This window comes from Venturia canescens, chromosome 6 (assembly GCF_019457755.1).
Source record: "Venturia canescens isolate UGA chromosome 6, ASM1945775v1, whole genome shotgun sequence".
In the NCBI taxonomy this organism is placed as follows: domain Eukaryota; kingdom Metazoa; phylum Arthropoda; class Insecta; order Hymenoptera; family Ichneumonidae; genus Venturia; species Venturia canescens.
The window spans coordinates 15253423-15497215 of NC_057426.1; the positions used below are offsets into that span (position 1 = coordinate 15253423).

Sequence of the window (243793 nt, forward strand, 5' to 3'; positions counted from 1 at the left end):
TTTCTAGATCCGTTGAATGTGAAAAATTCGTTCACAATGATTATTTAAAAGGTTTTTTTTATTATAAATTCCATCGGCTTCGTTGATGCATCTTTTTTGGGTCAGTTACGACGAATGGGCTCAAAAATAATTTTCAATTGAAACCCATTTTAAAATGAACCCCGATCGATTTTTTTAAATAGAAAAACTACTCTCGACCACCTGCAAGAAATTTTTTTCTTGTCATTAACCCAAAGTCTCACGAGTTTCGGAGAATGTCATTGAATTTCGGTGAAAAAATCGTGACATCATATCGTTACGTCGTCTCCGACTTTCTCTAAGTCTTCATCTATTTTTTCTACAACTTTGCATTGAAAATATCGTCGCCGTTCAAAATACGACAATCGATTCCACATCACGTTTTCAAATTTGTCAGTTATTTATGACCTTGTGAATTTTCGATTACTCAACATTGTGTGTTTAATTACGACAAAAATATATCGAGACCAAATTTATTTTGGTGTAAAGAATAGAAAAAAAAAAAATTCTGGCTAGTGAAATTCTAAATATATAGCGATGCTTTTTCGTCACTGCGCTGGACATTGATGTGAACTTGTTGCGCAAAATCATATAAAAATTTTACGATGCAAAATAAAAAAAAATACGCATTGGTGCTCACATTCATATACGTACGTTCGAAAGAGTTTCTTTCACGATCACTTTACACAATTTAACGCGTCACAATGCACCTGCTGCTTACTCTCAAGGGCATTACATACTCATCTTCCAGGCGACGAGTATGAGATAAACTTTCTACAACGATTATCAAGATCAAATCGATATACGTGTATAATTTCATACGAAATTGATGCCCTTTTGAAGAGCAGACTCGTTACCGCAAATTAATCATTGTGGAAATAAAGATCATTCGGAGGCAACAGTGAATTTTTTAATGAAATAAATAAAAGTTTAAATCTTTTTTTTTTTACATTGAAGTTTTTCATCATTTTTTGTTTCACTACAATATGAAATAACGACCGATTCCTAATACATTTTGAGATCTGTTATTGCATAAAATCTTCCAAGTGTCATCAGGTCGAGTTTTTTATCGTCTTATTGCTCAAGATCATTAATTACCAATGGATTGGACTGCAGAATACACCGATTTCATTAGAAGGAGGTAGAAAAATTGCTGCGAAGACGTCAGTATTTGCCATCCTTGCACAAACATGAGGGGTTCTTGAATCTTTAATCAAACGATGCAAGCCAAATGTCATAATTCAACAGTTAGATGACGGATAATTTTTTCCAAGAGAATCGTCACATTTGAAAATAATTATTGAAATAAACATGCACGTTTTTACGTTAAACATCGATAAAATTATGTTCAATCGTTATTTTACATGCTAGCAATTCGTCGGTAATGGAAAGTACGAAAAAACGATAAATTATATGTTAATCTAGAAGAGCGGTGACCTTGACGAATTCAGCGAAGTCGACCATCTCCCAACGACCTCCGTACCATTGAGATAACGCCCAATGAGCACATTTCACGGGCACCACTTTCGTTCTTTGACATTGGTCCAGTTTTTAATTCGGACTTGAAAATATTTGGTTCGGTGGAAAATACAATCCTTTTTAGACCATGCGCGCGATTAGCTCCTGATCAGCGGAATAGTTAGCAACTGAAGTCTGAAGTATATAATTCGATCAGGTGAATTGATGGGCTTTGAACTAATCGGATGATCCAGTAGCCAAAACAAAAGATTCGATCGACGTCATTGATTCGAGAGCAATCATCAGAGCGTTGAGAGCAATCGGATCGCTTAATGCTGGTATAACACTAGAATTGCACAAAGCCACGTGATGGGTTTCAGAAGCAATCGAATTGCGTTGCGGTAGCAATAGTACCATTCAACCAGTGAAAATATCCAATTTCTCTACACTAGATTTCACATCGCTCGAATGCTTCTCGATCTATACATTTTTATTTTTATTCTAAATATCAACGAATCAACGGGCTTCTTTATTAATTTTAAATTGGGGTTGAAGGAATTATATACAACACAAGATGAACTTCCGATTGGTGTTATTGGGGAGCTGCAAAAGCTACAGCGACGAGGGTGGGGACATACGATCTGTGAAAGACGTAGTTGACTCAGTTTTCAATAATCGTATATGTATGGCGTAATGTACAGTCTCGAGTCGCTGACGCGACTCCAGTGATGCACGCTCCATCCGGACGGCTCCCTAGCGGATTGTACGACCCGGATTTCGGTCGAAACGACTACAAAAACGACTGAAATCGATCGTTTTCGGTCGTTTTTGTAGTCGTTCCGACCGAAATCTTGGTCGTACAATCCGTTAGGGTTCCGTACTCAAATCGTTCTTTGACCGAATGTATCGGTATTACTATACCTTGCCCTGAATTCTAAGCGTTAAGAGCGCCAAAGTCGAACACGCTCAAGACTTTCCAAACAGTTAAAGGCCTGCGAATTAGTGATTGGGATTGGTTTCAATAAATAAATAGATAACGTGGACAATAATTTCGTAAAACGAGTCTTGAACTAGGTTTTATTCATTCAATTTTTCAATCGTAAGACCTATTAAATAGCAGTTTGTATGGCAGTTGTCGGATCATCCGAAATTCTTTTGAAGAATTTAGGCAGGGATGTGGTCACCGACTGGGTGGAAACCGTTCTCATCAGCGGTGTAAGTGACGGTGTATCTCTGGTTGGTTGCGGGGTCCACGTACGAGAAGCTACCCGATACAACGACGGCCTCATTCTCCGATCCAGCGTTTATCAACTGACCCGATTCTTGCTTGGCTTCACCGTTCGACAATTCGTAACTGTAGCTGTAACCACCGACTCCGATGTTGTCGTGGGGTTGTTCCTTGACGACATGGACCTCCGATGGGTGTTGTTGGGGAGCTGCGAGAGCTACGGCCACGAGGGCGGCGAATGCAATGATCTGCAAAGAAAATAAACAAATTCAAATTAGATTCGGTAAAGGAAAAAATTACATTTCTTAATGGTGATTGAGTATTTTTATTGAAATACGACTTTGTGGACCCCAAAGTAATGGCTACGGAGTAATTTTATTTATGATTTCGATCGAATGTCGAATGATTAGTACCGAAACAAGCCGTTCGCGATGTCGTTGCATCGACGAAATGAGTTGAAAACCTAGAGAATGAACATAAAATGAAATCTTCGAGTCCTCCAACGTTCGCGACGATTAAAAAAAGGCTGCAAGCGATTCTGAGCTGAGTCATATTTTTTTTTTTTTTTTTTTTTTTTTTTTTTCATGCGACCACTCAAGCCGCGTTCACGCTGCAAATGCAACGGCAATTAGACACAACTCTGTTTATGTTACACGCAAAACTCAATGGACGATCGCGCTAATCGTTCGTCAAGATGTGATCCGGTCTGCGTAAATCTTTGAGACAAAGAATCAAGCAATAAAATTGAAGGTTATGGAGAAGAGCGATAGTGACCTATGCTCAACGGATTATTGTGGAAAATTAATTATAATCGTGATCCCACAAGTTGTTGAGATTTTCGATCGATTATTAATTTTGAATGGACCAATAGATGCACACGTTTGCGCACCGGAACAGTATTATTTTTCTTAAAATTTTATAATCCCGATGTGGTTGAGAGAATTCCAGAAGATTAGTCGAATGAGAGCACCTCACGATTGATTTTTTCGAATTACTAAATTATTATTCCTCGTTCTGAATCTCAAACGGTTTTCTCAGTTTCAAGAATTGTTGCTTTCGTATTTAACACGCACCATTTTCATGTTGATTTTTTGGGTTTGAAGTTGACTGAGATGGGTCAGCTGAAGAAACTGTGATGCTTTTGGGAAGTTTCGGCGAGTTTATATACCTGCCAAAAATTTGATTATTCATACCCCCCCCCCCCACTCCTAAGCTGGCTCGTAACATTATTACCTTCGATAAAATGTCGCTGTCCAATATTCTTCCTCTCGCCTCTTAATCCCAATGTGGGCCGTTGAAAAAAATACTATGTCTGACTGGGTTTATCTTCGTTGTAAAATAAATTACGAAAGAGAAGATGATCCACCGGTCATCCACGATTATTATGTATGGCAAACTGCCATTCCGGAGTCTTTCTAGTATTACGATTGCGAGAAATCTTGTAGGAGCCTAAAATAAGAAATCTCATTAGAATACTTTTCCATTTAATTAAATAAAAATGTTTCTTTCATTTGAAACGAAAAATAATCTTTGATTACTTTCCTCCGTCTATTTTAGGTCTCCTGCATTCATTTTTGATTCTCTGGGCTCCGTAATACCGAACTTTAAGGAAGATGAAAAGAGGACTTGGGCAATCGACATTTCGGAGTATGATTTCGGAGTATAATATAAACTTTATAATAATAAAGTCTGATTAATCTCAATTAATACTCGTTTAGTTGTGCGCTATCAAAAAACCCAGTGGAAAACATGATTGGTTGATATTGAGCACAAGAATAGGGTGGGGCTCAAAAGTTAGAAGGCCTAAAATAGCGAACAAGCATTCTGTATATCTATATGATACGCATATATGAGCCCCACCCGAATGGTGCAGTTTTCAATTTCTTTTTTCAAAAATAATGATTTATTGATTGTTTTCAAACTTGGTGCTAAGCCGTATCCAAGTTTGCTCTATAAAACGGATTTTTTTCGCAGTTGTTACTTTGGATTTTGTTTGATGTTGAATAATTAACTTATTAAACTTTATGAGAAAACGTGCGAAACAGACAAATGGAAAAAGTGAGTTCAACGATTTTTTCTAAATCGTACTTCTTCTGTTTCGAGATCGACGATCAATTTTGTTGATATTATTGAGTTATTATAACAACATTGCTATTACAGTGATGATTATATCGAAGTGTGATCGATTATTATGTAATACTGCTGCCACTATGCGGCAGTCAAAAATTAAATTTCATCAAAATAACTTATGTTAATGATGCGTAAGAGCAATAACGATTTAAAAGGGTTAAACCACTGTTACGATCTCCAAAACATGTCTCGATTGACAATTCTTTTCGGATGAATTAATAGAATTGTCATATCCAGGGGATTTATTAAGTTTGTATTTAAACGAACAATAAAAAATTATCATTGAAAAATATTTAGTAATGGCGAGCAGGAATGGCACCAGTGCCATTTCTGCAGTATAATCGGTGCAATTGCTGATCCGGGATAGAAAAAAAAAACACTCAATTTAATCGCTCACCGAGTTAGTAAAGTACGTAGAGAATTTTGAAAATGTTATTTTCGTATTATTATTAGCGAGTCTTTGATGAGTTGAATATTCAGAAAAAGTGGTAACTATTTGTTGATAATATAATGTCAAAATATAATGCCAATTAATATATCGTCTAAATTCAAATTCGAAGAAATGAAAGCTGTTGGAGTTTTGAAAAATCTCATATTCCAGAGGCTCCAAAGCCTATGTTAAACCGATGGAAAAATGGAATTCTGCGGTGCTTTTAGCCCTTAAATAACTATAAAATTATAAAACATAGCACCAGAGCCGACACGTCACTAATAAGTTCATAGAAATAGTAGATATGTCGAACCAATCGGCCGAGAGTGGATGTGACACACTCACATATTTCAGAAGTTCTTGTCAAAATACAAAATAAATTTCATTAAAACTTGAGCTATGCAGTAATTGATAAATTAATCATTTTCTTACAAATAAATATTTCTTTAATCTATCAAATACTTGAAACAGTGTTGTGGTTCGTTTTAATATAACAACTATTTTTTGACGCAATAATTTTTTGGGGTTCAACTGCCAAGTAAGCCGTTCGAGAGAACGATTGGTATTCACAGACTGTTGATGTTTCTTGAGGCTGTCGCCGCGCTACTTACGATACTAAAAGGTTCATTCGGTCGCGAGGCACAATTTGAAGAAATAACTACAAAAGTCGAGAGTTGGATTAATAAGGTATCGAAGTTATTTGAGCTCTTTTAGAACATCAATAAATAACCGCGAAAGTTACATTGCCTTGCTTAAGACTCTCCTATAAGAGTGCATTCCGCGTGTCAATTGAGTCGTCAAGCGAAGATGATGCGCGCAGATGGATGATCCGAAAAAGAAAGTGTGCGGATTGCACAATTTTCACGGTGTCGCGAGCAGGTTGTTACAAGCTAATGATCAACGGCGTTGGTGTGCTCAAGGCAGGGAGATGCGAGTGAAAGAGAGCGAGAAGAGAGAGGGAGCAAGAGCCGGAGAGCAGGTGAAGTAGAAGAAAATTCGAAAGACAAAGTTCTCTGGAATGTCCGTAGAGAGTGAAAGAAAAAATATGTTTGAAACATTCTTTTATTTTGATGGCTTGTCCGAGCATGATTTGTCAGAAATTTTGATTCATATAACACTTTGTGCTTAAAATAGTGGATCACGTGATAAAAATAGATGACGCTCGGAAGGACGTTCGGCATATAATTGATAGTATATTAATTGACATTAAATAAACCTGATTTGTGAAATGTAAATAATGAGGCGGATAAAGTTGGAGTCGCGCGGTGTCAACGATGGTCTTGGCGACTGCTAGTTCTTTCTTCTACTTGGTCGTCCTCCGCAGGAATCTCAACGACCTTCTGAAATCCAGGATGGGAAGATGATCCGAGGACGATTACCGAAGCGATAATGCAAGCGAGTGGACGCCATCTGTAAATGAAATGTTTCGATAATCGAACAAACGTGGCACACGCACGTAAGAAACTCGATACATGAACCATCGTGTAAACCATGCCACTTTGGTGCAGTTAAACTTAAATTACTATATACTTTTTAATAACTTACGATAATACCACCGGCCCACAAAAAAAAGTGGTGAGTAACTTGGACCGGATCGATCTACCTCTACGTATTTTTACCCGTTGAATCCGAATCCGGGGGTCCCATTGGGCAATAAATCCATGAAATTTTAAGTAATTCCAAAAAACTGCACAAATGGCGGAAAATCGTTGTTAAAAGCGTTAAAAATGGGCATAAATCGCTACTATGGTATGGGAAAAGTTTTATCGATCTAGATCGAGTACGCCCTTTTTGTATTTAGGTTCGAAGATCCAGTAGATGAATCCGGTCCAAGTTACTCACCACTTTTTTTTGTGTGCCGGTGTACTCATTAATAGAAACTTCGGAATTCGTTTATTCGTGAAAGGAGGCGTGCATCGTCTCAGAAAAACTTCAAGTTATGAGACTTTACGAAAATCACAAAATGTATAACCCAAATTTGTTCATCTCGTTCTCTCAATGGTTCTTCGTGTATTAAAATTGTATGTTGATCTCGACGAAAAATAAAAAACGTTTTCACGGAACGAAGATATTTAGAAATATGATAAGCGCTCAGTAAACGAAACAGCAGCTCAATCCGGCTGGCTGATACGAAAGAAAACATTTCTGAATATATCTTCGTATGGAATTTCTCCTATAAATGTATATACGTTTATTTGAATGTATACCTGAGTAGGGAGAAGGATAAGCAAGGATTGAGTAATGGTGATTGAGTGACTGTGATTTTTTCTGGGTACTTCAGCGATCGAAGGATCCTCGCTATACCATTAAAAAATATATGTATACAAAAACACGCGATACGTAACGATAGTGATCTGAATGGAGTCAACGAACCCTCACAGGGGTTCCGATGCATGCCCTTTGTGACTTTTTCCCTGGCTCCGAAGAAGTAAAATGATAATCCTGATAATAAATACAACCACGTGGTAATCGTTGATGGGCTCGTATAGTGATTTACGGCGTGACATTTTACGTATTTAATTAATTGTTTCATGTAAAATCACATTAATATGATCATGAGCATTATAAAACTCGAATACTGAATTATTGAGATGTTTTTATATGCAAAATACGTTAGGTAACGTGCCAAGGAGGAGTTCGCTTACTTGTGGAGTTATGAAGAATATTCTTCCTTGATTACCAGACTGATTGTTAATTCAGTTCCTTATTACACCCACGACTTCTGCTCACGTGAAAATGTTGAGGTTGTCTGCTCTATCATCTGATCCGCTGAAAAGAGGTTTAACTGTGTTGATACCCCCCATCCCTTTTCTTTTTCAAAAAGGGACTGGGGGGCCATATCTTTTGCAAAGATTTTATAATATCATGGTTTCTGCATCGACTTATTCGTTTTGAATAAATGTTTTATTGAGGAAAATGATGCGTTACTTGTGATTCAAACATGCAACTAAACTTTTTTACTATTTTCATGACCAAAAAAATGATGAAAATTTATTCTCGCAATTTTTAAAATTATGTCTAACTTATTTGTTGAGATTGATCAATTTTTAATATAATGATAGCGGTTGAAATAGCTTCGTAGTAAAATCGTCGAGCAAAATTTGACAACAGCCATTTTCTATTTATATGCGTATGCATATCTATATTTTAAACCAGTTGGCTCATAGCGTTGTCAAACCTTCCACTGTTTATGTCGTTATTACTCGCTATAACTTCAAATAAGTGATTTTCTTTTTCTATTCCCAAGTCATTTTCACCGGTAACAAAGCTTTCTCATGACATCATTGATACCCAAAAACATTATATTTTCTTATTCTCGTTTTTGACTCTTTAAAGTTGGGAGGAATCTATTTCATTAACAATGTATGGTACAAAAGTCTAAATAATTAGAAATTGATCAAATTTGGTGATAATGTTCTTCAACATCACGTACGAAAACACAATTTTTTTCAAAATTTTCTTCTGCTTAGTTATCGAATAATTACGCATTAAAGCAGCTTTCTTATGCCCGGAATGTATATCTATATATTAGGGTGGCCCTTAATATGGGTGAAAAAAAAAATTGATCGCGCCGCCCCCCAAAACGGTTCCAAATGATAAAAAAAAAATCTACGCAAAGCCGTAGCTATGTCCGGTAAGAGGAAGACGTGCCTGTAAGCATGAACTTGGTTTTAAATATCAATTTTTCTGCATGATTTAGTAATTTTTAAAAATGTTGTATTTCAGTGAAAAATGGTCACATCGAGGTCTAAAAAAACGCATTTTGAAGCTTCAAGTTTCCAATTTCAAGATCTTATGACGAAAAAAATGCAGAGCTACATGTTGTGCGCAATTTTGAGAAAAAGTGCGAGAAAAAAACAGCAAATTTTTATGCTTTTTTATCAATTCCATAAGCGTAGATTTATTTTTTTCAACTAAGCCATGGTATGGACCGGATAGCTGGTTTATTAGGCTTCAATTTTCTTTTTTTAAAACTTGGGTAGGACCATTTTTTGCTGAGATGTTGAACTTTGAATGAAAAACTCTTTTGTCTTTGATCGACGATATCTCAGCAACCAATGGTCGCACAGGAAATTCAAGGGCAGTTCTGAAAATTGGAATGATGTCCTACAAGGTTCCGTTGCAATCTTGAAGATCCATTTTTTATTCCATCCTTGTCGTGAATTTAAAAAAATAGGAAAAAATGTATTTTATGGTTTTTCAGAAAGTCAATAGCCAAAATTCAAATAATCATGAAATGACTGATGTTGAGTATGCCATTTACAGCTGAATATACCCCCAAAAACCCTGCCGAAGTTACATTTCGATCTAACCAATCGTTTCTTCGTTGCAACCGATCAAACATTAATCAAATTTGAGGGTCACGTTTTTTACGTTAAACGAGTCATGATCATGACAAAAATGAAAAATGAAAAATTTCCAAGTTTTTTCTACATTTTTCCCATAAATAAGGTTGAAATATACAAAAAAAAAATTCCGAAAGTTTTTGATGAAAATTGATTGTTAAGGCTTCCAACATTGAGAGCTTCTGAAAAACCATAAATTACCTTTTTTTCCCTATTTTTTTAAATTCACGACAAGGATGGAATAAAAAATGGATCTTCAAGATTGCAACGGAACCTTGTAGGACATCATTCCAATTTTCAGAACTGCCCTTGAATTTCCTGTGCGACCATTGGTTGCTGAGATATCGTCGATCAAAGACAAAAGAGTTTTTCATTCAAAGTTCAACATCTCAGCAAAAAATGGTCCTACCCAAGTTTTAAAAAAAGAAAATTGAAGCCTAATAAACCAGCTATCCGGTCCATACCATGGCTTAGTTGAAAAAAATAAATCTACGCTTATGGAATTGATAAAAAAGCATAAAAATTTGCTGTTTTTTTCTCGCACTTTTTCTCAAAATTGCGCACAACATGTAGCTCTGCATTTTTTTCGTCATAAGATCTTGAAATTGAAAACTTGAAGCTTCAAAATGCGTTTTTTTAGACCTCGATGTGACCATTTTTCACTGAAATACAACATTTTTAAAAATTACTAAATCATGCAGAAAAATTGATATTTAAAACCAAGTTCATGCTTACAGGCACGTCTTCCTCTTACCGGACATAGCTACGGCTTTGCGTAGATTTTTTTTTTATCATTTGGAACCGTTTTGGGGGGCGGCGCGATCAATTTTTTTTTTTACCCATATTAAGGGCCACCCTACTATATATATATATATGGAAACGCTATGCTTATACACGTGAACTTTAGTGATCAATTACTCGATAACTGTACAGAAGAAAAATCTTTAAAAAATTGTATTGTCAAATTTGGCACTAAAGAATATGTTCACCAAATTTTATAAAATTCTGATGATTTTGAAATTTTTTATGTTTTTAGCATGGTTTAGCATGGCAACATTGTAAGCCTGTACCAAATATCCTTAAGGAGGGTGGCTACCGACGATACAATGTTGCCATGCTAAACCATGTTGAATACATTAAAAATTTCAAAATGATAAGAATTTAATAAAATTTGGTGAACATATTCTTTAGGGCCAAATTTGACAATACAAATTTTTTAAGATTTTTCTTCTGTACAGTTATCGAGTAATTGATCACTAAAGTTCAAGTGTATAGGCATAGCGTTTCCATACATATAGGTATACATTCCGGGCATAAGAAATCTGCTTTAATGCGTAATTACTCGATAACTAAGCAGAAGAAAATTTTGAAAAAAATTGTGTCTTCGGACTTGATGTTGAAGAACATTATAACCAAATTTGATCAATTTCTTATAATTTTGACGAGTGTAGCCACCCTCCTTAAATCCAAATCGTTGCACGCAGGAAGTGTGCCTGCCATAAGAGCCTTCAAAAAATGTGATTTTCGTGAATTGTTTTTTCGACAACTAGACGGCAGGTCCTATAATAATTCCGGGAATAGATGCACGCTGTATATTTCTAGCATATTTTTAAATTTCACCTCTTAAAATTGGAATTTTCGTTTTCCATTAGATTCGCGTAATCTTCCTTAAAGCTCTTGAAACCGTGATTCATCTATTGTAGACATGAACACGATGAGCATCAACTTGACAAAGTTGTTAGTTTCTCATTAGGAGGGTCCTTATATCGTGGGTTCTCAATGATACCGTCTCAACTTTTATCGCCTGAGAACGTTCGAGTTTGTCGGCGTCATATCTATTCTGAAATGTTTCGTTGTTTATTTAGTTAATTTTTCTTTATTCGATCATGAATATCTTAATCTTGAAAATATTCCTTCCATTTTTCTTGACTTCCGTTCTTTCGTTTGATTTTTACTTTTCTCCGGTCAGTTCTTCCGATTTTTGTATTTCTTCAATTGGAATCTCTTCACCGCTGTTTCTCGTGCGGCTATCAACGAGCCTTAAAATAAGCTATATGCCTCTTTACGTAACGCCACAATCCGTCTACTGAAGTTTTACCGCAGCGCACGTTGCTGCTGTGTGTTTGAAGATGAAGCGCACGTTCGGGATGACACGGTTCGGGCTAAATGCCAGTGCACTCTCGGTGTCTCGACGACAACCACGATGGCTCGGAGGGGCGGAGGGACGAGAAGATGTTTAACGCCGGTGCAAACGCCGCTGATCCTTTCTGATAAACGTTACTTGACGAAACTACTAAAAATTCTGAAACCAAGCGATCTGCCAGCCTAATACTGAGGATTGAAAAAAAAGAAGAAGAAGAAATAACGAATTTCTTATTCCGGAACACGATTCCCTTGTTCTTTCTCACCAAGAAATGAGAAAAATTGTTTTAACATTGGTTTCTATGCAAAATAGTCGAAAATTTTATGTGGACCGAAATTTCTTAACATTTTATTCAACTCGGGAATTCGCTTCTTCTGAAATAATTTACAGCAGTGACGTATATGGCCAGGAACTGAATAGCTGAAACTGTAGTTAACGAAATTCAAAAATCTGCCGACAAACATATATTTATATGTAAATGTGTGTGGGGGACAAACGTCGAGAAGAATTACTGGTTTTCGATTTTGCCCTTTCGATACACGAGCGACCCAAGATTGACCGGCAACGACGACAGGCAATGAAAAGAAGGAGAAGAAAAAGGACGAGACGCGATAACGCGCAGCGAGTTACTCGAGGCTCGATCTCCCTCTGTTCGATGAGGGAGACCCCAGATCGATTGATTTATTTCCCGGTTGCACGAGATTAACCGGCAAACGGGTTCGGGTTACTCACGAGTGCGCTATTCTGCACATTCTTCATGTTTACACATATATACTACACACACGTATATAATCGTATATAGGTTAGTAAGGATCGTAAGTATTGTAAAAGATACGAAAGCATTCATATAATACCATAAGACGCACCACTGCGGTTGTTCTCGCTTTGATATTTACTGGTGATCATTATGCTAAACTTGGCGTAAAATTATAATGAAGCAACGGTAAAGCATTCTTAAGTGTACTTTCCTATAATGTGAAAATAAGATAGATTAATGTTCGTTGTGGGAAGAAAGACAAAGAAAAGTCCTCGGTTCCAATGAAACAATGTGCAAGTTTCGTACGTCGTTATTTAATACATTTCGTCACCGCGAGTGGCGCTCTGATTGACGTGGCTGGCGCCTTTTTCGGTCACTTTTAGGAGCCTCCGATAGGAGACAAAAAAGTAGTTGCAAAAGTTAAGATTCATGCGGTTATTGAGCTTTTTTGATACAGCTTTTGTTTGAGTTACTTCAATCGATGACAAAATCAAGTAAAAAGTAATCATTATTGTCAGGCTCCGATCAACAGATCGTAGTCATTCGTTCCTACTCATTTGCAGATGCTGTTATTGTGCAGAAATCCCGATGAGTATAATACGTTTGGTGGTAATCGACATAAAGGAAAATAATCCTCTGTTGGTGGAGATGATTTACGCGGTAATGACTGCTACACGCGCGACTCAGTCTCCGCAACCATGTACACGAGTCTTTCTGTGCTTTATCGGTAATTACTGGAATGAAGATACTCGCACACCGCAAAGAATTACTATTAGTAAATAACGCGTTTTGCTGAGGGTTCGCGACAGGTTGACACCAACCTCGAAACTTTTGTAATTTTACGAGTCGTTTCTTGGTGTGCGATGACGGATAGTAAATGTTACAGTCCAACATTCCGAAATTCTGTTTTCACTTACGGACAAAGATACCCGTTTTCTGTACATTTTCGTGGTTGAAGGGACCAGTTCAGTCTCAACTATGGAAATTGCAAACGAGGTTTTGCGCATGCGCAAAAGATCATTTTTCTCTTCTTTTATGCGCGCACACGATTCTCAACGTATTCGGACATGCGCAGTAGATGAATTTCGAACATTCCGATATGGAAAAAGTTGTTTCTGTATTCTTGCGAAACGAAATTATTTCTACAGTTGGAACCGTACGGAGGAATAAGCTTTGAAGCAAGCTAAGTTCTGAGAGCTTTGGCTATACCCGATGGAAGAAATGTTCTGGCAAAGACGTTTGCGCGGTTCGAGGATCTCGGCGAATTCCAGTCCATTCATCGTCCAACTTGGATGTTCGAGGAGGATAGAGCCAGCAATATTTTCCCCAAGAATACACCTTCTTCTTGACGTCCTTAGGACGATCATATTAGATCCGGGTGAACACGTGTGAAGGGTGACGAAAAAGGCGATACGAAATTGTCCTTCGAGTCAGGGCCACAAGAAAAATATTTTTCCTTATAAGTTTTCCTATCGAGTTTTCTCGTTCCATTGTTGTACATCAGTGAATGAATTCTTCTTCGATGAATATTGTGCAATATCTCAATGACGATTGATGAAAAATTGATGGACAGTCAAAGTTTTGGCGTTTATAAAAATTCTGGATTTGCGATATGTCCGCAACGCATAAGACATTCATCCGAAGATAAATCATTAAAGATCTCTGTATTGCTGGTCAATAAATATGCAAATTCTTCCGCATCTTATGTCATATGAATTTCTCATCGCATTCTCGTCATACGTGCAACCAATTGCGTCCCAAGTCATAGGCACATGTTCGTAGGCATTCGCTTGAATGAATCGATCGACACGCGTTGCTTTTAAGACTCTTTCGTGTCTTCTATGTACAGACACGTTGAATGCTCAAAATTATATGTATCTCGGGTGGACCAAGGAAAAATGTTAGAAGATACAAAAAAAGTCACTTGCCTAAAATTTGGGAATAAAAAAATGCCGCTAAAGCGTCTTTTAATATTTTTTTCCACTCCAAGAGCAAAAATAGATAATCGTTAAATTTTTTTCTGCATTTAGTTCAATAAACTGAATTACTCTTTACGAGACAGAAAAATAGCTGGATCTGTGAAACTTTTGTCTACGCAACAAAACGAATTCGCTGCAGTGGAGACATTTCGTTTTTTGAGGAATTTGATTTTGGAATAATTGGGTTTTCGATGAAAATAATGAAAAACGCAACGACTAGACGGTTTTTGATCGTGCAAGCATCACCTTCTATTCGCTAAACCTCTCGGGCAATCTTGACCGGTCGTGACTTCTCTACCGAGTGCAGTTCGCAGTACCATCAGCAGTTCGAGCTGTTTGCGTAGGGGTGAGGAGGAATCCTCTTTTCTCTCTTGTTCTCTCGATCGTCGAATGCGCTCGTGGATGTTGCAACAACGCAGCGAAGCTCGGTGTGTTGTGCCTCTTGAGACTTGTGTCTCGCATACGAATGCACGCCGAGTATACGGGTCTAAGGATGCCACGACCTTTGCCGGGATGCGCAAAGTTGCGAGATCCAAGGAAGAATGCGCCATCTTTAACGTGGCAGCAAACCGCGATAATAAAACCGCGAGGAGAGCGAAACGTAGAAGCAATGAGAGGACGCGAAGAAGAAGAAGAAAAAAAGTTGAAAAATCGATGAGATCCTGCGAGGCAAGAGTGTGACAAAATTGCGCTCTTTAAGGGGGGTGGATCACGAAATCAAAATAATCAGAATTTGACCAAATTTGGTGATAACATTCTTTGGCATCAAGTATACAAATACAATTTTTTTCAATTTTTTTACCACATGGTTATCGAACAATTGAGCGTTAAATCGAAGTTCTTATGCACGAGATGTATAACTGTATATATGTAAACTGTAAGCTTATACACGTTAACTTTAGTGTTCAATTACTCGAGAGCTATGTGGTAGAAAAATCTAAAAAAATTATATTGTCTTATATATTTTTAAAGAATACATTTATCAAATGTTATGAAATTCTTATCATTTTGAAATTCTTAATATTTTTAACATGGTTTAGCATGGCAACATTGTATCGTCGCGATCCACCCTCCTTAACGATGTATGGTACAAAAGTCTAAATAATTAGAAATTGATCAAATTTGGTGATAATGTTCTTCAACATCAAGTGCGAAAACACAATATTTTTCAAAATTTTCTTCTGCTTAGTTATCGAATAATTACGCATTAAAGCAGATTTCTTATGCCCGGAATGTATATCTATATATATGGAAACGCTATGCTTGTACACGTGAACGACTTTAGTGATCAATTACTCGATAACCGCACAGAAGAAAAATATCTTAAAAAATTTTTATAGTCAAATTTGGCACTAAAAAATATGTTCACCAAATTTTATAAAATTCTGATGATTTTGAAATTTTTTATGTTTTTAGCACGGTTTAGCATGGCAACATTGTAAGCCTGTACCAAATATCCTAAATAACTGAGTAAAAAGTGAACTTTTAGATCAAACTCGGACACACTGCAGGTAATGAAAGACTTTTGAGGATCGCTGAAAATTCAATGAGTTACATGAGCGCGTGGTAATGGATTAGAAAATTGTAGTCATCGTTCGAAAGAGCCATCAATAAAAGACGAAGAAAAACATTCGGTTTACCGCGGCCAGCCGAGGCTACGTGTGTAGCATTTTGTTTACATATTTATGAAGATATAAAAAGGTTAGGTTCTTAGGAAGAGTGAAAAATAAACATAAAATAGAAAACGAAGAAGAAAAAGCAAGTTTTTAACTCCCCATGCCCGGAGGCCACGTCGCTGTGAACTTCTGCGTTCATTTAGGACTCCGGAACGTTGGATTCATTTAGGATCTCTGGAACGTTGAAACACGCACTTCGTGGAAAGATCGAATTCAATTGAAATATTTAAAAATTGAGAGAAAAAAAATTAACTTGCAGAAATTTTACTTGCTTCAACTAAATGACTGCATTCGCATCGAATAATTTTTTTTGCAACGTGTAACTTGACGAATCTCGGTATAACGATTCTGGGTTCATGTAACTCGTTGAATTTTTTCAACAGTAAGAAGCCTTGCTGAGATTCGTTGTGTTGAGTGATTTCCAATTTCTCCTCCGGCGTTTTGGAATGAGTGAGAATTGCCGGGCTCGCATAACAAATCGTTGATTTTGAATAAGCGAACGAAAGACCCCCATCCTAATCAGGAAACTAATGAGCCTTCGCCAAATCCCGAAAAATATGTGTGTGCCTGAGTGAAGTTGCCTTGAGGTCGTCTATAGCAGTGTACCTATCGATGACATTTGCCGGGGCTCTGACGACCGCGTCTAAACACGTGTGTACTCTCGCAAAATCGTTCCAAGCGATCGCGAAACTTTAGCTCGTTAGCGCGACTCCTCTCGGCACCAACGATTACGATTTTACTATTCATTACGTTTGACTTTACCTCATGTCTGTAACTTTAATATCTTTGAATAATGATATATATGCGAAAGAAAATGTAAGTTGGAGTGAGAAAATGGAAAAGCGATTATGGGACGAGGTAGTTGAAGTGGCTCGAAGTAGCCGCACCAGAGGATGGTTTATAGAAGTGCTATGCATTGGGTCGTATTTTTGCGAGGAAAACATCGAGATCTCGTGTACCAAAATCACTGAATTTGTGTCCCTGATCAATCTCGAAGATTCTGTCGACGAATCCCGAGATCCCGAGCTTCGATAGTGAAAGCCAGTCGCTAAGAAACACTGCGAGGACGTTAGTCGAATAAAGGAGTTGAGAAAATTTCATAAGCGCCAGATGTATGACTGATTTCAATTTTTCTTCCCTCTTGTCCCCACAAAGACGCAGAAGTCGCAGGTGTTCAGCTCCTTCTTCGAGATCAATTACAAGCCGAAGATTAATTAAACGTTGGCCCATTGCTGAGTAGCTGATGAAACGCGCTAATTTGATAAAAATTATGATAAATTCGCGTCAGAAGTTTGACTAAAGAAAGCAAAGGCTGGGGAAGAAAGGCGTGCATTGAAAGGCTCGTTCGGACACTGATCAAACTCTTGAGAAATGCTAATGTTCATTAATGAGACAAAAAATATGCTCACGGAGAGATGACCCTGTCATGACAGTAAAAGATTTTTTGCTATATTAGTATCCTAGTTACAGCAGCAATACTATTTATTTATTTATTTATTTATTCATTAAAGCCATTCTTGATTTTTAGGCTTCAGAACATTTCATGTAAATCCTCCTTTCTTCTCCCACATATTTTATACATCGGTCCAAAGTTAGAAAACAAGAAACAAAATTAGAAATAAACATAAAAAATAATCATATTCCTTCTTTCTACCTTCCTTATTCCTACTTTACTATTTGCTCTCCTTTCCCAACTTGCACCTTTCCTTTCTTTCTCCATTTTATTGTCACCCTTCCTTATATCCTTATCCTTATTCTCCCATAATATCCTTCCCCAATTCCGCGAATTCTCTCTCCTTCGCCTTTCTTTCAAACTCCCTACAGTACTCGCAAAGTCAGCAGCAATACTATAATAAACTCCTGTAGCAAAATTTTACTTATAAAAGAGCATAAGGATATTTGCTATGGCAACGAAAAATGTAAACCCACGAAAGATTTGTTGAAGTAGCAAATGCTGTGCCGATGTAGCTATTGAAGAATTTTTACAGACAGCTGGTTAACAAATTGAACCTAACAAAGAATAATCCATTAGAGCCTTCGTCAGGAGGGCCTGAGCGAAACCGTTATTCATTTGAAAAATGCATTACAATTTTTTGTTTAATGAATGACGATTGGCATTTGATGTACTTTGAAAAAAATCATATACTTTACCATATGTCATTTTGTCAATATAAAAAGATTTTTATTGTTTGAATATATTTTTGCCGATCAAGGCTTTAAAATTAAATCATTTCTATGAGATCACGCAATTATTTGTTCCCTTTTTTTCGTATGCTCCGAACCCAAGAAGGCGGAATAAATATTAATCCACAAGCGGTCGCGCGGTAGTCTAATGTACGTTGTGAAGTAGCAGGAATAGGCAATTCGAATCCCGGAATAGGTAGTTAATTTCGATTATCGAAATGATCTACCGTGTGCCGCAGCAATTGTAAAAAATAATGAGTAATTGTAACATATACATAATTTTTTTTTTTCATTTTGTTTCTACAACCAAAAAGTTATTCTACCCACGAATAATACCTGGAGAACATTACGTAAAAAGTCCCAGAGAAAACGATTTAGCAAAAAGATTTGCCCGGCACGCATCGCTTTTGGCACAGAACTTTTGTCATCGCAGCAAATAAATTTGTCGTCGCTATATTAAAAAATAAAATTTGTGGCAGTAGCGTGGCTTACGTTGTCTTATTGACACTAAAATTTCTTCGTACCGTGCATAGGCCCGTAGGAATCTTGTTGGATTCATTTTTATCCAATTTGTTTCTAGCGTGTCATAATCTGAGAAGCTTCTGCTATTAAATCACCATCCTCAAAGTTCAGGCTTAGTCGGCACAACCTTTCGGCGGCACGTTCTGAAGATAATTTAGCATGTTTTTGCTCTCCAGGTCGAATAAGGGCGGATCATAATTGCCCTCGAAGCTCTCTAATGTCGGTAGTAATTACTCGATCCTAAAGAAATTGCAGGAATCATAGAAAAACCCGAAGCGGAAGCTCAGCGTTAAATTTGGCATAATACTTCAGGAAGAAATAGGAGGAATTACCACAAAGGTCATCGTGTCCTTCAGCTCATACAAATCGCCTAAATTGTTAATTAAACACGTATAATTAGAAAATAACGAGTTATTGTCGGCCTCGTGTCGATCGATTTACCGTTAAGGGGCGCGAGGGAGGTTTTTTTTTAAATCAGAGAGTACCCTGGTCGAAGCAACAGCTCGTAAAAAAAGCCCCAACGAGAATAGTTGCGCAATTAACTACAAAATCCGTTTATGGCATCGACAGCCGATCTCCGGAGAGTCGTTGGCTCTTGTGCTCGCGGTTCAGCCATGAATAATGTTAAAATCGCAAGAGAGAGGGAAAGACAGAAAGAGCGAAAAGCGAGGGTAACGAGGGGAGAACGCGAAAGGGAAAGAAGTAGCCGCGAGGCAAAAGAATCCTCTTCATTCGTTTCATCTCCGTCGCACCAGCGGCGGCGCCATCTTTTATAGCTCGACCACAACGACCAGCGCATCTTCAAATGGCAAGGTCATCAACGTCCGTTGAGTTACGTCACGAGAACTTTCGTCTCGTGTTCTTCTCCCTCTTTGTTTACGTCAACGTGTGAGATAACCAAATGTCATAATCACCCAAGGACGAACCCGTGGCCTTTTTTCGTCAATTTTTATTCAAATTCGCTTCTCAATAACGGCATTTCCACTCAAATGAATCGGCTATAATAGTTCAGTGTCCGAAAAAGTCTCGAATCTCACTAAATTATGACCGTGAAACGATATCGAGGGTTCAGTTTTTCTGCTAAAATCGTCTACAAAAATGATGACCATCCTTCTTAAACTCTTTTTTCATCACCATTTTCGAGTGCGATAGTCGATTTGCTCCTTTTTGGCAAAAGGCATTCAAAAGTTAATTCTAAGAACCATTATTTTCTAAATATAAAAATCGTATATAACAAAGTAAGTTTATGAGCTTAAAAAAAAAAACGAATTCTGCACTTAGATTTTTTCTCAAATATTTGGCAGATGCCGAAACACCAAAATGAGCAGCGTCAATGTCGACGGGTTCCGAACTAATGAAAATTCCGTATACTATATAAAAAAAAGTTTCGCCACATCAAACTATGCAATAAAATTAACACGCCAAAAATTCTATGTAAGACTCTCGTACTTATAGAGGATGGGGGAATGAGTAACAAATTCTACGTTTTCGTTCTCTTCTGAACGCGTGAAATTCCGGTTCAGATCCGAAGCGTTTCGTTATAGTAGTCGAAAACGGACCACCTTTTCATATCCTCAGTATTTTGTTCTCACGCGTTTCAACTTTCACACAATTCAAAAACATGATCGTACCAACTTGCGAAGTTGATTTCGTAGACCTGTAAAGAGATAACGGCCTTGTCCTAGGTCCTTTGAACGAGTTCGAGGATTCTCGCACGGAGAAAGAACATTCGTTATAATTTATCTCCATCTTCTGATCATCCAATGAGAAATGCGAATCACGCATCCGCTGAGTCACTGTTAATATACGAAAATGTATTAACAGTGACCCAAGGAATTCGCAGTGTCAGTTGGGTATATGGTTGAACTATTTAACCGTAACCCATATAACTATTACCCATCACCGCATGAACCATTCCGCTTTTTATGGCTTAGGTTTTTTTCTCAAAAACTAAGACGAAGTTAGCTTTTCGTCGGTCATTGCAGACGCAGACAATCGGGGTCGCGGTATACCATGTACCGGTTAACCTCGAGATCGCCGAAGATCCAACGATTGATTGTCGAAATTTAATATCAGCAATCCAATAATTAACCAAAGAACCATAGTGGACGTTGTCATTGCAAGATCTTCCAACCATTAGCCTTTTGAGATTGAGGTGTCTCAAAAAATGCCTTTTTTCGGCCATTTTTTACAGGTGAAAGTGAAATCCTAATTCCACATTTTACAGATGGAAGTGGAAATAAGTATTTCTACAAAAAAAATATATATATTCAAAAATGGCGATACGAAGGGCTAAAATTCGTTCATGAAATATTTTAAAATAAACTTACCGAAAACTCCAGACACGTTTTTACTCCGTTGAGGTGTTATTTTCAAGAAACTATATCAAAAATTCAAATCAAGCGAATTAAAGTTGTTGAACTTGAGAAAAACGTGTTTAAAGCTTCGAAACGTGGTCGGAGCAGACTGACGCGCTCGGACAGGACTCTGAAGTTTCAATGGTTTTATTTTCTTTCGGGTGAAAACCATTTTGCCTCAAATTATATAGAGGGTTCACAGTATATTTCGAGCAAACACTTTACGAGAAAAAATGGATTTTTCGATAATTTCAATGATTTAGCTCACCTACCGACCACTCCAAATATTGACCGTTCACGCAGCATTCACCATTAATTCGTTAGATATTAAAAAATCATCAAACCATAAAGCATTCAATTTCAACTGTGCATCCGTTGACCATTTTCACTCAACTGTTTAACCATCAAATTATATTATCGTGGAAACAAATGAATTATCCAGTTTTCAATTCTCAATGATTCGAACATCGACCATGAAACGTTCAGACAATAACTTTCATCGCGAAAAATGTAACTTTTAACCCTGCAACCATTGCTTATGCGATTATGAACCGTATAACCATTCAACGTTATTGAATCACATACCGATGAACACATGATATTGAAGTAATTTTCTAGTTTCAAGCAATCACCGTACTCTCATCCGACCACGCGATGGAAAATCATTGAACCGCAGTCTGACTAAAAGTTATTAAATAATGGGCTACACTTTGCTTGGAATCATTTAGTTAACTGGATAGATAGCTCGACCAAAAATTATATTTGATTGGAATTTCCGTACTTCGTGATGCAATAAAAATCTGAAAAAATTCAACAACATTTGGAAAGCTATGAACAACAATTATTAATAATAATATTTGCCCAAAAGTTAATAACAAATTGTTTAAACAATTAATTATTCAATAATTTTGCGGTGACCTATTGTTTTTTTTTTATGAATCAAATGTGTGTATTTTTCCGAATGCTCATGAATGTTTTCAGAATTTTCGTCGTGGATTTTTGAAATTTTTTGAAAAAATTTTGAAAAAAATTTTAAAAAATTTGAATTTTGGATATGTTTTAGAAGACATATTTACCATCAGTTTTAAGGGAACCGCCTACATTAGAGGATCAAAAAAATCGATTTTTTTTTTGCTTAAATCGAAAGTCCTTCATGTATAGAATATGCTCCTAAAGTCCCAAATCTGAATCTAAACTAGAAAAGGTTCAAATAGCCTATGTATTGTTCGTGCTCCGGGCGCTCCGAAACAAGCGCCAGGTCAGAATTTGCAACGGTCGGGGAGGGCAGGTACACAGCCATCTGCCATTTCTAAAGGCATTGTCAGTGTGAAAGTAAACGAACTATATGAAGATGAAGATGGACCGGGGATAGCAGATTGATCGAAAACTGCAGGTAAATAAACGATAATAAGTTTTAATCAACTATTTTTCGGGTCCGAAAACTTTGAACGCGTTTTTCTCGAAACGACGTTTTTCAAAATGGCGTACACGATTAAAGAAAAACTACTCAACGGATCGAGTTGTTTTTTTTTTTTTTAAATTGAAGCTTATTAAATTGTCTTCTATGTGAACTAAAGAGTTCGATTTAAATTCTCGCTGAAAAATAGTTATTAACAAAATAAAGTGGAAATTTTCCGAAAAAAATCAACTTTTTTGTTTGAACAGGGACTTTTTTTATTTTTCAACAAAATAATGTTTTTTTCTTAGTTCACACAGAAGGTATACTCATAAACTACAAAAAGATTTCTATACATTTTTGTTTCAGATGGTTCTATGAGGCGGTATCGTGTACGCCGTGGAGGAGAAAATATTTCGGATACTCCAGCTGAATCCGATATAATCCGTCGCCGAATTAATAAAATTGAATAAAAAAATTTGTATATATACCTATAGATATACACAATAAACAGTTAAAAATTCAAAACGATCCGTGCTGTACCTTGTTTGAAAAAAAATCATGAAAAAGTGCTTGATTTTGGCCTCCTAATGTAGGCGGTCCCCTTAAAAAGTCTCAAGGTTACTGGATCAAAAATGTATAAATGGAGCCACTTACAAAGTTTAAAAAAGGGAATTTCAAAAATCCACGAAAATTCTGAAAAAAATCATGAGCATTCAGAAAAATGCGCACATTCGATTCGTAAAAAAAAACAAGGGTTTACTGTAAAATTGTTAAAAAATTATTCATTTAAACAATTTATTAATAACTTTTGGGCAATATTATTATCGATAATTGTAGTTCATAACTGTTCAAATGTTGCTGAATTTTTTCAGATTTTTATTGCATCACGAAGTACGGGAATTCCGATCAGGTACAATTTATCGGCTGGGCTATCCATCCAGTAATACCTTAAGGAGTTTCGGTACAAAAGTCTAAATATTAAGAAATTGATCAAACTTGGTGATAATGTTGTTCAACATCAAGTGCAAAAACACAATTTTTTTCAAAATTTTCTTCTACTTAGTTATCGAGTAATTACGCATTAAAGCAGATTTCTTATGCCCGGAATGTATACCTATATATATGAAAACGCTATGCTTATACACGTGAACTTTAGTGATCAATTACTCGATAACTGTGTAGAAGAAAAATCTTAAAAAATTTGTATTACCAAATTTGGCACTAAAGAATATGTTCACCAAATTTTATAAAATTCTAAACTTTTTGAAATTTTTTATGTTTTTAGCATGGTTTAGCATGGCAACATTGTATTGCCTGTACCGAAACTCCTTAACCGAAACAAAAATATTTTCTGTTCCGCTTGAGCCAGACAACGCTCACTCATCACATGTGTATACGCGAAGGAGCTGAATTTTCTCCTTTGGCTGTAGAAAAAACCTGTACTCTGTCATTTCTATTTATATGAGGCTATACTTTGAACCCTGCTCGGACACTTTAATTGCACATTCCCTCTATATTAGGCGGCAACCTACAATTATCCCATCTATGACCTTCGATCGAACGTATTCACGCGTTTCATGAATATTTTTCATTTTCGTCTTACAAAAACGACCCAAGTCATCAGGAAAATGAGACTGGATTGCTCAATTCCAATTTTTTGAATATACAATGTCCGTAGGCTCGTATAAGTTCGTATTGGAATATGAGCAAAAATAATTCGTCAGCATCGTAATGAAATTTGATATTGAACAATACACATGAGAACGTGTTCGCAGTTTTGTAAGTTTGTTTATAAAACGATCTACAGAACAAGAAAGAGGTCGATATACGAGGCCCTTTGTTGTTAGAGTTGAGCCACTTTTTCGGTCACCGCAACGCTTAGTTATTCGATAATCTCTTAGAGCAAATTCATTTAATAAAATATATATATAATTGCTTTTTGTGCCATTTATTTCAAAACCTGTTTCCATAATCAAATAGTTCGTCGTTTCCAATATTAATTTCCGCGGAAACTTGGATTTATTTAATGAATTGATTCGAGTTATCATGAAAATTTGGATTTTTTTTTCCAATCTTGAAAAATATTCTCGATTTCACAACAATATCGTACATTCACCCTTAATTTTATGTGTGTTGGATTCAACAGATTGCAGGAGCAAAAGAGTATATAAACGAATCTATAGAAGAAAAATTAATATATTCGGATTTTTATGTATGTTATAAATTACAAGCGTGATCGGATAGCACGTATGAGGTTACCTCATATCCACGAAATATACTCGAGCGAGTGGCATAACCGTGTATAAAAGGACCGTCGTGTAGTTGTCGAGCGCGATGAGGCGATTTAACTTTCTAGCTATGTTGCCCGAGTCTCATCCTCCGTCCCCTTTGCCCGCTTCTCTCCTCTTCCCTTCGATACTTTTCCCGGGTCAGAAGTCGTTTCTCCAGACTCAACGACACCCATCCGCTTCGACATTCAATGGGATGTGTTCTAAGAATAGTACGGCTGATTTTGCCTTCGAAATTTCACTGACGATCTTAGATTTCACTGCGTAACTGCGAACCGCGAATGGCCATTGACAACGGAGGAAAAAAATTTAGCGAGTCTTTCTCGTGTGTCGAGAAATATACAAAATCAATAAAACTTTATCTCAAAAACGGTAACAGGAGCTGCAATATAAGTTCCGGAGCGAAAGAAAAGCACTACGTTGGTTCTTGATGATGCTTTTCAGGTTCTATTCATTTTTTTGAGTTATCGTCTCCTTCCAGGTTCATTCATCAATTTATTCGGTTAACGAGTATTGCGCAATTTCAATTCCATATTTTTATATATTCCATTTATTTGGAATGCTCCCTCTCGAATTAAGAACTATTCTCGGAGTTGTGTGCTAATATCTGCTTCAGCCTGTACCGACGATTTTTGCTCACGGGGAAAAGCCTGTACCGTACGAAATTCCGAAAAAAACAATGAAAAATGTACCTCTGCGCGATTAATGAATGGGAGAAATGTTTGGTCGACTCTTCAACGGAATACAGCCTCCGCGTGCGGTATGGACCATCTTCGCTTAATGTCGCGATGGTGGGGGGCATGTGTAAGTACGATTATGCGACTATATAAAGGCAGGACATGCCGCTCATCCTTCAGGTGCATCTCGGTATAAGAATACGTTGCTTCGAGGCAGAACCAAAGGATTAAAGTCTCAACAGTACGAATCTCAGTATTGGAAAAAAGAAACAATAACGAAAGAAACAGAACAATTTTTCGACGCTAACATGAAGACGGTGGGTTCTATGATCGAAATAAATTGAACTTCATTTTCTACTCGTGTTGTATTTTTCGTTCGTGGCGGAGATTGCTGAAACAATAAAAAAAAGTATTAAAAATACACGTACGAGTATCGATATTGGTATGGTTGTTTATTTCGCGATACAGTGAAAGTGGTTAGGGTTGTGAGATTTTCATTCGTCAACGTTTTACACCAAGTTTTATCGGCCACGATAAAAAAAACGGTTGAAAACGAATTTTGAATTTGCCGCGTGCTATCGACGAAATTCGCGGATCGTAGATAAACGCGGGAATAATCCCTGCATTAGTATGCGACAGAATACTTCAAAATAATAAAATCCAAGTTTGATCACCTGCTTCGTAACATTTGATTACTTCATTTTTTGTATCAGGATGTTTATCGTTCATTAATGATATTTTCAATCGCGTCGATTGCTGGACTCATTTAATTATTATCCTCGATAATTGTGACGAGTGATTGCTAATAATTGAACGGATCGAATTTGTGACGAATCATTCGAGTTAAAAAAAATTATCGCAACGATCAATTCTTAATGGAAAAGTTAAAAAATGATTTTTTTTAGAATTGCACTGCACCATTTTGATAAATTTGTCGCTGACACTATATTTGTCAAATTTGAAAAAATGAAATGCGCGTAAGCACGCAAAATTCTCCTAAATTTGGGTGCAACACGTATAGAAAAAGGATTTCCATGGATCAACGAGTTAAATTTTGATTGTTTCAGGTAATAATCTTGGTTTGTTTGTTGGTGGGAGTTGCTGTGGCAGCACCCCAAGGAGAAGTGACGATAACGCGGCAAGAAGAATCGAATAACATCGGTCTTGGTGGTTATCACTTCAGTTACGAACAGAGCGACGGTCAAAAGCGTGAAGAAACAGCGGAGCTCAAGGACGAGGGTACCGAAAATGAGGCTTTGAGTATCGTTGGTTCTTTCAGCTACGTCGGTCCGGATGGCAAAACATACAGGGTCGATTATACCGCTGACAAAGATGGATTCCATCCCACCATTTCTCTAGCCTAAATATCATTTCTCACTAGCGTGTGAAAACTCGACAAAAAGGAGCAATAAATTACACAAATACTGTGCTACAGACGAAATGCTCGAATCGAGAGTCATCAAAAAATTGTAAACACGTTTTCACGACCTCGTTCAATGTCCCGTACCATGAATAAATATTTTTCGAACATTTTTGTGCTGATCAATTGGTGCTGACCTGTTTTCAATAATTTCTCTACAATTCCTGACTGCCTGCACGAAAAAAGTCTCTTATAGTTCTGTCGTGATCTCAAGATTTTTCGGATCATATGAAAAATTATTATGAAAAAGCACAAAAACTATAGGCGAAGAAAACTCAAATTAACACCGTAAGTTGAGTTCTGAGAGTTTCTCAAACTTTTTTTAACTGTTATTTTTGTGTATTTTGTTTTGAGTAACGACGTCGAACTCAAGATTGAAATCCTGAATAATCGTAAATATATAGGGGATTACAGATTTTTTTTCCATATTGCATTCAGTTTTTCTGGTTACAATCTGTCTGCCACTATACGAAAGTCTGGAAGTTTATTATTCTTCGCAAATTTTCTGGCCAGTAGATTTTCGGTGAAGTAACAGAGTTAAATTCAATTGTTCTCGAAACGTATGTTTTTGATTATTTGCGTAAAACTTCCGTTCAATTTCTCACTACGATGGACGTAAAAGCCTGAAAATATAAAATGCGATACTTCAGTTTCCCAAAAATTCTGATCGTAATAAGATTTGAAAGATGATTGGATTATGCTGACGGTAGGATTACACTAAGGAAATGAATATTCAAATGGGATGATAATTAATGTCGAATCTTTTTAAGATAGCAAAACTAGTGAAAGTTTTACACAGACGTGTGACCGAGGAACGGAGAGTGATTGTCCAGGTCTTCACCGAAAATATCCTCGGGGCAATAGTGGTCTCATCGTGCGCTTCATTCTCATAGGCAGCTGATTGAAATTTTTCGCCTCTCATTGTCAGTGAAGAGATCAAGGAAAAACAAAAATTTCAAATTCATTTCTGCTAGATTCAGAACAAGACTATATTTGGCAGGATGAGAATGTGTGCTTATTATTATGGTTATAGAGCTTCGTCAAAAATGAACCTTTAATTTTAACTTCGATATTGTAAAAAAATATAATCCTAATATAAATATTGTAACAAAACGCTCTTGCCGATCCGGCCTGAACGCCGCCACGCGTCGGTTCGAGCTACCTTAATAGAAAAGGAGCAGGTATGAAAGAAACGTGAGAATGCGGAATTTCGATTTTGAAGAATTTAACAATTCCGATTTATTCAATTTTGATTGATTTTACAGGATCATTGGTTTTTTCGATTTATTATTGTGATTGCGTTCGCCAATTCGGGGAAATTTTATTGCGCTCGTCGTTTTCGAATTGATCAATTTTTTAAATACGCGATTTTCGCTCGTTTTCAAAAAAAAAAATAAAAATAATTTCGATAATTCAAAAGCGTTTCGATTTTATACAATGAAATAAAAAATGTTTGTTAATTAGATGCGACATAACCTCAAATTCGTACCGCTGCCTTTTGAATTTTCGAAGATTAACAACATTTACAAAAGTAAAAAGTTTAGGCCTGACTCGGGCTCAGTTGTGACAAGTTTGAATTAAAAAAATTATAATCAAGAAAAATTTCCAAAATTTACAAATTCACAAATTAATTTACAAACAAACAAAAAAAACCATTCCTGACTCTAGCAAGCAAAAGAATAAATAAAAATAGGATAAGTTGGGTGGGGATCAAATATTGGAATGACTAAAATTTCTAACAGCTAAAATTTCGAGTTTATAAACTTCGAATGATAATATGGAGACAGATAAATTCGACTAGAGCTTTGAATGCCGAAAATAAATAAAGCAGAAACTGCAAGGTTCGAAGCACATTTACATCGAAAATAGAATGTAATAATCGCCCATAAGACGATGACTAAAATATCGATTTTTCGGAAATTCGACTATCACTCTGTCGATTCATAAATTACTACAGTCAGCGATACTGTGAAAATTCACAATTTTGAAAATATAATAACGAAACACCAAATATTACTGAAATTGAAATACTGAAACACCAAAAAGTCGAACAGTCAAAATAGTGAAACGTTAGAAAGTCGATCGATCAAAATAAAGAAAAGCAGAGGAGCCCCAAATATACGCGTCTCACTCACTCACTTACTCAGACCGGTGATCTCCAATTTTAAACATCGCCATTTTGACTTTCGCCTTTTCGAGCTGTCGCTATTCTGCATATCTAAGTTTTATAAGCTCGGAAAATTAACTTTCGTTTTTTTGCTACTCTATATTCTGGTCTGCCTGTAAAAATTTCTCTCCATTTTGAATTCGAAAATATGAATTTTTGACAATCAGATGGTCTGTTAAAATTGCATTCGAAATAAAAACTATTGAAATATATATTTTGGGCTAAATACGAATTCAAAGAAGGAATTTTTGATTAAACACGCAATGTGCTGAATATTCCATCGGGAATAAGAATTTTGAATTACTTATTTTTCTCCAAACTGATATTACAACTTTAAAAATTTCGAAATATCGACCGTTCTACAATTCAGTTATTCGACATCTAGGAAATCATCTGTAAAATCATGGAAATCAATGGTCGTAAGACTTTAAATCCAAAAAACAAAACGTTGTTAAATAAATGCAGAAGTTGCCGAGCACATCGCACTACGAACAAAAGAATTACAAAAGAAGAAAAATAGGACACAACAAGTTACAACCACAAAGAATACAAAGACAAAACATTACAAAAACAAATTGCGACTAAAATAAATTAAGATCATAAAAATTTTAAAAAAATTACCCACGGAAAAAAATTATATACCAAAAAATTGAAACAAAAAAAATTTGGCCGTTGTACTTGGCGTTTTTTTTCTAGCTAATATTATCTAATTTACCTGTATCTTATACTCACAAATTCGAAAGTCGAGTAAAACGCCAAGTACAACGGCCAAATTTTTTTGTTTCAATTTTTTGGTATATAATTTTTTTCCGTGGGTAATTTTTAAAAAATTTTTATGATCTTAATTTTTTTTAGACGCAATTTGTTTTTGTAATGTTTTGTCTTTGTATTCTTTGTGGTTGTAATTTGTTGTGTCCTATTTTTCTTCTTTTGTAATTCTTTTGTTCGTAGTGCGATGTGCTCGGCAACTTCTGCATTTATTTAACAACGTTTTGTTTCTTGGATTTAAAGTCTTACGACCATTGATTTCCATGATCTTACAGATGACTTTCCAGAGGGCATAAATGTACTTGTCTCTAGTTTTTTTACAGCATTCGTGCTGTGTTTCAGGTTTATTTGACGACTTTTTGTGTACTCGAAATCTGAAATTTTATGGGATATATTGAAAAATTGAAATAATGATCATAAAATTGAAACATTTGATCACCCAATAAAGCAGTTTATATATTCACCTACACCCATCTCTGTGTATATATTTATTTTGACATGCTGAAGCCGAATTTCAAAATACCGTGAAATTAGGTGAAAATTGCGAAAAATGGTCGTTGAGCAAAATTTTGTTAACTTAAATCTAGAATGTTTCTCGTGTTTTTCGAAAGTTCTGATAAACAAGGTTTCAGACAATATTTCGGATTTTTCGATTCTCACAAGTGACCCATGAATCTCATTGTCAGTATCCACTTATATATTTGAAGCCCCTGGCTCAAGGAATGTCTTGGTATGAATCAGTTGAGATTTCACACAATCTGGACAAGCGATGAGAATTTTTATTATGAGGTCCAAAAGCTTGGAATATTTCCATGAGGCGCCCGAGACTTTGTAAAACCATGTTGACCAATTGATTTTGTTCTTCCGAACAGATGTACCAATATTGCGATCGTAGAAAATCACTCCGTATCGGTTTGAAGTTAAAATTATTATTAGGAAATTGTGCACCCTTTCCACTGCAAAATCTATCGACGTCAAAAAATGGAATTGAAACTTGAATATTACTTCAGAAATCAATTGACTGTAGAATTTTAATTAAAATTGAACATGACGCGAAACGAGTTTATCAGTTGTGCAGTTTATATTCTGTTTTAGGATGTTTTATCAAAAGGTAATGATTAAAAATGATGAATACAATGTTTTTATCACTCCTTCTTTCGGATCAACAAAATCTTTGCCGGTTCGTTTGCCTGTTTTGCTTTTGAACCAGGCAAATTTCCGGGTCCCTTCCTATTATTGTACCGCGAAACAAGACTCTGCAAGACCGGAAACGAAAAAAAAACACGCATTAGTTTTGCTATGGCTGAATTTTCAAAAACCCAAGATTTCGCGGTGTCGAGGACGAAATGAACGGTGGTGTGAAAATAATATGTCAACTCGAGGAAAATACAAGAAATAATTCCCTGTCCGTCGAGTAAAGCTTGAATGACCGAGGAATGACCTTCCACAAGAAAAGCGAGTATAAAGTGTACGTAACAAGTTCTAATACTTTGAGAATCCATGAGCTTGGTTCGTTACGACAAAGTCTCCAAAACTTCTGTGTGAAATGAAAAATACCACCAAGCGGAACCATCTGACATTGCTCTGACTCGATAGCATACCATGAATAAATGACGAATGAGAAATAGTGAAGCTGCGACAAGCCTCTTCCACATTTATCAGCACTGGGGATCAAGGGACGCGGTAGCGGCTCGTATTGTTACAAGATTCTGCAATCGAAAACATACAATTACTGTTTTACTTTGGAAAAACGTTTATCAGAAAATCTTTTAATCATAAATGACATTTCAAATGATTTGATTCCATCCAATAGTCGTAAGACTTTTAAAAGTTCTCTTTAAATTCAAGTCAATAATGAACATTTTTCTGCTCACTTGACAACTATAAACTACATGGCAGAACACACAGCACAGGCATTATTAACATTTTTTTATAGAAGTATCCAAAAGTCTGAGAATTTCAAAACCATTGTCACCAGCCTGTACGTATGCAATTACAATCGCAAGATCTCTATCATCATTTTCTTTTCAGACCACCAGAAATTTTCTCAATGCGTCGAGCCCTTGACTAGAATTAAAATTTCTTAGTGTTTTTCTATACAATGGGTTTGCTTCTTCGGTAGATATTTTTGTAGTCCTTGATCTTATTCGTCACTCCTATCTTGGGTTATTTTATTAATATTTTTCAATGGAATCTATCCAATTTTTGATAAAATAGCATAATGACAATGATAATGATCATCTACAAATCTGATAATATTCAATTTTGGAGAGCTGATGAAAATTGTCGCCATGACAAAGATGCAGAGGCATGGATTTATTTATTTATTTAAATCTCCTTTAAAATGTAAAAGGATATTTAAAAACCAATTTCTCGTGAATTATTGAATAAAATGTTTTCCATATGATATAACAAATGAAACGAAAATGGAATGTGTCGGGAATTGAAATTTGAGAATATAATCAAACAAATATCGTAGACGAATATAAATTCTTCATTTGTGATTAAATAAAATGTTTTCCATGAGAATTGAATAAAGAATCAAAAATGTAATGTGTTAAATTGAATTATTGTAAAAATAGATATATTCAACAAATATACCCATCTATAATATTCAATTCAATTCTACACATTTCCGTTTGGATTCAATATTTATATCATACACAATACATTTTATTTGAAAATTTATTCCGAACTAGGGTGCATTCCGTGCGATTAAGCGTGTGAATAGTTTTCTTGTAGCGCTGCAGCGCTACTTTTATTGCAACAGCGTCTTCAAGCCCACCAATCTTGAAGCAGTTCAATAAGAATAAACAGGAGTACAGGGGGATGGCTCCATAGTTTTCGATGTCCAGGTATATTTCTCAAGAGTTTTTGATGTCTAGGTATATTTCTCTACAGCTTTCGATGGCGAGGTCAACGGCTTCATAGTTTTCGATATTTAGGTCGCTATAGTTTATGGGGTCGAGAACAATCTCTCAATGATTACCATGTTAACACTGTTATTGTCATTGTTTTTCGATGTTTGAGAGGACGTTTCCATATTTCATTATCTTTTTCATCTCGTATCATGTTTCATTAGGTTCCAGTATCTAGATTGACAGTTTCATGTTTATCAGTGTCCGGTGATATTTATTCACGATATTCTGGGTTCTTGAAATCTCCCCTGTTATTGAAGACCATGGATTCTTCGATCAGGATATCGATAACCATGATGAAATATATCCAGACATCGCAAACCATTGAGTCATCGACCTCGACATCGAAAGCTACGGGGAAAATACCTGGACATCAAAAACTGTGGAGCCGTCGACCTGGACATCGAAAACTATAGAGCTATCGACCCAAACTTTGAAAACCATGGATCCGTCAACCTAGACATCGTAAACCGTAGAGAAACATAGCTAGACATGGAAAATTATGGAACCGTCGACCGGCATAGCGAAAACTATGGAGAACTATACCTGGACATGAAAAACCATGGAGAAATATGCCTAGACATCGAAAACCATGAAGAAATATATCTGGACATCGAAAACTATGGAGGCGCCGACTTAAATGTCGAAAACCTTGCAGTCGTCGACCTAGACATCGAAAACTATGGAGCCGTCGATCTGGATATCAAAAACCATGGAACCGTCGGCCTAGACATAAAAAACCATGGAGCCTTCGACCTAGACATCGAAAATCATAGTGCTGTCGACCTAGACATCAAAAGCCGTTAAGAAATATACCTAGGCTCGAAATCTATGAAGCCATCGATGTGAATGGCAACAACTATCATGAATCATACCTAGACATCGAAAACCATGAAGAAATATACCTAGACATCGAAAACTATGGAGAAATATACGTAGACATCGAAGACTATGGACAAATATACCTGGACATCGAAAACCATGAGGAAATATACCTAGACATCGGAAACTACGGACCCATCGACCTAGACATCGAAATTCTTGGAGCCGTCGACCTAGAGATTGAGAATCGTGGAGAAATATACTTAGACATCGAAAACCATGGAGAAATATACCTAGACTTCGAAAATCTGGGAGAAATCTATTTAGACATCGAAAACCATGGAGCTGTCGACCTAGACTTCGAAAACCTGGGAGAAATCTATCTAGACATCGAAAACCATGGAGCCGTCGACCTAGAAATCGAAAACTATCAAGCCACCTACGAGAGATGGATTTTGCTTGTGCCCTTGGTGAAAAGGGGTCGAGATCGTTTCTCTACTGCGTATGCACCGACACATCATTCTAACCTCGTACGATGACGCGGGTAATTATTTTTTTCCTGCAAGCTTTGCTCATACAAAAAATAAAGAATGTACGAATGTACATTTGGCGCATTCTTCACTTAAATTCACTCCAATGCTTATCATCAACGATAAGCACGAGTAAAAAAAGGCCCAATCCAACGATTTACTCGATAGCATCATACCTACTAAAAGAACATTAAACGATAGCATCACACCGACTAAAAGAACATTAAAAAAAATATTCGGCCACAATTCGTGACTCAGATTTCTTGGTAAAACGAACATGTGGTATCCTTTAATCCCTGAATGATTCGATAACATTTCGTGAAATTGACAGCTTAAATTTTGAATACAACGGGGAATTGTCACTTTCCAAATTTTTGAAGCATGAACAGATTCATGGAAATATATAGGTATACAATTTGTATTATGACACCAGAAAAAAATATATAGATATATAAAATGTATTATGGCACCAGATTTGTCACTAAAGAAAAAACAAATAAACATCAAAAATGTGTGCGAAAAAATGCACCATTTTTTGATGAAATTAAAAAATAAATAATTAATATCTTTTCAATGCGTTAAGCTACAGAGTTCGTAGAGGTCGCGATCGAAAGATAAAAAAAAATAAAAAATACGTCATCTTGCAGGATTCTTTGGAATACTGTAATTATTCAGTTATTAAAGAAATAAATTTTGAGTGTTATCGAAAACAACTGAAAAACACTCTCGCTCCGGTAAAGACTCTCTGGAAGCGACTCGTCATACATAAATGTACTTGTCTCAGAGTCGCTACCGCGACTCTAGATATTGAACCCCACCCGGATAAGTTAAGGAACAAACCCCAGGCTATGGGATCAAAACGTCACCGAATCTCTCCGATACCCTGAGCATCTGCAAGGTTAGGTAATTAACCGTTCACGGGCTATATAGGATTGAAACGTCGCCGAATCGCTCCAATATCCCGTGCAACGGAAATCTGGAAAATTTATAAATTGGGAGTGGATCCTGAACTCTGGGATTGAAACGTCACCGAATCGCTCCGAGATTCCAGGCATCCAGGAAAATTTGGAAAATTTAGAGATTAGGTGCGGACCTCGGACTCTGGGATTGAAACGTCGCCGAATCGCTCCGAGATTCCAGGCATCCAGGAAAAATTAGGATAGGTTAGGTTGCTTGCCAAAATTAGGAAGAATGTTTGAGGTCAGCCTTTTTGTTGCGAGTCAGAATTTTGAGGAAGGACTGCTTGCCGAATGAGTCGCGTAGCGCTTCTTATACCCGTTTCCCCACCATAAAATTATCAAACGCCGAATTTTCGGTTTTCGGATCGGTTCTGCGCATCTTTTCGTAACGTGACTCGCGATTGGCTCGTTACCATGATTCGTGCCTCGCCATTGGCCGAGAGAATTATCATGTGATGCGCGAAATACATGTGCGTATTTCAGATCATAGAAAAAAAGAGAAAACAATTGCAACACATTCGATCGCAATCGTGTCAAATAAATTTATTTAGCGACATAAGAGTGAAGTGATGGAGTAATTTAGTAAGAGTGATCTTACGCAATTACTATTCGACCGTAGGTATCGTGATTTTTGCAATGAACTATTCAAAACAATAGTCCTGAGTAATATTTTTATTTAAAAAGTGTTAAAACAATTAAAGACAAGCGCGCGCTTGTGCGCGCGGTGACCCTAGTTTTTTAATAAAAAAATAAAAAATTTACTCAGTTAATTATTTAACAATTTTTATAAATGTTTTATCTCATAACAAAGTTCAATTTAAAAAGATTTAATGTAAATTGGTGTTCGGGTCGCGGCTGATTCCGGAACATTCGATTTACGCATGCGCAGTAAAGCACATTTTTATTTTATTATTTTCAGAATTTTATTACAAAATTTCATGTCGCAATTATTTTTCTTCGATCCGTTATAATTTTCCGCGTCTGTTAAGCCAAGTTACATAATTTTACGAGATCGCGTTGAGTTTTTATTAACAAAACAAAAAAATGTTGTAGTTCCGGTTTTTAATACACGGCGCCGCTAGTATCGCGCTCCACCGTTTGTTTCGGACCTTTGTATTGCCTACCAGTGCGGCCGCCGCCGACCAGCAGTGATGACGTGGCTCAGGTCGTTGTTCGTTCTCGACAAGGAGACTATTGGGATCCGACAAAATTCGTGAGACATCTGGTGTCAAATTTTAAACTACAACCGGGGTGCAACATGGACAACTAACACACGCACAAGTCACTTGAAGATGTGACACATACATGTACGTTGCACCCCGGTATGCGCCATTTTTAGCTTGGCCACGTCTTCATGTCAGATCCCAATAGGTAAGGAGTGCAATCTCCGTATTGAGCGCCTGTTAGAAAAACGTCCGTAAAAATGTTGGGCAACCCGGGTTCGAGGAACGGCCACTACGCGTCACATTGTCGTTTGGTACTGTGGCGTTCCATGCAACTCACGCAACCACCGCTACGAGGCTACAACTTTCTCGTATACGCTTCGACAGGCTCTCATTCAATATATAACACATCCTATCCCAGTACCTGCATCCACAGCGTCTGGGATAGGGTACAGTTGGCATCAGCCCCACTGATGAGTCTGCCACTGTACCCGAGACGAAACACATCCCTTAACCATTCTTTTCATACCACAGCTGTGGCGGATCCTTCTTGACCAACATCCGTACTATTTCCAATAAACCATCCACAGCCACCAGGGACCACAGAGCCGAAGCGGAGAGAAGCCCGAGCGGAAACAGCTGCACAAAATAGCAACCAAATGCTATAGTACGGCTATATATCGACGCTGCTTACGAAAAGTAGCATGTTTCAGATTTCTAACGAAAACAAGCATGTTCCATATTACTACGAAAACTAGCATGTTTCGATTTTCACCACGAAAACTACCATATTTCGGTATTCACTGCGAAAACTAACACATTTCGGTATTCACTGAGAAAACTAACACATTTCGGTATTCACTGAGAAAACTAACACGTTTCGGTTTTCACTACAAAAACTAACAGATTTCGATATTCACGGTGAAAACTATAGCATATTTCGGCTTTCACCTCGAAAACTTGCACGTTTTGATAACACTGGTATTGTTTCCAATTTTTTCTGCATACTTTTTTTGATCATATTGCAATTTTTTTGAAGAATTTTTTTTTACTCTAAATTAATGGAATATTTTTTGCTTGCAATTTTATAGTTTCGTACATTTATTTATTTATTGAATGTAGTAGTAGTATTATACAGGGTGTCCCATTTTAATCTTACACCTGACTTTTCTCGGAAAATATTGCTCGGATCAAATATTGTGTGGAACAAAACTTTTAGGGGTTGAAGGGGGACGTATGATAAAAATTGGTTTGTGGATCCAAAATTCAAAATGGCGGCGTTAGAATGGCCGACATGTTTTTTCGAATGGAAACATAACTTTTTTTCATCACCAAAAAATTTTTCAGCGCAAAACCAACAACTTTTGTTGAAAAATTTTTTTGATTAAGTTCATATTTTTCAAGTAAGAACATAATTTTCAACTATTTTAGAGGTATCCAGGATGTACCGCGGAGAGATCTTTAACGTACCAAGTGCAAGTGCGTTTGCGTGTAAAGAGCATATCAACGATTTCGTTGGCACTGAAATCAGCCATTGTTGCTAATTTTCAGAATTTTCCTCTAATTTAAGAACTTTTAAAAATTTCGAGAATCAAGAATTTTTCTCTGATTTCAGAACCTTTATAAATTTTCGATTTCGTCTCTTGCTAATGGCTGCGGAGTCAGAAGATAAATGTTTCAATCAATTTTTCATCCGTGGGCGATCACAATGACTTCTAAAATAAAAAATTCTTCTCTGATTTAAAACTCTAAAGTAAGAGAACTACGCAAAGTCAGACTACGTCAGTACTACCAATGATGTTTTCTTTAATCTCTTACAAAGTGAACTTACTTTTAATCGTAAGCGAGGCTTACGCTTAAAGATAAGTACACGCAAGCGAGGCTTACGCTTAAAGATAAGTTCACGTAAGCGAGACTTACGCCTACTTTTGAGTTGTAAATCAGAGAAGAATTTTTTATTTTAGAAGTCATTGTGATCGCCCACGGATGAAAAATTAATTGAAACGTTTATCTTCTGACTCCGCAGCCTTTAGCAAGAGGCCAAATCGAAAATTTGTAAAGGTTCTGAAATCAGAGAAAAATTCTTGATTCTCGAAATTTTTAAAAGTTCTTAAATTAGAGGAAAATTCTGAAAATTAGCAACAATGGCTGATTTCAGTCCCAACGAAATCGTTGATATGCTCCTTATTTTAGGGAGGTGTCGGGGCAATTACTTCCGAGCTGAAAATTTGTATCGACGTGAATATCCTGATCGTCGTCACCCATCACGGCAGACAATCCGAACCCTTGAGCAGCGAGCGAGGGCAGGTCGGATGATCCGCCACCGTCGACATTTTCCAAACGTCAATAATTTTGGTGGATTGCATGAAGCCCGAAACACGGCTATTTTAGCCATGACAGCAATTGATCCTCATTTGAGTGCCAAAGTGATCTCGGAACGACTGGGGTTTCCCAAATCGACAGTGCACCGTGTATTGAGAGGTGCGGAACTTCACCCGTACCGACTACAATTCCACCAAGACACTCCTAATCCAGATCCGTTGCGAAGGGTGGCGTTTTGTCGGTGGGCGTTGAGACAAATCGAGCAATCCAGGGACTTTTTTCGATACGTTATGTTCAGTGATGAATCCACTTTCAATAACCGTGGTCAAGTGAACCGATGGAACTTTCGGTATTGGTCTGATCAGAATCCACATTGGTTGAGACAGATCGATCACCAGCATCGATGGAGTTTGAACGTATGGTGTGGTATTGTGAACGGGCAATTAATAGGTCCACATTTTTTCGAGGGAAATGTGAACTCTGTCCGTTACCTTGATTTTCTACAAAATGAACTGCCTCTTTTGCTAGAAGATCTGGATTTGGAAACACGTCAACAGATGTGGTTTCAGCAAGACGGTGCACCCGCTCACTGGGCTCATGTTGTTCGAAATCATCTGGATACAACATTTGGTCAACGGTGGATTGGTCGAGACGGTCCTGTAAATTGGCCTCCAAGGTCACCAGATCTTACGTCTCCTGATTTTTTTTTGTGGGGGTACTTAAAAGACGCTGTCTACCGTCAAGCTCCAACAACACGAGAGAACATGAAGGAGCGGATAAGAGCTGCCTGCCGTGCGATCCCGAGAGATGTTCTCCTACGCACAGTTGATGGTTTTGAGAGAAGAGTTCAGGCATGTTTAAACATGAATGGAGGGATCTTTGAACATCTCTAGGGAGGGATCAGAGTACACTCACAAGGAGGGCTTGGAGTCCGAAAATACTGCGGTAGTGACGAACCGCAGAGACCTAATCCTTGTGAGCTCGTACCTATGAGCATAAAGGCATTGCATGCCCCTCTTTTTAAAAAAAGTTGAAATATAAAATTAAAATAAAAAACACACACACATGCGCACCTCCACGTATGCACGCATATGCAGACGCATACGCAAACGCACTTGCACTTGGTACGTTAAAGATCTCTTCGCGGTGCATCCGGGATACCTCTAAAATAGTTGAAAATGATGTTCTCACTTAAAAAATATCAACTTAATCAAAAAATTTTTCCAACAAAAGTTGTTGGTTTTGCGCTGAAAAATTTTTTGGTGATGAAAAAAAGTTATGTTTCAATTCGAAAAAAACATGTCGGCCATTCTAACGCCGCCATTTTGAATTTTGGATCCACAAACCAATTTTTATCAAACGTCCCCCTTCAACCCCTAAAAGTTTTGTTCCACACAATATTTGATCCGAGCAATATTTTCCGAAAAAAGTCAGGTGTAAGATTAAAATGGGACACCCTGTATATTGAATGTAGTAGTAATAGTAGTATTATGTAGTTTTATATATTTTGGTGGTTGAATTCTCGCTGACCGGGTTTATGAGAAAGCAGAAACAGTTTCAGTATATAAACAACAATGACAACTCTTTTCTTTTTTGCTACTTTCCCAAAATCTCATATATTTTGAGGTACGCCAACCAATTATTTTAACGATTATTTCCACTGTACATATACTTTTAGTAAGGAGTGTACAACTTTGCCAAAACTTTACGATAGTACTATTTTTCGACGAAACTCAAAAGGCTTATTTGCAGTCCAAGAAGATTTTTATCTAGCACAAACATTAGAATCATATGTCTACGTCTCCATTTTTCCACCAAAGTTAAAAAAAGTGTTTTATAGAAACATTTTTATCTGTACATGGGTATGGTACCTATGAATTTAGGTGCATTTTACAAGCTTTCTATGATCACCGAAAAAGTGGTTGTGGCAACTTGCCCCCCCCCCCCCCCCTGCCAAACCCCCACGATCCAGATCAATACGAATTGTATACGTTCCTAAAATTATTAAATTCGTAATGTCGATGCAGGGCAATCAAATTGAACGAAATGCAGAGAGAAATTTTGAAATAGCGAATAAAGAGGAAAATCGAGTGGAGCAGATTTACCCTTTCGCAGTCTTGTAATGACTTTAATATGCCAGAAAATCTTGACTCCAAACTATTATAATATTTTGAATCAGATAAACATGTAAAACAGAAAGAAGCTACCCACAGTACGAGAATTTAAACAAAAGGTATTTCACCCCGTTAAGATTACCATTTTGCAAAAATGTGAAAACACGTGAACTTTATTTTCATGTTTTTATCGAAATAGAACCCGTTTCATTGCATAATATCATTCCTTTTCATTGTGACTTGAGAAATATAAGAATGTAGAGGTAGTTTACCCCCTGTTTTTTTTTTCGTAAACATGGTGAACTTTTTATCACTTTAGATAAGAAACATTTTGGTTTTGGTTTTATCGAAATCGGTTGAGTGCTTGTTATTGAAACTGCAAAATCACCCCTTGACATGCGTTCCTTTTAGGGTGGTTTTACCCCTTATAACCGTTTTTCCGCCGATAAAAAAAAATACGTGTCTCTTATTTTCGAGTTCTCTTTCACATATATCAGTTTCAAGAAAATCGGAGAGGAACACTAAAGTGATGTTTAAGTATTTTTACGTATTATAAAAGGAAACGATCATTTTTTTATTTATCACCAACGATTAACATCATTGAAAATTTCAATTCAGAATCGAATTCTCCAACGGTAGAAAAACCGCTGGGTTCTCGCTTCAACGAGTGGTTGAATAAAGTAGTAATTTTTATTTGTTATAGAAAAAAACCATCATTTTTCCACCACTGAGCTGTTGAAATAAACCAACAATGATTATTACTTATAAAATGAGCGAAAGTTTTTACATTTATCTCTAACGATTTCCGTCGTTGAAAATTTCGATTTATAATCGAATTCTCCAGCGGTATAAAAAACGCTGGGCTCTCGCTTCGGTAAGCGGTCGAAATGAACAAACATGCAATTTTCTCTATTTGTAAGAAAAACAATCGTTTTTTTTAACTCCCGACTGCCCGCAGGGCCAAAAGACGGGAGTTATGCGTTTCACTGCGATCAGTGGGTGGGGGGATATTCCTTTGTCGCCAGTTTTCTCGAAAACGGTGATAGTTGTCTTAACCAATTTTGTGCTTGTCCTTCTGTGAGTGGCAGAGAGTGTTCTAAAGCCAATTTAATCAAAATCTATTGAATATTTTCCTTTTTAATTGATATTTACGCTATACTCAGTTTAAATATATCGCATCATATTTGACTATCGACTACTTCACGCTGTTCTGAATCGCCTTTCATTCAGCTCTCAGCTATTAGCGATCCGCACTACCGATGGCGGCGCTCGTGTCCCACGGAAATATGGCGCTATTGAAGTGCAATTTTGAACAACAATTATGCATGATTTTTATTAGTTTTTTTTCCCTAAATTGTTTCTGGAATTAACGACACGAATGCAAAAAAAATGCACCACTGATTTGTTACTCTTCCAATTTTTTTTTGTGGATTACTCTTCCAATTCTTTGTGGACACTGCATGTGAAACGGAGAATGCAAGCTGATGCGAAGCTAATAAACAAATTGGGAAACTTGACAAAATAAGAAAGGCTTATTGTGGGCAGGGCACTGAATTGTCGGATATTCAGTTCACAGTGATGTTACAACATTGTGTCACATTTTTGGACATTTTTTCTCGAAGCACATGTTCAAAATATACAGTACTTATTAGGACAGTTAATCATTCATTTTTTTCTTAGTACAAAGTGTACAATTAATACGACGATCGAAAAAAAAAATCAACAATTTCATTAATTTTTTTTCATTCAATAAGACTGATTTGATGGTATTCTACAAAAAAAACCAAAAAATAACGATTGATAGGCAAAAATAAAGGAAGAAAACTCCCGACTCAAAAAATTATATAGTGTATTGAAAAATATAGTGAAAACGAGAAAATATCATGTAAAATAATAATAAAAATTATTGGGACTGAGAAATCGTAGTGAACTTTAAAAACGATGAAATAATAATCGAATTGGTCGATCTTTTTCAGATTTTTACCTCACTACGAAAGATTTCAAATGGGTACCAAAAATTTTCTTGGCTGACAATGAGATTGTACGGGCGATACATCCTTAAAACTTTCCATTTGTTCTTTATAAAACTCCCAAAAAGATTATTATAACATCTCTAAATATCAGATCGATAATTTGAGGAATACTCCAGTTTTCTCGATGATATCCGAAACATGCTTGTTTTCGCAGTGAAAGCCGAAACATGTTAGTTTTCGTGGCGAAAACTTGAACATCCTAGTTTTCGTAAGAAATTTGAATCATGCTAGTTTTCCTAAGCAGCATCGATATATAGTAATAAAATCAATGTCGTTGGTGACCGTCATGGCGGTGGAATCGTGGATTTAAAGAGCTTGCGCCTATAAAAAATTGTTGAATCAACAATTATGAGCGCTCGTGATCGAAAGTACTAATATGTATTGTAATAATATTCTCCAGCGACGTGAAACCCTGTGCTTCGCACATTCAAAGTATCAGCTGATCCCCCCTCGTATGTCGCGCTGTTAAGAAAACTATAGCATCCGGAAGATTGTCGGTTCATATACTCATGTCGAAAAAAATTTTTTCTGTTACAAATTTTTTTTTGAATGATATTTATGAATGTTTGAAAATTAGATTGATAACTATAGCTCTTGTGACCACAGTTATTGTTTCATAAAACCTTAACATATCAAGCGGCCCGGATAACCCAGTAGCATTTTCTACCGCAAGAATATCAAGAGTTTACGTGGTGTGATGGTTCAATGTTTTTTTTTTTTTTTTTTTGAAAAGTATTTATTTAGATCGGGGAACAGAGATAGTTACATGCGGTAGTAATAAATACATAAAGAATACGGAACAATGAGTACAATAATGCTTTTGTCCAGAATGGCTGTTTAGGAGAAGCACTCGTCTGGAATAGATTGAGGAGACATATGAGGCTTATGCCACGATAGCGTGTGTAGAATCGGTGTAGTGCCGAATATGGAGTGGATGCTATACTTGATAGCTGTTTGGAAAAGGGAAAAACAAAGATGCTTCTTTGATAGAAAAAACCCTTAGATCGCTGAGGTATAAAGGACTTAAAGATAAGATATAAGTAGAGGTACGCTAAAATAATATTTACAATTATATACATATATACATTTGATTCTTAGTCGAAGTGTGTTAAGGAAGAGAATGCCCATTGACAGTTTGTGGCGAGGTATAATGGATCATTGCTGCTGAATGAAGCGTCTCCGCGCTTGGGCCAGTAATAGATTTCTACGGTTGTTTAGGTGAGTTAGATGAGGGCAGTTGAAGCTGAGCCAGGTGTATTTCTTGAAATTCAATCTATGGAAGTCATTGAAATCTCTCTGTGGGATTTCCGTTGATTTTGCAAAAAGTGCTCTGTTATCTGTGAAGTCGTTGGAGTTCAGCGAGATGCGTTTATTTGCCTTGTTTCTTTTCCAGTGATAGATTATAGGGATATTATTTGAAGTTTGTAAGAGGCCTCGTTGATCGCAGTAGATGAAGGTTTGTGGAGCGAGGTATCCTGATTCCAAGTTTTGAGCTGCTGCTGCAATGTTTGGGGTGGCAATTACATGAAGAATTGGGTTGTTTATTGACGGGATGTTTGCGAAATAGTTTCTAGTGAGTTTTAAGATGTAATTATCGATTCGGGGAACGTTTGCCAGGTTGTAAATAGTTCTGTTTGATATGTGATGCTGGAAATCAGTGTGTTCGGAACGATAAGCGTGTAGGCATTTCCTTAAACATTGTCTTTCGAAAATGCGTAGTTTTTCCATCATTGTATGGTTTAAATTCCACCAGGATGGAGCAGCGTATGTTAAGATTGGACGAATAAGTAGGAGATATAGAATGACTTTTGTTCTGGAGGTGAGGTGTTTGTTGCAGAATAATCTGATGTTAGCCAGGTACGCTTTTCTGGCTTTCTCGAGCTGGGCTTCGACATGCGTGTTACCACGCAGGAGTTTATCAATGTGCACTCCGAGGTACTTGACAGAGTTTTTATGTGGGACGGCGGCTTTAGTGTTTGTTCCTGGCATTGTTGTTTCTAATTGGAAGGTATTATATCCAGTTCTGTTAGGGGACCAAATTTGGTGTAGCGGTTTTCTGAACAGTATGGATTCACATTTTGTTGGGTTGAGGCGGAGGTTCCAGGTGGCGTACCAAGTATTTACTTTTTCTACTGTTGATTCCAATGACGAGCGGATCGTTTCTATTTTTCTGCCAGCAGTGTAAATGATGATGTCGTCTGCGAAGGCTAAGGCTGATGTACTGGGGTTGATAATGTTGTCGTTGTTGATGTTGTCGTTGATGTCGAAGGATGACAAAATGTCCGAGGTGAAAATATTGAAAAGGATAGGCGAGTTGACCGTGCCCTGTTGCAGCCCTTCTTTTATGACGAACGTTGGTGATGAGGTGTTTATGCCATCCCAAGTTACAAATGATTTATTGGTAATCATATCCCAAATAATGTAAATGAGGGGCTTTGGAAATTTTTTGGTGTGAAGTTTATAGATGAGCCCAGCGAGCCAAACCGAGTCGAATGCTTTCTCTAGGTCGAGGAGCGCAGCACCCACGAAGAGTGATTTTTCTACGTTTAAGTTTAGATCTGCAAGTAGTTTGTGGATAGCGTGCGTAGTCGAGTGCTTCTGTTTAAATCCGAATTGGGTGTGTGGGATGATGTTGTTCGAGGTGCAGAATGAGGTGATGCTTTTGTTAATAATAATTTCGAAGACTTTACTAAGGTTGGAGGTGAGGCTGATTGGTCTGTAGCTAGATGGATCGTTGGGATTTTTGTTTTTCTTTAGGAGCGGTAAAACTTTAGCTTTTTTCCAGCACGTTGGAAAGTAGTGGTTGTTCAGTGCGTTGTTAAAAATGATGGTGAGTGCGGTTTTGATGTTGAGTGGGAGGTGTTTCAAGACTATTGAGGGAATGTTATCCAGAGCTGCGGACGTTTTGTTTGGAAGTCGATTGAGGATTTTGTTGACTGCCGCTGTATTGCAGAAAACGTTGACGTTATCATTGTTGGTTTGCGGATTTGTTGCTAAATTGCGGTCTGAAAAGGTGGTTATTGTGGTGTTACTTCGTTTGAGAGCGTTGAGATCGGCGAGTATACCGTTGGTTGTGTTGTTAACTAATTGCTGTAGGCGAGTGTTTTGATTTAGATGTCTGGGCGCGTTTATTGACTCGTAAAAGGCTCCGATTACGTTGAGCTTGTCGGTGTGATCTGTGAAGATGAAATTGTTATTTGTTGTTGCCGTATTTGCCAGATTGATGTTTGCTCGGGTTAGTAGTGCTCGATTTTGCATGGGGATTTCGATATTATCTATTTTTATCGGTTCGTTGGGTCTTAGAAGTCTGTTGATTTTCGGGAAAAATGTTTCGGGCTTACGGTGGTCAATTTGCTTCAGCTGGTTTGTCCAGTACTTTTCGGTTGACTTTTTAAATTCGGCTTTGAGACGCTTTTTTGTGTGTTTAAGTAAGATTTTCGCGAAAATGGTGATGTGAAGCTGGCTGTTCGGGTCGATTGCGGCTAATTTGTGTAAGCAGGAGATTATGTAGGACTTGTTTTTATGGAGTTTTGATATTGTCGAGTTGACGTATTTGTGTGTGTTGTTGCATGCTTTGATACGTGGGACAATGTTTTGTATTGAGACTGTGATGCAATTATTTATAATATTAATTGCTTCATCGATTTCGTCGATTGTGAGATTTCTGTTTTCAGGGGTGGATCCATGCTAGTTATCTTCTAGATGTTTGCTGAACCGTTTCCAGTTGGTGGCTTTGAAAATGTATCTGTTGGGAGTGCTAGCTGATGCTGAAGTGGGAATTACTTCGTTATTTAGCGAGAGTTTCAAAGATATTGCCTCGTGATCACTGTCATATGGGAGCGTTGTGGTTTTAGCGTTTGGAGTGTTTAATAGTTGGAATCTGGCGTCAATGATTGTAAGATCGAGGTAAGAGCCCGCGGGTTTGTAGGTGGGCAGGTTTGAGGGAAGTAACCTTATTTTGTATTTGATGGCGTTGAGATTGTCCCATCTGACTAGAATTTTGCCTCGTGTGTTGTTTGCATGGTCCCCCCACCGGGCGTGTCTTGCATTTAGATCACCTGCTAGGATGTAGTAATTTTTGCTTTTGTGTAGGTCAAGTTTATCGAACAGAGCGTCGAGCTCAGCTGCAAAGAGATCTCGGTAATCAATAATAGCGTAGACGCTTATAATAAAAACGTTTTTTGAGAGATGCGTGCATAGTTTTATTATTGTGAACTCAATGATGGAATTTGTGTGTGACTAGAGTGTATGGTATTTCCTTTTTTATAAGGATAGCAGTGCCTCCACCGCGTGTTGTATTGGGTCTGTCCGTGCGAATAAAATTATATTTTTGGAATTCGAGCTTGTGTCTGAAGTTTAATTTGGTTTCCGAGAGAAGAATGATGTCATGAGAGTGTTCCTCTGTGAATTTAATGAGATCGAGTCTCTTTTGATGTGAAATTAATGAATTTACGTTTATCGCAGCTATGTGAATATCTTTGAGCGGTGTGGGTGTGTTAGTCATTGTTTGGATAAAATGAGGCAAGAAGAAATTCGATTTTTTGAGTGTTAAGTGCTACTTGTTGCGCAATGGACGCAAGCTGTTCTGTAATGATGACTGCTAAGTCTTTTTTCATTTCGATTAGCCATTGTGCTTGGGGTTGATGGGGGAGGGTGGGGGGGTTGTTGAGGTTGACAGCTAGTATGTTGTTGTTGTTGTTATTTGGGTTGAGTGTGCTTAGTGTGTCTCGAGAATGGATTCGTTGGTGAGCTGGATTCGGCGAAGTGATGTTATTGGCGATTTGTGCGTAAGAGATATTAGGGTTAACTGGTGTCGCGAGTTTGGTTAGTTTGTTATGTATCGACGAGATGCGATTTGACTCTTGCTGTTTTTTGGATTTTTTAGCGAATTTAAGGTAGGGGCAACCTTTATAAGAAGCTGGGTGTCCATTCGATTTGCAGTTGGCGCAGGTGAGGTCGTTCGGATTAGTGTTGGTTGTGAACACGCAGGCTCCTGGTTCATGTGATTGCGCGCACTTCACGCATCTAAATGTGAGGTGACAGTTTTTGCTGGCGTGGCCCACTCGTTGGCATTTTTTACATTGAAAAATTGACGGTTTGCGAAGGTGTTCCCAGCGCACACGTTGATAGGCTAGAGTTTTTATTCTGAATAGTTGGCTTATTTTGCTTTTATTTGTTACTTGTATGAGGTGATGATGCCTGTCAGGATTGCTGTTGTCAAATTTGAAGAGCGCGAGGTTTACTATCTCTAGATCCGGTAATTGTAGTTCTGCTATTTCTTTTTTGATGTCGTCAGGTGTGAAGTCCCTTCGGATTCCTTTTATTATTAACGTTTTTGGCTTTTCTTCTATTGGTGTGTACGTGAAGAATTGAATCTTGTTTTCGATTAGCGCTGACTTGATGATGGTTCAATGTCGGGCTTGTACTCGTGGAGTTGGCGGTTCGAATCCTCGTTCGTTTTATTTTATTTTTTTCCATCATAGATGTTATTGTTCTTTGACTATAACAGAAATTTTAAAAAATCAATTGATGTTGAATTATATATTTTTTTTATTCATTTATATAAAAAATGACTGCAATATGTTAATGTATTTTAACAGCAATGGCCCCTGTGTCAGCTGTGTAATAATCACAGTGTCAGCTGGCAGCAACGCATGTGCGTATATAACGCGTACATTGTGCGCATGTGCCACCGTACGAAACTACAACAGTGCCGCTCGAGAGGAACCCTCTTTCCCGACACTTTTACGGACGTGCCCGTTCGCCGAGATTGCACTCCTTACCTATAGTCTCCTTGGGTGCAACCGTGGGCGCAACAATTCTTGATGCCCCCCACGCCCCTTTTTGACGACTTCCAGCTTTTCGAATCTGCCGCTACGCGGCCAAAACTCATCGAGTCGATTCTCACATATGCGGATGGTTAGTTATGCGTTTGAATATATAACAAGGGCTGTACTTCCGAAAAGCGGAAACCGAATTTTGAGCTGAAATTTTGCATACTGCTTCTTTATAACAATATAAGACTTCCCCTAAAAGGATTTTTGGCGACTAGCAATATTTATTGAGAAATTGAATTTTTAAGTTGCTATTTTAGCCCGAGCAAGTATATCTATATCGCTTATCTCGCTCGGCCGGTATCCTCACTTCGCTATAGTGCCTAGGCTACATGGATGGCAAACGTTGCGCTCCTTGGCTGGGCTACTCCGGGGATTTTTTCCTTAAAATTCCGTCTCCCCGGCGCGAAGCGCCGGGGAGACCCACCCATTTACTTTTCAAGAATTTTCTTTTTTCTTCGTTCAAATTAAAAAAATAAAAAAAAAAAGCGCCGGGGAGACGGAATTTTAAGGAAAAAATCCCCGGAGTATCCCAGCCAAGGAGCGCAACGTTTGCCATTCATGTAGCCTAGGCACTATAGCGAAGTAAAGATACCGGCCGAGCGAGATAAGCGATATAGATATACTTGCTCGGGCTAAAATAGCAACTTAAAAATTCAATTTCTCAATAAACATTGCTAGTCGCCAAAAATCCTTTTAGGGGAAGTCTTATATTGTTATAAAGAAGCAGTATGCAAAATTTCAGCTCAAAATTCGGTTTCCGCTTTTCGGAAGTTTATCCATAACAAGCTGCGAAAATACAGTTTCTTCAAAGGCACAATGGGTTTTCATGGCTCCATACACCCCATATTGATGAATCTGTGATAACCGTATACCAAGACAAAACACAAAGATCCTTATTTTCTCCATTGATATGCTTAGCGTAGGGATCTCCTTTCCCGACTGCCTAATCAATTTCGCCGGTGTTATGAGCTACGAGCTACGAGAGAACGTTTCGGCGCGTAATCGCGTAAGGTATTACCTAGGGAAAAAAAAGGTTGGGACAAGTACATTGATGGTGTCGTGTTTGCTGATAATTCCACCCATAAAATAAAATTCAAACAAAATTTTTTTTTAATTATAAAAAAAATTATTTCATAAAAAAAATAGAGAACAACTCGAAAAAAATTTCACAAATCTTGAAAAAACGTTATATTAAAACAAAAAACTAATCTGTATCTATTTTTTAAAGTGTCAAAAGAATCAAATAACAAGTAAAAAAAAAAACCGAAAAATCGCGCTTGAAATCATTTTTGAAACCGATGCCTCATTCTTCTTATTTGATTCGAACAGCTAAATCAATTGAAAAAAATTCCATCTAATTTACGTGCAACATTAAAATTTATTATATCAATTCGAGGCCAAGTATTTTCTAATGAATTGAAAAAAGTTACCATTTGAATTACGTGCAGCACTAAAATTTATGATATCAATCGGTGGACAAGTATTTTATTAGTAACTCCAAATTTTGACATTATTGAATTGTTCTAAGAAGCTTTCAAATCCAAAAGAATCACATGCAAGCTAGCCATTTCTTACTCTATGGTGGCAGAGACTTATAAGAAAATCGATTCTTCTCAGACTTTCAGGATCCTCTGGTATTATTCACAAAATTTGACGTCGATTGGATCGATACAAATTATGTTTAAATATGTGTTAAAAGTACTTGTCCGGCCCATCACTTTCCGTTTAAATTGTTTATCCAAATAAAAGTCAGGGCTTGTCTAGAACTGGTGGATCACAAGTATTCATGCAGAGGGAATTGAGAGAATTATCTTCAAGTAATTTTTACTTAATTGCACTAATTTAATAAAAAACGGAAATAAATTATTCCGCAATATAGAAGGGATATTATTGTGCATCGATAAATGAAAAAAATTGTACATAATGTATATGTTCAAGCTTCCAAAATAACTCTGCAGTTTATATTCGATGACGGCAATTTTTACTTTCCACTTATTCTTCCAGCGAACGAGTTCCATTCGTAATAAGAACTAACCTATACTATTATTAAGAACATTAAATTAATAATGAATCGCATTTCAACAAACTTTTAACGAGATTCTGCCGTACCATTTCGTTTTTTTATGATTGATTCTTTATTGAATGAATAGTGATGGGCCGGACAAGTACTTTTAACACATATTTAAACATAATTTGTATCGATCCAATCGACGTCAAATTTTGTGAATAATACCAGAGGATTCTGAAAGTCTGAGAAGAATCGATTTTCTTATAAGTCTCTGCCATCATAGAGTAAGAAATGGTTAGCTTGCATGTGATTCTTTTGGATTTGAAAACTTCTTAGAACAATTCAATAATGTCAAAATTTGGAGTTACTAATAAAATACTTGTCCACCGATTGATATCATAAATTTTAGTGCTGCACGTAATTCAAATGATAACTTTTTTCAATTCATTAGAAAATACTTGGCCTCGAATTGATATAATAAATTTTAATGTTGCACGTAAATTAGATGGAATTTTTTTCAATTGATTTAGCTGTTCGAATCAAATAAGAAGAATGAGGCATCGGTTTCCAAAATGATTTCAAGCGCGATTTTTCGGTTTTTTTTTTTTACTTGTTATTTGATTCTTTTGACAGTTTAAAAAATAGATACAGATTAGTTTTTTGTTTTAATATAACGTTTTTTCAAGATTTGTGAATTTTTTTTCGAGTTGTTCTCTATTTTTTTTATGAAATAATTTTTTTTATAATTAAAAAAAAATTTTGTTTGAATTTTTTTTTATGGGTGGAATTATCAGCAAACACGACACCATCAATGTACTTGTCCCAACCTTTTTTTTCCCTAGGGGAAGTTTATGGTTTGATATCACGTCTTTTTTCTCAAAAGATCCTTATTTATGTTCAGATGACTATAAGATTTTAGTTTAAATTTCTATGAATTGTTTATAATTTTCGGTGTATAACATTGGTTTTCACGAAAAAAGACCTATTTTTCGTCGAAATTGTACTGAAAATATTTCGATAGAGGTTTGTTCTTGGACTTTGGTGATTTTTCCCCTTGTCTTCTAATGTGTTTTGTCCATTGGGAACTCAAGAGCATGGAGTAATGCGTGTTGCGGGCCGAGATATGATTTTCGGCTGATAACGTTAGAAAAAAGAAAGGAAAAGAGGAAAGATAGATCAAATTCAAGACACAACAAATCCAACAGAATTGGCCCTTTTTAAATGTTGCTTTTGCATTCTGAATCTAGACATTTTCGTGTCATTCAAAACATATCCCCGATGAAATATATTTCCAAAGTTTGCAAGTGGCCGCTGAGATCTAATTATCTACAGTTTGATAGTTGCTGAAAAAAGGCACCCGGAAACATTTATTATGTCAGAACTCAAAGAAGCAAAAAAAACTGAGCGTACTTAATTCAACAGAGCAACGGAATTCAAAGACGTTTAAGGTATCTGCATTGGTTTTGGAGAAAAACAATTTCAGGAGAATTCAGGAATGATTTTAAAAGTTTAAAAACTCAGAATAAAATAGAAAACGGAAAATTTAGGAATTTAGAAAAGCTGAAGACGTTTGTGATGAATTTTTGAGATCACATGTTACGGTTGGAGTAAAAAATTTAAATGATTGGCACACATGCTGCGACACAAAAATATGAAAGTTTGAAGGTATTCGCTTCATACCGCAGTAATACAAACTTCAATAGTATTTGAAAAGGAATACTTTAAAACTTGCTGAACAAAGTTCCATTACATGTTACCATAATCAAAGATAGGGTGTGATACTTAGCACATATACTTATCCACGGAAATTTCAAAGTTCGCAGGTATCTGCTGCGATTCAATGTATCTGCGCAATGAGTTTGGAAGACAGCAATTTCAAATCCATCCATAAATGAGCAATTGAAGACTTTTGCAATGAATTTTTCACTTCATATTTATATTACAGTGAGAGTCAAAAAGTTAAATGAATGGCAAAGTATATAAATTTTATAGTTTGCAGATTTTTGCTGTATTTCAATGATCCAATCTATAGTATTATAGTGAAAAAAAAAATATTATAGTGAAAAGTTGTTGAAAGTCATGATGTTACATTAAAATAACATAGTGCACATAACATTCAGAAATTCTGTAGGTTTCCATGATGTTAGCATGCATTATACTTAATCGCATCCAAAACTGAGCAACTGTAGACTTATCGTAATGAATCTTTTCACTAATAATTCCACATTTGCAATTTGCAGAATAGGAATACTCAACATACACGTCATTTCATAAGTATTGTTGTCAAAATTTGTGTTTGCCTACCGCATTCCAAAGATTCGACTTTTCATATGATCAGCAAACAAAGCATCCAAAGACTTTTTGGAATAAGTTTCAAAATTTGTTACTCGACAGACCAGGTGGAAAATGAATAACTACACTTATATCAAGACCAGAAACTGTTTTGAGAATCTGATGTACAAAATGTGCGATTGATGATCATAGCTAGAAACCTCTTGAATCACGTTACCACAATCATGAAGAAATAGCAGAAAATCATAGGACACATATTAGGCAACGAATTAATAATATGTATCGATCCGCTGCAAACTGATGGGGTGAAAACAAGGATCGGAGAGGGCAGAGCCAAACTCAATAGGAAGCAAAATATGGGAATATTCAAAAATAATGATGATATACGAAATAAATTAGAAAACATTTATTCAATTGGAGTTTCTAACATTATACTAACAGTTTCGTGTGTTCTTGTTTTATTAATTATCAACCATAATATTTCAGATCGCAAAAAGAAAATTTGATGTTATAGGTTGACGAACGTCTTTCCTCACAACTTCCAGACCTATTTTTGATAAACTGATTTATGTATTTATTCACCTTATTTATATTATTCACTAACTATGCGAACGTTTGTTACATTTGTCCCGCACTTCGTAACGTCAAAAACCCCGGCCGGTTCGTTACCACAGAGCATAAAAGGGAACTCGTATATATAAACTACATTATTACACATGATATATAATCATGCAACTGACTATATATTTACACTGGACAATATTCCGCGCACTCTGTTTTAATTGAAAGATTATCTCAGTTGACACTTATTATTTCCAATCGAACGAAATAATGAAATCTTGAAAAGTTTCGTTGACATATGCATCGTGCATTTTTTATATTCTTTTTCACACTCAGATCACAGACTACATTTACGCGGCCGCTTTGATACCGGTTTAGTATATCACAAATTTTAACAAAATAAATACTAATATGCACTCCGTTAGATGACGAAAATTATTTTTAGTTATCCCGTACGCACTTCATAACATCATAACCCCAAACGTCAACATGACGTGAAACTTCGGCTGGTGACTTTCGAGCTCTCGGCATGTGACGTCGTCCGCGACACCGCCGCGAAGTTAGACCGAGGGACATGAGGCCTTTGATGGTATTATATACAGACATGTTAAATTTCTAAATGTGTTAGTAACTTTGCATAATCTTGAGCCTGTGCAAAGTTTTTTCTCAGCAATTACGCTACTGATCGTGTTGGTTTCGGGCTCATTCGAAAGAGATTTTGAAAGTTAGTCTCCAAACTAATTTTCGCTCAACAAAACACCTCTTGAACTCAGCAATTCAAGAAAATTACATGCCAGTTTTACCCCCACCACCGCGAATCGTTTTATTCAGAGAAAAGATAGTCTTGGCGAGAGCCTCAGGCCAGCAGACGACAGGGCTGTCAATGTACTTGTCCCGAGACTCTACCGAGTCTCTTGATACTACGGTAAATTCATTATCGCGTAATTGACCTTGAATTTGGTCTCTTCAGAATTTATATATCAGTACATATCTCTACAAATTTTCAACACGATTCACTTATACATCTACGAGAAAATCATGATCAAAGTCAGAGCTCGTAACACATACATAGTCTCTATAAATACCGTACCTACAAAAAGGACATGTTTTTTTTTTTATTGTATTTGATGCGACCATGCTAATATTTACTAAAAAACTAGTGTCTGATAGAGACAAAAATTAGGAATCTATTGTTTCTCGATAAAAAACTTTTTCACCACACATGCGCCGAAAGTTCAACTTTCCGAAATCGGAAGGTTGAATTTTCGGTGCATGTGTGGTGTAAAATAGTATACACTTATAGTGCTTATCTGACAATTCTGCCCGCGGTTTAAAGTAGTCTACTTTCCCTCCCTATAGATGCGTAATATATACTATTCACTCATGGGTTTGATTACTAATAGACGCACGTTTAAAAGTACAATATTTAGTGCAAACTCTTTCGAACGACGGTTAAGAGGGAGCGTTACGGCAACGTTGCACTGAGACTGTGTTCGGCCTGTATATGTGTACTACTGCTACACCTATTCTGAGATGGCCCCGGTGTAGGGTAATATGGGGCAAAACGGACACAGTGTTCATTTTGCCCCATAAGTTGAATTCCGGGGCTAAATAGACTTTCCCGAAACTGAAATTTCATAAAATGCATAAGATTTTTTTTTCGGTTCCAAATCATGTCCTGACCATAAATCATGGTAAATTGTTGAATTCCACGGTGATATCCCCAAAAAATTCAAGTTTCAGAGCAAAATAGATCCCAAACTACTTTCTCACTATCTATTCCCTTTTTTGACTTATTTTTAAAAACCACAATAGTAATCAAAGTACAAATAAGGAAAAAAGGTTTTTTATTCATTTTTTACAAAAATCGCACTCATAGCTGACATCTTCGTCTTCAACACTTGTACACAAGGTGTGTGCCCATTTTTTGCATGTTACACAGTAAATCTAATCTTCGGAGGACGACGAATATAACCCCTTCGCAAAAAATACAACAAACGTCTTCAAAAGACGAGGACTTGGCTGTCTTGGTGAGCTTTTTTTCCTGTCTCCTAAAGTGCTACATTTAGAAAAATTTCGATTTTTATGCCTCTTGGAGGCTGTGCCCGTTGTGCCTCGGAAAATTTTTTTGAAGAAATTCTGGAAACTAGGGCCATGAATCAATGGTGGGACTCCGATATAGTGCGACCACGAAATATATCCCCGCACGATGGACCCAAAGTTGATTTTTTGCATTCCTCAAAAACATGACAGAAATGGGATATAGGATTTGACTCATTTCTTTTCATTTACATCGAAGGAATGGAGTCTGAGTGATCCCATTTCTTTTCCTATATTACCGAGTTGACATCCTATTCGGAAACAGTCGCTTGGAGCGGCTGTATTTCGAAAAATGTCGGTTTTTTGATTTTTATGCCTCTAAGGGGCCGTGTCCGTTTTGCCCCGAATTTTTTTTTTACGAAATTCGAGAAACAAGGACTGGGCATCAATTTTGGGACTCAAAAATAGTTGAAAGACCATTTGCTCATCAATTAAACTTGCTTAAATCCTTAAGTGTCCATTTTGCCCCATACTACCCTATATATAGACTAGGGTGGTCCAAAAAAAAACATTTTCATTTTTTTTCCGGTTCTACAATCTCAAAGGTTTCTAGGAGGTATAACAAAAATTGTACTGCAAGGGCAGCTCCATATTTTGATTCTACGGGATGCTCAATAGATTTTTGTTTTTTCATATAAGTAAAATTTTTTTTCCGTTTTCTTCAAATAAAACTATTGAAAAAAGTTTTCCCACAATTTCAATGGACATTTTTTTGTAGGAAATTAAATTCTCTACTAAACAACTCTGATGTGATTTTTTCATAAACCTAATGGGTAAATTGTTATGAGACTTCGAATATGAGCAACTAAGTTAAATCTAATCAAATATAATTCAAGAATGCATTTTCTATTCCACTGAACCTTGTTATATAATTTATATATTGCTTTTATCCTACAAATAAATACCCAGTGAGTAAAAAGAGGGACGGTTTAATTCGATAATTATAAGGTTTAGAATAACACTTCAAGAGAAAAGAAAGTTTCAATTTATGATTTTAAATGCACTAATATTTTTGGTTTTTTTTTCAAATCAACAAGAAAATTTAAAGAAATAGTATGTTGTGTACGAAGGAGCTAAAATCATGCGTTTTAACTCTGATGTTGTCAGTACGAGGCGAAGATAGTTACGTTAAATAATTTTTTTTTTTTCAATGTCAGTGAGTTAAAAATTATGAATTAAAATTTTTTTCTAACTTGAAATTTTATCTCAAATCCCATAATTCTCGAGCAACATCGCTTCTCTCAGACGAGACCTTACGAAAAATATCGAAACAAAAAATTCCAAAAACAGATTCTAAAATAATAACAAGTCTATTATGAACCGAAAAAATGTTTGGTTCTCATGGCATTTCCTATGAACCCCCATATTTTTTGAGATACGTTACGATTTCTGAAACTCTGATTTTAGCTAAAATCAGAATAACTTTACTAAAAAAAAATCATACGATACTTTCTAAAAAATAAAGATGAAGCTTTTGCGAAACCCTTGAAAGCTGGTGAGAAGAAAGAGAAGAAAAAATTCCCACAAGATAAACGGCCAGTTTAACGATGGCTAAAAACTTGTCGAAAACTGGCTTTGTTCGGAAGCACTTGTCAGAAAAAGACTCGTAAAAAATATTACGAAGTGGCAAAAAGAAGCTCAGTTTGTCCACTTCAAAATAACGTTTATTAAATTTTTAATTCCGTTGATTTTTGATTCAGCTGTCAAACTTTTACTGCGGGCAAAAATTTTGACATGTGAACGCAAATTTTTTAGCCGGAGCGTATATTGGAGGATATAGTTAGGAAACATTTACTTACGCATTTTTTTCATTTATTAAAGGCATGACATCCGGAATTATTTATAAAATTTAGATTATATTTAACTTAGTTGCTCGTATTCAAAGTCTAATAACGGTTTATCCATTAGGTTTATGAGAATATCACATTAGAGCTTTTTTGTAGAAAATTTAATTTACTACAAAAACATGTCCATTGAAATCGTGGAGAAAAATTTTTCAATAGTTTTAGTTGAAGAAAGTTGAAAAAGAAATTTTTTACTTGTTATTTATATGGAATAACGAAAATCCGTTAAAGCGTCTCGTAGGATCAAAATATGGGGCTACTCTTGCAGGAGAATTTTCGTTAATATCTTTTAGAAACTTTTAAGACGATAGAAAAAAAAACTTTTTTTTTATCACCCTAATATATAGGTTGGCTATGACATATATTTTTTGACCAAACCAGATATCGTCGACACCGATATATATGGCAATGGGAAAATTTTTACCAAATATAATAATTAATTACATCCTTTATTTGCAACCATATTTATTCGATAGATTTGTATTATTATTATTATTATTATTATTATTATTTATTCCAATGTATGGCATTTTGCCTTTTACAACACCCCTTCACTTACCACTATGTTAACATTATGCTTATGACTATGTGACTATTTATACAGTACTGTCGTTGCTGTTATAGTGAACTATAAATTATTGTATTATATTTCCCTTATTTCCTGGTTTCCATTAACCCCGTCTACACTCTTTCTTTATACATGCATACTCTTATTTGTGCTTCTTCGTTTTCATTTCTCAATAATCTCATCTTCAATCTTCCTTTCCAACTAGAATTAACCTCTTCTCGGCTATCGATTTCCTGACCCTTCGGAAGGCCCCGAGATATTCACAGATTCCCACATCTATTTCCCCTTTTAAGGTCTCTATTGTCCAATCCCTTAGTTCCTCACCCTATCGGTTTCCCCTCCATCGATCTATTGCTTCTATCCATTTTTCGTGGATTTCTGTTCTTGCCCTTCTACATTCCCATATGTGGTCCAAGCTTTTCTTCCTCCTCGCATACTTCACAATCCCATTCCCTGAAACCTTTTTTACCTACTTTGTCACAGTTCCCACATCTAAGTCTTGCCCATTCCTCTTTTAGCTCCCCTGGAATCTCTTCCCGGTCCCAATACTCTTCCTTATTCACTCCCATTTTTATTTCTCTGTACATTTCATTATATGACGACATTTCCACTTTCCCCCAGTTCCTCTGCGAGTCTTGTCCTCTTGTTATCTCCACCTCTTCCTCCAGGGCTTTTTCGATTTTGCCACACTCTTCTCTTTCCCATAGCCAGTTTATCACACTTCCCTCGCCTGCGCCTTTCATTGCGCCCTCTCTCTCCTTGCCCCAGCTCGAGGGGTTCCCGTTTTTGATGCCCCTAATTTTCTCTCTTAGGCAGATTTTTGGCCATCTTCCTTCTTCCATTTTCTGTATTTTAATTAGGTACTTCCCCGCCCGTCTTCTCGCTTCCACCTCTACACTACTCAGTCCCGCTTCAAGCTTCCAGATGTAGTCCGGTGTGTTTATTGCTATGCCCATTGCCATTTTCACAAATATCCCTTGCAGCTTTTCCATAGCTTCCCTCCTTTTCCAACCCCATATCTCAATTCCATAAAACGCCCCCGCTTTGACTAGGGAATTCATGAGTTGTAGCCGGAATTTCAGTTTGTTGACTGCTGCCCTCTTTATGATTCCCCATACCGTGTTTGTAGCCTTCCTCGCCTTTCCCTTCAGGTTTTTGAGGTGTTTCCCTAGTGTATTTCTCGTTGAGAACCAGAATCCCAGGTATTTGAACTCATTAACTACCTCAATCCTATCACCATTGTACTCCCACTCTTCCCCTTGTTTCCTCCGACCTCCCCTCCTAAAAACCATTATTTTCGTTTTCTTCACATTCACTTCTAGTTTATTCTTTCTCACGTCCCCCTCCATTTTTCCCAACATTTTTGACAAGTCCTTGTTTTTCCCATCCCTCATCCATGTCGTCAATCATAAGATTGAATAGAATTGGGCTAAGTGGGCAACCTTGTCTCACCCCTTCGGCTGTTTCAAATCCTTCCGTTATTCCTTCTCCTGCTATTATCTCGTTTCTTGTTTTCCCATATATTCCTTTGATCATTCTCAACATCTTCCCTCTCACTCCTTTTTCCTCCAACTTCTTAAAGAGAATTCCCCCGTCTATTGTGTCAAACGCTGCCTTAAAATTGACGGATGCCACATAGAGTTTCCCCCTCCTTTTTTTGAGCCTGTTATTAATTAGTGAGTTTAGTACAAATATATGGTCCCTTGTTCCCCTTCCTGGTCTGAATCCCGTTTGCTTTCTCTCAGTATTCCTTCCTTTTCTATCCAACTCCTAAGTCTTTTTGCCATTATGCTTGTCAAGATCTTATAACCTATGTCTAGTAATATGCCACCCCCCTATAGTTGCTTGCTTCATTCTCGTCCCCCCCCCCCTTATGTATAGGATATATTCTCGCAATCTGCCACCCTTCTGGTATTCTCCCTGTCTCCCAGCATATGTTGAGTACCTCTCCGATTTCTGCTCTTCTCTCTTTACTCATTGCCTTGATAAATTCCGCTGCGATCCCATCCTCCCCTGATGCTTTCCGCTTCTTTAGTTTCCTTATTGTTTCTGCTAGTTCTTCCTCTCCTATCTCGCTGTCCAGGTTTTGCTCGTCCGACCCCCCCTCCTCCATTCCCTCCTCCCGTATCTCTGCCCCTTTTTTCACTCCCAGTAGTTTTTTGAAATGATTTACCCATTCCTCCTTACTGATATTTTCCCCTGCTCTTTTCTTTCTAATCCTAAATTTATTTACTGCTTTCCACAACTCATTCATGTCTTTACTTTCCTTTACTTCCCTCCACTTCTCTTCCATCCATTCTCTTTTCTTCATTTTACATTTGTTTCTCATCTCCTCCCTTTCTTGCGCCAGCTGTTTCTTTGCCTTCTCGTCTCTCTCCTCAGGTATAGTTTGAGCCATTTCCATATTTTCTTCTTTTGTTCCCTGCACTCCTCATCCCACCACCCTGCGTTTTTCTTCTCCCCTCTGTATTTTTTTATCATGCCCAATTTTTCCGCTGTTTTCCATATACTACTTTTGATTCCCTCCCACTTCTCCAATCCCTCTCCTCTTCTCTTCTCCCCTTCTACCATTTTGTCCAGGGCTTCTTCAAACTCTTCCCACGCGTTGTCATCCCAAACCATTCTTTCAACTGTTTCTGTCTCATGCCCTTTGCCCTCTCTCCTGCATGTCACTTCTTTTCTCGCCTTAATATTAAAGGTTACAGGGAGATGGTCAGATTCTATCCGTGCTATCACTTCTATTCTTTCCACTGTCTCCTTCTCTTCATCCTCCATTTTGATCACGAAATCGATGACCGAGCTACCTCTCCCCCTCCTACAAACGTGAGTTTCCCTTCCTCATCCCCTCTTGTTCTACCGTTTAGTACCGTCATCCCCATGTTCTCACATAAATTTAATAGTTTCCTCCCTTCATTGTTCAGTATTTTATCTTCCGATCTTCTCTCTCCTCTCAGTCTTCCCATCTCTTCACACTCCACTATTGCTTTTTTCTCCCCAATTCTAGCATTAAAGTCCCCCACCACCAATACTCCCACACCTTCTTCCATCCCCCTATTTATCCATTTTTTCAATTCTTTTTCGATTCTTTTGATCCCCACGTTATTATATAGCTCGATTATCCAAATGTTTTTATAATGTGGTTCTCGCTTTACCTTAATTATTACCCCATATTTCCACTTGCATACTGTGCAATTCCGTTCTAAGTCCTTCTTGATACCGATCATATTTTTCCAGTCCCCCATCAGCTCCACCTATTGCCACCATTCTCCATTTATGCACATTTTCATATATCCCACTCTCACAATTATTCCCTCCCGCTGCATTCTCTTTGCTTTTTCGTTGATCCATCTTCTGACTTCTTCTTCTCTCGGCGTGCTGTCATCCTCAATCCGTACCCGTTCATCCTCGAGTTCCCTGCGTCTTTTCATGATTTCCACCTTCGTTTTCATGTCGAGTAGCGTCGCTACCGGCCCTCCTCCTAGACGTTCGATTTTCACTATTTTCGGGTCAAATCCCAGTTTTGCACGGATCATTTGTGTTATTTCCCCCGCCACTCTCGCGTCGTTTCCCCTAGTACTCACTCCTCTCACGACGATATTCCTCTTCCTGTTTAGTCTTTCCTTATTTTCCCAATTCCATTCGTTCTCTGTTAGTGCCTCCGGTTGTTTCAGTCCTCGCTCTTCTGTGTCATCCCGCCCCTTTTTCCGTTCTTCTCTGCTAATATCGTTGTTATTCCTTGGTTCCACTGTCAGTTCTCTCGGAGATTTTTGGCTTCGTTGTTGCAGTCTCCTTCGCTGTTCTTCGTTCCCTGTGTTGCTCTTCCCCTCTCATGTTTTTCGTTGTTCCCCTCGCTCTATCCCTCTGCCCCCACTTGTTATCTTATCTTCATTGTCCCACACCCGTTCGCCTTCCTGTTTGTTGGCATTGTTGTTATTCGTTTCCTCGCTATTACCTCTGTTCCTCCCTCTTAGTCTCCCCTCTTCCTTACCTTGTTGGTTTCTCTCTAACTCCGTTTGTAGCTCGTTGATTGTTGTTATCAATTCTGCTTTTTCTTCATCCCACACCGCCTTATCCGTATATCTTTTCATTTTCCATTGCTCTGCCTCTGCCACCAGCTCTCCGATGATCCGGTTCATGCTCTCGCATCTACATGGTAGCGGCGCGATTTCACTTTTTATCTCCTTAATTCCTCCCTCGAGAGCAGCTTCCAATTTTCTTTCCGACTCTTTCACGATGTTCCTGATTCTGGCCTCCCACTCCTCCTCTTTCCCCTGTCCCCCATCTCTTATCGTTTCCTCATTATTGTTCCAGTTGTCTGTTTCACTTCCTTCCAGGTACTCCTCTTCTGTCTCCGACCTTGGTTCCTCTTCTCTGCTTTTTCTCTCGTTGTTGTCCGAATCATTGTTTTCTTCTTCTACGCTGGTTGTCTCGCTCCCGTCCTCCTCTTCGGAGTCGTGCCCATCTGATGACTCCCCCTCAGATCTCCCAACTCCCGATCCTGTTCGTTTTTCTCTTTCCTCCTTATGTTCCCGCCCCTTTTTTTCCATAACTTTTCTATCATTGCCCTCCTTTGCAACTCTTACTCTAGGGTTGAGTTTTGGCGTGCTGCTTGCTGTCATTCCTCTCAGAAAATACGATTCAATTTTCGTGTTTTCCTCTTTCGTCACTTTACTCTTACACGGGCGCCCTCTTTTCTTTGGCGTGCTTTGTCGCCATCTAACCAATTCCCTTTCAACTCCACATTCATTCCGCTGCTTTTCCCTGCTTCCGTTATGTGCTCGCCGCCATCTTTCTCCTCTCCCTCCATTTCGCTGCTCTTAACCTCAACTTTTCGGCACACTAATTATTTAGCGTCCTTCCCCACTAACCAATTTGCCACTTACACCGTATACTTCCACCCACACCTCCCCGCTTGCTAATTAGTTTATGAACACCTATTTCGACTTTGTCACTACAATACCCCCCGAATTGGGTTAATATTATCCCGAGCTCGCGTAGGCACTTTTACCTTCGTCGCCCGTACAACCGGAAGTGCCGATTTGTATTATATTTTCATATATTATGGATATTATACGTATAATATATTTATGAAATATCTTATATTTCATAATTCTCTGTTCTTTGCACTTAATATTTAAAGTACATTAAAGCTTATCACGTTTGATCAAAAATCAATTTATGTTTTTTGCAAGGAAGTCGGTTATAGCTAACAAAATTTTTTATTCTCCGTGACCAGCGGCTTTTTATCGAGTGATTGCTTTGATAATAAATTAACAACTTTCCTCTCTTCAGTACTTTTTTGCACCGCTAGCAATTTTTCATATGTGATACCGGCACTGTTTGAAATAATTATGCATACTTCAATACATAAGTTCAAGTACTTCAATACATAAGGTTGAGTCGATTAGAATTAATTTTTTTAAACTCGTGCTCGGAAAAGTCTCTTTTTGGTTAAACATTTTTGAGCATAAAGTGACAGTTTTCGTAACTCTTATGATTGTAAACGAAAAGTTCGTTTTCGTTTACAGATTTTACTTTTCGTTTACAACAGCAGATTTTATAGTTACGCTTTGAGGTTTGTTTCTTCGCAACCGTTTAAAGGGTATCGCGGTAGTTACTTTTTGGCCAATCCGGTGTCGTTATTTCCCTCGCTACCTATTTAGCTAAAAACATCGATCATTTGTTCATTTGTCTCAACTGAATTCCATCAGTAATACGGCGGCAGTCATTTGAGTTATTACGTATTTACCGTTCATCGCGTTACCAAGGCAAGGAAGAGTTGAGAAAAAAAATAAACAAGAAGAAAGAAAAGCAGATATGTCGGAAGATGAAATTTCTGATTCGCAATATGCAATCCTGGAACTCCGCCCGATTTGCAAAAAACCTACAATGAATCGAAAAGAAATTTGCTTCCCACCAAATCGGGGGACCTGTACACAAAGGCCTATGATAATTTTGTTAAATGGCAAAAAGACCGAAAAACTAATTCGACATCAGTTCGTGTGCTATTGACATACTTTAGTGAAATGTCGGAGACGCGCGCACCATCGACATTGTGGAGTGAATACAGCAAATTAAAAAGTACCATCAAAATCCATCAAGGAGTCGATATTGGCACCTACAGTGAACTAATTGCATTCCTGAAGAAAAAATCCAAAGGATATGAGACGAAAAAAGCTCCTGCCCTTACTGAACTTCATGTAGAGGACTTTTTGGTTAATGCAGATGACTCACGGTACTTGTTTGAAAAGGTATGTCTCTGTTATAAACTTAAGTTGTCTGAAAACACTATAGTCATATAATTTTTTTCTTCATTTAAAGAAACAATAAAAGAGTATATTTTCCATTTGTTCAACACCCACGTATTTTTCGATTAGGTAGCATTGACCCTTGGAATTTTGGGCGCTTGCAGAAGAGAAGAGTTGACAAATATGCGAACAGTTGATTTAGAAATTTTCTACTCAGATAAAGACCGAGAGAAAAAAATTCCCATGATGCTCATTCAGATTCCATTCTCGAAAAATGGAAAAGCCAGGTCCTTTGTGGTAAAAGATGGATTCTATCAGATCGTACAACGCTACATCAAACTTCGTCCAAGCAATGTTCCCCACCAACGGTTCTTCATAAATTACCAAAATGGTAAATGCACGAAGCAAGCTATTGGTATCAATAAAATGAGAAAAGTACCCTTCATTATTGCTCAGTTCTTGGGACTACCAAATCCTGAACGTTATACGAGTCATACCATTCGTCACACTGGAGCATCCCTATTTGTTGAGGGCGGGGGTAATATGGAAGATTTAAAAAGGCTTGGTGGATGGAAGAGCGATACTGCAGCCTCAGGATACATCACTCACTCGAAATCTAGTAAAGAAAAAATCTGTGAAAAAATCACAAGTGCAATAATTTTGCCTAGCACAAGTTTTGAATCGAAACCAAGTGGATCTTCACCCAGAACACTTCTTACGAAGGCTTCGAATGGTTCTAACTCTGAACTGACTTCGTCTAGATCATCCCCAGTAGCACCACCCATGGAGGCCATTGCTGGCTCGAGCTCAAGAAATATATCACTGGGGAAACAAATAGTATCAAGTGTATCTGATAAAGAGAACGTTGTACCGATTGAACTTCAGACAGCTCGTCCGGGGATCACGTTGAGCATCAATGATTGCACAAATTGCACCTTCCATATCGAGGAAAAAAAAAATGCCTAAAATCAAATCAATTTTATTGCATCCTCAATTATGTGGGAATATTTCAAAAACTAAGCAAGATAGAGTAATTGTTGAGGCAAAATCACCCTATCTCGTTTCGCTTCCAAGTTATTCTCAAAAAAATTCGTACTGTAATAAAATCGATTTATCTGAAAATATCAGATTCTTCATGAATAAAGAGTTTATTTTACTTTTATTTTAGGAAACGCCATCATTAACCATATTCATTTTTGTTTTGTTTTCTTAAGTGACTAGAGAAATCTTTTTTTCTTTCTTCAAACTAATGAAGAAATGTTGTTGATTTTTGCACCTTTTGAAATACCAAAGAAAAAACAATTTTTGTAAGACGAAAACAAATAAATAATAGTTTTTCAAATATGTGTTTCCAATATTTTAATTTTCCATGTATTTCACTTAATTTTTTTCCCGAAGAAGACTTTTCCTCACACTAGTTTCAAAAAATAGTGTACGTTACACGTGTAAAAAAGAGAGAATATTAACTCGTGTGTTAATATTTTTAGCGACAGTCGTAAGCCCCGCTCCGCCTCGTGCTAGACGAGACGAGCCAAACCGAGGGATAACTCACCTCGCCTTCGGCTCGGCTCGTGCTTCCTCGATTTGGCTCGTCTCATCTATCACTTGTCTACGCTTGACCTACGACTGTCGCTAAAAACATTACCCCACTCGTATTAATATTCCCTCTTTTTCACACTTGTAACGTAATATACTATTATTCTAGAATTATAGCAATCTAAAATAATGCAAGTTGCTGACTTTGGGAACTTTTCGGTCCGTAGTTATACGGTAAGCCCCAAGCCGAACCATATTTCCTTGTAGAAGAGTGCCCGCTTGTCCCGACGACAACATTACTATACAGTGACAGATACATTACTGTGACAGATAATAGCTAACTATAATGAGGCACTCCAGGCGAAATCGATCACTTTTGAAACCGACCCCTTTCGATTTTGTAGAAACTTATTTATATTTTTCCACTGTACCAAAGAAATTTTTCAGAATTATTTCAAATTTTTTTTTTCCTAAGCCAAAAATAGTTATGAGTTTTTTAAACAAATAAATGGTGTTATTTGTGTTCGAAGTGACACAACGTTTTCGAAAATTGACTTATTGGGACGTTTTTTTAAACTTTTGTCTCCGAATGTACTTTTCAGAAAAAAAATCAAAAGGTCATACAAACCATCTTCAACGTTTTTGTTTGTTGAGAATTTAGATAAAAAACGAAAATTTTGGGATGATTGCCATTTTTAATTTTTTTTATTTTCTCCATAAGAAGCCTTGCCATTTTCTACAAGTTTTATGAAATTTTCAAAGAGGGATCTTTTCGCTTTCTATTCTTTTTTCCCATTATAAAAACAAAAATTTTTTCACCACACGAGTGTGGTGAAAAATAGTAAACACTCCACCGAAGTGACATTAGACTACCTCAAACTGTATGCTGCCGGTGGTTTGGAGTAGTCTACTTTTTCTCCCTAGGCGCTTAATATACTATTTCAATTCAGCTTATTTCTAATGACACTACTTCGAAAATCTTCTAGGATGTACCGAGAACCTTAAAAGTTGAAAAGCAATGATAATTATAAAAATTAAAAATATAATTACTGGAAAAATTTCAATTTTTTCCGAAAAAATTAGAAATAGTTAAAGACAGCGCTGAATATTTTTTGATTAATTTTTTGATACTCAAAAAACATGGTTTATTGAATAATATTAAGTACAGAATCTATAAGTACATAAAAGAAAAAAGCATAGAGTGTAAAAAGGAAAAATTGAAATGAATTTTATCCCGATTAACCAACTTCTGAATTTTTAAAAGCTTATAGTTGGACAGATCATTAATTTTATACCATTTTCATTATTTTCAAAAGTAATTTAAAAAAATGCAAAAGATATTAAAGGTTGTCTTCAATTTTTTTGAAAAAAATTGAAATTTTTCTAGTGATTACCTATTTTAATTTATATATATTCATCTTTGTTTTTTAATTTATAAAGTTCTTGGTACATCTTAGAAGATTTTCTAAGTGATGTCATAAGAAATGAGCTGAATCGAAAAAAAAAATTTTTTTGTAATGGAAATAAAGAATAAAAAGCGCAAAGATCTCACGTTGAAAATTTAAGAGAACTTGTAGAAAATATCAGTTCCTCATGGAGAAAAGAATAAAAAATTAATAATGGAAATCATCTCAAAATGATCGGTTTTTATCTAAATTCTCAAAAGAAACGTTGAAGATGGCCTTTTGATATTTTTTTTCTGAAAAATACATTTGAAAACAAAACTTAAAAAAAACGTCCTAATGAGTCAATTCTCGAAAGCGGTATGTCACTTTAAACAAAAATAATATCATATTTTTAAAAAATTCATAACTATTTTGGGTCGGGAAAAAAAATTTGAAAAAATTCTGTAAAATTTCATTGGTGCCGTGGAAAAAGATAAAAAAGTTGCCGCGAAATAGAAGGAGTTGGGTTCAAAAGTCATCGATTTGACCTATAATGCCCAACATATTTCGCGTTAGCATCTTTTCCTCTTTAACAATCTCTTCCCACCAGTTTTTCCGAACTATCTCCTCAAAGAGTATAAATATATGTCACTATTATTCGAAAACTAAGAGATTTAAAAAAAAACTTTTTTTTTTGGCAATTACAAATTCCTTCGAAACCAAAAATTTCTCTTGACCAGGAGAAGATAAGCATTGAAGGAGTACTATTTATTGTAAAATTGCACATTCGTAAGTCAAAAAAGAACATGATTTACATATTGAACAAATAAAATTTTTCGCGTTAGAAAACTGAGAAATTCGACGATTAAACATGTCAGATACGTTTTTTTTTATTAAATACATATTACATTTTTTAAGTACATCCTCAGTCGAAATGACGGAATTTGGCAATTTTCCAATGAGGGAAGAATCATTATAAACTTTTGGGACAGAAGGAGGGGGCTGTTCTGCTTTTTCCCACGCTCGCCGTTATCAAAAAATATTTATGTACTTACGTGGGTATATACAAAAAATCAAACGATTAATATAACTTATCGTTTGGGTGGATCGTTTTCACAATTTATATTTTTTACTTTGGTTATAAATTTTGGATACAAAACGCACGTTACTTGATAAAAAACAAAATGACTGATTTTTTCTTGTTCGAAGTTATCACGACAGCCTGGAACTGGGCAAAAAACATATCTGCCAGAAGTGCAGTCAATTTTCAAAACCTGAGAATTTGTTTAAAAGTCTTGTTCGAAAGCAATAACCAGTTATGCAGATATATAAATGCGCTCATCTAAGTTTTAAGTTGTATAATATAGTTTTGCTGAATTATAAAAATTTTTAATAATATGGGAAGCCATAGGCACCGCCGAAAATGTATGACATTACCTAGCGTTGATTTTTCTTCGACTTCAAAAACGTGCTAAAATGTTTGCAAAAATCCTTTAAAACCTGTAATTTTTCCGCCAAGTTCAATTGATTACCCGGTAATCACGACCCGACGTCCGGCCCTAAGATGATCATTTTTGTTTGATCCAGTACCCAGATCGACTCTCTAAGGGTCTTCAAACGAGTAATAAATGACTTGGGTTTTTTTTTCACCATCTCCCAGTTCAAGTGATGAGAAGGGAATCAAGAGAGAACTCACTGGGGCACTTTTCTCATATTGGTAATTATATTTTTTAATTTCTTCAAAAACAATTTCGTTAGATTTTTCCCTGCGTATATAGAATGTGAAAAACTGAAGACAAGTACATTTATGTCCCCTGGACAGCCCTCGTCAAATATTTATTCATTACAACGTATGAAAAACTATGCTTAAAAAAAATTGAACACCTATAAAAAACTACAAGCTCGTGATAGCAGCTCAAGAAAAAATGATTGAAGCCTCAAAAAATAAAATCATACATTGTTTCTTGAAATTGAAAAAGGTATTGTCCGAGTAAAAGTCTGCTTCTAAAAAAACTATCCAAAAACCAAACTCATCATACACTTTATGAAAAACCTTCTTCATTATCATTCAAAAGAATATCGAACCTCGTAAAAATACGCTTCCTTCCAAATAATTATTACAAAATAATTCACAAAAATGACGTCTCAAATGACCATCTCAAATGCATTAATGAATAACCTCGAACCTGTGATATGGAAATACATAATCTCAAGACGTTCCGCTCAAAGGAACTCAACGTTGTCAAATAAGTGCAAAAGTGAAAAGTACATTGCATTGAGAACCGAAAAAATACAAATGTAGTATATTTAAAGAAGATTAAAAAATACAAATAATCAAATGATAAACAAAAGAAAAACAAAAACACAAAAAATCGCAAACACAAAAAGTTATAATAACAAAAAATTACAAAGAAAATATTACGAAGATTTTAACTTACTGAATAGTCAACTAAATTATTGAATTTTAGCCGTTGTGAAATCATGTTCTAATGGGCTTTGAGAATACTCGTCTGCCTCAGAACGTTTTAGCTAAATTACTAAAAGATCGACAACCATAAAAGTTACAAAATCTTGCTTTTAAGCAATTATATAGAAGAACAATACCACCCATTTTTTTTTATAACCAGCACATATAAAACTGAGGTTAATTTCGAGTTGAGAATACTCTTCCGGCCCGGAGTCCTGACTGAGTTACTATTCGACAGTAGAAATTTATAAGGAAACCGAAATCTTCCTGCCCATGACTTTTTGAGAAAATGGCTAATCCAAAATATCACATCAACGGTGAAGTCATTTTCCACTTTATGATAGTAGAGATTTATAAGAAAATCGATTCTTCTCCGACTTTCAGGATTCCTTGGTATGATTCACTACATTTGACGTCGATTGGATCGGTACAAGTTATTTTTAAATACGTGTTAACAGTACTTGTCCGGCTCATCACTTTCTATTCAAATTGCTCATTCATAAAAAAATCAGGGCTCTCCTAAAATTGATGAACCACAAGTATGAATTCGGAGAGAGTTGACAAAAATATCTTTAGGTAATTGAATAAATTGTGAAAAAAATCTAATCGAATTTCTCCGTATTTTACAAGGGATTTCATTGTGCAACCATAAAATAAAAAAATATACTTTGCACGATACAAATTTTCAAGCATTCAAGATAACTTCTCAGCTTACATTGCAAAATGAAAGCAATTCTTACCTCTCATTTCTTTCAGCGAAGAAATTCCATATTCAGTACAGGAGAAACCATCCTATACTAATGCTAAGAATATTGAAATGATAGTATGTCGCATTTTTCGAAAAATTTCGATCGGACTCAGCCATACGATTGTGTGTGTATTTTTTTATATCCACGTATACAATTTTATCCAGTTAAAATCAATATCAACAGTTAAGTAAAATACGAGCGTTTCGAGGAATTCAAAGAAATATGATTTTTTTGTTCCATGATATTGACATATGGATTAGCTTCGTCTTTGATTTTTTTATGAATGAGCAATTTGAATAGAAAGTGATGGGCCGGACAAGTACTTTTAACACGTATTTAAAAATAACTTGTACCGATCCAATCGACGTCGAATATGTAGTGAATCATACCAGGGGATCCTGAAAGTCGGAGAAGAATCGATTTTCTTATAAATCTCTACTATCATAAAGTGAAAAATGACTTCACCTTTGATATGATATTTTGGATTAGCCATTTTCTCAAAAAGTCATGGGCAGGAAGATTTCGGTTTCCTTATAAGTTTCTACTGTCGAATAGTAACTCAGTCAGGACTCCTTGGGCTGGAAGAGTATTCTCAACTCGAAATTAACCACAGTTTTATATGTGCTGGTTATAAAAAAAATGGGTGGCATTGTTCTTCTATATAATTGCTTAAAAGCAAGATTTTGTAACTTTTATGGTTGTCGATCTTTTAGTAATTTAGCTAAAACGTTCTGAGGCAGACGAGTATTCTCAAAGCCCATTAGAACATGATTTCACAACGGCTAAAATTCAATAATTTAGTTGACTATTCAGTAAGTTAAAATCTTCGTAATTTTTTGTTATTATAACTTTTTGTGTTTGCGATTTTTTTGTGTTTTTGTTTTTCTTTTGTTTATCATTTGATTATTTGTATTTTTTAATCTTCTTTAAATATACTACATTTGTATTTTTTCGGTTCTCAATGCAATGTACTTTTCACTTTTGCACTTATTTGACAACATTCAGTTCCTTTGAGCGGAACGTCTTGAGATTACGTATTTCCATATCACAGGTTCGAGGTTATTCATTAATGCATTTGAGATGGTCATTTGAGACGTCATTTTTGTGAATTATTTTGTAATAATTATTTGGAAGGAAGCGTGTTTTTACGAGGTTCGATATTCTTTTGAATGATAACGAAGAAGGTTTTTCATAAAGTGTATGATGAGTTTGGTTTTTGGATAGTTTTTTTAGAAGCAGACTTTTACTCGGACAATTTTCAATTTCCTTTTTCAATTTCAAGAAACAATGTATGATTTTAATTTTTGAGGGTTCAATCATGTTTTCTTGAGCTGCTATGACGAGCTTGTAGTTTTTTATAGGTGTTGAATTTTTTTTGATCATAGTTTTTCATACGTTGTAATGAATTAATATTTGACGAGGGCTGTCCAGGGGACATAAATGTACTTGTCTTCAGTTTTTCACAGCATTACTACTTTTTCAAGTAAATAACAATAGTGTTCTTCGTGATTCTAATTTTCGGACAATTAATAATAATTATCAAAATTCGTGGCAAAAAAATTATTGGGGCTGATATCTGCTTTGACATCGAAAACAATGGAGCCACGGACCTAGACCTGGAAAACCATCAATCCGTCGACCTAGACATCGGAAACCATGGACTCGTCGACCTAGACATTGAAAACCATGGAGAAATATACCTAGACATCGAAAACCATGGAGAAATATACCTAGACATGGAGACCCATGGAGAAGTATACCTAGACATCGAAAACTATGGAAATATGCTTGGACATCGAAAACTATGGAGAAATATACCTAGACATCGAAAACCATGAAGCCGTCGACCTAAGTACAATTTCACATCCGCATTCTCACCAGCACTTCTCAAAAAAATAGAATTCGAATTTGAGTTTAAAACACCACTAACACAACATCATGCTCACGATATCTTTAGTATATAAAAAATGTATGATTATTAAATGATTATTGAATTAAAATAGCACTAACACAGTAACTGTGCACTAAAATTAGTGAGCTTTCACATCACGATCACGATCACAATATATATAGGTGTCATCCATGGTCACGATGTTAGGTCAACTTGGACACTGACAGCGTTCCAACCTCATTATTTCATGCACATAATAGAAATGTCTGACATGGAAATATATAGGTACACAAAATATGTTTGGAACCAGATATCCCTAGTTCTTGAAACAAATAAACATCAAAAATGTGTGCGAAAAATGCACAATTTTCTGATGAAATTAAAAAAATAATAATTAATATCTTTCGAATGCGTTAAGCTACAGAGTTGCAAGAGGTCGCAATCGATAGAAAAAAATAAATGAAAAATACGTCAAGTTGAAATATCCTATGAAATTCTGTGATTATTTTTTTATTTTTTGAATATTTATTGAAGAAATTTTCGAAACAAATAGAAAAGCGATGGCTCCTGTAAAGAGTCTCTGGCAGCGAAGTCATAAATGTACTTGTCTTTGAGTCACTATCGCGACTCTAGATCACTTTTTCGCATTATTTCATTATTCTGTTAAAAACGTAGATAACGTTTTTTTGATATGAAACGCCTCATCGTAAAATATCTTATCGGTATACCGCTACGGCATTTTCAAACTATATATAAAATTCGTTGAATGTTTTTCGATTCCTTCTTTCGATAAGTCGATATGGATTGTTAGAATTACGAAACAATTGCTTTAGAATTTGGTTATCTGATACAGAAATTTCCGGAACGGACAATCATCGTCGGTATAAATTGGTCCTGCGAGTGAAATTCGAACAGTTGATTAAGAACCATCGCTCAATAGCCGGATTATCGTTGGATCTTTTGTGATCGTTGTGACACATTTCTGATCAGTTACAACATTTTGCGGTGATTAACTGATACGTAACATCTTTCATTCCAGTATAAGAACTGAACCATTTGGTTTCTTTCGTATAGGAAAGACTTTTTCAAGTAAAAACTCATTTTCAACTGATTGTTGGTTATTCTGTTAATCCATCAGCTGAATTTTGCGTTGATCTAAATGCTCTCAATTCAAATGTACAAATATTTATTTGATATTATCAAATTATAATTTTGAACCAAAAAGTGATGAAATACGCTCGATCCAGTCTAAACGAAGCGTTGGTGTTTCTTAAAATCCGTCTAATTATTTTTGCCACAGAATTATGAAAATACTTTTGACCGTCCCCACCAGACTGAGAACGTATGATAATAATCTTTTATATTTTTGGTAGAATTATAAATAGATCTGATAAATAAGAATACGGCCATAGTTATTTGTAGCTACACATAAATGTGTTTCCTCATTCAATGTTACTTTGCATGAGTTCGATCGACACATTGGTTTTGGTACAATCGCGACGTGTAACATTCGACTCGAAGAGGGGATCAATTTATAATACATTACAGAGGTCCGGTTAACATTTTCCATAAATATCGAGATGTTTTATAACTTCTTCAACTGATGCAAAAGAAAATGAATGTTACGATTATTTTTGGGAAAAAATTATTCTTTATCTCAATATTTACCGAATCTTTTTATAATCACTGATTATTTTTTTCCTCACTACGAAACATCCGATGGTTTTTTTCGTAATGTAATTACATGTACGATGAAAATCAGATAAAATAACTTCAAGTGTCCTGCCGTATTTATGGGAGAAAATCCTAGGGGATCGCGATATTGACAGATTCACCCGCTTGATTTTTCCCTCTTTGTATTGACGATACTAAAGTGTATTCCATTCTTAGATGCGGTGGCTGAGTTGGGTGGCTGCTGTCTGTTTCGTCGTGATGACGACAGGCGCCGCAGATAGTAAGTAATCAAGTTATATTAATTATTGTATTTTTTCCAATTTTAAGTATATTGTATAACTTGAAACACTCGGAGACTTTTACGAAAAATCAAAACCATGACGAACGTACATATAGACAAGAGACATTGAGGATATCGTATACGCCTATAGAACCGGTTCGGCCGAGGCGGTGCTAGTAATATGGCAGGATTTCAACTCATCACGAAGCTACTAACTACCGTGTCAATCGATACGCTTGAGAACTTTGCACATGGTAGCACCGTGATTAGTTGACATTCTGCCTGCGTCTTAGTTCAACGGAATTTTGGGCTAAGACGGAAACTGAGAAAGATGCTGACGAACTGTCGGACTCTGGAACACAAACGACCGGATAGCGAACGAGGCGACTGATATACAGGATTCCAGACTGTAAACGGAACAGGAATTGGGGAGGTGAATTTTTACTTAACTCAGTTCTTAACCGACCACGGGTACGTTTGAAATCATTCACGAGAAATAAAAACAGGGCAGTCAGCGGACTGTAAATACCGCGGACGCGCATCAGACGACGCGGACCATACGTGGACGACACAGAAAAGATATCTGAAACGAAGGAATAATGACGAAATAAAACCCGACAACGTAATCATACTGATGCTACGAAACGACGATTACTAAACGACCTCGGCTACGTGTACTGGCAAAACTATTTAGAAACCTGACAGAGTGACTGAACTGATATTTTTTCTGAAAGAAACGATTGACGGGTCTTCTCAGGGGTGGAAATGTGTATTTACGCGTTGCCACCCTGAGAAGGAAGACAAAATGATAGATAAGGTGATTTTTAGTCGATGTATCGACAACTGTGTTTATCTTTTTTACTGTACTTAAGGAGTTTCGGTACAGAAGTCTAAATATTAAGAAATTGATGAAATTTGGTGATAATGTTCTTCAACATCGAGTGCGAAAACACAAATTTTTTAAAAATTTTCTTCTACTTAGTTATCGAGTAATCACGCATTAAAGCAGATTTCTTATGCCCGGAATGTATACCCATATATATGGAAACGCTATGCTTATACACGTGAACTTTAGTGATCAATTACTCGATAACTGTGTAGAAGAAAAATCTTTAAAAAATTGTATTGCCAAATGTGGCACCAAAGAATATGTTCACCAAATTTTATAAAATTCTGAACTTTTTGAAATTTTTTATGTTTTTATCATGGTTTAGCATGGCAACATTGTATCACCTGTACCGAAACTCCTTAACGAATTTTTCTCCTCAAGAACGAATTTAATGATCGAAATGATTGGTCGTGAAACATTCTTGCTAGGTATGGAGAACTTTGAGAATGCTGAAATTAATAGAACATTGTTATTTGCCTAGAGAAAATAGTATGTTACTTTGGAAGCTGGTCAGTTTATCGACCTGGGGCGGGCAAGTTTGCAATAGAAGACATTGATGCGACGCTGTGCACCCACTATATTTACACTTTCATGGGTCTGGAGAAGAATCAAGTAAAGATTCTCGACCCGTGGCAAGCCCTCCCCGATAGTGGAGGTCAAAATGGTTTTGCCAAGTTCAATGATCTGCGTAACAAGAATCCAGGAGTAAAAACCCTGGTCGCAATTGGTGGCTGGGGAGAAGGCTCCGCGAACTATTCGAAAATGGCATCTTCTCCGAACTCTCGAGAAATATTTGTCAATAGTACAGTTGCGTTTGTGAAGCGATATGGTTTTGACGGCTTTGACATTGACTGGGAATATCCGAATCAACGTGGAGGAAAACCTGAAGATATTAAGAATTATGTAACGCTCGTTAAGGAGTTGAGAACAGCGTTTGACAAAGAGGACTTTCTTCTCAGTGCTGCGGTTGTTGGTGCCAAAAATTCAGCCATCAAGTCGTACAATATCAGAGAAATGTCGAAATATTTCGACTTTATCAATGTGATGGCTTATGATCTGCATGGCTCTTGGGAAAATCACACTGGCCCAAATGCTCCTCTTTATAAGGGTTCCTCCGATTCGCTGTCTGAAAAAGAACTGACAGTAGTAAGTTAATTCTGAAATATCTTTGTCAAGAGTTTGCAGAAAACGTCGTAACGGATATTAAACGATAATTTCGGGTTCCGTTTATTAGGACTTTTCGATTCGATACTGGCTCTCCCAAGGTGCACCAGCTGAGAAGCTTATTCTCGGGATCCCTTTGTATGGTCAAACTTTCACGCTTTACGATGTCAACGAAAACGGTATCGGTGCCAGGATCAATGGACCCGGAGAACCCGGTCCTTATACCAAAAGTCCTGGGACACTTGGTTACAATGAGATCTGTGAAATGCAGAAAAAAAATCATTGGGTTTTTCATTTTGATGAGGAGAGACGAGTGCCTTACATATACTACAAAGACCAATGGGTTGGTTACGATAATGTCAAGTAAGTCTACCAAATCCTCAATAATTATGTAGAAATGAACTTTGCACGTTATCACCTCTCCTGACACGTCCACTGAAAAGAAAACCATAATAAAAAATTGTACTACATGATTTTCGGATTTCTCTCACTATAACCAAAAAAAAAAAATTCACTTCAATTTCCATTAGCCTTGTCTGCAAAAATATTATTTAAATAAACAAATAATGCTATTAAAACGTACTCATTCGGGTGTATCCATGTGAAAGCCTACTGTTTCGACTACTACAAGGCATAGTCACGTTGAAACGTTTTTTACATACGTCTAGCAACAAACAAACGCTCGTGAATATTTATGTTTACTCAGGATTGCTGAATATTAGTCAATAATATTCCCATGGAATTGCAGAGTTTTCTTAATTAAATGTGCAAATTCATGTTACAATGAAAAATATTTTATTTGTCGCAGATCTGTGAGGGAGAAAGCTGGATACATCAATGAAATGGGCCTCGGAGGTGCCATGGTGTGGTCCGTCGAGACTGACGACTTTCGGGGTAATTGCGGCGAGAAATATCCTTTGATCAGGAGTATCAGATACGTTCTTCGAAATGAACTCGATGAGTGATTATATTAACGAAAGTAAAGGAATAATTGCAGTAATGAAGAATGTGGGAAACTGAGGAATCAATAAAATTCATTCATTGAAACATCAGGCGCATTGCAGAAGCAATAAATTCATGTCCTGTTTCACAATACTAATAAGAACGCTGGCGCTTCGTGATTCTGAAATCTCACATATGCTCGGCGGCAAACAGCAACTAATCGTGCTTGGTGGCTTCAATTAATGGCAAAGAATAAACAAAAAACTATGGCAACGAAAATAGGCTTCACAATTTGATATGTTGGAATGTTTTTTTTTAAAAAAGGAAAAAACCTTAGGGAAAAAAAGGTTTGGACAAGTACATTGATGTTTCCGTGTTTCCTAATCATATCACGAAAATTGTGATAGAAATTTCATAAAAAAAGAAATGAAGCCAACTGTTAATAATTTCAACAGTACAATTGGAAAAAATTTCACAAATTTTGAAAAAAAACATTACATTATAAAAATACAAATCTGTAATTATTTTGTAAAGTGAAAAAAATTCAAATAAAACATGAGAAATAAAAAACCGAAATATCGCGCTTGAAAAATTTTGAAAAACGATGCCATTTTTCTTATCTTATTCTAACAACTAAATCAATTTAAAAAAAAATCCATCTAAGTTACTCACAGCAATAAAATTAATGATATCAATTCGAGGCCAAGTATTTCTAATAAATTGAAAAAAGTTACCACTTGAGTTACGTAGAGCACTAAAATTTATGATACCAATCGGAGGACAAGTGATTTATGAGTAATTCCAAATTTCAACATTATGGGAATGTTCTAAGAAGCTTTTAAATCCAAAAAAATCACATGAAAGCTAATTATTTCTTACTCTATGGTGGTAGAGACATAAGAAAATCGATCCTTTTCAGACTTTCAGGAACTACTGGTATTATTCACAATATTCGACGTCGATTGGATCGATGCAAATTATGTTTAAATATGAGTTAAAAGTACTTGGGCCGGACAAGTACTTTTAACTCAATATTCGACGTCGATTGGATCGATGCAAATTATGTTTAAATATGAGTTAAAAGTACTTGTCCGGCCCAAGTACTTTTAACTCATATTTAAACATAATTTGCATCGATCCAATCGACGTCGAATATTGTGAATAATACCAGAAGTTCCTGAAAGTCTGAAAAGGATCGATTTTCTTATGTCTCTGCCACCATAGAGTAAGAAATAATTAGCTTTCATGTGATTTTTTTGGATTTAAAAGCTTCTTAGAACATTTCCATAATGTTGAAATTTGGAGTTACTCATAAATCACTTGTCCTCCGATTGATATCATAAATTTTAGTTCTCTACGTAACTCAAATGGTAACTTTTTTCAATTTATTAGAAATACTTGGCCTCGAATTGATATCATTAATTTTATTGCTGTGAGTAACTTACAAGGAAAGTCTTTCCGCTGTCCCCCTCCGATTTTAATGAAACTTGAATATGTTATTCTACATCAAAATCTAAGAGACACGTATTTTTTTTTATCGGCGGAAAAACGTTTCTAGGGGGTGAAATCATCCCTTGAAGTTGAGTCCTCCGAGGGGTACTTTTCAGGTTTCACCTATTTCCACTTGAGATAATCGAATGCACCCAAATGGATAATTACCTTAATGATAAACGATGAAAAATGCAACTGGTTTCACATCGGGGAGTTGCATAAGAAAAAAGTTATAGGGGTTGAAATTTACAAAATCGTTATAACAAAAAAACTATTGCACCTATCTCGATGAATTCAATTGCATTTTGAAGAGGGTAAAAAAATAGTAGATACGGGTTTTTGCGTTTTCCTCGCAAATCAAGATAAGGGGGTGAACTACCCCTATGTATGTTTACGCTTAATCTCAATCAAACGGCAGTAATTCTTTTTTTTCTTGTTTCCTCTCCTCGTAATACGTTTTTTCTTCAAATTTACAACATCCACATATCAACAGATGGATGGATTTTTCCTGCAATTACATTTTCCTAACTGGTGAAAGTGATAGAACCCAAAGTATGCGTCCAATCTTAATGGTTTGTTTTTTATTTGAAGGCATGTTGAGACTCTTCTAGTTATACTTAAAAGATTCTATTCAAAATTTATTTAAACAATGGATTTTATCTACTTGAGCAAGGAAAATTGGAAAAAATCGAATTTTTCCGTTGAAAATTCTACCATTTTATGAATTCTTTATTTTTTGTAACTTTTTACGGTATTCATACGAATTACATCCATAGTTTAAAAGAATTCACTTATTTATTTTTTCCGCGAAAAATTATAGATTGGATAACTTTTACGAATAACAATTTTTTTTATTAGTTAATAATGAATAAACCACAAGATAAATTTAAAAATATGTATTTCTTATACTTTTCACAAAAATTTCGTAAATACTGACGTATTTTCATAGTTATCATATCTCCCCCCTCTACTTGACGGTGTTATTTCGGAGTCACCTCTGTCCGGTCTGTGACTCGCTCCCAAAATTAGATTTGAAATACGACGCAGAAGCAGTGATAAATCTGCGATCGCGGAATGTATTCACCACAGTCGGTTATTTTTATTTTACACAAAAGAAGTGCCTTACAATTCGAGACTATTTAAAACAAAGTTGCAAGTATTAATCAAAATGAAGATAAATCCTTTGAACGTTATTAGAATGCTTCTCGCAACTTTTGAAGTTATGCGTTTACCGGATTCGCCAGTGAATAACGATGCAATACAGTTGAAAGAAAACATTGAAAATATTTTGTTGACTGCAATGAACGAATACAGTGGTTTCGACATGGTAGAAGAAAATTCTTTGCATTTTGAAGAACCATTTAAGGATCGGGAAATGGAAATTGTTGAAGATCAAGAATGGGCAGACGCCCTGCATGAACCAGAACTTCCGCCTGATACATGCACTCGTGATGACGAAGACTTATCTTACGAGTACAAATTAAGGGCCGTTGAATATTGGCGCAGCGGGAAGACCTGAAATTTAGGTTTGGGAAGTGTTAAACAAAAGTTCAAGAAAGTGCAATCTATACGACAGTTGCGGCGGTGGGCCCACAATTTGAACAAGGGGGGGACATACAAAGAAAAATTAGCACGAATTTGTGGATACACTTTGGAAAATTTCAAAGCTGCTGTGGATGCTGGTTTAATAGTGCACGATTCCGATTTAAAAAAATGGGCCTTGCATGCTCAAAAAGAAGTAGGGCATACTGATTTTCGTTTCAAAGCATCTCGTACGTGGATAAACTCATTCAAAGCAGCTCATCGTATCGTATCGAGAAAAATTAATAAATTCATTACATCTAAAACAATTGAAGATGGAAAAGTCTTGGAACAACAAAGTCAAAAATTTGTCTATGACGTAAAGCAAAATATTAGAACGTACGAATTGTCAAATACATTTAACGCAGATCAGAGTGGCTTCCAACTAGAAATGCATTCAGGAAGAACTTTAGCGATCGAAGGAGAAAAGCAAGTACAATGTCTTGTACAATCAGTCTCTTCTACGACTCACAGTTACACTATTCAGCCGACTATATCAGCTGACGGCAAGCTGCTATCTCCTCTATTTTTAGTTTTAAAAGAACCAACTGGCAAGATTGGTCCATTAGTGGAGAAAACGCTTTTCAGACCCGATAATGTGTACATAGAAGTATCCAAGTCTGGGAAGCTTACTTCAGGTATAAATTACATCCACTGTTTTTGTGTAAACATTTTTTCGATTGAAAAAATAATACGTTTTTCTATTTTCAGATCATTTTAAAATTTGGTTGGAGCATGTATTTTTCCCGAAAGTTGGCCCAAAATCATTATTACTGATTGATTCTTGGACTGGACACTGTACCCAAGCTGTACTTGTTGTGAAACCTTCAAATAGAGATGTGAAAGTAATGATTATACCTATAGGAACTACCGGAAAAATCCAACCCCTCGATGTTTTTGGATTCCGAATATGGAAAAATTTTGTTAGACATTTTTCTGATAATTGTCTTTTAATGAATTATGGTATTAATTTGCATTTGAGAAACAATATCATAAAGCTGCAATTACTCGTTCATAACCAACTGTCGTCACCACGTTATATCGATCTTTTCAAATATTCTTGGTACAAAAGTGGTTACATAGAAGAAAAACCTGCGAATTTTGAGAATCCTGTAGATTTTGCATTTGGAGATTCCTGCAACTCACATTGTGAAGTTCCAGGATGCGAAAATGTTGCTATTGTTCGCTGTTCCTGGTGCAAAAAGTCGCTATGTTTTAAACACTTTTTCGATGATTATCATTACTGCAGTACTTACAACGGTTAATAGAGCACACCATTATATGTTCGCTTCTATTTATCGCTATGGTGATTATTTTGTTAGACTGTTGACATATTATTAATAAAAGATATAAGCATATTGTACACTTTTTTTTACTCGACTATGTAGTTTTTCTATACGTCATCCCAAAACTTGGTCTTATCAACCGGAACGAATATGAGTATATGTGTAAACGCTTATCGTATGCCTATATTATTATCTCATTGCCAAATATAAATCGGTCAGAATTATCGATAAGTCAGATATAAATACTTTTCCATCTGAAGATTCACCTATAAATAAGTTGGCATTTAGATAAAATCGTTCATTGAATGTTATATCCGCAACATTGTTGTTGTAAATTTGAAGAAAAAACGTATTACGAGGAGAGGAAACAAGAAAAAAAAGAATTACTGCCGTTTGATTGAGATTAAACGTAAACATACATAGGGGTAGTTCACCCCCTTAACTTGATTTGCAAGGAAAACGCAAAAACCCGTATCTACTATTTTTTTACCCCCTTCAAAATGCAATTGAATTCATCGAGATAGGTGCAATAGTTTTTTTGTTATAACGATTTTGTGAATTTCAACCCCTATAACTTTTTTCTTATGCAACCCCCCGATGTGAAACCAGTTGCATTTTTCATCGTTTATCATTAAGGTAATTATCCATTTGGGTGCATTCGATTATCTCAAGTGGAAATGGGTGAAACCTGAAAAGTACCCCTCGGAGGTCTCAACTTCAAGCGATGATTTCACCCCCTAGAAACATTTTTCCGCCGATAAAAAAAAAATACGTGTCTCTTAGATTTTGATGTAGAATAACATATTCAAGTTTCATTAAAATCGGAGGGGGACAGCGGAAAGACTTTCCTTGTTAGATGGATTTTTTAAAAAATTGATTTAGTTGTTAGAATAAGATAAGAAAAATGGCATCGTTTTTCAAAATTTTTCAAGCGCGATATTTCGGTTTTTTATTTCTCATGTTTTATTTGAATTTTTTTCACTTTACAAAATAATTACAGATTTGTATTTTTATAATGTAATGTTTTTTTCAAAATTTGTGAAATTTTTTCCAATTGTTCTGTTGAAATTATTAACAGTTGGCTTCATTTCTTTTTTTATGGAATTTTTATCACATTTTTCGTGATATGATCAGGAAACACGGAAACATCAATGTACTTGTCCAAACCTTTTTTTCTCTAAGGGAATTTTGGCGGTTTTATATCACGACTTTTTTTCTAAAGTTCCTCAATCTTTTTTCGATGGCTATTGGATTTTGATTATAATTTTCGAACTACCAATAAATACTTGGCCTCAAAGCGATATCATAAATTTTAGTGCTGCATGTAACGTAGATGGAAACTGTTCCAATTCATTTTTTTAGTCATTATTTCTCTGTCAGAATGAAATTAGGAGGATGGGGCATCAGTTTTTAAAATGTTTACAAGTAAGGTCTTCGGGTGCTATAAAATGGTCATATATTTGATATTTTTTCATCGTTTTAAATAATTTTCATTGCGTAGTTTGATAACTTTGATTTACATTTTTTGAGGTTTAATGCGAAAATGGGCGATCATCAATGTACTCGTCCGAATTTTTTTTTTATCGAGAAGGGATTTTTATAGTTTCATATCAAATTTTTTTTCTGCAGTATTTTTAATTGATATGGAATGATTTATGATAAGGTTTCTTAAAGTTTTTGAAAGTTTTGATGTGATGTTCAATAATAATTTCTCCAATGATTTTCGTCAAGTTTTGTGCATTTTATAACGATTTTGATATTCTCTGTATATCTAAAGTGAACCTCTTAATTTTTTAACAATTTCGAAGATTTTCATCATTTTGTGAAATTAAAATGATTCTCCATAAGGTTTCGAATTTTTGTCCATCATATATCGTTGAATTTGTTCCCCTTATTGATAAACTTTGTTTTTAATTTTTTTGTTGAAATCATTGTTGATAGAAAAGAACATCACGACTTTTCAGTAAAACAAATTTTTTTAATTGTTTTTTTCCAAAATTTGACAGAAAGAGAGAGAGAGTGAGAGAGATAAAGAGAGAAAACACATATAATGCTCACCAAATCCAACAAAATTGACAGTTTTTAGATATATATATATATATTGCATTCTGAATCTAGATATTTTTATTTCGTTAAAAATGTGCTTCCAATGTCTTTTCGAAGCGTTTTTCTCTATTCATATTACCATACTCACAGAAATGCAAAGTGGATGCACATATGTCGATGCACAACATTTTCAAAGTCTGCCTGTAGCCACTAAGGTTCAACCAGAGAAAGAAAAAGTATAAAACGTGTCAAGACCTACATAATTGCATATTTTTCAATATATACATTGCATTCTGAAACCATAAATTCTTATACCACTTATAAATGAGCCATCGATGACATTTTGTAGCATTTTGAATTATTTTTATTATTTGTTTCAATATATATCCCTATCCATGATCAGAAATAGGAAATGATTATACCTGACGCACATGTCAATACGCAGGATTTTCAAAGTTTGAAAGTATCCGCTGTGATTTATTCATTTTTATTTTCCTACCGCAGATTCATTAAATTAATTATGCCAAAACTAAAAGTAAAAAAGACAGCGTGCTTAAAAGCAAACAAAACTCCAAATTGTTTGATGTATAGGTGCATTGGCTTTCGAAGATAGCAATTTCAGACCTATCCAGAAGTAAGCAGCTGAAGACTTTAGTAATGAATTTCTCTGTTCATACACTACAGTCGAAACTAAAAAATGAAATGATCGGCATACTTGCCGCTTTAAAGAAATATCACAGTTTACAGGTACTCGCTGCATACCAGTAATACAAACTTTGGTCCTATAAGAAAAAACATTTCAGAATTTCTTGAACTACATTTTTGAAAGTTATTATGTCACATTCAAGAAAAAAAGTAAAAGACATGGTGCATGTTGAGGCAAGCGAAATGGTGTAATTTTGTATGTCTCCATGACTATACGCAGACTAAATATCTGATCACATCCAAAAATGATTAGGAGTAGACTTACAGACATGAATTTTTCAACCCATAATGCCAATCGCAAACATGGTGTGAAGATACTTAATATGCATGTCGTTTCAACTCGTTGTCCAACTTCAGAGGTCATCGTTGAATTTCGAAGATACAAATTTTGAGATCACGAGAAACAAAGCTCCCAGTGACTTACTGAAATAAAATTCCAAATTCATCATGCAACGCCTCAAGTGGGGGATTCTACGGTTTCCGGAGCGCCAAGATTTAACGGTTGATTCTGAATATTTGGGCTAAAATAAGAAGATTTTCAAGAATAAAAAATTTGCCGTTTCGGCCTCCTTAAGGAGTTATGCGCACTTTTAGTTATAATATATAATACTCGAAACTTGACGGAAAATTTTTTTCCTGACGTGGATCCTTGTTTTATCACAAAAAATGAAAACTGAATTAGGAGCATTTCAAGTGGGGAACGTAACATTCCGGGGATACGAGATGATTTTTGTAAATTTCTCCTTGATAAGTTGAGATTAAGAAATTATTACGCGGATTACCGGACGCGATTTGGGCAGTATAACGATATCTGTGGCCCCAAGTTTTGACGATGCAGTCATTATATTTAGACCAAAAAGAAACTTTTTTCAAGAGTTACAAAATTTGAAATACGGTCTTTAAGGCGGTAAAACTTGGGTTTGAAATTTTTTATGAGATGCAGTATTTTTTGGCAGATATCCTTGGAATTTCGCATAAATATGATACGGGGGATATTATAAATAGACTGACAAGGAACATCACTTTGGTGTCCCCCTCCGATTTTCTTGAAACTGCTGTATGTGAAAGAGCATTCGAAAGTAAGAGACACGTATTTTTTTTTATCGGCGGAAAAACGGTTTTAAGGGGTGAAACCACCCTTGAAAGTAAGGCATGTCAGGGGGTGATTTTGCAGTTTCACCAACAAGCACTCAACTGATTTTGATAAAACCAAAACCAAAATGTTTCTTATCTGAAGTGATAAAAAGTTTACCCTGTGCACGAAAAAAAAAAAAACAGGGGGTTAACCACCCTTACATTCTTATGTTTCTCACGCCACAATGAAAAGGAACGAATATGATGGAATGAAACGGGTTCTATTTTTATGAAAACATGAAAATAAAGTTCACGTGTTTTTGAATTTTTGCAAAATAGCAGTCTTAAGGGGGTAAACTACCCCTTTTTTGAATTTTCGTACTGTATGTGGCTTATTTCTGTTTTGCATGTTTTTGCTGATTCGAAATATTATAATAATTTCGAATCAAGATTTTCTGAGGTATCGAAGTCAATACAAGACTCTGAAAGGGTGAATCTTCCCCACTCGATTTTCCTCTTTATTCGCTATTTCAAAATTTCTCCCTGCATTTCGTGCAATTTGGTTGCTCTGCATCGAAATTACGAATTTAATAATTTTAGGAATGTATAATAATCGTATTGACCTCAATTTTGGCGGGGCAAGGGAAGGAGGAGGGGAGCCATTTGATATTTACTACGATTCAACTTTGAAGTCTGAATAAGTTCCATGCTGTTGATCTTGTTTACTAACTAACATTTTTTTAAATCAAACTTCAATACACATTAACAATTCATTAACCGTCTCATAGTATACAATCGGATTTTATTAGATAAGTACATATATCGAAATAAAATATAATAAAACCTATGATTTCCAGCAATTATGGCTCATACGTTGTACAATAATGATATTCATCAAAAAAATGTTTCAAACACAAAGATTTTTTGCACCATGCACATTTTATAATCGCTATATTATTGCAACCAGGTATTTCAGTGTGTTTTTGATTGACCGAACCCAAAATCAACAGGATTTTCGAAATATTCCGGTTTTTCCGTTATATAATTACTTTTAAACCATGAATATTTGAAAAGATTGATATAGCGTGGAGATGACAATTGATTGTGGGCCAAAGATTGTAGTTTGATTATATTATTCCTCAAATGTAAATTTATATCAGCATCCACTAATAGAACACTATCTGAAAAATGTCATACAAAATTTTTCCATATCCTAAATCCAAATACATCAAGCGGTTGAATTTTTCCAATTGTACCTTTTGGGATAATCATTGTGATGATTATTTTATCATAAGGGGTGGCTTCACGTACAACTTTGGGGCAGTGTCTACTCCAGGAATCAATCAGTAATACGTTGTCACTTCCAACATTCGGAAAAAAAACTTTTTCCATCCAAATTTTAAAATGATCTGTAAACATATAACAAATTATATATTTATAACTATATTTTGGAAAAAGTTGATGCACCCTTAACGATAATATGCACCGGAAGTAAGTTTCCCAGATTTTGATGCTGTTACTATGACGTTATCTGGCTTAAACAATTCGTTCGTTACTCTTGGTCCAAATTCACCTTTTGCCTCCTTTAATACTATGAATAGTGGAGAAAGTAGTTTCCCGTTGGCATTTATTGTTGGCTGAATCGTGTAGCTATGGGTCGTTGAAGACACTGATTATACAACACATTCAACTTTTTTCGATCCTTCCATCGCTAAAGTTCGTGCTGAATGGATTTCCAGTTGAAAACCGCTTTGGTCCGAATTATATACATTGCTTGACCCATACTTTTCTATTAGTAATTTAACATCTTGAACAAATTTGTCCGCATTTGTTTGCAGAAGCGCTTCTTCCTCCACAATTTTTCTCGTTATAAATTTATTAATTTTTCTGGAAACAATGCGATGCGATTTCTTAAATTTCCATAGCCAGTTATGAGAGGCTATGAATCGTATATCTTCATGGCCTATTTCTTTCTGTGCCTGTGGAGCCCACTTTCGAAGGTCAATATCATGAACAATGACACCAGCGTCTACAGCAGTTTTCATATTCCGTAATGTGTATTCAGAAATTCGAGCTAGTTTTTCTTTATATGTACCACCCTTGTTCAGTTGTTGTGCCCAGCGTCGTAACTGCCGTATGGATTTTACAGATTTGTATTTTTGTTTGACGGTTTCAACACTGTAATTCATTTTTTACAAGATCTCCAATATTCAACAGTTTTTTTTTTATAATCATAGCTCAGCTCATCGTCACTAGAACAAGCGTCGGAATCGACATCATCATCCTTTTACCATATGATATCTTCAACAGCAATTGCTTCGAACTCTTTAAATGGTTCTTGAAAATCAAGAGTTTCTTCCTGTGTCATCTCGATCCCGTTGTAATCTTGCATAGAATCGATTAAAATTTTTTCGAAATTCTCCTTCATCTCTATTTCTGCATTATTAACAGGAGTTTGTGCAATGTTCATAGCCTCAAATGTAGCCAGTAACAATTTGATAACGTTGATTGGGTTGACTTTCATGCTGGTAAAAGTAGTAGGCGCAATACACCAAAAGCACAGAAAAAGCACGCACGATTTGGAGCTCACTCAAATGTGCACTAGTACAATGCTAATGGTTACCGCCTTCGAAAATAAGTATCGGAAGAAAAAAATATTTATTAATCTCACGATGCCTGATAACGTTTTTATCTGATGCATGACTCAAGAATATTCGGAATGACTAATGTCATTCGGTGTGTGAGAATGCCAAAAGTATCAGGTGATCATAACTACTTGATAACATTTTTATCTAGCACAAACACCGGGGTCATATGTCTACGCCTCTATTTTTCCGCCAAAGTTAAGAAAGTGTTTTATAGAGATATTTTTATCTGTAGCATAGTACCTATTCATTTACGTGCAGTTTACAAGCTTTCTATGATCACCGAAAAAGTAGTTGTGGGAACTCTCCCCCCCCCCCTCCCCCCCCCGCCAAACCGCCGCCATCCAGGTCAATACGAGTTTTATATGTTCCTAAAATTATTAAATTCGTAATTTCGATGCAGAGCAACCAAATTGTACGAAATGCAGGGAGAAATTTTGAAATAGCGAATAAAGAGGAAAATCGAGTGGGGAAGATTCACCCTTTCAGAGTCTTGTATTGACTTCGATACCTCAGAAAATCTTGATTCGAAATTATTATAATATTTCGAAAACATGCAAAACATGCAAAACAGAAATAAGCCACATACAGTACGAAAATTCAAAAAAGGGGTAGTTTACCCCCTTAAGACTGCTATTTTGCAAAAATGCAAAAACACGTGAACTTTATTTTCATGTTTTCATGGAAATAGAATCCGTTTCATTCCATCATATTCGTTCCTTTTCATTGTGGCGTGAGAAATATAAGAATGTAAGGGTGGTTAACCCCCTGTTTTTTTTTTTTTTTTCGTGCACAGGGTGAACTTTTCATCACTTCAGATAAGAAACATTTTGGTTTTGGTTTTATCAAAATCAGTTGAGTGCTTGTTGGTGAAACTGCAAAATCACCCCCTGACATGCCTTACTTTCAAGGGTGGTTTCACCCCTTAAAACCGTTTTTCCGCCGATAAAAAAAAATACGTGTCTCTTACTTTCGAATGCTCTTTCACATACAGCAGTTTCAAGAAAATCGGAGGGGGACACCAAAGTGATGTTCCTTGTAAGAGTAATTTGAAAAGTATCCAGCAGTTTTTTGAAACTTTACCTTCAAGGAGATAACCAGGAGCATTGAACGTTTTCAAAAGATATCATTCCAGGTGCCTTAAATGTAATAAATATTTAGCAAACGGGCTCCATCCTCACTTCCCTATATACATTCTTTCGATTTTAAATATCCGTAATGTATCCAAATGCAGGCACCGGGGGTCTAAGGGCAGAGCCCCCGGCGAGGCGTTTGGGGATGACGATTAAAATCTGAAATTAATCACCAAATCTCGGGGAAATTACGATATCTGTGGCACCAAGTTTTGGCCGTGTAGTCTTCATATTTGGCCAAAAATAATACTTTTTGCAAGAGTAAAAAAAATCGAAATTTGGGTTTTAAGAGCGTGAAAGACAGGTTTTAAATTTTTTCTGAGGGAAAGTATTTTTTGGCTGATGACTTTGAAATTCCACGTTTATATTCTAGAATACAAGTAATTTAAAAAGTATTCCGCAGTTTTTTGGAACTTGACCTTTAAGGGAATAAGAGGATTTGAAGGAAATCATATTATCCTCTGAAATACGGCCCTTAAAAAGGGTGATTTATGAATGTTTTTCGTCATTATAGTGACGAAAGTAGGTTTCAGACTAATAGCGTTACCCAGAATTCACCTCGTGGAGGTTGTCTGCATGGAATTCCTGGTCCTCATAAGGGCCGTTGTGTGTGTGTGTGTGTGTGTGCGTGTGTGCGTGTGTGCGTGCGTGCGTGCGTGCGTGCGTGCGTGCGTGCGTGCGTGCGTGCGTGCGTGCGTGTGTGTGTGTGTGTGTCGTAGTTAGTGCAGTAGTACCGTTTACCGTAGGTATGGATGTAAAGTATAAAAATAATTTCATAAAAAAAATTATAAATCCAAGTTTAAATAATTTCAACAGAACAATTCGAAAAAAAGTTTCACATCGATGCCCCATTCTTTTTATATTATTCTAAAAGCTGAATCAATTGACAAAAAATTCCATCTAAGTTACGTGCAGTATTAAAATTTATGATATCGATTCGAGACCAAGTATTTAAGGATAATTCGCAATATTTATTCTTATGGGGAAACCATCAGGAACTTAATCTAATGAATCAAAAAAGTTACCATTTGAGTTACGTGCACCACTAAAATTTATATCAATTGAAGGACAAGCGTTTTATTAGTAATTCCGAGTTTTAATGTTATGAAATTGTTCTATGGAGCGTTTGAATAAAAAAAAAAAATCACATCAAAGGTATTGTAATTTGTTACTCTATGGTGGTAGAGATTAAGAAGAAAATTGATTCCCCTCAGACTTTCAGGATCCCCTGGTATTATTGACAATATTCGACGTCAATTTTGGATCGGTACAAATTATGCTTAAATATGTGTTAAAAGTACTGGTCCGGCCCATTACTTTTCATTTAAATTTTTCATTCAAATAAAAATCAGGGCCCTTCTAGGACTGATGGATCATACTGATGCATACAGAGGGGATTGAGAAAGTTATTTCCAAATAATTTTTACTCAATTGCGTGAGATTAATAACAATTGCAAATGAATTCTCCTAGGCTGTCGTTCCGAAAGGGACACTTCGAGTTGAACACCCAGCTTTTGGACACATGAAAAGGAGGTTAAAACAAGATGACACTTAAAATTTCAACCGCGGCAAATGGTTTTTTAAATTTTTATCACCATTTTTGTGTGGCGGTAGCCAACTCGCGAAGACCCGCACAGAGCACCTTTCGATGTGTGTGCGGAATCGAAGGTGCTCCAGATCCACCTAACGATTCCGCACACATATCGAAGGTGCTCCAAACCCACCCAACGATTTCGCACACACATCGAAGGTGCTTCAAAGCCACCCAACGATTTCACACACACATCGAAGGTGCTGCAGACCCACCCAACGATTATGCACATACATTGAAGGTGCTCAAAACTCGCCCAATGATTCCGCACACACATCGATGGTGCTCTGTGCGCGTCTTCGCGACACAGAGCACCGGCACACAAAAATGGTGGTAAAAATTAAAAAAAACATTTGCCGCGGTTAAAATTTTAGGTGTGATCTTGTTTTAACCTCCTTTTTATGTGTGCAAACGCTGGGTGATCAAATAGAAGTGTCTCTTTCGGAACTATATCCTTCTCCTATAATATATAGGGGATATTACTGTACATCGATAAATAAACGAAAAACATTTTGTACAATAAATATGTCTAAGCTTCGAGAATGACCCCCCAATTTATATTACAATGACGGCAATTTTGACTTCTCCTTTCTTCCAGCGAAATAATTCCATATGGGATAAGATCTAGCCCATACTTTTATCGGAAACATTAAACGGATAATAAATCGCATTTCAGTAAATTTTCAACCGGATTCTGCCGTACAATTTCGTTATTTTATTATAGGTTTTTATTTGAATGAAAAATTTAAATGAAAAGTGATGGGCCGGACAAGTACTTTTAACACATATTTAAGCATAATTTGTATCGATCCAAAAACGTTGTCGAATATTGTTAATAATACCAGGGGATCCTGAAAGTCTGAGAAGGATCGATTTTTTCTTCCAAGTCTGTGCTACTATAGAATAACAAATTACTATACACTCGATGTGATTTTTTTGGATTTAAACACTTCTTAGAAAAATTTCGTAATGTTAAAACTCGGAATTACTAATAAAACACTTGTTTTCTGTGTGATATCATAAATTTTAGTGCTGGACGTAACTGAAATGGTAACTTTTTTGATTCATTAGAATTTTCTCAAGTTCCTGATGGGTCCTGTGGAAATGAATATTCCGAATTACCATTGAATATTTGGCCTCGAATTGATATCCTAAATTTTAATACTGCACGTAACTTAGATGGATTTTTTTTGTAATTGATTTAGTTGTTAGAATAAGATAAGAAGAATGAGTCATCGGTTTCCAAAATGATTTCAAGCGTGATTTTTCGATTTTTTATTCTCGCGTTTCATTTGATTTTTTTGACACTTTAAAAAATGTCTTCCAACTTTGTATTTTTTAAAATATAATACTTCTTCATGATTTGTGATTTTTTTTCGAATTGTTGTATTGATATCATTTGCAGTTGGTTTCATAATTTTTTTTTTGAATTTTGTTTTTAATTTTTCATGATATGATTATGAAACTAGGGACTATCTATGTACTTGTCCCAACCTTTTTTTCTCCAAGGGAATTTTCGAGATTTTATATAACGCCTTTTTCTCAAAAGTTCTCAAATCTTGTTTTGTGGATTAAATTAAGCTGAACTAACTACAATCACGCTAATTTCGAAAAATAAAAATAAGAACTATATACTCTGCTATCAGAAAATTGAAAATTCGATTGAGCAATTTTTTTAAAAATGTTCACATGCGAGACAAAAGTACTCGTCAAATCGATATATTCTTGTACCTTCTAACCAATTTGTTTTGGAAAATTCAGAAAAAAAATTGTCTCATAGTAGGTAAAAATTTCAACATTTTCCATAAAGTCTTAATAGTACAATATTCTTTTTTATCTCATTTAACTTGCTATTGATTATCTCAAGAACAAAAATCAACGGAGTGTGAAATGCGAAATTGAAACATTGGTTGATCTATCGAGGATTACTCTGTTATATATGTTGAAATTAAATTTTCGTAATGTTGATCTCATTCTCTTTAAATAATAAATTGGAAGCCGTATAATGACAAATAATTATGGTCAATAATTTAAACCACGGATGTTTATTTTGTGTGTCCAATGTTTGAAATTTGATTGAAAACTCTCATTAACGTTGAAAATACGGAATGATCGGTACATTAGAAGACAATATTATCCACTAATGCTGAAGGATAGCAATATATTTGATATTTTCTCAGGGTTTGAAATAATTTTAATTACGAGGTGTGAGAATTTTTGTTTACATTTTTTGAGATTTAATCCGAAAATGGGCGATCATCAATATACTTGGCCGAATCGTTTTTTCCCCGGAGGGAATTTTTATAGTTTGATACGAAATTTTTTTTCTGTGGTAATTCTAAACGATACAAAAATATTTTCCAATGAGGTTTTTGAAAATTTTTGAATTTTTTTGTGATGTTTAAAAAAAATGTCTTAGATGATTTTCGTTAAGTTTTATGCAATTTATAACGGTTTAATATTCTTCGAATGTTTGAAATGATTCCCTTTATATTTCAATGTTTTCGAATAATTCCACAATTTTGTGAATTTAAAATCTTTTTTCGTAAGGTTTATAACCATCATGAAATTTTTCCCCCTTATTTATAAACTGTGTTTTCAATTTTTTTAAGAAATTATTGAGAATAAAAAAGATATAAAAGCTTTTCAAGAAACCAAATGTTTTTGTTGATTTTCCTGAAAATGTGACAGAAAAAGAGTGAGAGAAAATAACAGCTAATGCTCACCAAGTCTAACAGCATTGGCAATGTTTAGATATATATATTGTATTGTAAAATTAGAAATTTTTATTTCATTAAAAAATGGGCTTCCAATGAAATTTTGAAGCACTGTTTTTTTATTTATATTATCATACTCAGAGATGCATAGTGAATGTACACATGTCGATACACAGCATTTTTAAATTCTGCATGTAACCACCAAAGTTTAATCAGAGAAAGAAAAAGTATTGAGTTCTTCCACGTACAACCAAAGATGTCGTGGACCCACCCAACGGTTATGCACACACATCCAAAAATGTTACAGATCCATAATTCTGTGTGGACGAAACATGAAAGAGATGACGTATTCGAATTATGATATGTTCATATTGTAAAAAGCAATGATAAAAGGAACAATTCCTTTTTAAAAAAATAATTGAAAGTGAGGAAAAAGAAAACGTCACGAAAAGTGACAGTTTTTTTGGTGAACTTTGAAGAACGAATTTGTTCTTCAAATATCCTTTTGAAATATCCTCTTTGAACTAATAAATAAATTTTCATTATTAAATTTCAACCTCCGTCACCTTAACGTTGCTTGTTAACATGTTGCCCATTGATAAAAAAAAAATTTTTTAAATTCACTCCATTATAGGTGGAGCCCTACTTTTGCATAATTACTTTGTTTTTAGTTGTTACGTCCAGAAGGGACGACGTAATTGGGAAATTTACTTAGTTTTCGCTGCCACCAACCTACACAAAGTGCAGGATTTTTGAAATGTGAAATATTTAGTAGATATTTTGTTTGGTCTAAATGAAATGAAAATAATTGGATAATTATGGGAATAACCGAAATATTGCAATATTGAAGTGATTAAGTAATCGAAATAATTTAAGAGATAACGAAAGGGTGCTTATATGGTCCCGTACGGGCCCCGAAGCAGGAGATTGGGTCGCTCAAATAATTATTAACCGGGAAATCAGATTTATTGACATGGAAATAGAAGGTTTGACGAGAACAGAAATAGATGTGAAAAGTATGCGAAAAGGAAAGATACAAAAAGGTTTACATCACACGAACGGGAACAATTCTCTCGTTCCGCTCCGCACACAATAACCGCGCCTTCGTTTGACGCGCGGTTCACACACACGCACAGAATTAACTTGGGTTTATGAAGAATAACAAATTGAGAAATAAACTTAACAAAAGGGTGCACGCAAAAGTCTGCAAGACTCGGCAAAAGAACGTCCGTGAGGCAAGGGGCAGTGTGTTGCTCACTTCGCGTTTGTTGTCGGAGGTTAGGCTTACGGGTCCTCTATGCAGTTTCACCATTTTTCAGGATTTACTAAACCGCCGCGAGTTGCTAACCTACGGAGTTATCCACGTGGACGACCGAGTGCCAGTGAAGATCAAACGGAACTGATGTACAAAAATCCTCGCCACGGCGACGAGAGCTCGAAAGCGATCGTCGTGACGGGGTTTTCAGCATCTCAGCACTTTAGTCGTTCCCATGGATAGGTCCCTCGAACTCGCGATCAGGCGATGCTGATCGGGCGGATTCCGAGGGCTTCCGGTCAGCGGCGACACGAGGCAACGCACAGAGGTCGCACTCAAGGACGCTCCGTTGTCAAGTCGCGCAGTTGTCGGAGGAGGCCGTCGTCACGAACCGCGTATATTGAAATCACACGCGGGACGTGACATAGTCAAATATGTTGACTGCATAGTTAGAATAGGAGATCACGAATATTATAATAATGCTTCATTTCGTTCAAACCCCCGTTTCACCCTCTTAAAGATCGTATTTCAAATTTAGGCATTCTTGAAAAAAGTATTATTTTGGTCAAAATATAAAGGCTGCATCGTCAACTTGGGGGCACAGATATCGCAATACTGCCTAAATCACGTCCGGTATTCCGCGTAATAATTTCTTAATCTCAACTTATCAAGGAGAAATTTACAAAAATCATCTCGTATCCCCGGAATGTTACGTTCCCCACTTGAAAAGCTCCTAATTCAGTTTACATTTTTTGTGATAAAACAAGGATCCACGTCAGGAAAAAAATTTTCCGTCAAGTTTCGAGTATTATATATTACAACTAAAAGTGCGCATAACTCCTTAAGGAGGCCGAAACGGCAAATTTTTTATTCTTGAAAATCTTCTTATTTTAGCCCAAATATTCAGAATCAACCGTTAAATCTTGGCGCTCCGGAAACCGTAGACGTGCCGCATTCTGTATAACGCATATATAGATATACAGAATGCCTGTTCGCTATTTTAGGCCTTCTAACTCTTGAGCCCCACCCGCGGTCGGCTTAGCAGCTGGAGGAGCCGACATCGTTGAGCCAATCAGAATGCGTAGAGGCACAACTCTACTACCACTAGCTACGTCAAAATGCGTATACGTATACGTCGAACTCGTGATGTGTCAGTAACTTTTGCATAATCTTGAGCCCGTGCAAAGTTTTTTCTCAGCAAATACGCCACCGAGAATGCTGATTTTGGGCTCATTGGACAGAGAACTTCTTAATTAGCTTAAAGTTCAATTTTCAAAGCCGTACATAACTCATGAGCTTCGCAATTAAAGAAAATCACATGCCAATTTTACCCCCACCACCGCGAATCGTTGAATTCAGAGAAAGTATAGTCACGGCAAGAGCCTCGGGCCAGCAGACGACAGGACTGTCAATGTACTTGTCCCGAGACTCTACCGAGTCTCTTGATTAGTGCAATTAAGAGAAAATTACTTGAAGATAACTCTTAACTCTCTAAATTCCTTCTGCATGAATATTTGTGCTCCATCAGTTCTAGAAAAGCCCTGATTTTTATTTGATTAAACAATTTTTCTTTACAGTCGGTCGAAAGTACGTACTTTCGGCACCGATTTTAGTGCCGAAAGTATAACATTTCTGCGCTGTCAAAACTGCACGCGCTTCATTTGTCTCAGCGAGGAGAGATTTACCCACATGAGGATTTTTACCCTTGAATCGATATTGCCTACGTGTTTTTTGAAAAGTTGTGTCTAGTCATCCGCAAACCGTACGAATAAGGTTATGTTATTCATTCGGAAATATGTTATGGAAATGTCATATTATTTCCAAGCACTATTATCAAAACAGCACTATACTGCTACAAATCCGAACGAATAACATACATTTATCCTTCCAGATAAAGTCAATGCAAAGGCCAAAAATAAAGTGACCAGACTGATAAAATGAATATAGTCGTTCAGAATCCCTTTTCATAAAGTAGAGTGTGACGCGTGAATTAGCTGTTCATTGTCATCGCTTTTCCGCGATTCCGATGGGTTCTCGTAAAGATCTATTTTCAGTCAAAATTTTCTATCAAACATAATTTGTACCAATCCAATCGACGTAGAATATTGTGAATAATATCAGCAGCTCCTGAAAGTCTGAAAAGAATCGATTTTCTTATAAGTCTCTGCCACCATAGAGTAAGAAATGACTAGCTTGCATGTGATTTTTTTTGGATTTAAAAGCTTCTTAAACCAATTTAATAATGTCAAACTTTGGAGTTACTTATAAATTACTTGTCCTTCGATTGATATCATAAATTTTAGTGCTGCACGTAACTCAGATGGTAACTTGTTTCAATTGATTAGAAAATACTTGGCCACGAATTGATATAATAAATTTTAATGCTGCACGTAAATTAGATGGAAATTTTTTTTAATTGATTTAGCTGTTCGAATCAAATAAGAAGAACGAGACATCGGTTTCCAAAATGATTTCAAGCGCGATTTTTCGGTTTTTTAATTTTTACTTGTTATTTGATTCTTTTGATACTTTAAAAAATAGATACAGAATAGTTTTTTTTTAAACATAATATTTTTTCAAGATTTATGAAATTTTTTTCGAATTGTACTGTGATTTTTTTTATAAAATATTTTTTTTGACAATTTTTAAAGAAATTTTTTTTTTAAGTTTTTTTATGGATGAAATTATCAGCAAACGAGGGACCATCAATGTACTTGTCCCAACCTTTTTTTTCCTAGGGGCGGAAGTTTATGGTTTGATATCACGTCTTTTTTCTCAAAAGTTCCTTATTTATGTTCAGTTGACTATAGGATTTTAGTTTAAATTTCTATGAATTATTTATGATTTTCGGCTTATAACATTGGTTTTCACGAAAAAAAGACTTATTTTTCGTCAAAATAGTACTAAAAATATTTCGTCACAGGTCTGTCCTTGGACTTTGGCGATTTTTTTCCATGTACTCTAATATGTTTTATCAATTAGGAATCAAAGAGCACGGTCGAAAGCGGGTTGGAGGCTGCGGTATGATTTTCGACTTATATCGTTAGTTTCCACGAAAAAAGACCTATTTTTCGTCAAAAATGTACTGCAAATATTTCGTCACAGGTCTGTTCTTGGACTTTGGCGATTTTTTTCCTTGTACTCTAATATGTTTTGTCAATTAGGAACTCAAGAGCACGGTCGCAAGCGGGTTGGAGGCCGGGATATGATTTTCGGCTTATAACGTTGGTTTCCACGAAAAAAGACCTATTTTTCGTAAAAATTGAACTGGAAATATTTCGTCACAGGTCTGTTCTTGGACTTTGGCGATTTTTTTCCTTGTACTCTAATATGTTTTGTCAATTGGGAACCAAAGAGCACGGTCGAAAGCGGGTTGGAGGCTGGGATATGATTTTCGGCTTACAACGTTGGTTTCCACGAAAAAAGACCTATTTTTCGTCAAAATTGTACTGTAAATATTTCGATGGAGGTTTGTTCTTGGACTTTGGTGATTTTTCCCCTTGTCTTCTATAATGTTTTGTCCATTGGGAACTCAAGAGCATGGAGCAATGCGTGTTGCGGGCTGATATATGATTTTCGGCTTATAACGTTAAAAAAAAGAAAGGAAAAGAGGAAAGACAGATCAAATTCAAGACACAACAGATCCAACAGAATTGGCTATTTTTAAATGTCGCTTTTGCTTTCTGAATCTAGACATTTTCGTGTCATACAAAACGTACCCCCGACGAAATATATTTCCAAAGTTTGCAAGTGGCCGCTGAGATCCAATTATCTACAGTTTGATAGTTGTTTGATAATTTAGAAATAAATTTAGAAATTTAGAAATTTAGCACAGAATTTAGAAAAAGGAAAATTAAGTTAATTAGTAAAGCTGAAAACTTTTGGGATGAATTTTTGAGATTACATGTTACGGTTGGAGTAAAAAATTTAAATGATTGGCACACATGCTGCGACACAAAAATATGAAAGTTTGAAGGTATTCGCTCCATACCGCAGTATTGGCACACATGCTGCGACACAAAAATATGAAAGTTTGAAGGTTTTTGCTCCATACCACAGTAATACAAATTTCAATACTATTTGAAAAGAAACACTTTAAAACTTGCTGAATCAAGTTCCATTACATATTACCATCATCAAAGATAAGGGGTGATACTTAGCACATATATTTATACACAGAAATTCCAAAGTTCGCAGGTATCTGCTGCGATTCAATGTATCTGCGCAATGAGTTTGGAAGACAGCAATTTCAAATCAAATTTCAAAGCATAAATGAGCAACTGAAGACTTTTCTAATGAATTTTTCACTTCATATTTATGTTGCAGTGAGAGTCAAAAAGTAAAATAAATGGCACAGTATATAAATTTTATAGTTTGCAGATTTTTGCTGTATTTCAATGATCCAAATCTATAGTATTAGAGTGAAAAGTTGTTAGAAGTCATGATGTTACATTAAAATGACATAGTGCACATAACATTCAGAAATTCTGTAGGTTTACATGATGTTGGCAGGTACTATACTTAATCGCATCCAAAACTGAGCAACTGTAGACTTATCGTAATGAATGTTTTCACAAAATTTCTCCAAGAAAAGCTCCAAGAAAAAAGAAATATCGATTTATTTTCATCAGCCTAATGTTCACGTTTTCTAATACTAAATTTTGTCGCCGTTACATAATTTTTCGCGCTCAAAAACGAAGGCTGATATCATTTTTTTGCGTTATCGAGGTGAACGTTTGATATCAGCTCTTCAACGAACGCCTACCAAAAAAACACTTCAAACCGGTTGATTTCTTGATTAGAATTTTCCAATCCGTCACTTCGAAACTTTAATATCAGCAATAAAAATCATTATAATCGATAAAGTTTTTAAGGTATAAAATGGCCCAGCACATCCTCAACGATCATTCAAAACTGTCGCTCAACCAGCGAACTATCTGTTCTTTGTTGCGGTGCCATTTTCTTGGCTTCTTGGAATTTCTAACGGTAATGAATATTTACGATATTGAATTTAAAAATAAAAGAAAATTATTTGAGATTCGTTAACGTAAAAGCTTACCAATCAGTTTCATTCATGAACAAATTTACCACTGAAAATATAGTTTCATATTGTTCCTTGTTTTCTACATCGATCAGCCAAATTTTACAGTAAAAAAAATTTTTCCGTATCTGAATCGAAAAACTCATATTTTATGAATAACATCAATGTGTTTTCAATTTGTAGATGCAATGGCTGAATTTGATAGTTTTTGCTTATCTTATCGCGATGGCGACGAGTGCAGGAGACAGTAAGTTATAATAAAAAATAAAAAAAATCATAATAATTGGATATATTAAACAATTTTGAAATTTTCGATAAGGTGAACTTTGGGGAGGAAATTAATAAAAAAATCATTCTCTATTCAGAAAAAGTAGTTTGTTACTTTGCAAGTTGGTCAGTTTATCGACCTGGAGTTGGACGATTTGCGATAGAAGACATTAATGCGACGCTGTGCACTCACTATATTTACGCCTTCGTGGGTCTTGAGAATAATCAAGTAAAGATTCTTGATCCGTGGCAAGCGCTCCCCGACGGAGGAGGTCAAGATGGTTTTGCAAAATTTAATCATCTACGGAACAAAAATCCAGGTGTAAAGACCATGGTGGGAATCGGTGGGTGGAACGAAGGTTCTAGGAAATATTCAATAATGGCGTCGTCTCCTAATTCCCGTGAAATATTCGTCAACAGCGCCGTTAAATTTTTAAAGCGATACAGTTTTGATGGGCTCGACATCAACTGGGAATACCCGAATCAACGCGGAGGCAAACTTGAAGACGTTAAGAACTTTGTTTTGCTCCTGAAGGAATTGAGAATAGCATTTGACAAAGAAAACCTTCTCCTCAGTGCCGGGGTCGCTGCTGCTAAGTCGTCGGCCACGAAGTCATACAATATCGAAGAAATTTGGAAATATCTTGACTTTATCAATGTCCTGACTTATGATCTTCATGGTAATTGGGATTCTCGTACAGGCCTCATTGCTCCGCTTTATCAAGGTTCCACCGACTCTGCATATGACAGAGAAATAACAGTAGTAAGTAACTTTCCAATCATCCTGATTTTATTTCCAGATAAAATTAAATTCTTGTCCCTCAACTCGTTCGTTAGGACGCTTCCATCAAATACTGGCTGTCTAAAGGTGTATCAACCGAGAAGCTTATTCTCGGGGTCCCTTCGTACGGTCAAACTTTCACGCTATCTGACGTCAACCGAAACGGTGTTGGTGCTCCGACCAAGGGACCTGGAGAGCCGGGCCCTTATACGGGAAATGCTGGAACGCTCGGTTACAATGAGATCTGTACAAAAATAGAGAAAGCTGGTTGGATTCGTCATTTCGACGAAGAGAGAATAGGACCTTACTTATACAGTGGAGACCAGTGGATTGGTTACGATGATCCTCAGTAAGTGCATGAAATTCTAAAAATAATGTTGAAACAACAAGCGTATTTATATTATATATGGATGTGTCAATCGGAGATGGAAAATTTTCCACAGGTCTGTGGGAGAAAAAGCTGCATACGTTAATCGTCTAGATCTCGGAGGTGTTTTGATATGGTCTATCGATACTGATGATTTCAGAGGTAACTGCGGCGCGAAATATCCTTTGATTGGAAGATTAAAACACATTCTTGATCATGGATTTGACGGATAATCATTTTCAAGGCCGTTGTATTAAAGACCGTTACAATTTGTTACGGTGCTAGCCACTTTGAGATAATCAATAAAATCTCTCAATTTAAAAACATCGGCTCATTGACAAAAGACGTTTTTTTTTCTATCCTTGGAAGATTAATATTTTATTTTCCCTATATTCATACGATTTTCTATTTTGAAGTTGAATCAATTTCTGGTCAAATCGTTACCTCTGGGAAGTTATCTGTAAAATCATGGAAATCAATGGTCGTAAGACTTTAAATCCAAGAAACAAAACGTTGTCAAATAAATGCAGAAGTTGCCGTGAATTTTTGAATAAAATGTTTTCCATATGATATAACAATTGAAACGAAAATGAAATGTGTCGGGAATTGAAATCTGAGAATATAATCAAACAAATATCGTAGACGAATATTAATTCTTCATTTGTTATTAAATAAAATGTTTTCCATGAGAATTGAATAAAGAATCAAAAATGTAATGTGTTAAATTGAATTATTGTAAAAATAGATATATTCAACTAATATGCCCATCTACAATATTCAATTCAATTCTATACATTTCCGTTTCGATTCAATATTTATATCATACACAATACATTTTATTTGAAAATTTATTCCGAACTAGGGTGCATTACGTGCGATCAAGCGTGTGAACAGTTTTCTTGTAGCGCTGCAGCGCTACTTTTATTGCAACAGCGTCTTCAAGCCCACCAATCTTGAAGCAGTTCAATAAGAATAAACAGGAGTACAGGGGATGGCTCCATAGTTTTCGATGTCCAGGTATATTTCGCAAGAGTTTTTGATGTCTAGGTATATTTCTCTACGGCTTTCGATGTCGAGGTCAACGGCTCCATAGTTTTCGATATTTAGGTCGCCATAGTTTATGGGGTCAAGAACAATCTCTCAATGATTACCATGTTAACACTGTTATTGTCATTGTTTTTCGATGTTTGAGAGGACGTTTCCATGTTTCATTATCTTTTTCATCTCGTATCATGTTTTATTAGGTTCCAGTATCTAGATTGACAGTTTTATGGTTATCAGTGTCCGATGATATTTATTCACGATATTCTGGGTTCTTGAAATCTCCCCTGTTATTGAAGACCATGGAGTCTTCGATCAGGATATCGATAACTATGATGAAATATATCCAGACATCGAAAACCATTGAGTCATCGACCTTGACATCGAAAGCTATGGGGAAAATACCTAGACATCAAAAACTGTGGAGCCGTCGACCTGGACATCGAAAACTATAGAGCTATCGACCCAAACTTCGAAAACCATGGATCCGTCAACCTAGATATCGCAAACCGTAGAGAAACATAGCTAGACATGGAAAATTATGGAACCGTCGACCGGAATAGCGAAAACTATGGAGAACTATACCTGGACATGAAAAACCATGGAGAAATATACCTAGCCATCGAAAAACATGGAGAAGTATACCTAGACAGTAAAAACTATAGAGCCGTCGACCTGGATAACGGGAACAGTGGAAAAAAATATACCTAGTCATCGAGAACCATGAAGAAATATATTTGGACATCGAAAACTATGGAGGCGCCGACTTTAATGTCGAAGACCTAAACATCGAAAACCATAAAGAAATATACCTAGAAATCGAAAACTATGGACCCATCGACCTAGACATCGAAATTCTTGGAGCCGTCGACCTAGACATTGAGAATCGTGGTGAAATATACTTAGACATCGAAAACCATGGAGAAATATACTTAGACTTCGAAAACCTGGGAGAAATCTATCTAGACATCGAAAACCATGTAGCCATCGACCTGGACATCAAAAACTTCGGAGCCGTCGACCTAGAAATCGAAAACTATAAAGCCACCGACGACAGATGGATTTTGCTTGTGCCCTTGGTGAATAGGGGTCGAGATCGTTTCTCTACTACGTATGCACCGACACATCATTCTAACCTCGTACGATGACGCGCGTAATTATTTTTTTCCTGCAAGCTTTGCTCATACAAAAAATAAAGAATGTACGAATGTACATTTGGCGCATTCTTCACTTAAATTCACTCCAATACTTATCACCAACGGTAAGCACGAGTAAAAAAAAGCCCAATCTAACGATTTACTCGATAGCATCATACCTACTAAAAGAACATTAAACGATAGCATCACACCTACTAAAAGAACATTAAAAAAAAGATTCGGCCACAATACGTGACACAGATTTCTTGGAAAAACGAACATGTGGTATGTCACATATCCTTTAATCCCCGAATGATTTGATAACATTTTGTGAAATTGACAGCTTAAATTTTGAATACAACGGGGAACTGTCACTTTCCAAATTTTTGAAGCATGAACAGATTCATGGAAATATATAGATATACAATTTGTATTATGGCACCAGAAAAAAATATATAGATATATAAAATGTATTATGGCACCAGATTTGTCACTAAAGAAAAAACAAATAAACATCAAAAATGTGTGCGAAAAAATGCAACATTTTTTGATGAAATTAAAAAATAAATAATTAATATCTTTTCAATGCGTTAAGCTACAGAGTTCGTAGAGGTCGCGATCGAAAGATAAAAAAAAATAAAAAATATGTCAACTTGCAGAATTTACTGAAACACTATAATTATTAAATCATTAAAGAAATAAATTTCGAAAGTTATCGAAAACAGCTGAAAAACATCCTCGCTCCTGTAAAGACTCTCTGGAAGCGACTCGTCATACATAAATGTACTTGTCTCAGAGTCGCTACCGCGACTCTAGATCTAGATCATATATCTTTTATCCTTGGATGATGTATTCGAGTGTAAACTGTCACATGTTTTCATCATCGATCGAAGTTCAAGTGTCTCAAACAAAACGAAATCGCTGCTTAACGAGACGATAATGAATTCGAGTATAAAATGTCACGCTGGAAGTGAGATTTCATTAGTTGATTTGGGAATATTGCTGGCTCACTGAAACGTTTGGGGGTGAATGCAGTATACCTTTTAGTCACAGGACACAAGGTGATTCATTTTCATACGTTTCGTTGAGTCTGAAAAAATCACAGTCTTATTACAGAAATTAAAACCGGGCCTGGGATATTTTTATAGAAAAATCATCGTTGCATTGAGATTGTAGAAAGATGGAACTCCACAATCCCACCATTCTACAAAGGGTTAAAATAGCATTTTATTATGATAATTTATAAACAAGCTGTCTTGAATAAAATCAATGCAAAAATTGCCAAGCACATTGGATCACAAACAAAATAAAATTACAAAACTAGAAAAATATGGAAACTAAAAATTATAATGACAAAAAATACAAAAACAAATTGAGATTAAACAAATTAAAATCGCAAAATATCAAGAAAAAAATTACAAACGAATAAAAAAAATTATAATTTTGCAACACCGATTCTTATTCTGTCGAAGATGAACTTAAGGTTCCTGAAATTCCAATGAAAATTTATTGAGCATTTTCAGAACGTGAATGAAATCAAGAGTTTAGACGCACATATGGTATTGGAAATCAGATAGGAGAATCCAGCCTCATTGTAAAATAAAACACTTAAAACTTTTGATGGAAATAGTATATTACACACCTAGGGCAGGAAAATAAGGAAAGTCTCAGATCACATGTAATTGTCGGCCCAGGCGAAGCCGAGGCTGACAAACATGTGGTCTGAGGCTTTACTTTTTCCTGCCCGAGGAGTGTATACGATTTTTCTGTCCGACGCAGGCGGAATGCGGCAACTTCGGCCCGGAGGACAGAAAAACTAATTGTTTGACAGCATCTGGATTTTGCACCAATCTATTGATATCCACTATCATGCATAGAAAAAGAACGACGATATGAATTTTTGAAAAAAAAACATGATTTTTTCGGGTTTTCTGCATTTCCTGCATTAACAATCCATCATTTGGGATGTTTTCGCGCTAATTCTCTAAAAAGTTGACTACTTTTCTGAACATCGATCGAATAATACGAGGATTCTCTTGATTTTCAGATGTGTTGGTTAAGTTGGATGGCCGCTGTCTGTTTAGCCGGAATGGCAACAGCTGCAGCGGACAGTAAGTTATCGAAAATAAATGTTCATAAAGATTTTTCCTTTTTTTCGATTTTTTATGTTTATTTGAGAAGTAAATTTCTAAGAATCGGATCCAATTGGAAACATTGAAATTGTTCTGGTACAAGAATGTGCCGTCCCTTGAAAATTTCCCAAGCTTGAAGCGCTTTTCAGCATTTTTTATCACAACAATGTTGCCCGATTAAAAACTTGTTAAATTTTTGATCCAGAGAAAATAGTTTGTTACTTTGAAAGTTCGTCGGTACATTCACCTGGAGCAGGACGATTCACGATTGACAACATAGATTCTAGTCTGTGCACTCATTACATTTACGCTTACGTCGGCCTTAACAAAAGTCGCATAGAAATTATTGACCCATGGCAAGATCTCCCCATCGAAGGAGGTCAGAATGGTTTCGAGCGCTTCAATGATATGCGTCGAAAAAATCCAGGAGTCAAAACCCTGGTGGCGATCGGTGGTGCGAACGAAGGCTCCGTAGAATATTCAAAAATGGCTGAGACTTTGTATTCACGCGAAATTTTCGTAAACAACACAGTTGAGTTCGTAAAGAAATATGGGTTTGACGGTTTTGATCTCGTATGGCAATGGCCCAATCAACGTGGAGGAAAACGCGAAGACGTTCTGAATTTCGTCAAACTTATCAAGGAATTGAGAACTGCTTTTGATAAAGAGAATTTACTTCTCAGTGCTGGGCTTATCGGTGCCAAATTATGGGCCTCGGATTCGTATCATATCGGCGAAATATCAAAATATCTTCATTTTATCAATTTGTTGGCTTTTCGGTTTCATGGTTATTGGGATTATCAAACTGGTCTCAATGCACCTCTTTATCGTGGCTCCACCGATATCGGAAAGTATAAGGAGTTGAACGTTGTAAGTAAATCTACGGATACTAATTATTGAAACCAGGGCTATATAAAAAAAAATGGGTGATCGGGATGTTGTTTGTTTGGCCCTTCAGCTGGCACACAGTTAATTAGTTTTCCAACATCAATGATCAAAATAAATCACCATTCTTCTCTGTTTTCTTCATCAGCATGATTCAATTAAATATTGGCTATCCGAAGGTGCACCAATCGAAAAGCTGGTTTTGGGAATTCCCCTTTACGGTCAATCTTTTACGCTTAATGATTCCAACGTGAATGATATCGGTGCTCCATCTGTCGGACCTGGAATCTATAGGCCATATTCGCGTGAACCAGGCGTGCTTGGTTACAACGAGATTTGCGAAATGCAGCAGCAAACACACTGGGTTTTTAAATATGACCAAGAGAGACGAGCGCCTTATCTTTATTGGAAGGACCAATGGATCGGCTACGACAATGTTAAGTAAGTGCACCCAAGACAGTTACATTAATTGAGTCAAATGAATGATTATGAAACAAATGAACGTCAATAGAATATTTTTTGTAGATCCGTGAGGGAGAAGGCTGGATACGTCAACAAAATGGGCCTCGGAGGTGTCGTCATATGGACCATCGATAAAGACGACTTCCGGGGTAACTGCGATGAAAAATATCCTTTGATCAGAAGTATCAAGCATGTTCTTCGTAACCGACTAGAAGAGTAATATCACCACCGGCATACCTCTCCATAATTCCTGGTGCGGCTGATGAGAAACCGAGCATGCTTTACGTTTACGTTTATGACAAAAAAAATATCGAAAACAATTGGAAACGCTATCACTCCAGTATAAAGACTCTCTGGCAGCAATTCGCCATAAGATAAATGTACTTGTCTTAGAGTCGCTGCCGCGACATTAGACAATTCCAAAGTTCCAAACGACTCTTCGAGCTTTACACATCAAACAGTATGAAACGTTGTTAAAAGTTTATTCCTGACGAAAAAGCTCAAATTACGTTTGTTTATCTGAAAAAATTAGAATAATCTTGACATGTTGTAACTCTATGAAATGAAAGACAAAAAAAAGTTATGTTTCGATTTGCAATGAAATATCTTCTCTCTGTGTTGGTTTCATAAGAAAAAACTACTTTGGCTTTGGAGATTCTCGTTTAGGATGTTCGATGACTGAAATTACATACCGTAATTGGACTAAATGCATGCTCAACTTCTTCCATGATTTAAAAATTCCATCAATGGGCAACGAACTGTTGAAAGAATTACAATCTAAAATACACATTTCACTTTATTCTTCTTGTGGAGAAGAAATTCTTGGTGGAACTCATTTGTCGGCAGAGGTCGAGATTTCGTGTCTTGCGGTTGCTAAAAAAAGGAGCTGCCGTATCATTCGGAGCTAAAATACCGATTGAGCTGTTATCCTCTCGAAACGTGAAAATAAAAATAGCACATTTCGAGTTGTCCTTTCAGCCACAAATTAGAAATTCAACTGCGAAGAAAAAACATCGGTTGAAAATAATTTTCACTCGAAATTGAATTCCCGCAATATTAGCGGCTAATTTTTCCCACAACTAAATTCAACATATTTAACAATCGATTAATAGGGTTAACGGAATATCTGCCCGCGCCTTATCTCCGAAGGTCCGATAGTCCAGGTCACACAGTGTTTGACAGGGGCGCGGTGATCGTTGAGCGGGAAATTGCGCATGCGGAAGGGCGCGACGCGAGGTTTGATTTTGTTATCAGTAGTGGTGCCGACGTTGCGAGGTGAGGTGAGGCGCTTTTTCATCCCTGCCACACACCAACCGCGTAAGTTTTGTTTTGAATAGAACGATGCTCCTTGAACACTAAAAGTGTAGTTGAAAAATTTTTACAGCATTTTTATATTATCATTCATTGATTATATCGATAATTTTTTGAAGTCACATTCATCGTAATTTTCTGTTTTTTTCTCCTTGGTAATTTATTACTTACGCTTATTATTTATATCGTTGTTGCTGTTATACGATTATCAAAAAATGTCTGATTATCGTAATTTCAACTGAAAAAATAAAACGTTGAAAACAACTTTCTATTTCATTAACTTTTTGTCCAAGTCGAGTTTCTTGTTTCACTTGCATGGTTTGGAGAATGTTTCTTTGGAAGTGCTGGTAGCAATATAGTACGGTCCATTAGAGACCGAACAATTCCATCCTCGCAACAGTTTACCAGAACAAAAAAGAGAATAATCATAAATCACAAATATTGTGCGCTGTGCAGTATGATTGATGAATTTCTCTTTTCTGTCATAAATTTTTCTTCATTATCGCGTCCTTCATTTTTCTCCGATACCTATAAACAAATCTTTCTACGTTCCTTCTTTGGTTATTCAACATAAGTTTGTATAAGACTGACTAATGATTGAGAGTATAAAAAGATGCCCCAAGTCAATAACTCACTATCCGCTGTTTCATGTGATAGCTTTTTTGTGAAATATTGTAAAACGTGAATATTTATATTGTCCTAGTAATATATGAACGATAAGCATATTTCGAAATTCGATTGTTCATCTTTCGATTCAATCTATTACTGTCAAATATTTATTTCAATAAGGATTTATACGATTGATTAGTGTCCCGACAAATTTTTGTTTAGGACGATGAAAATATATCACGAGAGCTCATGTAAAAATGTACTAAATGTCACATTCTTCCCGTAATCTCTCGTAACTTAAAGTAGATAACCCTTAAAAAAGATTGAGTGAATAGGTCAGTACACAGCATGAGCTTTTTATCGACCGATTGGAATTCGGAGGGTAGAATAAGATTCTATTTTATTCGTCTGTTCCGTAGGAGAGACTAATTGAATAACCTATTGAATTTTGTCTGGTATGACGTTCCTGAAGTATCAAAATTGTCGGTGAGTACATCTTCCCGATTTTGCGATTAGTATACCGACAACTGTGTGGGTTGCGTCATTATGAAAATATACATTCCTCCTGCCTCCATTTCTCAATCTTTCGTCCGAGAATAACCAAGTTCTCACAACTTTCGATCTCACGTAGCGAAGAGTTGAAAAGTCAATATTTTTTCCAATTGTGTATATACGTTTTTGCTCACGAGGTCGCTCCCAGTTGCGGTATTTTATTGTATTTCCCGTCTCGGAGAATTACAAAAAATGGGCTCAACCTAAAAAAAATATATTTACTATGAATTTAATACTTTTACTGGATTGTCATTGGTGATTTCGAACAGCAGAAGCGCTGGTAATATATTATGGCGATCTTATGGCTTCCAGTTGCGGTATTTTATTGTATTTCCCGTCTCGGAGAATTACGAAAAATGAGTTCAACATAAAAAAAATATATTTACTATGAATTTAATACTTTTACTGGACTGTCATTGGTGATTTCAAACAGCAGAAGCGCTGGTAATATATTATGGCGATCTTCGAGGCCAGAAGCGTGACTATTGGTGAATCTTGGCATCATGAACCAGCTATATTGGCGGTTACCACCGTCAAAAGCATTGCTATTTGTGAGCCAAAACGTCAGCAGTGCTGTGATTGGAAGCGTTGTTTAAATTATTTTGCGTCAAGAGTAGTGGTGGGCACAACTGGCGATTCTATGCTTCAGATGGTCTGCAATTTGCCTCTGACTCTGACGTCAAGAGCGCGGGAACGATGGTGGTGTGTGGTGTTACTATCGTTGCGAAGTTATGGTCGCTGCAGTTTTATTGGGCTTGAATTTTTGTTGTTCGATCAGTGTCCGAAGTGTACGGCGCACTGATTGTCGACCGTTCGATCGGTGCCAGCAGCGTTGACATTGGCTGTCGATAGTACTCACCGTAATCTACGTTTTCATGTTGCCTCTCCTTGAAAATTTCCTCGTTAATTAATATACGTTTCCTTGAAATGAGATTCTAAATAATATTATTTGAGTCTTGCAATGTATTCTTGTTTGATAACGTAAAGACTGCAAATAGCTTTTGGAATTACGACATTTGTTGTACCCGGTGATCGGTGAATTTGGAATTATAATTCCAATCGTACATCAGCCTCCTATTAAACTTTGATTATTATAGGTAAAGTGACGAACCTGTTTATAGTAATAGGAGACACGCGAAACGAGAGAAATCAAGTGATATACGCTGTAACGTGATTGAACAACTCTAATTGTTCTGCATATATGAGCCCGTTGAATTGGCAATTATATTACAAGTGAGAGAATAACAGATTCATGATAGTCAAGTTCACGTGTACGACTACAAATGTTAAGAGCTATATCGGATCAGTTGTAACGAAGTGAAATTGGAGATACGATTCGACGACTACGGATCTCTGATTTGAGCTCTTCCAAATCAGTAAACTCTACTGAAACGACCGTATCGAGTAATGAAATCACGTTTCAAAAAAGAATAAAATCGCTTCTATATCTACATTCGAAAGAAACACCCGATATATGATTTTTTCACGTCGGGCAGAAACTTCTACAGCTGCAAGCATTCAGCTTCGAGTTCGAATGAGGGCTTTCCAATCTTTACGTGGTACTAGCGAGATCAAATAACGAAAAGCAGAACTTTACGTAAACTTGTAGACGTTTAACAGTAGCGAGTTTGTCGGCCTATTATGGAGTCGAGCTATGCCTTAACAATTCGCAAACACATTTCAGTTGAAGTTGAAAATTTTACATTAATTTGTGTTCATAGCCGGTAGTGTGAATTTTGTAAGAGTAAAAAAAGAGCAAAATTATTTGAATATAAAAATAAAAATCGCATCACGTTTTACTATTTTCATCTATTCTTCGGTAGAACGTAACTTTTAAGGGTTTTTTTTTTTCAAACGCTTTGCAAGTGGAACTGCTAATTGTAAGATTATTTGAACAACAAATAAACGCGCGATACCTCGTTACGACGTTCCAACTTATCTTAGCCTTGGGCCCTCCCGGGATTTAACCTCTTGTATGTACAGATTCCTCGGTGAGGTGTGCACATTCAAACGTATACAGCTCTTCTCATAATTTGCATTTAGGATTTGGATTTCTTTACACTTTTACATCCAGCCGATATACGCTTCATGGAATATTCATTAATTTATTATAATGACAAATCTGCCGCATCGCTGAGCTCGCGAGTAGGCGGGGCTCCGCGCTCGCTCTCACCAGAGATCCGGATTGGCTCTTTTTATTCACGCAATGACTAGGCAAGTGTCCGCAAAAGAGGAAAATCGTCAAGGACTTCTATGTTCAGAGTTTTTTATTTTTTCTACAAAATCTCGAGCTTTTTTTTTGAAGTAACCCGTATACTGACTCGAGCAATAGCGCAGCTACCACACGAATTTGGTCCATGCATGCGTGTGTGCATGCATACTGATACACTCATGGTCACGAAAGGTTCGTGTTTGTGCTTCATGCTCATTCGTTCGGGTTTGTTTGCTCTTCCAGACAAACACTCGGGATAAACAAGTACTCGGCTAAACTTCTAGGGTGACCCTGGTGAAAAGCGTCTCAAATGCAATTAACACCTTCTCAACTAAGCCTAGGTGTTTGGGCTGCAGTACAGCACCTTCACGCATCAGTGCTTACGATCCAGAGAAATTTTGCTGATTTACGTAACACGTTCGTTGAAGCGTTCTCATCCGCAACCCAACTACCCCTAATCAACTATATATACTGACACAATTTTCTTTTATTCGGTATTTAAATGGTAGTTATTCTTCCATTCCAAAATACAAAAGTTATGCATTTTTATAGGATCGATAAATTTTTTAAATATATGTACGCCCACTACTTTTATAGTATTAAAAAACCAAAAAATAGCCTGAACATAGGCGCAATCTATGACTAACCCAAATTCTCGATCTACAATGGTTAGTGGCACTTATTCCTTGGGACAATAGTATATTACACACCTAGGGAGGGAAAGTAGACTACTTCAAACCGCGGGCAGAATTTCACCCGAGCCAAAGGCGAGGGTGATAAGCACGCGGTTTAAGATGGTCTAATTTCACTCCCGTGGAGTGTATACTATTTTCACCACACATGCGCCGAAAGTTCAACTATCCGAAATCGGAAGGTTGAACTTTCGGCGCATGTGTGATGAAAATATATTTTTATTGGTATCAGGATAAAGATAAAAGTCACAATAGATAATAATCATTTCTGATGAGCCAGATAACGAGGGGAAAGAGATGTTAATTAAATGTATAATATTTACACATATGTGGAATTATGTAAATCGTGTGCAGACTTGGGTCATATATCTGTATGAATGAACCTCGAAGCAAGCTAACCTTGGGGTACGCGACTGCTTGGCTTCTGGAATTCCATAGGGATGAAGGGATTATCGGGAATTAGTGGTATAGATCGATTAATAGAGTTTCAGACGTTCATTCTGGAAACTCACGAGCTGTAAATTCTACCAGGATTCGATTAGTTCAGACGATGATTATGTTTTTCCAGATTGATTCAAGCCATGATCCGAAATTATAAAAACTATAACATTAATTAAGCATGATCGAGAAGAATTGCGAGATGAAAAATGTATCGTCTTGAACTGTTTTTATTTTTGGGTCAGAGCGATTTTTACCAACTCGATAGTCTTCTCTTAATACATACCGATTTCCGACTATAAAGATCGCGGGTGTGCAGCTTGATCACGAATATTTTTTTCAATTTCATTTTTCATTTTTCAGTCTCCATAGGTAATAGTAAAAAAGTTTAGAGAAGTACATCCGGCCAAACTCCGTTCCAACTAAACTTTCAAAACTTCACTCCCAATGAACTTTTCAGGAGCCCTAAGAGTCAAATAGTTGAAATATTCACCGTCGTATATTTTCCAATGAATTTTCAGTATTAATCAGAATTAAAGAATCCGGATATTAAAAAAAAAATTTCTAACGAATATGTTGTGTCGAGGAAAAAAGTCAGACGAAGTATTTAGCAAGCCTTCGATTGATTTCGTTAATGTATACCTATCGCTCATCGTCGCCAATTTATCAAGTGCTTCGTCCGAATTTATTCTTACAATAAAAATTTGTCCTCTATTGGGTTTTTTTGTCTTAACTTTTATTACAAAATTTTTGCTGTTTTTTGTGATTCCAACAATCGACAGAACTGGTTAATCGCTAAACCTTTTGTACCTCGGAAACGAGGGACCGGAATGTCAATAGATGAGAAATCTTCTCACCCGAAGCGGTAGATTTACCAAATTGGTCCAAATTCTATCATTATGTGCTTCTCAGTATGTGAAGAAAAATCGATCTTTCGAGAAAGACAATCGCTCGTTCTTCTTCGCGTTTCCTGTTGTCCTATTTGTTCACAATAAAAGAGCAATATTACTGGAAAATTTCAGAAAGAGGTACACATACTATCCGAATGTACGTCACATCAGAATCAACGCGACAAATACCTTTCAAGCATCAATTTTGATTATCCGTCAGGACTAGAATTAATCCCCACAGAGTATATAAAAAATCTATTTGCCTATGTATCCCTAAGCTGTAAAAACAGGGTATTTGTCTTGGGATATTAAAAGGTCAAACTGTAAATAAACTCATTATTAATTTCAGGGAGAGGTTGTATTCCAGCGAAGGCTTTCTCATAGTCGAAATAATGTCAGATGTATATACGAGTACGTATGAAGTGAACCAAACAGAGATTTATGAACAGCTGCATGTGTTAAGAGTCGTCAGCTCTGCTGTCGGAAGCTTTAAAGAATATTACGAACTCAACTTTTTGCTGTGTAAACACAAACTCGTGAAATGTCGACCTTGTCAAAGGGTTATGAATGAAAATGTGTCAACTGAACTCGTTCAAAACTCATATGAGCTTTGAACTACACTTTCCGTGGAAGACACGACTGGGAGGTCTTCTTTAAATGAATTGTATCTAATGACTCATTCTTTCCACTCGTTTTTCATACTGTGCGTGCTTTGTTTCTGCTGAGCTTGAAAGAACAATACCATTCCGTTTTTTTTTGAATCTCAATCAATGTGATTGCTGAGAGACACCATGGCCTCGATTCGAAGATTAACCGTATACTGATTTCAAGAAAAAAGTATTTGGAGTTGATGCCTTTTCAGGAAAGTAAATGAATGCTACGATTGGGGAATCAATCCATTGGTCTTCTTTAAACCACCATCGAGTGCTATAAACGTTCATTTTTTTTCGCTTCCTTGATTATTTATCTCGAATTTGTTCCTCGAATTTGTTTGGGATTTGAAAATTCGAAGAAATCAATGATCTTGTAACCAAGCGTGATTTTCAGACTAATTCATGTATCAAGTTAACGAATCTCTGATTCGAGGTTCCAGTCGAAGTGGAAATCGTGTTACGACGATATCATTGTGCTTGTCGTTGATGAGAAGATGCTCTGTCAGCAAAAAGATTTGGTTTTTTACTTATGCTGGCAATTACAGAACGAACTTTGTTGAATAGATAGTCGCAAAATGAGTGTGGATCCCTGCTTGACAAGGGTGGCAGATTTAAAATTCCAACAAATGTCAATTAACTGAATATTGAGGCACGTTAATTGAACTCTGGTCGCAGGACACATCGGAACTGGTATAGCTGAGACCCTTTCTTTTTTTTTGTCTTTTTTCAGTTCACGGAATCGTTCCAACTTCACGGGATCCGTTAGAATCGTAGTTGTGGAAAAAAATGAATGGAACAAACGCTCCCATATTTTAACTCGCTCGATTATAAGTTTTTTGTAACTTTTTTTTTCGTACATTTTGTTCGTTTGATTGAACTGCCGGAGTTTCCTAGTACTATATATTTGTGAGCTCTCGCAACGATTAAATGCATGAGAAATAGACAAAAGCAAAATTTTAATGAATATGATGCTTCAATAGTCATGACGATAGATTGCTATTGGAAAAATTTATCAGCGATTGTTACTCCCAGCACGAATGACAGTATAAGCACGTAAAATATGAATCACATTTGATTCGATATTTTTTATTCGTGCTCTCGTATCTGTTCATCTGAAACTCAATTTTTGTAGTTGAATTCATTTTGGGGATTAAATTTGGACTTGCTAAAAAAAAAAACTTGGCTAGATTTTTTCACTATTCTCTCAGAAAATCAAGAAAACATCCGCAAAAAATTATGATAGTACCATCAAAGAGATTATTATGATAGTACCATCAAAAAGCAGTTGTTTTCACACGGAGTCTCTCGAAAAATATTAAAACAAAATTAAATAATCCATGTTTTTACTTTTACTTTTCATTCAAATTTCACAGAACAGCAAGGACTGTTTTTTCAATTCTCTTATAGAGATTTTCAAGAATATTTTTGTGCTAAAAGAACATTAGAATTTTTTATCATCTTCAAAAACAAAAATTTTATGCTATATATTTCTATAATTAATTATCACTTTTCGTCTGATTTTCTCGTTTTTGTATTCGTCAAACTTTTATCCACAGCTAAGTGAACTTTGATAGCTTGAGAAGCGGAAAAGTTGTCCCGTGAAAACACTTTTTCCGGTTGATTCAAAACTGTATTCAGAGGCCAAAAAATAAATAGAAAATAATTAATTCACCGAGTTTCACAAGTTTGTAGACTGCAAGGGGAGCACGATCGGACAAAAACGTGAACAACAACGTCAAAAGCATAGAGACAATAACCACATAGATCGGTAGGGCTTGGAGAATTTCCGATTAAAGACGTGCATTCAGTTCGTTAGGGAAAACTACGTTGATAGATCGTTAACACTCCCTGAGGGGGTTACGCAAATGCTCAGAAAGAAAATTTCGTTAAATTAACGAAGTTTTTAAGTATTTTAAAAGTTAGCGATGTCGTCGTGGTTACATGCAATTTCCTTCAGATTTCCCGTGTATGCACTGTAAAAAATTCACGGTGTAACTTGAAAAGGTGTAAGTGTAAAAAAAGCTGTGTTAATTTTTCGGTGTAAAAATAACACCAACCATTTAACACCGAACTAATTCGGTGTTATTTTCCGATTTGACAACCCATGGTGTTGAAATAATAAGTATATAATATTTTTCTCGTTATGGTGTTATTTTAACACCATGGAGGTGTCATTTTAACACCACTTCATTGTGTATTCACCAATTTCAAAAGTTGACTTTACACCGGATGTTTGTTACAAATATTTCTGAGGTGTTATTAATTTTACATGACATTATGGTAACTGCTTTTTGTTTGCTATTATGTACAATCGAAAAGATACATCAGTTATTAAATGTCATTGAACAAAAAAGTTCTCTCAAGGTCATGCACGAATAACTGACGAATTAGTTTCTTCGTCTTGAAAGCCGATCACTGTGAATTTTGAAAACGCATGAGATGACCTCGAGAATCATTTACTGAAATGACGATGTTACAACGTACATTTTCTTTGTATATGTACACCGTTATCTGTCCAATCAACAAGATATATCGGTTATAAATTGACTATATATATATATATTGTTGTGGAATATCGATATTCCACAAAAATGCATGATATTACGGATAGGAAGAAAGGATTATTTTACGAGAATGTATAAAAATTCGAATTGAAATTCTTTTTTAAATCAATCTTTGATAAAGTATTTTGAAAATGTGGTTGCAAACTCTATACCAAAATCCGGGGGACTTTCGATGTATTCTGACCAAGAAAACCTTTACACGAAGACAAAAGTCATCATAAAATCAGAGTTTTCAAGCCTCTAAAAAAAAAGTGATCCCGTTTTAATGAAATAAAATAATAGTTTCTTTTGGACTACATTCCTCTTCTATACCTCATGCGTGCAATGCAACGCAAAAATCTTCGTGCGTCGAAATCGCTGTTCTTTACCAAAAGCGTCTTATTTGTTTTTATAACTGAGCCATTCTCAAAATTCCGAAAATCTAGCTGTGACCCGAAATATATAGATATATCGTACTAGCGAGATTTTCGGACTTTTGAGTCTTCTGATTTCTCACAGTTTGGAATTTCAACCCGGCCCCGATATTTTAGCCCTTGGATAGTTGTTTTTGTAGAATGTGAAAAGATTCAGTATTCCGTTCGAGGATCTCCACTTGGAAAAATTAAACGAATAATCTCGAAAAGTCTGTTCTCTCAACAAAAAAAGTGACAATAAACAAGCGATGGTGAATTAGATGTAAATTCAAAACCACTTCAACTTCACAAGCAAGGAGAAATCGACCAATCTCGAGTAAAAATATACACGGCCCGTCTTGACTCGCTCGTTGCCCACAAAATTTTTCTTTTTAATACTTAGCGTCTCTAGATAATGGCTTTATTCGATTTTGAACTCGAAACAAAAACCTGCAATGTTTGTGATTCACCGCGACGTTATGGGGTGCCGAAAATATTTTCTTTTCGATTCACAATGTAGTGCAAATTTCGAGCTTGTTTTATATTCATCGCGATGTTTCAACGTATCCATCGGATATTATAAATACTTGCCAGCCTTGCTACGAACGTAACAAAGTTTTGTTTTTATGTTTGTTTTTTTTTTAATTTTAAGAAAAAAGCTTCAGATTAGGGAGGGAAAGTCAGAAGAAGCCGCCATTGCGACAGTCTTAAAATTGAATCCTGAATCTCTGAATAAGCCCAAAACAAATCTCAACCCCTCTAATGGCGTTTTTGGTAACTACGGGTCCGAAAGACTAGGAGGACGCAGACCATAGTTTTATTCTCCTCATTGAGGAAAAAGGTTAATTGGCTCATATAAATTTGTCGATAATGATCTACGAGACAATGTGTTCCACACACAAAAATATACATAGGGGTGTATATTTCAATATCTCTGTGACGAGGAGATTAGCCGGTGAACTTTTGACCCGGTCTTCCCTCTGTCAGTGGTACACGTCGAAAACGCGCAGGCTTGCCACACTGGCGCGACCTTTGTAACGCCCAGCCAAGAACCTTGCGAACGTTATTGCACCCGAGGCTCTGTACCGGGAGCAAGGGTGGGAAACAGCCCCCGCTTCGTCTCTCATCCTACCGGCTGAGCATCCCGTAAGTGTGAGCAAACCGGGCTACAGGACTGAGAGACCCTTATTTGAACGCGGCAAGCTGCTTTTTTCTCTCGCAATTCCCGAATGCCACCGCGAAATGCTTAAATATTTAAAAACTTCTCTTTCGCTCACTCGTCCTTTCCACTCCAATCATTTTTGTTATAGCGTCTTCTCGATTATTTTTTATCGCATATTTTCCTCGTTTTGTTTTTTTTCAATTTCTCCCTTCAAGCATTTGAAACGCCTTTAAACAATTTTCATTCATTTCAACCTCAACGATAAGATTTTTTCTCCGCATTGGTAGCAGTGAAATTATTAATTGAATGAAGCTTTATTTTATATTTTCATCGGTTCTGCTCTCTTTGTTTCGAGGACGTTAGGGAATGCGGGTAAAATAAATCGCTCGAAAAATTGGCGTCAATGTTCGTTTGAAAGAGCAAGAAACCAGGAGGGAGTGCATGGAGATATAAGAACAAAGTAACAGTACATTCATGAATGTTGGAAATTCTCTCACGAGTTGAGGCCTGAAATGAATATTAAATGATTCGAATATATACATACTGATCTGTCAAACTATAAATTTGCAACAAATTTGCGCGTGTCCGACGAAGCGTTTATGCCGAAGGAGCACTTCGTGAATATTCACGATGTCGTCCTCCTTTCTTCCATTCAGCGTCGACCTGCTCTATTATATCAATTCAACAGTTTTGGCCCTGTGTCAAGAGAGAATCTCGTTTGCGTCAGGGCTTCATTGAAAATCCAAGCTTGCTCCAGCAATCTCCTCGGCAAAATTAATATTTATTTTTGCGAAAATTCATTTCCTACAGCGCGGTCTCCATAATCCCCTTATTCATCAACAAAGAACGAAGCATTGTTTTCGAGATTCAATCGAAAAATGTGGTTCTCTGGAAACAATCCCTACTGTATATTCCACGCATAATCATAATCCCCCGTGTTCAGCACATTCCCGATTAGGCATTATTATGAAATTCATCATTTCCATAATTAATATCGATCCTTAGCGATGTTTTCCAAATAATTCGACTGAGCAAGTTCGATTACTCGATCAACCGCTATCACTGACAACCAATCCAGCCACAATTGCAAACATGATACTGATATTTTTAAATATATTTGTATCGATCGGGTCAATCAGCACGATTCCACTTACTACGTATTTCAATCTAGTGTATGTATAAGTGCAGATAATTATTAAAGCGAAGAATGTTTCAATATTCTCCAACTAAAAGAGCGTCAGCAATAAAGGAACGGAACGGAAAGATCCCATGGATTCTATATCCGGCCTGGACAAGACATCGCTCCGTGTCTCCATTCCGATTATAAGTGAAAGGAAAATTAACCTACTGACATGCTCACCAGTCGCTCGGTAAGTGACCTCATAACTTGTCAATCATGTAACAGTCAATGGGCTTCTTGGGTTAACGAGAAAACTTTAATTTTTCCGAAAGCTGCTTTTCCTTTTATTTGGGTAGTCCAGTTGATAATTGGTCGGAGCAGGCAAATATATAGAGGATTCTTGGTAAGGAAGAATGACAATATGTATTCCAGAGTTCGTGTCCTTTTTGCCCAGGGGAGTCGTTTCAAAGCAGAACATTATTCCCAGGCGCTGTATAGATGTTGCGACGTATAAGTTACTCGCTGTCTCAAAATGGCCATTCGGAAGTTGCGTGTTAGAATTCCAAAGTCTCTTTTTATTAACATACGGAACTAACATCACGTGGAGTACCGATGAAAAAACGAAGGTAGCAGATGCATTGTCGATGCAAGTTTACGCTCGTACAGGAGGCAACAAAAATGATTCTTTTGATTAATACAAATTGATGTATTCGAGCTTCAAAACTTCGAACTTTTCAATTTCGTATTGAAACAGACCAGAGATAAAAAATGCAGCTAGAGCGCGAAATTCTTGCAACGAAATGTTCCCCATCAATTTTACGCTCTCTGGAGTATCATTCATAGAATATTTAATCAATTAGATTTAGCCAATCATACAAGTCCTGGAGGCAGTTATTATCGTTCTCATTCCCCGCAGGCTTCTTCGTTCTTGCGCACCTAATAATTCGACACAAAGAAGTATTCATTTGTCACTAACGAACGCGGGCGATTGGCGAAATAAATACCAAACGACTGCTTCGTTCGGAGTCTAATGAGCTTCCGATATTGTCGCCTCACTTATGTACTTCAAGTGCAATTACATCGGATGATTTTTCCTTGGAGTGGATTTAAAAATAGCTACATCGATGTGAGGAACGGTTATTTATTCTTTGATCTACTTTTTATTTCTGGTCTAATATGTCCCACGTGATTTTATATTTGTCACATGTCTACTTCTCTGTGGTATCATCTTCGCTTTCAACGTCAGTCACTTTCTGGGTTTGCGAGAGTATATTCGATGCGTGAGTACGATCGATCGGGCCCGAGTATCGCCCAACACATGCGCGTGTAACACATTATCTCGCCGTCACACACGTTCTCATACACTGCAAAGAGTCTGACACCGAGCTGGCTCTGTCCGAAATCGATGCTCCACTAAACGTGGACGTATGAACTTACACATGAGCGTCCGATCTGTATGCGTGATAAGAATATCTCTCGGTTACCCCTCGTACCACGAATATATCTATATACGTGGTTTCTGCTCTGAAACATACACCAACTGCCATTTTCCAACAGATTTATCTCAATATAAGCCCGAGCTATTTATATTGTTTCAATAGCAAGATCGTAACAAATGGATCAACATAGGGATTTACATGGAGACGCGGAGGCTCGTTTTTTTTGTTTTCACCCGCGCTCTCTTGTCGGAACGTTTTTGTCGAACATGCCCTATTGAATCATATGCAATTTATTTATCGTTCCACGAATCAATGGCCTGTGGAGATATGATTCATAATAATCGGTATTTCAACCCGCATATCGACGGATTGATAAAGCAAATTTCATAAATTTTCAATGCTTGGTGACATATTTTCTGCAAAGAAATAATAGCAGATTTTTTCAGAGTTGTTGTATCAACCAGGCAATCACGTATCGCGTACGATATGAAACGTATTGCAATTCCATTTGATCGATATCACCAGAGGCTATGAGGGAAGGAATATATTTTACGCTTTTGTACGGACGGGAAGGGTAGCGAAATTCCATTATATGTGTGTTTCGGGCTCAGTGGGCTTGACGAGTGGTTCATTCCCGTGACGTTGATGCTAACCGACAGAGGCCTTTCCTACACACACACACACACATATATATATATATATATATATATATATATATATATATATATAGGGAGCCATTCGATCGAGAGGATGAAGACTTGATGAGAAGGAAATCACGTTTGTGCGGGCCACTCTCTGGAGTCGACCGCATGCTGTACACACATATACATTTGGCTTTTGTAGAACCTTCGAGAAACCCAAAAGCTTCTCTCAACTTATGTACGCTCGAAGGTGAAAGCTACCTCAAGGTAGACGGGAAAATAAAAACTCAGAAAGGAGGGGCGGGGGAGGGGGAGGGGCTACGGTTGAACGCTAATACGAGTCTTTAAGCACTATTTCAAGCAGATAAACTGATGTTTCAAAATTCGCCAGCTGTGTCGGATTAGATTGTTCTACCGTAAGATGGTGTTGCATTGAACTCCAAGTTGGTTGCAATATAAATGAATGCCAGTGATTATCAGTCAATTAGCGTTAGTTAGATCGGAATAGCCACTATGGTACAAACGAATTAAGGACAACACCGCGTTGGGTAAAATTGGTAAAGCTGATTTTTGCTTTACATCGGTTACTTAAGTCCTTTGGGACAATTCGAAATGAGATATGAGGTCGATTTGTTCGAGATTGAGTAGTGAGCTTATTGTGCACGTTCGCGCGAACTTTTTATGATTAGTTTTGAACCCGAAGCTCTATATAATTCCATGTCCTTGATTATAGCCATCTATACCTTTTTTGTCGATCAAACTTTTATCGGACACTGATGAGATTTATGAATCCCCGAAAAAAAAGGCCCGAGTTGGCCAACTAAGGAATTAGGTTTTTCTCGATAGAGCAACCAAGTTTCCTGTGTCAGGGTGTATCAGTTACCTGCATAAGTTTCAGGTAGCAATAGATATAAATCAACTTCCGAGTCTCACGAATGACCGAGAGGGCGGGCAGCAACGGCTTATGTTATTTATTCTGGTGACATTCGACCGAGTGTTTCGATGTGAAAAACTCCACCATTAGTTCAAGCTTGGTGCAGTAATGAGCCAACTATACGTGATGGTTGGACGACCGTTGGCGATACAACTCGAACAACCGTAAAACCATGGTTAGAGTGATATCTACGGTCCTCCGGTAGACTAGATTTCGGGATTACTATCGGCCCAGCGTTGGTCTCGACAACGGCCCAATGCTGGGCCAGTGTTTGCCCAATACTAGCACCAAAATCACGCAGTGTCGTTTTCCAGTGAATGGCTGTTCTCAATGGAAAAAATGGAGATAAAAAAACATATATCCGCTAAATGTAATACATGCTATAAAACAAAATAAAAGTATACTACAAAAACAAAATTTTGTTCAAAAAGTCGATTATTTTGTTGAGTACGAGAAACAAAATATTCTTAGATTAATAACAAATTGGTTGATTAAAAATAAATGAGTGACCTGAAGTTGATCACCAATGGCTGCCGTTCGCAAAACAGTTTTGGCTGAGCCTAAACTGATTACCGTATACCGATTGTGTATCTAAGTAAATACAGGTGAAAAAACGGCGAGCAGTGTCATCCGCTATATGGGCCAACGATGGCCACCAACAGTTGGCTATCAAATAGTTGGCTAACAAATATGCTGACCCATGCTCGTGTCCAATGCCGAGTCCCAAAAGTCGTTTACCCACTACCGGGCCAAGCATCGGCCGCATGGTTAAGCATCGGGAATTTTTTCACGGAATCAGTCGACTTCAGTCGACTGTGATCCGGAAACTGTAAGACGATTGCCCACTGAAATATGAACGGCTGTTTCCATTTCAACGAAAAAAAATACTTGTTGGAACATCCCGATCTCTCAGTCATTCTTCATGACTTTGATTTGATTCATTAGGCTGAGATTTCATGTTTTCAAAGCCAAAAGATGATGAATGTAAGTGGTCGACTGCAGCAAGTAACACGTCACAAGCTTTAAACACTGATAAATTTGTCGAGCAGCATAGCTACGCACGGTCTGCGCTCTAAATTCGAAAAAAGGGCTTCATAATTTGCTAGACGAAAAACGCACGCCGTACACACTTGATAACTACTGGCCTAACGTTATTTTCAACAATGGAACGATTCTCGACTTTATATGAATCGTTCGACAATTTAAAAAACAAAAATCATTCGTAAAAGAAAATTCTGTATTAATTACTTACTCAAATTTCAATAAAATTTTCTTTTTTGCAAACCTCATTGAGATCTAGTATCCCCCGCCGTTTTCTACGACTTCTCAAGATCGAACCTCGGTTATTGTCATAAAAATCTGAAAGACCAACTGTTGTGACATTTGGGAGTTGACAAGACATTACTCGAAATCGCGGAAAAACGATGAAAATGAGCACACTTCATAAAAAGGGATCCTCAAATGAGAATCGGAAACAAGAAGAGTCGAAAATAAGGCCCGGGTGACAATTAATTAGGATTAATCCGAAGAATAACCAACTCATCCATTTAGGAAGTCCATTCAACAATTTCGCAAACACTCTACAATTATACGCTCTACCCCAGGCAACAGAAAAATAGGTTTGAACTCAACAAATTGTTTGATAATTGTCTAAAAAAAAGGGTGTTTTATATTCAAATTGATACTCGGATTTTCAATCATTTCTCTGAAACTACCAGAATGATTCGCGTACTCCGAAACGTAACAACGCAATTGATATAATTGTTCTTTCTCAAGTCTCAATATCTTTGATTTCAGCATCGTGTATCTATGTATTTTTTTTCTAAGAAACTAATTTTATCATGGATTTTTGCTCAAAGAATTATCAACTTGAACATATTTTCGGTGGAAAATGATGAAAACATGAAAACATGAACAAAAAATTTTATTTCAATCATTGCCTCCGCGCAGTCCACGCACAAATATATGCGATGCTCGTTACACATAGGACGTTTGCATCAAGGGCATTATATTTTAGTTTTTCTGTCTGTCATTCGCCGGCAAAGTTCACATCTAACTGATCCTCTTCATCCTCTTCAATGAGACGACTCGCGATCTTGCGCGTGTGCAGATGGTGAGACATCTACTTGTAGATTATGAATATTATTTACGTTAAAATAAATAATAATAATTCAGTTCTTGTATTAATACTTTTCCTGAATGCACTTTGACACAAAAAAAATGAATTTTTAAAACCCGATTTTTTTAAAACTTTTTTAATTATGTAGTTTGGTTACTTTTTCGAAAATCAATGTTACAAATTTTTTTTAGCATGAATTGCTATAATTAGTCACCATGAATGAAATTCCATCAGGAGAAGCTGTCATTTTCCATAAAAACCATAGGTTAAGGGGTTTTGAACTTGTTGAAAAAATGTATCCTAGCATAAATGGCCATGAAGTAGGTCTGGGGTCCAGTGGACCCCGGGTGACCTTTATTTGATTATTCGGATGGCATTTTCTGCTTTCCGAATAACTAGATCGTGACAGAAATCCACGATGATAAATGAGAAATAGGTCACGACACTTTCTTTCAAGATTCGCTTCAAATAAGCATTGTCTTTTCCATTTTACATCTATATTTTCACACATATAATTGGCATTCTGAATGCTCAATCGTTAAAAAAAAGTCTCGAATCTAAATATGATTCTGCAACCAAAAGTAAAAAATGGCAAATAATCATGTATCCCGTCATTGTTTTCCTGCTTGCGATTATTCTAACTTTTTGATCGCAATCGTGGCTACTGATATAAAAAATTCTTTCACGATCTAACGGATCAGCGTGGCCTTGAAAAAGTAAAGAACAAAAGAAAAGTCTGTTCTAAAATACCTCCGATTGGAATGATGACTTTTTTTCGGAAATTGCTGTATCGAAAAAAAAACATCTGACATTTCCTGAACATTCATCTGACCAACAAACACAAAGTGGCGGAGTGAATTCCCCATACATTCATCTGACCAACAATAATAAAAGGCAATTACGTGATTTTCCCTAACATGCATGCAAAGAATAAAAAAGAAATTGGAGGGGTTTTCTCAGATATAACATGCATGCAAAGAATAAAAAAGAAATTGGAGGGGTTTTCTCAGATATAACATGCATGCAAAGAATAAAAAAGAAGTTGGAGGGGTTTTCTCAGATATTTATGCAACACACAAAAAGTAATGATTTACCTCAATATTTACCTGACCAACGAAGAAAAATATACCGGAGTGACTTTCCCATGATTCATCCAAAGAACTAAAAATTACTAAGCAAGTGTTTTTCGCAGCATTCTTCCAATGAACAGAAAAGGCACTGAAGTAAATAAATCAAATGAAAATTCTCACAAAGGTGAATCTCACAAAAGGTCACGAGTAATCGTCAGCGTTCATTCCGCCTCCACGATCTTTATAACGTTTTTCTTTCATTTTTGATCATTTCATATGATTTTGATCATAATTTCGTTACAATGGTTTTTTTCTTTTTAATTTTCTTAACCACACAATTATTACTGTAATAATTTCTTCTTTTATTCCAATTACCGATACAATTGAATGAAGAGATATTTTTCAGTCTTCACAACCGTGATTTCTAGAAACCTTATGGTCTCGACCCCACAACTACACTAGGTAGGGAGAGTGGGGCACGACGGCCCGAAAAATTCGCAACACCTTCAAATTTTCAGAGTTTTTTCAGAACACTGAGATTAAAGAATTACCGACGATATCCTCTGTTATTCTTTTATATCAAAACTTATACAAGAAGATTATCCAAATGTCCTTTCATTTTCCATATTTCACCTTTTTTCAGTTAACATTATATCACTTTGAAATTTTTTTTTTTTTATGGATGACATCCGATGGTGTTTTGGGAAGAATTATTTACAGTTTCCAAAACGCTTTTTTTTTATTTACTCCACGGTCATTATTCCTTGAGTATTCAATTACCAAAGTCAAAATGACTGTTTTGCTTTGATCAACGTTAATTATAACTCTGCAACAAACGATCGTACAGAGCTCGTGAGTAGGTCAAATTATAAAAGAAATTAAATTATGTATTATTGTATGCATGTATTATTGTAAGTATGTATTATTATGTTTTCTTACGATTAATCATGAACCGCTCGAGCTAAAGAAATTTCGAGCATGGATCCTGAAACTAGATACTTGAAGCCATAATTTGCCTTTTTTTTTAAATTTTCTTCTGAGTTACAGCCTGTTGAAAATCACCTTAAAATTTGGAATTTATTTACTATCCTTTAATTGTGATACTTAATAAAGTACTCTACATAAATGAAAAAACCAGTGATTTTCCGATCAACTATAAAAGCGAATCCACTCGAGTCTGTAGAGTGAGTCGGGCAAGCTGAGGGGTCGTGCTTGATGGAGGATCGATCCAAACTAAAACGTAATATAAAAGTTTGCACTGGTCGTAGTGGAACTGGTACACGGACAAAACAATCGGACCTGCCGGTAAGGTTAAGAGCTGTCGATTCAGTAGATAACGACGCCACTCGTACCGAATGTTCATTATTCTAAATAGATGGGAAAGTTTTCTCCGTCAAAGATGGAGAGAGTTCCACGCAAACACTTAACCACGTGGGAAAGAATAAAGACAACAAAGAAGTGGAAAAAGACCGCGCATGATCTAATGCTCGAATTCTCTCTCTCTCTCTCATTCCACTCTGTCACGTCGTTGAACACAGTCCCGTTCCATCTTTTGATTGGACCGAATTCAATTTGCTTCAGACTACAGCAATTTGTCTGGGTTACAGAGGTAGAGAATGGCATAACTGGAGGAAGACGAAGAATAACGAGAAAACTGAAGAAAATCATCGTTAAAATATACCGCTTCGTTGACATTACTCAATTCTGCCGACTCTCGTCACTATGGTATACCTCCGAGTGTTATGTTATCTAAATCATTGAGATCCAGCTTGGAAATAATGCCCAAAGGAAACACGGAAAAAATTATGCTACAATCGTATACTCGGCAAAAAAATGTTTCAATGCGAAAAAACTTCAGTTTTAATGCCTGTAGAATAGGGTGTTTCAAAAAAAAAGTAATATTTTTTTTTGCTCAACTAACTGGTTGAGAAGTTACTTTGGTTCAAAAAAAGATAATCCTCCAAAGGACAACTCTAAATAAAAAAATTTAGAGGTTGCTCACGACGTGTGTAGTCTCCCATTTGAATAACATGGGAAAAACGTCTTTGCGTGTTTAGAGTTTTATATGTTTTCAATGGACATTGTAATATTTAATCCAACAGCGTTTTCCCATTGGAAATTCAACGCTCTACAAAAAAGGTTGCTTGCAAAAAAATTTCTAAATCCAATCCATAAAGAGTTATTCATGTTCAAAGATGTGTTTGTATGAAATTTTACCGTTTTTCAATTATTGTGGTAAAACTATCGGTTTTACCACAATAAATTTATGAAAACTTTTTATATAGAGCACTCATTTGCATCAAATTAATTGTCAAGAAGGGTTCATGTGAGTCGTACTTCAGAAGTAAGAGGGCTATGAAAATAATAATCCATTACACGAAAACACACTTTCAATGGCTTTTAATCATGAAAACAACTACCGGTGACTGCAAGATTTTTTTTATTATAGTTAGGATAGCTCTTCCGATGTTTTTGCACAACTTGTAACAAATATTGGTATTGCTCCTTATCTTTAGTCAAGCATTTGTTGTACTCTTCTATTAATGAGACACCGCGTTCAGCAACATCATTCGTCACTTCCAACTTCCTAAAAAATTCTAAACATTCTTTGAAGCTTCCATTGTCACTCCATCATTCTGGGTCTTCACCAAGGAAGTCGTACGACAAATCGAATTTTTTGAACATTAGCAATGATTTTTTTGAAGCAAAGTCGCTTATATCTCGATGCATTAGCAATTCCACATGGTTCTCTGGAATATTGTACCGTTTAGACTGGACTATCGAACCTTATAACGGAGTTATCTCCGGTTAAATACCACAAACGAGAAGCCATCTTTCTAAGAGCCGATTGCGAGACGGATAAATTGATCCTTTGATATCGAAGCAATGCTTGCGTTAGGTTTAAATCGTTGTTCAGTGCCATTGCGGCAAAAGTTGCCGTGAACCATGCTCTAATATAAAAAAGGATTACGAAAATGCAAACTTCTCGCAAACCGGTTGTTTCCCGAACTGTAAAAGTTTGAATTCGTCTCTAAACATGAAAATTTTTAAACTATAAATCGCCTTTGCCATCCATCTCACATGATGGGTTGCTCCAGGACGCTTGAATGTGTAAACTGAGCCACTTCTTAGAAAAATTGTTGACAATTGCAAAAGCTCTTTGTAATCATTCCTGGAGTGAGACACCTGATGGTACAAAAAATGAATAATTGCAATATCAATTTTAATTTAAGTCATTGCATACAGTCAACGATCTTTACCTGCAGATGGTTATTGATGAAAACGAGTAACTCGTGTCGTTTTTCTGCTAAAACATTCGCAACAGTTTCATCGGCCATACCACTTTTATATTTCGATTGGCCAATGCTATTCCAAATATTTTTGAACCTCGAAAATATCGATACATTGGGACCATTTTGTGCAGGCCAGTTTTTGTCGAAAATGGCTTTCAAAATTATTTGAAAAATATGATGGCGGCACGGTAAATAAATCAATTCTCGGCCAAATGTTCTCTCTAGTATAGTACTGTACCGTTATGAATACCTGTTAGGTAGATAACTATTATACAAGGAAAACAATAAAATAAATGTTTTAATCGAAATTGTACCACAAATGTAAAATTTTACCTGTGTTCACAGCTGTCCTGTCAAAACACATTGCTTTAACATGAGAACTGACATTCCATTGATTTAATGTATCAATGATAGCCGAAGCTTGGTTCTTAGCAGTTCCATTAGCCATTTTTGGAACTCCCAGCAGTAGCTGATAAGCATCTCCGGCTGATAAAATAACCGGAAGTCTGTCTACAGATTTTGCATCAACAATGTCACTTAAGTATCTTGCCATCCCAATGTACAACCGAACGATTGTCAATTTTAAAATCTTTTTTCAATTCTTGAGCAATGTTCGTTCTAAATTTAATACGACTCCAATGTATGGTAGCATGACTCAAATTGACATCTTTGACATTACTTCCTAAACTCGCTAGGATCGCGGCTATTATAAAGGTAGCATTCCTGCTACTAACATTTCCCCGATCGAGAGCGGTGGCAAGTTCCGGCGTCATAATTTCAGTTTTCGCTTTTTTATTGACTCATCAACAATTTCATTCGCGAAGTCGGAAATTTTTCTCAACGCTTGGCTGAAATTTGTTAACGCTGAGCTTAATTGGTCAGAATGTCACTGTTGCTCGAGCGGCGTTGATCAAAAACTAAAATTTTCAGAAATCATTAATTTATTTAAATGGTGAAAAAAATCATATAATTATTTTGATATTGATTAAAAATCGGAAGAGCAGTTAATTAAGTAAACTCACCATCTTCTACATCCATTCTATCTTCACCTTTATCCAAAGACCTGTGAAGGACATTTTCATTGATAACGCTATGTCGATCCAGTTTTTTTTTTATTAAGCAAGAATAATCTTTGCTCATCATTAAGACGTTTTTCTACCTCGGGTTTGACAATGTCAAATAATTCGAATAATTTTTTCTTAAATATCGATGTTTTCATCAACTGTACAGAAGATTTTTTGCGACGACGATTTTTTTTTAATCTTGTCCAACTGTCATGAATATTGAGAATTTTTTTAATAGCATGTTCTGTGCCACACGTAGGAATCTCAGTTCTAGACCAATGCTCTTCGATTTTTTTAATAGTGTTTCTAGTACTTTGCTTGATTGTGAGACCATGAAAATTATGCTCATAAAAATACGGACATAACCTCACGCACATTTGGCAATTTTCTTCCGCATACATTTTCTCTTAAGTCACCAATTAAAGGAAATAGTTTCCTTCATGACGGATAAGTACCCTGTAATATTCGATTAGATTAATAAATATTTGTAATATAACGCGATAAACTGTCGTAATATTGGAAAAATAAATGGGTAATTTAATAAACACTTGTTTGTTTCGCCAAGTTAAATAGGATCCAGATTGGTCGCGTTCGACGTACACGGCGTTGCAGTCGCGTACGTAACCGAAAGACGAGAAACAATGGCAATCACAACAACAATGAAAGAGAAAAAGCTTTTAAAAAGTTCAATTTTTTCACTGTAAATTGACCATGCTGGTTTTTTATTTTAATACTTGGCGTCGAGCCGCTACCGCATCTCTTGATGTTCTACCAAAATTTTTTTACGAAATGTTTTGGAAAAACTAATAGTTTTGCAATAATAGTTGAAAAACGATAAAATTTTATACAAATATACCTTTTTGAAAATGAATCACTCTTGATGGGTTGAGTTTAGGAATTTTTAGCAAGAGACCTTTTTTGTCGAGCATTAAATTTTCTACAGGAATATACTGTTAAATGAAAGAATACAATACTTGTCGAGAAATATTTTTATTTAGAGCTGTCCTTTGGAGGATTATCTTTTTTTGAACCAAAGTAACTTCTCAACCAGTTAGTTGATGAGCAAAAAAAATATTACTTTTTTATGAAACACCTTACTGTAGAAGTATACAAAGAGTGTAAGTTTGTTGGAAAACCAACAGAGGTATGCTATATATTGTAAAAATTTAAAAAAAAAAAAACAAAATGGGTTGTCATAACTTTGTAACAAGATCGAGTTCGAAAGCTCGTATAATATTTCAAAATGTATTCGTTAAAATTACAAAGTTTTTTTCCATATCCATGTAAGAGTGCAGGTTGAATGGAACTTCACCGAACTTTGGATTTTCAGTACTGCGTGGATATATTATGTGACCGAAATATTGACTTTGTAAATCAAAACTCTTTTGTTCAGGTGCACAAATGACATTTTTTCTCAGTAATTCCAGTTTACATTGGACTGTGTCGGAAGTCCGTCCATCGAAATGTCTTCATTCTCATAAAAATTCTCTCTGTTGGAAAGCTTTTATCTAACCCATCGCTCACCTTCTCAATGTACTTAAAAAAAAAACTCGAGACGTTTTCAAGTTGAACCAACATCAATAACGAGCGACTCTCCTATTTCAAATTTTCGAAAAAAAAACATTCTGCGAACGTGATTTTCCCTGATGGTCTCACGGGCTGGAACCGCATCAGCAAAATATTCTTTTTGCTCGGTGGCTGAGGATTCGAATATCATAGGTCGTGTTATTTGAGAAGTAGCGCTGGAAAATGTTGCTGCTCCGTTGCCCTCGTTCCATAGCGAGAACCCCTTTTTCCACCAAAGCAATTACTCGAGCCTCCACTTAGCGGCTTTATTACGCTTCGCCTCTGATAGTGAGTGCCAGAAAGCAAAGCAAAGTTTCCTCACAAGTTTGGAAAACTCTAATGGAACGTTGTCGTGACTTTGTACCGTCTGTTTCAGGAATAACATTGCAACAAAACAAAACGAGCTCATCGTATTTCGTATAGGTCATCGATGAATATTTATTGATGAAGATTCAATCTCAGAGTTTTTGGAAGGACGAATAAAATTGAAGGGTGTATAAACCCGGGGGCTGTTTTTAGATAGTACTCTAATTTTTTTTATGTCTTACAATTCAAGATTTCTTTTTTGTGCCTGTGCAATTTCAAAATCTTTTATCGACTCTTTGATTTTAAAAAGTACAGAAATTACCATATCGTTTATAGCTACAATGACTTACTGGTCCCTTCAACCACCTTCAACTCAAAATCAAGAGACTCGGTAGAGTCGTGGTAGAGTCTCGGGACAAGTACAATTGACAGCCCTGTCGTTTGCTGGCCCGAGGCTCTCGCCGATTATTATTTTATATTTTTTTATACTTTCTCTGAATAAAACGATTCGCCGTGGTGGGGGTAAAATTGGGATGTGATTTTATTGAATTACGAAACTTCTGAGTCATCTGAAGCTTTGAAAATTGAACTGGAGATTAATTAATAAATTCCCTTTCGATTCCACCCAAAATCAGCATGATCAGTGGCGTAATTGCTGAGAAAAAACTTTGCACAGACTCAAGATTATGCAAAAGTTTCCAACACATTCAAGAATTTATGTGTCCGTATTTATAAACACCATCAAAGGCACTTTGCTGCTTTCGAGTTTCTGATTGATTGGATCTGACGACATCCATTTTTAAACGTTGTGATTGGTTGTTGAAATTGGTTGTTGATGATTGGAAATCTGACGTCAACTTCAGAACGTAGCACACGGCAGCACAGCAGACATTAAAAAAACGTAGCACGGTAACGGCAGTCATAAATTCGATCGATATACATATATATATATTTATATGTACAAACCATGTGTCAGTTTTTGATTGTAAAACAGAGTTTTGACAATACGAAGTGCGTGCGGGATAACAAAAAACAATTTTCGTCATCTAACGAAGTGCATATTACTATTTATTTTGTTAAAATTTGTGATATACTAAACCGGTATCAAAGCGGCCACGTAAATGTAGTCTGTAATCTATGTGTGAAAAAGTATAAAAAAATGCGCGATGCATATGTCAACGAAACTCATCTTCAAGATTTTATTATTAGGTTCGATTGGAAATAAGTGTTAACTGAAATAATCCTTCAATTAAACCAGAGTGCGAGAAATATTGTCCAATGTAAATATATCGTCAGTTGCGTGGTTATATATTGTAACGTAACCTCCTCCTGAACGACCGAATCGACTCGAACCCGAACATAACCTCAAAAAAAAACATCGCGACGCGGCGCGATGTTTTGACCGAGCGCGTACAACGACCGGTGAGACGCGTCACTGCTGGCTGGCGGCGGCCGTACTGGAGGGCAATACAAAGGCCCGAGACAAGCGGCGGAGCGCGACACTAGTGGCGCCGCGTATTAAAAACTCGAACTATTATATTTTTTTGTTTTGTTAATTAAAATTCAACGCAATTTCGTAAAATATTGTAACTAGGCTCAAATGAAGCGGAAAATCATAACGAATCGAAGAAAAATAAGGAACAGATTATTTCTTTTAGAAAATTGGTGTCAATTTAAATAAAACAAGACGCGTGTTTATGACGCATGCGCGGATAGAGCGTTAATGGGCTATAGGACGCGTACGTGACTTTTAGCAATTGTAATTATTCGAATCATATTAAAACAACTAACAATGTTAAAAAATGAAGAAAATTAAATAATAACGGATCAAATCGAAGTTTTTGTTATTGAAAATCGGAACAAGCTGAAAATCATAAAAAGCGGTAGTCCGCGCATCGTATGTTAGCCCGCGCAACCAACGGGCGAGCGTGAATCATGGCAACGGGCCAATCAGAGAAGGCGTTACGAAAAGATGCGCAGAACCGATCCGAAAATCGAAAATTCGGCGTTTGATAATTTTATGGCGGGGACACGGGTATAAGAAGCGCTGCGCGACTCATTCGTGAGGCAGTCCTTCCTCAAAAATCTGACTCGGAACAAAAAGGCTGACCTCAAACATTCTTCCTGATTTAGCAAGCAATCTAACCTATCCTAATTTTCCTGGATGCCTGGATTCTCGGAGCGATTCGGCGACGTTTCTATCCCGTAGCCTGGTGTTTGTTCCTTAACTGAACGTATTTTTTTTTTAATTATTCTTTTGCCTGCTATAATCTGGAATGATTTTTCTTGTAAATTGATTTGTAAATTTGTAAATTCTCTTTTTAAATTCAAAGTTGAAACTAATCGAGTCCGAGTCAAACAAAACCGAGATTTTTGTAAAGTTTGTAAATCTTGTAAATTTCAAATAATTAAAAAGGCCGCGGTACGAATTTGAGGTTATATCGCGTCAAACCTATAATAATTTCTTTTATTGTATAAAATCGAAACACAATTGAATTATCGAAACTATTATTTTGGAAATAGGCGAAAAACGCGTAAATTAAAAATTGTTTGAAACGGCGAGTGAAACAAAATTTTTCACAATTGGCGAACATTTCACGACCACAAATCAAAAAATCAATGATCCTGTAAAATCGATAAAAGTTGAATAAATCCGAATTGTTAAAATTGTCAAAATCTAAATTCCGCGTTCTCACGTTTCTTTCATACCTGCTCCTTTTAAAATTAAGGTAGCTCGAATCGACGCGTGGCGGCGTTCAGGCCAGGTCGGCAAGAGCGTTACGTTACAATATCATGTGTAAATAGGTTATATATACGAATTAATAAAAGAAAAACACACGGAACTGTTAAAATGATGTTAAAAACTTTAATTGAATAAATGTTTTCTAATTTATTTCTTGTGTCATCATTATTTTTAAACATTCCTATATTTTGCTTGATATTAAGTTTGGCTCTGCCCTCTCCAATCCTTGTTTTCACCCCATTGGTTTGCAACGACGCTGAAGTTTCCAACGTTGGAGTCCAACGAAATGAACGAAAAAAAGTTTGTAATTCACGAATTTTTTATTTCACGAATCGTTGGTGCAGCTTGAAAAACTACGAATCGCAAATTTGGCAGGGAACAAAATAGGAGAATTACTGAAATTATTGGAGAGTTCTTTTGTTGGAAACTTCAGCGTCATGGTTTGCAGCGGATCGATCATATTATTAATTCATTGCCTGAAATATGTCCTCTGATTTTCTACTACTTCTTCATGCTGATTGAGGTAACATGATTCGAGAGGTTTCTAACCATGATCTTCAATTGAATATTTTGTAAATCCGATTTTCAAAAAAATGTCTGGTCTTGGTATAAGTATAGTTATTCCTTTTCCACTTCGTCTATCGAGTGATAAATTTGGAAACTTGTTCCAGAAAGCCTTTGGATGCTTTTTTTTCTGATGATATGAAAAGTCGTATGTTTGGAATGCAGTGGGCAAACACAAACTTTGACAATAGAACTTATGAAATGACATGTGTGTTGAGTATTCCCACTTTGCAAACTGCAAATGTGGAATTATTAGTGAAAAGATTCATTACCATAAGTCTACAGTTGCTCAGTTTTGGATACGATCAAATATAATGACTGCCAACATCCATGGAAATATACAGAATTTCTGAATGCAATGTGCGCTATGTCATTTTAATGTAACATCATGACTTTTGACAACTTTTCATTATAATGCTGTAGATTCGGATCATTGAAATATAGCAAAGATCTGCAAACTATACAATTTATATACTGTGCCATTCATTTTAGTTTTTGACTCTAACTGTAACATACATATAAAGTGAAAAATTCATAACAAGAGTCTTCAGTTGCTCACTTATGGATAGCTTTGAAATTACTGTCTTCAAAACTCATTGCGTAGATACATTGAATCGCAGCAAATACCTGTGAACTCTGAAATTTCTATGCATAAATATATGTGCTAAGTATCACCCCCTATCTTTGATTATGGTAATATGTAATGGAACTTGGTTCAGCAAGTTTTAAAGTGTTTCTTTTCAAATAGTATTGAAGTTTGTATTATTGCTATGAAGCGAATACCTCCAAACTTTCATATTTCTGTGTAGCAGCATGTGTGCCAATCATTCAAATTATTTACTCCAACCGTAACATGTAATCTGGGAAGTTCATCACAAAAGTTTTCAGATTTTCTAATTTCCTAAATTTTCCTTTTTCTAAATTCTATTCTGAGTTTTTAAATTTCTAAATTCTCCTGAAATTGCTTTTTTCCAAAACCAATGCAGGTACCTTAAACGGCTTTGAATTCCGTTGCTCTGTTGAATTAAGTACGCTCAGTTTTTTTTGCTTCTTTGAGTTCTGACATAATAAATGTTTCCGGGTGCCTTTTTTCGGCAACTATCAAACTGTAGATAATTGGATCTCAGCGGCCACGAGTGGGGTTCAATATGTCGAATAACTGAATTACAGAACGGTCAATATTTCGAAATTTTAAAAGTTGTGATATCAGTTTGGAGAAAAATAAGTTATTCGAAATTCTTATTCCCGATTGACTATTCAGCAGATTGCGTGTTTAATAAAAAATTCTTTCTTTGAATTCGTATTTACCCGAAAATATATATTTCAATAGTTTTCATTTCTAATGCAATTTTAACAGACCATCTGAATGTCAAAAGTTAATTTTTCGAACCTATAAAACTTAGAACTCTACCGAGTCTCTTGATATGCGGAATAGCGATAGCTCGAAAAGGCGAAAGTCATAAAAATGGCGATGTTTCAAATTGAAGATCACCGGTCTGAGTAAGTGAATGAGTGAGACGCGTGTATTTGGAGTGCTCCACTGCATTTATTTATTTTGATCGATCGACTTTCTAACGTTTCGCTATTTTGACTGTTCGACTTTTTGGTGTTTCAGTATTTCAACCTCATTAATATTTGGTCTTTCGTTATTATATTTTCAAAATTGTGAATTTTCACAGTATCGCTGACTGTAGTAATTTATGAATCGAAAGAGTGATAGTCGAATTTTCGAAAAATCGATATTTTAGTCATCGTCCTATGGGCGATTGTTACATTCTATTTTCGATGTAAACGGGCTCCGAACCTTGCAGTTTCTGCTTTAATTATTTTCGGCATTCAAAGCTCTAGTCGAATCTATCCGTCTCCATATTATCATTCAAAGTTTATAAAGTCGAGATTTTAGCTGTTCGAAATTTTAGTCATTCCAATATTTGATCCCCACCCGCGGCCACTTGCAAACTTTGGAAATATATTTCATCGGAGGCACGTTTTGGATGACACGAAAATGTCGAGATTCAGAATGCAAAAGCGACATTTAAAAATGGCCAATTCTGTTGGATTTGTTGTGTCTTGAATTTGATTTGTCTTTCCTCTTTTCCTTCCTCTTTTCCTTCCTCTTTTCCTTCCTCTTTTCCTTCCTTTTTTCTAACGTTATAAGCCGAAAATCATATCTCGGCCCGCAACACGCATTGCTCCATGCTCTTGAGTTCCCAATGGACAAAACATATTAGAAGACAAGGGGAAAAATCACCAAAGTCCAAGAACAAACCTCTATCGAAATATTTTCAGTACAATTTTGACGAAAAATAGGTCTTTTTTCGTGGAAACCAACGTTATAAGCCGAAAATCATATCCCGGCCTCCAATCCGCTTTCGACCGTGCTCTTTGGTTCCCAATTGACAAAACATATTAGAGTATAAGGAAAAAAATCGCCAAAGTCCAAGAACAGACCTGTGACGCAATATTTCCAGTACAATTTTTACGAAAAATAGGTCTTTTTTCGTGAAAACCAACGTTATAAGTCGAAAATCATAAATAATTCATAGAAATTTAAACTAAAATCCTATGGTCATCTGAACATAAATAAGGAACTTTTGAGAAAAAAGACGTGATATCAAACCATAAACTTCCCCTAGGAAAAAAAGGTTGGGACAAGTACATTTGATGGTCCCTCGTTTGCCGATAATTCCATCCATAAAAAAAAACTTGAAAAAAAAATTTTTTTTTTAATTGTAAAAAAAATAATTTTATAAAAAAAATACACAACAATTCGAAAAAAAATTCACAATTCTTGAAAAAACATTATCTTCCAAAAAAATCTAATCTGTATCTATTTTTTAAAGTGTCAGAAGAATCAAATAACAAGTAAAAATAAAAAACCGAAAAATCGCGCTTGAAATCATATTGAAAATCGATGCCTCATTTTTCTTATTTGATTCGAACAGCTAAATCAATTTAAAAAAATTTCATTTAATTTACGTGCAACATTAAAATTTATTATATCAATTCGTGGCCAAGTATTTTCTAATCAATTGAAAAAAGTTACCATTTAATTTACGTGCAGCACTAAAATTTATGATATCAATCGAAGGACAAGTAATTTATGAGTAACTCCAAATTTCAACATTATGGAATTGTTCTAAGAAGCTTTTAAATAAAAAAAAAAAAATTACATTCAAGCTAGTCATTTCTTACTCTATGGTGGCAGAGACTTATAAGAAAATCGATTCTTTTCAGACTTTCAGGAGCTTCTGATATTATTCACAATATTCGACGTCGATTGGATCGATACAAATTATGTTTAAATATGAGTTAAAAGTACTTGTCCGGTCCATCACTTTCCATTAAAAAAGTTTATTCAAATAAAAATCAGGGCTTTTCTAGAACTGATGGAGCACAAATATTCATGCAAAGGGAATTTAGAGACTTATCTTCAAGTAATATTCCCTTAATTGCACTAATTTAATAAGAATGGAAACCAATTGTCCTGTAATACACAAGGGATGTTATTGTGCATCGATAAATAAAAAACATTTTGCACATTAAATATGCTCAAGCTTCCAAAAATAACTTCCCAGTTTGTATTGGAATGACGGCAATTTTTACTTCTCACTTTTTTCAGCGAACGAATTTCATTCGGTATAACTAATCTGTACTATTATTAAGAACATTAAACTAATAATAAATCGCATGTCAATAAATTTTTAACCGGATTCTGCCGTACAATTTCGTTTTTTTATGATTGATTTTTATTTGAATGAATAGTGATGGGCCGGAACAGTACTTTAACTCATATTTAAACATAATTTGTATCGATTCAATCGACTTCGAATATTGTGAATAATATCAGAAGCTCCTGAAAGTCTGGAAAGAATTGATTTTCTTATAAGTCTCTGCCACCATATAGTAAGAAATGACTAGCTTGCATGTGATTTTTTTGGATTTAAAAGCTTCTTAGAACAATTCCATAATGTTGAAATTTGGAGTTACTCATAAATTACTTGTCCTTCGATTAATATCATAAATTTTAGTGCTGCACGTAAAACAAATGGTAAGTTTTTTCAATTTATTAGAAAATACTTGGCCTCGAATTGATATAATAAATTTTAATGCTGCACGTAAATTAGATGGAATTTTTTTAAATTGATTTAGCTGTTCGAATCAAATAAGAAGAATGAGGCATCGGTTTCCAAAATGATTTCAAGCGCGATTTTTCGGTTTTTTATTTTTACTTGTTATTTGATTCTTCTGACACTTTAAAATATAGATACAGATTAGTTTTTTTTTAAAGATACTGTTTTTTCGAATTGTTCTGTATTTTTTTATAAAATAATTTTTTTTACAATTAAAAATTTTTTTTTATGGATGGAATTATCAGCAAACGAGGGACCATCAATGTACTTGTCCCAACCTTTTTTTTCCTAGGAGAAGTTTATGGTTTTTGATATATTTCTAAATCAGATGTCAAAGATTAAAACTATTACTTACATGAATTGAATCGCGGGGAATCTAACAGTATATTATATAAAAAGGGGTGTGAATGGCCACCTGAATTAGAAATATTGTGTTGACGACAAATGGTTATAGAATCTTGAAATTTTGCAGGCCCGTTTATCACCTGTCATACATAGCACAACCAATGCCATATTCATCAATGGAAGTGACAACTGTAATTCTTAAGGTTGTATATGGTGATCTCTGATCTAGTTCTGTCGACTGACTACGTTCAACGTTGTCAAACATTGCTTTTTCGCAATATACTATCAAATCATGTGAAAGACTCGGAATGAAATATTTTCTGCAATGAACTTAAATCTCAGCTTAAGGTTGACATATTGCAGCAGCTAGTCAAGGGACACCTCATTATTTTTAAGACTTTAAATTAACTATAGATGATGCATTTATATATTATTTTATTAGTACTAGGGTCACCGCGCGCGCAAACGCGCGCTTGTCTTTAATTGTTTTAACACTTTTTAAATAAAAATATTACTCAAGTCTATTTTTAAATAGTTCATTGCAAAAATCACTCTTACTAAATTCCTCCATCACTTCACTCTTATGTCGCAAAATAAATTTATCTGACACGATCGCGATCGAATGTGCTGCAATAGTTTTGCTTCCTCATAGAGGAAGCTTTGTGACGATGAAACATTTTTTGAGATGTTAATCTTTACAACTTCTAGAATCTCTGCATTTTTTTTTACCATAATATTAATACATTACGAATTTCACGTCATTTTATGGGAAACGCAAACTTTTTTTATATTTTAAAAATAACAAAAAGTAAGTGGTTACTCACAATCTCAGCTCGGATTCGCAGTCAGTTTTTAAATACAAGTCGATTTTTAAGTCTCGTTTTCCTCAACAGTTTTTTAAAATAATTGTTGCGGTTTGTTTGAGGTACTTGTTTAGTGAGAAGATGACAAGATAAAAAATATAGCACCTCATAGAGTAAGCTTTGAGCATCGTGCATCTTGAGCACCGTGCATCTTGACTATCTTGAGGAAGCAATTTGCAAATTTTAATTTTCAGCATTTTTTTTGTATACAAGGAAATAATGTATTTTCGCTACCTTCTTTTACGAACATAAATTTATCTCTATGTTTAAATCCATAAAAAAAAACTGAATTACGAGCCATCAGAAAAACAGTTTGCAATTTTCAGTTTTCATCGTTTTTCTATTTACATTTAAATTAAAAGATTCCGACAACTTTGTTGGAAAGTATAGAGGAAGTACAGACTTATAAACGATATCTTATAAAATTTCCAAAAATTAAAGCGGTTATACGATTTATTGAAAAACTCATATTTTCGTAAAATTCAAAATGTCATAAAATTTAAACTGCTCAACCGATATTTCTCAAATTCAATACCAAACTTTCTATTTTGATAATCTATTTATAAAAAAAAAAATAGTGTTAAATCTTAAAATTTTCGGAAATTAGAGCGTCAACACCCTTTTTATGAAAATTTCAAAACGAAGTAGGATTCGTATTTTTTTTACAAATTATTACAAAATTATCAGAGAATGCAGAGCTTGTATATATTAACATCATCGCGCGCGCGCGCACGCACGCACGCACGCACACACACACACACACACACACACACACACAAATGTGTGTGTTTTTGCTAAATATGATTTTTCAATGTTTTGGGACATTTAGCATATTGACATTGAAAACTGGAAAAAAAAATTTTCATCATCACATAGCTTCCTCTATGAGGAAGCAAAATTAAAAAAAAAAACATGATGTGGAAAAAATATAGTTTTTGTTTATTTTCGAATAAATGTAAAAGTTGAGAAAAAAAAGTCAAAAACGCTTCTTGAATTTTTCGGGTATCCCGTTTTGCCCCCCTCTCCCCTACATCCTTTTAATACATCCTTTTAATCATCTTCATGCATTCCTTTCATGACAGAAAACAACTTCATGTCCGCCAAACGAATCACCTCGAAGAGCGGTGAATCGGTGAAAAAATGAAATGAATATCATATCCTGTTCAGTGAAAAATCTCCAATTCATCACAATATTTCCTCGTCCGTATTTTTTCCTTATACAGTTTTCCGGTACCTTATTTGGCAATCTCGCGGGATTCGCTGGTCTCTATCTTGCTCCGCATTTATAAGTTCTGGGTAATGGGACGAGTGCAAAAGTCTATATACTTCGGTCTTTGAGCCATTACTCGCGCGAGAATTCTAGCAGAAATGCGGCTCCGTGCGGAAAAGTAATTAAAAATGGGGCGCTCTTTCGTATGGATATATAGGAGAGGGAGCGTTTAGTTACAACTATAGACGTACAAATTGATCGATAGTGGCACGAAATTTCACGTTCCATCAATTGGGCTTTGCTGCTTGCATATATTTTTCCCTTTTTTTAGAATTAAAAAAAAAAAAAATAGAACAATTTAGTCATGTCAATCCGAACGTCAATTACACAGACAATTATATATGAATCTTACGCACGGTGTTAATCATGCTGGGATGAAATTTGATTTAGAAAATCATGTTATGAGTGCACAATAATGAGAATGTAAAAAACACCAAATAAATACGTTTTCCCATTGTTTTTAATGAGATCATGGCCACTATTTAAAAATCTGCAGAAAAATCTGATTTTTTTACACAGCATAGAAAAATGTTCGAAAATTACGGTAAAAAAAATTGAGGGGAGGTTACCGAACATTTAAGCAAGAAAATAAGTATTAAAAATTGGACATCGTAGTGGCAGTAAATGGATCGTGATTTTTCAATCAAATTTAAGGGATCGTAAATGCTGGAAAAAAAAAATTAAATCATATACGTATTCGTTGAACATTTATCTTGTTAATGGCGTTATAAAAATATCAGGTCACCGAAACTTTAAGACGGAAATCATGAATTAACTACAATTATCGCTCACGATGAGTCGTTGAATACTAGGTTCGGTACGACATCGGCAACACCGCTTATCAGCTGTTTATATATATGTATATCGACGTATATCGTGTTTAGGTGTGACGTGCTTACATTAGTTTATCGGTACTGTACAGGCGTGTATACTTTCTCAGTATAATTAATAGAAAAATATTTTTTGTTCATATTTATACAAATATTGTGATAACAAAAATATTTGTAATCACAAATAATGACGTAACCTCAAATTCAAATAAATTGTTGGTTATGTGTATCAAGTCATATGTGAGTGACAAGCCATCAGTTTACCGTTGGCAAGGCAGATATATCTCTCCACCAACAACAAATTTGCCAAATCAAAAAGTTAACTAGTCAAATTTTTACTAATAATGATATTTTTTTTATATAATTGATAATTACAACGGACTAATTGATTAGTTATGTTAATTTTTAAATCTATAAATTTTAAGAGAATATAATAGCACCAATCCCTTATCATGACAAAAAATTCAGTTGTTCAACGCTCATGTGGTGGGCATGATCTCATTAAATATAAAAAATGAATTCCACTTTCTCAAATTCTTCTACGTAGCAGGTTCAGTTTGTCCGAACTTGTCAAAGCACACAGGGCTTTGCCAAAAGAACGATAGAGAAAAATGGTTTACAGAGGGCTTCTCAATAAGAATATGCCGTAAGCCATTAGACGAAGGGTCTGTTTTCCGGAAAAACAATTAGATTGGGGTAAGAGGAAAAAGGGAGACCCACAACAAACGAAAATCGATTTCCGAGATGTACTTTCAGTTCGAACTACGGAATTTAATGTTTTCCTGTAAATATTATATTCGCATGTATATTATAGATGAACTGTATACACGCATGCACGTACCATATATCAATTCCCCTGGGTTGTCGGAGGGAAAAAACTCGATTTTTCTCCTAGGATCACTGATGCCGTTCCTAAAAAGACTTCGCCCGAGGGGTGGGATACGGAGTGTTCGGATGGAGAGGGAACACATTGTAAACCTGTCACACGCATGTGCACGAGTCGTTCGATATGACTTTGTATATTTATATTTATTGTTCGTTTGAAATATTGAAGAAACAGAAGAGAATGGGAAGTAGCAAAGCGGCAACAACGTACGGATTCTTGTTGGAAAGGCCTGCTGCTCTCAAGCTTAGAACGATACCACATGTATATACGCTTCGAGAACTTCCAACCTCTTTTACGGTCTTGCAATATTATATATTATATTGTACTTTTGTTCACGCGGGCCTCAACACGGCAACCCTTTGAAGTGCGAAATCCCTATTTTATTTTCTCCATAACACTTTGACCCCGACGACCGCGGCGAGATCAAAACAACGCCATATTTTTTTTCGAAATACCACTTATTTACCCGTCTCGATTCCCCGAATCTACCATCTTTACTTCCAATTCGTTCTAAGATCGATTTTCCAAATTCCGGAGCTTTTCCAGAGTATTCCCCGTGTCCTCTACCTTTGGATCCGACTCCCTCCTAACCAGATGTTAGATATAGGTGAGTCCGGGCAAAACGGGATACCCGAAAAATGAGAGAAATTTTTTTGTCTTTTTTTTTCAATTTATTTTATACTTGTCCAAAAAAAACATGAAACATATTTTTTCCAAAATATCTTGTTTTTTTGGATTTTAATTTTTTTTTTTTCAAAAAATTCGTTTTTTTCAAATTCTCTTTTTTTACATCACTTCCAAAGTGAAAACGTTTTTCCACAGATATACAAAAAGTGGGTGAGGTTCAATATGTTGAATAACTGAATTGTAGAACGGTCGATATTTCGAAATTTCAAAAGTTGTGATATCAGTTTGGAGAAAAATAAGTAATTCGAAATTCTTATTCCCGATCGACTATTCAGCAGATTGCGTGTTTAGTCAAAAATTCATTCTTTGAATTCGTATTTACCCGAAAATATATATTTCAATAGTTTTCATTTCTAATGCAATTTTAACAAATCATCTGAATGTCAAAAGTTCACATTTTCGAATTCAAAATGGAAAGTCATTGTTTTACAGAGAGACCAGAATATAGAGTAGCAAAAAATCGAAAGTGAATTTTTCGAGCCTACAAAACTTAGATATGCAGAATAGCGATAGCTCGAAAAGGCGGAAGTCAAAATGACGATGTTTAAAATTGGAGATCATCGGTCTGAGTAGGTGAGTGAGCGAGACGCGTGTATTTGGAGCTCCACTGTATTTCTTTATTTTGATCCAATCGACTTTCTAACGTTTCGCTATTTTGACTGTTCGACTTTTTGGTGTTTCAGTATTTCAACCTCAGTAATATTTAGTCTTTCGTTATTATATTTTCAAAATTGTGAATTTTCACAGTATCGCTGACTGTAGTAATTTATGAATCGAAAGAGTGATAGTCGAATTGTCGAAAAATCGATATTTTAGTCATCGTCCTATGGGCGATTGTTACATTCTATTTTCGATGTAGACGTGCTTCGAACCTTGCAGTTTCTGCTTTATTTATTTTCAGCATTCAAAGCTCTAGTCGAATCTATCTGTCTCCATATTATCATTCGAAGTTTATAAACTCGAGATTTAAGCTGTTCGAAATTTTAGTCATTCCAACATTTGATCCCCACCCCAAAAAGTATTTGTATTTATGTATGCATTAACACAAATAAAAGAAAACACGAAAAGAATAATTCCATAAAAATAGTCACTGAACAAAAATGGCCTTGTTCAACAGCCAACGCCATATCTGGATTCAACCGATAAGCATTTACTCTGCGTTTCAAAGTAGTTTTCGGCACTCCATAACAAATGGACGCAGCTTGGTATCCTAGTCGTCCGTTAATAACGCATTCTCTTGGCCATGTTTAAAGTTTTCCTATCACTCCACCAAGGCGCAACGAATAGCGCTTACAGTGCTAAAAGTGCGTTCGAGTTATCGCTGTAAGCGCTCGAAGTGCGTTCGAGTTAGCGTTGTGAGCGCTGAGAGCACTCGAAATGCGTTCGAGTGACCGCTGTAAGCTCTGAGCGCGCTCAGAGGGTGCGTTCAACGTACGTTAGAGCATTGTAAGCGCTGAGAGGGCTCACAGTGTACGCTCGACTTACGTTTGAGCGCTGTAAGCGCTGAGATCGCTTTCAACACTTACAGCCGTAAGTCGGAAACACTCGGTTACCGGTGCAAAATGGACCCAAGGTGCATTGAATTAAAATCATAGTAAAAAAAATTTTTCATGAGTTTTTGAGGGGTACCCCGTTTTTTCTTGGAATTTTTTTTTTTTTTGAAAATTGAAAAGAATTTCCGTACATTTCTTAGTTTTTGGGAGAAAAAATAGATAAAGCTTCCCAAACTTCTGAAAAGTTCAATATTTCCTTAGATATCCCGTTTTGCCCCGGTCTCCCCTAAATAACAACATACATTTTTTACGGACCGACAAGTGAACTTGCAGCAATGAGTATCGCTTCCTTGATTCCACCACTCCCGGAATATCAATTAGCTCCTTCATTCTCAACTCATCAATAAATGCTTCATCGGTCTTCCAAGCAAAGAGCACCGGAAATTTCATATTGTCCATTCCATCATTCGGCTTATTAAAATGAAATGTAGGGTCTGGGTCAATCCCGTGAAGATTCCCTCGGTCCCGGAAACAGCCAAAAGGATCTCAGAGACTCGGGAATACTTAATCGCTTTGAAAGTCAATATATGGCGAACGAAGTCTCATCGACCGTTAAATGAGGTATGTGTGTGTTGAACATACGAGCGATATTAATCAGCAGCAGTGATGTTCGCAAGTACTAAGGTGAAGCTTGAAAGCTCGCATCTGAGAGTCCTGTCGAGGAAATATCGAGCATGCATGATATGGGTCACCAATACTAACATGTAGGTACTATGTACACGTGAAAAGCCTGGAGTACGTATGAGCTCCGAGATCGTGATTGAGTTATATCACCGATTACATTCATCAGACTCAGTTATATCATTCTGGACAGCCTCCTTCACGTATATATTATGAAATTACTGATACTGCATAGTTTGCTCAATATCGATGGGTGTTGCAACACATTAAGGAAAGTGCTACGTTTCATATTATTTTAAGCTTTAATATTCCATACTCCATTTTCAATAGCATATGAAACACTCACAAAGGCTCGTGAGCTCAGAGTATTATCAAAGTATCTCATCGATGCGGAGCAGAATAAGTAATCGAGCGCGATGGCACAAAGCTTCGGGATATTTCGGATTGCTTCAACGATTGAAACAATTTATATCTCCAATTCAGGTACTAGACATAAAAATCATAAATCTTGCTAAACGGAAAATATTCCATAACATGGAGAATCATAAAAACGTGATCGATCGATGTCTCTGGTTTTTGGAATATTACTCCAATCCTTATATTTGCAACTTGAGAAACGAATTTGTTCGAAAAGGTATAAAAATCTTGGAATTTTTCTTATAATCAACAATCATTAATCTCCTGCTCCATATTTTAGATTCCGAGGAGACTTTCTACGATGATTAGAAGATAGAACTCTCGATCGTTTCTTGCGAGTAATAATAAATCACGAAAAATGTGAAAAAAAATTGCATAAAAAAAATGATTCAACCAACTGTAAATAATTTCCACACAAAAATTCGAAAAAAATTTCACAAATCATGAAACAACATTACATTAAAAAAATCCAAATCTGTAATTATTATTTGAAGTGTCAAAAAATTCTAATAAAACGTAAGAAAAAAAAACGAAATTCAAAATGAACATTTTTTAAAAATTAATTGAAAAAAATTTCCATCTAAGTTATGTTCAGCATTAAAACTTATGATATTAATTCGAGGCCAAGTATTTAATGATAATTCAGAATATTAATTCCTACGGGTACCATCAGAACTTGAGAAAATTCCTATGAATCAAAAAAGTTACCATTTGAGTTACGTGTAGTATTAAATTTATGATAGCAATTGGAGGACAAGCGTTTTAGTAGTAATTTCGAGTTTGAACATTATGAAATTGTTTCAAGGAGCGCGAAATCCAAAAAAAAAAAACACATCAAAGGTATAGTAGTTTGTTACTCTATGGTGGCAGAGACTTGGTAAATAATACAACTTCAATCTTAGAGATAATTAGGGCTCTACTAAATTCAATAGAATCCCCAGCTTCTAGATGGCGTCCTACAAAAATGATCTCCATCATCTCTCAAAAAAAGACGTCGAAAAAATGACGTCAAACATTGCGTAGTGCCCAGTTGCTAAGTTACCTCGGTAATTTGTGTTTTCGTATATAATTTTCTCTTCGCACACCTGCGCTCATTGAGGTTTACTCTGGCTTGTGCCACAACGGATGAGCCTATATTTCTCAACCGTGAATCGCAGTTAGGACGTCATGATCCTGAAGGGATGTAAAGCGATGGCAATGTAAATTTGAGGATTCGTCAAAATCGATTCATCGTCCGAGTTTTTCGTGCGCAGAATCTGTCGTTAATTTGGGTGAAACCTACTTCACTGTCTCTCATTCATCGTATTCCCTCTATGTCCCATTTGCCATTTATCTTTGGAGGACCATTAACAACTGAACCCCATTGTAGCTGAAGCTTCCCGTTAATTTATCAGGACGGCCTCTTTAAACGGTGGTATCCTTTCTACTGACAGAGATAGGACAGAGGGATAATCTTTCTGGATCACAAGCGACGTCTCCCTTGAATACGAAAGAAGGAAACCGTTTTGGAATATAAAGCCCTTATAGATCGTCGCAAAATTAAGAGCATGTACTAACCCAAAATTTATCTGAAATCCCACACTTTAAAAATGAAGGATGAACCGGGTGTTCTGGCAAGCCGTTTTAAGCAAGTTTGATAACTCAAAAGTTGCTTGGAAACGAGCAAGTTTCCTCATAAATCGTGTGTCCGGGTGCGCTCTGTGCTGAACTGCAAGTGAAGCTGTAGGTTCCCTGTCCAACTGATCTTCTGCCACAATAGCTATATGAAACTTGAGCGCTGCTCGGTTCGCGCAAAGATCTCTTTGCCTGAAGCTGAATTTGTATTGATTATCAATATCAATAGCCTTATTATAAATTTATTTTTAAGGTTAGTTCTCGTACCCTATCTTTTTTTTTCGTAACTCAATGATTTTTCAATTCATCCTCAGAACCATAATGGACAACGGCTCGTTGAGTATTAAATTAATCGTTTGTGTTTGAGCTGGAACTCGAAAGCAGAGAATTACCGTGTAATAATTGTACATTGAGAGTGGAGGAGGAGAAAATCGATTCAGTAAGTACGTATAATTGAACTGTCATTTGTGAAATTCTCTTTTTCATTGAAACCACATGTCACAAACTATCTGGAACAATTGACGACTTTGATAAACTTCAGCTTTGCGCGTGGTTGTTTCCAGTCCAACAAACCTTTGTCGCGCAACTGAACCGACTCACTGTATAACGAATTATATTCAATTTACAACTACGGAGGAAACTTGAATTGCACAGAAAAGCCACAATGTTACCCTAGACAAAACCGTCGACGTTTTGTTCCAACTGACGGTCGCTCGCTGCAAAGCGCTACAAGGTTTTAATAGTGCTTATCATTTGGTTGATAAGAATTACCCTTTCATCGCACAATTGTCAACCGCAGCAATTTTTTTTTTATCAGGCAACTCCTTTCACTGTTTGGTACAGTTATTTATTACGAGAAATGTACAAAAAATACATAAAGTTTGATACATTTATTTTATAAATTCATTCAAGTTCAATTACTCGATAGAATGACAAAAAAAAATTATCTTTTTCATTGTTCGATTTAAATTCTAAAAACTTACTAATTATATTCGTATCACCAACCGATCCATCGTTCCATTAATACGATTCATCTGTAAAACATTTTTCCACATCTTGGTTCTTTTTCTCTAATTTTTGTCATCATTTAAACTGACGTGAAGTCACGTATTCCTTCCATTTACGAGAATCGATTTTGTCGCGTAGCTCGACAACTTGCTCTATACAGTCGAAGCGATATTATCCTCGTTCGTGTTGAAAAGACGTTGCACGATTATGTAAATACTTGTACTCCGTTGAATGATGAGCGACATGAAGATCCAACTTAATATGATAAAATAGAAGAAATAACAACGTTTCGAAATTCAAGATAATAACAAATAATAATTCGATCAAATTGGCTATAATTGGCATCATCAATTTCAATGAATTTTATCAAACGTATAGGTTTGGCTGTCATTTAAAGTTCACCTCTTATTGAAGTTATTATAATAGGGTAGTATGGGGCAAAATGGACACATGGGGCAAAACGGACAAAAATTGAATTCCGGGGCAAAATGGACTTTCCCGAAAATAAAATTTCCTAAAATGCATAAAATTTTTTTTTTCGGTTCCAAATCATGTCCTGACCATAAATCATGGTAAATTGTTGAATTCCACGGTGACATCCCCCAAAAATTCAAGTTTCAGAGCGAAATAGATCACAAACTACTTTCTCACTATTTATTCCCTTTTTTGACTTATTTTTAAAAACCACAATAGTAATCAAAGTACGAATAAGGAAAAAAGGTTTTTATTCATTTATTACAAAAATCGCACTCATAGCTGACATCTTCGTCTTCAACACTTGTACACAAGGTGTGTGCCCATTTTTGCATGTTACACAGTAAATCCAATCTTCAGAGGATAACGAATATGGGAATGTGGGGCAAAGTGGACACCCGGGGCAAAGTGGGAAAATTGTACATTTTGGGGCAAAGTAGGCACTTCCAAAAGTGAAGAAAAAAATAATTTTCAACATTTTTTTTTTCAACTCAGATTCTGGTTCCATAACCATTTCTACAAGTTTTTATGTGTTATTGCTCAATTAATTTGGGATAATAAATGAAAAACTTGGAAAATATTAAATATAAAAATTGAAAATTTACTTTTTTTGTAAAATTGGTAATTTTACGAAATGGTTATTTTATTTGTATTAATTACCAAACTGACGTCATCATCGTCGACACCTGCACAGGGCGAAAATTTAGCGGGCTTCTTCGGTTTTCTCGATTTTGTTGATTTTTTTTATTGTAAAAGAAAATTTCGCGTGCCACCGGTGAGTTAATTTTTTTTTTCATTAATTTTTGTACGAGATAGTCAAGAAAGAAATGGGATAAAGATAGTTTTCTGTGAAAGAAGGATATTTAGAGTTGAGAGCTAAGTTTCTGATGAGGGAAGGAAAAATGGGTCCAGTGGCAAAAAATTTGGAATTTTTAATCGAAAGTGAGATTGGATCGGGGCTGCGTTCTCCTCCTTGCAGTGTTTGGTTTCTTATTTTCTTTCAATATTTTCCAGGTGACGTGATGCAGTGATTTCGTAACATTTTGAACAGTGCGGATGATGTTTATTCTTAAAACTAATTTTCAAATCAACGACGCACATGGAAAGGTACAATTCATATTTTGAGACGGGTGATTACTATGTGAGTTGCGTTTTGCCAAATGGAGGTAAGCGCGAACATTCACAATTTTAATAACTTCCTCTTACCAAAATTTCATTATAAAAAAAAAGGGGCGAAGCGGGCATCAAAATTTTTCCTCGCAACGAAGTGCCCACTTTGCCCCGTTTTCATTTTTTTTTTTCAAAAATTCAAATTTCTTCCAATTTGATTGTACATGTGTGAAAATTAGTTTAAAGTGTCATTTGAGCATTTTTTTCTCGGAGCAGGTGCCCACTTTGCCCCATTTGTTTTAAGGATATGGAAAATAAGTATGGGGATTCAGTTTTTGGACACAACAGTAGATGAAAGACCACATGTAAACCGATACATGTAGCTTAATTGCTTAGGGTGCCCACTTTGCCCCACATTCCCTTATAACCCTTCGCAAAACATGCAAGAAACGTCTTCAAAAGACGAGGACTTGGCTGTCTTGGGTGAGCTTTTTTTCTGTCTGCTAAACTGCTACATTTCGAAAAATGTTGATATTTTGATTTTTATGCCTCTGGAGGCTCTGTGTCCGTTATGCCTCGGAAAATTTTTTTGAAGAAATTCCGGAAACTAGGGCCATGAATCAATGGTGGGACTCCGATATAGTGCGACCACGAAATATATCCCCGCACGATGGACCCAATGTTGATTTTTTGCATTCCTCAAAAACATGACAGAAATGGGATATAAGATTTGACTCATTTCTTTTCATTTACATCCAAGGAATGGAGCCTGAGTGGTCCCATTTCTTTTCCCATATTACCGAGTTGACATTCTATTCGGGAACAGTCGCTTAGAACGACTGTATTTCGAAAAATGTCGGTTTTTCGATTTTTATGCCTCTAAGGGGCCGTGTCCGTTTTGCCCCGAAATTTTTTTTTACGAAATTCGGAAAACAAGGACTGGGCATCAATTTTGGGACTCAAAAATAGTTGAAAGACCATATGCTCATCAATGAAACTTGCTTAAATTCTTAAGTGTCTATTTTGCCCCACATAACCCTACATATTTTTCGGGTCCCAAAGACGTTGATCAATCGCGCGATCAATCTTCCTGCAATAGGGTATTTTACACCATGTAAAAAATATATAAAAATACATGAATATGATAGATTTCGTAAAAAATAAACGAGAAACATCCACATTTATTCATAAAAATGCAATGTAAATTTTATAATTCAATTTTAAAAATCGTTTTTTTTCATCTGTTTTTCAAATGTCTAAAACGCCATCCGCCATATTGGATTCCAACGTGACGTCACTCCGATAGTAAACAAACTAGATTCTTATTGTGCGTTCTGTGTTATTTTGAAATTTTACAAGTTATTATGCACGTTTGTGGACTTTTATCATTCATGTGATTAAAATCGCATTATGAAAAAAGGTTTTGTGAAAGCAGAAAGTACAAATCTACCAATGATAAATATGATGATGGTGGCGATGAATCCACAATTTTTGTGGCATTTTTACACTTGCATTCAGACACGAGACACCAATGATATACCGCTATAACTCATTATTTATACAAATCTTATTATTTGGTCTTTCGCAATTGTATTGTTTACTAACGGAGTGATGTCACAAACCGAAACAACATGGTGGCTAGCGTTTCCGCACGAAAATTGAAAATCATAAATAAAAAATAGTTTTCAAGACAGTTTCCAGTCTTATAAAATTGAAATAAAAATTCTACTGGTTTATTAGTAGTATCTCAGAATTATTTTAAAGCAGTTTTCAAAAAAAAGTGTAATACTCTATTGTTACATAACTTTGCATTTTCCACCCCCGACACATTTGCATACTCTTGGCGGCGCATGAACACGTTACTATATAGTGTAAGTACTCACGTTTCAGATGCCATAAGTGATCCACTAATATCATCTGTCGTCCTAGTTGTCATCGGTTCCCGCACCACGTAACTCTATGTATCTTGTTCAAATATTCGATAATGAAAATAACAATCGCATGTGGTAACTGAAACTGTGAAATTCTCCGTGTGAAATAAGTGCACGAAGTTGTGAAAATTTGTATTCGACGAATATGTTAAAATATTAGGTAAAATGGTTTCTGTTAATTAAGGAATTCGTAAATTTCCTTTATACTTTTTTATTGATTCAATGCGGGACTTTGGATATTATATGCAATTTTTATTACAACTTTTTCTTAATACTAGAAACTTTTTCAATGCGAAAAAAAAATTTCTACCGTTTTTCCTTGAAACAATTTGATTGTAATTCTTTCAGAATGTTCAGAAATTTGGCGGTACATTTACAAACTTTAAGAATATTAAAGCATGCAAAAAAGTCTTATCTGCAACTTTGCACTTTACACTTTTTAAGATCGTGTAATTTTATTATCTGTATGGTAGAGCTAAGTGCAAGCTCGTCTTGGCACGTTATGCACAGATTGTCGCATCGTGTAGAGGGCCAAATGCTTTTAAATTGCTGTCAAGTTACGAGAGAACGGCGAGAGCAAGGACAGAACTCGTTTCACATCAAGAGACGCGGTAGCGGCTCGACGCCAAGTATTATATCCGTATACTTCGTGAACGCTTTTACTTTTCAAAAGGTAGTCAATGATGACAATATAATGAATAAAGTGGCCTTTTCATGAAGAATGAATAAAAACCGATTACAATAAGTCTGATGAACACGAATGAGAAGAGAAAATTCCTAGAAAACTACGCAAAAAACAACAAATAGACCATTTTGAATGTTTTTTTTTTTTTAATTTTGCAACGATTTTTATTCAAAGGATCGCTAGTTTTCATTACGGAAATGCTTCTCTCATGGAAATTATTTTGAGCATTTCCATATTCCGGAAGAATAAAAAGATCCATCAAGTAAGGATAATGGTTAGTTTGAAATTTTAGTCAGCAAAATGTTAAGAATAGTAACACTAAGGACAATGGCGCGATCGCTAGTAGCGATAGAAAAAAATGCAGCCTACATTCACATCTGCTGGATCATTGTTTCGTTAACTATCACTTCTATTTTTTCCACAATTTTTTCCCTCATTAAATAAAATATTGGAAAATATTTCCCTCATAAAATAAATTCATTGGATGTACTCGTAACTCGTTCACCGCGTCAAATTTTCCTACTCTTATACCCATTCGAACCCATTTCAAACTTCGATATTTTATGGAAATATATTTCATTTAGTCACACAGGATGCGGAATAATCATTTTTTGGTTGAGTAAAATGAATAGGAATCAGATATCGATTTTGTTGGACCAAAATATCTACAGTGGAACTATTTACTTTGAGATTTTTTACCTGCAACTCGGAATATTTCGGAGAAGAAACGATATCCATGCATTCCTTCAATTAGTACTTCTGGTTATTGAAAAAAAACCCGATTTTTGGTTCCGTACTTTGGAAAGTTTTTCTTTTTTATGGGTTTTCATATTCAGTTACAATTTCTTACCGTGTCATCGTATGAATCAGGGGCAGAAGTCGTAAGGATATGAGATTACGAGAAAGAAAAATTTGTCGGCATTGCATATTGATTGTGAGAACGTGTTTAAAAACAGAATTTAGAGAAAAGGCGAGAATAATAAAAAATAAAATTATAGAGGCATGAAGGAAGCGTGAGAAAGGAGGAAAAAAAATTCGTACGTAATGTCTGTATAATAACAAATAATCCTTTCATAAAAGAAGAGTTGTCACGAAATCTCGAAGTACGAGTTATTTTTGAAGCTGCTATAGACGTACTTTGATTGGTTGTCGATGATGTGCTCGGAGTTCGTTCGTGTGCGTATTTCAGATCGTAAAAAAAAGGAGGAAACAATTGCAATACATGCGATCGCGATCGTGTCAGATAAATTTATTTGGCGACATAAGAGTGAAATAATGGAGTAATTTAGTAAGAGTGATCTTGCGCAATTACTATTCGACCGTTGGTACCGTGATTTTTGCAATGAACTATTCGAAACAATAGTCCTGATTTTTTTTTATTTAATTTTTTTTTTTTAATTTTTTTATTTAAAAATTTAAATAATATTTTTATTTTAAAAGTGTTAAAACAATTAAGGACAAGCGCGCGCTTGCGCGTGCGATGACTCTAGTATCATAAAAGTTCGTAGGTAAAAACATCTACGAACGTACAAAATAATGCAACATGACATCATTTTTATCGTGGAATTTTTTGTCGGAAAAATCAGTTTTCTCGTATCAAACCTCGAAGCGTAATCCATCTCGGCTTTTATCTAAGAGCTTTTTCTTTGCTTACCCAAAATATGCTCATTTTACTGTGCTTCTATTCTACTGAGATTTCTATTCGCAAACATTACATCTTTTGTACTTTACTCGCCGATTGAATATTGTTTTGCTAACTAGATATAGATATTCTCTAAAATTGTATGACCAACTTGTCATAAATTTTACGCTCCTCAATAATTTTTTATAAATAAACTATGAGGATAATAAACGCCGCTCTGAAGAGCTTCGCCCAATAATGCAACCGCCCCGTGAAGATATTGCCAGAGTCGTCGATATGGCCGATAAATGGCACAGAATTGGGTACCCCGACATTGGCACCCAAAGCTCCTCCGATCTTGGCTCAGCTTTAAACAGCCAGTGCCTAGCCGTTTTTAAAGTTTGTTCTCGGCATACTGTAATTTGCCGATGTTGGGCCAATATAAACTCCGCATTTCATTCCTATCATTGCTATATCGACATCCTATGAAAAAAGGACTAACAGGCCCAACGTCAGGACAATATTGTGCCAACGCTGCTCGATGTCAGCCAAATGTAACCAACATATCTTGCCTCTATCGCGTCTCTTCTCGTAATCCTATAACGGCCCTTAAACAGCTGTCGATATTCGTTCAGTATCAGAGTTGACTTCAACAGAATACTATTGTATTCTGTTGAAGTGCATGAATTATCATTATGTTGCAATTAAATGTTAGATGGCGGACAAAAAAAGAAGAAAGCGGATCTATGCTCATAAAAATAATTACTTGATTAGGATTTTTGAACCACGGAGAGGTTACAGAACACTGATCCAATTTCTTTTTTTTCGTATGAAAAAACCATTCATATCAGATTTGTGAACAATGTCCCCGTAAAAGTTTAAGTGGTAATTTTCTGTAGTGCAAGTAAACTTATCTAATTTTTATCCGTCATATCGGATCTGTCAATTTGAATTTTGAAAATCTAATATTGGGTCCCAAAACCCACAAGAACAAATTTCAGGTCAATTGGGCTTTTTGTTAAAAAATCATCCGCCATTTTGAATTTTGAAAATGTGATATTGGATTCATCATCAGCAACCCGAATAAGCCTGAAGTAACAAATTTCAAGGCTAAAAGAGCTAAGTCACAACTCATGTTATGCGTTTTTGAATTCACATCTAACAATGTCGTGGTAGTCTAGTGGGTAGCGTGCGTACTTACAATTAGAAAGATGTAGGTAGGTAGGTAGGTAGAACGGTTTCGAATCCCCCATGCCAGGTAGTAATTTTTCTTCGATTAAAATGATTTCAGAGGTATACTAAATTGTAATGGCCATCACGGGCAGTGAATAACAATTTTGCAATCGATAATATAATATTTTTTCCATCCTTTTTTTTAGTATACTCAGCCAATAATAAGGAAGACCCGATTCAATATGTTCACCCATTATCGGCATTGACTAGGCCAATGCTCGGCCAATACTCTGCCAGTATAAAGCCAGAGTTCCGACTACTGGCTGAATAGTCGGGGGAAATATTGGACCGGGTCTACCACTCCAGTCTTAGAGCAGGTATTGCCCAGTACTCATGCCAAATGCTGGCTGACATCGAGCAGCGTTAGCGCAATATTGTCCTGACGTTGGGCCTGTTAGTCATTTTTTCACGCGTGATCCCCATCAATTTCAATAATATGCATGAATTTTACTTGACTCTTTTCATGCCAGCATTGTTAACATATTTATTGTCGTTTTATTCTATTTATTTATTGTCGCTTTTCTATTCTGACGAACGAGAGTCAGAACTGAGTATCTTCAAGACCTTTGAAAGTTGATAATTATAAAATTATAGCTGGTTGTCGATTTTCGATAACACGTTGAGAAATTTATTGATTCTTTCATTTATTTCGAAAATAAGTGAATGTTTATAATTAATACATTTATTTATTATTTATTGAAGATATGATAAATTAACCACATTACATGTGCCGAATAAAATCATCTGATTTTTGATCATTGAAAAATGTTTATTTGAGAGGAAAAAAAATCTGTTCAATGACTTGACCCGAATTCATTCCGTTAAACGAAAAAATCGGAGACCCAACAATATTTGTTGCTAAATTTGGCAAATGGTTTACTTCATCCGACTGAGCTACAACAATTTTCGATAGGTGAATGAATTTAAACATCAAAATTAACTGATTCTATTCAGTCAACTGGTATTATTAAATTTTAAGGCGTAAATTTTAATCCTCAAATTGACTATTTTCGTGGCCGGCTGACTCGGCTAACTTCAGTGCGCTCGTGAAGCCTGTATTCGTTGCCATGATTCTGTTTATTCGTTGCCAAGCACCATTATTTGCTTCAAGCGGGCGCGTATAGCGTAGCTTTCATCATTCATGTTATGCGCTATACTGCCATGAACCCGGACGAATAATATACATTTGTTCGACCAGATGCGAAAACAGAAAATAATGTAACCGGACTAATAAAATGAATATGGTCGTCCGGAATAATGTTGTATTTCCAGATTCCAGGTTCATAGGAAAGCACATATTCATATAAATTGTCAAGTATAGCGGGAAATATTCATATAGAAATTGTTAACTATCATGGGTCTTTAAATCAGACATTTATCAGCGAATTATTTATTTGTACTAATAATATTGTTATATTATTGTGTGATATTTTCATATGTGTTTTTTTACTTTTTGTTTATGTTTTTAATACCCGCCCCGACCAGCAAAACCTCGGTTTCGCCTCGGTCCTGCAAAAGTCGGGCGGGCGCCCTCCCCCCCCCCCCCCCCTCCTTCTCCTCGCGATTGCTAGTAATTATTGAACGTACTTTCGGCTACGGGATCAAGAAAAATAGTATACAACCCACGGCCCAAATGTTAGATGCCCTGGCATGTGTGACATGCCGGGAAATCCAACCTTCGGGCCTAGGGTCGTAATATACTATTTTCCAACGACCATCGGGTAATCAGATTGAATTTTTCTAGAGATTTCCAAAGGGTAGAATCCTAACTCATTTCACGTGATCGGGGATAAAGAGTTCTGAAAATCTGAGAAGGTTGCGAAGATATTGAGACTGTTGTTGTGACCACGATCCCGAGAGACTCAGTCCGTTTATCCAGAATAAATTTTCTTATGTATATTATAGATATGATAGTGGTTGAGGATAACTTACATAGACATGTACTTGAAACTATTCCGATGCACAAGTAGAACGCAAAAAGCTTTGAATGGATTTGTAAGAGCACAAAAGATAAAAAAAAAGAACCGAAAACGGATATATAAGAAGGGACGACTAAAGCGGAGAGTCTTTGATAGTGAGAGTTTAAAGTGGACATGCAGCTTCCGTAACCGAAAACTTTTCAACCGAGAATCCAGGCTCAGTGATAGAAAAAAGATCGCTTTCTATCCACTTCTCCGAAACTGCTAAACTAGATATCCATCTGTACCAGCAGTAAACTCTTTTTCAAAAGATGGCAACACGAGAGGATTGTACTTACGTAAACGTATATATAGGTCGTATCTCTGTCGAGACCAAATCAATACAATATCTCGGAGCTTTGAATTCTCATTATGATTCTCACTAGATTCAAAATATAATATACTTTTGTGTAAACAATATACGATTCGGTAGATGATGAGAACGATTCGAGAACGTATCACTAGTAAAAAGAGCACCAAGACGTCCACCTCACAAATCTGCTATCACTCGATTATCTCCTCATTTCAATTTTTGGTTCCAGCCCTCACCCCATATTTCGGTTCCTTTTAATTGTTCAATGTGCATCTTCAAACAATTGAAATATTCCTCGATATGAAAATTCATCAATATTTCTAATACGAGTATCAACGAAAATATTGACTTTGACATTGCGACACACAACGAATACAATAATAAAGAGAATCTTAGAGACGACAAAATAGTCGACACGACTTCATTCGACGAATACTAATATTTTTGATCGTTCAATGATAATAAAATAATTTTTATAATATCATAGATCTGCGTTTCACCGGAATAAAGCAAATATAAAAATTCATGAAACGATCAATATAGTGAATGATGAAACCTCGAAATTAGGTTGCATGCTATATTTCAGATGAATTAAAAAATCGCTTGACGTCACGAATAAAGTGAGGAAGATCGATATTTCTTGAATTTCTTCAGCTCTTGACCCCAGCGAATACCTCATAGAATAATCCTACTAAAAAAAAAAATTGGAATGATTTTGAAACGAAATAGAATATGAGGAGGAAAGGGTTGCGAACTTTTGCACGTATCTGACGAGTACATCCGCAGAAATGCAGACGGGTATGTTGCCAATACCGGTGGGTATGTCGGTGGCAGAGCTGGTGGTTTTGTGCCCAGGGGATAAACCGCGTGGGATCTTCTACAATTCGGACTGGCAAGGCGACTTAATAAACACGCTAAATAGAAACTCTCACTGACACGTGGCTTACACGTATGTACATACGAATCCGTCAATCCTTAAATGTAACAACGTCCAGAAGAACACGAAAAAAAAGCATCGCGTTCGAAAAACATCGCGTTCGGCGAGTCCGCGGTTTTCCTTGCGTAACGTTGAGATACAAGAATAGGATATAGTAACCTCCCAATTACGATGTATGGTTATTTCTACTCCTGCGACCTCGTCGTTTCACAAAACAAAACAATATGAAAGAATCGTTTGAAAATAATTGACGCACTGGTCGTTGGTAAAGTTGCATCGGATAGGTCTTTTGAAATAAACTGCGAAAACATGTTTATTTATCCAACTGATTTTTTTTCTCGATCAACTAATCGTAATGAAAAAATGAAGCCAGTTGGTGTGACGAAATTTTTATTTCCAGGAGTCAGTGAACATTTTTTGGAACTTATTTTCAAACGCCCTATGTTTATCGTAAATTAGGTTCTATTAATGTTTTTCAACAAATAAACAGTCTGGCTATGAAATTCCGGTGAAACCAATGAGATAAATTAAAAATACAGCGCTAAAATACAAGTGTTATCAGAAAAAAATATAATTGACAAAGTAAAAAAGGAACGCCAAGTATTAAAACGTCGCGACCGTAGTTTCCAATAATTTTCTATATTTACATTATCATAAAAAAGCTTCAAAATATAAAAAAAAAAATTAAATCGTTTTCTGAAGTTGACAAACACAGTAAACGAAATACGGTTCCTATATAGTTGTCACGCCTCGCTAAAAGAAGTGAAATCAGTAAATATTAAAACTTCGAAAAGTAAAAAAGGCACGCCAAATATTAAAAGGTCACGACCGTAGTTTTATGATTTTCTATATTTGCATTGTCAATAAATAAATTTTAAAAAATTTTTTACTATGAAAAAATATGAGATTGTAACATATACAGTGAATGAATTACGTTACGTTGAATGAATTAAGGTTCTTGTGGAATTCATTCGTATACACTTTTAGCCCTCATTCTTCACTTATTCAGAAAAATTTTCCAGCAAACGTCACAGAGCAACAAAGGTTTCTAGAATGATTCTGCAATTATTAAGAGATTATCATCTGTTTTTATGCTAGCTTTAAACATTTTACACAATATGATACAAGAACCTTTTATAAAGAAAAGCATAAATACGTGTACAAGTGCATGCATTGTATCTATGCGATGTACTGCACAAATTCATTGTCAATATTACACACAAACTTGGCGTGCATGGTTTTCAATCGGAAGCTCGGCGAGGGAATGCCTCACCCGACTATATATTTGGAGAAAACTTGAATATCCACTAATGTAATTGTTTTTTAATTTGCTATCCCTATTCCATCCAACTATTTTATTGAGTAGTTCGACGCGAAATCCCGCACTGTGTACATAAAGAAAGATATCCATTCTCGACTAGTTCGACTGATAAATTCATTACTCCAAATGTTTCCTATTCAACGCATTTTCTTTTCTCAAATCAATTTTTACACAGCTTACTTCTTTGTTCATCCATTTCGGTACTTGTTTAATTCATCCAATCATCTGCCCATTGGGTAAAAAAATTAGTGTACGGACAAACGAGTGAAAGTGACGCGTGGATAAATTAGAATGCGTATGGGCATGAAAGGATGGCCGTATCTATCCGTACAAGATTAAGGCATATAAAGGAATTGACTCATTTCATTTCTTTATCCATTCGTTTAATTGTTCAATTTTATCTATAAATTTCATCCATCTATATTGTTTACCAAATCATTATATAACAGGGCCCATCTTATTTTATTGGGGGATCGGTTTGTTTTACAATCGTTCATACAATACTAATTAATTATTGTTTTCATAGTAAATTTAAACAATTGTCTCTTCCCAAGCTTCCGATTGAAGACCATGCACGCCAAGCTTGTGTGTAATGTTGAAAATGAATTTGTGCAGTACATCGTATAGATACAATGCATGGACTTGTACGCGTATTTGTGCTTTTCTTTATAAAAGGTTCTTGTATCATATTGTGTAAAATGTTTTAAGCTTATAACCCGAGCTAGAATAAAAACAGATGATAATCTCTTAATATTTGCAGAATCATTCTAGAAACCTTTGTTGCTCTGTGACGTTTGCTGGAAAATTTTTCTGAATAAGTGAGGGATAAGGGCTAAAAGTGTACACGAATGAATTTCACAAAAACCTTAATTCATTCACCGTACTTGGCTACGTTAGAAAATGATTTCATTTTTTTTATTTCCAAAATTCTGAATTCCTACAGGAAACGTAATTCATTCACTGTATATGTTACAATAGATCTCATATTTTTCCATAGTAAAAAATTTTTTTTAATTTTATCAATATACAATAGATATCGAGAACTGAAAAATATTCAATGCCGATGCGAAACCGTTTTCCGCCATGACTCTTGTCAACTGCTGAAAACAATCAATAAAAATAGGTGACAAAAAACGTGAGACGAATATATATGAATTGTCGCTCGAACCTCTCGGATTTTAGTACCTCTTCAGAATACCACGAACCTCGCATTTCATATTGGTAATTCTACCAAATGGAGAAAATAGATCGTGGTGGCGAATAGAGCGAGACGGGGATAAAAAAAATCAATTAATCATTTATCAGAGAGCGGATTAAAATGTCAAGCGCACGACGAATCAAAATGCGAACCGATATTCAATAGTGAAACACAAAAAGAATGTTATCAAACTTTACAATTTAATCGGATTCAACCAGAGGAATAAACAATGATAAAAAAAATCGTTTAATGAGGAAAAAAATTACGATATTTTGATAAGGTGATAGTTATAAACGAGAGGGATTTAACGGTGGTAATTATCGAGCTTTCGCGACCCTTCCATTCTTCTCTTGGTTACGTCCCACTTCCTCTAGAAACCGCATCATTTCGCTACACTCTGAATAATTGAAAAATCCTTCGTTCCATATTAAATTCATTCCGAACTCTGCCAATTCGATTATCCACACAACTTGTCAGACTTTTCTATCCAGGACTCCCTCATCTTTTTCTTATCGAACTTCCAAACCATAATATTCTGCTCCAATTTCCATCTCGGAATTTGATCTCATCCTTACCATAACGTTTTTGCCATCGTTGTTGAACCAACTTGATAATTGGAAATTTCTTTTGAGTCCCGAGTACGAATTCTTCTAAAAATGTTATCCCTGTGAGTTGTTAAAAGAGGGCTGAACATTAAAAATCCAGCTTTACGCGTAGACGAAAGGAAGTCTTGCTCAGTTGCAAACCTGCTGGTAACGGTCATGTGTTAACATTATTTTATACAAAGAAATTTTATTAATGTCGTAAACCTCATCGGCCGCCATTTCTTTTGTGTCTTGGTGCTATTACACTCTTTTTATCCAACTAATATCGAGATCATGGACTCTTATTGTCCCATTTACCAGGGGGTTGTTACATTCGCTATAATAATAAAGCATCTCGATTGTGACTCTAACGGAAGAGAATAAAGCTTACGTAAATCAAGCTCATTCAGCTGATTCCTCAATAAAGCTTTATTTACACTAATTCGGGACAAAATCACGAGATAAAGAAAAAACCTTGAACAAAGAGATAATCGAAATGGATGGAGATGAATGGAATGAAAAACTGACCCTCTCAATAATCGACAAATCAATTTACGAACACAAAAAAAAAGTGGAAGAACTTCTGAAAAATAAAAACATAAATCGCCAGTTAATTTTGCCTTAAAATAGTTAAAGGTATTCGTTTCAACTCCATTTGACAGTCGGACTACCATCGTCACTTTATATTGTCTCGTCTTTAAAGATTTTTGAAACGTGAGTCAAAGTTCTGGCATAAATGTGCGGTGGGACACAAAAAACTTCATGACTGCTCCGGCACATTAAAATGATGAACGTAGCAATCTCGCCTGTTAAACGAGATCATAACCGAGTAGTGAAAGATCAGTTTGTGTGGGTGTATACATATGTTTTCAAGTCATACTCTTGAATACGATGCAAAGAGTAGTAAAAAGTTTCTCGTCTTATGACTGTTACGCTGTTATAAGACTTACCTTATGAGGTTTTTTACCCCCGTTCTACTTTTGTTTCAAGATGCTTTGGTGTCAAATTTTTTTCATTGGAATTCTGTGAGATCCGGAACTGAGTAAACTGACACCGCGCTCTAACTCAATTCAATGTCCGCAGGATGCTGGATCTCATGAAAACAGAAGCATTTTTAGCAGTTCGTACGATATTGAAAAAGAAAGACTTGTTCTTTTGTCTAAAAATTTACTTCCCGTTCATCGTTCGAAAAAAAAAACATGGAACATTAAATTCAACAACTCCTGGAAGTTGAGGTATTTGCTGTGCAATGTGAGCTCTCGAGTTTCCATGTCGAGGGTCATCTCCAAAAATGACCCAGATTCATTTCTATTCGGTTTTGAGTACTCTCGAGAAATGAAAAACCTTTTTATACATCTTAAACGTATCAACAAATCCCTTTATCAGAGGCGATTCAATTTTTTATTCGTATTCGTTGAATTCTGATAGCGTTTCATGTCAAGCAAATTATTTGTTTGCTTGACATTGTCATTTACATTAATTAAGAAGAAAGTTCAGTATAAAGTTTTTTTTCCACTATGATATTGTTAAACTAGCATCTGTTGCGATGTGCAACATTTATTAGTTCGGATGGTGGTTAGATGATGAAAGAGTAAAAGGTAGGTACATCCTGTGATGTACGCTATTCTATTGTTCACTATGTGTTGGATTCAGTATAAAGTTGACAATCATTTTGAAGATTGTTTACACGTTTATTAACCTTTTAAGCGGCAATGACGCCATATGGCGCACATTTTTTCTGGGCCCAAAGCGGCAATGACGCCATATGGCGCACATCGATTATCTCGTGATTAAGTCAATCAATTATCACCAAATTTGATACTCGGGGGTTTCTGGGGTCGCTGATTACGAATCCGCTCTCAAAATTTCGAAATTCGAAATGGCGGATCCAATATGGCGGCCGAAAATGCAAAAATTCATTCGAATCGGATAGGAATTGGCATTCAGGGGTTTTCGGAGTCGCTGATTACGAATCCGCCCTCGAAATTTCGAGATGGCTTTTCATAACAAGGTAGATGTTCTACAAAAAAGTCCATTGAACCAAGTCCATAAATTGAATAATTTTGCAGATTCCACCGGTTAAAATCAATTTTACATGAAAATTTTTATTCAAATGGCTCTAGGACTATTGATTATACAGGAAAAATTCAAATGCTAACTTTGTAGAAAAATTTTGCAAATTTTTAACGATGTATGGTACAAAAGTCTGAATAATTAAAATTGATCAAATTTGGTGATAATGTTCTTCAACATCAAGTGCGAAAACACAATTTTTTTCAAAATTTTCTTCTGCTTAGTTATCGAGTAATTACGCATTAAAGCAGATTTCTTATGCCCGGAATGTATACCTATATATATGGAAACGCTATGCTTATACACGTGAATTTTAGTGATCAATTACTCGATAACTGTACAGAAGAAAAATCTTAAAAAATTTGTATTTTCAAATTTAGCACTAAAGAATACGTTCACCAAATTTTATAAAATTCTGATCATTTTGAAATTTTTTATGTTTTTAGCATGGTTTAGCATGGCAACAGTAAGCCTGTATCAAATATCCTTAAGATTCACCAAAAACGCCATGCAACAAATATAAAGAAAAGTTTTTTGTATAAGTGGATGAGTTTTTTTTTGTTCGTTTAAAGATGCGGTAATTGTTTAATATAGAACATTGTTTTTTTTCACTATTCGATTTCCCAAAATGAATTTTTTACCAGTAAATTTTTTTATGTATTTAAATTTACTGAGTGATTAGATATCGATCAAATCTTATGCACTGCTTTACAAAACGTAGTAATTGTTGAATTAAAAAAAATGTACAAAATCAATTTTAATCACCCATATTTCTGAAAGGAGTGACTACGAGTTTCTTTCACAGGACTGGTTTTTTAGAATACTAATTTTTCTGCAAAGTTGGCATTTAAATGTTTCCCATACAATCCATAGTCCATATGGTAGAGGCATTTGAATACAAATTTTTATGTAAAATTGATTTTAACCAATGAAATCTGCAAAATTATTCAATTTACGGAATTGGTTCAACGAACTTTTTTGTAGAGCATCTACTTTGTTATGAAAAGCCGTTTTGAAATTAACTGCAGCATAAAAAATCGCAATAAGTTAATAAAAATAGTGAAAAAAAAATTTTCCATATTACCAGTCGGTATATCGCAACCGTGAGTGCGAGAAAGATAGCTGCAAATTTCGATTTCGAAAATTCCAAGTCTAAATATTCTTCGACAGGCTCCTCCTTTTGTACAATTTCATTTTTGAGTACAAACTGAAGATTTGTGAGTTAAAAAAAAAATATCACCACGAAATGACACCCTATCCTTCATAGTGTAAAACCCAAAAACGAGTTCATGGGCAGCAAAGTGAAGTAGTGAAGGAATTTGAATGTAAAGTGAAGGAATAAAAAATTTGTGAATAGATCAAAGTCGAGAACAAACAGATACCGAACTAAATGCAAAGGAGAATACATATGGCTACAATGCTCTCACGACGGAAAGTGAGTTAAAAAAAAATATTAGCCTGCCTCGACGGAATATCATTAATTATAACAAATTAATGCAGTTGCGGATATAGCCGACAAATAATGTTTTCAACGTTTTTTGAAAAAGAAATGAAGCGATTGGTAGAAAACTAGAGATATAATTAATAATTACTGAAGAGTTAAGTTTGATAACGATTGCCCTAATTGTTTGATTTTTCGGGAGTGTTAAGAAGTTTTGAAGCGTATGAATTTGTTTCTGAAACAATCTGGAATAAAGGTTGTTGTTACACCAAACTATATCCACATTTATCTAGAGATATGCTTCATTGTACAAATAAAAAACAGAGGGAGAATCATTTCTGTTGTCTCTTTTGTCGTTGATTCTTGAACAAATAAAGTGATAGTGCAGAACATCTTTTTGTTTAATCCGTCATTGAGAGGGGTCCTGCGTAACCAGCAGTCACAAAACCTAGTAAGGAATTCAATAATGGTTTATTAGAGCGTGAAATTCTTTTCAACAAACCGCGTTAGGTAGCAAGAAACGAAAAAGTACAAGCGCAGTCGAGAATCAAACGCTACTTCTTCTCTTTTTTTCTTACCGAGATTGCAATTTATAAAACTATCTTGGCTGTCACCGGAAGAAGCTCTTTCGTATATGAAGGCCCCAAAATACTATTAAATGATTTTCACCATGTGACAACGTGAATCTTAACGATCGACTTTTCCTTGCCATTGAAACACGCTTTAAGGAAAACCTATACCTCCGAAATACGTCTTGAGCCAGTATTCGATGCTTACGTTTCTCACTGCAGACATTTTATTTATTCGGGAGTTCGGAATAAATAATAAACGAATAGATTACTGAATTATTTTCGTTCGAACAGCTGATTTATTTTATTTGAATTCCATGTTCAAATCAGATTTGAACATTTGCGAGAGAACTCCAAAACTACCCAAATTCCCATTTCATATTTATTCATGAGAAAACGTTTGCGCAAAACTTGCTTGACTAATATAAACTGTGCGATACAGAAATCTTCGACTTTCGACATCATTTGGTGATAGTCCGGGAGATAGCGTTAAATTTTATTTAGCACTTTGACTCCAACCGATTGCCATCTTTTTCAATAGATCTCGAATGGCTAATAAGCGAAGCATGCATCAGCTGACGCACCCGTAGTGGGTATGGGTGTGGAAGGTTGCCGAAGTTGTAGAAAAAAAAATCAAATAATAGAACGCCCGCTGAAACTATGAATAATTGACATCTCAATGAGTTTTCAAAAAATGGTCAGCTGCATTTTGGGTGGGGGGAATATGGATCAGCTGCTGAAAATTAGGTGCAAACATAAAGAAAAACGGTCGAGCGCGCATAATGGCGCTCAGCAATATTTGCCTTCCCGCGATGGTGTTCGACCCTCCCCATTCGACCACTTCTGCACGTACAACTCTTTTATTTCATTGCGAAAACGACCCAATGTCTATTTATAAGTAAAATAATTTTCCAGATACAGTTACCCACAATTGAAGCGGCTCGTGTCGTGAGAAAAGTCCTCTGCTTCTGCGTTCCTTTTGTCGATCAGTGAATTTAGTGCAATGATAAGAAAGTACCTGGAGTGAGGCAAGACAAAGAAGTAGGTTCAAGCATAATTTGAATTTGTAAGAGAATTTTAAAGATTTTTATTGAAATCTTAGATTGCATATTCTCATTCAGCACACGTGACCGTGGAGATGCATAAAACAGATGACAAAGACTCTTTGTATGACAATTCGGCATTCTAAAATTTTCATTCATTGAAAGCTGCGAATTTCAAAAACTATACTGTACACAGACAGGTTAGGCGCATAGAACATATTATAGAGATTGAAGAACGAGGCACGAGGCAAGGCAAAAGTCTGTACATCCCTCTAAGCTCACAGTGCTGCTCTCATATCGAGAGCTCAGCACTTGCTTCTGATTAAAAATTCTCATCCCGAACATCGATTTTCTCCTTGCTCCACGTTTGCGAGGTCGCTCCCGGTATAGACTGAGCAGCAGTCGTACGGTTTGCGTCAAGCATCAATTGATCTTTTTAAAGGCATTAAATAACGCAAATGAATTTTGAATATAGACATAGTGACTTGATAAATAATATTTTTCGTTATGCAGTACGATCAAACATTTGGGTATGAACAGGACGTCACGAAAGAGTCGAATTTTTTGGCTTCGAACCAGCACAAACGTAGATTGAAAAATAATAATCCCGTTATAATTAATAATTAACCTCAAAACCTCAAACAACTATGAGAGAGGATTTTTATGAAATAAAAAAAATGGAGCTACATCGGAAATAAAAAAAAAAAATACTGGCAATAAAATAAATACATATTTAATTCATTTTTCATATTATCATTTTTTTATTAATAAAAAAATGAATGTTAGAAAAAAACAACATTGTAAAAAAGATATGTATTGACAGAAAATGATTTATCTGCAAACTCTTTTGCTTAAGAAAATAACAGCAAGCTTGAAAAAAAGTGAAATAAAATAGATGAAATATAATTAAGGTAGATAAGAAACCATTTAATTGTTAAGTACCGCTCCCTCAATATTGGATTTCCATGATTAATATTGATTGATGGTAAGTCAGTCATTTATATACAAAAATAAAAATTTTAATATAATTGTCAAAGTTGTATGATTATACAAAGAATGAAGGTGATAATGGAAAAAAATTTAATCTCGCCGTCAACTAAAATATATTGTAAACATAATGGAATTTAATTTTCGTCGAGAGATATCTCTAGTTCTTATTCAATGATTCGATTAGTAACTTCTTTCGATGAAGATTAAATTCCATTATGTTTATTATTTATTTCAGTTGACTGTAAGATCACTTTTTTTTTATTATCACCTTCATTCTTTGTACAATCATTCAACTTCGACAATTATATTAAAATTTTCATTTTGTATATAAATGACTTACCTACCATCAATCAATATTAACCATAGGAATCAAATCTCGAGGGAATGGCATTTAACAATTAAATGGTTTCTTATCTGGCTGTATCATATTTCATATATTATATATTTTATTTCACATTTTAAAAGTTTACTGCTATTTTCTTAAGCAAAAGAGTTTGAAGATAAATCATTTTCTGGAAACACATATCTTTCTTACAATATGTAGTTTTTTTCTAACATCCATGTTTTTTTACTAATGAAAAAAATGATAAAACGAAAAATTAATTAAATATATATTTATTTTGTTTCCAGTATTTTTTTTTAATTTTCGATGTGGCTCCATTTTTTTATTTCATAAAAACTCTCTCTCTTTCAGTTGTTTGACCGTTTTGGGGTTAATTATAACGAGGATAATTTTTTTGGGTGGGGGTAGGGTGGATCTGTATATTTATATTTGCATATATAGATGTACAGAATGCCTGTTCGAAATTTTAATCGTTCTAACTTCTGATCCCCACCCATTTTTTAAAATAATAGTAAGCTTCCAGAATCGTTTTTAAAACTGTCTTCATATTTATACGTAGCTTTGAAAATTCTAAAACATTCACGAATATATATTTTTTAAATTCAGTAATATGTTTAAGAACGGATTATTTTTTTTTTTTATTTGAAAACGGTAAGGTCCCAACTCGACAGCGGCCAAGTGGCCAAGTGTGTAAACTTTACATTATACAGGGGAGACTGGGGCAAAGCGGGATACCCGAAAAATGAGAGAAATTTTTTTGTCTTTTTTTTCAATTTTTATACTTGTCCGAAAAGAACATGAAACATATTTTTTCCAAAATATCTTGTTTTTTTTTGGATTTAATTTTTTTTTCGAAAAGATTCGTTTTTTTTTCAAATTCTCTTTTCTTTACATCACTTCCAAAGTGAAAACGTTTTTGCACAGATATACAAAAAGTATTTGTATATCTGCAATTAGTGCCTCGCAGATTACCGTCTACCACAGTAATCGCAGATATATGTTTGCGGACCATCATGTGTGGTACTCCTGGACATGAATCATGTGCCTACTCCGCACAATTTTGGCACTGAATCCATTATTCAGTGGATAAAGAATACAAATGTTTACAAAATAAACATTGGCAATCTTCGTTATTACTCATATCACCAGTCCTTTTTTTTTGCATCGACCCGTGCAAATCGAAGTGCGTTCAAGTTAGCGTACGAGTTAGCGTTGTTAGCGTTGAGAGCGCTCGAAATGCGTTCGAGTTACCGCTGTAAGCGCTGAGCGCGCTCAGAGGGTGCGTTCGACGTACGTTAGAGTGCTGTAAACGCTCAGATCGCTTTCAACGCTTACAGCGGTAAGTCAGAAACATTCGGTTACGGGTGGAAAATGCACCCAAGGTGCATTAAATTAAAATCATAGAAGAAAAAAATTTCTAAGTTTTTGAGGGGTACCCCGTTTTGCCCCGGTCTCCCTTATAGATATTCTCCGCCGTTGTACGATCGCGAATGATATATCTGTATATAATGTAGAGTTTATACCGCCCTTGGCCACTTGGCCGCTACTGTCGAGTTGGGACTCTATCTTGAAAACAACAGCTCGAAGTGAGAGTAGCAGCGTACAACTTTGTGAAGTTGTCGATAATCGAGCACTACGATTGATCGATATGGAAAAATAAGTTTGCACGTTAATATTAGTTTTCTAAGCGAGTTCACTATAGATTTTAACAGACTATGTCTAAGAACACTGTCCGTAACATGTAGAAAACACGAGCAAAAATTGATCAAGACAAGTGTGACCGTTCCAGAGAAAAGTTTTTTCAAAGAAATCCCCCCTATCATCCGATCGTAGTGAAATGCATACTCACGTTTTTTGCCCTGCGGGCAGTTGGGAATTTTAAAAAATTATAAATAAATACGAGTTGAAACTCGTGAACGTATGGGAATAATTCCAGAGATTCCTTTTCCAATGACATTATGCATCTTTGAGAGATGCTCAGACATTTTGTTTTATTCATTCAGGTCAAACATAAAGGGTGTGCCGTCTGGAAATCCTCGATCTATGTACGACCCAGTAAAAATGTAAACGGAAACGAAAATCTCGTGGAAAATTTGCGAGCTCGCAAAGCGTTATTTTCGAGACCAGCCAAGAGGTCAGCGAATGCTGCAAGGAGGACAGCAACATGTGGCCACAAAAGAGGTCGATATTGTACGAAGCTCTGCTGACGAGAACTACTCTCCTTTACCTTCACCCTTCCCTACTTACCTACACTTCTTCAACCACACTCACGCTCGTCGTCGAGCCTGCTGTCACTCACCCAGACTTTTTCATTTTCTTCGTTGACTCGCTTTCCACTGGATAACGCTCGCTCATACCACTGATTTCGCTCCATCATTAAAGATTACTTTTTCACCCCTGTTGCTCATACAGGTTGCCCCAAAGTTTTACTTCCCTTTGGAATGTCCAATTAAAGAAAAATTTTCGACTGGAAAACTTCCCAATTGTTTTTTATCGATGAATATCTCGACGGATTGTTAATTATCGCAAATGATACAATCTGCATGGAACGTTGAAAAACCATTGATCCCAGCTCAATTCTTCGCAGTCGGCCAACTATACGTGCTTACTCTACTGTAATTCGAGTTTACTTTGTCAATTTGCTGTGACTCTCGAGTTCCAATTGCTGTTGTAGGAAAAAAAAGATGAATTCGAAATTGAATGGTTTTATTTACGTGGAATACGAGACACTCATCCAATAATTGCTTCCGTTTACCACCTACCACCTACGAAGTTGAAGGATATGAAGCCGTCGCTAGATATTTCATGCGATTGTTGGATTACTGAGCAGACTTCACGGAAATCAGTTAATCGAAGCGAGCGATCTTCTTTTCATCGTCAGCGTCGAGCAATAAAGTGGATGAGTTATATGAAAAGCTAGCGTGAGAGAGATGAGAGGCAGGGTCGATAAGTCCCTTTTATTAGCTTTCCACGAGTATTTTCTCAGTGAGCCTCCATTTTGGCCGTTTATTTTGTGAAATATTTTGTAAAATCTGTTGAAAAACAGAGTAAAGCGTTAATGCATCGTCGCATACTGATAAGGAAGTCAATAAACTATCAGCTGTATTTGTTTGACTACATGCATGTATTTCAACAAGTTATGTATGAAAGGAAATGTTGTTTTTCACTGATTATTAGCTCAATTTGGAAGACCACTTTTTGACTTGCTATGCTGGCTATACAAATCCCGAACATAATGCTATATCTGGCTCAAAAAGTGCCTCACCGCATCGCGGAAGCAAAAGCTAAATTGTAGGAAGAGTCTTCATGAAAGCGGAACACCATTCCACTGTGTGTCATTGATCTACAAGTTTTACGGCAAGACTTACGATGCAGAGAAATGCTCGAAGAGAACAGAACAGAGTTTCTTGAACGGTGTACTCAAATTCGTCTTGTACATCTAGTCCCCAACTCACAGCTTCGGCGCATAACTCATCCACGTAGTCATTCATTTAGCAAAACGTATACGTGAAATAACTTTCTCCAACTTTTCATTTCGCATCCCCTTAGACGCAACGATATCCTTGATACGCTTATTTCAGCCAGGTGGCTTGTCAGAATTTCATTTCATCGTGGTAGCACTATCTTGTTTCGTCTCTCAATTCAATCCCAACCGGTGCTTTTCTGTCGAACTATACAATATTCCCTGTTCTTCCTCTCTTTCTCTTCTCCGCCTGGAAATTCCATCTCGCGCAAACTGCGACCAAACTAGCTTCGCATTACCATACTCGCATCGTCTTAATCCGCAATGAGCTTAGATTCAAACTCCATCCGCTTTTCTGATGTTCATTTGGATTAGCTCCCTCACAGACGACACAAGAGTTGACCGAAACGCTAACGTACCCGCTGTTGCCACTTTGTTGTCACGGTCTGGGGAAATATTGCATCTTATCAATTCGTTATATTGTTCCGCAAAATCTTTTGCATGTTTTCTCTTTATTCAGCTTTTTCAATCTTATCAACAACAGGTTTAAAGTTTTTTTTAGGAAATAACAAGTTTCTTCTGAATGCAATATATTTTTTTTCTATATTCACTCACTCGCATTATTGTTTCATAGATCTTCTCTAAATCTTTGGAACTTGTTTTTTTGCTGAAGGTTTTTCTCAATCCCATCAATAGATCCGATATTATATCATACATATTTTATATAGGTACATATATATTATATATTAGGGTATGTCGAAAAAAATCGATATTTTTTTTGGGCTCCACAAGCATTTTTGTTCTCATTATGCCAAATGATGAAGCTAGCCGAAAGGACAGCTCGAAATAAAATTATTTCGGCCGGCCCACTGCATACTTCAATTTTCCATAAGAATAATACGTGAAAAAAAACTTCGTTACAGCAGTTGCTGTAACCGTTGAATGGGTGGTTCTAGGCCATCGACTCTAAGGACTTTATTTGTAGGGAATTCAATTCTCTACAAAAATACGTTAGTAGAATATCTGTGAAATTTTTTTTACAGATGATATGGAACAATGTTCACCGAAGATTTTTTTCACGTATTATTCTTATGGAAAATTGAAGTATGCAGTGGGCCGGCCGAAATAATTTTATCTTGAGTTATCCTTTCGGCTAGCTTCATCATTTGGCATAATAAAAACAAAAATGCTTGTGGAGCCAAAAAAAATATCGATTTTTTCTACACACCCTAATATATATATATACGGCGGCGCGTAATATAAGGGCCATATTAAAGGCCCTTAATATGGGTAAAAAAAAATTGATCGCGCCGCCCCCCAAAACGGTTCTAAATGATTAAAAAAAATCTATGCAAAGCCGTAGCTATGTCCGGTAAGAGGAAGACGTGCCTGTAAGCATGAACGTGGATTCAAATATGAATTTTTCTGCATGATTGGAGAAATTTCGATTTTTTTAAATCTGGTTTATGTGTCAATTTTTTTTCCTACTGTCCGGAGCTATTGTATATTAGTATTCAATATACAGATCAAATAATAAGGTCTTCCATACTAGACTAACGAAAAAAATTGAAGGGTCAAAAGATTTTTTCGAACTTTTAGTAATTTTTCAAAATGTTGTATTTCAGTGAAAAAAGGTCGTATCGAGGTCTAGAAAAACGCATTTTGAAGCTTCAAGTTTCTAATTTCAAGATCTTATGACGGAAAAAATGCAGAGCTAAATGTTCTGCGCGATTTTGAGAAAAAGTGCGTGAAAAAAATTTGCAAATTTTTATGCTTTTTTTTCAATTCCACAAGCGTAGATTAATTTTTTTCAACTAAGTCATGGGATAAACTGGATAGCTGGTTTATTCAGCTTCAATTTGCATTTTTAAAAACTTTGGTACGACCATTTTTTGCTGAGATGTTGAACTTTGAATCAAGAAGGACCCTTTTGTCTTTGATCGACGATATCTCGGCAACCAATGGTCGCACAGAAAATTCAAGGGCAGTTCTGAAAACTGGAATGAATGTCCTACAAGGTTCCGTTGCGATCTTGAAGACGAATTTTTTCTTCCATCCTTGTCGTGCATTTAAAAAACAGGAAAAAAAAGGTAATTTATGGTTTTTCAGAAGCCCTCAATGTTGGAAGCCTTAAAAAAAATCAATTTTCAATCAAAAACTTTCGGAAATTTTTTTTTGTATATTTCAACCTTATTTATGGAAAAAATGTAGAAAAAACTTGGAAATTTTTTATTTTTCATTTTTGTCATGATCATGACTCGTTTAACGTAAAAAACGTGACCCTTAAATTTTTTCAAATGTTTGACCGGTTGTAACGAGGAAACGATTGATTAGATCGAAATTTGGCTATTGACTTTTTGAAAAGCCATAAATTACCTTTTTTTTCTTATTTTTTTAAATTTACGACAAGGATGGAAGAAAAAATTCGTCTTCAAGATCGCAACGGAACCTTGTAGGACATTCATTCCAGTTTTCAGAACTGCCCTTGAATTTTCTGTGCGACCATTGGTTGCCGAGATATCGTCGATCAAAGACAAAAGGGTCCATCTTGATTCAAAGTTCAACATCTCAGCAAAAAATGGTCGTACCAAAGTTTTTAAAAATGCAAATTGAAGCTGAATAAACCAGCTATCCAGTTTATCCCATGACTTAGTTGAAAAAAATTAATCTACGCTTGTGGAATTGAAAAAAAAGCATAAAAATTTGCAAATTTTTTTCACGCACTTTTTCTCAAAATCGCGCAGAACATTTAGCTCTGCATTTTTTCCGTCATAAGATCTTGAAATTAGAAACTTGAAGCTTCAAAATGCGTTTTTTTAGAACTCGATACGACCATTTTTCACTGAAATACAACATTTTGAAAAATTACTAAAATTCGGAAAAATCTTTTGACCCTTTAATTTTTTTCGTTAGTCTAGTATCGAAGACCTTATTATTTGATCTGTATATTGAATACTAATATACAATAGCTCCGGAAAGTAGGAAAAAAATTGACACATAAACCAGATTTAAAAAAATCGAAATTTCTCCAATCATGCAGAAAAATTGATATTTGAATCCAAGTTCATGCTTACAGGCACGTCTTCCTCTTTCCGGACATAGCTGCGGCTTTGCGTAGATTTTTTTTTTATCATTTGGAATCGTTTTGGGGGGCGGCGCGATAAATTTTTTTTTTACCCATATTAAGGGCCACCCTAATATATATATATATATATATATATAGGGTAATATGGGGCAAAATGGACACATGGGGCAAAACGGACACAGTGTCCATTTTGCCCCATAAAGTTGAATTCCGGGGCAAAATGGACTTTCCCGAAACTAAAATTTCCTAAAATGCATAAATTTTTTTTTGACGGTTCCAAATCATGTCCTGACCATAAATCATGGTAAATTGTCGAATTCCACGGTGACATCCCCAAAAAATTCAAGTTTCAGAGCGAAATAGATCCCAAACTACTTTCTCACTATTTATTCCCTTTTTTGACTTATTTTTAAAAACCACAATAGTAATCAAAGTATGAATAAGGAAAAAAGGTTTTTTATTCATTTTTTACAAAAATCGCACGCATAGCTGACATCTTCGTCTTCAACACTTGTACACAAGGTGTGTGCCCATTTTTTACATGTTACACAGTAAATCCAATCTTCAGAGGACAACGAATATGGGAATGTGGGGCAAAGTGGACACCCGGGGCAAAGTGGGAAAATTGTACATTTTGGGGCAAAGTGGGCACTTCCAAAATTGAAGAAAAAAATAATTTTCAACATTTTTTTTTTCAACTCAGATTCTGGTTCCATAACCACTTCTACAAGTTTTTATGTGTTATTGCTCAATTAATTTGGGATAATAAACGAAAAACTTGGAAAATGTTAAATATAAAAATTGAAAATTTACTTTTTTTGTAAAGTTTGTAATTTTACGAAATGGTTATTTTATTTGTATTAATTACAAAAATCGCATCGGTAACTGACGTCATCATCGTCGACACCTGCACTGGCGAAAATTTAGCGGGCTTCTTCGGTTTCTCGATTTTGTTGATTTTTTGTATTGTAAAAGAAAATTTCGCGTGCCACCAGTGAGTTAATGTTTTTTTTCATCAATTTTTGTACGAGATAGTCAAGAAAGAAATGGGATAAAGATAGTTTTCTGTGAAAAAAGGATATTTAGAGTTGAGAGCTAAGTTTCTGATGAAGGAAGGAAATATGGGTCCAGTGACAAAAAATTTGGAATTTTTAATCGAAAGTGAGATTGGATCGGGGCTGCGTTCTCCTCCTTGCAGTGTTTGGTTTCTCATTTTCTTTCAATATTTTCCAGGCGACGTGATGCAGTGATTTCGTAACATTTTGAACAGTGCGCATGATGTTTATTCTTAAAACTAATTTTCAAATCAACTACGCACATTAAAAGGTACAATTCATATTTTGAGACGGGTGATTACTATGTGAGTTACGTTTTGCCAAATGAAGGTAAGCGCGAACATTCACAATTTTAATAACTTCCTCTTACCAAAATTTCATTATAAAAAAAAGGGGCAAAGTGGGCATAAAAATTTTTCCTCGCAACAAAGTGCCCACTTTGCCCCGTTTTCATTTTTTTTTTCTAATTCAAATTTCTTCCAATTTGATTGTACATGTGTGAAAATTAATTTAAATTGTCATTTGAGCATTTTTTTCTCGGAGCAGGTGCCCACTTTGCCCCATAATTTTTTTTTTTAAGGATATGGAAAACAAGCATGGGGATTCAGTTTTTGGACACAACAGTAGACGAAAGACCATATGTAAATCGATACATGTAGCTTAATCGCTTAGGGTGCCCACTTTGCCTCACATTCCCTTATAGCCCTTCGAAAAAAATGCAAGAAACGTCTTCAAAAGACGAGGACTTGGCTGTCTTGGGTGAGCTTTTTTTTCTGTCTGCTAAACTGCTACATTTCGAAAAATGTCGATATTTTGATTTTTATGCCTCTGGAGGCTCTGTGTCCGTTGTGCCCCGGAAAATTTTTTTGAAGAAATTCCGGAAATTAGGGTCATGAATCAATGGTGGGACTCCGATATAGTGTGAACACGAAATATACCCCAGCACGATGGACCCAAAGTTGATTTTTTGCATTTTTCAAAAACATGACAGAAATGGGATATAAGATTTGACTCATTTCTTTTCATTTACATCCAAGGAATGGAGCCTGAGTGGTCCCATTTCTTTTCCCATATTAACGAGTTGACATCCTATCCGGAAACAGTTGCTTGGAACGGCTGCATTTTGAAAAATGTCGATTTTTCGATTTTTATGTCTCTAAGGGGCCATGTCCGTTTGCCCCGAAATTTTTTTTTTACGAAATTCGGAAAACAAGGACTGGATGTCAATTTTGGGACTCAAAAATAGTTGAAAGACCATATGCTCATCAATGAAACTTGCTTAAATCCTTAAGTGTCCATTTTGCCCCACATTACCCTATTAGGGTGTGTCGAAAAAAATCAATATTTTTTTTCGGGCTCCACAAGCATTTTTCTTCTTATTATGCCAAACGATGAAGCTAGCCGAAAGGACAGCCCGAAATAAAATTATTTCGGCCGGCCCACCGCATACTTCAATTTTCCATAAGAATAACACGTGAAAAAAAAACTTCGGTGAACATTGTTCCATATCATCTTTAAGAAAAAATGCACAGATATTCTACTTACGTATTTTTGTAGAGAATTGAATTCCCTACAAAAAAAAGTCTTCAGAATCATTGGCCTAGAACCAACCGTTCAATGGCTACAGCAGTTTCTAACGTCACCTAGCCAGATTTCGCATGTATCATTTCCTATTTTCGAGGTCGCTCCCTTTAACGGTGCTGTTTAAATTGCGCTAAAGCCTATGTTTTTTTATATTTAAAAAAAATTAAGACTGAAGCAGTTCGGTATTACGCCAACGTGTGCGCTTACAGCGCTCAAACGGTTCGGTATTACGCCATAACATGTAATTATAATAAGTTAATCAATTCAATTGTAAGCACGGGAAATAAATTGAACTGTTCTCTCTCTCTCTCTTTCTCTCTTCCTATGTATATTTGTATCTGTGCATTTGGTTTGGTTAATTAAATTTCATAATTTATTCAAACAAATAGTGGAAAGACAAACAATTTATGTCGTTCGTTCAAACAAATGAGAACAGTATGTACCCGATATTTTTGCCTAGATAACGATCCTAGAAGCTATTTTTGAAAAACTATACTTAAAAATAGTTTTCAGTCCAATTTAAACAGTACCATTAAAAGGAGCGACCTCGAAAATACGGAATGATACATGCGAAATCTGGCTAGGTGACGTTAGAGGTGACAGGTCAAAAAACTCTGAGACAAAATATCCCGTGCCAAAATATCTTAAGGAAAAATATCCTCGGACCAAATATCCTCGGATCAAAATATCCTCGGTTCAAAATATCTTGGTATATATAAAATATACTGGGAAAAAATATCCGCAGGAGTCAAAATATCCTAATGACGTAATATCCTCGATTTGGAAATATCCTACATTTGTAAGACCGAAGGTCTTGGATATTTTTATCTCTGTTAATCAAGAAAATTATTATTATTATTAACGAAACTATGTTGGAACTTCAACTCTCCTTGAAACCTTCGTGTGTGTGTGCGCGCGTGCGTGTGTGTGTGTGTTGTGTGCGTGTTTGTTTTTTGTTTGTGTATTTGGTTGTGTGTTTGTGTGTGTTGTGTGCGTGGGTGTGTGTGTGTGTTGTGTTTGATTGTGTTTGTGCGTGCGTGCGTGCGTGCGTGCGCGCGCGCGTGTGTGTGTGTGTGTGTGTGTGTGTGTGTCTCGGGATATTTCGTCCCGGGGATATTGTGTCCCAGGATATTTTGACCGGGATATTTTGACCCGGATATTTTGTCCTGGGACCTTTTGTCACGTTACCACGTTAGAAACTTCAAACTGCTGTAATCGTTGAACGATTGGTTCTAGGCCAATGACTCTAAGGACTATTTTTGTAGGGAATTCAATTTTCTACAAAAATACGTTAGTAGAATATCTGTGCAATTTTTTTTACAGATGATATGGAACAATGTTCACCGAAGTTTTTTTTTCACGTGTTATTCTTATGGAAAATTGAAGTATGCAGTGGGCCGGCCGAAATTATTTTATTTTGAGCTGTCCTTTTGGCTAGCTTCATCGTTTGGCATATCAAGAAGAAAAATGCTTATGGAGCCCGAAAAAAAAATATCGATTTTTTTCGACACACCCTAATATATATGGGTCATTCCATGTCAATTCAACAACGTTGCGACGGTGATCCTCTTCGATTTTTTTGATTTTTCAATATGTTTTTATACATGTTAAAAGAAGTCTTCAGCTAAATTTTTAGCTCGTTATCTCCACCCATTCCGGAGTCATCGATTTTTGATTAAAAAATGTATATCTCGCACTATAATTATCATAATATCACTTAATACGAGTCATTAATTAAAAAACGGAAGAATAATTTTTTTAAAGGTTTTTTCCGCTATTTTGAGCAAAAAAAAATTGAATTTTCGTTCAATGCGACACTTTTGATTTTTTTTTTTCAATTCACAAAATTCTGTGTTAAAAGACAAAATTTTTGAGCCTTATTGCAAGATGGGTTCAAATAATTTTTAGTAAAAAAAATTTTTAAACTTTTTTTTTCTATCATTTCAATTCATTTTTCTTCGAAAAAAAATCCCTCAAATTTTGAGCCCTTAATATTAACTCTATATATAAGTACTTTCCCAGTGCATGAAAAGATTTTCCATTTAACGTACAAGTTAACTTTGATTTTTCTTTAAATATCTATATGTCAGCGGTATTTTGTGCTATCCTAGTGCACCAAGGTGCCATTTACTCATTATTGAGTGCTCTACTAAAGTGCTCATTGTGACGTAGCTGTAATCTACACCTATAAGATCGTACGGGTCGCTAAATTTGAATTTTGTCGAAAATTTCGTTTTTTTGTCGTTATTCCATAAGTCACTGGATTTATAAAAAAAAATGTAAATGGCGAACTTGTAGGAAAATTAATTTCCTACAAAAAAAGTCTTAAAACTGAATCACTCAGATTAATATTTTTGAGATATCAAACGTTAACTCTTTCAATATATAACTTTTTTCAGAATTTTTTGATTAAACTTGTCATAAATTTTAGTTTTCCATTATTTATGACAACAATTTTATATAATAAACTTTTTGCTACAGTCACGTATATAAAAAAACATGAATAACTTAAAGATCGAAGCTTAATAAACAATTTATTATCAAGAATATTTCTTGATTATACTTCCAAACAAATTTACATAACTATAATTGAATATTTGTAATTTATTGATATCTTTACTTAATAAATTGTTGATCAAGTTTCGATGTTTAAGTTATTCATGTTTTTCAATATACCCGACTGTAGCAAAAAATTTATTATAAAAAATTGTAGTAATAAATAATGGAAAACTATCATTTATGACAAGTTTAATCAAACAATTCTGAAAAATGTTATATATCGAAAGAGTTAACGTTTGATATCTCAACAAATAGTAATCTGAGCGATTTGAGTTTCAGACTTTTTTTGTAGGAAATCAATTTTCCTACAAGTTTGCCATTTACATTTTTTGCATAAATCCAGTGACTTATGGACTACGTCAAGAAAACGAAAATTATCGACAAAATTCAAATTTAGCGACCCATACCATCTTACAGGTGTAGATTACAGCTACGTCACAATGAACACTTTAGTAGAATACTCAATCCTGAGTAAATGGCGTTTCGGTGCACTATGATAGACACAAAATGCCGCTGAGATATAGATATATAAAAAAAAATCAAAGTTCATGTGTATTTTAAAAGGGAAACCTTCTCATGCTCTGGGATAGTACTTAGAGTTAATATTAAGGCTTCAAAATTTGAGGGAATTTATTTTTGGACGTATCAAACAAAATGTGCGTGGGGAACGATAAAAAAATAGTCATGAAAAAAAGCACCCTAATATATTGTAACAGGACAGACTTACCCCCTGGCACGATTTCTGGTTTGACAGAAGTCTGTCAGAGGGCTACGGACGGAGCGCTCTCGCGTCAGCAAAGCACCGCCCGTACGACAATAAGGCTCTCAACCTTTTCTTCATCCTCCTCCTTATTCCTACCAAAATTGTACAAAAACAAAGTAATAATGGAGCCTATCATTCTTTGATAACGAAAAGAGTGCTTCTCGCAGTACGCTTTAGCGAGGCTGAGCCCGATTACGTAGCGAGAAAGCAATGTAGAGCACTAGATTATGCTCCTATACCGGACGAAAGTATCCGTTCTTGAAGGTCGAGTTCGGGCCAAGCTCCTCCGGCAAAAATCCGCCAGTCAGTGCACAAACCTGCACACTGACACCTCTCCTACGTAAGAGAAGAGGATCTAAAATATCCTAAGTTTTGATATTTGGGAAACTTACTACCTCCCGAATAACGAAACGTTTCAATATATTAATGAAATGACTAGTTCCAACAAAATGCAATCCTTTTTTAAACATTTACTCGATATTGATATCGTTTTGAATAGCAAAACTGCGAAGCACCAAATTTCAACAGTATTCCTAGCGGATTGTACGACCAAGGCATCGGTCAAAAAAAGTACAATAACGACCGAAAAACGACCAATTTCGGTCGTTTTTGTACTTTTTTCGACCAATGCCTTGGTCATACAATCCGCTAGGGTACTTTACATAAATTCATTATATAATAGAAAAAAATAATTTCGACAACGGTCATTTTTTTGCTGTTTGCAGATGATCCGAATGGAAGTAAAATGAGTTGAACACAGCAACGAATATGGAATAAACCCATACTCACAAGAATCTCTGTAAGTCTTTGCAGAAACTTATATCAAGCAAGTTTAGCGTTAGAAACTTAAGTTCTTAGGGGCCGGTTGATGTACGAGAAAAATGAACTTGAAAAGTATTCGTTCGTAAAATGGTAAGGAGTTTGACAGTTAGCCATTGATACATACAGATACAGATATTTGTTGAAGAAAAAGTTTGGAGAAAGATATGCAACAAACGATATTTGGAAAACTTAACAGACGCGGAGGCCCAAACCGGAAACTGGAATTGGTTCGGTCGATTGATTCGCAGGCAGAACATAATAGTGTCGTCCAACGTAATCCAACGAATAACACCTGGCAGAATAAATTAAGGAACCTTCATTATTTCGCATTACGGAACGAAAGTTCTGAGCCTTCGTAACGTGAGACCAAATTATTCTGCGAATTAAAGAGTTGAGACGAAAAAAAACATCGACGAAGGGGAAAACAACGAACAAAAAAGTTTCTAGATGCGTACAAAAAGATTGTTTAATTTCAGAGAACAAAGAAAAATCGATATGTTTTAGCTTTATCGCTTGTTGACGCATTCCCATGCCTTGATCAGGACGATTAAAACATGTGAAAAAATGGAAACTGAATAATGAAGGCGACGACAATCATAGAAAAGTAACCAATCGATGCATAGATTCAGTGAATAAGACAACGGATTTCATCGAAGAAAGTTAGAAATATTTACAAATACACACACACACACACACACATAAATATATATATATATATTTATTTATTTATTTATTTATGAATACATTATAATATTAACCTCCTCAAATCTATATTTAAAATACATACAACTGACCTGAGAAACGTGATTCCATACCATTAATATTTACTTAATAAAAAAAAACTGGAAAAATTATTCTATTCAGAATTATCGATCTCCTCTTGTATTCGAAAGTATATTTGATGAATGTACGTATTATTAGAACCCAACAAATGAAAGATCAATCATACCCTGACGATTGTAGAATTAGATTGAGAAACATAAAAATAGTCACGAAAAATTCGTTTGGTTCGATATATGAAGCAAAGCATTTACTTCGTCAATCATGCTGTGAATGTGAGCCAACTATTGTGTTGACTACCGAAGGCTAGCAATCGAGTCAACATCGAGAGCTTTCAAAGGATATACTTGAAAGACTGTATTGCCAGTTAAATAAAAATATAGAAGAAATTCTTACGAATGAATAAATACGCAATACACCGATTCTAGGATAAATCTACCAATCTAAATGTTCAACAGTAAATGAAGAAAGATAAAGAAACATGAAAAGATAATCACTTCAGAATGTTAAAAAGGTTAACGTTTTTATTAAGCATTTTCTGAAACTTTAAATGAAGTTTTCGAAATCTGATGGCCATTTTATTCAGGAGATCAGGAAAAAATATATTTGAATATATAAATATGCACACACACACACCCACACGCATACACACACATACATACACACATGTATTCTCGTAGCAATTTAACGTGAATTGAAAAGGAACTCGAAACTTTCTACATCCAGTGTACGTTATTGAGAACAGTTTCTACAAGATTATCAGAAAAATAATTTTGCGAAGACTGATTATTATATGAAAATATCGTCTTCTGTATCGAGAGTAAACGAGATGTCTGAGAAGCATTTACGTAAAAGCACTAGGTGCGAAAAAAATGAGCATGAGAAATAAAATTGAGTTGGGTGAGTAATAGTCAAATTCGTCAGAAGGAGCGATTGTTCAGAGACGTGAACGTAAAATTTTGAATTGAATACAAGAATTGACAAGTACTTTTTACAAAAATATTTCAGAAATTCAGAGAAATTTGGAAAATTAATACGTCTTTAAGAAATATTCCAAAGATTTTGAATCAAACCTGGTAAATAAGGATTGTAAAAAGAATTCATTCAGAATCTCAGAAGCTTTAAGAATTTGTCCCTGACGTTAGTGACGTTGAGTTATAAAAGCGAAGGAATGATGAGAAAAATCTCACTATTAGTTATTCAAAAGATAACTTGGAATGGAATGGCAAGAAACAACGTATTAAATAAACAAAGAGCGTTGCAAAAATTGACAAAAAATTGAGAAGCTTTCGAATGATGAGAACGTCAAAGAAGGAAGTTCCTAAGCTCGTTACTTCATTCGAGCGAAATGTTCGAAAGAGCATAAAACAAATTTAAAAATAAAAATAAACTTGGTATAAAGCTTTGTGGGAAACGTGATCAAAGCCCAAACTAAGGGTTTTAAAGAAAGACAGATTATATCAACTTCATCTCATTCTGATATGTTCTTGGATGTATCACGATCTTGAAATTCCTAAGGATATACGACGGCAGCCATTGATAAACATGAATCTCGAGGTCGAGTTAATAGCAGGGGTGATTAAGGGTGGTTTACCACCGGCACATTTACCAGCGCCTCGTCTCATAAAGATATTCATCGCAGGAGAACGAGATGGTAAGAACATTTTTTTCCCTTTGTCTAAACAGAATAACGTGAACTCAAAGCGATCTATCAGCCTTGCGCGCAGTTGTTGAAAACCTTACTCCACATTTTATGTCGACACAGTTTTAGTAACGAGAAAAACAAAAGTAACGCGTGACACGCTTTCAATGGAGCGCCTTAAGTAAAAAATTGAAATGCAAAAAGGATCTTTTTCCTCAGTTCATTTAGAAGCCCAGGAGAAAGAAAGTAACGATCACTAGAATTATTGAGAACTGTAAACCGGCTTGGAGCCAAGAATTGAGGAATGCTGTTACAAGCTCTCAACAGCTATTGCGCACTTTTGTATATTAGAGAACGACATTGATCATGGTGATTGAGAAAGAATATAACTGTCAGTAACTTAGAGTTGAATTTACTAAATTTCTACGCGTATGAGGCAAAAACTTGAGTCTGTTTTTGTGTACGGTATCAGAATTTGCGGAAGAACGTAAATTACTGTTGGAAACTGTCGGTCCATCCCTCCAGTCCGTCTACGATGACATGGGGATCGAGGTGAGTAACGTTCCATAAACACCAGATCATTCTACTGCTGCGCAGTAGAGAAATGGTAATGACACCAATCAACCGATAAAAATAAACAGAGGATTGATTAATGTTTAACTATTGAAGGTTTTGTTGGTCGACATGCAATATGGAACAGCGAAAAATCCGGACGTTGATCCCCTGTTAGCGGAGCAGTTTCTTGAAGAAATAAGTGCGGCGCATCAACGCTCAAGGGGATGTTTTTTAATCGTAAGATGATAATGCATATATTCATTGAACACAAATGAAGGTTTTAAAAGTATTCAATCATTCATGTGATCGAGTCCAAACGATCGATACACGAACATGCTGGTGGGGATCAAATGTTGGAATGACTAAAATTTCGAACAGCTAAAATCTCGAGTTTATAATCTTCGAATGATAATATGGAGACAGATAGATTCGACTAGAGCTTTGAATACCGAAAATAAATAAAGCAGAAACTGCAAGGTACGAAGAACGTTTACATCGAAAATAGAATGTAATAATCGCCCATAGGACGATCATTAAAATATCGATTTTTCAAAAATTCGACTATCACTCTGTCGATTCATAAATTACTACATTGAGCGATACTGTGAAAATTCACAATTTTGAAAATATAATAACGAAAGACCAAATATTAATGAGGTTGAAATACTGAAACACCAAAAAGTCGAACAGTCAAAATAGCGAAACGTTAAAAAGTCGATCGATCAAAATAAAGAAATGCAGTGGAGCTCCAAATATACGCGTCTCACTCACTCACTTACTCAGACCGGTGATCTCCAATTTTAAACATCGCCATTTTGACTTTCGCCTTTTCGAGCTATCGCTATTCTGCATATCTAAGTTTTATAGGCTCGAAAACTTCACTTTCGATTTTTTGCTACTCTATATTCTGGTCTGTCTGTAAAACAATTACTCTCCATTTTTAATTCGAAAATATGAACTTTTGACATTCAGATGGTCTGTTAAAATTGCATTAGAAATGAAAACTATTGAAATATATATTTTCGGGTAAATACGAATTCAAAGAATGAATTTTTGATTAAACACGCAATCTGCTGAATAGTCGATCGGGAATAAGAATTTCGAATTACTTATTTTTCTCCAAACTGATATCACAACTTTTGAAATTTCGAAATATTGACCGTTCTACAATTCAGTTATTCGACATTTGAACCCCACCCGAACGTGCAAAAAAAGACTAACAATAGCAGTTAATCTTAAAGAGGGTGGATCACGAGTTTGCGGGGCAGGTGGTGAAAGAGAAAGGGGTATGCTTATGCACGCTAGCTGAAGCTTATTACCAACTGCTGAGATCAACATTTTTGGAATTGTAAACGCTAATATTCTGCACAGCACATCGATAAAATATGTATGGGTCATGCCATGTCAATTCAACGACGTTGCGACGATCATCCTCTTCGATTTTTTCGGTTTTTTAATTTGTTTTTATATATTTAAAAACAACTTTTCAATTCAATTTTTAGCTCGTTATCTCCACCCATTCCGGAGTTACCGATTTTTGCTTAAAAAATTATATTTCTGACTACAATTACGATTATGTCACTTAATACGGGTCATTTAAAAAAAAAATTAATGCTCTTTCTGAATGAAAATAAAAAACGGAAAAATAATTTTTTTTTAATGCTTTTTCGGCTACTTTTATTCAAAAAATTGGTTTTTCGTTCAATGGGATACTTTCGATTTTTTTCAAAAAAATTCAAAAACTTCTACGGTAAAAAACAACATTTTTGAGTCTTATTGTAAGATGGACTTCAAATAACTTGTAGTAGAAAAAATATTTTTAAACTTATTGCTTTCTCATAGAGGAAACTGTGTGATGATGAAAATTTTTTTTACCTGTTTCAATGTGCTCAAAATGTCCCAAAATATCGAAATATCATATCTAGAAAAAGTGTCCGGATGTGTGTGTGTGTGTGTGTGTGTGTGTGTGTGTGTGTGTGTGCGCGTGCGCGCGCGCGTGCAATTTTGTCAGAATTTATAAAAAATTACGAATCCTACGAGGTTTTGAAATTTTCATAAAAAGGGTGTCGACGTTCTAATTTTCGTAAATTTTGAGATTTATAAATAATTTTTTTTTTTTATAAATAGACTATCATAATAACAAGGTTGGTATTGAATTTGGAGAATATCAGTTGAGTGGTTTAATTTTTATGATTTTTTGAATTTTACGAAAATATGAGTTTTTCAAAAAATCGTCTAACCGCTTTAATTTTCGGGAATTTTGTAAGATATCGTGTATAAGTCTGTATTTCCTCTATACTATCCAGCAAAGTTGTCGGAATTATTTAATTTAAATGTAAATAGAAAAACGATGAAAATTTAAAGTTGCAAACTGTTTTTCTGATGGCTCGTCATTCAGTTTTTTTTTATGGATTTGAACAAAGAGATAAATTTATATTCGTAAAAAAAGGTAGAGAAAAAACATTATCTTTTTGTATACAAAAAAATGCTGAAAATTAAAATTTGTAAATTGTTTCCTCAAGATGGTCAAGATGCACGATACTCAAAGCGTACTCTATGAGGTGCTATATTTTTTATTTTATCATCCTCTCACCAAATATGCACCCCAAACAAACCGAAACAATTATTAAAAAAAAATGTTGATGAAAACTAAACTTAAAAACTGACTGCGAATCCGAGCCGAGATTGTGAATAACCACATACTTTTTGTTATTTTTAAAATATATAAACAGTTTGCGTTTTCCATAAAATAACGTGAAATTCGTAATGTATTAATATTATGTTTAAAAAAATGCAGAGATTCGAGAAGTTGTAAAGATTAACATCTCTTGAAAACAGAAGCTTGGAAACAAAGTTATAAGTGTTTTAATTTTACAGTACACGAATATACACAGACACACACAAAAAAAACATCTCTTATCAATATTATTTTAAAAAATTGTAAGACATTTTAAGCATTTTCACATTGAACCAGAAAAGATTAAACAATATAAAAGTTAAAATTATAGTAATCGTATTTGGATAATACCAAATATGTTATTTTTTTCAACTTTGCTTTACAGCTTTCAGAGATCCTATTTTCTTTACACATATCGTTATAAATGCTTATTGGGGATGTTCATAGTTATCATGAACGTATTTGGCTAAAAACCAACTAAAATGTAAAATAATAATATAACGATATCTTTATATATAATTTTGCGTAATAAACCTTTTCAAAATTGAAATATAAATACAATTTTAGAAAATAAATCATAGAGCTGATATATGTAAGTCAATAAATAAGTTGAAATTTGATTAAAAAAAAAATTAAAAGTAACAAATTGTTTTCTCAAGCTTTTAGAACAATGCTGAAAGCTTCCTCTATGAGAAAACCAAAATGAAAAAAAAAAATATAGCACCTCGTAGAGTAAGCTTTGAGCATCTTGAGGAAGCAATTGGCAAATTTTAATTTTCAGCATTTTTTTCCTATCATTCCAATTTTTTCTTTTTCTAAGATCATCTAATTCCTTCAATAAGTCGCAAAATACGTAACTTTTCTCTTACATTTTACATCTTACTTGGTTCATTATCATTACAGACTTTTGTCTTTTATTTCTTATTATTTTGAGTACTGTGAGTTTTCATGTCCATTGATATAGAAGGTCTTTTTAGACTAATTGCGTTATCAGTATTCGGTGTGGCAGGATAAATTTGTTATATTTTGGGTAAGAATTGAGTCCTCATAAAACAATTCAACAATTCATTCTCCATTGATTTATACTAAATTTTTCTCGAACATATTATTTTTTTATGCCATTCTCTTGAAATATGAGTGATCGTATTGCGATTGCCATAAGATCTAATGCGTAACGGCAAAATTTCAAAAATTTATTACTGAAAAACTACGAGGTCTAAACATCTGAAATTTTGCACTAGTCTTTTGTTATTATTCGTGAACATAATATTTTTTTTCAGTCAATTCTTATTATTTTTATTTCGTGATCCAACCTCTTGAATACACGTTTTCTAATTTTTACTTTCCTTTTCATACTCAATCTAACTTTGCTTTATTCCGTCATCAACCGCCAGCAAAATCTTATACTTTTTGCAGCTTTTGGTTGGAGCAGATTATACGCCAGGTTGGGCACCGAAAAAACTTGACAATGAAACTTATCAATCTCTTATAAGTGACCACTCACTGCTCAACGAGTATTATACACCCAACGACGATGATTACACCTTGAAAGCTACTAGGTAATAGGAAAAATATGATGGATTGAAGAATTTGCATGATATGAAGTTTTAACACTATTTAAAAAACAATATTTATTCTTTAAAATGAGAAAATTCGTTGTAGTCCGACCAGGCAATCTTTTCATCAGATCTCCTACAATATGGAAACGTATTTAATCATTAATGTAATACATTTATTAACGTATAGCGAGGAAACTTCCAAGCAAGATTGGCAATCAACTCACGGCTTAAATCTGCAGAACATCTTGAAGTCAGCGGCGGAGGCAGCTTTGCTTCTTCAACCCAACAATACCGGTGTTTTAAATGTGTTGAAAAGCACTGCTGAACGACAATTGGAGTATGGCCTAAGTACGTTTTAAATCACTATTCAAAATGTAAACAACGTCAACAATAGTCATGGTGTAATTCAAAAACAATTCGAGCCAACAAAAAACAGAAAAATCGAAAGTTTAATCGTCGTGATTTCATCTGCGGTGTGCAGAATCCCCATCACTCATAAGTATTTGCATACCTGTTGCAGATCTTGATCCAGGTGGAGAAGGTATAATAGGAATAATACGTGACTGGAGCAATGCCCCGCTCTCATCCCCCGAAAGTGAGAGGCTCAAATTAAAGTTAGAAGCCTCGTTGCCATCGAATAATATCATACGTCAAAGAGTGGATTACACGCCAGATGGAATAGATCCAGAATTGAGTAATCACGACACTTACATGAGGGAACTGCGTCAACGAGTCCTTGATGCCGTGCAGTCTTTGGTGAATGCTTCAGTAGAGATTGATCCAGAAATCAAGAGTCGAAAAAAAATGGTCCAAGAAGTGTATGCCGAGAGCATGATCCATCTTTCGCAGTTGCGGGAATACGAGCCAGCCGAAGAGAACAACGAAGTCGTGCAACTCATTCAGGAACGAATGATTGCGGGAAAAGAACAAAAGCATGCTCCCATCATAATTAAGGGTTCAAGGTCTTCAGGGAAATCCAGTATACTCGCCAAAATTTATGAAAAGGCGGAAGACTGGTTGGGTAAACCGATTTACCGCATAGTTCGTCATTGCACATTGACTCCAAGATCCGCTTACAGCTTGGAACTCTTGAGAGTATTGTGCGAACACATTGGCTTTCTCACGGGAAACAACGATGGGAATTTGCCTCGGGATGCTTCTTTCGATCCACTTTACCTCAATAATTGGTTTACGCAAATAATGCGAGGCATAGAGGAAGGAGCATTGGCAAATACACAATTGGTTATAATGATTGACGATCTTCATCGTTTACATCCTCTGGAAAGTGACATCGTCGCCGCCCTATCATGGCTCCCACTTCAATTACCTGCAGGAGTCCATCTCATCCTGACAACTTCTCTACACCCTGAAGCTCTCAGGCTGACACCGTTGCAAAAAGATCGCCTGAGAAATCCAGATATTCTTATCGAACTATCAGGCTCTCGTAATAACTTTCCAGATATTGCCAGTGCTCTTGATGAACTTGAAAGTCTCGTTGGCATCAACGCCGCTAATAATGTCGGTTCTTTCCTTGCTTGTACCGAATATGGCATCTCCGAAACTGAAATCCTCGAATTAATAATGCCAACCGGTGGTGATGAACCTTTACTTCTTGAAGATGGACATTTCAACTTTGCTACTTGGTGTCTCGTACGAAGATTTCTTTCACCGTGGCTTAAAGCAAGTATTCAACCTTACCCGGTTAATCACCTCTTAATGTCAAGTTTACCTTTAATTATGATTTCAAATCTTCTGTAAGTGTAACTTTTCCATTCCTTTGAAATTCCCATTAAATTTGAGATTCTCCATGTCACCACTACAGTTTTACAAACATTTATAAAAACTAGTATAGTGTTATGATCTTTAGAATAATCGCAGATAATTTGTAGGTGCGTGTGATGAGTGGAAGATTAATGTTTTCCTGGCGTTGGACGAGCCGTGAAGTGGCCAGGAAGCGATATTTGTCGAACCAGACGGCCTGTAAATCATACCATACGGAACTGGCAAATTTGTTTTTCGCGGAGGATTCTGAAGACAGCGAAGAAAAATCCCCCGCAGATACGGAAGCTCAACCGGCTAAAGAGACGCCTTTTCAGAGCAAATTACAATCACAGGACATCACTTACACTCTCCGACACGTTGAAGAAGCTTGGCTTCATCTGCTTCAAGCGGGTGATGTTGAAAAACTTAAAAAACTCGCCGTCTGCGCTTTCGATTTTCTTCTTGCTGCTGTCCAAATGGAGTCGGTCAGTTATTTGAGATGCGTACTCGAACATGCTCGACGATATCTTCTCGAGAGAGATCTCGAGCTGGTTTATTACGCAATTCGAAATTCCAGTGATGTACTTACTAGAGATCCTCTTCAACTAGGAGCTCAATTGATCTGTTGGCTAAGGCCCGTCGTCGAAGATAGTGGTGATCTTGTGAGTCTATGTTACATTTAAGAATATTACTGTGATTCAAGTCTCAATGAAGCTCTCTTGCTTTGATGTAGCACGGTACCATTTTAAATGACCATTTCCGTGCTTGGTAGCATTGATCATTACTCAGAAAGATTATAAAAAATGCATTTCTAGGTGAGCAGAATGATCACAGCTGCAATGGCCTGGTGCGATGGTTACCTAGCACCACTTCTGGTTCCATTAAATGGATGGTTGCAGCCACCATTACCTATTCAAATAAGAACATTGGGTTGTCCCCAAGGTGTTCGACTCGTGGAACCGGCACCTTCTGGTCAGCACGTTGTTGTTGTTCCTCCTCAGGGTGACGCTCAACTCTGGCACGTAATGTCAGGACAGTTGGTACACACGTTCAAGGGTGAGGATGTGTTATCTATACTTTTTGAATGACAGAAGCTTCGACTTCGAAGCAATACCTTATGTTGAATTTTTCCTTGGCAGGTCACTCAAATCCAATATCGTGCATTGCGGTGACCCAACAATCGCAATACTTGCTCACAGGTTCTGAGGACACTTCGATAATAGTATGGGACATGAAAGAGTTGACACTAAAACGACGAATATGCGAACACATAGCACCAGTTTTGACATTAACACCGGCATTGAACAATTCGGTTATTGTTAGCGGGGGTGAAGATTCAAGGATAATAGCTACGAGTTTGTTAACTGGGGAGGTCTTGATGAAAGTCGATCATCATCGAGGTCCTGTTACGGCAGTACGGGTTGACGCAGCCGGAGAAGTTCTCGTTTCGGGATCATCGGATAGTACTGTTTGCCTATGGTCCCTTGAAAATTTTACTCTCCTTAACAGCATACTATTACCGTCGCCCATTGTCATGCTGGACGTTTCTGCTGATTCCGTGTTTCTTCTTGCCGCTTGCGAAGACCATCAATTGTATCTCAGGTCACTCGCGACCGGTACAGAAATTCACACCCTCCGAGGTCATCAAGGTCCTGTCAAGAGTATCTGCCTGGCCAAGGATTGTCGGAGAGCGATCGCTGGTGGGCTCGAAGGACACGTCACTATTTTTGACATGCACAGCGGCAAATTCATCAAGACATTGCCCGCCAATCCTTCAACAGTTGTAACCACAATCAAAGTGAGTCCACGAATGTAGAGGAAGAAGTAGTTGTTTGAAATTAATTTTAGTCGTTAAACTTTTCGTTGCACTTTTGGTAAACCATATTATTTACTCAATTTTAACAAAGATTGTAAAAACATAAAATTTTTAATTAAAAATTTATAAAAAAATGCTCCCCAAGGACATAGGCACACATACTTATACTTGTGTCACAAAGATTCATAGCTGTGGTGGTTAGTAGTCAAAACGCCCTAATAATTTTGGCTTCATATAGTCTCTCCGTTCTATATGTTTTTAAGGTCACGGAGAAAGACGATTTTCTGATAACCGCTGGAGGCAACCGCTTGATATATTGGAGTTTTCGTGCCGAGGAAGGCCCCATGAGACCAAATAAACCACCAGGCAAACAAGATTCTCTTCAAACGCACACTGCGGCGATAACTTGCCTCGATATATCAAGAGACGGCGCCATGGCGGTTACCGGAGGAGTCGACTCCCTCGTCAATCTATGGCAACTTAATACGCATGAATTGATGCTTACACTCGAAGGGCACATAGCAAGTGTGACTTGCGTTGCTTTTTCGGCATCCGGACTTTTTGCTGCGTCAGGTTAGCGTCAATACCGGAAATATTGTAGAGAACCAACAGAAAATTTCATCACATCGTGTATTTTCTATTTTCTTAAATTCAAAGGATCTGAGGATAAAACTGTTCGGGTCTGGGGACTCACGTTGGGTCTTGTCGTGGCAACATTTAGACACCAGGCTCCTGTAACCGCGGTAACGGCAATGCTGGATGGAAGAAGGGTCGTCAGTTCAGATCGGGCCGGAGCGATACGGGTTTGGGCTGCCGACAGTGGAACATTGATTCAATCTGTTTGCGGGCCAGGAAGATGTTTCGCGGTCACTTCGGATATGAGGTAACCATCAAGGAAAACACATAAGTCCTGTCAGATCCGAAGAATTATTAAAAAGAGATTGTCCACCGCTCTCTCCTGCTTGATGCATGAGTTAATTATTTAAAAAATGGTAATCAATTTTCCTTAGTGTCTTATCAAAATGAAAAATGAAATAGTTCAAGTCTATATCGATGGAAAGAAAAGCGATTAACTTGTCTGTTCAGATATACGGTTTGCGGCAACGGTGACAATCATGTGAGAATAGTGAGTCTCGGAGCTGGTCCAGAAGAAAAGCATCAGGTCAGCCACAGTCAAGACGTGACCTGCCTCGTTGTGACATTCGACTCTCAATCATTGATTACCGGGTCAAAAGACATGAGCCTGAAAGTTTGGCAACTAGCAGGCGGAAAGTTGTCACAAGTTTTGGTTGGACATACAGATCACGTGACTTGCGTAGCAGTAGCTGTACTCGACAAAAGTATCGTTGTTTCGGGATCCCGGGACGCGAATCTTATCGTTTGGGACATCAACACCGGATCAGATATTCATACGTTAGTCGGTCATCTTGGTTATGTCACCTGCGTCAGATTATCAGGCGATGGTACATTGGCAGTTTCTGGAAGCGAAGACAAAAGTCTCGTCGTCTGGGACACGAAAAAAGGCACTGCTTTGAATTCCATTATGGTTCACATACCGGTTCTTGGCATCGAGATGTCAACCGATTGTTCAAGACTTGCTCTACATCTTTTGGAATACAATTGCATGCCAATACTCTGTCTTCATAACACACCAGCTCAATACGTCAAATTACCTTCTTATGTGGCACCGATTGATCTCAGACCACCAGGACCCAAACGTCCTACTAGAAGGTTTCTCAAAAAGGAGGTATCACTTGATACTTATACTTGGCAGCGCAAATACGGACATCTCACTTCCGGTAAGCCATTCAGAACTTCATTACTTAAATTTGTGCAAGATTTGAGCGCATCTTGAAAAGTGTATTGCGGCAAAAAGTTTTTGAAGTTTTTTCTATAAAACTATTTCGGAGTTTAAAACTTGGAGTTTCGATTGAGAAATGAAGAAAAATGTAGGGCAAAAAGACAAGAGTTCTGACATGAGTTTCACTGCGATCAGTGGATAGGGGGATATTCCTTCATAACCAGTTTTCTCGAAATAGGACCGTGCTGGGATATAATTGCTGTGTGAACTATATTGGTGTCCAACAATTAATTGCCGGTCCTAGTTTTCCGAATTTCATTTAAAAAAACAAAATTGGGGCAAAATGGACACAGCCTCTCAGAGGCATAAAAAATAAAAGATAATTATGTCGAATCACGACTCCGCCTCAAAAAGGATCCAAATTTGTTTTTATTATTTCCTAACGCTAATAGATGGTAATCCATGCAATATTAAGGAGGCGCATGAGTTTTAACCCCTTAAAAAAAAAAAATTACAATCAGTAGCGATATTTAAGTTAGCAAGTTGTGAACGGTAACCAAAAGCTACACACACACACACACACACACACACACACACACACACACACACACACGCACGCACACACACACACACACACACACACACGTGCACGCGCGCGTGCAAACCTAGAGCACCTTCGACGTGTGCGCGGTTCCGGACAAGGCGTGTGTGTATATGTGCATGCGTGCGTTACCAGTCATACACTATACACCACTTACTACATTACAATCCTATACCATTTCATATCTAGAGTCTCGGCAGCGACTCTGAGACAAGTACATTTATGTTATGACGAGTTGCTGCCAAAGACTACCGAAGCGTTAGCGTTTCCAATTGTTTTCGAAAATTTTCAAAATTTGTTTCTTCAATAATTAATTAATTATAGCATTCCGGAGAATATTATAAATTGACATATTTTTTATTTTTTTTCTTTCGATTGCGACCTCTTCGAACTCTGTAGCTTAACGCGTTGAAGAGATTTTAATCATTTATTTTTTAAGGTTGTTGTGGGGTTAAGACGAAACGATGCTACCGAGATGAAATTTTTTGTGAGCGTTCATGATCCTTTCACTAATAAACCTGTCAAATTTCAAATCGATCCACAGTACAATTATTTATAAAATAAATCGCAAAGTTGGAGCATTTGATGTGCTTATCACATTATGTTTATGGGGATGTTCCGAAAATTTTTCAGTACATTATATATATCTGCCGAGAAAACGATGCCACGGAGTTGAAAAAGCAGGTACGGTTAAATGGAATATCGAACTAACTTTTGGTGCCTTGAAAATAATCATTTACAGTACCGATTCAGAGTTATTGATTATTATAATCGTCAACTTTTCCAAAAATTGAGCACACCAAATGTAAAACTTCGGAATCATGGCAACAGCGTAGATGGCACAAGCGCTCCCTACCTTAGCGACATTTGATAATTATGTATGTGGCCATCAGGTTAATTCAGATCGGAGAATTAAACAACATAAATATTACTTGTTTTTATTATTTTATATAAAATAATGAATCAAATCCTCAACGTACAAAATGCAGTGCAAATATTATTTCTTTTTATTATTCCATGTAACAATAAATAAATAAACAAATCCTTAATGTACGAAAGACAGTTTATATGAAATGTTTGGTGATCATTACTCAGGACTCAGGAGTTTGATAATCTCGTCAATGAAATCTTGTAATCGATCAACGGTGGAATACCGATTCGTAATACGAGGATGTCCGTAAAAAGATTTGGTTAAAAGTAACCGTACACCGTCATCGTTATTAGAAGAATAGGCGTCGATTATTTTCGACAAAGTAATCCCGGCGACTACCAATTTTTTCGTGATCCCATCCGATAAAATACTTTGCAGCGGGGAGAGCGGTTTTTTTTTATTATAAGTATTTATTGTAGTAGTGCAAGTACAATATGTAGTGTAGAAAGGTTACAAAAAACATAAGAAAAAAAAACCATACGAATAAAGTATTGAGATAGGTAAGATCTGGACTACTTGCTTGTAGTGCTCGACTTTATGCCAGTATCACGGGTTTGTAGAGATGCTGTATCGATGTTGGGTATTATATTTTTGGTAAGAATAGGAATTGCACTCGGGTGGTGCTTATCACGTGGGGGAAAAAGTGTCAAACTGCTGTGACCGGAAAAGAAAAAACCCCGTGAGCTATCATCGTAGTGCTTATGAACTAAGGTTAAAAACTAGAGACTTAAATACTAAACAACAGAATATTTACATATATACAAGAAGAACTTAATCTGAGCATTTTATGTCGGAATACTTGGGAGCATTAAGTGGCTCTTCTAATAATACTGAACTGGCGTTTTCTTTCTGATAACTCTCTCATATGTGTGGAATCAATGTTCAGCCACCAGTATTTTGTGAATTTCAGTCTATGAAAATCGTTTCTGTCTCTACAAGGGATCGATATCGGGTTTGTAAAGGTCGGCAATTTGAAGTCAATGCAGCGCTCATTTAGCGATATTCTTTCGTCGGATTTATTGCGTTGCCAGTGGTATAGTATGGGGACATTGTCTCCATTTTGTATCAGCCCCCGAGCGTCACAATATACAAACGATTGGGGCGATGTGTAACCTGTGCGTAATTGGAGCGCTGAGACGGGGTCTGGTTGTATCTTGAATTCCTGGATTACGTTGTTATCTATTAGAGGAAGGCTGCTGAAATAGTCTCTTGTCAGTTTTATTGTGAAGTAATCGATTCTCGAAATTTCCGCTAGATCATAGATATATTTGTTAGATAAATATCGTTGATATTCTGAGTGTTCTGGTCTATATAATTTAAGGCAATGTCTAAGGCACATTCTTTCGAAGATTCTAAGTTTTTCGAAGGTAGTTGTTCGTATTTCACCATATCGGTGCCGCGTAAGTGAGGATGGGTCTAACGAGTAACATATATAAAATAGTTTTTGATTTGGCTGACAAGGAAAGGTACTTTAGTGTCCGCCTCCGATTTTGATAATTATTTTCTATGTTATAGTCCATCCAAAAATAAGAGACACGTATTTTTTTTTATCGGCCGAAAGTTATTTTTAAGGGGTGAAATCAACCCTCAAAGTTCCAACCAAGAAACCAATTGCAAAATGTTCGGCTTGTCAAATAACCCATATGACATATTCAACTTCTTATGCACCCTTACGGCAAAGGGGTAAACCACCCCCGAATATTGAGAATTTTTTTGTTTAACAAAAATTTACTATCCGATTTTAATAAAACAAACGCCATTTTGCAGAGCAAAAAAAAATAAAATCGACGCGTTTTCGGGTTTTTCTCAGATCAAAAAAATTAAGGGGGTAAAACACCCTTAAAATGTCAAATTTTGTTTTGAGCACTGGCCCCTTCCAATTTTAGTATTCTTTTCATAGAATGTAGCTTATCAAAAAATAAGAAACACGTATTTTTTTTTATCGGTCGAAAGTTATTTTTAAGGGGTGAAATCAACCCCCAAAGTTGGGCATGTTTTGCATCTGGTAGAGTGTTTCATATGGAAGCACTCAACCGATCGAAACAAAACCCATTGCAAAATGTTCTGCATGTCAAATAACCTATATGACATGTCCAACTTCTTATGGACCCTTACTGCAAAGGGGTGAACCACTCCCGAATATTCAGAATTTTTTCGTATAATAAAAACTTACAATCCGATTTTAATAAAAGAAATGCCATTTTGCAGAGCAAACAAAATAAAATGGACGTGTTTTTTGATTTTCCTCGGATCAAAAAAATTAAGGGGGTAAACCAGTCCTAAAATCTTGAATTTCACTTTGCGCATCGAAATGTTTACATTCAATTCATATGGTTCCTCTATCATTGCGTATCGACTTATATGTTGAATAATATTTATTTCACATATTCATTGGCTGACATTATAATCGTATAGAGAATCGAATACTTTGACATGCTTTACGTGAGAAGTGTTAGTTTTCGTTCTATTTATATAAGTTTCTATTTTGAATGATTTACGAAAACAAAATAAAACTCAAATATCGAGAGTCGCATCGACAATTCCCCGCCCAGAAGGCAAACAAAGCTGACTCAAGCCTTGCCATATTCTTATTCATATCAAGAATCGCTATAGCGGCTCGTAGCCATGTATTCTTAAAAAAGCCAGCTCGCTCAGCCTAATGCTTGAGAGATATCCGAAAAAATAAAAAAATCTGTTTTTGTGATGATGTCAGATTAAGCCACCCACTCAAGATGAAGAAGCTAAAACTGACTTTATATTACTCCAGAAGTTTAGTTGCTGTTTGATTGTTTATCTGTCACTATCGTGTCCGCTATTGTGAATAACGTATTGTCATGAACATGTCTATCAACCCAATGAACGTAATAAGACTGTTGCTTCTTACATTTGAAGTAATGAACATTCCTGACAGTCCTGCTAACAATAATGAAGTGGTATTGAAAGAAAGTTTCGAGAGAATTCTGAAGGCTTCTATGGCAGAGTTCAATCGGTTAGAAATCGTGGAAGATACGACATTAGATTTTCAACAACCGTTTAAAGATGTCATAGTAGAACCTGTAGAACGAAAACTAACACTTGTCATATAGGTTATTTGACATGCAGAACATTTTGCAATAGGTTTTGTTTCGATCGGTTGAGTGCTTCCATATGAAACACTCTACCAGGTGCCAAACATGCCCAACTTTGGGGGTTGATTTCACCCCTTAAAAATAACTTTTGGCCGATAAAAAAGAATACGTGTTTCTTATTTTTTGATAAGCTACATTCTATGAAAAGAATACTAACATTGGAAGGGGCCAGTGCTCAAAACAAAATTTGATATTTTAAGAGTGTTTTACCCCCTTAATTTTTTTGATATGAGGAAAACCCGAAAACACGTCGATTTTATTTTTTTTTGCTCTGCAAAATGGCGTTTGTTTTATTAAAATCGGATTGTAAGTTTTTGTTATACGAAAAAATTCTGAGCATTCGGGGGTGGTTCACCCCTTTGCCGTAAAGGTGCATAAGAAGATGGACATGTCATATGGGTTATTTGACATGCCAAACATTTTGCAATTGATTTCGTTTCGATCGGTTGAGTGCTGCTATATGAAACACTCTATCAGATGCAAAACATGCCGAACTTTGAGGGTTGATTTCACCCCTTAAAAGTAACTTTCGGCCGATAAAAAAAAATACGTGTCTCTTATTTTTGGATGGACTATAACATAGAAAAAAATTATCAAAATCAGAGGCGGACACTAAAGTACCTTTCCTTGTGAGAGGTGCTTATTAAAGAGTATGCGGCTGTTTGCTTGAAGGGCCCGTTTAGCTTTTTCTAATTGTGCATCAATATATTTGTTGCCTCGAAGGAGGTAATCGACCTGCACTCCGAGGTATTTTACAACTTTTTTGTGTGGGATAAATGTTTTGTCATTTGTACCCGGAATCGTTGTTTGGATTTTAAAATCCTTGCTACCAGCTTTACTTTTTGACGCAAGATTAATTAATGGCTTCCTGAACAGGATTGTTTCGCATTTTGTGGGGCTTAGACGTAAGTTCCAGGACATATAATATTGGTTTATTTTCTCAACTATGTTTTCTAACGCATATTGCACTCTGGATACTTTATTATTGCTTGTGTATACTATAATATCGTTTGCAAATGCAATGGCCGAGGTTTTATCGCCACTATTTATTCCAAAGAGTCTGAGAATGTTACTGGTAAAAATATTGAACAGAATTGGCGAGTTTACTGTACCCTGTTGCAAACTGTCTTCGATGGAAAATGTTTGAGATGAGATAGTAATCCCATTCCAGGTTACGAACGTTTTGTCCGAAATCATATCCCATATGGAGTAAATTAGCCATTCTGGGAAATTTTTCTTTTTCAGTTTGAATAATATCCCGTTTATCCATATTGAATCGAAAGCCTTTTCTAGATCTAAAAGCGCAACTCCCACTATTTGCAATCTGTCTACGTGATCATTCAGGTCTGATAACAGTTTATGCATGGCGTGCGTGGTAGAATGGCGATGTTTGAAGCCAAATTGCATATGTGGAACGATGTTATTTTGTTTACAGATGTGGATTATTTTTATATTTAAAATGGCTTCGAATACCTTGCTTACATTTGGAGTTAGACTTATCGACCTGTAACTTGATGGATCGTTTGGATTTTGGTTTTTTTTAAGTATCAGCAGAACTTATGCTTTCTTCCAGATTTTTGGAAAATAATGGTTATTTAGTGCATTATTGAATAGGATAGTGTATGCATGAATGTATTTAAAAGTGAGATGTTTAAGCACGATGGCGGGAACATTGTCAAGTCCATAAGATGTTTTGTTAGGTAATTTTTAAAAAATTTTGGCAACCAACTCGGTGTTGCAAAAGCCAGAGATCTCAATTTCACTTGGGCGAGAATTAGACGCTCGGTTGATGACAGAAAATGTAGCAATGGTATCACCGTTTCTTCTTTTCGTTCGAAATTTCTGTTTTAATCTATTTGCCGTCGAATCCACTATCTTTCAGTCTTGTGTTTGTGTTCAGATATCGAGGGGAGTTTATTGATTCATAGAAGGCTCCTAGGATGTTCAATTTATCGGCTATTGAGGTGAAGATGAATTTACCATTTTCAATCGGAGCATTGCCATTATCGCACGTGCTGCGTTGCAGCAGCGTGTGGTTTGTTTGGTCAATATGCATGTTATCTAGATCGTAAAATCGTTTTGGTCTGAGTAATTTACTGATTTTCGGGAAAAATGAGTCTGCATTACGGTAATCTATAAGTTTGATCTGCTTGCTCCAGAATTTTTCTGTTGCTTTTGAAACTTCATGTTCAATTGCTGATCTTACTATTTTGAGTGCGATTTTTGCGTCTTTGGTTAACGGGTCTCGCGAACATGGGTCGGATATGTGAAGCGAGTGTATAGTGAGACAAGTGATGATTTGTTTTTTTGTAATTTACGTATTTTTGGAGTGCTGAACTTACGGAGGTTATCGGGAGCTTTCATTACTGGCACGGTAGACATTATCGTGCTCGTAATTGCCTCGTTAAGGGTGTTAAGGCCTTCATCAATTTCTACGATTGAAAGATTTTTTGTGTCTGGGATATCAGGTAGCCTCAATTTGTTCAATTTCTTTCCGAATCTTTTCCAGTTAATGGCTTTGAAAGTATATCTCCGAGGAGTTTCTGGGTCGTTTGCAAGCGTGCGTGTTTTGCCGTTTACGCAATCCGATATTTTTAATCTGAGGCCTACGAGACCGAGATCTAAGAAGGTGTGCGCTAGTTTGAAAGTTGCATGCTCAGGTGGCAAAATTTTTAACTTGTATCTGATATTATAGTTGTTCTTCCAACGTAATAATAATTTGCCACGTTGGTTACTTCCACGGTCGCCCCACATTTTACTTCTTGCGTTAAAATCGCCAGCAATTATGTAGTGCACGTTGTCAAAATGTAATTTTAGCTTATTGAATAATGCTTCAAGCTCTGTAATAAATAAGGTACGGTTATCGTTTGTGGCGTAAACACTCACTATCTATAGATTCTTTGCATTATGTAATGATAATTTAATAATTGTAAATTCCAGTATGCTGTTTGTCACTGATGATGGATAGTTTATTAGTTCGAAAGGGAAATTTTTTTTTATTTATTATAATGGCTGTGCCTCCGCCATGCCGCGAGTTGAGTCTATCTGTTCGAATTGTGTTATAGTCTTTAAACTGTAATTTATATCTGTGACTGAGTTTTGTTTCTGATAGAAGTATAATGTCATGACCATGCTTTTTCATGAACTCTTGTAACTCAAGACGGCGATAGTTTGCAATGATGGAATTTACATTTATTGCAGCGATTCTAATTTTGTTAATCATACATGGCCTGCTATCCATTATAAAGCGATCCCATTATAAATTCAATTTTTTCTGAGTTCGCTTTAACTTGCGAAGCAATTGATTGTATTTGCTCGATTATGAGGGTAGCTAGATCTTATTTCAGGTCGGCTAACCAGCTGGGGGGAGTTTGTAGTGAGAGTAAGTTTGGTGTGTGCGGGGCTCCGAAGTTGTGCTCGTCCCACTTGGTGGGGAGATGATGCAGTGTTGACCTTGTCGATTGTCCTGGTGCACTCAGGAGGTGCGTTGATGACGATAGTATTCTCGAGGTAGTTGCTTGGGCGTATGAAACGTTTCCGCTGGCTAGTGTACTGATACGGTTGATTTTTTTTCCGTAGCAGCTCGTCGGTTTGCTGACTGTTCTTTTTTTAGGCTCATGGCCATCTTTAAGTAGGGACAGCTACCGTAAGAGGCGGGATGAAGACAGGGATAAGAGGCATTCTGACCACAGTTGGCACATTTCAAAATGGTTTTGTTGTCTTTTTCAACTATCGAGCATTTGCCAGGTTCATGGAAGGCAGCGCACTTGACGCATCGATAATCCAGAAAACAGTTCTTATTCGCATGGCCGATGCGTTGACACTTACGATATTGAAAAAGTGAAGGTTTCCTCAAGTGTTCCCATTTTACTCGCTGGTACGCCAGGGATTTGACTTTGAATAGCTCCGCCGTGGCGCTTGTGTTTGTCACTTGTACGAGATGGTGACGTTTATGTGGTTCGTTACGGCTGAAATGATATTCCGTGACGGATATAAATTCAACGTTAGGAAGATTGAGCTCTGTGAGTTCCGTTTTGATTTCGTCGATTGAGAAGTCTCCCCGAATTCCTTTAACGAGGAGTGTTTTGGGCTTCGCCTCTTTAGGAGTGTATGTGTAGAACTGTATTTTCTTTAACATGAAAGCGTTTTTTATTTTTTCGAAGTGATCATTCGTTTTCACGTATACGGTATGTTTGTGATCCTCTTCCCCTCCATCGTTAATACTCGATATTTCGCGGATCAAGAATTCGGTCTTGGGAGTGCCTGATTCTGTGATTGTTTTTTATTAGGTAGGTTATACTTGAGCCCGTGACATAGATCGGCGGGGGGCGCTCTTTTTTCGAGTGGGTAGGTGCAATTGGGTTGTTTGATGCGGTGTTGTCTACTTTGAAGTCGTCTGCTTGGTTTAAATCTGATTCGTCGCAAGAGATAGGCTCGTATCTGTTGTTTTGTGTTAGTCGTGCGAGGTTCTGCTTTGCACGCGCATGGCGTCGCTTGCTCGGTTGTTTTGGGGTTATCCATTCTTCGTCGGTATCGTAGGATGTTCCCGGTTGCGATGAGTCTTTCACGTTAGATGGCGTTGGTATTGTCTTTGATCGCTTCTTTATACAGACGGTCTAGGTTCATTGAATTTAATTTTGGGATATTCCGATAGCGAAGGCGATTCCCAAGAGCGAATGTCGGTCTTGGCGGTTGTTGTCTAACATTTCCATTGACGTCGGCCATCTTTGATGCTGTGTCGCGCGGGTTCAACCCGGCGATTGTGAATTTGAATTGTTTTGACACTTTATGCCGAGTATTATTCGCTACACTTGAATTAAGGGTATCCCCTGGGACACCTGTAATATTCGTGGGGTACTGCACTTTGTGATAACTGACTGTTAACAGCGAATTCTGCTGCAAAGCGGTTGCCTGGCACCGAGAGATGTTGCCTCGCCCGCTGACAGGCAGAGACTCCGGGGAGAGCGGTTAGTCCGACTCCCAAGACCCGCAATCTGCGGGTCCCGGGTTCGAATCCCGGCCAAGACACCAATGAAAATTGAAAATATTTTCAAGTGTTTCTGTTGTGATTCCGGGTGGTTCGGACTCCACCTTGATAAATCCACGGCCAAAACACCCTCTCTGTGATGCATGTGTGGTCGGTGTACGGCTTCGGGGCCTCCCGTGGACGGTTCTCATCGTGCGGTGATGGCCCTCTAGCCGTGTACTGGCTGGCGCAATGTACCACGTAGAGGAGGTGCATGTTTGAGCACCTCTGGTGGGAGCGCTTGAGCGTACTCGCACTGCCACCCGAGGGGATCAACCAAGTACCGGCTGTATCGGCAAGGTTTTTTGCAGTTTCCCTTCGCCCTCGGCAAATGCGATACAGTGGGGAGTAAGTCGGCTGTAGCCGCAATGGGCGAGGGAAAAATGTGGAATAGGGGCAGGGGGGGGGGGGGGGGAGAACGTAAAAACGGAGAAGGTATATGAGTGGAAATGATAATAAAAATAAAAATACTTTGCAGTGGAATTAAGCTTTTCATAACGTCTCCAATTGATTCAGATACATTATTTTTCGCTATTGCCGCTTCGAACGTTACCATTTTAGAAACGAGGAGCCTATCAGAAATTTTCAAGCGATGAGGCAGCATTTGTAAAATCTCTGCATCTCATAGTGCGTCGTGAACTCCATCGTTTGACACGTTCAAAAATTCTGCAGCCAAATCTGTCTGCTTACAACGATCCGTTCGATTTAAAATTTCTCGTACGATCGGAAGGGTGTCCACAAAGCCTGCAATTACTTTTGTAAATTGAGGAATCATGGAGTGTTTAATAATCGCATCAAGAAGTCGGATACTGTCGAACGAGCAATTATGCGCAGTCAGGACGCACGGCTTATTCCTTTCGATCAAAAACTGCAGGAAATTTTCCAATATAACTCGAAGCGGATGCGATTGAATTTTTTTTTCCATGCAAAAAAAGGTTGTTATTGATTTTGACGAAGCCATTGACTGCTGACGCTGCCGAAGAGATGGCTTGTCTTGGAGTAATATAAGGATTAAAAAAACTCGTTTCTGCATCGCGCTCCAATTTGCAAAATTTCAGTTGTCTTCGATAAGCCAGCGGTCTACAGATCGAAAAATACAATCTCGAAACTCAAAGAATCTTCTGTTTCTGATAGTGATTGACAAGATTGCAATTCACCATCGATTTCAGAAATAACAGGAAATGTAGGCAACGAAGTATCGAAGAGACTCATTCCAGATTTGTATGTGACTTCTTCCCTGGTCTCTTTTCGCGTTCTCAATATTGCTCGATATTTTTTCAGGATATTTCGCCTACTTTTAAATGCTTGACTCTGAATGCTGTTTATGCGAGTTTTGTTGAACTTCGTTACTGTGTTTATTAGGGTGGCCCTTAATATGGGTAAAAAAAAAATTGATCGCGCCGCCCCCCAAAACGGTTCCAAATGATAAAAAAAAAATCTACGCAAAGCCGTAGCTATGTCCGGTAAGAGTAAGACGTGCCTGTAAGCATGAACTTGGTTTTAAATATCAATTTTTCTGCATGATTTGGTAATTTTTTTAAATGTTGTATTTCAGTGAAAAATGGTCGTATCGAGGTCTAAAAAAACGCATTTTGAAGCTTCAAGTTTCTAATTTCAAGATCTTATGACGAAAAAAATGCAGAGCTACATGTTGTGCGCAATTTTGAGAAAAAGTGCGAGAAAAAAACAGCAAATTTTTATGCTTTTTTATCAATTCCATAAGCATAGATTTATTTTTTTCAACTAAGCCATGGTATGGACCGGATAGCTGGTTTATTAGGCTTCAATTTGCTTTTTTTAAAACTTGGGTAGGACCATTTTTTGCTGAGATGTTGAACTTTGAATGAAAAACTCTTTTGTCTTTGATCGACGATATCTCAGCAACCAATGGTCGCACAGGAAATTCAAGAGCAGTTCTGAAAATTGGAATAATGTCCTACAAGGTTCCCTTGCAATCTTGAAGATCCACTTTTTATTCCATCCTTGTCGTGAATTTAAAAAAATAGGAAAAAAAGGTAATTTATGGTTTTTCAGAAGCTCTCAATGTTAGAAGCCTTAAGAAAAACAATCAATTTTCATCAAAAACTTTCGGAATTTTTTTTTTTTGTATATTTCAACTTTATTTATGGGAAAAATGTAGAAAAAACTTGGAAATTTTTCATTTTTCATTTTTTTCATGATCATGACTCGTTTAACGTAAAAACGTGACCCTCAAATTTGATTAATGTTTGATCGGTTGCAACGAAGAAACGATTGGTTAGATCGAAATGTAACTTCGGCAGGGTTTTTGGGGGTATATTCAGCTGTAAATGGCATACTCAACATCAGTCATTTCATGATTATTTGAAATTTGGCTATTGACTTTCTGAAAAACCATATAATACATTTTTTCCTATTTTTTTAAATTCACGACAAGGATGAAAGGAAAATTTCACATTCAAGATCGCAACGGAATCTTGTAGGACATTCATTCCAGTTTTCAGAACTGCCTTTGAATTTCTTGTGCGACCATTGGTTGCTAAGATATCGTCGATCAAAGACAAAAGAGTTCTTCTTAATTCAAAGTTCAACATCTCAGCAAAAAATGGTCCTACCGAAGTTTTTAAAAAAGCAAATTGAAGCTTAATAAACTAGCTATCCGGTCCATACCATGGCTTAGTTGAAAAAACTAAATCTACGCTTGTGGGATTGATAAAAAAGCATAAAAATTTGCTGTTTTTTTCTCGCACTTTTTCTCAAAATTGCGCACAACATGTAGCTCTGCATTTTTTTCGTCATAAGATCTTGAAAATAGAAACCTGAAGCTTCAAAATGCATTTTTTTAGACCTCTATACGACCATTTTTCACTGAAATACAACATTTTAAAAAATTACTAAATCATGCAGAAAAATTGATATTTAAATCCAAGTTCATGCTTACAGGCACGTCTTCCTCTTACCGGACATAGCTACGGCTTTGCGTAGATTTTTTTTTTTATCATTTGGAACCGTTTTGGGGGGGCGGCGCGATCAATTTTTTTTTTCACCCATATTAAGGGCCACCCTAGTGTTTATGGATCTCTCCGTGTGCACTCCAGAAGGTATTCCCATAATTGTTGATACTTTTTCGACATAAGCTTGGCCCAAATTTTTATTTGCAACGACTGCTGCAAATTTGTAGTCACGTTAATAGGAAAATACTTAGATTTTGCGGTTAGGAACGGAACGCGTATATGACAGCTGTGTGACATTGCTGCCAATCCAAGCATATTATCATGGGTCATAGTTTACGCTGTTGCCAATTCGTCTTGCAATAATTAATCTCTAATGAATTATCGAAAATAATATTATAAACTCACAGAAATGATTTCTGTAGCCATGACTTCGTCAAAAATGCATATTTTTTTAAACTGATGTGGATTTTTTCTTCGAAAAATTACATTAAATACGACGATAATTTGACGATCAAGAGTTGATAATAATTCATTGGTTCCGTGCATAAACATAGAGCGCCCCTCTCACGCTTCACCCCCGACGGCTAGACCCCACAACAACCTTAATTGCATCAAAAAATGGTCTCGGATTTTTGCACACATTTTTGAAGTTTATTTGTTTTATTTAGTGATAAATCTGGTGCCATAATACATTTTATATACCTATATATTGTTTTTCTGGTGCCATAATACAAGTATATACCTATATATTTTCGTGACGTATAACGTATGGTATGTTGTTTATGCTGATAGATGATGAGGTTATAAAGATCGCGAATTTGACAATTCGCCGATATCCCGGTCTATAGTACAAGTTATATCCTATATATTTTCGTTATGATATGACGTATGGTGTGTTGTTTAAATGCTAAAACTATAGATAAGGTTATAAAGATCGCGAATCTCATAGTTCACCGACACTGTTCCAATTTTTCCGGTTCTGTAGAAAATAGATAAATGCAGAACAATGTTTTGGTAAAAGTGGTGAGAAAATAGTGAAGAAGAAAAAAAGAGAAATGAAGGCCGAGGAATCCAACAATGTTATATGTAATGAAGACAAATCGATGTAATGCTGTAATTTTTTCAGATTTTTGAATCAATGCCTAAACCTCGACCACGGGGGTAAAAGTTTTTCGTTTATAATACATGAAATTTTTCTGCGTTTGTGGTCACGATTTTACTGTGGGCCTCAATACGTTTGGAAAATCTTGAAATTTTTAGAAATTACTTCACAAGCATGTTGCTACACGGAAAAAATTTCCAATACTCCTACCCTCAAAATGTTATATAGCATCACCATACTAACCCATCAAAGCGCAAAACGACAATTTTGGACACACAATTTCAAGTACGCAGTTTTAACTGAGGAACAACAGAAAAATTCTCCAAAATCTGATATAGGGGGTTTTGAGGGTGCTCTTTTAGAATCTGGCCTTTATTTTGTAAAATTAAATCAAAATCTTCATTATTTTTGCGTTTTTAATTGAAAAGTTAAGATTTTTGACGTTTTTTTGTTTCATTTAAATCGATTCCCGTTACTGTTGCTGTACTCAAATAATCATATTATTGCCAGCAAAAGTGTTCTCAATGACTGACCTTTTCAGAACACTGGTGATGAACACTTTTTTCTCACTCAATTTTTGCAAAATGACGGTTTTTGCAAAACAGGATTTGCAAATCAGGACTCTTCTAGATCTGATGGATCACATGTATGCCTACAGAGGGAATTGAGAAAATTATCTCCAAGAGATTTTAACATAATTGCATTCATTATAAAAAATCCAAACAAATTTTTCTGTAATATACAGAAAGAGATATTATTGTGTATTGATTAAAAAGTACCCTTCGGACGATAAAAATTGTCAAGCTTCCAAATTAACTCCAGAGTTTATATTGAAATGACGGCAATTTTTACTTCACATTTCCTTCTTCAAACGAATTTTATTAACGATTAAACGAACTTACCTAAAAGAAGTTCAATCGTGATTGTATGAGCGCCTCTTCCGAAGAGAACAGAATGTAGTACCCCTTACTTCCATCAATGTCGCCACAAATTTTGAAGCAAAAATTTTCTCTCTTCACGGGTTGCATAGCAACCCACAGCCTGCGCTGATGTTTACTATCATTTTTTTTAAAGTCCTGTTTGCTAAGCCGTAAATGAAAAAATTTGGGTATCTCATACGAGATTAATGGGTGGGTGGGGCTGATCTCTTCGGAAGAGGCGCTCATACAATCGCGATTGAACTTCACTTAGGTAAGTTCGTTTAATCGTTATTTTCAATTTTTTGAAATTTGAATAACAGTTCAATAACACAAAACGCAACCAAGCAAGAATATAGATATGTAATTATATATCGTGGGTTTTTTAATTTTTTTTTTTTTTTAATTTTCTGTTCCCAAGAACGCCTTCAGCAAATTGAATGTCGTCGCGCAAAACCTCTCGATCATAAAATCGGCTGAAAGTCGCAAATTCCTGAGTCCAACCCGCCGTCTTTCGTATCAATTCAAGACTCATACCTGCCCTTTTGGCTGCTGACGTAGCAGCATGACGCGTACTATATGCCGTAAAAACATTGACATCTATACCGCTTTCTGATAATGTCTTTTTAATCCACCGTCTGCGATGTAACCGCCTTATGTGGTTTTTTGAAAGAAATAAATAAAGTCCAAATTGTGTTGCGTAATTCTTTCGTTCTATCTAAATAAACTTCGTTTTTCTAAATAAATCTCTATGTTCGTCGAAGCCAAACATAGAGATTTATCTTCTATAAAAAAAGGCAATCGCAATACCGGTTGCTTCTTGTTGCAGGTCGTTGTTTTTATCCGGTCTGGAATTTTAATTTCGTAAGACTTCTCGTCAATCTTGTAGATATTACGAATATCTATTAATGAAAAAGTTTGTAATCGGTGACCCGTCATTAAAGCTAGTAGTGTCACTAACTTCCTAGAAAGTTGCTCTAACGAAATGTCATTGTTTGACCCCAAGCTTGAAAATAACCGTAATACTATTTTTGGGTCCCATATGAAATCATAACGTGGTGCCGAAAGCCTTAATTTTGCAACTCTCTTAAAAAAATCGTGACACCCTTTCGTCTTCTGCCAAGTTTTTTCCCAGGATAAATGAGAGCGCCGACCGATAACAATTAAGTAACCCATAAGATGCGTTGTTTTGATATTGTTTTGAAAGAAATGATAAAACGTCCATTGGCGTGCCCCTTAACGGATTGACCCCGATGGATATACAAAAACGCCACAATTTCTTTAACTCACAACCACATTGTCGGATAGTTGCATCGGTTAAAAATGCTATGATAATGTCGATTGAATCTGGTGGAGTTTGTCTCATCATGAACGCTTTCCTGATAATATGCCGGCAACCATTGTAAGCTGATTCGACAATGGATGAGACTCCCTGTTGGTAGAATACAACAAATCAGCATTTGGTTTAAAAAAAAACAAGATCACCAACAACTAAAGACGAGAAAAGAGGGAACCAAGGTTGCCCTTCCCAATACGGTACAACAATAATACCCTCTGCGCGATCCTGACAAATTTTCTTCAAAACTCTTGAAATGATCGCGAAAGGAGGAAATGCATAAAAGAACTATTCAGTCCATTCAATGGTAAATGCATCAATGGCGAATGACTCTGGATCACGGCGCCATGAAATATATCGCTCGCATTTCGCATTGATTCGCGAAGCAAACAAATCAATTTGCGATTTACCAAACCTCTTTACTATTTTCCGAAAAGCATAATCTGCAAGTTCGAATTCCGTTTCCGGTTGCAACTTTTGCGACTCGAAATTCGCTTCTACATTTTCTTTGGATGCAATGTACCCCGCAACGATCCATATATCACGCCCTCCTGAACGACCCGAATCGACTAGAACCCGAATCTAACCTCGAAAAACATTGCGACGCGGCGCAATGTTTTAACCGAGCGCGTACAACGACCGGTGAGACGCGTCATTGTTGGCCGGCGGTGGCCGTACTGGAGGGCAGGGCAATACAAAGGCCCGATACAAGCGGCGGCGCGCGATACTAGCGGCACCGCGTATTAAAAACTCGAACTATTATATTTTTTTGTTTTGTTAATTAAAATTCAACGCGATTTCGTAAAATATTGTAACTAGGCTCAAATGAAGCGGAAAATTATAATGAATCGAAGAAAAATGGTCACAAATCAAATCAATGTAACGAAAATAAATTAATAATGAAGAATGTAAAAAGCGACTACGAGGCATGCGCGGAAAGAGCGTTAATGGGCTGTAGGACGCGTACGTGACTTTTAGCGATTGAAATTATTCGAATCATATTAAACAAAGTAATAATGCCAAATCAAAAAAGAAATTAAAAGTTAATTGATCAAATTGAAGTTTTTATTGTTAATAATCACCCAAAGCTGAAAAACGTGAAAAGCGGTAGTCCGCGCATCGTATGTTAGCCCGCGCAACCAACGGGCGAGCGTGAATCATGGCAACGGGCCAATAAGAGAAGGCGTTAGAAATAGATGCGCAGAACCGATCCGAAAACTGAAAATTCGGGGTTTGATAATTTTATGGTGGGGACACGGGTATAAGATGCGCTGCGTGACTCATTCGGGAGGCAGTCCTTCCTCAAAATTCTGACTCGGAACAAAAAGGCTGACCTCAAACATTCTTCCTGATTTGGCAAGCAACCTAACCTATCCTAATTATTCCGGCATGCCTGGAATCTCGGAGCGATTCGGCGACGTTTCAATCCCAGAGTCCAGGGTCCGCACCTAACCTCTAAATTTTCCAAGCTTTTCGTTGTACGGAGTTCTCTGAGTGATTCGGCGACGTCTCGATCCCATAACACGTGGACGGCAAGTTACCTTAACCTTCCAAATGCTCACAATAAGTCTCTGCCACCATAGAGTAACAAATGACTTTTACATTTGATGCGATTTTTTGGTAACTTATTGATTCACTAGAACTTTCTCAAGTTCCGGATGCTTCCCGTAGGAATGAACGAAAACAATTGGAAACGCTATCGCTCCGGTAAAGAGTCTCTGGCAGCAACTCGTCATATATATAAATGTACTTGTCTCAGAGTCGCTGCCGCGACTCTAGATTTCTCACGTTCTATTTGATTTTTTTTTCCTTTACAATATAATTACGGATTTGTATTTTTTCTAAATATAATGTTTTTTTCATGATTTGTGAAAGCTTTTCTTTACATATCATATGCACCGAAAATTCAACCTTCCGATTTCGGAAGTTGAACTTTCGGCGCATGTGTGGTGAAAAAACATTTCCCGATGAAAATCCCGACATCTATTTTATTTCAGACTTTTAAAATTTTTTTACTATTTTCTTAAGTGGAGGAGTTTTTCAGTTGGGAGTTTTTATGTTTTTTTTTTAAACATTTTTGACGGTTCATGAAAATATTTCGAGACACCAGGAACAGCCTTCTTCAAAATGGAACTTATTTTGAGAAAATAAAAAATCCAAGCTTTATATTCAGTAAAAAGGTTCAGTTGTAGCAATTTCTACTGCATAAAATCAATCTTTCATGGCTGCTTGACTTCACTAGGATCAACGGTTGCCACCGTCGAGGAACGTCTAAGACGCCGATTCAGCGTCAGCGCCTCGATGGAAGAAATCAGCAAAGCCGGTTTAGCCAATTCACAACCAGGCCTTGGTCCGGAGCAAGCGGCTCTCGCTCAATCCCAACACTTTGATCAGCTCGAGGCAATCTGGAACAAGCAATCACCACCACCGAGACCCCGAGGCCTCGGTAGAACTCTGTCCAAGCAAAGTTCTCTTCAAGCAACGAGAATATCGGACTCCGAGGAAGAAGGTGCGTTAATTAACTTCCTTAATCACGTTTCCATTTCCTATGTTATTGCCAAGTATGGATGCTCTAACAATTCAAACGAAATTTAATTACGGAAACAGTGAAAAAAAAAATGAACGCCTAAAGTTTTCGTTACTGAGATTCTTCGAATAATTTGGAAAAAAAATCATTTCTAGATATTCCGTGAATCTAAGGCCAAGATTACGCCAACAAACCAGTGATTATCTTCCAACGTTGGGATCCAACAAATTGTAAACCCAAATGCCAGAGGTCCTGCATCTAAAATCGTACTTTACAACTGTCCACCATCTTTAACATAAACTAAAGACAATTCGATTGATTAAATAAGTAAGGAACGCCGATGAATTTCATGATGTATTGTCGCTGCAGGAAACTGTGAAAACGAAATCGAATGATGACTCCTAAAGCTTAGATCACAATCAATGTTCTCCCAACAAGATCGAGGCAGGTGACACTGTCAGTGGCTGAATGTAATCTTCTGAAAATGACTTTTACGTTATTTTGAAAAGTGCACGAGAAAAAAATGTTATAAAAAATCTTAACATTGCAACAAAGACAATTTTTTTTTTGGTATTGATGGAACTGAAAATTATGACAAAGTGTATGTACAATCTCTAATACTATTAGCCTCTACTGTCTCTCAAAAACGTGTCAACTTATTGCTAATCCACTCCCATTTCCTCCTGCACAGAAAGCAGGTAATTCTGAAAGCTGGTGAATAAACTTTAAATTCTCAACACAATTTATTTCTTAAGTTCCTCGCTTAAGAATTATGGAAAATGTTCTTATTTATCAAAAATAATCGGTATTAAAGTAGAATTAATTATAATTCCATGAGAGACTTGATTTCGGGTCAAGTCTGGATTGAAATATATGAATTTTCTTGAGAATTGCAAGCATGCAAAGTTCTCTCACAAGAGAAACGTTGAATGTAAACCTCAAAAGTACAATAAAATACTTTTGAGAAAATTCAAAGTTCGTTGACTATCGATCGATAGTAGTTCGCCAATACGTTCCAGGCTTTAGATGCCATAAAACCTCGGGGTGGAGTGGCACCGGATTTGGCAAGATCTGAAAAAAGTGTTCTCATCAAGGAAAAGACAAGTTTAAATGTAAATTTCGAAGAAAAAATTAATTTCATACCGCGCATTTTGGTACCAGAAATGAACGCGAAATCTTCTTTTCGGGATGGGTCGAAAAATGCCATTCGTTCCATCTTGTTGTCATAGGCAGCGACCCGGAAAGGGATTATTTCGAGATTCCGTAATCCCGGTGCAACCGAAAGGACCCGAGACCCATGGCTCGGATCGTAGAGATTCCCGTCGGGTGTTGTTGACTTTTTGGGATGTGTTATTCCTGCTGGATCTCGACCAACGATGTAGAAATTTGCACCCGCGATCAATCTCGCTTTTGCATGCCATTGTACCTGAAAAAACGCTGCACTCGTAGGCACAATATTTTTTTTATGTTGTTGGTTGATAAGAAAATAGCTTGAATCAAACATCGTCTGAATGCCTTCAGGTTTCATAGAAAACTAAGCATTTGTTTTTACTTCGTGAACAAACCTCTGTAGGTCCGGCGTACATCATGGGAGATGGAAAAATGGCGAGCAGAGTGTCAGAATGCAGAACACCTTCTTCAAGCACAGCTCGATGTTGTTCTATTCTCACGGCCAAAGGAACGTCGTCGTCTTTAGTCCAACCACCCAAAGGGTGAAGCAAAAGAACGGGCTTTCTGAAGCCTTTCTCTTCAATCAAGTGTCTTCTGGTGTCCTAGATGAATAACCAGATTCCATGTAATAACCATCGCGAGTAGTGAAATCTCTTATTGGTGGATCTTTAAAACTCACAACAGACCTGCATCAAAAGAGCGTGACCATTGTGAACAGGATTTCTAAGTTGAAAGGCATAAACTGCATCAGCCTGAAGGTCACGCAATTTTGCTCGAATCTCATTAGGAGTCAGTCTGTAGGCGTCGAGTCCGTCGTTCCATCGGATTCTTTCGAATACTTCGAGATCACCTCCAACGAGCCAATCACCGAGTTGATGAATCATGTTGACGTACGGATGACCTCGATCATTTGTTCCAAATTGTCTCGAACACCTTTCTTCCTTGCGATGATGATAAAAGTCAGGATTGCGAATAATCGCTACATTTTTGTTTTCATATCGAAGTACGAATGCTTTTCGCCCACTGAGACGTTCTCTGTCGACAGCTGTCAGTGCCAAGACAATGGGTATTGATTGGTTTATGACTTTACCATTTTCGAATAAACAATTGAAATGGAGCGTCTGAAAGTATGGTTCATATCATTGTTTTAAATCGAGTATCAAACTAAATAAAGTTTTTACCAGACGGTAAAATAATAAAACTTTTTTTAACTATTCTATCATACTCATACGACTGCGGAATCAATGAATGGTCTCGATTAATCAACGAAGACATAATTACCTGTAAGTACTGATCTTCGTTCATGAAACCTTTGAGTGGTGAAGCCCAACCTTCAGCTAAAACCTGGAGCCACTGAACATCCAACTCATTGAGCATTAAAACCGGAAGGGTTTCAGCCTCATATTTGGCCGAGGCCAATTTTTCTCCGTGCAAAAAGAGTTCTACAACTTCGCCAGATCCAGAATATGGAAGGTCCGGAAGAATACCACGGGAATGAAGAAATTGCATCAAACAAATGGTTGATGCTTCAAGAGAAGAATGCTCCGTGTCCAGAATAAGATCCGGTTGGGAAGGACGTTCGTACGTTTGATCAATGCCAGTGAAACTTTTAATCGCTCCTTGTCTTGCTTTCTTGTATAAACCTTTGACGTCACGAGACTCGCAAATGTTTAGGGAGGCGTCGACGAAAACTTCGAAAAATGGCAATCCAACACTTTCGTGAATTTTTCGCGCGACACGACGATCTTCTTCGAAAGGGGAAACAAAACTGCAAAGTGTAACGTGACCACTGTCCGCGAAAAGTTTCGCAACTTCAGCCACTCTTCTTACATTCTCTTCGCGATCCTCTTTACTGAATCCCAAATTTTTGTTTAACCCTGTACGAACGTTGTCTCCATCAAGACCATAAGCGGGGATCCCATGGGAAACAAGGTTCCTCTCGACCTCAAAAGCGATCGAAGTTTTTCCAGCACCCGATAGTCCTGTCATCCATACCGTGCAGCCTCGGAATCCTTGATAAACTCCCAACAAACTGCCTCGGTTTTCTCGCGATACATACTTCGCCTGAGTTATTACGTTTGTTGCCACGTTTGGCTATAAAAATAAGACGTTTCTAATGAATTCGTTCATCGATGTTTTATTTCTTGCCTCTCTTGTTATTTTGGTAGAAAATCGGATATTGCGTTAAGCTACCTTTGAATTCGATTAATGAGAATAATCTGTTGACAAGTTTTTTTTATTATAAAAAACTTGCTTTTGAGTTTGTAGTCAAAGTTTTTTTTTCAACCATCGAAACATGAACAGACCAAGAATAACCTGGTCTGAACCGAACTCTTTTTTTATCGATTTTTCGAAACAATATTGAAAATATGTAGTCACATCACAAATATATACTTATTATACGTGTTTAATCAATTATGCCTTTTTCTCCATTAAAACATTCCGTATTGCTTTTCTGTACTCAATCTTTCGAAATTGTTTTCCAATTATTGACAATTCTAGGCATTCGTGCCCATTGAAAGAATGAACATGATACGTAACAAAAAGTGCATACAAATTGTTAAAATTATACCGACTTATTATCTTGAATAAACTCCAAGGCTCAACGTCGCGAGGGAGCCGCACGCTCAGACATAATTACAAGTGTATATTCCAAGCTGATTTTATTATTTTCACAAAATGGTATAGTCTCACCTGTAATTCTGTCGTGTATTCCAAATCACCCTGAACTGGTCGCTCAAAAATCCCCATTATTTTTATTAACCGAGTTATTTTGTAGTAATTGGAGAGAGAAACCGTTAAATTTTATTTCAAGGATTCACTGAAATATTGTTTTTTATGACTCCTGTCCGATATTTTCATTATTTTCAACGCACTTACGTTGGTCCCCGTAAAAATCAATGTTACAGACGAAATTTTTCAATTTCGTTGAGTTCTGTATGAATTTAATTACAGACCAAAGTACCACACTATCCAAGCATTCAACTACAGGCAGTAATCGATAAATATATGCGTGTGATTAATTATTTTCGCTATTGGGATTTTCAATACTGAGTTGAACAAATGTGATTTGATCCTCCACGTACGGAAGTTTCGCGACAACTGCGTCGAACTCTTCCTGTGATTGGTCTTTACGACGTAATCGAGAAAGTCTGAAGAAAGTAACTTTCGTTCCTCGTTCCACAATATATGCCCCACCTAACGATGTGTGATGCCTAACTTTCTGATCTTCTTTCTGGTCTTTCAGCACATGCAGGTACTACATTTTTACGAATTCAAAATGAACATTGGTCGAACAATTCGTCAACAGACAAAATTATTACCTCTCAGACGGTCGGTTTATGTTCATTAAACGCTAGGGTAAGAAGAAAATTGGAGCGGGCATGACTCAGGAAAAAAAAGATACCGGATATCTGTTGCCATCTGGCATTGATAATAATGTCGATTTTCCAAATTTTTATCGTATTGATAAGTTAACTTTGGTTCATACGTCGAGAGGAGAACATTTAATTGGACTCAATGATCACGAGATATGCTTATACAATTTATCGCAACGTGTAACTCACTATCATTAATCACGAACTTGAACTGGTTGGAGAAATATCCCAAAATGAATGATTGTTTCAAGTACCCTTAAATCATGAGACTAAACTTTTCGTATTCATCTAGGTTTATTTTTTTTCTAATGTGATCCGAATTTTTATTGATAAGGAGCCGTCAAACCGCTTGACTCCGGACGTTACAATATAAAACGATATGAATATTTACGAGCATGTTTTATGCATTCATCAATCAATATCAACTCATCCATAATGGATTATCGATTATGAAGTTTGTAATTTATCACAACGGGGAGTTGAATAAAAACAATCGGAAGTTCAAAAATCACTGTCGAAAATTAGCTCACCGTATGTCGAATGGTGTTATTCATGTTGCAATTAGAGACGGAGGTCCTCAAGTCGTGAGTGCTTCGCTTCCAGAAAAGTGCAGCCTCCAAAGGACCGATACGAGTTTTTGTAAAATTTTGCGAAGTAATTATAACATTGATTAAAAGTTGTTATCGATGGAAATGAAAAAAATAGATCCGAAAAGAGAGTACATGCATGAATTCGAAAAAAGACGAAGCAAATGCTTGTCGAAGATGTCAAAAGACACTAAAGCTTCAATAGGCTCGGCCCCTGATATATATTATCGTTCTCTCGCAGGGTTGACCCCGCCTGTCTAGCTCTTTGGTGGGAACGAAAAAAAGATGTATATAAGTATATGTATTTCCTTGCATGTATATATAACGATGTATGTCAATTTCGACCATGATTTCGTATAAAAAGCAGAAACAAACGTTTGTAGAAAAAAAAATTGACGGAAAATCGAGAAGGAAGAGATAGGGAACTCGAGACAAGGTTACCGCTACGCACGTCTTAACTACGAGGAAAAGGGTTTTCTTATTTTATAAAACAGATAATCTTACGAATTCATAGTTTTAAGTCATAGTTTTAATTGACTATTAATTATTGGATAAATCGGTATTTTTCCATAGAATAAAACTACTAAAAGTTTTCGTAATAAGAGGGTCATTTTACGCCGTCACTAAAACTTAAAGTATTCGATGGGCTATGACAGAGGAAATGTTATAGTCGGAGCCTATTCGTATACAGCTTATCTGAAACGATTCCAAGCCCACAAAAATGGTAAAGGCCGAGAACTGAGCCACTCTCATATATAGTTTTTTTCACCATAACTGACTGGTATTATAATTTTAATCCAAATTCTTTATGTATAATTAGTATGAGCGATGAATTCGTGCGATTTGTTTGTAAAGATTATCCGGATATGCCTAAGACTTGTAATAAAAATTTGTTTCACATAGAGGACAGGCATGCAATGCATGAATTGTGATGTAATCTATCAAATTTATTGCTTCACCACTTTATGTTCAACAAAAATGATGAAAATAATACCAATAATTGTTAATCTTTTTTTTGTAACCTATCAGCGAAAAACGCGATCATTCGAAACCGCAAGATTCAGCGAACCGCAGCGGAACAAAAAAATGATTCCACGGTCAATTTCATGGTCTACCGACATTTTTCGAGTAAATGGATAATTTATTTGAAGAACTGTTAATACTTTGAATGTTTTAACACTTGCAAATAATTGAAGGTCTTCATTTTAGGTTTTTTAAAGTAGCGCGTATATATCGTGTGGGTTTCTCGCAAGCCCTTTACGTCCGAAAAGCTGCCCAACAACAACCTTTTTTAATAATGGACAACTGTTTCGCATCTCACGGGAACAAAATGGAACTGTGGATATAATTACCCATTCAGGCAGCCATATATAATTCCAACTCATCAAATGTAATTGATATATTGAGAATATAAATTTGCAGATCCAACAATAAATTCGCTAATCTAAAACGAACGAGCTCATTGCAACAGCACTGAGACACTTCCAACAATTCCATCCAAAAGGTTATTGGATCTAAAGACATATGGCAACGATATGATATCGTGTGCATTGATAATGCAAGTACAATACAAAATGGAGATCGAAAATGCGTGAGATGAATCAAAACTCCTGAAAATTAATAAAAAGAACTAGATGTCGTCTAATAAAAAAACAAGACAAATCTCAGGAGAAAATGTGAAATTCTTTTTGCTCTTTGGTAAAGTGTTGTTGAGATATTCAATGAATATCTTCTCAACCAATGGGACTGTGGCGACGATTGGAATAGACAGAAAAACCATACCCCTTTTTTTCTGCCGAAGGTCAAAAATAGATGAATGTGACTTCATATGTGGAGGATTGATGGAACCAAAATCAAAAGTAATGTACCTAGTGGGACAAGCAGACGTCAGGGGAGAGCGTGCTCCGACTCGTTTGGTTGGCACATTTTACAGAGGATAGAAAAGGGGCCGCACTTTATTTTCAGCCTTTTTCGATCGTCGGAGCGATATCATAGGTTATTTTATAAAACTTTATTTCTACAATATTTTATTCATGACTTATAGAATATCAGCCGCGGAAAGGCGTGTACATAGTAATAAAAACGCTAAAGTATCACGGCTCAGCATCGCGTCTACGGATTCACCTCCACTCCTCGACCGCTTACCGTTCTGAACCATGTTTAGCCATGTTTGCGCGAAATTTTCACAAATTTCATTGTAGTTAAACGAAAAACAAAGATCAACGTTTTGTAACTGAAAACTTTTAATTGCCAAATCCATTAAATAAAATTAAATCGGGTGACTGCCAAAGCATTCAGCTCCAGTCTAAACAATGGCATAAAAAACTTCTGATTGAAATCGTACGAGAACTAATTATCCGACAGCATTTAATTATCATTTAATTAATCAAATCGTTCTCCATCGCTCGACTAATCCTGAACAGTTTTTTATTTATCCGCACCTCTTTTCAAATGTATCAGATTTATTCTCAACTTCTCTTCCATTTCAAACAGTTACTATATCTCCTCAAATAGCTACCTGCACAACATGTGTAGTGGGATTGAAATTACTTGTCAATTTGATTTTTTTTAAGCTCATTCACAGAAGCTTTATCTCTTCCTACCATCTTCGTGTTTTCCGCCCGTCTTTTATAAATCCCTATTGTAGCATTTAAAAAAGATGCTCGATCGAGTGTATGAAGGAAGACGAAAAGCGTTGTCATAGGAACGCAAAATAAAAGGGAATAAGATTTTTTCTTTTTCGAGACAGTTGCGAACGGCAAAGCGATCAAACTGAACGTTTGAATTATCAAGGCCTAAATTATCGGTCTTTACGATTACTTTCGTAATAACCGCGTCTCATTTATTATAACGAATAATTCAAAAGTTGTATCTCAATAAAAATATTATTCTACACTATTTTCCTTTTTTTGTTATTGGAATTCATCTTGGTCCTTAACTGTTGAGTCATTCTTCTGGTAATTTTTCACCATTGATATTTTATCCCTATTTAGCCTCCTGAAAAAGAGTTCTGTGGAGACTTTCCTATGCAGGAGTGGAATGTTGAATTATAGCATTGAATTATGCAAGGATTCTTTCATGTCATTCTTTTCGATGGAATGTATCACTGGACCAAGATTTATTGGCGGGGGGGAGACTAGAACGGCAAAGAAAATAAAAGTGGGGGTTCAGGCTGAACACAGCGCGAGGTAATGAATTATATAGAGCTATGACAATAAAAGCACTAGATAATATAACAACCAGACAACCGACATACTGGGCCTCAGACCCAAACAAAATCCCAAATCTCCTAGACTTTTTCATCACCATAGAAATTGTAAGAACTAACACTCATGTGGAACCAAGCCCTGAATTATCATCAGACCATACACCTTTAATCCTCACAATAAGCACAGGGCTAATACATATAATCAAAGCTCCATATCTACATAATAAAAATATCAACTGGGGACAGTTTCAAAAAACAATAGACGAAAACATAAACTTACTCATACCACTTAAAACCGAGACAGACAAAGATGATGCCACAGAAGCACTAACGAGACTAATACAAGAAGCGGGCATGGAAAGCTACTCCAAAATTAGATACAGAAGAAAAAACTATAAATTATCCACTGATAAGGAAAGGTACTTTAGTGTTCCCCTCTGATTTTGATAATTTTATATATGTTATAGTCCATCAAAAAATAAGAGACACGTATTTTTTTTATCGGCTTAAAGTTATTTTTAAAAGGGGTGAAATCGACTCCCGAAGTCGATTGTTTTGCATCTGGTAAACTGTTTCATACAGAAGCACTGAACCGATCGAAACAAAACCAATTTTCAAAATGTTTTGCATGTCAAATAACCTATATAACATGTTCAACTTTTTATGCACCCTTACTGCAAAGGGGTGAACCACCCCCGAATATCCATATTTTTTTTGTATAAAAAAAACTGACGATCCGATTCCAATAAAACAAACGCCATTTTGCAGAGCAAAAAAAAAATACAAAATTGACGTGTTTTTGGGTTTTCCTCAAGTCAAAAAAATTAAGGTAATAAAACACCCTTAAAATATCAAATTTTATTTCGAGCACTGTCCCCTTCCGGTTTCAGTATTCTTTTCATAGAACGTAGCTTGTCAAAAAATAAGAGACACGTATTTTTCTTATTGAATCAAAATTATTTTTAAGGGATGAAATCAACCCCCAAAGTTAGGCATGTTTTGCATCTGGTAGAATGTTTCACATAGAAGCACTCAACTGATCGTAATCTAACTAATTGCAAAATGTTTTACACGTCAAATAACGTATATTGCATGTTCAATTTCTTATTCACCCCTATTACATGGGGATGATTCACTCCCTGACATTCATAATTTTTTTTGTATATAAAAAAAATTTCATTGCATTTCAATGGAACAAACAACATTTCGAAGAGCGAAAAGAATTCAAGTTGACGTGTATTTGAATTTTTCCAAGAGAAAAAAATCAAGGGGATAAACACTTCTAAAACCTCAAATTTCATTTTGCGCACCGAAATGATTAAATTCGGTTGCAGAATTTGTATATTTGCCTATACATGTTGAAGTTGAGGCTGTTGAAATTATATGAAAAATTGAGTACTCCTACATCTTCCATGGTCGCGACCTTCACAATTTTGCTTCCTCATAGAGAAAAGTATGTGATAATGAACATTTTTTTTCCAGTTTTCAATGTCAATGTGCTCAAAATGAACAAAAACATCGAAAAATCATATCTAGAAAAAATGTCCGGATGTGTGCGTGCGTCCGTGCGTGCGTCCGTGCGTGTGTGTGCATGCGTGTGCGTGCGAGTGCGTGTGCGTGTGCTTGTCACCCTCGCCTTCAGCTCGGGTGACAATTCTGCCCGCGATTTGAAGTAGTCTACTTTCCCTCCCTAGGTGTGTAATATTAGTACATTACGATACGTGTGACTTAAGCTGCCTATTATTGCACGGCGTGAAGTTGGCGCCCGAGCGTATAGCGAGGGTGCTAAACGCCGTGCTATAATAGAGCAGCTTAAGGTGATCTATCACTTGCGTGGTGCTTGCGTGAGTGCGAGAGAGATGGCTGCAAAATGGTTACACGTTTTACTCGGACATCCTTGACTTTTTGAGAAAAATAAAAGTTACACCTTGTTCTCTAATAAAATGAGAATAGCGTGTAACTCATATTTTCTTTCAAATATCAACCTACTCGGAATAAAACGTGCAGCAGGATTTTTACCGACTGAACAACTGATAGATCACGTTAATTCACGAGTATCGTATACTATTTTATAGCCCGTATGACATAAAAGCGCATTTTAGCCACGCAAAAGCGTGGCTAAAATGCGGGTTTAGGTCCATGGGGGGGTGTGGAGCCCCCCCGAAGGATGAAACTACTATTTTAAAAGTAACACATACACTATCAATATATGTTGTGTCGTGTAACATCAACTCGCCTTTTTTTTGTATCAATTTGGAATTTATTTTTTTTTAATATTTGATTGAAGAAAACTAGAATACATTTGTTTGATACACGTACATTTATTCTGTTGAATTCTGTTCAATTTTTACTGCTAAAACGCAGGATGGATTTTTACGAAAACTTGGAGGTATATTCCTATGGACCCAAACAATCTACAAAAAAATTGGCTAACCTCTTAAATAAAATTTTGTGAAATATGGCCTAAGGAGACTGGACTGTAACTGCCCGTTAACAAACTGAGAACCATACGTTTTGAAACCGGGTTTTCTATGCACGGTGAAATATTTTCCATTAATATACGAAAAACGCATGTTTGCGGGTCTCGTACGCCGAAACTATTGATTTTACGGAAAAAATGATGGGTACATAATTGGTAGGAAATTTTCTCTGGTTTAACTTGTTACATAACTATTTTCACCGTTAAATGAGTCGGTAAGGAGATATTGCAAAAAAACTGTTTTTGGGCGCCTTTTTGCAATATGACGGTGCGAGTGGCCAAGTGGAAATTTGAACTGATTCCTAAACTTTGAAAAGTCGCAGTTATATAGGAATATAGGAAAATTATAATTATATAGGAAAAGCTTCTGCTTCTGCCATTTTTCCAACTTCTATAGTTAATATCTCTTTTAAGCATTCGGAAACCCTTTATTTTATCGTCACTATAGATTCCTTACATTTTTTCTATCCGTGAGACAGTTTTCATCAGCAATTTATAATTATTTAGTATATGAATTATTGCATAGAAATGTCAGAAATGTAATGATGATGGAATCTCCATAATAAGCTCCCGTATAAATTTTACGATTTTTGAAGTTTTAATTCTTTATTAAATGTTCGATAACCTGACCTGAAATTTCGCCAATCTATTCGCATGCACTTTTACTTTACTGTTATTTAAAATTAGTTATTTGTAGAATATTCGGGTTTGTGAAAGGAATAGCTTAAGATAATTTGTTAGCACCTTTTTGAAAAACGCTGCTAGGAGATCCCAGTGACTCCGACGAAGACGAAACATCTTATAAGAAACGTATCATAAGAATAAATAATTTCGTTGGAGTTTTGCGAAGGAATTAAATAATCCGAGAAGAAAAAGATTTGTTTTTCGCGGCATAATCATGGGTGGTGGCGCCTCCGACGGCGTCCTTATTTTGACTCAACTTTCCATTTCTCTATGATCTTCGGTTAGTAGACGACAGCGTAGATAGACAGTTGTAAAACTAATGCCATTCCATTGACTAACACATCAAATTGAAATAAACGACAAGTAGTAGTGTGTACCGTAATCCGCAGTCAGAGTCGTTGCTTAATCGACTAATGAAGATATATTTAATTTTTTTTCGATAAACATGGCGTATCGCGGTGTGAAAGGTTCCGATCCGTTTGTGTCGAAAACATCGCGTAACGAGAGATTCGCACAAATGTCTAAGCAGGAACAAATAATACAACAGAAAAAGCTCGAGATAGAAGCAAAAATGCAAGAATTGAAGGCCAAACAAGCCTCGGAAAGTAGCAAGAAAACATCGGTTAGTTCAACCCCATCTACAGCTGGGTCGTCATCATCGACAACGACAACGGCGACGACGTCGACGTCGCCTAATTCCGCACCGACGATTGTCAAAACTGCTATCCCTACGATTAAGTAAGTTTTCCATCTTTGTATATTCCTAAATAGCAAATAAAAAGTTACTTTTGAGGCAACAGTTCTTTCTTTATATGAAAATTCAATTTGAAAGCATATCTTTATTTGTGTCCTTGATCTCTAGTGTCTCCAACTTATTTCCACGCAAATTTTGACGTTTACTTTTGAGGTTAAGATCGAGCTGAAGACACAAATTACATGGGCATATATAGATGTGAACATACATGTTCTTTGCTCTTCTTCCATTATTTTCCGAGCTTACGTAACATTCCTTCTATTATTCCAATGTTTCAATAATCATGCTTATTGGTACATCTCTAGCAGATTTTGTGACCAGTTTTTTGTGGTTGGAATTGAGCTAGTCGCTTTTGTATAAAAGTAGACTCATTATTCGCGGTCAGAGTCGGAATTCTCGAGTTTCCTTTCTTGATTGGAACGATTTCTTGATCGGAACGACCGATGTGAATGCCCAATGTCCAACTCAGTCCGACCACAAATGACTGGTCAACTTTTGTACAAAAACAATCAGAAAGCTGGTCACAAAATCTGCTATAGGGATAAATGTTATTTCCTATTCACTGCAATAGTTCTTCATAAAACAAGTTCAATAACAAAATTATTTCTGCAGGCATCTCATGATGATAATATGTCTGACTGTTGGCACTTGGTTCATGTCGAGTTGAGACTCTGTCACTGATTTGCATTTGTGGCAACTAATTAGAGACATAAATAAAAAATAAATATAAAATAAATAAAAAAATAACAACGCTGTTGTATGTATGATACAACCCTATATATATTTTCAGTATATATGAATCTTCATCTTAACAAATCTAATGCTGCCAATCAAATTTTATGCTTCTGTTTTAATATCTCAGATATCAGACAACAAAATGATTTGAATTTTGAACACAATATAAATTTCTAGAACGAAACTCTTTAACCTAGTTTTATCAGATCGTCAAAAGGCTGCTTTTCAGCAAGCGACACAAACCAATATAGTATAATAAAGTGTCATATTGTTTTTTTTGTGTTATATCGCTCTAGTTAGAACACAATTGTGCAACACTGTGTCATACTATATCATGCCTACTAGAAAGCTTCCAAGATGAATAGTTTATTTTGTCAATTTTTCCATAAAAAATTGAATATGGGTTTATGAATACTCCATCAGCTGTAAGAATAGTGGAAGAATAAATGAGAAACGAATTTTGTCAAAGCTCTGGCTGCTTAGCTGAAAAGAAAGTCTTTCTTTATTTCATGACTGAAGGAAAACTACCTGTGATATTAATTTTTTCCACGTACTCAGCTCTGTTTGAGAAATATTTACCAGAACTTTTATCATTCCACATGACTTATATATTGCACATGATATGATTGTACTTATATATCCACATGACATATATTGCCTTAAAAAAACTATCCGGCGACCAAATCATATCATTCCTTGCAGTTAGAATCAAAATAAATTTAAAGGGCTCTCAGAATTGAAAACTGGAAATATGTGTCTCAAAAAGAATGTGAGAAAAACTTTTCATGCGGTTATAAGGGTCTGCATTTTGTGGCTCACATCCCAATGGGTTTACAGTACCATATTGGAGAGCTATTCACAAGCGACTAGTTAGTCTTGTAGAATATTGAAAAGTGTATTTTAAGATAGTAGAGCTTCACAATTAATTCTGGAAGTTCTCTTATGTCTGCATGAATGTATTTTGAATGATTAGCTTGACATAGATTTGACAGAATGACAGATGTGTTTGTTTCAGAGGTCAATAAAGAGTCTGTTTTATTTTTAGAAAAGAGGAGGAGAAGCCAAGTTTGTCGCAGACGGTTAATTTGTTTGCCAACGACGGCAGCTTTCTGGATCAATTTAAAAAAATAGCCAATAACAAAGCAAGTGGTAGCAGCAATGTTAGCGTCCCAAACTGTAACAACGAAGGAAGCAATAAACAAGATTCTCCAATCTCCAAAGTCGACGAGTCTAAAGAAGAGAGAAATAATCACGAAAGTAATCAGAGGGAAAGAAGGTGGAACAACGAGAAGGGTAAAGATTGGGAAAACAGAAGGGATCGTAGGAGAAGCGAATCGCGATGGGGTCGTAGTTCAGATAGGCGTCACAGTTCGTCTTCGAGTCCTTCGCCCACGAGACGCAGATCTTCGCCGAGCCCCGAATCGAGACACAATTATCACCAATCTCTGCCAAATGGTCCAAGACCACAATTCAATCAGCAGCAGCCACAGCACTCACAACCCTCGGCAGCCTCACAGAACATGAATCAAACAGCAAATATACCGCCATTGATGTCTCAGCCGTTGTTGCAAATGACAAATGTACCACCGCCAAGCATACGAAACATAGGACCTGGAATACCTCCGCCGAATGTGCACAGAATGCCTTTGCTAAAACCACCAGTAAACAATTACACGAACATAGAAAATCATCGCTCGAGTCCACGCATGCCAATACCACCGCCGCATATGATAAGGCCTCCTCATATACAAAGTATGCCCCCGAACACAACGATCCCACCGCCTGGTATGCAAATACAACAGAATGTACCAATGCCAAATATTCAAGGACATCCACGAGGATCGTCAGGACCACCGGGACAACAAGCCCAACATATTGTTCCGCCAACTCCTCCGCCTCAGTGCAATATGCCACCACTAGCCAACTTGCAACCACCAAATATTTCTATGCCGAATGTTAGACCGGCAAATATATTACCTCCGATGTCTCAGATGCCTCCAAACATGCTACCCATCCCAGGACCCCAAACAGTTGTTGCCACAGTCACAAATGTCCCAAATATTCCACCGCCACCCCCTGTTATACCACCAATCATCATGACAGCGCCACCGCCAACAGTTCACACTGCTGCTTCTACCATTAATTCGGTACCACCACCCAATCTCAACATCCCACCACCGAACGTGCCACCGCCCAATGTTCCACCATCGGTTCTCATACAGAATCCACCACCGCCAACACGACTCATCGCTACTACTTATCCAATACAAAATCAAATGACCATCTCAGTTGGAAGGCCCAACGTACAAGTTCCACCACCGATTCGACCTCCCTCAACCAGCCTACCCTCTTCCGACCAACCAGGTATTATATGTCAAACATTAGAGCTATTTACGAATGATCCATCGTATTTTTCATCCAATCAATTCGATTTTCGAGCCACGCGGGAATCCTGATTACAAAAATTATAAACTATTTGATCAAATTTAATTCCACGAGATACGTATTTGAAGGAACTACTGTTTTAGTTTCAATCATATCCGAATATTTGTCACTAACAATGCTTTTCAAGTTTGTCCTGTAGAAGCAGAGCAACTGGCCCGGATCGTTGCAGATTGTGGAGATGCCATTGAGCAAGAAGTGCGGGAGAAGAATGCCCAAGATCCTAAACTATGGTAACTACGGTCCTCACTGATCCTGCTTTTTTATTGTGTCCTTTCAATTAGTCCTTCCATGCCTACCCACCTTTCTCTCTCTCTCTCTCTCTCCCTCTCTCTCTCTCTCTCTCTCTCTCTCTCTCTCTCTCTCTCTCTCTCTCTCTCTCTCTCTCTCTCAATGCAGTTTCGCACTTGTAGCGCTAATACTTCCATCCACATGAAACAATTGTCATCAGACACATGTTTCTAAAATCTACGTTTCGTTTTAGATTTTGTCTCCTCTCTCAAATTTTATTTTTGTTTAAATTTCTCTTGAAAGTTACTGTTTAATTCTCTACTTTAAATTTTTATCTCAACATTCTCAGTTAATGTTTTTCGGGGCTCTGTCGAATCTTTTCACTGATACATGAAAGTTGAAACATTTCATGGATTCCAGTTCAATTCTTTATCAGAATCGATTAAAGTCAAACAAAAATTAGTCAAAGCCTAACTTTTGTTTAACTAAAAGTTTCACATTTCCGTTCCGGAATGAAATGTTTACTATAAATCGCATCCCTAGATTATGACTCATGAACTCGCCATTTATTATACATACGATAAGGACTTACACGTTGATTAACTTTGCGAAATAGCTCACTCGACCTGACTCATAATTCCGAATTTTCATTTACGAATTAAACAAAAGTGTTATAAGCCCGTCATACGATTAAGTTGCACAAATCGAATAGTTCATGTTTTGATTTCACAAATCGTAAAATATGAATTTAAAAATTTCAAAATGCTTGATACCAAGTCCCAAGAAAATAGACACAGTTTGTTGCATGCGTTTATTACGTTTTTCCTTGTGTATATAAAATAATACGAAGTCATGGTCTGCTCCATGTAAGCAATAGAATAACTGCAATCTCGAAACAAATTCAAGTTGAAAGTTGAAGAGTGGTCGCTGCTTGCGAAAGAATTTTTGATAGCTAAGCTTGTGGGTGATAGCTACGCCTTGACGCGTGAAAGACGTTTGAATTATTGAAAATTGATCGAATTATATGAATTGATATTCGGAGAATAGAAAATTCTTTCGTATCCGACCACGCGCGACGTGTTCCTCGTGAATTAATTCACTTGATATCTCTTGTAATGCTTTTCTCCAACGCATCCGAAAAACATACTTAATTTAGGCGTATATCTTACTTGGCAGCGTTTTAAGTATTATTTTAATCAAGGTTTCTGCACCAAAAGCAAAGTGCAGCGTATCTGCAGTACAGGGGATTGGTGGCGAAATTTCGGGCTGATAAAGCGGGCAAAGAGAACAAGATTGGTAGCGGAGCCGAGCCTTACTGTCCAGAAGAAGCTCTCAGCGATAATGACGATATTGATAAGAGCCAGAGACAATCATCTCAAAGCGGTAAATGTGTTTCTCTCACAATTAACTGAAAAATTATACGTTTCCCTTAATCCTAGGTTACTACCATTGAGTGGTTTTGAACGAAACCATCATTGGTCAACAAAATTAAGAAAGAGATTTGTGCATTACTAGCACCTCGTAGAGGCCGACAGCAGTAATAATTGAACAAGCTGAAAAATGGTAGTAACTTGTGGTTGATAAACACAGAATATTTAATGTTCTCCCTAGATCATTACAAAGAGGACAGTAGAGAAGAACGAAAAAGAAAACGGCGAAGCCGTTGGAGCGAGCCTGATGATAAAGTTAATGTTCCTGCAATGAACATTCGAACTGCGAACAGGCCTGATTGCGGTCCTATCTATCATCAACCTGGTATAGCTATGTCGGCTCAAATTGGCCAATCGGCTAGCACTGGCATTCCGTCGCTAAAAAACCAAAGTGCCAGAGGAAAGAATCCGATGTTGAGTAAAATATCAAGAAACGATCCTGCATTGATACAATATGCTCGTCAGACCTTTGGTACACTCGATCTTAGCGAGGAACAATGGAAAAAGGCAGAAGATCATTACAAAGTTAGTATTTGTGTAAAGAGATACAACTTTCTAATAAATCCAAAAAATTATTTTAAGAAGACCTTTCAATGCTGTACAATATTGAAGGCGTTTAACGAGTTTGAGATTGTTCTATCCACAGATCAATCTTTTGTATCAAAACTTGCTAAAAAAACGGGAAGAAGTGAAACGTTTGGAGGCCCAAGGGAAACACAAATACGAGTACGATAGCGATGAGGAAGTTGAAGGGGGGACTTGGGAACACAAAATAAGATCCGCTGAGATGGAAGCGACGCAAATGTGGGCTGAAGAATTGACTGCTCAGGCGGAAGGCAAACACCATATTGGTGATTTCCTGCCTCCTGATGAGCTCAAGCGGTTCATGGAACAGTATAGTGCCCTTAAACAAGGCAAAGAACCCGATCTCAGCGATTACAAAGAGTTCAAACTAAAAGAGGACAACATAGGTAAATGACAATTACGAAATCAACGGAAAAAGTTGAATCATCGCTACTAAATATGCGAATGTTTCTTCAGGCTTTCAAATGTTACAAAAACTGGGCTGGAGCGAAGGTCAAGGGCTTGGAACTGAGGGAAGCGGTCGTGTTGAACCTGTCAATAAGTCAGTTGATCTTTTACTCTGCCCAATGTCTCAATCTTTTTTTGTATAAAAATTCTATGGTTTTTTTCTCAGAGCGACGAACAGGCTCGACAGTTCAGGCCTCGGTTCGGAACGACCGGACGGCATATCGCGAGACGATGACGAGTTTGACGCGTATAGAAAACGAATGATGCTTGCCTATAGATTTAGGCCGAATCCCCTGGTAAATACGAATATTACGCTTTAAATAATAATATGATCATCCATAACATTTTTAGCAGTTTTATCCTCGAGAAAAATGGAAAAAAAATATTTACTCGATAGCTTGCTCCATCATATGGAATTAATATTGTCTTTGAAACGTGTGCAGCTCGTCCTTAAGATGATGGATCAGTCGGTAATCACAAACGTGAGTGCGAGAGAGATAGTTGCAAATTTTGAAAGGGAAATTTTTCCACATCGTTCGTCTGATCGAAAAAATAAAAATGTCATCGGATTTTTGCGATCGTGCTGCGTACGATGACATTTTTATTATTTTAATCGGACGAACGTTGTCAAAGAGTTTCAATTTCAAAAATTCGAGGTGTGATTACCGACTGATCCATCGTCTTAAAGACTTCCGACATTTCGAAAAGACATTTTTTTTCTTTTTTCCTTCTTTTTCAGAACAATCCAAGGAGACCGTATTACTAATTTAACATGGATCATGATCACCATGCTCGTGATTGTACGGATTAACAGAATCAACTGAAAATCTTCGTTTTCACATTCAGCAAAAAAACAAAACAGCATAAATAAAGAATGGTCGTTATTTTATATATATTATAAATATCGAGTACGGTAAATATTATATTATCTTACGACACTGTTGACTCGAAGAAAAAGAAGTAAAGCGTTGGATAATGAAAAAAACAAATGTGAAATATGTATTTCATAGTATACGAACGTACCTACGTTCGTCCCCTATCCGTTTCTTTCGCAATTTGATTTTCCCCGGGTATACTTGTATCAAATAATCTTTTGTCGTCGTAGCGAGCTTGAGCGAATTTCCATTCGTGCTCATCATAAGATATGAAACTAAAATTCAGATTGTTAACGATCGGGTCGTTGAGTCGTATCATTCGAACAATCAAAGAATATTTCGCTTCCATTTTATTTCGAATAATATATATATATATTTGTATTTGGTTTAACAATTCTGCATTCTCCACCGAGTGTAGTTAACGAGTCGGACATCTTCCGAAGTTGACCGACACGGAAAAGCGCCACGTGTTGTATAAAACTCCAAAATGAAAAGCTACTGGCTAAAACAGTGGAAAGTATTCCCGTTACATCGTTATTCCCCCAGCGTTCCCAGCCAACGAAATACTTGTTTACAAATATGCAACGTTGAGAAGAGCAGCCCCATTGGTCCCCCGTGGTGCGGCGATTCTACTATCTCGTACATCGATTCGCTCCACGTTGCGTACATCAACCAATTAGACGAAGAAGAGTGATACGAAGAAAAAGGAAAGGGTTTCTCAATGTGCACAGATCTAAAACGATCGGAGCAAACATCACGATGATTTCCGGCCTCCAACAGCTCCGTTAGAGAGATACATGACATTCCCTTTCCCATCGGACAGGCAGCAGCGGCAGCAGACGTTTCTCCCGTTTGCTTCTCATATTCTCACGGTGCGTTACCTTTAATGGTTATATAGCGTGGCAATCCTTCACACCAATTCTCAAGAAATCAGTAGCCACCAATATAATCATAATATTTGTGTTATTTTATGGAACTTGACGAATGATGTCTCATAGTGATTCGAACGATGTGATTCCCCAGACTGAAGATAACTTCGATTATTTATTCAAAATCGTATTGATCGGTGATTGCAGTACGGGAAAAACATGCGTCGTCCAAAGATTCAGATCGGGCACATTTATCGAACGTCACGGAACTACTATCGGAGTCGATTTTTCAATGAAAACCGTTTTAGTCGATGGAAAGAGGGTCAAGGTCAGTGCTTATCATAAACCATACAGACTTGAAAAAAAAAAGAAACCAAGTTTCTACATTTCAATATTTGGCTTTTTCCAGATGAAAACGTCAGTTTGAGCTCATTGTTATATTCACCATCGACTGCTACTGTTATTTCAAATAACTCCTTTCATGAAATATTCTTAACAATTGCAGTAAAATTCCTGACACAGTCACAAATATAACTCTCAACAATGTATCAACTTCATCGTGTTGCAAGACCCATTTTAACGGGCTGCTGTTTGATGATGAGTCAGCTTAGATGTCGCACGTTCCATGTATACGTAATTATTGCGTCTATCACACTGGCATAACTCCATGGCTAACTACATGAGCTGATGAATATCCGCAATTAGAAGTTCAAAGCAAGTCTGAATCAATCAGATGCTGAGCAGCATTTCCATCACGGAGCTATGTGGTCGTTCTGCTCATTTTTCGAAATTTCGAAACGAACATTTTTTTGTACATCTTTCGATCTATCGTAAAAAGAGCTCGGATGGTCCACGGGGTGGGATAGCAGAGGAGAATCAGCATCACAAATGATTCACCGCTTCGAAGCATATTTTCTTCTAATGGAACATGAGAATTCACATTTTAGCTTGCTCCCTCCCCTCTCTCACTCGCACTCATACTTACGATTGGCGCATCTGTCACGTGAAATACTTCATTGACGGGGAAAAAAGCAAAGTCACGCTTCAGTTAATAACGACACGATAATAGCGTATAACTTTCATGACTGCGTCCAAAATTTAACTGTGTCGGAGGAATGGAATAGGATTTTTACCGGACGAACGTCTGATAAACGACCTTGAACATGCGTTAGGAAACTACGTGTGCCTCCGGTCGATAAAACGTTTCTCTGTATATAGCTTTATAGCTCTTGAACGATTGTGCCAAACGACTCCAAAGATAAACTCGCATCTCCGTTTAATCCGTTTCAAAATATTATCATGACAATTTTTGTTCGTAACAGATTGAAATTTCGAATAAATTTTTGAAAAGCTCCAATCTGATTCTTCGAGCAATGACTTTGGAGAAAAAATGATTAACTCAACTGGATTCCCATAGAAATCGAAACGCTGGATGGAATTATTCTGAACGAATGCATAATATACGTTTTTAATTTCGCAGCTGCAAATATGGGATACTGCGGGACATGAAAAATTCCGTACCATAACTCAAAGTTACTATCGATCCGCTAATGGCATAATCGTGGGTAAATATGATAATCTTGTTAGTGTTTTACGTAATATATAAAGTTTTCTAAAAAATAACAAAGACAAACTAATTTCTTACTTTCGTTTTTTTCCAGTGTACGACATAACGAAGAGGTCGAGTTTTTTGAGTCTACAAAGATGGATCGAGGAGGTACGACGGTACACGTCCTCTCACGTGGTATTGATTTTAGTAGGTGAGCAAAACATACTGCATATTTCATTAATCAATCGAAAGAAAAACGATATTTGTTGCTTATCGTCGAATAAATTAATTGAAACAGAATTAAAGTTTGGCAATATTTTCATTTGTAACAGGCAATAAATGCGACCTCGAAGGATTACGGGAGGTTGAGAAAGAAGAAGCCCAGGCGGTTTGCAAATGTCTTCCCGAAATATTGCACGTCGTTGAAACTTCAGCCAAAGAAAATACAAATATAGATACAATTTTTTATTGCATGGCCTCCGAGCTCAAGGTAAATTGAACACTGAAATTACCATTCGATCGAAATATGTGGACCGATGATCAAGAATAACTTCATTTTGCACTCTGAAATGGGAGAAATTTCGTATGTTCGGTAAATAATAACATTATAGAGTAGTTTGGTATTGGCGATCTACACTAAGCATGCGATGCCTCGTGGATTTTTCTAGAACTGCTGTTGGAGTGTAAATCTGATGACTTTTCACGTAACATTAATGTCGTTTAGTGGTTTTTGTAGTGGTTAGCGAAAATGTACATATTCATAAATTTTTCGAAGTTTTAAATACGACTGGTCCATCTTTCCAATGCTAAATCATGCACAAGTGTCTAAAGAGCATTTCGAAAGCGTCATATTTCCGAGGGACACGAACGCCGCCATCGGTATAGTGTGGATCGCCAATTCCCATACAATATTTTGGATGTCAAATTTTTCCGTTTTTCATCTTCTATCCGATGAACCGAGATGACAACCTCATTGCTATCTACAATCAGTTATTTATTTTTCACCGAATATAACAACATTTAAACAAATAAACTATACCGCTTATTTTTCTTTCTCTTTAGAAGCGGCATGAGAACCGTCAGCTCAAAGTTAACGACGAGGACGTTGTTAAGCTCGGTAGTGGTCGAGAATTGAGGCCGTGTTCAGGTTGCCCGTATAGAATGTCATGATAATCAATTTTTTCTTTTATTTTTTTTTTTTTTTTATCGCGTAACACACAATACTCGCATCGGATCACAAGTCGTTTTCCCTTTTAGTATTATTTGGAAAGTGTGATAGAGAGATTTCCAGTGGCCCGGGTATCGATTCGAATATTCCTTGATCAAAATTCAATTAGTTTCTTCTTTATATAATCTTGAAGATACAAAACCTCAAAAATATTTCTCGTGTATATATCACCAGCAGCACAACCATGATTGCTGTTTTTTAAAAATACTCACAAGATATTAACGTTCTCATGAACTATTTGAATCGTCATTTACCAGCTGCATTCATATTCGTTTGCTCCATTTTATTTAAAAACTATGTCTCTAGAACTCGATGCTAATTTGTTTTGACCGTATACAAGAGGCAAACATTGATGAAACGATGAATTTTTGTGGAACAGCTGAATTTATTGTGAGTCGAAGAATCGTTGCACAATAACGCAGAATCTCCGGGATATTTTTCATCGAGTTTTTTCTAATGAACAAATTGGCTCGATATTTTATGGCTTTGGTATTGAGGGGTTCAGTTAAAAATAGTTGTTCCGATTAAAACTTATATCCGAGGAATAAAAAAGCACCTTGGAACTTGGAACAAATCTCGATCCATGAAATCTCTGACCCAAGTGTAAATTATTCCTTCGATTGATTTTATTGTAGAAAATAATCATGGACCATGCACGCACATGTTATTTTCGACGTATTTATTTACTTTGTTACCAACTGTTACGATTGGTAAAAACTTTGTATAATATTAAGATTTTCTTACCTGTTTTTAACTCCCGACTGCCCGCAAGGCCAAAAAGACGGGAATTATGTGTTTCGTTATTTATGCACTTGCAGGATAACAATTTCATTTGAATGTTAAATTGCTGATTAGGGTTGTTACAAAAATGAACACATTTTTATCTCCGCTTATCGTCTTACCAAGAGGCCAAGAGGCAGGCCGCGTAGCTCAAAATTGGAAGGTGGCCGAGACTATTTTTCGTATTTTTTTTTTCTCACCATTATTGTGAAAAAAAATCAAGTCCCCGCAGTAAATTGATGGCTCAGAAAATTAACAATTATTTTCAAACATCTCGTTTTCATCCAAGTACGTGTATGAATGTGTAAAAGAACTGTTGAAAGCCTTCAGATTTCGAATATCAATATTCGTTTATCATTCAGAAGGTATTTTTCGTCGATTTGAAAGTTCACCGATATTTATTATATTGATGGAGCATATATTTGAATAACAGCTAAAACTTTTGAACGAAATGATGTTTACGAGATTGAAATGGATTGCAGTATAGATAACTCGAACGGTGTGTATCTGATTCGCAAAACGCTCCACTCCTGCAATCACGCCGACAATCACACCAGCGAGAAATACCTTCTGGATGTCTAAAAAGTATTGGGATCCAAAGTATGAAACGATTTATATTTATATATAGTTAGATATGAAATATAAATAAGATATTTCAAATTGATTGTACAAGAAATGTCATCGAAATACTACGAAATTTTTATTTTTCGCATATAATGGCAAAGAAAATATAAAAGTGACCTTTCCCACTGATATGCTAATTTGTGTAAACGAAATGCGCGTTGATGTATTCTCTTTGTTCACTGTAAAACATTGTTGCTTTGCATTACATGACAACTCGGAAGAAAAATCTTTTTTACCATAATGAATTTATTTTTAGTGGTAATTTTGTAGAGAACCGAGATACCCTTGAAAAATATTGTGCGAATCGAATACGCGACTTCGTTTTTAAAAATAACGATAAACTTTCCGAAGAGGACGTTATGCTATCGATCGTTGAGTCATACCGACCATTTATCTATATTCGAATTGAAACGGATTCAATTGAAATGAATAAATAATAGAGAGAATTTTTCATGGCTCAGAGTAATATAATAAAGATTAATAATAAATGATTCAGATCGACGGGTTGAAAGGATTGTCAAAAAATAATAACAACATTTGTATGCAATAAACAATATTTATTCACCGAAAATCGATGTTTGAGATAAAGATTTAAAAAAAAAAAAGAGAGAGAGAAAACGTAACAATTTTATATACATCCACCACCACAAGTGATGCTGAAAATCTCGTAATATTTGCGAGTGTTTTTTCCCCCCCTCATCTCGTCGGTTTTCAGAGAATCGAAATTTACAATTCATGGCGTTTTCGATGGTTATAACTTCGTACAGTAAATTCGTGACACTTTTGGCGCGTAATGTGCTTTTAACATATACACACATAAGGCACAAGTGAGTATATATATGTACATGAAGAAAAATCACAGGAAACGCAAAAACCTTCCGTTTAATTAGTAGTCAAGGCATTGAGGTACGTTATTTGTTTGTAGACTTTGCGGTATTGTGAGAATGAAAAATCTTATTCTCCATTATTTATTTTCATTAGATATAGATTGAGTTCTGCCGAAAATACGCTACTGAGGTTATTTATGATACTTTTTTTTTCTTCACAGTTTCTTGATCCAAGGACTCGACTCTAATAGCTTTTTTCCTACAAAAGCTTCTATAACCCATCTCATTTGTAGGGTAGAAAAATTCAATGAATCTTCAATATTATATAAATAATGTCGATGTTGAGTCATACTTATGAGAAGCAATAGAAAAGATAAAAAAAAAAAAAAACTAATTTTCAGCCCTCCGGGCGGAAAGTGGCAACTTTCGGCCCGCTGCGCGGGCCGAAGTTACCGCATTCCGCCTGCGTCGGACAGAAAAATCGTATACACTCCACGGGAGTGAAATTAGACCACCTCAAACCGCGTGCTTATCACCCTCGCCTTCGGCTCGGGTGACAATTCTGCCCGCGGTTTGAAGTAGTCTATTTTCCCTCCCTAGGTGTGTAATATACTATTCAGCACCATTGTCATTTGCCTGCACCGTTTTTACTCACGACGCTGAAGTTTCCAACGTTGGAGTCCAACGAAATGAACGAAAAAAACGTTTGTAATTAACCAATTTTTTATTTCGCGAATCGTTGATGCAGCTTGAAAAACTACGAATCGCAAATTTGGCAGGGAACAAAATAGGAGAATTACTGGAATTATCGGAGAGTTTTTTTCGATAATTTCGTTGGACTCCAACGTTGAAAACTTCAGCGTCATTTTTAGTCGTTGCTTATCCTCCTCCCCGAACAAAAGATTTACAAATAAAGGAAAATTAGAACACACGAACATTGCTTCGCTTAAATAATATGTATCGGATAAACGGTTTCGTTGATCTCTCGGTTGGAAAGCATCGCGAACCCTCTGTGATAAATCAAAGATCATATTCGTTGTCAATCCGCGATAACAGGGAACAATAAAATATTGGCTCGGCGAACGGGCAGGTAGATTCGAATAAAATCTGATGGATCGAGAAGAATACGAGCCGGAGTTATATTGTTTACAAAAGTAATCAAGATGAATTGAGCTATTTGAAATGAAAATAAAAATTATTTATTGGGCTTTCTCTCGTAAGTCCTCCTGTATTTATCGTCAATAGCGACGAGGTAATAAGTTCCAGGGAACAAGTGTTGAGTCGGGCCCTGCGGAGAATAGGGAACGGTGTGACAGTTCAATTCCCTCAGAGCCAAGATGTCGGTGTATTTTTGAGGAGTGACGGCTTTACGCGATTCCAAAAGATGCCTGACGTAAGATAGTTTGTAAACCAGTTGAGCGAGCGGCGATTCTTTGGTGGCATCGGAACTGATGGTTATGGAATACATGCTGGAGGCGAGACCAGAGCCGTATGAGAAAATACCGACTCTCGAGCCAGCGAGTTCGGCGAGAGGTTTGCTCACGAGCAGAGAGACAAGGCCGGAGTACACCGAAGGCGTGTACATATTACCAACTTGGTTAGAAATCATCAAGCTCGGTTGGGCTTTCGAGCGGAAATCCGGTCCGCTCAGCGTCATGAAAGCTTTCTCCAGATCCCTGTCGAAATAAGTCTCTTCCGGTTTGGTATTTCGAAACTTTTCAATCTCCTCTCCGTACTTGCCATTGCTTTTCTCCGAATCAATGAAATCCAAATAGGCCAATCTCGCGAATGATTTTTGCACGAGTTTGCCATAAGGCGAGTGGAACAGGAGGGCATCAAACTTGCTCAGATTCCTGGGGCTCTTTGGCTCTTTTGATTTGGCTTTTTGCATGTATCTCCTGTAGCACTCGTCCAGCGAGCTCAAGTAACATTCTATCGATAATTTACTATCAACCACCGGATATTCAGATCGTAAATCAGGCTTGTAGAAATCGTAAACGTGTCTCATACAAGAAGCACGGAGTCCCCGATCGAATACCAACGGCGCGTCCGGCCCCACGATCATCGCTATCGCACCAGCGCCACCAGTCGGCCGTGCGTTTCCGGGTGCGTAAACTGCGTTATCCGCTGCAACGACCAGCGCCAATCTTCCGTCCCATGCACTACTCTCCACCCAGGATATCGCGTTGAAAAGCGATGCTGTCCCACCGTAACACGCGTTCGTCGAATCAATTCCCTCGATATCTGTTGAACCCGATTTTTCAAATATCTGCATCAGCACTGATTTCACCGATTTACTCTTGTCGATTATCGTCTCCGTACCCACTCCCAAATGACCTATTTCCTTGGGCTCGATATTATAACGATCTAACAAACGATGAACTACCGTTAAACACAACGAATTTATGTCCTCCCGATCGTCACAAAACGCCATCCGCGATTGACCCAATCCTATCGTATATTTTCCTGCGCTCACACCGTCAAACTTTTCCAGATCAGTTTGCTCTACGTACTGAGATGGAAAGTATACCTCTATCGCCCTTATACCAACGTTGTTCGGCCACATTTTTTTATATTTTTTTTTCTCTTCTTTCTAAATCTCACTCGATTCGATACCAATAAAAGATTTTTTCAGCTTTCAGACGTATAGTTTTGTATTTTTTTTTTCCACGTTCACGTTCACGTGTTATCACGAATTTTATCGCGAAAAAAAATTAATATTTATGATCAACTTTTTGTTTGACGTAATTTTTCACTCACAATTCACTGGATAATTATTCGGCAGTTCCTTTTTGTTTTTTTTTTAACTTCGATTTCGTTCAATTTTTCCAATGAAAAATGCCGTCGAATCAGTAGATTTACAAATGAATTTTTATAGTTTTTGACTTTTTATCACGTAAATTCTTATACAACACAAAAAGCTGTCGGATCGGGGGTTTTGAATTTTTCAACTCTTCGGTTTTTATTTTTCTTACGTTGTTTTTTTTTTGTTATTAACGCTCTTTTGAGGTTATGTTACAAAGTCCTAGAGTCGTGGTCGTGCCGGTTATTTACTCAAGATGCCCACGCTGCCGTTGAAATAATCAACAATTTTCTAGGTCCGTTATTGTTTACACGAAGCACGGTCAGTTTATTTTCAATGTGGTTCAATAAAAAATACTTGTCGATCCTCGATGATGTTGGAGCGAAAAAAATTGCAACTTTGTGCAGAGTTGATTTATTTTAATTTTATTATTGAAAAATAAGATTTAACACGCCAGAGTTTTTATTCGGTACCGACTTTATGTGAATAAATACGACGTCGAGAGTTTAGACGAGGCGTGAAATGGTTTCTCCGGCTGAATCCGAAAATTTAGGTTAGAAGTGAAACTCTCTTGACAGTAGAAATTTCGGTCACTGGGTTGTTTCAGAGTTTGGCCAGAGACCGGATTACGGACGATGATTGAGAGATTATTTTATGATTTTGGTAAACCGTATTTTTTTTCTTTGAAAACCGTTAGAAACGCCGTGGCAACGATGTTTCCTCGACGATATCGAATTACGAACTAACGTGGAGAGTCTCTCACGATGATTTCGAGATTGCTCGCGCTCTCTTCAAAGTCGCGCGCGTCTCTGTTGTGCGACGACGACTGATTCGAAATTCGTGCCCTCGAGCAACATTATTTGTGGGAAAATGAGTGCGTGTCGTGCGCAATGGAAGGGGGAAAGCATTACAGACGACACGATTCGAAATTTTGCAAACATATACAAAGTAAATCAACCATTTTTTTGAGGTGGGCAATTCTCAGAATTTATGGATAAAATTAGAGAGATTCAATCATAATATTTTATAAAAGACGATTTCACAGTTATATATCTATAAAGTGAGGTTATTTTATTCGTGTAGAACGGCATTTCGTTGACACAATTTGTATATTGATTATTTCTCAAAAAATTGTCAAGAATACTTCGAAGGCGCAGAGTGTTATTCGAGAAACGGTAATTACCCATAATTACCCACATATACTGCGCAATTGCCCGAGAAACATCAACTTTCTATGAAAAAAAATTAAAAAATAAATAAATACATGATTTTGTCGTCTCGTTCATAAGACGAAATTTTATTTAAAACATGATTATGAAATAATCACATTTGTGAACTTATTTTCATCCGTATGTAAAAGCATCGTCAGGCGCACGCGGTCGGAATACTGTTTTTATTTTTACAATTTCTTTTTCATAGCGGTACGCGTCCGTTTGGTGGTGCAATGAGTGACCATGAAAGCGCGATTATCAAACGACGGTAAAATAAGAAAAGAAAGTTTTGATGATGGGATTGAAGAGTTTTTAAAACTTTCCATTCCTAAACCTTGAAAAATCGTTCGAAAAAACTTGAAAAGTTCGTCGATGCTACTATAGTTTCGCCATTTCTTCAAACATCTTATAAGTGACCGAAACACCATGCAGTTATATTATGGTGCATTCTCGCGTCGATCGTATCGACATGAGAGTTTCGATGGCATTGTAAAAAAAAATGATGAGAGTGAACAATAGGAAACCAAGGGAAATCAATAGAATTTTGTAACGTATCTGCTCCCATTGAGACATTGTTATTATTATTACTTTCGGGAAGCAATCCATAAAAAAAAATAGGGTTACGAAGACACGTAAGCAGATGATAGAGGTCAAAATTGTATGGAAATGGTCGTATTCTCTGAAACGACGAGTCGGATGCTTTTGTTGTCGTAGGTATTTACCATAAGGCGATAGAGAAGAATGGGTCTGTGCTACTACACTCCGCTTTCGACTCGTTGCTCGCAGACAAAAATACGCGCGTCTGGCGGACAAAAGCTTTACATAAGCCTTATTCCGTACGCGAACAAGTTTATCCGTTTCAATTTACAACTGCTTTGGTGCACCGAGCAATAAAAAACATTTGACACGACCTTCTTTTGTATCGAAATTCTAAATAGTAAATCGAGAATATCATTCATTTTGAAAAGTAGAAAAGAGATAATTGGCATTGGCTCAAACCACGTGCAATCTCGTAATTTGACTTTCAGAATTTTTCGCACTGCGATACTTTGTAACTTTGTACCCACTCATAATATACGATCCATCGACACCATTTTATTCACATTCAACCGCGTAATCGCGAACTTGTCATTTATTTTTTACACCCAACAATATATCGATGTTATTTATGACCTTTTCTCCAAACGTTGTGTATTATCTAACCTGAAGAA

The 243793-nt window shown here is 36.3% G+C and overlaps 10 protein-coding genes and 3 long non-coding RNA genes across 24 annotated transcripts; 7 read left to right on the forward strand and 6 right to left on the reverse strand.

The window, feature by feature from the left end:
• Nucleotides 1-2525: 2525 nt before the first annotated feature.
• Nucleotides 2526-3822, reverse strand: LOC122412840 (flexible cuticle protein 12-like). 2 transcript variants are annotated; one of them, XM_043422756.1, is made up of 2 exons: nt 3778-3822; nt 2526-2952 (listed from the first exon to the last, which is right to left on the reverse strand). In XM_043422756.1, the coding sequence occupies exons 1-2, from the start codon at nt 3784-3786 to the stop codon at nt 2641-2643; spliced, it is 321 nt and encodes a 106-aa protein (XP_043278691.1). In that variant the 5' UTR covers nt 3787-3822; the 3' UTR covers nt 2526-2640. The 2 variants fall into 2 exon arrangements, with proteins under 2 accessions (XP_043278691.1, XP_043278690.1); XM_043422755.1 differs by lacking the exon at nt 3778-3822 and adding an exon at nt 3118-3160.
• Nucleotides 3823-25768: 21946 nt separating this feature from the next.
• On the forward strand, nt 25769-27138 carry LOC122412341 (flexible cuticle protein 12-like). Its single transcript, XM_043421812.1, has 2 exons — nt 25769-25909; nt 26660-27138. The coding sequence occupies exons 1-2, from the start codon at nt 25901-25903 to the stop codon at nt 26954-26956; spliced, it is 306 nt and encodes a 101-aa protein (XP_043277747.1). The 5' UTR covers nt 25769-25900; the 3' UTR covers nt 26957-27138.
• A 27248-nt stretch (nt 27139-54386) lies between these two features.
• Nucleotides 54387-77669, forward strand: LOC122411924 (acidic mammalian chitinase-like). 5 transcript variants are annotated; one of them, XM_043421033.1, is made up of 5 exons: nt 54387-54431; nt 74185-74248; nt 75619-76283; nt 76372-76664; nt 77110-77669. In XM_043421033.1, the coding sequence occupies exons 1-5, from the start codon at nt 54390-54392 to the stop codon at nt 77264-77266; spliced, it is 1221 nt and encodes a 406-aa protein (XP_043276968.1). In that variant the 5' UTR covers nt 54387-54389; the 3' UTR covers nt 77267-77669. The 5 variants fall into 5 exon arrangements, with proteins under 5 accessions (XP_043276968.1, XP_043276973.1, XP_043276972.1 ...); XM_043421038.1 differs by lacking the exon at nt 54387-54431 and adding an exon at nt 68890-68904; XM_043421037.1 differs by lacking the exon at nt 54387-54431 and adding an exon at nt 72201-72255.
• Nucleotides 77670-99369: 21700 nt separating this feature from the next.
• LOC122412123 (acidic mammalian chitinase-like) lies at nt 99370-101465 on the forward strand. The gene is made up of 5 exons (XM_043421445.1): nt 99370-99753; nt 99992-100055; nt 100174-100838; nt 100913-101205; nt 101300-101465. Exons 1-5 carry the CDS (start codon nt 99649-99651, stop codon nt 101454-101456), a joined length of 1284 nt encoding a protein of 427 aa, XP_043277380.1. The 5' UTR covers nt 99370-99648; the 3' UTR covers nt 101457-101465.
• A 2933-nt stretch (nt 101466-104398) lies between these two features.
• Nucleotides 104399-107212, forward strand: LOC122411905 (chitotriosidase-1-like). The gene is made up of 5 exons (XM_043420987.1): nt 104399-104461; nt 105448-105511; nt 105738-106402; nt 106566-106858; nt 106943-107212. Exons 2-5 carry the CDS (start codon nt 105448-105450, stop codon nt 107097-107099), a joined length of 1179 nt encoding a protein of 392 aa, XP_043276922.1. The 5' UTR covers nt 104399-104461; the 3' UTR covers nt 107100-107212.
• Nucleotides 107213-108138: 926 nt separating this feature from the next.
• Nucleotides 108139-214334, forward strand: LOC122411903 (NACHT domain- and WD repeat-containing protein 1). 3 transcript variants are annotated; one of them, XM_043420981.1, is made up of 16 exons: nt 108139-108196; nt 182499-182572; nt 182792-185029; nt 185490-185569; nt 185687-185809; nt 189666-189808; nt 189996-190156; nt 190329-191488; nt 191698-192231; nt 192385-192625; nt 192709-193367; nt 193649-193958; nt 194043-194268; nt 194472-195184; nt 213403-213669; nt 213843-214334. In XM_043420981.1, exons 3-16 carry the CDS (start codon nt 184867-184869, stop codon nt 213851-213853), a joined length of 4791 nt encoding a protein of 1596 aa, XP_043276916.1. In that variant the 5' UTR covers nt 108139-108196; nt 182499-182572; nt 182792-184866; the 3' UTR covers nt 213854-214334. The 3 variants fall into 3 exon arrangements, with proteins under 3 accessions (XP_043276916.1, XP_043276918.1, XP_043276917.1); XM_043420983.1 differs by having other exon boundaries at nt 184894-185029; XM_043420982.1 differs by lacking the exons at nt 108139-108196; nt 182499-182572 and adding an exon at nt 182581-182685.
• On the reverse strand, nt 128104-129443 carry LOC122411907 (uncharacterized). The gene is made up of 3 exons (XR_006261259.1): nt 129304-129443; nt 128938-129220; nt 128104-128863 (listed from the first exon to the last, which is right to left on the reverse strand). It is a non-coding gene; the product is annotated as an uncharacterized lncRNA (long non-coding RNA).
• LOC122411906 (uncharacterized) lies at nt 147404-149114 on the reverse strand. Of its 2 annotated transcripts, XR_006261258.1 has the most exons (4): nt 148700-149114; nt 148376-148630; nt 148101-148297; nt 147404-147991 (listed from the first exon to the last, which is right to left on the reverse strand). It is a non-coding gene; the product is annotated as an uncharacterized lncRNA (long non-coding RNA). The 2 variants fall into 2 exon arrangements; XR_006261257.1 differs by having other exon boundaries at nt 147404-148297.
• Nucleotides 214335-214406: 72 nt separating the features above from the next.
• Nucleotides 214407-219570, reverse strand: LOC122411904 (bifunctional 3'-phosphoadenosine 5'-phosphosulfate synthase 1-like). Of its 2 annotated transcripts, none has more exons than XM_043420986.1 (6): nt 218765-219570; nt 216139-216951; nt 215544-215978; nt 215253-215459; nt 214831-215113; nt 214407-214758 (listed from the first exon to the last, which is right to left on the reverse strand). In XM_043420986.1, exons 1-6 carry the CDS (start codon nt 218786-218788, stop codon nt 214658-214660), a joined length of 1863 nt encoding a protein of 620 aa, XP_043276921.1. In that variant the 5' UTR covers nt 218789-219570; the 3' UTR covers nt 214407-214657. The 2 variants fall into 2 exon arrangements, with proteins under 2 accessions (XP_043276921.1, XP_043276919.1); XM_043420984.1 differs by lacking the exon at nt 218765-219570 and adding an exon at nt 217552-218724.
• Nucleotides 219571-225470: 5900 nt separating this feature from the next.
• Nucleotides 225471-232709, forward strand: LOC122411830 (bromodomain-containing protein 4-like). Of its 2 annotated transcripts, none has more exons than XM_043420881.1 (9): nt 225471-225930; nt 227727-229045; nt 229266-229356; nt 230556-230737; nt 230966-231309; nt 231431-231755; nt 231826-231910; nt 231983-232112; nt 232556-232709. In XM_043420881.1, the coding sequence occupies exons 1-9, from the start codon at nt 225638-225640 to the stop codon at nt 232580-232582; spliced, it is 2796 nt and encodes a 931-aa protein (XP_043276816.1). In that variant the 5' UTR covers nt 225471-225637; the 3' UTR covers nt 232583-232709. The 2 variants fall into 2 exon arrangements, with proteins under 2 accessions (XP_043276816.1, XP_043276815.1); XM_043420880.1 differs by having other exon boundaries at nt 225472-225930; nt 229254-229356.
• A 210-nt stretch (nt 232710-232919) lies between these two features.
• Nucleotides 232920-238312, forward strand: Rab19 (RAS oncogene family member Rab19). 2 transcript variants are annotated; one of them, XR_006261235.1, is made up of 6 exons: nt 232920-233563; nt 233715-233888; nt 235041-235125; nt 235222-235320; nt 235442-235701; nt 236172-238312. XR_006261235.1 is itself a non-coding variant. In XM_043420883.1 (6 exons), the coding sequence occupies exons 1-6, from the start codon at nt 233489-233491 to the stop codon at nt 236277-236279; spliced, it is 699 nt and encodes a 232-aa protein (XP_043276818.1). In that variant the 5' UTR covers nt 232920-233488; the 3' UTR covers nt 236280-238312. The 2 variants fall into 2 exon arrangements, 1 of the variants encoding a protein (XP_043276818.1); XM_043420883.1 differs by having other exon boundaries at nt 235442-235599.
• On the reverse strand, nt 233979-234731 carry LOC122411834 (uncharacterized). Its single transcript, XR_006261236.1, has 2 exons — nt 234546-234731; nt 233979-234478 (listed from the first exon to the last, which is right to left on the reverse strand). It is a non-coding gene; the product is annotated as an uncharacterized lncRNA (long non-coding RNA).
• A 1430-nt stretch (nt 238313-239742) lies between the features above and the next one.
• On the reverse strand, nt 239743-242215 carry Hmgs (hydroxymethylglutaryl-CoA synthase). The gene has a single exon (XM_043420882.1). It carries the CDS (start codon nt 241132-241134, stop codon nt 239764-239766), a length of 1371 nt encoding a protein of 456 aa, XP_043276817.1. The 5' UTR covers nt 241135-242215; the 3' UTR covers nt 239743-239763.
• Between the last annotated feature and the right edge of the window lie 1578 nt (nt 242216-243793).

What these genes read in the sequence shown, in the direction of transcription:
- LOC122412840 (XM_043422755.1), bottom strand. Translation starts at nt 3,147, where the DNA reads ATGCAACGACATCGCGAACGGCTTGTTTCG. An exon ending in ATCGCGAACGGCTTGTTTCG is followed by an intron (nt 2,953 to 3,117) that starts GTACTAATCATT and finishes TTTTCTTTGCAG; the next exon opens with ATCATTGCATTCGCCGCCCT.
- LOC122411924 (XM_043421033.1), top strand. Translation starts at nt 54,390, where the DNA reads ATGTACTTGTCCCGAGACTCTACCGAGTCTCTTGATACTACG. An exon ending in GACGACAGGCGCCGCAGATA is followed by an intron (nt 74,249 to 75,618) that starts GTAAGTAATCAA and finishes TTATTTGCCTAG; the next exon opens with AGAAAATAGTATGTTACTTT. An exon ending in CTGAAAAAGAACTGACAGTA is followed by an intron (nt 76,284 to 76,371) that starts GTAAGTTAATTC and finishes TCCGTTTATTAG; the next exon opens with GACTTTTCGATTCGATACTG.
- LOC122412123 (XM_043421445.1), top strand. Translation starts at nt 99,649, where the DNA reads ATGGCCCAGCACATCCTCAACGATCATTCAAAACTGTCGCTCAACCAG. An exon ending in ATGACAGAGAAATAACAGTA is followed by an intron (nt 100,839 to 100,912) that starts GTAAGTAACTTT and finishes CTCGTTCGTTAG; the next exon opens with GACGCTTCCATCAAATACTG. An exon ending in ATTGGTTACGATGATCCTCA is followed by an intron (nt 101,206 to 101,299) that starts GTAAGTGCATGA and finishes AATTTTCCACAG; the next exon opens with GTCTGTGGGAGAAAAAGCTG.
- LOC122411905 (XM_043420987.1), top strand. Translation starts at nt 105,448, where the DNA reads ATGTGTTGGTTAAGTTGGATGGCCGCTGTCTGTTTAGCCGGAATGGCA. An exon ending in GGCAACAGCTGCAGCGGACA is followed by an intron (nt 105,512 to 105,737) that starts GTAAGTTATCGA and finishes TTTTTGATCCAG; the next exon opens with AGAAAATAGTTTGTTACTTT. An exon ending in AGTATAAGGAGTTGAACGTT is followed by an intron (nt 106,403 to 106,565) that starts GTAAGTAAATCT and finishes TTTCTTCATCAG; the next exon opens with CATGATTCAATTAAATATTG.
- LOC122411903 (XM_043420981.1), top strand. Translation starts at nt 184,867, where the DNA reads ATGTATCACGATCTTGAAATTCCTAAGGATATACGACGGCAGCCATTG. An exon ending in ACGATGACATGGGGATCGAG is followed by an intron (nt 185,570 to 185,686) that starts GTGAGTAACGTT and finishes TAACTATTGAAG; the next exon opens with GTTTTGTTGGTCGACATGCA. An exon ending in TACACCTTGAAAGCTACTAG is followed by an intron (nt 189,809 to 189,995) that starts GTAATAGGAAAA and finishes ATTAACGTATAG; the next exon opens with CGAGGAAACTTCCAAGCAAG.
- LOC122411904 (XM_043420984.1), bottom strand. Translation starts at nt 217,608, where the DNA reads ATGGGGATTTTTGAGCGACCAGTTCAGGGTGATTTGGAATACACGACA. An exon ending in AATACACGACAGAATTACAG is followed by an intron (nt 216,952 to 217,551) that starts GTGAGACTATAC and finishes TTATTTTTATAG; the next exon opens with CCAAACGTGGCAACAAACGT. An exon ending in GTCACGCTCTTTTGATGCAG is followed by an intron (nt 215,460 to 215,543) that starts GTCTGTTGTGAG and finishes TTATTCATCTAG; the next exon opens with GACACCAGAAGACACTTGAT.
- LOC122411830 (XM_043420880.1), top strand. Translation starts at nt 225,638, where the DNA reads ATGGCGTATCGCGGTGTGAAAGGTTCCGATCCGTTTGTGTCGAAAACA. An exon ending in ACTAAAAGAGGACAACATAG is followed by an intron (nt 231,756 to 231,825) that starts GTAAATGACAAT and finishes ATGTTTCTTCAG; the next exon opens with GCTTTCAAATGTTACAAAAA. An exon ending in CGTGTTGAACCTGTCAATAA is followed by an intron (nt 231,911 to 231,982) that starts GTCAGTTGATCT and finishes TTTTTTTCTCAG; the next exon opens with AGCGACGAACAGGCTCGACA.
- Rab19 (XM_043420883.1), top strand. Translation starts at nt 233,489, where the DNA reads ATGACATTCCCTTTCCCATCGGACAGGCAGCAGCGGCAGCAGACGTTT. An exon ending in CGCTAATGGCATAATCGTGG is followed by an intron (nt 235,126 to 235,221) that starts GTAAATATGATA and finishes GTTTTTTTCCAG; the next exon opens with TGTACGACATAACGAAGAGG. An exon ending in CGTGGTATTGATTTTAGTAG is followed by an intron (nt 235,321 to 235,441) that starts GTGAGCAAAACA and finishes CATTTGTAACAG; the next exon opens with GCAATAAATGCGACCTCGAA.
- Hmgs (XM_043420882.1), bottom strand. Translation starts at nt 241,134, where the DNA reads ATGTGGCCGAACAACGTTGGTATAAGGGCGATAGAGGTATACTTTCCA.